Source organism: Phyllobates terribilis, unplaced genomic scaffold (assembly GCF_046119375.1).
Source record: "Phyllobates terribilis strain yellow unplaced genomic scaffold, ASM4611937v1 Scaffold_5__5_contigs__length_657084704, whole genome shotgun sequence".
In the NCBI taxonomy this organism is placed as follows: domain Eukaryota; kingdom Metazoa; phylum Chordata; class Amphibia; order Anura; family Dendrobatidae; genus Phyllobates; species Phyllobates terribilis.
This window is the reverse complement of record NW_027362765.1, coordinates 24,343,184-24,631,541: the sequence shown is the minus strand read 5'-3', so window position 1 is coordinate 24,631,541 and position 288,358 is coordinate 24,343,184. Positions and strand designations below refer to the sequence as shown.

At 45.4% G+C, this 288,358-nt stretch overlaps 1 protein-coding gene, 1 long non-coding RNA gene and 1 pseudogene across 4 annotated transcripts; 1 reads left to right on the top strand and 2 right to left on the bottom strand.

The window, feature by feature from the left end:
* Window positions 1–24,799: 24,799 nt before the first annotated feature.
* LOC141271790 (uncharacterized) lies at window positions 24,800–48,029 on the bottom strand. Of its 3 annotated transcripts, XM_073681941.1 has the most exons (7): window positions 47,916–48,029; window positions 36,833–36,982; window positions 36,524–36,703; window positions 33,606–33,729; window positions 33,425–33,522; window positions 33,149–33,239; window positions 24,800–27,565 (listed from the first exon to the last, which is right to left on the bottom strand). In XM_073681941.1, exons 1-7 carry the CDS (start codon window positions 47,994–47,996, stop codon window positions 26,385–26,387), a joined length of 1,905 nt encoding a protein of 634 aa, XP_073538042.1. In that variant the 5' UTR covers window positions 47,997–48,029; the 3' UTR covers window positions 24,800–26,384. The 3 variants fall into 3 exon arrangements, with proteins under 3 accessions (XP_073538042.1, XP_073538043.1, XP_073538044.1); XM_073681942.1 differs by lacking the exons at window positions 36,524–36,703; window positions 47,916–48,029 and having other exon boundaries at window positions 36,761–36,895; XM_073681943.1 differs by lacking the exons at window positions 36,833–36,982; window positions 47,916–48,029 and having other exon boundaries at window positions 36,443–36,573.
* A 6-nt stretch (window positions 48,030–48,035) lies between these two features.
* On the top strand, window positions 48,036–52,638 carry LOC141271821 (uncharacterized). The gene is made up of 2 exons (XR_012321935.1): window positions 48,036–48,123; window positions 50,895–52,638. It is a non-coding gene; the product is annotated as an uncharacterized lncRNA (long non-coding RNA).
* Window positions 52,639–90,990: 38,352 nt separating this feature from the next.
* Window positions 90,991–253,214, bottom strand: LOC141271814 (uncharacterized; annotated as a pseudogene).
* Window positions 253,215–288,358: the final 35,144 nt, after the last annotated feature.

Below are 288,358 nucleotides of genomic sequence, written 5' to 3'. Positions count from 1 at the left end.
GGCCTCCCTCCCAGTGTGTGCTGCTGTCCTCGCTCCGCATGTCACCTTGTCAGGTTTGGTCAGTGACTTCATCGTCCATTACCTTGTCTTCCATTTCCTAACTCTGGTCCTCCTCCTGACTTTCTGGCAATTGTGTCTCATCATCATCATCCACCTCTTGCCACAGTAATTGCACTTTCCCACCGTCGCCTTTGTGTGATCGTGGATGCTCAAATATTTGGGCATCGCTACATGAGATCTCCTCTTCCTCGTGAGGAATATGTGGTTTAGACTCACAGCTACTGAGACTTTACTGTGTGGAAGACAGGGTGGTAGTGAAGGCAAAGTGACTGGAAGCATTATTTGCTATCCAACCAACAACCTTTTCACACTGCTCTGGCTTCAAGAGTGGTGTTCCACGGCCCCCTAGTAATTGGGACAGGAAGGTAGGTCGACATGATGTTGTTGTTTGTTGTGCTCCCTCAGCTGGCACAGTTTCATCTTGTCCACGGCCTCAGCCTCTTGTGCACCATCACCATCAAGTCCACTTCCCCGTCCCTTATCGCCTTTACCACTTTAAATGGAGTGTAATATTTGGACACTCCACAAAATGTCTGTATTATTACCGCAGTAATATGCGATCATGTGTGACGACCACAGTTTTAGGCTGTGGCCTTGTAGTATAGTATTGGACAGCGACCAAGTGTGAATAGATTCAACAAAACACAGATGGCTGTCTTTAAATGTAGTGGAATATTTGGCACGTTCCAAAAAAATGTCTGTATTATTACCGCAGTAATATGGGATCACGTGTGATGGAAAAGTTACTCTGCTTCCACAATACGGCAATGTGAATAAAATAAAAAAAATCTGCTTGTATTCTGCTAACAAGCAAATGGAGCAGTAAAATGGAGTACTGTATTGCTTTTAAGCAAATAATCAGGATTAAGAGAAAAAAAATAAATAGCCCTGATATCTAAGGCTATGGATATCTGTAACAGCAGCAATAGACAGAACGTGCAATGGACCCTATTGTGCTGTGTACAATGTCCACAAACTCTGCCTAAGGCTGTGTGCCCACGAAGCATTTTCCAAGAGTTTATGCTGCGGAATTTACGCAGCGTAAACGCTTGGGAAAAGCTTGGTAATCCGTCCCCCATGGTCCCCAATGACAAGCCGCAATGTCAATACCCATGCTGCATGTCCATTAATTTTCCGGACACGCAGCGTAATCGCCGCCATTGACTTGCATTGGACCCCGTGACATCCGCATCACTACATGTGCACAAGTGGGTATCACACGGTTCAATGTGCGGATGGTACCCAGTTCTGGAGGACAGGAGACTCTCATCCAGACCTGGGTACCATAGAAACTGTAAAAAAAAGAATTTAAAATTAAAAAAAGATTATACTTACCTTCCGATGTCCTCCCGGTGTTTTGTCCGGTCTCTTGCACTGCTCGAGCTGTTGTGAAGGACCTGCCATGACGTCATTGAGTCATGTGACCTGACACATGACTGAATGACGTCACCGCAGGTTCTTCACACCACCGCGAGCAATGCAAGACACCGGAGATAACACCAGGAGGACATCGGAAGGTAAGTATAATCTTTTTTTAATTTTTAACTAACTTGGTCACACTACTATAAATCCATGCCGGTTTCCAAGTGATGCTAAAATCGCTTGTAAAAGCGCTTGATAACCCGCATGCGGAAATGCTTCACAAACGCTTCTACCTGGCAGGAAAAACACATGTAAAATCCGCATACGTTTTTCCTGCCAGGGAGAAGCGGAAAAAATCTGCAGCATTTCTGCATCGTGGGCACTTAGCCTAACTCCTGTATCACCAGTAATATATGCAGCTGGGTTAGTCCTTAGAAGGACTGTTAGTTCAGATGTGTATATATTGCTGTGGACTATATAATACCTCACTAATAAACTGCCACTTCTCTCCCTGACTCAGCAGTACCTCTCTTTACTCTGCCTGTTTCCGGGTTAGACTGACGAGCATAGGGTCACCGGGTTTGATATAGACCTGATAACGCTGTACGGCCAGCCAATCACTGTAATGCCACAACCAACATGGCTACAGCATTACAGTGAGTGGCAAGCAATCCCTGCTTGTTCATTGGTGCTCTTTGCATGTTCAAGAGAGCCAAACATGCAGGGTGGGGACCCGAGCAACCCGGAAATGCTCGGGCGAGTACCAAGAAGTGAAGAGCACGCTAGCTCATCACTAGTAAAGGTCACAGCACTGGAAATAAAGGAGGCAGAACTCACGATAGCACTGAAGGGGTTATTGTCCCATGGGCATCTCCACATACCTCCACCTGCAGAGCCTCACCCGGATAGATAGCTGTTCTGTACGCACAGGACCTGTGATGATGTCACAGTCATGTGATCAGTCACCTGAAGGGGAGGAGTCAGGGGTCACATGATCAGGGGCCTCAGTGGATGCAGGACTCTGCTGTGCTGGTTGTCATGGTGCTGGATGAGGTGAAGTTTATGTGTGGGGTCAGGAGGGGTTTACAGTGTGGATGTAGCAGAGCCGCGTGTGTACGAGGCGTACGGAGCGGAGCCGCGCGTGTACGAGGCGTAAGGAGCGGAGCCGCTCGTGTACGAGGCGTACGGAGCGGAGCCGCGCGTGTACGAGGCGTACGGAGCGGAGCCGCGCGTGTACGAGGCGTACGGAGCGGAGCCGCGCGTGTACGAGGCGTACGGAGCGGAGCCGCGCGTGTACGAGGCGTACGGAGCGGAGCCGCGCGTGTACGAGGCGTACGGAGCGGAGCCGCGCGTGTACGAGGCGTACGGAGCGGAGCCGCGTGTGTGCGAGACGTGCGGAGCGGAGCCGCGTGTGTGCGAGGCGTGCGGAGCCGCGTGTGTGCGAGGCGTGCGGAGCGGAGCCGCGCGTGTGCGAGGCGTGCGGAGCGGAGCCGCGCGTGTGCGAGGCGTGCGGAGCGGAGCCGCGCGTGTGCGAGGCGTGCGGAGCGGAGCCGCGCGTGTGCGAGGCGTGCGGAGCGGAGCCGCGCGTGTGCGAGGCGTGCGGAGCGGAGTCGCGCGTGTGCGAGGCGTGCGGAGCGGAGCCACGCGTGTACGAGGTGTACGGAGCAGAGCCGTGTGTACGAGGTGTACGGAGCAGAGCCGCGTGTGTACGAGGTGTACGGAGCGGAGACGCGTGTGTACGAGGAATACGCCCCGTGTGTACGAGGTGTAGGGAGCAAAGCCGTATGTGTACGAAGCAGAGCCGTGCGTGTACGAGGTGTACGGAGCAGAGCCGTGTGTACGAGGTGTACGGAGCGGAGCCGCGTGTGTACGAAGCAGAGCCGCGTGTGTACGAGATGTACGGAGCAGAGCCGCGTGTGTACGAGGTGTACGGAGCAGAGCCGCGTGTGTACGAGGTGTACGGAGCGGAGCCGTGTGTGTACGAAGCAGAGCCGTGCGTGTACGAGGTGTACGGAGCAGAGCCGTGTGTGTACGAAGCAGAGCCGCGTGTTTACGAGGTGTATGGAGCAGAGCCGCGTGTGTACGAGGTGTACGCCCCGTGTGTACGAGGCGTACGGAGTGGAGCCGCGCGTGTACAAGGCGTACGGAGCAGAGCCGCGCGTGTATGAGGCGTGCGGAGCCACGCGTGTACGAGGCGTGCGGAGCCGTGCGAGTACGAGGTGTAGGGAGCGGAGTGGCGTGTGTTCAACGTGTACGTAGTGGAGTCTCGTGTGTGCGAGGTGAACGGAGCAGAGCAGTAAGCATATGAAGTGTACAATGTGTACGGAGTGCATCCGTGTGTGTACGGAGCGGAGCCATGCATGTATGAGGTGTACGGAGCCGAGCCGTGTGTGTACAACTTGTATGGAACGGAGCTGTATGTGTATGACGTGCTTTCTAATGGAGACATGTGTATATTATGTTACCCCCTTGGTACACCCAGTTTTCCCCTTACAGCCTCATGTCTCTGCCCTGAGCTCAGTCCCGGGCGTCCGGCGCTCTCTGTGTTATAGATTTGGGGCATTTTGGTAGAAGCTTCTTCTGTTCTCTTAGGCTATGTGCCCACGAAGCAGAAATGCTGCATATTTTTTCCGCTTCTCCCTGGCAGGAAAAACGTATGCGGATTTTACATGCGTTTTTCCTGCCAGGTAGAAGCGTTTATCCAGCGTTTTTGCATGCATTTCTGCATGCGGGTTATCAAGCGATTTTCCAAGCGATTTTAGCATCACTTGGAAAAGTGCTTGACAACTTGTTCACACTATATAAATCCATGCAACCGGCATGGATTTATATAGTGTGACCAAGAAATAGTTAAAAAAAAGAATAAGAATGGTAAAAAATAATAATAAAAAAGATTATACTTACCTTCTGATGGCCCCCGGTGTTTTCCCTGATGCGTCCGGTGTCTTGGACGGCTCGCGGTGTTGTGAAGGACCTGTGGTGATGTCATTGGGTCATGTGACAGGTCACATGACTCAATGACGTCATTACAGGTCCTTCACAACACCGCAACCCATACAGCAGACTAGACGGAGGGGAGAAAACATCGGGAGGACATCAGAAGGTAAGTATAATCTTTATTTTTTATTTAAATTATTTTTTTTACAGTTTCTATGGTACCCAGGTCTGGATGAGAGTCTCCTGTCCTCCAGAACTTGATACCATCCGCACATTGAACCGTGTGACATCCGCATGTGCAGATGCAGTGATGCGGATGTCACGCTGTCCAATGCAAGTCAATAGCGGCGATTACTCTGCGTGTCCGCAAAATTAATGGACATGCTGCGTATTTTTCCGCAATGATAATCCGCAGCGGAAATTTCCACAGCATGTGCAGAGCACATGCAGATTATCATTGGGGACCATGGGGCACGTATTACCAAGCATTTTTTAAGCGTTTTCGCTGCGGAAATTCCGTGGCAAAAGCGCTTGAAAAACGCATAGTGGGCACGCAGCCTTACTCTGGGTCCCACAAGTGTATAACACAGCTAAGAGCTATTCAATGTTTTATTTGAAGTTTCTCCCGTTCCTGTGGGCGATGTTCACATGTTGCATTTTTTTGCTGTGTCTTATGCAAATTTTAAGCTGCATTTTACAGTACCAGAAAAAGCCATGAGATTTCAGAAATCTCTTGACTGAATTGGAAAACTGCTATTTTATCGGTCGACCATGACAGCACCACGAGAGAGGGAATCCGCCCACCAAGGACAGGAAACCTACAGGCTTAAAAGGGGGCGGCCCTCCCTCTCGCCTCAGTTTGGTTTCCTGTCCTTGATGGAGGAAGCCGGTCGCAGGCGAAAGAACGTGGATGGCGACTGCTGTCGATCCTGCGCCCCTGTCTGGGGACGGCAGCTCCAGCGTTGGCCTATGCTCGTGCGCCCCTATATGGGAGAGGCACAGCATCCTGAGCACTGGGGGTTCCTTTTGCAGTGGGGCTGCGCCCCTGTCTGGGGTGGCATCCCCTTTTCTGCCTCAAGCCAGGTGCGCCTCCCGTGGGAGTGTAGACCCTGGCTGAGCCCCAAAAGTGCGGTGGGGTCTGCATCCCGAGTGGGGGTGACAGCCCACCATCACTCTCCGTAAGTATGGGGAGGGGGGGTGAGGGCCAAGGTGATTGTGTCCCCTCGCCCTGCCCTGGGTGAACGCAGCGCGGTGCATCGCTAAAGCGCGGCTTACCTGAGGGAGCGCTGACAGCATGCGTCCTCGCGCGAAGCTCGTGCGGCGCATACTTCCGGGTTTCGGTAAGTCGCGGCCCGATGACGTCACCGCGACTCGGCGTTCATGTGCCGGCAAAAGAACGCGAAATTAAAAAAAAAAATGGAAAAAGTGTGCTGATGCGCTGCTAGAGGGGAGGAGTCAATACCTATTTAAACTATCAGGTAACATGGCTCAGTGCTTCCCAAAGCTTCATTCTTACATTATGGAGTCTGAAGGTGTCCAGTTGCAGCAGCAGCAGGTTGAGCAGCCGCCATCTTCATCTCAGCGGCTGTCTGGGGAGCCCCAAAAAACGCATCGCGCACGTGGTCCTGGTAGCCGGTCCTCAGGAAAACGGAGCTCGGGGTCTAGGTCTGGTCACCATACCTCTGGTAGAACGGACGAATCTGCAGCCTCTAGGGAAAGTCCCCCGGCTGAGAAGGGTCCTTCCTCCAATCCGGTACCAGCTGTTTTTTCTTCCTGAGCCGCCTGGGTAAGTGATCTTCGAGTAAGTTCACTTAGTAATATGGTATCCCTTCTCCCCTTCCATATTTTATCAGGGGAAGAAATGTACCGCCAAGGCAAAGCATATACAGTGTGCGCTATGCAAGGCTCTTCTTCCTGACGGATACCCTAAAAAGCTATGTCAGTTGTGCATAAACCAGACACTGGCAGAAGAGGGTCCTGCTCTAGCTTCTGGTTTAAAAACCTTAGTTAAAACAGAGATTCACAAGTTCCTCTCCAAGAGAGTTAAAGAGAAAATGAACTCGGACTGTCAGATCCCCTTAGTCTTGGATGACCCCCTATCCTCTCCCTATGAGTCGGATTCAGATAGTGCAGACTTTTCCTCTGTTTCCTCCTCTGATAGTGGTGTGGGACAAAATTGCTTCCCCCCTGGTGAAGTGGACAGATTGATTAAAATGGTTCGGTCCACCATGGGCATCACAGAGGCCAGGCAGGAGAAGTCAGTCCAGGACGTTATGTTCGGGGGGCTGGGTCAAAGGAAGAGAAGGAGTTTTCCGTTGAACGAAAAAATCCAGGGCTTAATCCTTAGTGAATGGAAAAAACCGGAAAGGAAGGGCGCTCTACCTCCATTCTTCAAAAGGAAGTACCCCTTTGAGGAATCTGCCTCTTCCTCCTGGGAAAAAGCCCCCAAAATTGATGTGGCCATTTCCAAAGCCTCTAAGAGTTCCTCCCTTCCGTTTGATGATATGGGAGCTCTTAAAGACCCCCTGGATAGAAAGGCTGATTCTTTCCTTAGAGGGACCTGGGAGACTTCGGCGGGAGCCCTAAAACCCGCGGTGGCAGCTACTTGTACCGCCAGGTCCCTAATGATCTGGCTGGACCAGCTGGAAGCCCATCTTAAAAACAATTCCCCCAGGAAGGAAATCTTGGCGGACATGTCTCTTCTTCAGGGAGCGGCAGCCTTTCTGGCGGACGCATCAGCAGATTCCGTCAGATTAGCAGCAAGGTCGGCCGCCATGTCTAACTCGGCCTGGAGAGCTTTGTGGCTAAAATGTTGGCCGGGGGACATTCATGCGAGGACAAGACTCTGCGCTATCCCTTGTGAAGGGGGACATCTCTTTGGGTCGGTTCTGGATGAGCTACTGGATAGAGCAAGTGACACAAAAAAGGGCTTTCCTAACCTATCTGCCCCCACGTACAAACGTCCTTTTCAGAAAAGAAGTTTTCTACGTAATAAGCGCCAGAAGGGTCAGGATAAATGGGAAGACCGTAGACCGAAAGGTAAAGGGCTCCTGTTCGGATCCTCTTCCGCTAGCCAAGGCCCCCGAAAACCGAGCCAATGACTCGCGGCCCAGGTAGGGGGGAGGTTATTGGGCTTCTTACCTGCCTGGACAAATATCTCTTCTAATAATTGGATCCTTGGTCTGGTAGGTTCCGGCCTGAGACTCGACTTTCAGCGAGTCCCTCGTGGGAGGTTCGTCCTGACCCCAAACCGGTCCTCAACACGGGAGCAGATGGCCCTACAAGTGGAGGTCCTGAATCTGGTCCATAAGGCCGTCTTAGTGGAGGTCCCGATAGCAGAGAAGGGACTGGGGTTCTACTCACCGTTGTTTTTGATCACTAAACCTGACGGATCCTTTAGGTGTATTGTTAACCTTAAGGCCCTGAATAAATTTTTGTTAATTCCCACCTTTAAAATGGAGTCCATTAAGTCTACTATAAAACTATTGTTCTCAGGCTGTCATATGGTAGTATTGGATCTAAAGGACGCATATTACCATATACCTATACACAGAAGCTTCCAAATATACCTTAGAGTGGCCTTGGTCATAGGGGATGAAATCAGACATTTCCAATTTGCGGCCTTGCCATTCGGTCTCGCTATAGCCCCTAGAATATTTACGAAGGTGATAGCGGAGGTGATGGCTCATGTACGGGAACATAATGTGTTAATTATCCCTTACTTAGATGATTTTTTGATCATTGGAGACTCAGCCTCTCAATGTCTCTCCCATCTTAAATTGGTCTCCTCTATTCTGGAAGGCCTGGGCTGGATCCTAAATCTGGAGAAATCCAGGGTAGTCCCTTCGAGAGTACAGCAGTTCCTAGGTATCATGCCAGAAGCCAAAAAACTGAAGGTCAAAAGGCTGGTGGAAGGAGCTCTTGCGAACCCGGTCATGTCCCTTAGGGCTGCAATGTCCTTGCTTGGTACCCTGATATCTTGTCTGCCGGGGGTAATGTGGGCACAATACCACTCCAGAGTTTTACAGTGGGACGTCCTACAGAATGAGGTCTCATTACATGGGCACTTGGAGAGACGGATGTTCCTATCTCCCCGGTCTATTGACTCTCTACAGTGGTGGGTGAATTTAGAAAACTTGTCTCGAGGAGTTCCCTGGGTGGTCAGAATATTACAACTGACGCGAGTCTACATGGATGGGGAGCTCACTTGGGGGATATGATTGCCCAGGGGTTCTGGTCGGATGCGGAGAGAGCTCTTTCCTCTAATACTAGGGAACTACTGGCAGTTGATAGGGCTGTTAATCATTTCTTACCATTCCTTCACAATAAGAACATTAGGATCCTGTCCGATAATAATATAGCAGTAGCTTATATTAACCATCAGGGGGGTACTCGTGCTGGATCGCTAATGAGAGTGGCGGATCATCTCTTTCAGATCTCGGAACACCATCTCCTCTCTTTAACAGCCCTCCACATCAAAGGGAAAGAAAATTCAAAGGCAGACTTCTTAAGCCGTCATTTTTTAAGGCAAGGCGAATGGGAACTAAAACAGGACATTTTTTCCCTATTAGTCCAGAAATGGGGTCTTCCGGTGGTGGATCTCTTCGCCACAAAACGAAACCGGAAGACAAAGGTTTTTTGCTCCCTAGATCCGAGAGAAAGGCCCCTGACGGTAGACGCTCTCCAAATCCCTTGGAACTTCAGTCTGGCCTATGCCTTCCCACCGTTAAACCTTCTGCCTATGGTACTAAGAAAGATCAGAGAGGACAAGGCAAGGGTCCTCTTGATCGCCCCCTTTTGGCCCAAAAGACCCTGGTTCTCATGCCTGAGGAACTTGTCCATCTCGGACCCTTGGGTCCTGCCCGAAGTTCCGGATCTCCTCAGCCAGGGTCCAGTGCTCCATCCGCGAGCTCCGGGCCTCCACTTGACGGCGTGGAATTTGAGAGGTCCCTGCTAGAACTAAAAGGTTTTTCCCAGAGTCTAGTATCTACTTTATTACGTAGTAGAAAGCCTGTCACTACCAAAATTTATGCAAAAGTTTGGAACAAGTTTTTATCTTTTTCTAAATCTTCAGTGGATAAGGGAGCGCCAATTGGGAAGATTTTAGAGTTCTTACAAAGGGGCTTCGAGCTGGGGTTAGCAACGAGCACCTTGAAGGTCCAAGTGTCGGCACTAGGTGCCCTCTATAACTGTGTCCTCGCAGAAAACTATTGGATTTCCCGCTTTATAAAAGCAGTAGGTAGGTCCAGGCCGGTTACCAAAACTAATGTCGTTCCATGGGACCTAAACCTGGTTCTGAAAGCGTTAGCTGGGGCACCCTTTGAACCAATAGATTCTGTATCCCTGAGATCTATTACCCTCAAAACAGCGCTTCTTGTAGCCCTAACATCTGCTAGGAGGATTGGTGATATTCAGGCTCTGTCCTCTGGCCCTCCCTTCACCCAGGTTCTGGACGACAGAATAATTCTTAGAGCAGATCCAGCATACTTGCCTAAGGTAGCTTCCCGGTTTCATAGACTTCAGGAAGTAATATTACCCTCTTTTTGTCCGAACCCTAGTAATCAGATATAAGCAGATTTCCATGCTTTAGATGTGAGAAGGTGTGTGGTTAGGTACCTTGCTGTCACTCAGCCCTTTAGGAGAGATAGTTCCCTGTTTATCTCCTATCAGGGGGTTAGGAAGGGGCTTAAGTTCTCTAGATCCACCATAGCTAGATGGATTAGGGAGGCCATTACGCTAGCCTATGTATCCAGCGGAGAAGAAGCACCGCGATGCCTGAAAGCTCACTCTACCCGGGCGGTGGCAACCTCATGGGCAGAGAGGTCTGGCGTCTCGATGGAGGATATATGTAAGGCAGCTACCTGGTCTTCTCCATCTACCTTCTATAAGCACTATAGACTAGATCTGGGTGCTTCGTCTGACCTCACATTTGGGAGAAGGGTGCTCCAAGCGGTGGTCCCTCCCTAGAATCTTCATCTCTGCAATTCTCTCGTGGTGCTGTCATGGTCGACCGATAAAGAGATTAGTTACTTACCGGTAACGGGATTTCTCGGAGACCATGACAGCACCCTTATATTCCCTCCCTTCACCCCTTTTTGGGAGCACTTATCTGTTTTCATTCTTTATTCTCACACATTGGTGATGTAAGAAAATGTATATACTGTTTGTTTCATGATTATGTTGCTATGTCTACTAACCGGGCGGTCCTCTCAATGCTCTGTAATCCAAACTGAGGTGAGAGGGAGGGCCGCCCCCTTTTAAGCCTGTAGGTTTCCTGTCCTTGGTGGGCGGATTCCCTCTCTCGTGGTGCTGTCATGGTCTCCGAGAAATCCCGTTACCGGTAAGTAACTAATCTCTTTTTTCTCTTCAGGGGAAAAAAAAAGAGTGCTTGCTTCCTGAAGAGAGCCTGTACTGTTTCAGTGATGTCACATACTTGCAAGGTGGCAGCTTTTTTTGAACAGGTGATGGTATAGACGTGACCGGCCGACACCATACCAAACAACCTTCATCTGCAAGTATAGCACAGATCCAGCACACAGGATTCCTTGCATCCTCAGCTAATTAGTATCCAGAACAGATCGTCACCATTACATATCGTAGACAGATAAGAAGGGTTGTTATACACAGCCATCCTCTTTTACAAAATTATTAAAATACCTTTGTAACGTATTTCAAAGTTGTATTTAGTATTAATTTTATTGGACTTAGTCCAGCGTGCACCAAGGCAAAAGGTGCATTTGAATATGCAGCTTTAAAGGAACTAGGTGGTAGCGCTAGTGCAAATTCTTTTTATAAAATTGTAGACCTACACAAGGCTTGGATGGACTACAGGACAACAGACAAAAAAAACCACACTCATGGAGAAAGGATATATCTCCATTAAATGAGGCATAGACATAAGAATATTAAAAGATTATAATTTTTATTGTAATAATAAAATTAAATACAGTACAGACCAAAAGTTTGGACACACCTTCTCATTTAAAGATTTTTCTGTATTTTCATGACTATGAAAATTGCACATTCGGGGCATGGCCGGTCGGGTGGCAGTGCCTCTCCACCACCATTAGCTTCAATTATCCTGCACAGAGCCCGAATCAGCCAAATCCCTTATCAGGAACTGCTGTCTGAGGGTCCCGGGAGTCAGAGGCGAGCTTCTGCCAGACTCAGAGAGACCAACATGGGCCGCAAAAGGCAGAAGGATGCCGGGGCCTGCAGCAGTGCCTCAGCCCAAGATGGCACCGAGACAGAGGAAGAGGCGGGAAGGAGGAACACAGCCTATGCACGGAGGCTGGAGGCTTCAGCACGGCTGCACAGGTATGCGAGGGGCATGGAGGCAGATGAAGAAGGAAGTGAAGGCAGTGAGAAGCATGGAGATGAGGAGGAAGACGGTGAGGAGATGCCTGTGCTACATAATGTACAGCAGGAGGAGGGGGATGGTGACACTGTGCTGGCAGCTGAAAGTTCAGATGAGGCAGAGCCGACTCTGCGAGATGTATTCCAGGCTGTCTTATACTGCAAGACTGCTTTAACTGCTCTGACAAAGCAGGTGAATGGTCTGAAAGCCGACATGGGAGGCATTGAGGCTTCTATGCAGAAAGTTACAGCCAGATGGGCAGAGTTGGCGTAACAGAAGATCATTTAACCTCAGTGCAAAAGACGCAACAACAGCACACTCAGAGGATCACGGTAGTGGCTAATAAAAACGATGACCTGGAAAACCGGTCACGCAGGAACAATTTGCGTATTGTGGGCATCCCTGAAAGAGCTGAGGGTGCTGACCCCACGACCTTTGTTGAAACCTGGCTGCTGGGAAAGTTTGGGTCTAATATCCTGTCGAGGGTGTTTGCTGTGGAGCGTGCCCATCGTGTGCCCATGAGACCCCCAGTGCCTGGAGAGGGCCCTCGTACGATGTTAGCCAGAATCCTGAACTGCAGAGACCGGGACACTATTTTACGTAAGGCCAGAAAATTGACAGATCTCACCCTGGAGGGCTAACGCATTGAAATATACCCGGATTACTCGGCTGAGGTGCAAAAGCTGCGGCTACGGTATGGTGAAGTGAAGAAACAGCTCCGCTCTTTGAATGTGAAATACTGTACAATTTATCCTGCTAAATTAAGAGTGGAAGCCTTTGGAAAGGTCAATTTTTTCCCATCACCGGTAGAGGCCGCTTCGTGGTTGGAGCGGAACCGGAGCAAATTGAGAGAAGCTGAGGACTCGGCACGGTGAATACACGACCCTGCTATCCTGACTACTGGACAGGGTTGTGGTTCTACATTGCTCTGCGAAACCACAGAGGAGGGGTAGAAACCCCCGCTGGGATCTACGTTTTATAGTTAATTTGTTTGATTAATGGTTCGGGACTATGCATTCTATTGATTATGTGGTGGAGAGACTGCCAATGCTGGAGGAGGACACGGCGCATGTTGATATGCGGTATACTACGATGTTGCTCAGGTTCTTTGAGCTCCCACTCTCACGTTGGGAAGAGAGTGACAAGAGAAGTGTGGGGGGAGGGGGAGGGAGGGGGAGGGAGGGGGGGAGGTGGATGGGTTGGATTTGCGGGAAAATGGGGTTGCTTATGCTGTTTGACCTGGTATGCTGGGGAACAAAATGGAAAGATGTTACTTGATGATGGTGGATTGTTTTTTCTAATGCACAATGAGTAACCGTACGGTTCGGATTTTAAGTTGGAATGTACGTGGTATATCTGACAGGATTAAGAGGGCAGCAGTTCTGAATCACATCAGATCTTGTGATCCTATGATTGCGTGCTTACAGGAGACCCATCTCACTAGAGATACTAGGCACTGGCTATCGAGAGGGTGGATGTTAAAGACATATCATTCTACTTATTCCTCGTACTCCAGGGGGGTGTCAGTCCTAATACACAAAAACGCTCATTATGAAGAGCTGGCAGTGCAAGTAGACAGTGAAGGGCAGTATGTATGGATTGCGTGCAGATTGTATGGACACAAAATGATTTTAGTGGCTTTATATATCCCTCCACCTTATTCTAAAAAGGAACTTCAAGCAGTAATGGACTTGACGGCCAGATGGGGGGAGGCTCCGATGTTGATTATGGGAGATGTTAACAACACCATGAATGATCACTGGGATAAAGTACGTCCGGCAGGTATGGAAGCTGGACGGGACGGAATGACTGCATTTGGCACCTACGTGGGGGAGCTGGGGCTGGTGGATCTGTGGAGAGTACGAAATGAGGGTAAGAGGACCTTCTCGTGTCACTCGGCTACACACGGAACACTGTCAAGGATAGACCTGGCTTTTGGGGATACTGCTATGGATGGGATGGTGGGGGAGGTGGAATACCTACAGAGGACTCTATCGGATCATAGTCCTATGGTTGTCACGCTTCTAGTGGGATCTGCTCAGGGTCAGAGGGGAGGTTGGCGTCTTCACCCGACGTGGCTTAAAGTGGTGGATATGGGTGGCATAACCAAAGAACTAGAGCACTTCTTCCAAGTTAATGAAGGGAGTGCTGAGACTACAGTGGTGTGGGAGGCTATGAAGGCATTTACGAGGGGACTCTTTATAAGTGAGATCTCACGGTGTAAGACCAAAACTAAATTGGCAGATCAACAAATAAAGGATGACTTGACAAGGGCAGAGGCAGACATGATTTTGGCGCCAACGAGTGTAGCTCACAATAGACTAAAATTGGCACAGGAGGCAGTTAATAAACTGCACATGATGCAAGCCGAGAGGAAAAGGGCATTTCAGCAAGCCCAATTCTTTGAGGAAGGAGAGAGAGTGGGTCGCTTGTTGGCGGTGATATCTGCGGCACAGAGGGAGTCTTCCAGGGTGTACAGGTTGAGAGACCAATCGGGGACGACTCTGACAGACACAAAGGACATATTGGAGGTCTTTAAGGAATATTACATGGCACTGTACAATTCAAGAGTACGGGACACAGAGGGGGCCGTAGAGGAATTCTTGGAGGGCATCTCACTGTCTAAATTGTCTGAGGAAGATAGGTTAAGGTTGGATGAACCTGTGAGTGTGGAGGAGGTGGAATGTGCAATTCTGTCTATGCCCAATAACAAATCACCGGGTGCTGATGGTCTACCTGGGGAGGTGTACAGGGAGCTGGTGGAACTGCTAGCCCCAAAATTGAAATCTGTGTTTGATGAGGCTTTGGAGAAGGGGGCGTTACCGAGATCAATGGAGGAAGCGGTGATAGTGGTTCTGCCAAAGAAGGGGAAAGACCCCATGGATGCGGAGTCGTATAGGCCCATATCGTTGTTGACAACGGATGTCAAAATACTCGCTAAGATCCTGGCCACCCGGCTCACCGGGGTTGCGCATACTGTTATTCACGAGGACCAATCGGGCTTTATGCCCAACCGCTCCACGGCTGTTAACTTGAGAAGATTATTTCTTAATATGCAGCTGCCTGCTGATAATGGTGGCAGGAGAATAGTGATGTCGTTGGACGCTAGGAAAGCATTCGATAGCGTGGAATGGGAATATTTATGGAAAATCATGGAAATAATGGGATTTGGCCCCGCATTCATGGCCTGGGTGAAGTTATTGTACTCATCCCCAAGGGCGGTAGTTAAGGTGAATGGTGAACGGTCCGGGATGTTTGACTTACATAGGGGCACAAGGCAGGGGTGCCCGCTGTCCCCGCTATTGTTTGCGGTGGCTGTGGAGCCCCTGGCGGCCAAAATAAGAGCTGAGAGAGGAGTGGTCGGATTTAAATTTGGGAGGCTGGAAGAAAAAATATCACTGTATGCCGATGACATCCTGTTATTTCTGGAAAATGCAGGAGAGACATTGGGGTGCACGATGGATGTAATTAAACAATTTGGGAGCATTTCGGGACTGGAGATAAACTGGCACAAGTCTTATGTCATGGCTGTAGATAGACCAATAAAAGTGGAGGAGATAGATGAGAGGGGGAAGCAGCTCCAGCTGGTTTCACAATTTAAATACCTTGGGATATGGGTGGCGCTTCCATTGACACGATTCACGGATCTGAATTTAGTTCCTCTGCTAGAGAAATTTAAAAAGAAAATAGGCGCATGGTGCCAATTGGCTTTGACGGTGACGGGTAGAACTAACCTGATTAAGATGGTCCTTATGCCACAACTAATGTACGTTTTGCACAACTCACCGATATGGCTACCAAAAAAACGGTTTCAGGGTATTGATTCTATCTTCAGATCCTTGATATGGGGCAAGAGGCAGGCAAGGATTAAATTGGGAACGCTGCAAAATGGGAAGGAGGAGGGAGGATTGGCCGCTCCCAATCCCTGGGTCTATTTCTTGGCAGTACAAGGCCAGCATGTCAGGGGATGGAGAGAGCCCGATTGTGGAGGGGCAGCTTGCCGGGTGCTGGTACATGTGTCGGGGAGACGCCCACTGGTCCAGGCGTTAGAGGATGGTACCTTTAAGAAATTGGGAGCAATATATCCTACCTTAGGCTTGACTCAGAAGGTATGGGACACTATTAAAAAGATCAGGGGGGTGGACGGGCTGACTAAGTACTCACCGGTGTTGGGCAATGAACATCTGCCGGAACTTAATAAGCTGTGTCAAATGGGCAATTGGAAGGCGCAAGGAGTGAGATATGTGTGCCAGCTGCAGAGTGGAACGGACCTAAAGACCTTTGAGAAATTGAGAGAAGAATTTGATTTGCTTTTGGTATGGGGATTTCAATACTATAGGCTTCGACATGCTTGGAGGGCACAGTGTGGATTGGGAGACATGACGGTTCAGGGTGACATTGTACTAGACTTTGTGTGTATGAAGGGAGGGACGAGGGGAGTCATATCGAGCTTATATCATGACCTACTGCACTCCTATCTGGGGGGGAATCACCTCATTGCAAAGAGTAAATGGGAAAGGGAGGTGGGTACCCTCACAACAGAACAATGGGAGGCGATTCTAGAATATGTCCCGAAGATCTCTTTAAGCGAGCAGGCACGGATTTCCCAATTATACATAATACATAGGACATACAAAACACCGCTGCGCCTGTACAAGGCGGGCTTGAGGGGAGATTCCAATTGCCCTAGATGTGGCACGGACCAGGCCGGACTGCTACACATGCTATGGTCATGCCCACGGTTGGTGGCTTATTGGTTGTTCGTTGTCAGCAAAATTGAGAGGGCTTATACATGTACAATTGACAGAAACCCGGTGCTGTGTGTTTTGGGGCAGGTGGATGGAATACCTGTCTCAGAACATTACAAAGTGGCGATAGCGCGATTGCTATATGTGGCACGCAAACTAATAGCACGAAAATGGACAGATTCGGAACCCCCCACTAGGAGGGAATTTATTGCTCAGACAAGTACGGTGATGCATTTAGAGGAAAGCATTTATAGGCGGAGGCATGGAGAGAGAACTTTTGGGAAAATATGGTCCGCATGGATGGCGGTAATATGATTGTCAATGTTCCCAGGTATGCCCGGCATAAGGAGTATTGGCGGGAGGGGGGAGGGGGGAGAGGGTTTTGACTGTATTATTACACGTTATGTGAATTGTTATATGTATATTGATAACTGTTTGCTGTTAAAATTTTTGAAACCTAAATAAAAATAATTGGTTTAAAAAAAAAAAAAAAAAAAAGAAAATTGTACATTCACACTGAAGGCATCAAAACTGTGGAATTATATACTTAACAAAAAAGTGTCAAACAGCTGAAAATATGTCTTATATTCTAGGTTCTTCAAAGTAGCCACCTTTTGCTTTGATGACTGCTTTGCACACTCTTGGCATTCTCTTGATGAGCTTCAAGAGGTAGTCACCGGAAATGGTTTTCACTTCACAGGTGTGCCCTGTCAGGTTTAATAAGTGGAATTTCTCGCCTTATAAATGGGGTTGGGACCATCAGTTGTGTTGTGCAGAAGTCTGGTGGATACACAGCTGATAGTCCTACTGAATAGTTTTGATGCCTTCAGTGTGAATGTACAATTTTCATAGTCATGAAAACACAGAAAAATCTTTAAATGAGAAGATGTGTCCAAACTTTTGGTCCGTACTGTACATTAAAATGGATAAGCTTAAGGTATCGTACTTGTAGCAAACAGATACTGTAGCTAAATATGTCGTTCAAATCGCCCCCCCCCCCCCAAAAAAAATAAAAATAAAAAAATAAATTGGGGTTATATGGATGAAAAGGTGCATAGTGCTGAGATATAATCGATGATTTGGAAATGCTGCTGTTCAAAGTAAAAGTGCAAGTGCTTTACGGTTTAATCAGGCATTGCTAATGCTATAATCATGTGCACTTAGATGTTAGTACCATGAATGGGAGAGGGAGTTCAAATTCGCAAGCAAACTTTGTTAGAAATATAACATTTCTACTTACTATTGGTAAGGCCTGTAGCTAGCCCGGCTAACACCCCGACAGCGCCATTTTGCGTTGGCTTATTCAAAAGGGGCGTAACCTAATCAATCCCCCCCCCCGGCTTTAAATACCCCGGCTTGTACAAAAATTTGGTCCTGCGTTATGACCGGCAATGTGATTTTCTGGAGTTTTTTTTAAAGATTCTGCCTCTCACAGTTGAAAAATACCCAAGATAAAAAATTACAGACCTCTCCATTATTTGTAGATGGGAAAACTTTGGATGTGTATCAAATACTTATTTTCCCCACTGTACAGTAGGTACGGAAAGTATTCAGACCCCTTTAAATTTTTCACTCTTTTTCATTGCAGCCATTTGGTAAATTCTAAAAAGTTCATTTTTTTCTCATTTAAGTACACTCTGCACCCCATCTTCACTGAAAAAAAAAACAAATGTAGAAATTTTTGCAAATGTATTAATAAAGAAAAACTGAAATATCACAAAGTCATAAGTATTCAGACCCTTTGCTCAGTATTGAGTAGAAGCACCCTTTGAGCTAGTACAGCCATTAGTCTTCTTGGGAATGATGCAGCAAGTTTTTCACACATGGATTTGGGGATCCTCTGCCATTCTTCCTTGCAGATTCTCTACAGTTCCGTCAGGTTGGATGGTGAACGTTGGTGGACAGCCATTTTCAGGTCTCTCCAGAGATGCTCAATTGGGTTTATGTCAGGGCTCTGGCTGGACCAGTCAAGAATGGTCACAGAGTTGTTCTGAAGCCACTCCTTCATTTTTTTAGCTGTGTGCTTAGGGCCATTGTCTTGTTGGAAGGTGAACCTTGGGCCAAGTCTGAGGCCCAGAGCACTCAGGAAGAGGTTTTTATCCAGGATATCGCTTCACTTGGCCTCATTCATGTTTCCTTCAATTACAACCAGTTGTCCTGTCCCTGAAGCTGAAAAACACCCCATCGCATGATGCTGCCACCACATTTCACTGTTGGGATTGTATTGGGCAGGTGATGTGCAGTGCCTGGTTTTCTCCACACATACCGCTTAGAATTATCACCAAAAAGTTCTATCTTCATCTCATCAGACCAGAGAATCTTACTTCTCATAGTCTGGGAGTCCTTCATGTGTTTTTGAGCAAACTCTATGCAGGCTTTCATATGTCTTGCACTGAGGAGAGGCTTCCGTCGGGCCACTCTGCCATAAAAGCCCAACTGGTGGAGGGCTGCAGTGATAGTTGACTTTGTGAAACTTTCTCCTATCTCCCTACTGCATCTCTGGAGCTCAGCCACAGTGATCTTGGGGTTCTTCTTTACCTCTCTCACCAAGGCTCTTCTCCCACAATTGCTCAGTTTGGCTGGACAGCCAGGTCTAGGAAGACTTCAGGTGGTCCCAAACTTCTTCCATTTAAGGATTCTGGAGGCCACTGTACTCTTAGGAACATTGAGTAATGCAGAAATTCTTTTGTACCCTTGGCCAGATATGTGCCTTGCCACAATTCTGTCTCTGAGCTCCTTGGGCAGTTCCTTTGAGCTCATGATTCTCATTTGGTCTGACATGCACTGTGAGCTGTGAGGACGTATATAGACAGGTGTGTGCCTTTCCAAATCAAGTCCTATCAGTTTAATTAAACACAGCTAGACTCCAATGAAGGATTAGAACCATCTCAAGGAGGATCACAAGAAATGGACAGCATATGACTTAAATATGAGTGTCTAAGCAAAGGGTCTGAAAACGTATGAGCATGTGATATTTCAGTTTTTCTTTTTTAACCCCTTTACAACCCAAGGTGGTTTGCACGTTAATGACCAGGCCAATTTTTACAATTCTGACCACTGTCACTTTATGAGGTAATTACTCTGGAACGCTTCAACGGATCCCCGTGATTCTGAGAAAGTTTTTTCGTGACATATTGTACTTCATGATAGTGGTAAAATTTCTTCAATATCACTTGCGTTTATTTGTGAAAAAAATGGAAATTTGGCGAAAATTTTTAAAATTTTGAAATTTTCAAAATTTGAATTTTTATGCCCTTAAATCAGAGAGATATGTCACACAAAATAGTTAATAAATAACATTTCCCACATGTCTACTTTACATCAGCACAATTCTGGAACCAAAATTTTTTTTTATTGGGGAGCTATAAGGGTTAAAAGTTGACCAGCGATTTCTCATTTTTCCAAGAAAATTTACAAAAACATTTTTTTAGGGACCGCATCATATTTAAAGTCACTTTGAGGGGTCTTTATGACAGAAAATACCCAAAAGTGACACCATTCTAAAAACTTCACCCCTCAAGGTGCTCAAAACCACATTCAAGAACTTTATTAACCCTTCAGGTGCTTCACAGGAATTTTTGAAATGTGGAAGAAAAAAATTAACATTTAACTTTTTTCACAAAAATGTTACTTTAGACCCAATTTTTTTTATTTTCGGAGGGGTAACAGGAAAAAATGGACCCCAAAATTTGTTGTGCAATTTCTCCTGAGTAAGCAGATACCCCATATGGGGGGGGGAAACCACTGTTAGGGCGCGCGGTAGGGTTCGGAAGGGAAGGAGCGCCATTTGACTTTTTGATTGTAAAATTTGCTTGAATAATTAGCGGATGTGCCCCTGATGTGCCTAAACAGCGGAAACCCCCAACAAGTGACACCATTTTGGAAACTAGACCCCTCAGGGGACTTATCTAGATGTGTGGTGAGCACCTTGAACCCCCAAGTCCTTTACAGAAGTTTATAACATGGAGCCGTGAAAATAAAAAAATCTAACTTTTTCCACAAAAATTATGTTTTAGCCCCAATTTTTTTATTTTCACAAGGGTAAGAGGAGAAAATGGACCGCAAAAACTTTTGTGCAATTTCTCCTGAGTACGCCAATACCCCATATGTGGGCAAAATACAGTGTTTGGGCGCACGGCAGAGTCCAGAAGGGAAGGAGCACTGTGTGACTTTTTGAACGCAAAATCGGCTGGAATGGAGAGCGGACGCCATGTCGCGTTTGGAGAGCCCCTGATGTGCCTAAATAGTTGAAACCCCCACAGAAATGACCCCATTTTGGAAACTACACCCCTCAAGGATTTTATCAAGGGGTATAGTGAACATTTTGAATCCAGAGGTACGACACAGAATTTGATGACATTAGGTCATCATATTGAATAAGTTGTCATTAGTCTTGAGCGCAAGTGCTCGCTACTTGAGTTTGCATAGGGTACTCAGGTATGCACCATGTATCATGGGTGCTCAAGTGAAATACTCGTGTCCCCACCCCCATGTTTCATGGTTATTAGACACCCCCAAAAAAACATGCGGGGATCGCTCGTGCATGGCAGGCAATCCCCGTGAGGTTTTTTTGGCCGCAAAGCATATGGGGCGGAGACTCGAGCACCCGCGATACTCGATGCATACCCGAGCACCCGATGCAAACTCAAGTAGCGAGCACTTGCGTTCAACACTAGTTGCCATATCGTCATCTTTTTTTTTTTTTTTTTTTACTTTTGAAAAATAAAACAACCCTAACCCTAACATTAGCACAACCCTAACCCCAACCCCAGCGTTTATTTTTTACGCCGTTCCTAGTGCGGTATAAGTGATTAGACGACCTTATTCTTCGGGTCGGTGCGACTACAGAGATACCAGAATCATATTGGGTTTTTATGATTGACAGCTGTCACACACTAAAAGACACATATTTAGTAAAATCTAGTTTTTGCATCGCCATATTTTGAGAGCTATAGTTTTTCCATATTTTGGCCGACAGTCATATGACGGCTTGTTTTTTGCGGGATGAGTTGACGTTTTTATTGGTGCCATTTTCAGGCACGTGACATTTTTGATCGCTTTCTATTACAGCATTTGGGAGGCAGAATAAACAAAAAACAACAATTCAGGAATTGTTTTTTTTTTTATTCTACTCCGCGTGTGGTAAAATTGATAAGGCAGCTTTATTCTTCGGGTCAGTACATTTACAGCGGTACCACAATTATATAGTTTATCTATGTTTTGGCGCTTTTACACAATAAAAGAAATTTTATAGAAAAAATTATTTTTTTGCATCGCTTTATTCTGAGAGCTATAACTTTTAGATTTTTTGGCTGATGGAGCTGTGTGGCTGCTTGTTTTTTGCGGGACAAGATGACGTTTTTAGCGGTACCATTTTTATTTATATTCGTCTTTTTGATTGCGTGTTATTCCATTTTTTGTTTGGCGGTATGATGATAAAGCATTGTTTTTTGCTTAGTTTCTTTTTTTTTTACCATGTTCACTGAAGGGGTTAACTAGTGGGACAGTTTTATAGGTCAGGTCGTTACGGACACGGCGATACCAAATATGTGTACTTTTATTGTTTTGTTTTTTTTCATAATATTTATTGATGGGTACATTATATTTTTATTTTTGGTGGATTATTATTATTTATTTATTTTTAATATTTTTACAATTTTTTTTTATTTTTTTTTTCACTGTCTGAGAGTTTTTTTTACGTTTTTACTTTGTCCCACTATGGGACTTTCACTTTTTTTATTCTGATCGCCTGCATAGCATAGGGATGGAGCACCATCCCTGTGCCATGCAGGCAGTCAGCGCTGCACAGTGAGAAGATTGTTTGGTCATGTACTGCGCATGACCAAACAATCTTCCTGCTGTCTGGTAACCCCGATGTTGTCATGACGACATCGGGTCGTCATGGCAACATCCAGGAAGCTTCGTCAGACAGCGCTGGAGATTAGAAGAGGAGGTGAGTATCCCGATCACCTCCCCTTGCCACCGCAATGCTGCGATCGACTTCGATCGCAGCATTCCGGGGGTTTATGTTCCGGGAGCGGTGCGGGACCGCTCCCTGCACATAGTACCGGGTGTCAGCTGTGACAATCAGCTGACACCCGGCGGCGATCGCGCCCGCACAGCCTGTGTGCGCGCGTCATCGCCATGACGTACTAATACGGGTCAGGCTCTTAAGTCCCAGGGCACAGACACGTATTAGTACGTCATGGGCTTTAAAGGGGTTAATAAATCTGCATAAATTTCTACACTTCTGTTTTTTTTCAGTCAAGATGGGGTGCAGAGTGTACTTTAATGAGAAAAAAAAATGAACTTTTTAGAATTTACCAAATGGCTGCTATGAAACAAAGAGTGAAAAATTTAAAGTGTCTTAAGAAGAGAATATATTCAGAGCTTGAACCCTCCACAAAAACTCTCTTGGATGGAATATGAACAATTGCGCTCATTTGTAAATTTACAAAAAAAAGGGGGACGGCACCCTTTTTACCAATCTGAGTACAGCATATCACTGTTACTCTATATTTGTGACCTACTGAATGTAGGTCATTTAGTATCATCACAATACACTTCAGTAAAAACACAAGATTTCAACGATGTGTCAGGCTGTGAGCTGTTCATTTGCAATGAAGGTTTTATCACCTGGTGATTATCATTGTCTGAACTACAGCAGTGCAGGCATGCTAGTCCGACTCAGCCCCTTTCTGTGATAAGCAGCTCACTGTCTACAGACAATGTAAATACAGAGCCTATTGTGGACAGGGATAGCTGTGGTGGGGGAGGGTTTAGCTTTCTCAGCTCTGCTGCATTGCTAAATCTAATAACTTTGATTGCGTCAGAACCGCTGCTGTTGGATTCAGGGTCTCTATGCCTACATCATACTCTCAGATGAGGTAGCAAAAACCTGCTCACAGATTCCCTTTAGTCCATGTTCACATATTCAGTATTTGATCAGTATTTTCCATCAGTATTTGTAAGCCAAAACCAGGAGTGGGTGATAAATACAGAAGTGGTGACGTGTTTCTATTATACTTTTCCTCTGATTGTTCCACTCCTGATTTTGGCTTACAAATACTGATGTAAAATACTGACCAAATACTGAACGTGTGAATGTGGCCTCAAACTTCAACTAATCCTACAAAAAAAAAAAGTTGTATACCACAGTGTTAGAAAAATAATTTCAGATCTAAAAACATGGCAAGGCTAGAACAATAAAAAAACAGCATTTTTAGTGTACAAAAGAAGTAAAATATTAAACTATATAAATATAAATCTGGCATCACTATAATCGTACTGACATGAAGAACAAAGTTGTCTTGATGTTTCATCATTTATATGGTGAACAGCGTTAAGCAATCTCTAAACTACGCTTGCTGCATCTCCGACCTCTTGATTGTAGGCCAGGAGTTCCCGCCACATGAAGGCCTTCGAGATCACTGCATGTTGTAAGGTTGCAACGTCAAGAAGTGAGCCACAATCTTATCAATTAATTATTTATCCAATAAAAGATAGCTGACGGCACTCAGTACCTGGACGCACGTACGAACACTCTAAACTCCACTTGGAAATCTTCAGCAAATGTAAAAGAGACAGCATCCAATCCAGGGTGTTCACTCAATCACAAGATGAAGTTTCTTCCACCATCAATATATGTTTCATCATTTATATGGTGAACAACGTTAAACAATCCCTAAACTTTACTTGCCGCATCTCCGACCTATTGATTGTAGGCCAGGAGTTTCAATAAATGAAGGCCTCAGAGGTCACTGCATGTTGTAAGGTTGCAACGTCAAGATGTGAGCCGCGATCTTATGATGTCCAGTGACCTCCAAGTCCTGGACTATATTGAAGATGCCGGAGACACGGCATGCAATGATGGAAAGAAGAGGACCAAGCAGCGGGGAGGCCGAAGAGGTGAGTATTATTATTATTATTATTTTTTTTTTACCAATACTCACTTCTTGGCTCACCTCTCCGGACACACCGTTGCCTGCCACCCAGTCCTCTACTTTCCGCTGTCACGTGTTCCATCTCTGAATCTCTTCATTATAGGCCAATACTTCTACTGAATTAAAAACCTGAATTCAATGACTAAAAGTTGTGTCCCAATATTTATTCTACATAAAGTGTAGATATAATTATATAATATGAAATATTTAGAAAACATTGTTTTTTTTTTATTTGTTTTTTTGAATAATATATTTATATTAGTAACTGTATACATTTTTATTCTATTTTAAAAGGGATTTTCCAGATAGACAACATTAATGATACAAAATATATATATATATATATATATATATATATATATATATATATATATATATATATATATATATATATATAAAAAAAAACACCAGCACCAGAGGTTATGATCTATGCTCTCTCCAGCAGGAAATAAAAGTGCATCTGCTCACTCAAAAAGTAATATAAAAAGTATGAAAAAAACATTACACTGACTCGGAGTGTGGCCCCGCCGTCTACAGAATGTATCTGGTCATATACTCACATATAGAACCTGCTGCCTCTTATTAGTTTTTGGGGGTCTCTCCTGACCGAAGTAATTCGCTCATGAACATCATGACTAAGGGTTCACCAACCTGAACAACCTAAAATGAATCAATGTTTTATTCATCTATCATGATATTTTAAATTACCTGCATTGGATTTTTGTACTCCTTCAAACTGAATAAAGACATGTTTGGTTACGTGGAACTGGACTGCTTTTTGTTTACTGGACTATTAACTTGTATCCATATGTTTTACTGGAATATCACAAGAGCAGTGATTAAAAGGGGTGGGTTATCAGCAGGGATGTGGAGTCGGTAAGCCAAACCTCCAACTCCAACTCCCTCATACATGGCTCATGTTTAAGTGATAAATTTACTGTAGCACAGATTCATCTCAGCTAAAAGTCTAGACCCTTACATCAGGAATAGGACAAACATTTATAGGACATTTTATAACTTTCCCAAATTCTTATGAAAAAATATTCCCCACAAACAGCATTGAACTACTGTACCCAATTTATTACATATTTTAGGAGTCGGTCTATTTTATACCAACTCAGACTCCACCAAAATGGGCTCCGACTCCGACTCAACGACTCCGACTCCACAGCCCTGTAAAGCACGGAGCACACACTGAGTCAGTGTAAACTTTTTTTATACAAAAGAAAGTAATTACTTATCTTTGGGATAAGTAATCAATATCATATCAGTGGGGTCCAACATCCCATCAATCAGTTGCAATAAGCTCCAGTGGCTGTCCAGATTTTCACACTGAATAGAGCTACAATGTGCAGATCAATTCAATTAATAGTGGCAGCTCCTCGGTACTGTAGAAAAGATCCTACACTTTTGAATAGGAGCTATTCTGCAGTAACCTGCAGCAGCCACTATACATTAAATAAAGCTGTGATTTTCAGCTCCATTTTATGTGTCTGCACCCAGCCAACGCTGGAGCTTATACTGGCTGATTGGTGGATATACCAGGTGACAGATCCTCACCGATCTGATACTGATTACCTATTCTGTTGGTAGATCATCAATATTTTTTTGCCTGGACCCCATTAAGCTTTCCCTCTCTTGATTATTTATATGACTTTATGTTGACTTTCTCAGTTAAGCCACGGCCCCACTATCAGCGTTTGGTCAATAATTTTTCTCAGGAGTGGGAGCCTAAACCAGGTGAGGAACACTCAGAGAAAAGGTGTTATAGAAACAAGTCACCAATTCTGCATTTATCACCCTCTCCCGGTTTTGGCTCCCACTCCTGAGAAAAAATACTCACCAAATACTGATAGTGGAGTCGTGGCCTTATATGTTTTCTTGTATAATTTGAAAATGTAATATATGGCTTCTCTCTGTGTGAATTTTTTAATTATCAAAGTATGATTTTCAAGTAAAGGAATTCTCATTTTTTAGTTATGAGAATGGCTTTGCCCCATGAGTTTTTTGATGTTGAAGACAATGTGATTTGAAGGTAAAACATTTCCCACATTCTGAACCTGAATATGGCTTCTCCGCTGTGTGAGTTCTCCTATGTCTTGCAAGATCTGATTTAGATCTAAAACATTTTCCACATTCTGAACATGAAAATGGCTTCTCCCCTGTGTGAATTCTCCTATGTTGCACAAGACCCGAATTAGTTGTACAACATTTTCCACATTCTGAACAGGAAAATGGCTTCTCCCCTGTGTGAGATTTTTGATGCATAAGAAGCTGTGATTTGATGGTAAAACATTTCCCACATTCTGAACATAAAAATGGCTTCTCCCCTGTGTGTATTCTCTGATGTCTCAGAAGATCTACTTTTTCTGTAAAACATTTCCCACATTCTGAACATGAATATGGCTTCTCCCCTGTGTGTATTCTCTGATGTCTAATAAGACTTGACCTATCTGTAAAACATCTTTCACATTCTGAACAGGAAAATGGCTTGTCCGCTGTGTGAATTCTTTGATGTCTAACCAGATTTGATTTCTCTGCAAAACGATACCCACATTCTGAACAGCAAAATGGCTTATCCCCTGTGTGAGTTTTAAGATGTCTAACAAGATGTGTTTTCTTATTAAAACATTTCCCACAATCTAAACATGAAAAAATCTTCTTGCATGTGTGGCTTGTCTGATGTAAAATAAGATTTGATTTATCTACAAAACATTTTCCACATTCAGAACATGAATTTGTTTTTCCTGCTTTGTGAGTTTTCTCATGTTTCACAAGCTCTGATTTCTGGTTAAAATATCTCCCACACTCTGAACAAGAAAATATTTTTTCCTCAGTGTGAATTTTTTGATGTTTAACAAAAGAATTTTTACGGGAATAAGCTTTTCCACATTCTGAACATGAAAATGGCTTCTCTGCTGTAAGAGCAGTTTGATTTTTAATGCGTCTTTCGTGACTTTTATTTTTCCTAGTGGTCTGTAATGAATCAGAAGATAGGACCTGTTCAGTAGGATCACATGATAGATCTGTGCTGTGAAGGGATGATGGTAAATCTGTGATAATGGGATACACTTGATCTGTATCCTGTGTGATATAAAGTTCATTTGATTTAAAAATTGAAGATGTCAGATGTTCCTCCGATCTCCTGTCACAGTCATCTGCCAAGAATAAAACCAATTATTATTTTTTGAATAAAATATCTTTAAAATTATATCTTTACAACATTTCTATATAAAATGTCCATACAAATTGCAAATTATGTAGAAAAATTAAATTATTCAAAAAGACAAAAAAGTTGTTAACCGTAGACTTCAGCGCTGGAACCAATAGAGCATGATGTTGGACTCTTTGGTCGTCCTTTCTATGAAATATTGGAAAGAAAGCCACCAAGGATGTTATGTAGCCAAAAATGATACCAATAAAACATTCTACTCATCCTGCAAAAAACAAGTCACTACTTAGGCCCATCATCTGTGATTGGAAAAATAGAGCTTTGTGATGGTGGTGGGTGTGGACTCACTGCGCCACTAGCTTACACCCTTTTAGAGTAATTAAGTGACTACCTGGTTTTCACTAGAGCTCTGATGGTGAGGATAGACTTTGACCATTACGGTAGTTAACAGGTGCCACTCCAGGGCAGTCCCCAGACCTGCAACAGTTGACCGAGGGGTCAAAGGCACAATATGAGGTACAGAGGACAGAGACATGGTCAGACAATCCAATGTTGGGATGGGCAGCACAGGGTCAAAAGACGAAGCTGAGGTCAGGAGCAAAGCCAGGCCAGTAAAAGGAGAGTCAAAACAAATATGCACTTAGAGAGGGAACTAGAAACGTACTGAAACTAGGAACCTAAATTCAGGAAAGGTGTGGAGGGAGCCTAATATATCCCCTGAAAATCAACACCAGATCATAAATACATAGATAAGGCCTAATTTAGCTAGACAACCAATGAAAAGAATATTAGACCCCTAAAAATGTACTTTAAATAATGTTTTAAAAGTGTATAAGACTTATTCTAAAAACACGTATATCAGACAAATACTGTAGGGTATACATAGTATGGAGGGTTTTTCTTCATTCAATATGAAGGGTCTCAGCTAGAGAACTGTACAGAAGGTCTATCAAATCCCTGATTATCCCTTCTTCCTGTCAGCGGAGGTTGGCACCCTAATTTGTACTGTGTGGCGTCCCCGCTCAATGTCGGTATCCCTTGTGACCCTATTTTATACTCTGTCCTAATTCATAGACACAATACAAATAGTTAGAAAGATAGAAAAAATTACATATATATATATATATATATATATATATATATATATATATAAAATATAATTTCAAATAGACATGCTGGACATTAGTGGCGTATCTCCAGATTTTGTTTAAGTAGTCAATTTTTATATGACTGTATGCCCACAAACACATTAGATTTTGAACAAAAGTAGAGAGTGACTGAACCACTAGGGTCTCACAGATACAGGTAATCACCAGGGGTAAGAAAAGACCACTCACCCTTCACCAATATACAGGTTAGGCTTACCAAGCCCAGAATGTCCATATTCATTAAACTGATCCACAATAGAATATAACAGATCCCACTAGTCAAATCACCAAGAGAACAAATGTATACATTGTGACAAAGTCACTGGTAAAGTGTTGGAGGGGAGATACGTTTTACTGAGGCTATTAGCTACAGTGAATTAAAACCGTTAAGTTTCCTCCAGCATGTTATGTGCAAAAGGGAGTTAAGCCACCATTTGTAAAAGGGAATGTTTTTATGAGAACAACCATAGTGCGGGCGGTAAGTTGTTCTCCATATCTCCACCCCAGGGTGTGGTCTGGGGTTTAAATACTCGGCTTGCTGAGGCATTCAGTGTTCAGTGTCTGGAGAAGCTAGCTCCAGATATTAGCTTGTGTTTGTTTTCCTGAACCGTGTTTGCAGTGCTAATCCTGTGCGGGCAGTCCTCCACAGGCCTATGGACTGTGCTGTTTTCTTTTGTTTACCCTTTTTGGCCAAGAAAGGCCTGTTTGATTTGATGTACTTTACAGTCCTTTATGCCTGCACTAATAAATCACTGAGAAATTTAAAGCAACCGCATTCCTGCGTCTAACTCTGTGTCCAGCTGAGTGAGTCAATCTACCACAGGTGGCGGTAGAAGTGCAGGCAAGATCCCCAGGAAACAACGACAGACAACATGGAAGACCTCATAAAGCACCTGGTGAAAGCTCAGCAGGAGACAAGCAGGCTGCTATTACAACAGATCCACCAACAGCAGCAGCACCAACAAGACCAGCTTCGACAACAGCAGCAGATGGAACTGCTCGCAGAGGTGGTTCATGCGAGGCCAGCAACCCCTCCCCCAACTCTAGGTGATGACTCGTACGTCCAGAAAGCAGTAAGACGAGCCATGCAAAAAATGACCGAGGCGATGATGTGGAGGCATTTTTGCCGATGTTTGAAAGGGTGGCAGAGCGGCAGAAGTTACCGCCAAAGCAGTGGTCGGAGCTGCTGGCCCCTATCTGACAGGTAAGCCCCAGAAGGCTTATTACGACCTGGCCTTGCAAGATGCCCAGGAATATGTTAAACTAAAAACTGAGATACTGGCATGTGCGGGAGTGACTATATCAGTCAGAGCCCAAAGGGCTCACCACTGGGGGTATTATGATGATAAACCCCCTCGCTCTCAAATGTTCGACCTTCTGCATCTTGTACAGAAGTGGCTGCATCCAGAGTCCTCCACCCCAGCCCAGATGGTAGAATAGGTCATGATGGATAGATTTATTCACTCCCGCCTTAGGCCCGTACAGACCTGGGTTGCGAAGGGAGACCCCAGGAATATGGACGACCTTGTAGAAAGGTACCAGGTGGTCGAGAGGTCCCTAATGAAGCTGGAAGGTGCTGCATCCCAATACAGGCGAATCCAGAGGGAGCCCGAGTCCCAAAAGAGGGATATTAGAGCCACAATTGGGGGAGGGGGTGGGGGGGAATCCGAGGTCCCAAGGGGTCGCTGAGGGTCTGCCAAAAGCCACTGGGAAAGACTTGATCTGCTTGAGATGCCGAGGGCCCGGACACATAGCGGCCCACTGTCCTATGTCCTCTGAGCAGATAGACTGCAGCGTTGGGAGGCGGTGCTCATACTATGCATACCTGCCTGCAGTGTGGACTATCAGCCCGGTGAGGGGCCACAGTCACATCCAGTGACCATAAATGGGGTACTGGTGTCGGGACTTTTATACTCGAGGAGTTTAGTGACTCTGTTAAGGGCCACACTCCCCCACAAGATGATCCCAGGGAAACACGTGGGCATCCACTGTATCCACGGAAACACCAAGGACTACCCTGTCGCCCAAGTGACTATAAAAAAATCCTGGGTACTGAGTCCCATGAGGTCGGGGTAGTCAAAGACTTTTTACACCCAGTCATAATCGGGCAGGAATTCAGGCTGTTCTGGGACTTGTGGGGAAAGGTGGGGGTGGGGGGTTGGCTCATTTGAATGCCCTAGGTGTGCATCTCGGGGTAGACAAAACCCAAGAGGTCCTGCAGAGGTTCTATTGGCCTGGGTGTCACCGAGACATTGTTAATTTCTGCCGGTCTTGCCCTACTTGTCAGCTAACGGCTCCCGGGTCCCAGTTCCGGAGTCCAATGGTACCGTTGCCCATTATAGAGGTCCTGTTTGACAGAATTGCCATGGACCTTGTAGGGCCCTTAGTTAAGTCTGCCAGGGGTAACCAATACATCCTAGTGGTACTGGACTATCTAACACGGTACCCAGAGGCGATACCATTGAGAAACTCCTCTGCCAGGAGTATAGCCTGAGAGCTGGTACATATCTTCTCCTGGACGGGCCTGCCAAAGGAGACCCTGACAGACCAGGGAACTCCTTTCATGTCAAGGCTCTTCAGATTACACAGCTCAGGAAGTCGGAGTACCATCCGCAGACGGACGGCCTGGTGGAGAGGTTCAATAAGACCATAAAGTCCATGCTTAAAATGGTTGTGGAGAAGGATCAACGAGACTGGGATTGCCTACTCCCCTACCTGCTATTCTCTATTAGGAAAATTCCTCAGGCCTCTACGGGGTTCTCACCCTTTGAGTTGAAATTATGAAAGGCACCCTCAGGGACTATTGGACATTGCGTAAGAGACCTGTGAAGCCGAGGTAACACTCCACAGGAGCGTCTTCGAGCATGTGGCCCAGATGCAAGACCGTATCGTGAGGGTCATGCCGAATGTAAGACAGAGCCTCCTTCAAGCCCAAGAGGCCCAGGCAAGGGTCTGCAATCGGTCGGTGAAACTGAGGCAGTTTTGTCCATGTTAAGTTATAGAAATCTAGCAAAGGAGAAAGATGAAATAACGGACACACATTGTGGGATTCTGGTTAGTAAAGAAGTGATATCAGGTCCTGAGAGGTAGATCTGTGTGTCATCAGCAAAGAGTTGATACTGGAAGCCGTGGTACTCAATGAGCTGTCCCAGGCCGAAGGTGTAGATGGAGAAGCGCAGGGGTTCTAGAGCTGAGCCTTGACTGACCATGACAGATAGGGTGTGAGATGAGGGGGTGGTGTGTGAGTGGGAGACGCTAAATGTCCAGTCTGTTGGGTATGGGGAGATCCATGATAGTGCCAGGTCTGTAATGCCAAGAAATGAGAGAATCTGTAGTAAGTGGGAATGGTCCAGTGTGTCGAAGACAGATGACAGGTCCATGAGGAGGACAGAATAGTGTCGCTTGCATTTGGCAGTAAGTAGGTCAGTGGTAACTTTAGTCAGGGCTGTTTCAGTGGAACGGTGCTGTCTGAAGCTAGATTGTAAGCGGTCAAAGAGGGAGGAGGAGAGGTGGGAGGATAGTTCAAGATGGAAATGTTGTTCCAGTAGTTTTGAGGCATAGGGGAGAAGTGATATGGGGAGATAGCTAGACTGAGAGGATGGGTCAAGGGAGAGTTTTTTGACGATGGGTGTGATCGAGGCGTGTTTGAAGCATGAGGGGAAGACACCAGTTGTTACTGACAAGCTGAAGAGCTGGGTTAGGGTTGGGATGAAGACTGTGGTAAGGTTTGGGATGAGGTGAGATGGGATTGCGTCAAGTTCACAGGTGGTGAGGTGTGATTTGGAGAGTAAAGAGGAGAGCTTATCTTCCGTAATGGCGGAGAAGCTGGTTTAGGAGGCAGTGGGTTGAGTAGTTATGAGGAGGGGCTGTGAGGAATGTAGGCCAAAGCTTTGCTCCTATTTCAGTCGACTTAATGAGAAGAAATGGCATCATTATACAAAAAACTTTTTTACATGAACACTATTTCTTGGTATGAAATTAGTAGCTATATGATGGATGGGAGATTCCCCACCACCACTGCAGGATTATAGAAAGCAACAGCAACACCACCCTCTGCTTTCTCTTAGCCCACCATAAAGATATTTTTCTTCAAATGATTTTCTGAGTTGTCAACACGTTCTACGTATGCTGTCATTTGGCTTTTCAGTTTAGAGAGCTGCACAGCGAAGTGTCAGAATTTTCTAATTCCAGGGGTAGAGTGATCCTCCCAACTGTAAGCTTTGAACAGTACAGATCTCATTCCAACAAAAGGGCGTCCCATGCCCAAAAGTAATGGGGAAAGTTTTGTATAAAGCAGCATGTAGTGGTTGATTAGAGACCGCATGATTGTGATACAGATGGACTACACCACCAATAATGCAGTCACAGCCAGTGACTGAGAAGAATCTGTGACTTCTCTGCATTTAGTGGTTACTACTCACCTGGGCGGTTATCTGTAGGAATCTCCTCTTTACACCGCTCATCACCCATCACATATGTCGCTGTGTAATTAATATGGGTCAGATCTTTACCCTGAAACAAATAATGTAAAAGTCACAGACAGATGGAGAAGTCAGATCTATGATCAGCTCTAATCCTGCCATCTCCACCATTCTCATTACACAAGTATAAAACATATAATACAAGACTGGGCACAAGACCTTCACAGCAGTCTACACATCATAGGGGAGATCTCGCGACACCTTCTCTCCATTTACCTGGTTATCCTGAGGAACATAGGGATTTTCTTGTTTACAGTCCGGTGGAAGAAGAGGACGGGGACATCTCTCTGGTGTTGTCCTCTTACTGGTTAGATCTGGAGGAAACACATACAGGGACTGAATTCATTCTTTACATACAGATAATTATAGGCCATGTGTATTTAGTCCTGTCTATTACCTGGTGATGTGAAGGGCGGGGAAACCTCCATCATGATGTCCTTGTACAGATCTTTGTGTCCTTCTAAATACTCCCACTCCTCCATGGAGAAATAGATCGTGACATCCTGACACCTTATAGAAAACTGACACATACAATGATACTGTCATCCCCTGATCCCTTCATAGCATCTATATATATAATCGTCTTATCCCGTCTGTCTGTCTGTCTTTCTGTCTGTCTGTCCAGGAAATCCCGCGTCGCTCATTGGTCCGGCAGCGGCCAATGAGCGCCGCGGGATTTCTGAAAAAAGATGGCGGCCGTTAGCGGCTCATCTGCGGGACGGAGCTCAGCGGCGATGCAGCCGGGAGATGACCGGCGCGAGGCGCTCATCTCCCGACCGCCGGCGACACTGACCTCCATGCGACTAGGGTGTCAAGGGAGGACCGGGGAGCGGCGCTGTGGGTCGGGATACTTCTGCTGCGAGCGCCCGCTCATGTCCTGGGTTCTCGCAGCGGAAGTAGCCGTACAGGCAGCTGCGCTCCCCGGTCCTCACCAATACGATTCCGCTCCCCGGTCCTCAGCAATACGATTCGATGATTGGTCGCGATCTCTCGCCGCGACCAATCACTGATCTTGGACCAAAAGTTAAACACCGCTGTGCTGATTGGTCGCGGCCGCTGCCGCGACCAATCACCGATTTGGGCGCCACATTTAAACACTGCTGTGATGATTGGTCGCGGACGCTGCCCGCGACCAATCACCGATTTGGGCGCCACATTTAAACACTGCTGTGCTGATTGGTCGCGGACGCTGCCCGCGACCAATAACCGATTTGGGCGCCACATTTAAATAGCGGACGCGACCAATCACCGATCTTGCAGACACATTTAAACACCGCTGTGCTGATTGGTCGCGGACGCTATTTAAATGTGGCGCCCAAGTCAGTGATTGGTCGTGGGCAGCGTCGGCGACCAATCAGCACAGCGGAGTTTAAATGTTTCTGCAAGATCTTCGGCCGCGACCAATCACTGATCTTGCCGCAAAAGTTAAACACCGCTGTGCTGATTGGTCGCGGACGCTGCCCGCGACCAATCACCGATTTGGGCGCCACATTTAAACACTGCTGTGCTGATTGGTCGCGGACGCTGCCCGCGACCAATAACCGATTTGGGCGCCACATTTAAATAGCGGATGCGACCAATCACCGATCTTGCAGACACATTTAAACACCGCTGTGCTGATTGGTCGCGGACGCTATTTAAATGTGGCGCCAAGATCGGTGATTGGTCGCGGCCGATATTTAAATGTGGCGCCCAGATCGGTGATTTTGCGAATCAGCGATTTTGAACACAAATGTCAGGACCTTAGTAACACCATGCACGCTACTGTCGGGAGATCAGCGGCTAGGGTGTCAAGGGAGGACCAGGGAGCGGCGCTGCGGGGCGGGATACTTCTGCTGTGAGCAGACGCTCATGTCCCGGCTTCTCGCAGCGGAAGTAGTGGTACAGGCAGCGGCGCTCCCCGGTCCTCACCAATACGATTCGCTGATTGGTCGCGGTCTCCGCACCCGACCAATCAGTGATCTTGGCGCTAAAGTTAAACACCGCTGTGCTGATTGGTCGCAGCCGCTGCCCGCGACCAATCAGCAATTTTGGCACCGCATTTAAACACTGCTGTGCTGATTGGTCGCGGACGCCAGCCGCGACCAATCAGCGAGATTGGCGCCAAATTTAAACAACGCTCTGCTGATTGGTCGCGGCTGGAGTCCGCGACCAATCAGCAAGATTGGTGCCAAATTTAAACCCCGCTCTGCTGATTGGTCGCGTCTGCCGTCCGCGACCAATCAGCGAGATTGGCGCCTAATTTAAACAGCGCTATGATCTCCCGACAGCAAGTGTGAACGGAGGACTGGGGAGTGGCGCCGCCGGTCGGGATGCTTCTGCTGCGAGCAGCCGCTCATCTCCCAGCTGCTCGCAGCGGAAGTACCCGCACAGGCAGCGCCGCTCCCCGGTCCTCACTAATACGATGCTGATTGGTTGCGGCCGCCGGCCGCGACCAGTCATCAATATGGGCGGCAAATTTAAACCCCGCTCTGCTGATTGGTCGCGACCGCCAGCCGCGACCAATCAGCGATTTTGGTGCAAAATGTAAACAACGCTCTGCTGATTGGTCGCGGACGCCAGCCGCGACCAATCAGCGAGATTGGCGCCAAATTTAAACAACGCTCTGCTGATTGGTCGCGGACGTCAGCCGCGACCAATCAGCGAGATTAGCGCCAAATTGAAACAACGCTCTGCTGATTGGTCGCGGCCGGCCACCGCAACCAATCAGCAATATTGGCGCCAAATTTAAACACTGCTCTGCTGATTAGTCGCAACCACCGGGCGTGACCAATCAGCGATATTGGCGCCAAATTTAAACACCGCTCTGCTCATTGGTCGCGGTTACCGGTCACGAATAACCAGCATTATTGGCGACAAATTTAAACACCGCTCTGCTGACTGGTCGCGGTCGCCGGCCATGAGCAATCAGCAGTATTGGCGCAAAATTTAAACCCCGCTCTGATTGGTCGTGACCGCCGGGCGCGACCAATCAGCGATTTTGGCGCCAAATGTAAATCCCGCTCTGCTGATTGGTCGCGGTGGCTGGCCACGACCAATCACCACTATTGGCGCAAAATTTAAATACCGCTCTGCTGAATGGTCGCGACCGCCGGCCGTGACCAATCTGCGATATAGGCGCCAAATTTTAACACCGCTTTGCTGATTGGTTGCGGTTGCCGGCCTCGACCAATCAGCGATTTTGGCGCCAAATTTAAACACCGCTCTGCTGATTGCGCCCGATCGGCCGCATACCTATTCTAGAATACCCGATGCGTTAGAATCGGGCCACCATCTAGTTACTGTATAATGTCACAGCTTTCCCAGCAGCGTCACCTCTCCGGTCAGCAGCTCAATCATCTTGTATGTGAGTTCTAGGATCTTCTGGTCATTGATGTCCTCATGTATCATGGGGTGAGGTGGAGGATCCGTGATTGGGCTCAGGGGTCTTCCCCATCCCTCAGACAGAGGCACCTGACAGCGCTCACTAGAGGTCTTCTTCACTACTGTGTAATCCTGGTTATAGAGAGACACATTAATAAATCTCACTACAGACATTTCCAGAGTCCTCACCTCTCCAGTTCTGTCCATCTGTTATTCCCATAGATAAGAATGATGTAATTTGATGTCATCAGAATCTCTCACCTCTCCAGTAAGCCGGAAGAGGATCTCTAGAGTGATGTGTAATATCCTCTCCTCCATCGTGTCCCTGTCCCTATCCATCCTTGACAGGTCAATCACGAAAATTTTCTTATACAGAAGATTTCCACTGAGAGGATCCGGTATTGTAGGGACCTGAATGTGAAGAAGACGAGCCAATGTAACATCATAAATATAATAATATAATTACTAAAGATAATATGGGGAAATATATGAGGAGATAGGACATGTAGATGTTCGATTCTTCTTTCTATGGACTGGTTGCTCTAGTCAGGGAGAACTGATGGAAATAACCCAGTACAGTACTTGTTCTAGTAGAATAGGAAAAAATGTGGCAGTCTAAAGTGCCAGGTACCAGGGAGACACCAAAATTCAGAACAAAATTCTTCAGCAGTACATCTCCTTTGGTACAGAGAGACTAGTTCACTCACTGCTACACCATCAAGATCATCTTGCAATTGATTGACCACAGCTGGGAGGTGTTCAAGGCTTTTAATACTTTAAGCCCTTTAAAGGGCTTAAAAAGACAGATTTCACTCAAAATACTCTACTTCGCAGGTCTCAGAGAAACAATGGCCTTCACCCTTTAATCCTTTTACAAGAATCTGAAATACTATGGGTCCCCAGGGTTAAGTTTATGGAGTGGCTGTCAACCAGTAGAGTGAGCTGGAAAAGGAGAGTTGATAAACCGGATCAAAACCAACATGGAACAAGACACAGGTAGAAATCAGAAACATAGTCAGGAGAACCAATATCAGAACTAGTGGAAGGGAGTCAGAAGCAGAATTGACATACAAACAGACAGTCAGTTCAGTGTCAACAACGGGTATCAGATAAGCTAAATCAGGCAGCAGGGTATAACAGGAAAACAAACCAGGGTCAGTACATATTAAGAACTGGGGACTATTCAGGCACAACGATATGCTTGGTTGGACAACACCTGTGTCACCAAACGCCGTCCACAGTGCAAGTGTGTCACTGCCTAACAACAGACGTAGAGGTTGTAGGAGCAGGTACAGGCAAGGATGTAAAATGATGTGTGATCATCACTCCTGTATTTGACAGTGATTGACGGCCCCACTGATGATTTATCTTCTAACGATGGTTGGAAAATCCCTTTAATCAGACTTCCCAACCGTCTCAGTTTCCGTGGGACTGTCCCGCTTTGAGGGCTCAGCTGTTCTCCCGGCTGTGGAGGGTGGTGGGGTGGATTGCGGCGATGGAGCAGTGGGCACAGGTAGTAGCCGGCAGCTGCAGCTTCCATGTGTGCCCGCTGCTAAAGGACATGAATATTCACTCCTCTCCACACCCATGGGAGTGGAGAGGAGTGAATATTCATTCTCCTTAATAGCACACACTGTCAATCACAGCCACCGGCTTCCAGCTGCGGTTCTGTGATCCTGTGTACCCGCTATTAGAGAGAATGAATATTTACTCCTCTCCACTCCCGTGGGAGTGGAGAGGAGTGAATATTAATTTTCTTTAGTCGCTGGCACAGAGGATCGCGACCACTTCTGTGTGCACTATTAAGGGGAAGGACTATTCACTCCTCTCCATGCCCATGGGAGTGGAGAGGAGTGAATATTCATTCTCCTTAATAGAGCACACTGTCAATCGCAGTCACCGGCTTCTTGCTGCGGTTCCGCGATCGTGTGTGCCCTCTATTAGAGAGAATGAATATTCACTCTTCTCCACTCCCCACTCCTATCCCAATACTGAGTAAAGGGTCTGAATACTTATGACCATGTGATATTTCAGTTTTTCTTTTTTAATAAATTTGCCCAAATTTCTACTTTTCTGGGTTTTTTTTCAGTCAAGATGGGGTACAGAGTGTATTTTAATGAGAAAAAATGAACTTTTTAGAATTTACCAAATGGCTGCAATGAAACAAAGAGTGAAAAATTTAAAGGGGTCTGAATACTTTCCGTACCCACTGTATGTGTAAGTTGTGCGGAGTACATCAGTTTATAAAAGTGTGTTGTGTGAACAGGGTAAAAATAGAATTAGACTTACCGGTAATTTGGTTTCTAATAACCCTCCACGACAGCACCAAAGGAGGAGGATGTCACCCACCCTAATAGGGACAGGAAACACAAAGAGCCCCTCCCTCATCCTCCCCCCAGTGTTTTTATAAAGGACCACACAAGTATGGATGCTTCAAATTATATTTATTCTTATTCAATGATTGGCTAACCAAGCCTGGGAGGGAATTACCAGTGCTGTCGTGGAGGGTTATTAGAAACCGAATTACCGGTAAGTCTAATTCTATTTTCTCCAATAACCCCCCACGAAAGCACCAAAGGAGGAGTACCAAAGACTCATGCTCAGGGAGGGACAATGGCCTGAAGCACTTTCCGCCCAAAGGCCAAGTCCTTAATGGACATTAAATTAAGTTTGTAATGCTTGGTGAAGGTATGGACCGAGGACCATGTAGCTGCTCTACATATCTGCTTGAGGGAAGCGTTAGCCTTCTCTGCCCATGAGACGGACATGGCTCTAGTAGAGTGTGCTTTCAGCTTTTCTGGTGGTGAGATATCCTGGATCTGATATGACTCCACAATTGCCTTCTTGATCCAAGTAGTGATGGTAACTTTTGAGACTTTCTTTCCTCTGTTTTGACCACATGGCTGAATGAAGAGGTTCTGATCCTTCCTCCAGGCCTCTGTCTTTTGGAGGTAGTGAAGAACGACCCGTCTTACGTCCAAAGAATGGAATTATTCTTCTATTTTTTGGGTTCTGACAGAAGGAGGGCAGAATTATCTTCTGTGATCTATGAAAGTCTGAGACCACTTTTGGTAAGAAAGATGGGTCCAGTTGTAGAATAATTCTATCATCCAGGATTCTCAAATACGGGTCATTCACTGAGAAGGCCTGGATTTCTCCCACTCTCCTGGCAGTGGTAATTGCTACTAGAAGAGTTGTTTTCAAGGCTAACTTATCCAGCTCTATTGAGGCCAAAGGTTCAAAAGGTGGTAGTATCAGACTTTTAAGGACAATATTAAGATCCCAGGAGGGAACGTGGTTGATTATTCTGGGACGCAGACAAGTAGCTGCTGTCATGAACCTTTTAACCCATCGATGTTCGGCTAGGCTTTGGTCGAAATAGGCACTCAGCGCTGCGATCTGTACCTTGAGGGTGCTGGGCCCAAGGTCTTTTTCCAGCCCCTCCTGTAGAAAATCCAAGATCTGGGTTATGTCAGGATGCTGAAGATCTGGCATATTTGGTTTATACCATATTAGGAAGGTCTTCCATATCTTGTTTCCTAATTCTTTGTAGGGTATGAATTACTCGGTCTGAGAGTCATTTTGCTTTTATGATTATGAACTCAGAAGCCAGGCCGCTAGATGAAGGTTCTCTGGATCTGGATGGAGTATTGGACCCTGATGGAGAAGGTTTTTGATTGCTGGTAGAATGAGAGGGCCTTCTATGCTTAGACTGTTTAGTGCACAGAACCAGCTCCTTTTGGGCCAAAGTGGGGCTATCAAGATTACCTTGACCTCCTCGGTCCTTACTTTCTGTAAGGTCCTGGGTAGCAATGGAACTGGGGGAAAAGCGTAAGCTAGATGGAAACGCCATGGGTGAACGAATGCATCTATCCCCAGGCATACGTCGTCCGGATCTAGGGAGAAGTATTTTTCTGCCTTGGTGTTTTGGCGTCTTGCAAAGAGGTCCACCTGTGGATGACCCCATTGTCTGGTCAGCATGTGGAAAATGTCTGAGTCCAGTTCCCATTCCCCGGGATGGATATTCCTTCTGCTCAGAAAATCGGCCTGGATGTTGTCTGAGCCTTTTATGTGCAGACCTGATAAGGAACGAAGATGTCTTTCTGCCCAGAAGAATATTCTTGCTGAGATACTTTTTAGATTCTAATACCTTGTACTCCTTTGATGGGACAGGTGAGCTACGGTAGTCATGTTGTCTGAATAGACTTTTACGTGTTTGCCCGCAATGATTGGAGCCAATGTTTTGAGCGCCTCCTCCACTGCCTTTAATTCGTGGAAGCTGGGGGATCTCCTGCTGATCTCTTCTGTCCAGACCCCCTGGAAGGGGGTTTGGGCGACGACGGCTCCCCATCCCGTCTTGCTGGCGTCTACCGTGACTGTTATCAGAGGGGACTGAGACCATGGAACCCCTGTTCTTAGGTTTCTTGGGCTGAGCCACCATGACAGGGATGTTTTCACATAATGAGTAGTGTTGAGCGAGTATGTTCTGTTAACCCTTTCGCCGAGTACGCTTGGGCCGAGCACCGAGTATTTATAGCTGCTCGGTGATATGGTTGAATCGCTCCCGTGTGCATGATTTGCAACTGTTTGACAGTTTTATTACATGTGAGGAATGTGTAAGAAATAGACATTCCTTACATGTAATAAAGCTGCCAAACAGTTGCAAATCATGCACACGGGAGCGATTTAACCTTATCACCGAGCAGCTATAAATACTCGGAGCTCGGCCCGAGCGTACTCGGACAGAACATACTCGCTCAACACTAATAATGAGGGATCGGGATCTTCTTATTGCGAGAGTCTGGGGATCCGTCCCACTGTGCGAGAATATGGGTTTGCAATACCCTGGTGTGAGCTTGAGCCCAGGCTACTGATTGGATGCAGGCTGTCATGGAGCCGAGGGCTGACATGGCAAATCTTAGGGACACTTTGTTCAGGGTCTTCAGCTTCAATATCTTGGATCTCAAAAGTATCTGCTTGTCCTTTGGTAAGAAGGAGGTTTATCTGGCGGAGTCTAATAGAACACCCAGGAACGTTTTTTCTGTGGCAGGGACCAGGTCTGATTTTTGATTATTTATCAACCACCCTAGGGTGGTCAGGATTTGGATCATTCTTTGCAGATCTTCCTGGAGTGATTCCACCGAGGGACTTACTAGCAAGAAGTCGTTGAGGTAGGGAATGATGCAGATTTTCTCCTTTCTTATAAAAGCCACTACCTCTGACATAATTTTGGTAAATATTCTTGGTGCCGAGGATATTCCGAATGGCAATACGTTGAATTGAAAATGTAACGTTTGATCCTCTTGAACCACCGCAAACCTTAGAAATTTCCGGTATGTTGGATGTATAGGGACGTGGTAGTATGCGTCCTGTAAGTCGATGGTTGCCATTACATATCCTTGTCCTATCAAGGGAACTGCTGATCTGATGGACTCCATTTTGAATCTTCTGTAGATGATGTATTGGTTTAAGGGTTACAGATTTATTATTATTCTGTAAGTGCCATTTGGTTTTCTTATCATAAACAGGCATGAATAGTGGCCTGTTAGTCTTTCTGTTTTTGGGAACGGTGAAATAGCCCCCAATGATAACAGGTTTCTTAGGCCGGACATCAGAGCGGTTTTTAATCTCGGGGAGGCTAGACGGGTTATTCTCACTTTCTTTGGTGGATATGAGGAGAATTCAATCCTCACCCCCTCTTGAATTGTTTTTAAGACCCACTGACTGGAGCAAATCTTTTGCCATTGGGGAAGGTATTTCATGATTCGTCCCCCTACTGCTCTGGCGTCACCGCTTCTGTTGTCGTTGTCCTTTTGGGAAAAAAATATTCCTATCTTTCCCCCCTTTGGGGTAGCTCCATCGACCAGACTTCCCTTTCCCCATGTACTGGGGATTCTGCTCCCGAGGGGGGCGAAAGGGGGTCTTCCTGTAGTGTCTCGGATCAGGCAGGGATTTCTTTTTATCAGCCGCTTTCTCCAGGAGGTCGTCCAGGGCCTGGCCAAACATATAATCTCCCCTGAAGGGAATGGAATAAAGTTTTATTTTAGAGGCCACATCACCATTCCACGATTTTAGCCATAATGCTCGCCTTGTGGAGTTCGATAGGACTGCTGCCCTGGCGGTTACCCTCACAGATTCTGCTGAAGCATCCGCCAGAAAGTCAGTGGCCTTCTGCAGTAAAGGTAGGGAAGCTTGTATCTCCTCTCTGGATGTGCCCATAGCCAGATGCTCTTCAAGCTGGTTGAGCCATCTTGACATGGATCGTGCAACACACGTGGAGACTACGTTTGTGTTCAAAAGGACTGCTGATGTTTCCCAGGATTTTCTGAGAAGGCTGTCCTTCTTGCGGTCCAGAGGATCCTTTAGTTGCAATGAATCCTCGAATGGCAATACTGTCTTTTTAGCGACTCTTGCCACTTGAATATCGACCTTAGGTATCTCGGTCCAACATTTTGAGGTTTCTTCATCTACCGGAAACCTGTCCTTCAATTCTGCTGGTGTATTCAGTAGTCTTTCAGGATTTTCCCATTCGTCCAGGATTAGATCCTGAATGTTTTTATGTATCGGGAACACCATCTTTTTCTTTGAGTGGAGACCACCGAACATCTCTTCCTGGACTGATCTAGTGGGCTTCTCTTCTTCCACTTCCATCGTTCTTACTGCTGTGAGGAGATCTTCCATAAATTCCATTGAGAAATAATATTTCTTATTTCCCAGACCTTCCTCTGCTGGTCTAAGTTCACCTACCTCTATAAGGTCTTCTGGAAGGTATATTTATTCCTGGGAGTCCGAGTCTCTTTTTTCTTCCAGGAAAATGTTCCTCTTTTTAGCCTTTGGAGGTGAATCAGAAGTGGATCGGGAAAAGGAGGCCAATGAAGACTGAACCTCCTGACGGACTATCCCCTTGATCTAGTTTATGAGGGACGGCTGCTCTTCCCTAATAATTTTCTCCGTTCATTTCTGGCATAAATATTTTTTGTTTGAAGAAGATAGTTTTTTTGAACATATAGCAGACTTACGGCTAGATTTATTTCCTGGTGCAGGATCCTTGTCCCCCTGAAAAAGAGGGAGAAGGGTAATTAATGTATCAATTCTAACCTGCACCTAGGAAAGGACCCCCAGTGCCAGACTTACTGGGACTGGAATTGCGTTGGGCTCCGCAGACATGGAGAAGATAGATTCCTGACCATCCAGTGTATAAAAATACAAAAACGGATTAGGTCCTACCTTAGATGTCTTCTGTCCAGGGCTCTTATATAGGCGACTGGACTCATCGCTCTCCCTCTTTCCCTGGGGAGCCCCCCCCCCCTGGTCCAATTGGTGAAACAGGAACACCTGCGATCACCTGCGGGATTATTTGATTATTTATTTATATTATTTTTTAAAAAAAAATTTGTGCCCAGAGGATGTCCCTAAACGGACCGGAAGTGACCTAAGGGGCCCTGTTTCAGCGTCCCACGTCCCTTTCCGGCCTTTTTCAGGTTACTGCGTTCCAGGGTGGAACGCACACCGGAAGTGGCATCATCAGTGGTCCGCGGCGCACGTCTCTCCACTATGGAGACCGCCGGAGGCCGCCTTGAGAGGGGGGAGGAGCTGGGCTGAAGAGCTCGAGGAGGCCTCCAGCCCGACACCCACCGGACCTTACCCGCAGGCGCGGACTCGGTGGGGATGGGGGTCCCGAGTCCCGGAGGAGACAGGAGCAGCATAAGGGGAGGAGGAGGAAAACTGCCCGGTCTCAGCTGCCCGGCTTAAAGGTATGCTGGGTGTCTGCCGCCGGCACAGAGCACCCTGGATGACCGCTTCATCCCAATAGGGACAGGAAAAACACTGAAGGGAGGATGAGGGAGGGGCTATTTGACCTCTTTGTGTTTCCTGTCCCTATTAGGGTGGAGTGACATCCTCCTCCTTTGGTGCTGTCGTGGGGGGTTATTGGAGAAAACAAAGTTTATTAATTTGTGGACGTGTGGTACGCTTTGAAGCAATCCTTAAAGCAAAGGCCAAGTTTTACAATGTTAAATTGTGTCTTTTCGGATTCCCCTCTTGGAGTATAATCTGCACCTTTTTGGGATCTTCCCTTCTTTGCTGTTTGGTGAACCTCTCCTGGAAAATGTTGACCTGGGACGATACAGGCACCATCAGTTTCAGATGTACTGGGACCCTCACCTTCCTGAGTGCCAAACATTAGGGCCTTGATGACTACCTCCTGAAACTGAAGGAAGGTCCCCGTATTGCCTGCAGATCGAAACAGCACAAAAGCATTGTACAGTGCCATCTGTGCAATGTGCACTGCCAATTTTTTGTACCATACTTTAGCTTTTCGCATGGCACTGTATGGTTTGAGGACCTGATCTGAGAGATCTACACCCCCATTGCACTTATAATAAAAGATACAATCTGGCTTTGGGCCTTGTGTTGTGGTAACTCGGACACTGACATGGGAGCTGTTGTCACGGTGTATGGTGCTCAAGATAAGGACATCCCTCTTGTTTTTATACTTGACCACCAGCAATTTGTTGGTGCATTGGGCTCTGCTTTCACCCTTAGCAGTTGCCCAGTTAGCGGATTAGGGAGGCCTCTCTGATTTTTTGCACACTGTGCCACATGCAACTGTACCTCTGACAGAGAGGGTCTTTAAGAGTGGGATGCTGGTGTAAAAGTTATCAATGTAGAGGTGATAACCCTCATCTATCAGTGGGTGCGGCAATTAACACACAATTTTCCCACTCACCTCCAGGACAAGTGGCATTCAGGGGGTCAACCTGGGTACCCTTCCCTTCGTAGACCCTAAATCTGTGGGTGTATCCTGAGGTACTCTCACACAGCTTGTACAGTTTTATTCCATACCTTGCCCTCTTACTGGGTAGGTATTGTCAGAATTTTAGCCTCCCTTTGAAATGAACCAGAGATTCATCTATAGCGATATCCCGTTGGGGGTTGTATGCCTCAGCAAATTTTCTGCTGACATGTTCAACTATTGGTCGAATTTTATATAGACGATCAAAGTTAGGATTGTCTCAGGGAGGATACTGTGCATTATGACTACAATGCAAACATTTTTGGATTGCTTCAAATCGTGTCCTTGTCATGCGATACGGAATACGCGATGTGCTGTAGAGAATATCAGTACTTCAGTATTGCCAAATCTCTGGTTTTCAGATTATGCCCATATGCAGCACAATGCCCCAAAATGTCATAATCTCTGCTGCATTTACAGGGGTCCATCTGGCGTATGATGATGTAGGAATTTGGATGAAAAATTGATGGGCATAAAAATTTGTCTCGGCCATCCTAAGATTTATTATTTCCTTGCTGAAAAAGAATTTGAAAAAGACAATTTCAGTGAGGCCTATAACATTAAATTGGAGTCCTGAACTGCTGATGAAATCCGGAATAACAGGCTGATAATTTTCGGGGGGTGCAGTCCATATGGGATCGATTGCTGTAGGGTTTGCCTGGTGTCCTTCCTCTCTAGGTGAGTAGAAGGAGGAGGAATAGAGAAATGTGGGGATCTTCCTCACTGCCTGAATCTGTGTCGGACGCCGAGGTAAGCGTAAGCCTACTCTGCTGAATAGCGTCTTCTTGACTAATAGGCCATTTTTATTTTACTTTGAAAACACTTGGGATGTGTAAGTGGTGCTTTTACACGTGTATTGTGTGGGGCTTGTGTAAAGGGTACTAATTAGTATAAAAAGTAGAGAAAAAAAAGGAAAAATTTAGAAGAAGCACTTAGAAAAGATTGAAAAGAAAAATCAGATGTAAAAAAAATGTATAAAACAAATTACAGCGACGTTCACCACTCTAATGCCCTACCTATAAATTTACTCGGCGCTAACTAATCTTTTTTTTTTGCGAAATAAAAATGGACATCATTAACACTGCGACATAAACCCCCCTAATGCACTCACAAAAAATTTACTCGGCCTTAACTATTCTTTTTTTTTTGCAAAAGAAAAAAGGACATCACCAACACTGCAATGTATGCTTCCCTAATGCACTAGCTAAGAAATTACAATTTTTTTTTTTTTTGCAAAAGAAAACAGCTACATCCTTACCTATACAGCTACTCTGTACTTACTACTATTATTATTTTTTTCTAAAAGAAAATCGGACATCACTAACACGGCAACGTCCGCTACTCTAAGACGCTACCTCCCTACCTATAAAGCTACGCTATACTATTATTTTCTTTCTAAAAAAAACCCACAAAAACGGACGTCACTAACATTGTGACATTCACTACTCTAATGCTCAACCTCCCTACCTATAAAGCGACTCTATAGTAACTAGCATTTTTTTTGTGTAAAATAAAATTGTCACTAACACTGTCACATCCGCTACTCTAAAGCTACTCCGTATTAAAACTATTTTTTTTTCTAAAAAACAAACAAGAAAAAAAAAAATCAGACGTCACTTAAACTGCAACATCTGATACTCTAACTAGCTAAAAAAATAAAATGTTGCTTGGCGCAGACTCTGATCAGCAGCCATACTGATCACAGTGCTGCGACCAAGGGAACAGCACGAATGCTCAGTGCAGGATGCCTACAAAATCGCAAAAAAGTGCGCCAAAAAATCAATTGGGAGTGGGGCGTGGGAAAGCAGGACTGGAATAGGGATTGGGGAACTGCTGCTGCTGATCACAGATCAGTCACACAGCAGCCAGCACAAAACGCAGGAGTATCTCACGAGACAAAGCACAGATCGCAGAAGAATCTCACGAGACAAAGCACAGATCGCAGAAGAATCTCACGAGACAAAGCACAGATCGCAGGAGGATCGCACTGGCCACCAATGATAGTGTCTCTCTCAGGTAACACAAAGGATCTATACAACCTCTCTGCACGCAAACTCTGAGGTAAAGATGGTGTGCAGAGTGGTCGCTATTTTAGATTAACCCCTTTGGCACTGATTGGTCAGAAACTATTGTTCAGCCAATCAGCGCCAAAGGGGTTAACCAGGAGAGGTGACATCACGACCACCCCACCCATTGTGACTGCTGTGATTGCTGCTCAGACAGCACCAATCACAGCATGTCACATGGATTTTTTTTTTTTAAAACTTTATTGTCACATCACTGTGATTGGCTGTTCAATTCTGACCAGCCAATCACAGCGAACGCTGATGCGGGTGGGCAGTACAGTACCGGTCGTAGTCCCCCGGGGCAACATGCAGGGAACTTTGCGGGAACGCAGATCCCGCTGCTCAGTATATATATGGCACATGTCGTGAAGGGGTTAATAGAAGTCAATCAGTTACATTAAATGGAGCCGAAAATGGCGACAAAATACTACTTATCCCATAATGGTAAGGTGACAGCATTAGAAATAAGGGAGGCAGAACTCACGATAGCACTGAAGGGGTTAATGCGGCCTGCACCCAGTAACGGGGTCTCCACATACCTCCACCTGCAGAGCTGCCACCACATATATGGCTGTTCTGTGCGCACAGGACCTGTGATGAGGTCACAGGAGGGGAGGAGTCAGGGGTCACATGATCAGGGGCCTCAGTGGATGCAGGACTCTGCTGTGCTGGTTGTCATGGTGCTGGATGAGGTGAAGTTTATGTGTGGGGTCAGGAGGGGTTTACAGTGTGGATGTAGCAGAGCCGTGTGTGTACGAGGTGTACGGAGCAGAGCCGTGCGTGTGTACGAGGCCCACGGAGCGGAGCCGCGCGTGTACGAGGCGTACGGAGCGGAGCCGCGCGTGTACGAGGCGTGCGGAGCGGAGCCGCGCGTGTACGAGGCGTGCGGAGCGGAGCCGCGCGTGTACGAGGCGTGCGGAGCGGAGCCGCGCGTGTACGAGGCGTGCGGAGCGGAGCCGCGCGTGTACGAGGCGTGCGGAGCGGAGTCGCGCGTGTACGAGGCGTGCGGAGCGGAGTCGCGCGTGTACGAGGCGTGCGGAGCGGAGTCGCGCGTGTACGAGGCGTGCGGAGCCGCGCGTGTACGAGGCGTGCGGAGCGGAGCCGCGCGTGTACGAGGCGTGCGGAGCAGAGCCGCGCGTGTACGAGGCGTGCGGAGCAGAGCCGCGCGTGTACGAGGCGTGCGGAGCAGAGCCGCGCGTGTACGAGGTGTGCGGAGCAAAGCCGCGCGTGTACGAGGTGTGCGGAGCGGAGCCACGCGTGTATGAGGTGTATGGAGCGGAGCCGTGCGTGTACAAGATGTACGGAGCTGAGCAGTGTGTGTACTAGGTGTTCGAAGTGGAGCCATATGTGTTCGACATATATGGACCGGAGCCGCGTGTGTACAGGCTTTACGGAGCAGAGCTATGTTTGTGCGGAGGTGTACAGGGTTTACGAAGCGGAGCCGTGTGTGTACAAGGTTTACAGAGCGGGGCCGTGTGTACATTATTGTGTTTCCCCCTTGCAGCCCCATTTCTCTGCCCTGAGCTCAGTCCCGGTGGTCCGGCGCTCTCGGTGTTATAAATTTGCTGCATCTTGGTAGAAGGTTCTCCCGTTCTCTTACTTTTCTGTAAAACAGTGTTTTTTGTCTGTATACTGTAAGTAGCAAAATGTAAAAAATTCACATAAGAAAAGTCTATTCTTTGGATCAGAACTAATTTATCACTTTTATGTGAGGGGTCACACAACAGTATTCTCCCCATCCGAGAAAACTGGATATCATCCGAGTGCGGTCCAATTTTTTTCCAAGGACCCATAGAATTGAATGAGTGAGTGCGATCCAATAACATTGTTCTACAGGCAAATTAGCTCAGAGATGAAAACAGTTGAACCCAACTAATTTTGTGGTGCTGAAAACGAATATGATACTTAAACTTGCTGATTGGCTGTAATTTTCAAGATCCAGAGGAGGTTGTAATTACTTATCACAACTTTCATGCAGACTTATAGAAAAATTGCATCTTTATTATTTCATCATCATTATTGTATTGTTAGTAGCTCATCTATGTAGGATTTTAAAATCTGATCTTGACATTACGATATTGCAGAACGATCTGGATAATATGACTGAAGGGGCAAACACTTGGCAGATGAGATTTAATGTAGATAAATATAGAGTAATGCACCTAGGATGGAGTAATCCTATTGCTGCATATACATTAAATGGGAGTATACTCTGGAATACAGAACAGGAGAAGGACTTGGGTATTCTGGTTACATGTAAGCTGAGCAGCAGCTGCAATAGCAAACAAGATTTTAGGATGTATAAAAAGAGAAATAAAACCCCGCGATCGGAACGTATTGTTATCCCTTTATAAATCACTGGTGAGGCCACATTTGGAATATGGGATCCAGTTTTGGGCTCCATATTTTAAAAAGGATATTCAGAAGTTAGAATCAGTTCAAAGACGGGCAACTAGATTATTACAAGGGATGGAAGGCCTCTCATATAATGAGAGTTTGAAAAACTTGAGCTAGTTTAGCTTAGAACAAAGACGCCTCAGAGGGGATCTCATTTACATGTTTAAATATAAGTGTGGTCAGTACAAAGGACTAGCACATGACTAATTCCTTCTAAATACCATACTAAGGATCAGGGGGCACTCATTACAGGTGGAAGAAAGGCGATTCCGGCACCTAAACAGGAAAGGGTTCTTTACAGACAGAGCTGTCGGACTGTGGAATGCTGACCACAAGAGGTAGTAATGGCCGACACTATAACAGCTTTCAAAAAAGGGCTGGAAGATTTTCTTAATACACATAACATTGTGGGTTACTGTTAAATTAGACAAAATATTACACCTATAGTAGTACATTTAGTACGGTAATAGTAATTACATAACTAGTATCATTATTAGGTTTGATGCAGGGTTCTAGGACTGATCGCCTTTTCTCGGGGTCAAGAAGGAATTTTTCCCCGTGATGCAAATTGGCTGAATGTGTCCTGGGGTTTTTGCCTTCTTCTGGATCAACAGATTTAGGTATAGAGATTTTAGTAATACCATTATTAGAATCATAAGAGTAATACAAAATCTAAAACTAATTAAAAAAATTATAGACGGGTTCATTTTTAATTGTAATAGTGCAGCAATAATAAAAATGGTAGTAATACATTTGTGAGGCCTAGTCCCAGTAAGTTAGTGTAGTGTTAGTGTAGGGAGTACAGTTGAGGGAGAAAGTTTGAACTTGATGGACCTAGGTCTTTATTCAACCTACGTTACTATTACATCATCTATTTAGTCTATTGAACCTTCAGTATGCTATCATCTTAGGGTTACCAATCAAAAATGCCAACTCCGCTCCAATGATGTAATCCTAATTACAGTTGCATCAGCTACTTTTATAAATGCTCTCTGTGTAAGGTATACAGTTTTATTTTTTCTTAGCTTTGTTTCTTAGCATATTGACAAGTTTCTATGTTTTTCAGATATACCTCGTTCTTGTATTAACAAAGCGCATCGTTTTTGCTACATATTTGGAGAAATCACTTTTGCGTCACAAAAGCAAAACTTGATTACCATGATAAGGAAAGTCTACAACCTGTATTTTTCCTGAAGAATAGGAGATCAGGATAAGAGTTGGGCTCCCAACATATGCTGCAATAGATGTGCATACATTTTACCCAGTGGTTGCATAGGAAGAGGCAATCTATGCCTTTTGCAGTCGCAATGATCTGGAGAGAGCCAACCGGTCACACTACCAATTGCTATTTCCGCATGGTGCCCTCCATTAGGAAAAGAGTTTCAAAGAAGAATAAGTGGACTTTACAGCATCAAAACATTCCATCTGCAATAAGCCCAGTACCACATACAGAAGAACTGCTGCATCCAAAAGCACCAGGCCATTTTCAGTCAAGTGAGGAAGAAGAGGGCGCTTGATGTCATGAAGCATCCTCCTCTCACGACCCAGACGTCCTGTCAGCAACCTCAACTGAACCACACCTTATAACACAAAGTGAACTAAACGATCTTGGATCTGCCCAAGAGTAAGGCTGAGCGCTTAGGTTACCGACTACAGCAGTGGAATCTCCTAGTGACTGATGTTCAGATTTATTTGTTCCACAACCATGATAAAGATCATGTCCAATACTTCTTCACGGACGGCGATCTTGTGGCATGCAACAACATCAAAAGTTTAATGGAAGCTCAGTAGGTAAGTCATAATCCAGATGAATGGCTCTTCATCAATTCATCCAAAACAAGCCTAAAATCAGTCTTGCTCCATAATCTCAATGTGCTACCTTCAATTCCGGTTGGTTATGCAGTCCACTTGAAAGAAACCTGTGACAACATGAAACAGCTGTTGAGGTGCCTGAACTATGACCAACATGTGTGACCCTCTATCGTGACTTAAAGGTGGTTGCCATCTTACTTGGTCTCCAGAGTGGATACACAAAGTACTGCTGCTTTCTATGTGAGTGGGACAGTAGTGCAAGAGAATATCATTACAATAAAAGAGACTACCATTCACTTCAGCCAGGGAGTAAAAATGTCCTGAATCCAGCACTTGGTGACTCACATAATATTTTGTTACCACCATTGCATATCAAGTTCGGTCTAATGAAGAACTTTGTAAAGACAATCGATAAAAATGCAAAACCATTCCAAGTATCTCATTTATAAATTTCCAAGGTTAAGTGAAGCAAAGTTAAAGATTCTTCAAGATGAGGAGTTTCTCCGTTTGTTGCAGGGCAAGGAAAATTCTGCATGGGTAGCAGTGGTAACTAATTTTTTGGGAAACCCAAGAGCAGATAACTATGAAGAGTTGGTGGAAAATCTCTTAAAAACAAATAAGGATCTTGGCTGTAACATGTCCTTAAAGATTCATTTCTTACATTTGCATCTAGACATTTTTCCACCAAACTGCAGAGCAGTGAGTGACGAGCACGGTGAGAGATTTCACCAAGACATTGTGGCTATGGAGAAAAGATATCAAGGAAAATGAAATCCATCAATGCTTGCAGATTACTGTTGGACAATTGTAAGTGATGATCCGATGCAGGAGTACAAATGACAGTAAAAAAGAGTCAATGAATGAGGACCACATTTTTAGGTGCAATTTCTGTAACTGTTAACTGTTTATAATTCAAAACAGTGTTTAGACAGGTTTTAGTTATTTGAATTATTGCTTAGTTTCCTCTAAATAAATATCAGAAAATTGGCATAACAAAATATTCTGCATCTTTATATTTGTGTAACATCTGCCTGAGGCCACAGGCTCAAAAGGCTGCCTCAGGCAGGCTTGGCACAAGCCACTTCGTCGGGCAGACTCCAGAGAAATCCAAATACCCTTTAACCCCTCTAGAGGTATCACGTTTTACAAAATGACCCAGGGGCATACTACCATGGAAGGGCTGCTACCTAGAGGTAGGAATGGTCATCAAGCAGGGTCAGACCTGAGAGGTCACATCAAAAGCAAAATCAGGATCCGTAAGATTAGTCCAAAACAAGCCGGTAGCCTTAGTAGGGTGTGGTGCTCTCCAATGGGCTGGAGCAGGGAGCACACACACCCATATTGCCAGTCTGAACTGCACTAAAGGTCCCAGCCACTCAAACCTTAGTGGCTGGAGGGAGCCCGTCGTCGAGAGCCTCTGGTTCTGACATTTCTATCATCAGTTCCACCCACAGAGTGAATACGGTGGTGCCTGGTGATAGACGTCACAGGAGCAGGTTCTGGTGGAGATGTGACAATTTGCAAAAATAATGTTTCAAAGTTCTGAAACTTTTAATGCATTAATTACATGTAGCAGTAAAAGAAAACTCTTTGATATCAAAGAAACCTGACAATTAAAAATTTTCATTGTCAGATTTTAATTCAGGAGGTCAAAATCATTTAAGGGAACCTGTCATGTCCTAGCTACTATCTACACTGCCCCCATTGCTTTGTTAGTGATGCAACGTACATCATTAACAAGCTTTTTTCATTAAAATTGTTGGTAATATAATGATTTTATAACATTTTATATACTTTGTCCTACCTGCTCGTTTTCAGTCACAAGGGTGTGAGCCTGACATTCAGTCAGGGGCGGGTGCCGCATTCAGTCCCTGCTGGTGCCGGCCACGTATCTGAATATTGATCTCAGCAAGCGCTTATAGTATTGGGGCTTATGCGTAGTTTTAAATGTCCGGCTGCGGGTCTGCACATGCGCAGTGAGGCTGTGTAGTTCGCAGCTTCACTGCACATGAGCTATGTTCCACTGGTTCCCGCGCATGGGCAGTGAAGGCTGTGTGGTTACCAACTACACAGCCTCACTGCGCAAGCGCAGGGACCAGCAGGTCATAGCGCATGCGCAGTGATGCTGCAAACTACACAGCCTCACTGCGCACATGCGGACCAGCATCCGGACATTTAAAACTGCGCATGCACCCCAATACTATCAGCTCCAGCCGAGAGCGATATTCAGATATGTGGGCGGCGCCAGCAGTGACTGAATGCGGCACCCGCCCCTGACTGAATAGCAGGATCACACCCCTATGACTGAAAACGAGCAAACTATATAAAATATTATAAAATCATTATAGCTGCACGAATTTTAATGAAAAAAGCTTGTTAGTGATGAATCTTGCATCACTAACAAAGCAATGGAGGCAGTGTAGATAGTAGCTAGGACATGACAGGTTCCCTTTAACCCCTTAAGCCCCGCGGGTGGTTTGCACGTTAATGACCGGGCCAATTTTTACAATTCTGACCACTGTCACTTTATGAGGTAATTACTCTGGAACGCTTCAACGGATCCCCCTGATTCTGAGATTGTTTTTTCGTGACATATTGTACTTCATGATTGTGGAAAAATTTCTTCGATATCACTTGCGTTTATTTGTGAAAAAAACGGAAATTTGGCGAAAATTTTGAAAATTTTGCAATTTTCAAAATTTGAATTTTTAAGCCCTGAAATCAGAGCGATATGTCACACAAAAGAGTTAATAAATAACATTTCCCACTACTTTACATCAGCACAATTTTGGAACCAAAATTTTTTTTTTGTTAGGGAGCTATAAGGGTTAAAAGTTGACCAGCGATTTCTCATTTTTCCAACAAAATTTACAAAACCATTTTTTTAGGGACCACATCACATTTGAAGTCACTTTGAGAGGTCTTTATGACAGAAAATACCCAAAAGTGACACCATTCTAAAAACTTCACCCCTCAAGGTGCTCAAAACCACATTCAAGAACTTTATTAACCCTTCAGGTGCTTCATAGGAATTTTTTGAATGTGGAAGAAAAAAATGAACATTTAACTTTTTTCACAAAAATGTTACTTTAGACCCAATTTTTTTTATTTTCACAGGGGTAACAAGAAAAAATGGACCGCAAAATTTGTTGTGCAATTTCCCCTGGGCACGCAGATACCCAATATTTGGGGAAAAAACACTGTTTGGGCGCACTGTAGGGCTCGGAAGGGAAGGAGCGCCATTTGACTTTTTGATTGTAAAATTTGCTTGAATAATTAGCGGACACCATGTTGCGTTTAGAGAGCCCCTGTGTGCCCAAACATTGGAGCTCCCCCACAAGTGACCCCATTTTGGAAACTAGACCCCACAAGGCACCTATCTAGATGCATAGTGAGCAGTTGCAACCCCCAGGTGCTTCACAAATTGATTCGTAAAAATGAAAAAGTGAAAAAAAAAAACACTTTTTCATTGTTACGAATCAATTTGTGAAGCACCTGGGGGTTCCAACTGCTCACTATGCATCTAGATAGGTGCCTTGGGGGGTTTAGTTTCCAAAATGGGGTCACTTGTGGGGGAGCTCCAATGTTTGGGCACACAGGGACTCTCTAAATGCAACATGGTATCCGCTAACAAATTGAATGGAAAATCGGCTCAAATTGTTAGCGGACACCACATTGCGTTTGGAGAGCCCCTCTGTGCCCAAACTTTGGAGCTCCCCCACAAGTGACCCCATTTTGGAAACTAGACCACCCAAGGCACCTTTCTAGATGCATAGTGAGCACTTGGAACCCCCAGATGCTTCACAAATTGATTCGTAATAATGAAAAAGTGAAAAAAAACAACACTTTTTCATTTTTACGAATCAATTTGTGAAGCACCTAGGGATTCCAAGTGCTCACTATGCATCTAGATAGGTGCCTTGGGGGGTCTAGTTTCCAAAATGGGGTCACTTGTGGGGGAGCTCCAATGTTTGGGCACGCAGGGACTCTCTAAATGCAACATGGTAGCCGCATGTTTTTTTTTTCACTTTTTCATTTTTACGAATCAATTTGTGAAGCACCTGGGGATTCCAAGTGCTCACTGTGCATCTAGATAGGTGCCTTGGGGGGTCTAGTTTCCAAAATGGGGTCACTTGTGGGGGAGCTCCAATGTTTGGGCACACAGGGGCTCTCCAAACGCAACATGGCGTCCGCTAACAATTTGAGCCGATTTTCCATTCAATTTGTTAGCGGACACCATGTCGCGTTTGGAGAGCCCGTGATGTGCCTAAGCAGTGGAGCTCCCCCAAAGTGTCCCCATTTTGGAAACTATACCCCTCAAGGATTTTATTAAGGTGTATAGTGAACATTTTGAACCCAGAGGTACGGCACAGAATTTGTTTACATTAGGTCATCATATTGAATAAGTTGTCATTATTCTTGAGCGCAAGTGCTCGCTACTTGAGTTTGCATCGGGTACTCAGGTATGCACCATGTACAGCGTGTGCTCGAGTGACATGCTCGAGTCCCTGCTCCGCATGTTTCACGGTTATTAGACACCCAAAAAAAAACATGCGGGGATCGCTCGTGCATGGCAGGCAATCCCCGTAAAGTTTTTTGGCCGCGAAGCATATGGGGCAGAGACTCGAGCATGTCACTCAAATACCCACGATACTCAATGCATACCAGAGCACCCGATGCAAACTCAAGTAGCGAGCACTTGCTCTCAACACTAGTCGCCATATCGTCATCTTTTTTTCTTACTTTTGAAAAAAATCCCAACCCCAGCCCTAGCACAACCCTAGCCCCAGCACAACCCTAGCCCCAAACCCAGCCCTAACCCTAGCCCAATCCTAACCCAAGAGTTTATTTTTGACGCCGTTCCTTGTGCGGTATAAGTGATTAGACGACTTTATTCTTCAGGTCGGTGTGATTACAGCAATGCCAGAATCATATGGGGTTTTTATGACTGACAGCTGTCACACACTAAAAGACGCATTTTTTGTAAAATCTAGTTTTTGCATCGCCATATTTTGAGAGCTATAATTTTTCCAGATTTTGGCAGACAGTCATGTGACGGCTCGTTTTTTGCGGGATGACTTGACGTTGTTATTGGTGCCATTTTCAGGCACGTGACATTTTTTGATCGCTTTCTATTCCGATTTTTGGGAGGCAGAATAAACAAAAACCAACAATTCAGGAATTGTTTTTTTTTTTTTTTTATTCTGTTCCGCGTGTGGTAAAATTGATGAGGTAGCTTTATTCTTCGGGTCAGTACGTTTACAGCGGTACCACATTTGTATCATTTTTCTATGTTTTGGCGCTTATACACAATAAAAGCTATTTTATAGAAAAAAATATTTTTTAGTATCGCTTTATTCTGAGAGCTATAACTTTTTTATTTTTCGGCTGATGGAGCTGTATGGCGGCTTGTTTTTTGCGGGACGAGATGACGTTTTCAGCGGTATCATTTTTATTTATATGTGTCTTTTTGATCGCATGTTATTCCACTTTTTGTTTGGCGGTATGGTGATAAAGCATTGTTTTTTGCTTCGTTTTTTTTTTTTTTTTACCGTGTTCACTGAAGGGGTTAACTAGTGGGACAGTTTTATAGGTCAGGTTGTTCCGGACGCGGCGATACCAAATATGTGTACTTTTATTGTTTTTTTTTTATTTTTTTTATAATAATATTTATTGATGGGTACATTATATTTTTATTTTTGGTGTATTATTTTTTTATAATATTTTTGCACATTTTTTTTTTTTTTCCACTTTCACACAGTTTATACACTTTATTACTTTGTCCCACTCTGGGACTTTCACTTTTTTTTTTCTGATCGCCTGCATGGCACAGGAATGGAGCACCATCCCTATGCCATGAAGGCTGTCAGAAGTGCACAGTGTGAAGATTGCTTGGAGATGCACTGCGCATGTCCAAGCAATCTTCCTGCTCTCTGGTGACCCGGATGTTGTCATGACGACATCGGGTCGTCATGGCAACACCCGGGAAGCCTTTGCAGACTGCGCTGGAAGCCGGAAGAGGAGGTGAGTATCGCCGATCACCTCCCCTTGCCCCCGCAATGCCGCGATCGACTTCGATCGCAGCATCGCGGGGGTTAATGTGCTGGGAGCGGTGCAGGACCGCTCCCTGCACATAGTACCGGGTGTCAGCTGTGACAATCAGCTGACACCCGGCGGCGATCGCGCCCGCACAGCCTGTGTGCGCGCGCGATCGCGATGACGTACTAATACGGGTCTGGCTCTTAAGTCCCTGGGCACAGACGCGTATTAGTACGTCAGATGTTATTAAGGGGTTAAAGGGATTTTCCCATGAACAAAAGTTCATACTAATCAATAGATCTTGGAATAATAATACATTCCACAATTGAATGTGTTTGTATAAAGTGTTCCTGTGCTGAGATAATCTTATAAATGTGCCCCTGCTGTGTACTGTGTAATGGCTGTGTCTGACCGTACAGGATCATGGTCTGATCACACCACAGCTTCTGGGCAGGGGAGGACACAAAAGAGTATACAGATATTACAGCAAGGATTGCAGCTGATTCTTTTTGTGAGGTAAAACATTTCCCTTTCTGTTTGTAAACAATGTTTTACCTCAAAGAAAGAATCAACTGTGATCCTGTGCTGTAATGCCTGTATTGATTGTTTCACTGCTGATTTTGGCTTACAAATACTGATGTAAAATACTGACCAAATACTGAATGTGTGAACGTGGCCTCAAACTACAACTCATCCTACAAAAAAAAAAGTTGTATACCGCTGTGCTAAAAAAATAATTTCACATGACAAGGCTAGAACAATTAAAAAAAATAATTTTTAGGCTGCGTGCCCACAATGCGTTTTTTAAGCGTTTCCGCAGCGGAATTGCTTAAAAAAACGCTTGGTAGAAGGTCTGCCATGTTCCCCAATGATAATCCGCATGTGCTGTGCACATGCTGCGGAAATTTCCGCTGTGGATTATCAATGCGGAAAAATCCGCAGCACTACCGTTAATTTTGCGGAGTCGCGACATTTTCGCCGCCATTGACTCACATAGAATCGCTTAATATCTGCATGACTACATGTGTACATGCGGACATTCTGTGATTCAATGTGCGGATGGTACCCGGGTCTGGAGAAGAGGAGACTTCTCCAGACCCGGGTACCATAGTACCTGTAAAAAAAAAAAGAATTTAAAATAAAAAATAAACATTATACTCACCTTCTGGTGGCCCGCGGTCTTCTCTCTGGTGCGTCCTGACTTCCCGGCGGCTCGTGATGGTGTAAAAGGACCTTCCATGACGTCATTTAGTCATGTGACAGGTCACGCGACCGCTGATGTCGGCGGTCGCGTGACCTGTCACATGAATAAATGATGTCATGGAAGGTCCTTTTACACCACCGCGAGCCGCCCAAGACACCGGACACACCGGAGAAGGAGACCGGGGGCCATCGGAAGGTGAGTATAATGTTTTCTTTTAACACTTTTATTCTTTTTTTAACTATTAACTTGGTCACACTATATAAATCCATGCCAGTTGCATGGATTTATATAGTGTGACCAAGTTGTCAAGCACTTTTCCAAGTGATGCTAAAATCGCTTGGAAAAGCGCTTGACAACCCGCATGCGAAATCGCATGTGCAAAATGCGTGACATCCGCTTGTCCCTGGCAGGAAAACGCATGTACAATCCACATGCATTTTTTTCTGCCAGGGAGATGCAGAAACGCTCAGGAAAAATCCGGAGCATTTCTGCATCGTGGGCACATAGCCTTAGTGTGCAAAAGTAATAAAATATTAAAAACTATATAAATCTAAATCTGCAATCACTATAGTTGTACTGACACAGAACAAAGTTGTCCTGATGTCTCATCATTTTATATAGCGAACAGCGTTAAACAATTTCTAAGGCCTGTCATGTGAAGAGGAAGCACTGAGATTTGCTCATGCTCTCCATCCTGTCAGCAGTGAAATATTGATTCCTTCACACCAAAAACTGGGGGAAAGTCCTTGGAATACACAGAGAAGCTTTATAGTGCACTCAGGCATGACAAGCAAGCATCAGAAGGAGCAGAGATGGGCTTTCCAACATGGCACCTCCTCCCCCACACCAGCCAGAGTGAGAGCAGCTGAGGCTGCTGCAAGCAGCAAAACTGGGCAGATTTGCCAGACTAACCTTAGATCCTGAGAACCCTTCTGACGATTTACAACCTGATCAGGTATGCTTGAGAGAGAGATACAGAGTCTGTGCAGAGGAGGCAATGTGGCAATATGGCACCACTCTCACAGCAACAGTTACACAGAGAAGTGTAGGAAACACAGAGCACTAACAACACCTATGGAGAAGCTAATCCAGCCAAATATTCTGGACAAGAGCCTACACTACAAGATATTTTCTCTGCTATATAATCCTGCAGCCTCTCATTAGAAACTCTCAACGAACACATGGGAGGGCTTAGAGAGGACACTAATCCCATCAGACAAGACATGCAGAAAATAAACAGCAGAGTCAATGAGTTGGAGGAAAGACTGAGTTCTGTTGAGGACCAAATGCCCACTATGCATAAAGATCTCAGGAGAGGTCTTCAGAATATCAATTCCCTTCTCAACAAGGTTGATGACCTAGAGCAGTGCTGGCGAACCTATGGCACGTGTGCCAGAGGGGGCATGCAGAGCCCTCCCGGTGGGCACGCACTCCATCGCCGCAGCACTAGCGCTACAGGATCGGGCCCGGGGGGTGAGAAGTCTGAGCCTGCCGAGTGCCGACGCCAGCCCTGCAACTTCAGCTAGATGTGCGTTCTCGGACGCACATCTAGCTGAAGTGTATTGCAGCGCATGAACTTGTCAGGCCCGTGAGCTGCAATACACGCTTGTGGCCAATCAGAGGCCAGCAGCTAGCAACTGACGTCAGCGTACAAGTGACTGGGCGCATAGCAATGACGCCATGCGCACCGTCGCTAGGACGCTGGAGTCAGCTGCCAGCTACAGGAGAGGACGCTGCGCGGGAGAAGAAGGAAGGTGAGTAGGAGTGTCTATTATGTTTTTTTTTTTTCTTTAATATGCGATGAACAGCGGCGCTAGCAGGCTGGAGGGAGCATATATACATGTGTGTCACCCTACCTGGATGCCACAAGTGTAATAAAGCTGTGTCTGAGAGCAAGGGGGAGGTTCTCTGGTCAGGGGAACATTAGCATGCAATGCCTCCTCTCTCAGGCCAGTTGGGGGAGCTGGCTGCCCCTATAAAAGCTGGTACTGAGGGCAGGGTTAGAGAGTACTGGATTGCCTGTCTCAGCTTTGAGACGTGTCCCAGAGTGGAGCAGGGACAGAAAGTTGATTGCACCTAAGAGGAAGTGTGGCAGTAGGAGAGAGCCACAAGCCAGAGACAAGAGGCGAAGAGAGCCTGTCTTGGCAGAGAAAAGACTTAATATTACCAGACTTTGGTGTCTGAGGCTGGAAGGATTCCACATCCTCCAGCAGAGAACCAGTCCGCAAGGGACTGTATATTCCTTGGCCTAAGAAGCCTGGAGGCCCTGCCACAACCGAAGGGACCAGAAAAGCTGTACAAGGCTGGGAGCAGAAAGGAACCCACGTCGCAGGCCATACAGGCGAGAATACACGAAAAGCTTGGAAACGTGGGCTGTTACCCTATAACGAGGAGATAGCCAGAAGGAGCGCAGAAAGCACGGTAGGCCTACACCCTCACCCTGACCAGGGCCAATTTCCCCGTTGCTCTCAGACATCCAGGTCCCCTCCTAGCTGGGACTGTTTGTGGGTCAGTTTGCCTGTTTAGTAAAGACCCTGGACTGCAACCTGTTGTCTCTGTGTGCTCCTTGCTCCTCCAGCACTATCAGCACCGGGACCCGCACTACCATCACTCCCAACATTCACTATACTGCCCTGGGGCCGCACTCTTCCCGTGGGGAGTCACACTACCATAGCTGCACACCTCATCAGCCCCAGCGGTCTGCATGCAGCGGCGGTTCTTAATAACCGCAATCCACGGGTGGCGTAGTCGGACATAAACATCAGTACATAACGGACTACCACTGGCCTGACCACCCTGAGCCACGGAACCGGGTTGCCACTACTACTCCCACTGTTTCCCTAATTGCCCGGATCCGAGTGCCCAACGGCCCAGGGGGCGAGTCAGCTTTGGCGTAGTCGGCAGGATTTCGTGCCCGCAACCACCGGGTACTGCGTGCCTGAAAAAGACTGTTGTAAACTTACCTGTGGAGAAGTTTCCCGCCATCAGACGCCATCTCGGACCGTTTCCCGCCGTCCGGAGTCGTTTCCCGCCATCCGGAGCCGATTCCCGCCATCAGACGCCATCTTGGACCGTTTCCCGCCGTCTTCCCGCCATCGGACGCCATCTTCAGGACGCCGCGCGGGAAGAAGAGGGGCGTGGACGTCAAAACCGCGCGAGATCCGAAGCTCCGCCCCACGCACCGACGCTGCGCAAGGTCCTGGAAGGGAGAGAGAGCGACGCTGACGTCATCGGAGTGCGACGCCAGGTCCTCGTCCAGAGCAGCAGCGGAGCCGCGGCCTACAGAAGAGGATCGTCGGAAGGTAGGCCACACTTCACTAGGGGGGGAGGAAGATGTCGGACACAGAGGCGCCCACTACCACCAACGCAGCTGCAGCAGCGGTGATGCCCTTTTCCTTGCCCTACATCCCTGGAGCGGCCTGGCTGCCCAAATACTCAGGGGAGCCCCATGCCCTAACTGACTTCAAGGAAAGACTGTATAGTTTGTTCCAAGTTTACCCCCTGACAGAGGAACAGAAGGTCAGCATATTGACAGGGCAGTTAACTGGCGCAGCCCAAAGGGAGGTAAAATCATGGCCCATTGAGGAGAAAGGGACTGTGAAGGGTATTCTGGCCCGGCTGCAGGGTACCTTTGATACACGTACCTCCGCTGAAATTAAAATGAGGTTCTATGGATGTAAGCAGCGGGCACAGGACAGCATCAGAGACTATGCCCTAAATCTGCAGGAAGCCTTGAGGGCTATTCAACAAACTGACCCTGGCAGTGTGCAGGAAACCGATAAGCTGCTAACAGAACAATTCATAGAGGGTCTGCTGTCCAGCGCCCACAGGGCCCAGCTGCGCCTCATGTTCTTCCAGAACCCCGACCTGACCTTTGCCCAATTTAAGGACAGGGCCATAAGGGTGCTCCGTGAATCTGCAACCAGTGGCGCTATAAACCCCCGGCGCCCTGCTATCACCTACCACCAGGAGGCGGCGCCCTCCTCTATGGACTCCGTGGAGGCTGATGCACAGGCCCTGAACCAAGCCCCGTCGAAAGGCCTGCACCACCAAGTCCAGGAGCTAACCAGGAGCGTCGCGGCGTTGACCAGGACCGTCCAGGCGTTGCAAGTGGACCCGTCAAGACCCATCGAGCTGGCTTCAAGTCCAGAGGATGTCCCGTGGCGTCGACAAAGGAGGGAGGCCCACAGACCGCTACGCAGAGGATGGACAGCCTATTTGCCGTCGATGCAACCAGCCCGGACACATTTCCAGGTACTGTAATTTAAACGGGTCCAACCTGGGGCAGAGGGCCAACCCCCAGGCATAAGATCACCAGGCCCTTATAATTGGCGTAATAAGTACGTTGGGGGGCGCCCGGTTTTACCCGTGGTGCTGGACGGTATCCCCATGAGCGCCTTGCTGGATACTGGATCACAAGTAACCACTATCCCTTATGTACTTTTTAAGCAGTATTGGACTGATGCTGATATCACACGGTATCCAGACAGTAACTTGAGCATCATCGCCAGTAATGGCTTACCCGTGCCGCAGATGGGGTTCAAGGAAATGACCATTAAAATTGGTAAAGTTGAACTGCCGGCACAGGGAGTAATTGTTGTGGACATTGACCGTCATGAAAGTCACCCTAAAATAACTGTGGGTACTAACATAATTGAAAATTGTCTTTCAGAAGTAATTGTAATTCTACAACAGGTGGCGGTGAATGCCAGTTCCAGCCAACAGAGAGTCCTCAACAAGGAGATAAAAGCCCTGATGAGACGGCAGCAGGTAGAACTGTCTGGTGGTGAGATCGGTAGCGTAAGACTCAGTGATCCATTCCCCATTTCCATGCCTCCCAAAAGTGAAATGATGATCTGGTGTCGGACTGCAATCGGGTTGAGAGGTAGAGACTACCAAGCCATGGTAGAACCCGTGTACTCAGACAGCAGGCCCACCATTTTGGCAGCCCGGGGGGTGGTTGATGTCCGTCATGGGAGGGTGCCCGTCCGCATCCTCAACATTGGGGAGAGGGAAGTACACTTAACCAGGTACGCTACACTCGCCAAACTGTTTGTCGTCGAACACAAAGCTATCAGGGCCGTGGAACCCTTGCCTCCATCTCCACAGGTGGAGGGTAATGGCTCCCAGAAACAAAAGGAGGACTGGTGCCAGAAACTCCATGTGGGTGCTGACTCCACTCCCCTGCACCAAAAACAAGGAGTCTACCGGGTGGTACAGGAGTACGAGAGAGTCTTTAGTAAGCACCCGCTAGACTTCGGCAGAGTAAAAGGGATAGAACACCACATTCCCACAGGGAGCCACCCACCAATAAAAGAAAGACACCGACCTGTACCCCCTGCACATTATCAGAACGCAAAGGGCATGCTAAGAGAGATGAAAGAAACTGGGGTTATTAGAGATAGCTGTAGCCCCTGGGCAGCCCCCTTGGTTCTGGTGAAAAAGAAAGACGGCACCATGAGAATGTGCGTGGACTATAGACAAATCAACCGTATCACCCACAAAGACGCATATCCGCTGCCTAGAATAGAAGAGTCTTTAGCCGCACTAAAATCTGCTAACTTTTCTACTTTGGACCTTACTAGCTGGTACTGGCAGGTTCCTGTGGCAGAGGCTGACAAGGAGAAGACCGCCTTCACCACCCCGATGGGACTGAGTGAGTTCAACTGTATGCCTTTCGGGCTCTGCAATGCACCAGGGACCTTCCAGCGGCTGATGGAATGCTGTCTAGGGCACCGAAACTTCGAGACGGTCCTCCTTTACCTGGACGACGTGATCGTCTATTCGAAGACCTACGAGGACCATCTCAAGCACCTGGCTGAGGTGTTCGAAGCCCTGGCAGGCTATGGCCTGAAGGTGAAACCATCGAAGTGCCACCTGCTGAAACCAAAGGTCCAGTACCTAGGGCACGTGGTAAGCGCGGAAGGAGTGGCCCCCGACCCTGACAAGGTCACGGCAATCAAGAGCTGGCCAAGCCCCTCGAACATCAAAGAGGTGAGACAGTTTCTCGGGTTGGTAGGCTACTACCGAAGGTTCATCCCCGGGTTCACTAAGATGGCAGCTCCTATGCATGACCTCCTGATCGGACAGTCCAAGTCCAGAAGTCAAAAGCCACCCTTCAAGTGGGATAAACCGGAAGAGGAGTCCTTCCGCCAGCTAAAGTTGGCCCTCACTGGGGATGAGATCCTGGCCTACCCTGATTATGGCCAGCCTTTCATTCTCCACACAGATGCCAGTAATGTGGGACTGGGAGCCGTACTGTCCCAAAACCAACAGGGCAGAGAACGGGTGATCGCATACGCCAGCCGGAAGCTGAGGCCCACCGAAAGGAACCCGGAGAATTACAGCTCCTTCAAGCTAGAATTCTTGGCGGTGGTGTGGGCCGTGACGGAACGCTTCAAGCATTACCTGGCCTCCGCAAAGTTCACCGTGTACACGGACAACAACCCGTTGACACACCTGGACAATGCAAGACTGGGTGCCCTGGAACAGCGGTGGATGGCCCGTCTCTCCAACTATGACTTCGTGATCAAGTACCGGGCAGGCAAAACCAACGCCAACGCGGACGCCCTATCAAGGATGCCTCACTTACCTGAAGGTGACGAAGACCCAGAAGAGCTGGAGGAGGTAGAACTCCCTGCGTTTCACCGGTATGGAGCCGCTCAACACTCTCACCGCGTGAAGGAGGAGGATCTAACAACTGTGATGATGAATCCCCTACCTCACCACAGCTGGGCCGAGACCCAAGATAGTGACCCTGCAGTCCGCCTGGTGAAAGATCTGCTGACCCGGGAAGACGCCCGCCTAGATCCAGATGCCCCAGAGGAAGCCAAGCAGCTATGGAAGGAGAAGAGCAAGCTGTTCCTCTACGAAGGCAAGTTGTGCAGAAGGATTGTTAACCACCGGACGCACGAGCTGACCTGGCAAGTCGTGGTCCCAAGGCGAGATGCAGCTATGGTCCTGGGGGCTTACCATGACAGAGCGGGACACTTCGGTTGGAAGAAACTGGAGTTCCTACTAAGAGGAAGGTTCTTTTGGGTCGGCATGAGAGGAGCTGTGGAAAAATGGTGCAGAGACTGTGGCCCTTGTCACCTAAGGAGGAAGGACCGCACCAGCCAGAAGACACCCTTGAGGCCCATCGTCACCACGCAGCCTCTTGAGCTGGTAGCTCTGGACCACGTCAAATTGGCTCCAAGCCGGTCCGGATACATCTACGCCCTGACAATCGTGGACCACTATTCCCGTTTTCTAGTGGTGGTCCCGGTAAAGGACTTGACAGCCCAAACAGCGCCCCGAGCCTTCCAGCAATACTTCTGCCGTCCACACGGGTATCCGGAACAGGTCCTGACAGACCAGGGTCCAGCGTTTGAAGCTGAAATCTTCCAGGAGTTCTGCAACCTCTATGGCTGTAAGAAGATTCGGACAACGCCTTACCACCCCCAAACCAACGGGATGTGTGAGAAGATGAACAATATAGTCATTGATCTCCTGAAGACGTTGCCCCTGGAGGAACGCAGCCTGTGGCCAGAAAAACTGCCGGACCTGGTAGACATGTACAACAATATCCCGGTGAACGCTACAAACTGCACCCCGGCTTACCTGATGCGAGCCAGACCGGGTAAGCTGCCCGTAGACCTGGAGATGGGAGTCCTAATACCTGAGGACACCTCCCCGGATGCGGACTGGGATACGGAAAGGCAACTGCAGTACAAGAAGGTACAGGAGAGTGTGGAGAAGAGCCTGGCCCAGGTGAGAGAGAAGCAAGAAAGACTCTTCAATCAACACGCCCCTGCTAGTCCCCTAGAACCTGGTGAGCAAGTCCTAAAGCGAAAAAGAAGGCTACATAAGTTGGACGACCAGTGGGAAAGGGAACCCTACACCGTACTGCAGTCTGACCACGACAACCCAAAGGTGTGCGTAATCACCAAGGACGGAGGAGAAACCACTAGTGTCGTCTCCAGAGACCACCTCAAAAGGTGCCCCGAGCAACTCCGTAGTGCAGAAGAGGATCAGAGTGACCTTGAACCCGCAGAGGACAAGGAAGAAATGATCAGCACCGTTCTCGGAGAGTTCCCTCAGTCCTGGACTCGCATAAATGATGTCATAGTGGTACCTGTCCTGCATTTCCTGCAACCGGCCCAGCAACAACCAACACCAGAGCCGGAAGGTGAAGAGGAGCAAGCAGTTCCAGAGGCAGAAGAGCCTGTTCCAGCAGCCCAGGAGAGTCAACCCTCTGCTGACAGTGAGCCTGCCATGCCTGCGGTAAGCCAAAGGACCCGCAGACAGCTGCCTGCCCTACCTGTACACCCAGCTGGTAGCTGCACCCCTAACGCTAGTAGGGAAAGCCAAGTTGGTCCACCACCAGACAGTGGGCTACGTAGATCAACCAGGAGCACAAAGGGGCAGATACCCGCTCGCTGGAGAATATAGGATGCACTAATTGTAAATAACCCTGTTACCAACTGTTGAAATGTTTGCCTAGTTACATGCTTGTTTGGTAATTCTATGTTTCAGTTTCTTGCAGCTACCGTAAGGACTCACAGGTTATGGACTTTTTATAACCGGGACCTTGTATGGGCTGCGTTTGGAGCCTAACCTAGGAATGAACTAAGACTGTAAAGGACTTGGGGTAGGACAGACCCCCACCTGGTTAAGGCTCCCCGTTGTTTTGGTGATATGGACACCCGGTCACAGGCCACACTGTGACCTTAAGAACTCAATTTGTGCGTCGTCTGTCTATTAATGTTTTATTGTTATGCATATTGTCTTTGTTTATTGTTTAGTCCCGGAGTACTAAATTTCACTAGGGGGGAATGTGTCACCCTACCTGGATGCCACAAGTGTAATAAAGCTGTGTCTGAGAGCAAGGGGGAGGTTCTCTGGTCAGGGGAACATTAGCATGCAATGCCTCCTGTCTCAGGCCAGTAGGGGGAGCTGGCTGCCCCTATAAAAGCTGGTACTGAGGGCAGGGTTAGAGAGTACTGGATTGCCTGTCTCAGCTTTGAGACGTGTCCCAGAGTGGAGCAGGGACAAAAAGTTGATTGCACCTAAGAGGAAGTGTGGCAGTAGGAGAGAGCCACAAGCCAGAGACAAGAGGCGAAGAGAGCCTGTCTTGGCAGAGAAAAGACTTAATATTACCAGACTTTGGTGTCTGAGGCTGGAAGGATTCCACATCCTCCAGCAGAGAACCAGTCCGCAAGGGACTGTATATTCCTTGGCCTAAGAAGCCTGGAGGCCCTGCCACAACCGAAGGGACCAGAAAAGCCGTACAAGGCTGGGAGCAGAAAGGAACCCACGTCGCAGGCCATACAGGCGAGAATACACGAAAAGCTTGGAAACGTGGGCTGTTACCCTATAACGAGGAGATAGCCAGAAGGAGCGCAGAAAGCACGGTAGGCCTACACCCTCACCCTGACCAGGGCCAATTTCCCCGTTGCTCTCAGACATCCAGGTCCCCTCCTAGCTGGGACTGTTTGTGGGTCAGTTTGCCTGTTTAGTAAAGACCCTGGACTGCAACCTGTTGTCTGTGTGCTCCTTGCTCCTCCAGCACTATCAGCACCGGGACCCGCACTACCATCACTCCCAACATTCACTATACTGCCCTGGGGCCGCACTCTTCCCGTGGGGAGTCACACTACCATAGCTGCACACCTCATCAGCCCCAGCGGTCTGCATGCAGCGGCGGTTCCTAATAACCGCAATCCACGGGTGGCGTAGTCGGACATAAACATCAGTACATAACGGACTACCACTGGCCTGACCACCCTGAGCCACGGAACCGGGTTGCCACTACTACTCCCACCGTTTCCCTAATTGCCCGGATCCGAGTGCCCCACGGCCCAGGGGGCGAGTCACATGGACTGGGGGAGGGAGCATATATACATGGACTGGGGGAGGGAGCATATATACATGGACTGGGGGAGAGAACATATATACATGGACTGGGGGAGGGAGCATATATACATGGACTGGGGGAGGGAGAATATATAAATGGACTCGGGGCAGGGCAGCATATATGCAAGGGTGGGGGGGCAGGGCAGCATATATGCAAGGGTGGGGGACAGGGCAGCATATATACAAGGATGGAGGGCGAGCACATTCTTTATTTCTGCAGTTTCATACCCCTGCTCCTTCCTGTGGCTGCTCTATGCTGCGCTCGCATGCTCTCTGTATGAGTTGTTTTTTCTAAACTAAAGCCTCAATATTTAGGTTAAATTGCCGTGTTGGCACTTGGCAATAAATAAGTGGATTTTGGATTGCAGTTTGGGCACTCGGTCTCTAAAAGGTTCGCCATCACTGACCTAGAGAATAGGCATCGGCGAAGTAACATACGTTTAGTCGGGTTCCTGAAAAAGCGGAGGGTCGTAATTCACTTGATTTTTTGAATCCTGGCTGACTACAATGTTCGGCAAAGACACTATCTAAATTTTTTTGCAATTGAAAGAGCTCACAGAGTTAGACTGTGTGCCCACGATGCCTTTTTTAAGTGTTTTTGCAGCGGCAAAAACGCTGCAGAAACGCATGGTAGAAGGCCTGCCATGTTCCCCAATGATAATCCGCATGTGCTGTGCACATGCTGCGGAAATTTCCGCTGCGGATTATCATTGCGGAAAAAAACGCAGCAGTACCAATTATTTTGCAGAAGCGGTGCGTTTTTGCCGCCATTGACTTGCATTAGAACGCGTGCATTCCACTTCACTAGATAAGGACTTGTGGAATACATGCGTTCAATGTGCGGATGGTACCCAGGTCTAGAGGAGAGGAGACTCTCCTCCGGACCCGGGTACCATAGAAAACTGTAAAAAAAATAAATAAATAAAAAATAAATGATACTTACCTTCTTTTTTTTTTTTAACAATAAGTCTTTATTAGAATTTTCAAACATAACAAGGGAAAAGGACATTAGATACATCACATACAATATTTAGTGTACAATATTGTTTCTGAGAGCAAGTAGCAAGGAAACGTTGATGTTATGAATCTGAGGAACAAGAGAGGGGGGATAGCAGAATATAAGCCAACCTCTCAATTGTGAAAGGGGGAGGGGGGGAAGTAAACCAGGGAAGGGTATATTCTCCAAAATAGATACCGACAAGAATTATACATAGAGAAGGAACTGAGTCCAAACTCTACAAAAGCAAGAAGTGTGGGATATTGATAATCATGAACATATTATACTCAAGAATCTTGAATATGAAAAAATGCTTTAACTTCCGGCCATGCAGACCACCGTTGTTGGGTCTTATCTTTTTTTGAAACGTCCCATGACAGAATCATCTCATAGGAATTATATGAATCGACTCTCCACCAGACGTCATCTGTTGATGGAGCAGAGAGGGATTTCCACTTAGAGGCAAGAGCTAGTCTGGCCCCAGTTAATATCAAGGAACAGAGCCATCTATTTTTGTACGGGAGGTCAGTAATGCCTATGTTCAGTAAAGATAATGCTGGATTCATTGGGATGTCAGTTCCAGCACAGTGTGATAATATCTTATATACCTCCTTCCAAAAGCTATTTAATTTAGAGCAAGACCACCCAGAATGCAAGAGTGTGCCTGTTTCTCCACAATTTTTCCAGCATAAAGGGGAAGCTCCCTGGGATAGATGAGATATACGGTTTGGGGGTAAATACCAACTGAGTTGAATTTTTTTTGCAATTTCTAGGTGGTTTATGCATGAGAAACCTTTAATGGGCCAAGACAGAGCTAATTGCCATTTTTCATACGTGAACAAAGTGCCCAAATCTGATTCCCATTTAACCATGTACAGGAGTTAGTATTGTCAGTGGGAGAATTGAGATAATTATATGCTACCGAGACACCTCTGGAAAAGACGGATTTTGGTAAGACCTTACCTGTAAAATCCTTTTCAGCGAAGGAAGGAAGGGAGACACAGATCCATTACTAGTGGGTAGGCGGAGCCCCACAGGATAGTTCACCTCAGATTTATAAAAAGTGATGACCGGCCCCTCCAGCTTAGGCTCCTCCTACTCCCATGTTCCTCAGTCCGTACACAAGCTAAGGAAGAGCAGACAACACCAGCGGAACAACACAACCCCTTCCGAAAAATCAGAAATGCGAGAGAACAGGTTATGCACATAACAGAAAAAAACACACAGTCCCAGGCACTACTCACTGGACCTGACAACTGCGATGAGCTGGCAATGCTGGAACAGAGCCCTAGCGCGCCGACCCCAGTCCCGATGACCGCCATCAGAGAGGAGTCGCGCCGCATCTGGAAAACAATAATACACTTCTGCCCTGGGAGGGTGCTGTGTCTCCCTTCCTTCCTTCGCTGAAAAGGATTTTACAGGTAAGGTCTTACCAAAATCCGTCTTTCAGCAGCAGAAGGGAAGGAAGGTAGACACAAATCCATTACTAGTGGGATGTCCCAAAGCAGTCCAGAACTCAAGGGTGGGAAACAGTGGCAGAATCGCTAACACCCCAACAACTTAGGCAAGCACTCAACAAGCACCAAAACTAGATAAAGATATAACCTAAACCACCGCCGCCTGCAGGACCCTGCGTCCCAAGGCCGCATCGGCGGAAGCACTCACGTCCACTTTATAAAATTTAGTAAAAGTGTGGACGGAGCGCCATGTAGCCGCCCGGCAGAGCTGCGCTGCTGAGGCCCCCTGACGAAGCCCATGACGAACCAACCGCTCTCGTGGAATGAGCTCGAACCTTAACCGGACAAGGCTCGCCCTGGAGCCGGTACGCCTCCAGGATAGCCGAACGTATCCACCGAGCTATAGTGTCCTTGGAAGCCCGCTGACCACGCCGACGACCAGCAGGAATCACAAAAAGAGAGTCCGACTTCCGAAACCCTTGCGTGATGGTAAGATAGAACTTCAAAGCCCGCACCAAATCCAACGAGTGCAAGGCCCGTTCCTTTGGATTCCTTGGTTTCGGACAGAGGGAGGGCAACACGATGTCCTGATTGACGTGGAAACGCGACACCACTTTGGGCAGAAATTCGCAACGGGTACGAAGCACCACGCGATCCGAGTGGAACTCCAGAAAAGGGGGCGAGCAAGGCAGTGCCGCCAACTCAGAAACCCTTCTCAAAGAGGTGACCGCCACCAAGAAGGCCACCTTCCAAGAAAGCAAGTAAAGCGTAGCTGAATCCATAGGCTCAAACGACCCGTGCTGAAGAGCCTCCAAGACTAGATTGAGCCGCCAAGGAGCCACAAACGCCCTCCGGGGCGGGAACTGACGTGCAATCCCGCGAAAAAACGAACGCACATCCCTGCGCGAGGCAATAGCTTTCTGAAAAAGCACGGATAGTGCAGATACCTGACCCCGCAAAGTACCAACCGCCAGACCCTTGGCCAAACCACATTGCAGAAAAGCCAAGAAGTTGGGAATGGAAAAAACCCTCGGGTTCCTTGACGATCCAGAACACCATGAATAGAAGGCTTTCCAAGTTCTGTGATAAATCCTGGTCGTAGCCGGACCTCTGGCCGCCCGCAAGGTGGCGTTGACTTCGGCCGAAAACCCACGACGGGTCAAGATCTCGGTCTCAAGAACCATGCCGTCTAACGAAGCGACTTCAGGTCCGGATGGCGAATGGGCCCTTGGGTTAGCAGGTCCGGCCAAAGAGGCAGTGGAAACGGAGGCGCCGCCAGAAGAGACACCAGCGTTGAATACCACGCCCTCCGCGGCCAATCCGGCGCCACCAAAATCGTCGGAATACACTCTAGTTTGATCCGCCGGATCACCAGTGGAAGTAAGGATAACGGCAGAAACACATAGATCAGCTCGAACTGGTCCCACGGGGCCACTAGAGCATCTACCGCCACAGCTTCCGGGTCCCTGTATCTGGACATGAACGTCGGAATCCTGGCGTTCAGCCTGGATGCCATCAAGTCCACTTGGGGAGTCCCCCAACGGGAGCACAGCAGTGCAAAAACTTCCGGATGAAGACCCCATTCCCCGGGATCCACCTGCTCGCGACTGAGGAAGTCCGCCGTGATATTCAGCACTCCTGGGATGTGAATCGCGGATATGGCTGGAACCCTGGATTCGGCCCAAACCAGGATCCGAGAGACCTCCATCATGAGTCTGGAACTCCTCGTCCCGCCCTGATGGTTGATATATGCGACCGCTGTCGCATTGTCCGTCTGAATCCGGATCGGCAGACCACTCAAAGGGACCGTCCAATGTCGGAGGTAGAGAAATATCGCTCTCAACTCCAAGATGTTGATCGGCAGAGACGACTCCTCTGACGACCAGACCCCCTGAACCCAGAGATCGTTCCAAACCCCCCCCCAGCCAGTCAGGCTGGCATCGGTGGTAATGACCGACCACCGTGGGAGGAGGAAGGATTTCCCCAGGGATAAAGTCTCCGGACGTAACCACCATCCAAGAGACTCTAGCACCTTGCGGGACATACCGACACAGCGATCCAGCGAAGCCGGCGAACGGTCCCAACGGGTCAGAATAAGATCTTAAAGACCCCGGGAATGAAATTGTGCAAACGGTACCGCTTCCATTGCCGCCACCATCAGACCCAGAAGGCGCATACACCTCCAAAGAGACATTGTCATTGCCGACCTCATAGCCTGGACATGGTGACGAAGGTTCGCTTGTTTGTCCGGAGGCAGGGACACCACTGCTCGTACCGTGTCGAAATGCATCCCCAAGAACAGGATTGACTGCGACGGCTCCAATGACGACTTCTTCCAATTGACCGGCCACCCGAAGTCCTCCAGGTGCTGAAGGGAGAGACCGCGAGCTGTCACCGCCTCCTCCGCTGTGGGTGACACAATTAACAGGTTGTCCAGGTAGGGGAGAATCGTAACTCCTTGCTTTCGAAGGAGCGCCATAAGCGACGCCAGAATCTTTGTAAAAACCTTGGACGCCGAGGCCAACCCGAACGGTAGGGCCACAAACTGGTAATGGGCCTGACCTATGGCGAACCGCAGGAAGCGCTGGTGAGCCCTGCCGATAGGGACATGCAAATAGGCGTCGCGGATGTCGATCGACACCAAAAAATCATGCTGCGACAGGGCCGCCACGACGGAGCGAAGAGACTCCATACGGAATTTCCGGGTCCGGACATGCAAATTCAATTCTTTGAGGTCCAGAATGGGGCGAAACTTGTCCTCCTTTTTGGGAACCACAAAAAGGTTGGAGTAAAACACCCTTCCCTGGCGTAACCGGAATCACCACACCCTGCTGCAGAAGAGAGTCGACCTCCCGCAGCAGTGCGGCAGCTAGCCTGGGCTCGGACGGGATGCGCAACTGACGAAACCTGTCCGGGGGTCGAGAATGAAACTATGAAATAACCTTCCGGCATAACCCGCGTCACCCAGGCGTCCGATACGTGTGACGCCCAAATTGACCCGAATTGTAGCAGACGACCTCCCACCTGAGAGCCCTCGAGAGGGTTCCTGGCGTCAGTCCGCCTTAGCGGGCTTTTTGTCAACCTCCCGCTTGTCCTGACAGAAATGTTGTTTCCAGGGAGTACGGGATTTCTGGGAGGTCTTTTTTCCAGAAGACGAGGGACGATCCGATCTCCAAGAAGGCTGACCGAACCGACTCCTGGACCGAAAGGACCGACGACCACTACCGGAACTTGACGTTCAGGACGTAGAAACCGCTGCCTTTCGCTGCGGCAAAGCCGTATCTTTGGCCTTGGCCTTAGCAATCAGCTCCGTGAGGTCCGAACCAAACAGCTGACCGCCCTTGTACACCAGACTCAGCAAAGCTTACTTGGATACTGCGTCTCCGGTCCACTGTTTAAGCCACAGTGCTCTCCTGACAGTGACGCCCGAGGATTGAGCCCTGGACATCACCGAAGTAGTATCCAGCACTGCGTCCCTGCCATATCGGGCCGCCTCTTCCAAGAGCTGGAAGAGCCTTTCCACTTCAGACAGTGGAGTTCCATCTTGCCATGCCGTCCGCAGCTGATCTAACCACCGCAGCGAAGCCTCACCAGCCCACATGCCCCCAAGGCCGCTCGGAATCCGTGACCCGCGACCTCGTAGATGGACTTTGCCGCTAACTCCGTCCTTCTGTCCAGCGGGTCCTGAAGACTCGCCTTCCCTTTAACAGGAAGCAAAGAGGATTTGCTCAGCTGAGACAATGGCACATCCACTTCAGGAGAGGGGACCCAATTAGTGATCATTTCCATGGAACAGGGATACAGGGCATCAAAAAACCGCAACCCTTGGAAACGTTTATCCGGACACAGGCGTTCTTTCTCCACCGCCTTGTTAAGTTCCTCGTGCATCGGCAGCGTCGAGCGAGCCCGACACGACTCCTGATACAGCCGAGCCGATTTGCCAGGGCGCCCTGTCACCTCTTCAGATAGTTGTAACGCTTCCCGCATAGCTTCAACAAAAGCGTCCACGCGGCCCGAAAGCTAAGCAGAGCGACCCCGCCGATTCTCTTCATCAGAATCGGAGATCTCACCAGAAGAGTCTGTCGGCGATTCTGAAGCCTCCGACGCACTGCATGGAGGAGACCGTGCCGCCACAGGCCTGTGACGCTTCTTGCTTCTAGACGTCGGTTGGGACTTAGCAGAGACCCAATGACCCAGGAGGTCAGACAGACTGTCAATGGAGCGAGTGAGCGCCTCCACCTTAACATCACTGAGACCCCCAACTAGTGTCGAAACTGACGCCGTTGAAGACCCCGCCGTATCAGATACGCGTGACCGATCCTGAAGCGGACCGGGAGAGAGGTCCGCGCCCCCTGGTCCCTGATCCGACATGCCCCCACACAGTTGCGAGCGTCACGGATAAGGCGGTAATAACCTTACAATGGGTACCGTAACCAAGAATGTGTGAATTCCACTACCACAGCCTGTTCTTGCACAAAAAATCACCCGGCACAGAAGGGTTAAAGCTCCTCCTTAGAAGGAGAAAAGCTACCCCAGCGGCCGGCAGAGCAAAAGTTAACCTAACAGACTAGAGAGAAGCACCCTCTGATCCCAGAAGGGTGCACCTCCAGAGAGGGTTAACAGCCTGATGGGCCAGACCCCGTTCAGAAGGGGTTAATGCTACTGATCCGCACTACCCTTTTTGTGAGGTGTGCGTCAGAGCCATCTCAGCAGGGAAGTAGCAGCGACGTATACAGCACACCCTGTCAGCCTAGGACATAAGGAAAGTGCTCTGCGATGTAATACCCAAGAAGGAACTTTCTGCCTAAAAGGCAGGAGAGACTCACCAGCTGGCGTAGAGACTGCTCTTCTCAGTGTGTTGAGAGCGGGGAGCAGGGAGTAGGAGACGCTGCACGAGGATGGACGCTGGCCGGAAGAAGAAGGGGCTGGGACATCTCCAGCGCGCGCTTTCCAGGCACTTCCTGGCACGAGCTAAGAAGACCAACAGCAGAGAGACGCTAAGCCACGCCCCCCGCCGAGCTACGAACGGAGCGCGCGAATCCTCCGTCCCTGCTCCCCTGCCAGCCGAGGATCAAACGCTGCATGCAGAGGAGAAATCTCTGCAAGCCAGAAAAAAACAGCAGTCGCCACAAAACACATATACAGTGAAAGCACTCAATAAGAGCACTTACCCAGCTGAGCGCCACAGGGACCCCCAGGGATGTGTGGCGCCGTGGCCCTTGCTCCCCCCCACGGCGGAGCGCGCAGGGACCCCACACGAGCGGTGTGCGTCTCCGCCAGGGAGCGCCCTGTATCCCCCGGGGCCAGCAGGGTTCTGCGGGGACCTCCTTAGGGGGTACGCAGATCTGCCAGGGGAGGGTCAGGGGTCCCAGCAGCGCTGAGACCCCCTGAGACCTCTAGACCACGGGGGGTCCAGGTCTCCGGAATAAAAATAAGAAAATCTTCTGAGGAGCTGCGAAGGCAGCGACTATCCTCTGCGACCTCAAATTTCAGACTGAGGAACATGGGAGTAGGAGGAGCCTAAGCTGGAGGGGCAGGTCGTCACTTTTTATAAATCTGAGGTGAACTATCCTGTGGGGCTCCGCCTACCCACTAGTAATGGATCTGTGTCTCCCTTCCTTCCCTTCTGCTGCTGAAATTCCTTCTTCCCCAAGATAAAATGTTGTATTGTGGATGGAGCCAGTCGAGACATAATTGCTGGGGAAGAAGATAAAAAACTCTTCATTTGAATATAGGAAAAGAGAAGATTGCTGTGGAGTTGATATATGGAAGAAAGTTCATCAAACGTTTTGATAGAACTAGCTGAAAACATAGACTGTAAATTAGGAATACCGTGATCTTCCCAACGATGGAATTGGGAGAAAGGGACCACCAAATCAACGCTCCTAAACGAGATATATTTCAACGGAATGTGTATAATCCTTTTAGAAATCAACTCTCTTCACATTTTAAGAGCGTGTATCATTGTAGGGAGGGAGCAAGATTGAGACCCCGGGAGCAGAAATTCCGCTTCCAACAAGAGTCTAGTAGAATGAAGTTTAGTTTCTGATTTTTCCATTTGAACCCAGGAGAGATTGGACTTAGTGTCCCACCACTCTCTAAGAGCATCAATCGTGCATGCTTTATAGTAGAGGTGGATATTCGGTAGTCCCAAACCTCTCAATCCCATTCTATAAGACAATAAAGAGCTTTGGAATCTGGGGTTTTTGCCACCCCAAATAAAACGGAATAGTAGAGCGTGGATTTCGTCTAGTTGTTTTTTTTTTTGTATGGGAAGTGGTATACATCTTAAAAGATATAGAATTTTAGGTAAAAATGTCATTTTACACGTTTGTATACGGGCCATCCAAGAAAATTCTAAAGTGCTCAGTCTTTTGAGTTCTGGTTTGATAGAATTTAGTAATTCTGAAATATTTTTAGAGACTAAATTTTTAGAGGGGGATATTAGGTGAATTCCCAGGTAGAGAATGGAGTTTTTAGCCCACGTAAATGGCAGGAATTTTTTTAAATCAGAAATTAATCTAGAGGGACAGCCAATTGGGAGGGCCATTGACTTTGTGGAGTTCAATTTATAGAGAGATACTTCTGAGAATTGAGAAAGAATGGATAGCAGTGCTCGGAGGGAAGTTTCGGGATGTGTTACAGAAATAATTACATCATCCGCATACAGACCAATTGGGTTGGCTATGGATCCTATTTTAATTCCAGAGATATCTTCACAGGTACGAATCTTCTGTGCCAAGGGCTCCATTATCAATGCAAAAATTGCAGGTGACAACGGACATCCCTGTCGAGTTCCATTCGAGATATAGAACCGTTTTGAGCTAAAGCCTGCTGCTAATACCTTCGCACTCGGGGAGGAATATAACGCCATTATATCCTTTTGTATGTGTTCAATGAACCCAAATTTAGTCAAGACTGCTTGAAGATATCCTCAGTGTACTCGATCAAACGCTATTTCGGCGTCTAGCGAAACGAGCACACTGGGGACTTCAGATTTTTCTGCTCTATGGATCAAGTTTAGAACACGTCGCGTGGCGTCTCTAGTTTGTCTCCCCGGCACAAAATCCATTTGATCTGGTGCTATCAGTTGAGGAAGGACCGAATTAATTCTTTGCGCTAAGATCTTAGAGTACAATTTAAGATCACAATTCAGTAATGAGATAGGTCGGAAGTTCTCAGGTTTATTTGGGGGTTTGCCTGGTTTTGGAAGGGTTACTATAGTCGCTTCCAAGAATAATGGATTAATTTTACCCTTAATTCTCCAGTCCAAAAATAATCGCTGTAAGTACGGGGATAACTGCTCCGAAAGAAGTTTATAAAATTCATTGGCAAAACCATCTGGCCCTGGAGTGGAGTGTAATTTAGAAGCTTTAATTGCACTTATTATTTCTCCAACCTGTATAGGTGAGTTCAAAGATTCAAGTTGGGATTGTGAGATGAATAGGTTTTAAAAATTGTTCTATATGTGGAGTCGAGGGATGTCGAATGGCATGATCCGTATTCAGATTATATAACTGAGAGTAATAGTCTGCAAATGTGTTGGCAATTTCTGTTGGGTCATAAATTTTGTCCCCATTCGGCTGAAGCAAATGGTCAATCCTCCCCTTAGCAGTCAGTTTTTTCACTCTACAGGCTAATACGGCGCTTGCTCTATCCCCCAAAGCATAGTATTTTGCTTTAACATGTTTTAAATTATGTTCATAATTAAATAACAAGAGTTTCCGAAGATCATTTCTGCTTTCTAACAAAGCACTATTAATTGCCGGAGTCTTGTTTTGTTTCTGGTTATTTTCCAATATTTTAATTTTATTTATAACTGATTGCACTTCGCATTCTCTGCGTTTCTTTTCCTGTGAGGCCAATTTTATACATAAACCTCTCATAAAAGCTTTTTGTGATAGCCATAAAGTCTCGTCGGAAACTTCTCCATTATCATTAATTTCGAGAAAATGTTTCAGTTCATTAGAGAGATATTCCCTATTATGAGCAGATTTTAACAGAAAAGTATTCAGACGCCAGGTAAACGCAGAGGATGGAGCGCCGCCATCAGCGAGTTACAACATAATTGGGGCATGATCGGACCAGGTTATTGAACCTATATGTGAGGATTTACATAGTGATAAAGCTGTTATATTTACTAAGAAGTAATCTATTCGAGAAAGTGATGAAAACCTAGGGGAAAAGTACGTATAGTCCCTTTCGTTGGCATGGTGATATCTCCAAACATCATGGAGAGCTTCTTCTGATATAATTCCCTTTAGATCCTCCCGACCCGTAGATCGATCTGAGTCTGTGTCTAAATCTCTAGATATAGGGGAGTTGAAGTCTCCACAAATTATCAATGGTCCCTGACAAATGGAGCAAATTTTTTTAAGGACTTTAGAGAAAAAGATTTTGGGTTTGTTATTAGGGCTATATAAGGTCACAATCGTGTATTGGGAATTATTTAGTAGACAAGATAGGACTATGAATCTCCCTCTAGGGTCAGTATAAAGGGACAACATGGAATATGATATGGTATATTTTATGAGTATCGCAACACCCGCTTTTTTACGTGGGGCATTAGCTTGAATTATTGTGGGGAAATGAATATTGGATAATCTGGATGCATCTTGGGGAAGCAAATGAGTCTCTTGTAAACAAATAACTTCGCATTTAGATGACCCTATCTCTTTCCAAAGAAGAGACCTTTTAAAAGGGGAGTTTAAACCCCTCACATTAAGAGATAAGACCTTAATACCTATGGCGGTGTATCAAAATTCTCGAGTATGATCAAAGAGAAAAACATTTGTACGTCAATACATATTCCTGACATGAAGAAGAGTAGAACAGTGCAATATCGAGCATTTGGAGAATAGGAACCCAGAGGGTGAGGGTTAATTAACCAGACATAAACATATCTAAGAAAAAAGTAAAATAGAACAATCAAAAACACACATATGGAACAAATATTCGAATGATAGCGAACCATCTGGATATACACTATCAAGTGGGGGTCTTAAGGGATACAGACACAACAAGAAGGACAACCGAAGTCATCAGGACCGTACACTTGTGTCCAGGGCACAACAGGAAACAGCAATTACAGAATCAGAAAATAGAGGTGGACTCCTAGAAAAAGAAAAACAGGTTACAGACCTCAACGATTTACAGTAATCCAATCAGTTGGAATTTTTTTATATTGTTGCTCTGGAGGAAGAGGTGAGACAAATCCCTCCGGAAGAAGCTTCCATTTGCCAAGTAGTTTTTCTGCATGCCGCGGTGACAGGCAGGCCACCACATCATTGTCCTTAATGATTAGCAGTTTGATGGGTATCCCCAGCGGTAGGGAATGCCGGCGTTTCTTAAAATTGCTGTGTGAGGAGCAAATTCTTTACATTTTGCTAAGGTAGCGGCTGATAAATCTTGAAAGATAGTGATCTCTTGGAACGGAGCGGATAGATCTGGTTTATCTCTGATGCAGCGTAAAAAATTTTCTTTGATGGTAAAAAAGTGAATCCTTGCTAGAGTATCTCTAGGCAGTAATGGATTTACATGTTTAGGTTTAGGAACCCTGTGAATTCTGTCCACTACCAACTCAGAGTCAGATGCGTCTGGAAGTACAGACTGCAGCAGGTTGTGAAAAAATTGGGGCAAATCTGAATTTTTAACACTTTCTGGAATACCACGAGATCTGTCCTCTTGGTCTCCCATTTTATTTCTGATATATTCTGAGGAATCTTTTAGTTCATAATATGCATCAACCAGAGAATTGTGAGAATCCGCAAAATCTACCATTTTGTCCTCCAACCGTGAGGTACGCTCCTCCAGGTTTCTCACATCTTTTTTCAAGGCACTCACCATTTGTTTCATGTCATCTTTTAAAGATTTACGCAGAGTGCTCAGTAACTCTTGCATCATGTTTTTAGTTAACGGAGCATCTGCAGTCCCTGGATCTTCTCTCATAGTTGAGCTTTCACAGGAGGAGCGACCCGAGGGTGGCCAGGAGTCTCGTTGTGTCTCACACTGAATGGAAGTAGACTGTGCTGCTCCCCGTGTAAAAAATTCAGTCAGTTTAGTAGGTGACACTGTTTTACGAGATCTGCCTCTGGTCATTTTTGCTTTTATTAATGGGAACAAGATATAGAGTTATAAAGCTTATTCTCTGTTTTGGAGTATTAGCTTAGCTTCACTGTACACTTTGAGTAGAAATGCGTCATGTCGCTTTTATAGAGGTCTGTGTAGTAGGAGTCACCTCATCCTGTGATCAGCATAATGAGGTTAGGTACCGGACAAAGCCATATCACTATATATTGGGCAATAGCTTAGAGTTTTCTGTTTTACCCAAAAGTTCCAGCAGGTGGCAGTCTTGCACTAGGCAAGACTGGTGAAGATTCACATAGCAGTAGATTGGGAATTTACACCTGGGAGATATGTTTAGGCAGCTTGTTAACTCCCTGTGGTATGGCAAAATGGCGGCCGTCTTTCTCACAGGGAAATGGTGGTAAATTTTGGCGCCAAAAGATGAAAAGACTTGCAGTACCGTTCCCAGTCAATGTCCTGCTCTGCAAGAAAGGAGCAACAAGGGAGAGGAGGTCTAGGGGGAAACCAGGGTCGTCTCTCCCAAGAGCGGCGGTCCTGCTCCTTCACTCCGGGCGCGGTGCACCTCCTCCTCCAGCACCACACGGCAAAGCGCGGCTTCGGGCACCCGCACTCCCGCCTCCATGATACTTACCTTCTGATGGCCCCCAGTGCGCTAGTCTTCTCTTGCCGGCAGATCGCGATGGACTGGAGGACCTGCGCTGACGTCATAGTCATGTGATGGGTCGCGCGACGCTGACGTCGGCAGGTCCTTCAGTGTATCTCAATCTGCCGGCAGCCAGGACCGAGCGAAGTAAGACTGCGGGGGCCATCAGAAGGTAAGTATAGATTTATTTTTTATTTTTTGACATTGTCTCGGGTCACACTATATAAATCCATGCCGGTTGCATGGATTTATATAGAGTGACCAAGTTGACAAGCTCTTTCCAAGTGATGCTAAAATCGCTTGGAAAGCGCTTGTCAACCCGCATGCGTAAATGCATGTGAAGAACGCTTCACATCCGCATGTCCCTGGCAGGAAAAACGCATGTACAATCCGCATGTGTTTTTTATGCCAGGGAGAAGCAGAAACGCTCAGGAAAAATCCGGAGCATTTCTGCATCGTGGGCACATAGCCTTAATACACGTCCTTTGCCACCAGGGGCTCCACCGAGACCTGTACTTATCAAATTACTAAATTTCAAAGATAGAGACCTTATCCTACGAAAGGCCAGTGACCACTCTTCACTTACCATTGATGGAAGAAAAATATCCATTTATCCTGACTTTTCAGCAGAAGTTCAAAAGAAGAGGGCCAAGTTCTGGGATATAAAAAGGAGGCTCTGTGAAAACAAATTTCCTATTCTATGATCTACCCTGCTCGTGTCAGAGTGATTGTCCTGAGTGGAGTTCATACGTTTGACTCCCCTCCAAATGCTTTATCATGGTTGGATGCCATTGAGAGATCTCTGCGAAATGGAGCTGGATGAGAGACTTCTAGAGGCGGTTTTCTCCAAGTACTTTTCATATACCATTATGAAAAAGTGCCTATACTATGCTTGTTTTGCTAATAGCCAAATCAATTCCGCTACACCACTATGAGCAGGAAATGTTGCGTTATGATAATTTATGTACCTGCTGTGAAGACTCAGGGTCTTCTGTGGGCATAACGCTACTCAGACAACACAGGGTGAGGGTAAAACAGTGTGGCAATACTTTATTGAACCACAAAGAGGACAATAAAACACATAGAACAGTCCCCGCAAATACCCAAGATGGTGCAAAATTACACAGTCTCACCCTTCCTTCTCCGTCCGCCTGGGATAGAACAGCTGCAACTTTGGAGACTTCCAGGGCTGACTACCTCAAGCAGTTGCCCCTCACTTCTGGCAGGCCCCCACAGAGAGAAGGTAGCGGCAAGTTTAGGAAGCTAGCAGTCCATCGAGGTACAAGACCAGGAGACCCAAGGGTCCCCTACCTGGCCTCTCCGAGAGATTTCATGGGACCAGATGACAAGTGGGTCCCAATCTGGTTTCTCCAAATGTCTCCATGGGATGGAGGCGACCGGTGGGTCCCTCCTGGCAACCCCAAACAACATATCCATGGGGCCAGGTGGCTTCTTCATCGCACCCTAGTCTCCCCAAAATGTATCCATGTCTCTCTGATGGTCAATGGAGCAGATCCGAATCTTTCCAGTCAGGGCCGATACCCTTAGACTAGAATCATATAGAATACAAATCTGTATCTCTTTGGATGCCATGCAATCCATCTGCGGTCCTGAAAGATATCTCATTCTCCTTGTAAAGTCTTTTTACAATCTCTGTTTCAAGTCTGACATCTACAGAAACACATGTCCCTTCTGCTTCTCTGGGCTCAGCCCCCTGAATGGCAGAACTACTCTCACCCCTCTCCCCAAAGCTAAGTGTGCATTAGTGGAGGTATCTTTCTCAGGTCGACCGCATCATCTGGGTGTACATGTGAGACTCCCTGTAGTGAAGGCTTCGCCGGATCTTCTTTCAACACTTACACAATGGGCCTAGACGATTTTTGAACAATGGTTAGAGGCTCCTGAGATACTAATGAGATTAGTGGAATGCTAGACACTTTACAAGTTAAATTAGTGTACATAAACTGACAAGCAAGCAGACCATTAATAAAACACAGCCAGCAATCTCTAATAAAACACAATAAGGTATTTCTCTTGACTTAACAAATCTAAGTGTCTGGCTAATTAAGATTTTACTCTGTATCTTCACACCTGCATTATTGTGCATACAAACTATTCTCTTATTTTAAGGGAAGTCAGGTTGGTAATTACCCCTAATTCTCTTAAGTTAGGAGGAATGTGTCATTATTCTTGTTTGAATGGTTTCTGGTTTTATGAAGGGGAGTCTTCCAGAGAGCTTTGCTATGCTATGCAAGGAAATTTAAGAGATAAGCAATTCAAAGGGGGGAAATTATGTTTTAGGGATTATTTTATATTTTTTCTATACGATTTATCCTGATGTTAGACAATATTCCTCTTATTCCGCCTCCCATCATTCTTTGTCAAGAATAGACCTAGCCATTGGCTCTGAATCAATCATACCCTATATTAAATCGGTGAAGTATCTGCCAAGGGGTGCCTCTGACCACTCGCCTATACAGGTACAACTTCAGATGGGTGTTGTGAGGTCTCCGGGAATATATATATGGCGCCTCAATCCTTTTTGGCTGCAACTAATTGGCCTTACTCTTAGCTCTAGAATCTTAGAATATTTTTGTTTTAATGATGGGTCGTCATCTACAAGATTTATATGGGATGCTATGAAAGCATATGTACGAGGAATATGCATAGGGGAGATCGATAAGATAAAATCCAAAACAAAGGAGTTAACCCAAAAATTGCAACAGAATGTTTGGGAAAAGGAGGCATGTTATGTGGCCGATATATCTGTGACTAGTAGAATAGAATGGTAAAATGCACATAAAATATTGACTGATCATTTCCTATCATTAACTTCTCAGAAACAACTGTTTGTTCAGAAAAAATCCTTTATAGAGGGTGAGCGTGCAGGCCACCTACTGGCAGCTATAGTTAAAACACAGACGGGAATACTAAATTAGACTGGTCACAATAGATGGGTGGATGGTTACGGACACCGATGAGGTTATTAAACGTCTCTATTCTTATTATACGAATGTGTACACATCTAAGACTAATTCTTTGGAGGGAGATATTGCCTCTTGCCTAAGTGGAACTGATCTTCCTAGGCTGTTTGGAGCTACAAAGGAGACTTTGGATCAGCACCTGTGACTTGAAGGAACTAGATGATGCATTACAAACATTGCAAAATGAGAAAGCACCTGGTGCTGGTGGTCTTCCATGAGAATTTTATAAACTAAAAAAGAGGTACAAAGCTCTTAGATGTCTTTAAGGGGGCACTAGAAAGGGGCTCCCTACCAGATTCTATGAATGAAGCCATAATAGTTTTAATACTAAAGCCTGGGAAAGATATGTTAAAACCTGACTCATATAGGCCAATCTCTCTACTCCCAGTGGATATTAAACTACTAGCTAAGGTTTTAGCCAATAGATTGATTAAAGTTATCAGAGAAGTAGTAGATGAGGATCAATCTGGATTTATGTCAAATGCATCTACCGCTATAAATCTGAGACTTCTATTCCTCAACCTCCAAATGAGCTCAAAGGGAGATGGCACAAGGGTGGTTATGTCCTTGGACGCTGCCAAAGCATTGGACAGTGTAGAATGAAGTTATCTGTGGGCAGGTTTGAAAAAGATGGGCTTTGGTCCTTACTACATTGCTTTAACCTAGCTGTCATACCACTCCCCAGTTGCTAAAATCGAGTGAATGGCCAACTCTCTGAGACTTTTAAATTACAGAGGGGCAATAGACAGGGATGTCCATTGTCTGCCTTTCTCTTTGCCCTGACCATTGAACCCTTGGAGTGTCGCTTAAGAGAGTCCAGAGATTTTACTGGGTTTAAATGTAGAGAAATAGAGAAGCAAGTAAGTCTCTTTTTTAATGATGTGCTGCTTTTTATAGATAACGTAACATCCTCAATTAGTCCAATAATGTCAATCATAACAGACTTCGGAAGGTTATCAGGTTTATCAATTAATTAGAATAAATCTGTCCTGATGCCAGTAGATCCTCTGTCCCATTCTCCAATAGTGGAACAATCTCAGTCACAAATTGTAGAGAAGTTTAAATACTTGGGAATAACTGTCAGTACCAAGCCTAACGAATATGTAACATTAAACGTAGACCCTTTGTTAGATAAATTTAGAACTAAGATGATGAATGGTCCAAACTTCCCCTATCAGTTATAGGTAGAGGAAATCTTATCAAGATGATCCTTATGCCACAAATGTTATATTTGCTACATAATGCTCCTTGTTGGCTTCCTCTCCCCATATTTCGTACAAGTACAACCAGTGTTCAGGGAATTAATATGGCGTAAACAGCATGTTCGAATAAAACTACAAACTCTCCAACATAATAAGGATGAGGGTGGACTGGCTATTCCTGATCCATGGCTGTATTTTATTGCATCCCAATTACAACACCTCCATGGATGGGGAAGTAGAGATGACATGGGCAAGTCGGGTGCTCTTATTTTACAGAATATGAAATAGGCCTCACCTCTGTGTCTTCTGGAGTCTGGCATTTCTCCCAGAGGGAATCTTCTTACTCCCACACTGGCATTAGTGTATAAAGTATGGGACAGGGGAAAGAAACTTATCGGTATTAAGGGATTCACCAAATATACACCACTATGGCATAATCCCAATTTGGGTGAGGTATCATTTCTACCATATATACTATATTTTTCGGACCATAGACACACTTTTTTTCCCCCAAATTTGGGAGGAAAATGGGGGGTACGTCTTATGGTCCGAACGCAACTTACCGATGGTAGTGGAGCAGGATCGCAGGGCAGCGTCGGAAGAAGAGGTGAAGCGAGCCGGTATCTGGCTGGGGGCCGGGCCTGGCCGGGTACCGGGGCTGGTGTATTGCTGTGAGCGGAGTTTGCAGAGCAGAGTGAGCGGCTTCTGGTGGCCGCGGCCATGTTCCTGAAGCTGTGCTCTACAGGAAAATGGCCGCCGGCGCATGCGCTCTGCCGAGTCGGTGGCCATGTTCCTGTAGATCACATGTTAAGGAACATGGCCGCGGCCACCGGAAGCCACACACTCTGCTCTGCAAACTCCGCTCACAGCAATACACCGGCCCTGGTACCTGGCCAGGCCCGGCCCCAAGCCAGATACCGTCTCGCCTCACCTCTTCTTCCGGCACCAGCACCCCAGGCCAGGCACCTGCACCCCAGGCCCCCGCACCAGCACCCCAGGCACCAAGCTCCCAGCCACCAGCATGCCTCCACTTCCGCCGGCTTCCTGAAGGACCCTGCCTCCTGTGACCCCAGCTCCACCGCCCCCCCAGGTAAGATACCTATTCAGACTATAAGACGGACCCCCATCTTAGAAAAAATATTTTTTTTCCTATTTTCCACCCTAAAATTTGGGGTGCGTCATCTAGTCCGAAAAATAAGGTAAATACCTATTGTCATCCCAACTCGACAATCACCCTCTGACAGTTAAAGCTAAATGGGAGGTGGATGTATGCCCTATATCGATGGAGCAATGGAGAGAGATTCTAGAAGCTGCTCCCAAATTATCTCCCTGTGAGGCCCAAAGGCTCTCTCAACTATATGTAATTCACAGAGTATACAAAACTCCAAGCTTTTTACACAAGGTAGGATATCGCCATGATGCAAAGTGCCCTAGGTGTGGGATTGATGAGGCACATTTGATGCATATGATGAGGGAATGTAGACATCTAGGCCCATTTTGGAATGAGGTCATCTCCTTGCTAGAAAGGGTGTATGGAGTGAAATTGTTCACAGATCCCTGTGTATGTATATTGGGAATATTTGAAGATGGAGTGGATCCCAACTTGCCCCTATTCATAGGTATCTTTCATATCTTATTTCAAGCACATAAACTTCTTGCATTTTATTGGTTAGACACACAACCTCCATCTATGGGAGAACTACAACGAAGGATAAATAATATAATCTGGTTGTAAAGAGGATTCTATCATAAACGGAACTCAATTCCCAAATTCGAAAAGATATGGAGTCCTTTGTTGGATTCTCCAGGGTTGCCCACAAATCTTCTAATTAGAGATAGAATATTTACGATGCTATCCCTTTAATTGTTAGTCACTTTTTTTTTAATCTTCTTTCCCCTTCTACAAATTTTATACTCCGTTATTCTAGAAATTCTCTGAAATGAAAATGGTCCCCTCTGGAATGTTGGGATTTGGATTTAGGGTGGGTTAGGGAATTTAAGTTGTGATACTTTGTTTATATTTTATACCATGGACTTATTATGTAATTTATGTTATTTGAAAGATGGAAAATTTGTATTTGGAGTTGTTCAATAAAAATTATTTGATTAAAAAAAAAAAACAATGTCTAAACTTCGTTTGCCGCATCTCCAACCTCTTGATTGTAGGTCAGGAGTTGGAGCTGCACGATGGCCTCGGAGGTCACTACACGTTGTAAGGTTGCAACGTCAAGGCGTGTGAGGCAATCTTATGATGTGCAGTGACCTCCAAGTCCTGGACTATAGTGAAGAGGCCGGAGACACAGCATGCAATTACGGAAAGAAGAGGACCAAGCAGCAGGGATGCCGAAGAGGTGTATTATTATTATTTTTTTACCAATACTTACATCATCGCTCACTTCTCCGGACACACCGTTGCCTGCCATCCAGTCCTCTTATTTCCACTGTCACATGCTTCATCTCTGAAACTCTTCATTATAGACCTGTTCTTGTTGTGTCCAAGCCTTGGAGGTCTCTTAGCATCTTAAGGTCAAGACCTTGCAACATGCAGTGACCTCCTGCATGAGGTCGGAAGTTCTGCCCTATAGTAAAGAAGCTGGAGATGCATTGCGAGACAGTGGAAAGAAATGGAGCAGATGGCAGGCAACAGACCAGCCGGAGAGATGAACAATGAACCTCTTATGTTCGTAACTATGATATGTACGCAAGTCGAATGTTTGTAACTCGATGACTGACTGTAAATACTGGTACTTAAAACTGTAAATTCTATTTTAAAAGCTTTAATTTTGGTTAAAATATTTCCCACTCTGATCATGAAAATATGTCCTCTTCTGTGTGAATTTTTTGATGTGCAACAAAAAATGTTTTGAGGGAAAAAAATTCTTCCATATTCTGAACGTGAATATGGCTTCTTTCCTTTAAGTGCCCTTTAATCTCTAACACCCCTTATGTTACTTTTATTTTTTCTTAATAGTCTGTGATAAATCAGAAGATCAGAATTACACCCTGTGCAATGGTACTGAATGAAAATCCTAAATTCAATAACAAAGTTGTGCCCCAATATTTCTTTCTATATAAATTGTAGATACAATATATGACAATATGAAACACTTAGAACACATTACTGATTTTTTTATTAGCTTTTTGGGTAACAGATTTACATTAGTAACTGTATACATTTTTAATTCTATTTTAAAGGGATTTTCCAGACAGAAGATATTAATAAAACAAACAATATACAGTCATATGAAAAAGTTTAGGCACCCCTATTAATCTTAAGCTTAATGTTTTATAAAAATTGGTGTTTTTGCAACAGCTAATTCAGTTTGATATATGTAATAACTGTTGGACACAGTAATGTTTCTGCCTTGAAATGAGGTTTATTGTACTAACAGAAAATGTGCAATCTGCATTCAAACAAAATTTGACAGGTGCATAAGTATGGGCACCTCACCAGAAAAGTGACATTAATATTTAGTAGATTATCCTTTTGCAAAAATAACAGCCTCTAGTCGCTTCCTGTAGCTTTTAATGAGTTCCTGGATCCTGGATGAAGGTATTTTTGACCATTCCTCTTTACAAAACAATTCCAGTTCAGTTAAGTTTGATGGTCGCCGAGCATGGACAGCCCTCTTCAAATGATCCCACAGATGTTCAATGATATTCAGGTCTGGGGACTGGGATGGCCATTCCAGAACATTGCAATTGTTCCTCTGCATGAATGCCTGAGTAGATTTGGAGCGTTGTTTTGGATCATTGTCTTGCTGAAAGATCCATCCCCTGCGTAACTTCAACTTTATCACTGATTCTTGAACATTATTGTCAAGAATCTGCTGATACTGAGTGGAATCCATGCGTCCCTCAACTTTAACAAGATTCCCAGTGTCGGCATTGGCCACACAGCTCCAAAGCATGATGGAACCTCCACCAAATTTTACTGTGGGTAGCCAGTGTTTTTCTTGGAATGCTATGTTTTTTTGCCGCCATGCATAACGCCTTTTTGTATGACAAAACAACTCAATATTGGTTTTATCAGTCCACAGGACCTTCTTCCAAAAAGAAATTGGTTTCTCCAAATGTGCTTTTGTATACCTCAGCCGATTCTGTTTGTGGCGTGCTTGCAGAAACGGCTTCTTTCGCATCACTCTCCCATACAGCTTCTCCTTGTGCAAAGTGCGTTGTATAGTTGACCGATGCACAGTGACACCATCTGCAGCAAGTTGATGCTGCAGCTCTCTGGAGGTGGTCTGAGGATTGTCCTTGACTGATCTCACCATTCTTCTTCTCTGCCTTTCCGATGTTTTTCTTGGCCTGCCACTTCTGGCCTTAACAAGAACTGTCCCTGTGTTCTTCCATTTCCTTACTATGTTCCTCACAGTGGAAACTGACAGGTTAAATCTCTGAGACAGCTTTTTGTATCCTTCCCCTGAACAACTATGTTGAATAATCTTTGTTTTCTGATCATTTGACAGTTGTTTTGAGGAGCCCATGATGCCACTCTTCAGAGGAGATTCAAACAGGAGAACAACTTGCAAGTGGCCACTTTAAGTAGCTTTTCTCATGATTGCATACACCTGGCTATGAAGTTCAAAGCTCAATGAGGTTACAAAACCAAAAAAGTGCTTTAGTAAGTCAGTAAAAATTAGGTAGGAGTATTTAAAACAAGAAAATGATAAGGGTGCCCATACTTATGCACCTGTCAAATTTTGTTTGAATGCAGATTGCACATTTTCTGTTAGTACAATAAACCTCATTTCAAGGCAGAAACATTACTGTGTCCAACAGTTATTACATATATCAAACTGAAATAGCTGTTGCAAAAACACCAATTTTTATAAAACATTAAGCTTAAGATTAATAGGGGTGCCCAAACTTTTTCATATGACTATATAAAAATCACGGGCGCTTCCACTAGAAATGAAAATTCTGGGTATAAGTTTATGATCTACGCTCTCCCCACCAGGAAATACAAGTGTATCTGCTCAACACTGACTCAGAGTGTGGCCCTGTCCTCTACAGAATGTATCTGGTCATATACTCACAAATGGAACCTGCTGCCTCTTATTAGTAAAAAAGGGGACACTCTGGAAATTAACGAAGGAAAGTGCTTCTTTTTGAAACACGTAGGACATTTTTTTTTTGGTCTCTCCTGATCTTCGTACTTTGCAGTGACATTACTGAACCAACATGAACACTTGTTTTTAAGGCTATGTGCCCACGATGCATTTTTGAAGCATTTTTGATGCGGAATTTCCACAGTAGAAACGCTTTAAAAACGCTTGGTAATCCGTGCCCCATGATCCCCAATGAAAATCTGCATGTTCTGTGCCCATGCTGCGGCTTTTTCCGCAGCATGTCCATTATTTGTGCATTTCTGTATGCGGATTTGAGGTCCCAATGGACTAGAAAAATGCAAGTCAAATCCGCATGTAAAAACGTGTCAAAAACGCGTGTAAAATCCGCAAGCGTTTTTGACTGCCAAGACCATGCAGAAACGCTGCAGAAATTTTCTGCTTCATTTCTGCATCGTGGGCACATACCCTCAGAGACGCAGTCAGCAGAGGCACACTCAATGTTGGATCTCATCCAATTCCACGTGTTTAACTACACTTCCACCCTCTATTTACTCTGGATACTTTCACCACAACAGACAGACAGACCTATCATCCTCTCTTCTGCAGATTATGCTCAGGTGTACAGGACACTAGCAGTATATCCCAAAGTACTATTAACTTGTACCCATATGTTTTCCTGGGATATCACAGGAGCAGTGATATAGTGGGGTGGGTTACCAGATACATTCTGTAAAGCATACACTAAGTCAGTGTAAACTTTTTTATACAGCAGATGTTAATGACCCATCCTTCAGATAGGTAATCAACATCATATCGGTGGGGTCCGATTCCTGGAATCCCATCAATCAGTTGCAATAAGCTCAAGCAGCTGTCCAGATTTAAACACATTGTAGCTCTATTTAATTCAATGAGTAATGGCAGCTCCTCGGTACTGTAGAACAGATCTTTCACTTTTGAATAGAAACTAGTATGCAGTACCCTATAGCTTCCACTACACATTGAATAAAACTGTGATTTTCATCTCTAGATGACAGATCACCAAAGATCGAATATTGATTACCTATTCTGTTGATAGGTCATGTCATCAATATTTTTTGCCTGGACCCCCCTTAAGCTTTCCCATTCTTGAATATTTATTTGACTTTACGTTGACTTTCTCTGTTATTTGTTTTCTTGAATAATTTGAAAATGTAATATATGGTTTCTCCCTGTGTGAATTTTTTTTAATTGTCATCAAAGTATGATTTTCAAGTAAAACAATTCTCATTTTCTAGATATGAGAATGGCTTTTCCCATGACTTCTTAGATGTTGAAGATGATGTGAATTGAAGGTAAAGCATTTCCCACATTGTCAACATGAATATGGCTTCTCCCCTGCGTGAGTTCTCCAATGTTTCGCAAGATCTGATGTAGCTGTAAAACATTTTCCACATTCTGAACATGAAAATGGCTTGTCCCCTGTGTGAATTCTCCTATGGTTCACAAGACCTGATTTAGTTGTAAAACATTTTCCACATTCTGAACAGGAAAATGGCTTCTCCCCTGTATGAGTTCTTTGATGCATAAGAAGATGTGATTTGACAGTAAAACATTTCCCACATTCTGAACATAAAAATGGCTTCTCCCCTGTGTGTATTCTCTGATGTCTCACAAGATCTAATTTATCTGTAAAACATTTCCCACATTCTGAACAGGAATATGGCTTCTCCCCTGTGTGTATTCTCTGATGTCTAATAAAACTTGACCTATCTGTAAAACATCTCCCACATTCTGAACAACAATATGGCTTGTCCTCTGTGTGAATTCTCTGGTGTCTCACAAGAACTGATTTAGCTGTAAAATATTTCCCACATTCTGAACAGGAAAATGGCTTTTCCCCTGTGTGAGTTCTTTGATGTCTAACAAGATTTGATTTCTCTGCAAAACAATATCCACATTCTGAACAACAAAATGGCTTGTCCCCTGTGTGAGTTTTAATATGTCTAACAAAATGTGTTTTCTGATTAAAACATTTCCCACAATCTAAACATGAAAAAAGCTTCTTGCATGTGTGGTTTGTCTGATGTAAAATAAGATTTGATTTATCTACAAAACATTTTCCACATTCAGAACATGAAAATGGCTTCTCCCCTGTGTGAATTCTGCTATGGTTCACAAGACCTGATTTAGCTGTAAAACATTTTCCACATTCTGAACAGGAAAATGGCTTCTCCCCTGTGTGAGTTCTTTGATGCATAAGAAGATGTGATTTGATTGTAAAACATTTTCCACATTCTGAACATAAAAATGGCTTCTCCCCTGTGTGAGTTCTCTGATGTCTCACAAGATCTAATTTATCTGTAAAACATTTCCCACATTCTGAACAGGAATACGGCTTCTCCCCTGTGTGTATTCTTTGATGTCTCACAAGAACTGATTTAGCAGTAAAACACTTCCCACATTCTGAACAACAAAATGGCTTGTCCCCTGTGTGAGTTTTTAGATGTCTAACAAAACATGTTTTCTTATTAAAACATTTCCCACAATCTAAACATGAAAAAAGCTTCTTGCATGTGTGGTTTGTCTGATGTAAAACGAGATCTGATTTATCTACAAAACATTTTCCACATTCAGAACATGAATTCGTTTTTTCCGCTTTGTGAGTATTCTTATGTTTCACAAGCTCTGATTTCTGGCTAAAATATCTCCCACACTCTGAACAAGAAAATCTTTTTTCTTTTGTGTGAATTTTTTGATGTGTAACAAAAGACGTGTTAAGGGAAAAAGCTTGTCCATATTCTGAACATGTAAATGGCTTCTCTGCTGTAAGAGCAGTTTGATTTTTAATGCGTCTTTCGTGACTTTTATTTTTCCTCATAATCCGTGATGAATTATAAGATAGGATCTGTTCAGTAGGATCAGATGATAGATCTTTGCTGTGACAGGAAGATGGTATATCTTGGAAAATGGGATACACTTGATCTGTATCCTGTGTGATATCAAGTTCATTTGATTTAAAAATTGAAGATGTCAGATGTTCCTCTGATCTCCTGTCACAGTCATCTGCCAACAATAAAACAAATTTTTACTTTTTGAATGAAATATCTTTAAAACATTTCTATATAAAATTTCCATACAAATTGCAAATTATGTAGAAAAATTAAATTATTCACAAAGACAAAAGGTTGTTCACTATGTAACAGTAGACCGCAGAGCAGGAACCAGTAAAGCGTGATGTTGGACTCTTTGTTCATCCTTTCTCTGAAATATTGGAAAAAAAAGCCACCAAAAATGTTATGTAGCCAAAAATTATACCAATAAAACATTCTACTCATCCCGCAAAAAAACAAGTCACTACTTAGGCCCATCATCTGTGATTGGAAAAAGTTTTGTGACGACGGTGGGCGTGGACTCACTGCGCCACAGGCCGGGCTTACCCTGGAAGGGCGTAACTAAGTGACTACCTGGTCTGAACTACAGACTCTCATGGTGAGGATAGGCTTTGGCCATTAGGGTAGTCACCAGGCGCCACTCCAGGGCAATCCTCGGACCTGCAGCAGCTGACTAAAGGGTCAGAGGCACATGAGGTACAGAGAGCAAAGACAGACACGTGGTCAGACAATCAGAGGTCGGGGTAGGCAACACAGGGTCAAAATACGAATCCGGGGTCAGGAGCGAAGAGGTCAGACAAAATGCTTAAACAAGCCGAGTTGTTAATAGGAGAGACAAAACAAACATGCACCTAGACAGGGAACTAGAAATGTACTGAAACTAGGAATCCAAGTTCAGGGAGAGTGTGGACGGAGGAGCTGCCTAATATATTCCCTGCTGGTAGCGAATAGGCCAGGGAAGCACAACTCTTCAGGACACAGAGGGTCAAATGCGCCTCCTTATAGCCATGCGGAGACAGCAGGAGAATGCAGCAGTACTGGGAGTGCTGCAAAAGGTAGCTCAGTGAGACAGCCTTGCACAGGGAGGAGCAGAGCGATGAATGCAGTAAATAGGATAGTGCCCACCGGAATTACACGCTTCTACATTGCTAGTAGCTAAAAAGCTTTTAAAAAGCAACATGGCTTCCTTAACCCAGTCAAACTAAATCTAAGCTCCAAAATCCTAATATCCACCCCTCCTTCTGAGCCTTGAAGTGTGCCCAAACCACAATTAGCATCCACATGTTTAGCACTGCTGTAGTAGGAAGAACCCACTTATCTTTTTACAGTGTGTTGTGGCAAGACGACTCACTTGGCTGCTGTCAGAAGTAGACTCAGGAAACGGTTTCCTCTGCAGTTTTATTGTAACGGCATAAAGCGCTGCAGGTTCAGCAAAATAAACACGGCCTTTCTGGCATAACAGCAAAACAAAAGATAAATGATAGAACAGTCCATCAGTGTGTGGGGTTCGCCTGCACAAGTTATAGCACACTTCAGCTCCTCCTAAGCTGAAGCTTTCCAGTCTGGAGACTTGCCTCCCCAAACTCACAACCACAGAAAAAGAAAACAGTGACTGAGCATTTAACCTTGCTCAGCCACACCCTGAGGTGGAGGTAGGGTGAATGACTTCCCTCCCATCTCTATGTCATTCACACAAAACCACTCCCTTTACAATGGTGATTTAACCCCCCAACATATAACATGCTGAAGAATAGTTGTAGGTATAGTTCGCTAAGGCTAGCAGCCGTAGCAAAATATACCTCCCCTCACATATAACACCAGTGACTCTGTCACAGTGTGAATCTTCAGGAGCATTATGTTCTGGGAACTAAAATGGCATATTTGGAATTTTCATTCAGTAACATCCACTTCGTGGTAATTTCCAGTAGCCGCCTATGGGGGCAAAATAGTCAGTACATCTATTGATGAATTATGGGGTTTTCTGCCATCTTAATGTTATTATTAATGTATGTTGGCCACATTGAGTGACATTATTAGCCCTTTTCTGACATAGGCCGTACTACTAAGTATCTGTGCCCTGGGCCTTTTGGACCAGATACGTATTAGTACAGCCTGGCGATTTCGACCGCACACAGCCTGTGCGGGCGCGATCGCAGCCAGTTGTCAGCTGATTCTCACAGCTGACACCCGATGCTATGTGCTAGAAGCGGTCCCGCACCGCTCCCAACACATGAACCCCCTAAATGCTGAGATCAAAGTCGATCACAGCACTCCGGGAGCAAGAGAAGGTAGGCACCGATACCTACCTACACAATAAAAGTAAACATATTTAGTATCGCCGCATCCGGAACGACCTGACCTATAAAACTGTCCTACTAGTTAACCCGTTTAGTGAATACGGTTAAAAAAACAACAAATCAAAGCAAAAAACAATGCTTTATCATCATATCGCCAAACAAAAAATGGAATAAAACGCGATCAAAAAGATGAATGTGAATAAAAATGTTACCACGAAAAATGTCATCTTGTCCCACAAAAAACAAGCTGCCATACAGCTCCATCAGCCGGAAAATAAAAAAGTTATAGCTCTCAGAATAAAGCGATACAAAAAAAATATTTTTTTCTATAAAAGTTTTTATTGTGTAATAGTGCCAAAACATAAAAAAACTATATATATGTGGTCCCGCTGTAAATGTACTGACCCAAAGAATAAAGCTACCTTATCAATTTTACTACACGCGGAACGGCAAAAAAAAGCCAACAATTCCTGAATTGTTGGTTTTTGTGTATTCTGCCTCCCAAAAATCGTAATAGAAAGCAATCAAAAAATGTCACATGCCCGAAAATGATACAAATAAAAAAGTCAACTCGGCCCACAAAAAACAAGCCGTCACATGACTCTGTAGGCCAAAATTTTCACTATACCCCTTGATAAAATTCTTAAGGGGTATAGTTTCCAAAATAGGATCACTCGTGGGGGGGTTTCCACTGTTTAGGCACATCAGGGGCTCCCCAAACGCAACATGGCGTCCGCTAATTATTCAAGCAAATTACATTCAAAAAGTCAAATGGCGCTCCTTCCCTTCAGAGCGCCCAAACAGTAGTTTTCACCCACATATCGGGTATCGGCTTACTCAGAAGAAATTGCACAACAAATTTCATGGTGCAATTTGTCCTGTTACCCTTATGATAATGCAAAATTGGAGGCTGAAAAACATTTTTGTGGGAAAAATGTGAAAATTTTATTTTTACGGCTCAATGTTATAAACTTCTGTGAAGCACCTGGGGGTTTAAGGTGCTCACCACACACCTAGATAAGCTCCCTGAGGGGTCTAGTTTCCAAAATGGTGTCACTTGATGGGGGTTTCCACTTTTTAGGCACATCAGGGGCTCCCCAAACGCAACATGGCGTCCGCTAATTATTCAAGCAAATTTTACATTCAAAAAGTCAAATGGCGCTCCTTGTCTTCTGAACCCTGCCGTGCGCCCAAACAGTGGTTTTCCCCTACATATGGGGTATTGGTGTGCTCAGAAGGAATTGCACAACAAATTTTGGGGTCCACTTTTACCTGTTACCATTGCGAAAATAAAAAAAATTTGGGTCTAAAGTAACGTTTTTGTGATAAAAGTTAAATGTTCATTTTTTTCTTCCACATTCCAAAAATTCCTGTGAAGCACCTGAAGGGTTAATAAATTTCTTAATAAATTTCTTGAATGTCGTTTTGAGGGGTGAAGTTTTTAGAATGGTGTCACTTTTGGGTATTTTCTGTCATATAACCCCTCAAAGTCACTTCATATGTGATGTGGTCCCTAAAAAAATGTTTTTGTAAATTTTGTTGGAAAAATGAGAAATCGCTGGTCAACTTTTAACCCTTATAACTTCCTAACGAAAAAAAATTTTGGTTCCAAAATTGTGCTGATGTAAGAAAGACATGTGGGAAATGTTATTTATTAACTATTTTGTGTGACATAACTCTCTGATTTAAGGGCATGAAAAGTTTGAAAATTGCAAAATTTTCTAATTTTCTCCAAATTTTTCACAAATAAACGCAAGTCATATCAAAGAAATTTTACCACTATCGTGAAGTACAATATGTCATGAAAAAACAATCTCAGAATCAGTGAGAATGCATTGAAGCGTTCCAGACTAATTACCTCATAAAGTGACAGTGGTCAGAATTGTAAAAAGTGGTCATTAATGTGCAAACCCCTCTCGCTGGTAAAGGGGTTAATGTATGAGGGCAACACAGGGGGATGTTGTAAAGTATTGGACCACGAAGGGGAATATTACTACTATATTGAGGGACATTATATCAGTATGGGGGCATAATATTTGGACAATATCACTGTCTGGCTGCCATGGTGGAGGCAATTCTACTATATTTGGGCCCAAGGAGACATAAGCATATGCATGGGGGACACATAGGGGAACATCACTACTGTATTGTAATTTATTTTGGTGGATGCTGTTACAGTGGGAGAAAAGAGAGGTAAATGTTACAGTATAATTGGGGGAAAGTGCCATGTGCCCACTATACCCAATTCTACTAAACTATTGCTTATGTATAAATTAGCATGCTTAGTCTGGAGACAGGTGAACAGAGGGGTTAACTTTACTGATGTGTTATCCGAGATGCCTTTATGGCAGAACTCATATTTCCCCCTTTTGAGAATCTACCGTCTTTTCCTTATGGTCTACTTACAATGTTCATTCACTAGGTGACCTCTACGCCTCGCTGTTAGTGGATGCTTAATGGAAATCACTGATTATTTCCATAAAGGCTGAGGGTTGGGAGGATATTTTTTAATATTCTCTTCGTGTATTTCTTTCTACAAACAATAAAATTATTCAACTGTATACCATTCACCCGTCCTATTTGACTCCATTAAGATTGTTTCGGATGGGTACCAACCTCTGAATACCTGTGATGTCGTGCACCTGACGCAAACTCGTCACCTGATATTTTCTCATTTTCATTAGCCATCTCCTCCTTTCTATCATCCTCAGTATCCACTCCTATGTCATCGGACCCATAACCTCCTTCTTATTATCTTTCATGTCATCTCCTATTTCAGTCAACTTAATGAGAAGAGATGGCATCATTATACAAAAACCTTTTTAAGTGAACGCTATTTCTTGGTATGAAATTAGTAGCTATACAATGGATGGAAGATTCCCCACCATTACTGGAGGATTCTAGAAAACAACAGCAACATTACCATCTGTTTTTCTTAGTCCACAATACAGATATTTTTCTTCAAATGATTTTCTAAGCTGTCAGCACATTCTACGTTCGCTGTCATTTGGCTAGAGAGCTGCGCAGCTAAGGATCAGTGTCTTCTAATTCCGGTGGGTAGGATGGATCCTCCCGACTGTAAGCATTGAACAGTACAGATCTCATTCCAACAGAAGGGCGTCCCATGCCCAAAAGTAATGGGGGCGGTTTCAGGTAAAAGAGCATGTAGTGGTTGAACAGCAGATTGGAGACCACATGATTGTGATACAACCGAACAACACAACCGATAAAGCAGCCACAGCCGGTGACTGAGAAGAATTTGTAACTTCTCTGCATTTACTGGTTACTACTCACCTGGGCGGTTATCTGTAGTAATCTCCTCTTTACACCACTCATCACCCCTCACATATGTCTCTGTAGTATCAATATGGGTCAGATCTTCACCCTGAAACAATATGTAAAAGTCAGATCTATGATCAGCTCTAATCCTGAACTCTCCACCGTTCTCATTATACAAGTATAAAACATATAATACTGGCGGATAAAACAAGACCTTCATAGCCGTCTACATGTCATAGGGGAGATCTCATAACACCTTCTCTCCATCTACCTGATGATCCTGAGGAACATTGAGATTTTCTTGTTTACAGTCCTGTGGAAGAAGAGGACGGGGACATGTCTCTGGTGTTGTCCTCTTACTGGATAGAACTGGAGGAAACACATACAGGAAATGAATTCATTCTTTACATACAGATAATTATTGGTGATGTGTATTTAGTCCTGTCTATTACCTGGTGATGTGAGGGGCTGGGGAACCTCCATAAAGACGTCCTTGTACAGATCTTTGTGTCCTTCTAAATACTCCCACTCCTCCATGGAGAAATAGACGGCAACATCCTGACTCCTTATAGGAAACTGACACATACAATGATACAGTCATCCCCCGATCCCTTCATAGCATTACTGTATAATGTCCCAGCATTCCCAGCAGTGTCACCTCTCCAGTCAGCAGCTCAATCATCTTGTAGGCGAGTTCTAGGATCTTCTGGTCATTGAAGTCCTCATGTATCAGGGGGTGAAGTGGGGGCCCAGTGATTGGGCTCAGGGGTCTTCCCCATCCCTCAGAAACAGGGGCCTGACAGCGCTCACTAGAGGTCTTCTTCACTACTGTGTAATCCTGGTTATGGAGAGACACATTAATAAATCTCACTACAGACATTTCCAGAGTCCTCACCTCTCCAGTTCTGTCCATCTGTTATTCCCATAGATAAGAATGATGTAATGTGACGTCATCAGAATCTCTCACCTCTCCAGTAAGCTGGAAGAGGATCTCTAGGGTGAGGTGTAATATCCTCTCTGCCATCTTGTCACTGTCCCTATCCTTTCTCGATGGGTCAATTAGAAAAATTGTCTTATCCAGAAGATCGCCACTGAGAGGATCCGATATTGTAGGGTCCTGAATGGGAAGAAGATGAGCCAATGTAACATCATAAACGATTCTGTGTGATAATACAATTACTGGAGATGAGGTGAACGTATATAAAGATGTAAGTGTTATATTCTCCTATCATGTACACTATAATGTCACGACCATTGCCCAGTCTCTGCTCTCATGACTATAAAAGGAGGACTCCGCTTCTCACTAGTTCACACCACATTTATTGCAGCCGCCATTCACCAATTTCACAGGTCAGCAAGTCCTGCCCTGGAAAATACACTAGTACACGTGCGCACCTAACCTTCCCAAGCACCATATAGGAACTCTACTATACTTTCCTTACTTGAGGTTGTGGGTACAGTTAGAGCACCAAACAAACATTTCATTTTAGATTTAATAAACAATAAAAAGGCACAGTGCTTAAAAAATGGCAAAAAAGATGAAATAATAAAGAGACATACTCAAAAGGCAAAAACAGTACAGAAATAAACAGAAATTAAATACATAAACAGATTAGACCTTCTGGTGGAGGAAATCAGGACAGATCTACAATTCACTTTGTCTCTCCTGGGATGTGACAATGAGTTTTTCTGGAGGAGATATTATAAAGAATCTCAGGTGAGAGGAAGATGGTACAAGAATGAGATTCTAATTTATGTCATATTCTGCCGCAGTAACCTGCTAGTGGAATAATATGACCGCTATTTCCAACCACACTGTCACCATCCTAGACACACCAAACATGACTATGATCTATCATAGTCATATTAAGGATTGATATTACATTTCTGTGGTTTCCCAAGGCTTAAAATCCTGGCGCTTGAACCCACAATTTTCCCACTGTTTTTTATCGTAAAGTACAGAAGAGTGTGTGTGTGTGTGTATATGTGTGTATATATTATATATATATATATATATATATATATCAGACCAAAAGTTTGGACACACCTTCTCATTTAAAGATTTTTCTGTATTTTCATGACTATGAAAATTGTACATTCACACTGAAGGCTTCAAAACTATGAATTAACACACGTGGAATTATATACTTAACAAAAAAGTGTGAAACAACTGAAAATATGTCTTATATTCTAGGTTCTTCAAAGTAGCCACCTTTTGCTTTGATGACTGCTTTGCACACTCTTGGCATTCTCTTGATGAGCTTCAAGAGGTAGTCACCGGAAATGGTCTTCCAACAATCTTGAAGGAGTTCCCAGAGATGCTTAGCACTTGTTGGCCCTTTTGCCTTCACTCTGCGGTCCAGCTCACCCCAAACCATCTCGATTGGGTTCAGGTCTGGTGACTGTGGAGGCCAGGTCATCTGGCGTAGCACCCCATCACTCTCCTTCTTGGTCAAATAGCCCTTACACAGCCTGGAAGTGTGTTTGGGGTCATTGTCCTGTTGAAAAATAAATGATGGTCCAACTAAACGCAAACCGGATGGAATAGCATGCCGCTGCAAGATGCTGTGATAGCCATGCTGGTTCAGTATGCCTTCAATTTTGAATAAATCCCCAACAGTGTCACTAGCAAAGAACCCCCACACCATCACACCTCCTCCTCCATGTTTCATGGTGGGAACCAGGCATGTAGAGTCCATCCGTTCACCTTTTCTGCGTCGCACAAAGACACGGTGGTTGGAACCAAAGATCTCAAATTTGGACTCATCAGACCAAAGCACAGATTTCCACTGGTCTAATGTCCATTCCTTGTGTTCTTTAGGCCAAACAAGTCTCTTTTGCTTGTTGCCTGTCCTTAGCAGTGGTTTCCTAGCAGCTATTTTACCATGAAGGCCTGCTGCACAAAGTCTCCTCTTAACAGTTGTTGAAGAGATGTGTCTGCTGCTAGAACTCTGTGTGGCATTGACCTGGTCTCTAATCTGAGCTGCTGTTAACCTGCGATTTCTGAGGCTGGTGACTCGGATAAACTTATCCTCAGAAGCAGAGGTGACTCTTGGTCTTCCTTTCCTGGGGCAGTCCTCATGTGAGCCAGTTTCTTAGTAGCGCTTGATGGTTTTTGCAACTGCACTTGGGGACACTTTCAAAGTTTTCCCAATTTTTCGGAATGACTGGCCTTCATTTCTTAAAGTAATGATGGCCACTCGTTTTTCTTTACTTAGCAGCTTTTTTCTTGCCATAATACAAATTCTAACAGTCTATTCAGTAGGACTATCAGCTGTGTATCCACCAGACTTCTGCACAACACAACTGATGGTCCCAACCCCATTTATAAGGCAAGAAATCCCACTTATTAAACCTGACAGGGCACACCTGTGAAGTGAAAACCATTTCCGGTGACTACCTCTTGAAGCTCATCAAGAGAATGCCAAGAGTGTGCAAAGCAGTCATCAAAGCAAAAGGTGGCTACTTTGAAGAACCTAGAATATAAGACATACTTTCAGTTGTACTTTTTTGATAAGTATATAATGCCACATGTGTTAATTCATAGTTTTGATGCCTTCAGTGTGAATATACAATTTTCAAAGTCATGAAAATACAGAAAAATCTTTAAATGAGAAGGTGTGTCCAAACTGTTGGTCTGTACTGTATATATATATATACGCACTCACACACACATATATATATATATATATGTATATATATATATATATATATTACTGTAAATATACACACACACACACTACCGTTCAAAAGTTTGGTGTCACCCAGACAATTTTGTGTTTTCCATGAAAACTCATACTTTTATTTATCAAATGAGTTGCAAAATGATTAGAAAATATAGTCCAGTCATTGACAAGGTTAGAAATAATGATTTTTATTTGAAAGAATAATTTTCTCCTTCAAACTGCTTTCGTCAAAGAATGCTCCCTTTGCAGCAATTCCAGCATTGCAGACCTTTGGCATTCTAGCTGTTAATTTGCTGAGGTCATCTTGAGAAATTTCACCCCATGCTTCCTGAAGCCCCTCCCACAAGTTGGATTGGCTTCATGGGCACTTTTTGCATACCATACGGTCAAGCTGCTCCCACAACAGCTCAATGGGGTTGAGATCTGATGACTGCATTGGCCACTCCATTACAGATAGAATACAAGCTGCCTGCTTCTTCCCTAAATAGTTCATGCATAATTTGGAGGTGTGCTTTGGGTCATTGTCCTGTTGTAGAATGAAATTGACTCCAATCAAGCGCTGTCTACAGGATATGGCATGGTGTTGCAAAATGGAGTGATAGCCTTCCTTATTCAAAATCCCATTTACCATGAACAAATCTCCCACTTTACCAGCACCAAAGCAACCCCAGACCATCACATTACCTCCACCATGCTTGACTGATGGCGTCAGGCACTCTACCAGCATCTTTTCATTTATTTCTGCGTCTCACAAATGTTCTTCTGTGTGATCCAGACACCTGAAACTTTGATTCATCTGTCCATAAAACTTTTTTCAAATCTTCCTCTGTCTAATGTCTGTGTTCTTTTGCCCATATTAATCTTTTCCTTTTATTAGCCAGTCTCAGATATCGCTTTTTCTTAGCCACTTTGCCCTGAAGGCCAGCATACCGAAGTCGCCTCTTCACTGTAGACGTTGACACTGGCATTTTGAGTGTACTATTTAATGAAGCTGCCAGTTGAGGAGCTGTGAGACGTCGATTTCTCAAACTAGAGACTCTAATGTACTTGTCTTGTTGCTCAGTTGTGCAGCGGGATCTCCCACTTCTCTTTCTACTCTGGTTAGAGCCTGTTTGCGCTCTCCTCTGAAGGGAGTAGTACACACCATTGTAGGAAATCTTCAATTTCTTGGCAATTTCTCGAATGGAATAGCCTTCATTTCTAAGAACAAGAATAGACTGTCGAGTTTCACATGAAAGTTCTCTTTTTCTGGCCATTTTGAGAGTTTCATAGAACAAACAAATGTAATGCTCTAGATTCTCAACTAGCTCAAAGGAAGGTCAATTTTATAGCTTCTCAAATCAGCCAAACCGTTTTCAGCTGGGCTAACATACTTGTGCAAGGGTTTTCTAAACATCCATTAGCCTTCTTACACAGTTAGCAAACACAATGTACCATTAAAACACTGGAGTGGTGGTTGTTGGGAATGGGCTTCTATCCACCTATGTAGATATTGCAATAAAAACAAGACTTTTGCAGCTAGAATAGTCATTTACCACATAAACAATGTATACAGTGTATTTGATTCATTTAATGTTATCTTCATTGAAAAAAAATGTGCTTTTCTTTCAAAAATAATGAAATTTCTAAATGACCCCAAACTTTTGAACGGTAGTGTATGTAACTTTTTTAACAGCTTGGCGTTTTTAGAAACCTTAAGTGGTTAAAAGCAGGGCTGTGGAGTCGAAGTCGTTGCTCATTTTGGTGGAGTCGGTATAAAATGGACTGACTCCGAAAATATATAATAAATTGGGTACAGTAGTTCAATGCAGAATGTGCTGAATATTTTTTCATAGGAATTTGGGAAAGTTATGAAATGTCCTATAAATGGCTGTTCTATTCCTGATCTAAGGCTACATTTACACACAGCGTTTTTGCTGCGTTTTTTGAGGATAAGTTTTTCAGCTGCAAAAGCAGATCAGCTTTTTAAAAAACCGCATCACCTGAAAGGTTTTTGAGCTCATAGATAATGTTTTTAATAGCAAAAACAGATTAGAAAAACGCCGCAGAAACTGACATGCTCATTCTTTGTGAGGATCCGTTTTTGAGCCCAAAAACGGATCCTCACAAAACGATGTGTCTGAATGTCATATCTTGAAACCCATTGACTTTGCTGGGATGCCCAGAGTCACTGCATTTTACTGCAAAAAACGGATCCGCAAAAACGCTGTGTGTGAATCATGGCCGTAGCCAGCGAGGGGCAGGGGGGGGCAGCTGCTCCCCCCCTAGAAGCAGGGGCACACACCTATCAAAAGTCACTTGTATGCTGCAGTGCTCCAGTCCCGCACCAGCTCCAGACTGCAGGGGGCAATCACCCCTCCTCTGTCCTGTCTTCTGACATCTTCACCAGAGAGAGGAGGGGGAGGGGTGCCTGCCCTGCACAGGATCCGATTCCTGTGCCACCGAGCTGGAGAAAGTGAGAAGATCTCTGTCACAGGAAGGTAACTAATGCTAATATTGTAGGTGATTATTATGTGCTCTCTGTACAATATGTGAACTATATGTGCGATATGTGCAGTGTACTATTTGCTGTCTGTAGCTGTCATCTGTCTATCACACTCTATCTATCCTTCCATGTATTCATCTATCTATCCATCCCTCTATCTATCCATCTATCTATCCCTCCATCTATCCATCTATCTATCCCTCTATCTATCTATCTATCCCTCTATCTATCTATCTATCTATCCTTTCATCTATCCCTCCAGCTATCCATCCATATGGCTATCAATCCATATATTTATCCATCCATCCCTGTATCTATCTATCTATCGATCTATCTATCGATCTATCTATCTATCTCTCCATCCCTCTATTTACCTATCCATCCCTCTAGTAATCTATCTATTCCTCCATCTATCCCACTATCAATCTATCCATCCCTCCATCTATCTATCAATCCCTCCATCTACAGTATCTATCCCTCTATGACTTTATCTATCTATCTATCTATCTATCTAAATATAAGCAATATATGTGGGAGTCGGAGTGGTGGAGTCAGAGTAAGGGAAATTGAGGAGTCGGAGTCGCAGGTTTGGCTTACCGACTCCACAGCCCTGGTTAAAAGATGTTTAAAAGCCTGAACACATGCACAGCAAGTTGTTTTTACACAGAATTTCTTATGTTCCTTCCTTTGAAATTTTTTTCATAGGTTTTTGAGACAGTGTCCAGTTTCGAAAAAGATGTGGTGTTCACATACCCTTAAGAGTCTCATCCACAATCTTCACCTCTCCATCTGGTCAGGTGAGAGGAGGATAGCAAATTTTATGTACAAAAAAAGGTCTAAAGACTTGTGATGAGCAAACGTGCTCCTAACTGCTCGGAACTCGTCCGAGCATCTCTAGGTCTAGTCTAGGTATTCCACAATAATATATATACTGCTTAAAAAATGAAAGGGAAAAATCAAATAACACATCCTAGATCTGAATGAATGAAATATTCTCATTGAATACTTTGTTCTGTACAAAGTTGAATGTGCTGACAACAAAATCACACAAAAATCATCAATGGAAATCAAATTTATTAACCAATGGAGGCCTGGATTTGGAGTCATCCCCAAAATTAAAGTGGAAAAACACACTACAGGCTGATCCAACTTTGATGTAATGTCCTTAAAACAAGTCAAAATGAGGCTCAGTATTGTGTGTGGCCTCCACGTGCCTGTATGACCTCCCTACAACGCCTGGGCATGCTCCTGATGAGGTTGCGGATGGTCTCCTGTGGGATCTCCTCCCAGACCTGGACTAAAGCATCCGCCAACTCCTGGACAGTCTGTGGTGCAACGGGACGTTGGTGGATGGAGCGAGACATGATGTCCCAGATGTGCTCAATCGGATTCAGGTCTGGGGAATGGGCGGGCCTTCATCTTGCAGGAACTGCTGACACACTCCAGCCACATGAGGTCTGGCATTGTCCAGCATTAGGAGGAACCCAGCGCCAACCACACCAGCATATGGTCTCACAAGGGGTCTGAGGATCTTATCTCGGTACCTAATGGCAGTCAGGCTTCCTCTGGCGAGCACATGGAGGGCTGTGCGGCCCTCCAAAGAAATGCCCACACCATTACTGACCTACTGGTAAACCGGTCATGCTGACAGGCAGCGGATCGCTCTCCACGGCGTCTCCAGAGTCTGTCACGTCTATCACATGTGCTCAGTGTCAACCTGCTTTCATCTGTGAAAATCACAGGGCGCCAGTGACGACTTTGCCAATCCTGGTATAATGTGGCAAATCCAAAGCGCCCTGCACGGTGTTGGGCTGTGAGCACAACCCCCATCTGTGGACGTTGGGCCCTCATACCACCCTCATGGAGTCGGTTTCTAACTGTTTGTGCAGACACATGCACATTTGTGGCCTGCTGGAGGTCATTTTGCAGGGCTCTGGCAATGCTCCTCCTGTTCCTCCTTGCACAAAGGCGGAGGTAGCGGTCCTGCTGCTGGGTTGTTGCCCTCCTACGGCCCCCTCCACGTCTCCTGGTGTACTGGCCTGTCTCCTGGTAGCACCTCCAGCCTCTGGACACTACGCTGACAGACACAGCAAACCTTCTTGCCACAGCTCGCATCAATGTGCCATCCTGGATGAGCTGCACTACCTGAGCAACTTCTGTGGGTTGTAGAGTCCGTCTCAAGCTACCACAAGTGTGAAATCACAACCAACATTCAAAAGTGACCAAAACATCAGCCAGAAAGCATTGGTACTGAGATGTGGTCTGTGGTCCCCACCTGCAGACCCACTCCTTTATTGAGTGTGTCTTGATAATTGCCAATAATTTCCATCTATTGTCAATTCCATTTGCACAACTGCATGTGAAATTGATTGTCAATCAGTGTTGCTTCCTAAGTGGACAGTTTGATTTCACAGAAGTTTGATTTACTTGGAGCTATATTCTGTTCCCTTTATTTTTTTGAGTAGTGTGTATATATACAGTACAGACCAAAAGTTTGGACACACCTTCTCATTTAAAGATTTTTCTGTATTTTCATGACTATAAAAATTGTACATTCACACTGAAGGCATCAAAACTATGAATTAACACATGTGGAATTATATACTTAACAAAAAAAGTGTGAAACAACTGAAAATATGTCTTATATTCTAGGTTCTTCAAAGTAGCCACCTTTTGTTTTGATGACTGCTTTGCGCACACTTGGCATTCTCTTGATGAGCTTCAAGAGGTAGTCACCGGAAATGGTCTTCCAACAATCTTGAAGGAGTTCCCAGAGATGCTTAGCACTTGTTGGCCCTTTTGCCTTCACTCTGCGGTCCAACTCACCCCAAACCATCTCGATTGGGTTCAGGCCTGGTGACTGTGGAGGCCAGGTCATCTGGCGTAGCACCCCATCACTCTCCTTCTTGGTCAAATAGCCCTTACACAGCCTGGAGGTGTGTTTGGGGTCATTGTCCTGTTGAAAAATAAATGATGGTCCAACTAAACGCAAACCGGATGGAATAGCATGCCGCTGCAAGATGCTGTGGTACCCATGCTGGTTCAGTATGCCTTCAATTTTGAATAAATCCCCAACAGTGTCATCAGTAAAGCACCCCCACACCATCACACTTCCTCTTCCATGCTTCACGGTGGGAACCAGGCATGTAGAGTCCATCCGTTCACCTTTTCTGCGTCGCCCAAAGACACTGTGGTTGGAACCAAAGATCTCAAATTTGGACTCATCAGACCAAAGCAGATTTCCACTGGTCTAATGTCCATTCCTTGTGTTCTTTAGCCCAAACAAGTCTCTTCTGCTTGTTGCCTGTCCTTAGCAGTGGTTTTCTAGCAGCTATTTTACCATGAAGGCCTGCTGCACAAAGTCTCCTCTTAACAGTTGTTGAAGAGATGTGTCTGCTGCTAGAACTCTGTGTGGCATTGACCTGGTCTCTAATCTGAGCTGCTGTTAACCTGCGATTTCTGAGGCTGGTGACTCGGATAAACTTAGCCTCAGAAGCAGAGATGACTCTTGGTCTTCCTTTCCTGGGGCGGTCCTCATGTGAGCCAGTTTCTTTGTAGGGCTTGATGGTTTTTGCAACTTCACTTGGGGACACATTCAAAGTTTTCCCAATTTTTCACACTGGCTGACCTTCATTTCTTAAAGTAATGATGACCACTCGTTTTTCTTTACTTAGCTGCTTTTTTCTTGCCATAATACAAATTCTAACAGTCTATTCAGGAGGACTATCAGCTGTGTTTCCACCAGACTTATGCACAACACAACTGATGGTCCCAACCCTATTTATAAGGCAAGAAATCCCACTTATTAAACCTGACAGGGCACACCTGTGAAGTGAAAACCATTTCCGGTGACTACCTCTTGAAGCTCATCAAGAGAATGCCAAGAGTGTGCAAAGCAGTCATCAAAGCAAAAGGTGACTACTTTGAAGAACCTAGAATATAAGACATATTTTCAGTTGTTTCACACTTTTTTGTTAAGTATATAATTTCACATGTGTTAATTCATAGTTTTGATGCCTTCAGTGTGAATGTACAATTTTCATAGTCATGAAAATACAGAAAAATCTTTAAATGAGAAGGTGTGTCCAAACTTTTGGTCTGTACTGTATATCCATGGATATTGTTGATATAAGCCATTGATTGGCTGTTGAGCTCACATATTCATCGGGAATGACCAGGAAATACAGAACCTGGCATGGAGATCCAAACAGTGGTGGCACAAGAGTAGTGGGGAATAATTATTGTGAACTAATACTAATTTTCTTGCTTTACAGTATTACCTTTTCTTTCTTTACATTTACTAATAAAACCTATATATTTTAGAGCACAGACAACAAGCAGTTTCTCTGCAGCTGAATACGTTTCTCATAGACTCATCTTCCAAATTCTCGTCTCATTTAAAGACACTGAAATCGGCATTAGCAATACTGCAGGAGATATTCATTACACGTGGCATGAGAAAAAACTACTTCATGATGAGGACGGCATCTCCATTTTCTATTACGGCTCTATAAACATACCTGGCCAGAGTCCGTCACTGAATACATTACCACTGGCTGTCTATATGAAAGTTTCCCGTCTTCCTCGGGCTGTAATCTTTTATCGTGTAAGATCTCCTATCTGCTTCACATGTCTGAAAAACACACAGAAGATTGAGGCATTTATAAAAGCTGTTCGCAAGAACACCACAAAAAGGAGTTACAGGTGCTTCTCACAAAATTAGAATATCATAAAAAAGATAATTTATTTCAGTTCTTCAATACAAAAAGTGAAACTCATATATTATATAGTCATTACAAACAGAGTGATCTATTTCAAGTGTTTATTTCTGTTAACGTTGATGATTATGGCTTACAACCAATGAAAACACAACAGTCATTATCTCATTAACACCAGCTTGAAAAAATGATTTGATTACCATTTTGAATAGAATAGAGAGCTTTTGGATCTTCAAATTGGGAACGTTAGCCCCTGAAGGTCTGAATTTAGCTCTTGAAAATGTAACCAGTTCTTAAGGTCATGTTTTAAACGAATCTTTTCTTTTTTTCTTATCACCAATTTGCAATACGTCACTGCATAGCAACGTTTTTGTTCTTCGCATTGGTGATGTATATTTTTATAATGGTGAATATATGTCTAACATTTTTATTTATACATTTTTAAGATTGATGGAATTTTTCGATGTATAATTGTTTACTAATATGTATTGCCATATTTCATACCTAATCCAATATGTTCTTGAGTTTTTATCCATGTGAAGGTGACTCATGTGAAACCAATAGAGGCACCATGCATCAGCACATGAAGGGTCTTTTCAATTGGACCCAGGTTAACTAATTAGTATTAACCAATTACTGTGAAGTGTTGTCTATATATGTCTTATGTTGTATTTATACCCTTGTACCACCTGAGGAAGATAGTTTTACTATCGAAACGCGTTGTGGAAAGGGCTCATTAAATTTTATTATTTAGCCCCAATCTGTCATCTCCAGTGTTAATTTTTTGGTGCTCCATAGAAAGCTTTTTATTTAATCCACTATAATGACTGCCTTCTGGACATCTGTCAAGTCAGCAGTCTTCCCCATGATTATGGAGCCTACTGAAACAGACTAAGGGACCTTTTTAAATGCGTAGGAATCCTTTGCAGGTATTTTTTGTTAATTATTCTAATTTTAATGAGATAATGAGTTCTGTGTTTTCACTGGCTGTAAGCCATAATCATCAACATAACAGAAATAAACACTTGAAATAGATCACTGTTTGTAATGACTCTATATAATAAAGGAGTTTCACTTTTTGGATTAAAGAACTTAAATAATTTAACTTTTTGATGATATTCTAATGATGTGAGAAGCACCTGTATTGGATGCCAAAGTACAGTACAGTGTTTTATATTTTGTTTTTTACTGTGGATATGATGTTTTTTTCTGACATTTTCCCATTGGCTTTCCCTACATTACATAGAAAGGCCAAAAAAGCAGGTGTTATGTATCAAAATAAAATTGGCATCATGAAAAAGCATAAGACACATACAAGACAGAAAGAGATCACTCTCCATTCTAGGTAAAGACAGAGAGAAGGCATCTTCTATATCTGAGGTAACCGAAAGGCCTCACCCACCATTTGATCGGAGCCAGGAAGAGATATTGAGCCTCCTCAATTTTCTCTTACAGGAAAAACATATCTGTGCACCATGTTATCAAGTAGATAGAAAAGTAATCAAAACTGTAAGTCCTCAGTAGTTGATGCCTTTAAATGGCTGACTGAAAAGAGGGTAACAAATAGCTGCTTTCTAGGTCTCCTCTGTTCTCTTCATCAGTTTATATTATATTTGTTACCATATTTTCAGCCATTAAAAAATATAAACTTCAATGGATTCTCAATTTGGACTATTTTACATTTTATCTGAGGCACACAGAGAGGGGGATGTGACGCTGAGTCACTTTTCAGGGCCAACAAGTGCTAAACATCTCTGGGAACTCCTTCAAGATTGTTGGAAGACCATTTCCGGTGACTACCTCTTGAAGCTCATCAAGAGAATGCCAAGAGTGTGCAAAGCAGTAATCAAAGCAAAAGGTGGCTACTTTGAAGAACCTAGAATATAAGACATATTTTCAGTTGTTTCACACTTTTTTTTGTTAAGAATATAATTCCACATGTGTTAATTCATAGTTTTGATGCTTTCAGTGTGAATGTACAATTTTCAAAGTCATGAAAATACAGAAGAATCTTTAAATGAGAAGGTGTGTCCAAACTTTTGGTCTGTACTGTACGTCTGGCAGAGATCTGGGGAAAACAGCTCCGTTAAGTAGCCAGGCATTCAACTGGAATAATGAACACCTGAAGATAGCCAGTGCCTCCCGGTCTCAGGTTGGACAGCCAAGCTGTCATTCACCAGACTGACAGATATTGCACGCCACTGTACCAGATTGGATGGTCGAGCTGTCAATCACAGTACTAACAGCTCCAGCAGGCTCCTGTACAAGATTGGACGGCTGAGCTCTCAGTAACTGCATCCCAGACATAGTGAGGGGTGGAACCGTGACAGGGGAGTCCTGTGTTCCCCATTGTTACATCCCAATATATATCGAAATGACAGCCAGGGCCTAACAATGGTAACCTACAATGGTGTAATTAAAAAGACAAAGCAAAAAAACAAGCTAAAATACATCTACATTAGCTAAAAAATTATACTTATGGAAGAATATGTTGCTAGAATGCCTCCAATACAATGTACAGCTCATACCACAGATAACAGCCCCTGATACTATAGCAGAGGTGGGAAACCTCTGGCCCATTGGCTGTAATTTCCTTCAGCCCTCAGGCAAGTACCCAGGGACCGCAGTGCTTGGGCTACCGGCTTAGTTTGTCTAGCTGAGGGCCCTTTAATTCTTTCTTAGACTGTGTGCGCAGGCACGCAGCATTCACTCCTCAATGATGCAACGCACGTGTAGCACCCTGAGGATTCGGCTGCTACAGGGGTATTACACCTCAAGCCAGAGGTGTGGTATTCCACTCCCGGGTAAGGATGGAGTGTGGAACTGAGCTCAGTAGGCTGCATGCACTACATACATCCCATTTCCGGGGGACAGACCAATGGTACTCCCACTAGAGAAATGTGCAGGTACGACAGCGTCTGTCCCTGGCTGGAGTGGGAGGGGGGTGGAACATCCCAGTAGTGTAGGGGCAGATAGGGGGAGCAGTCTGGGTAATGCTAGGAGCTCATTGGGTGCTGGTCACCTGAGCTCACACATAGAGGGAGTATATAAGGTGGGAACCATCTTAGAACAGGGTCTTTGTAGAGGTTTGGTCAGACAAGCAGAGCAGCTCAGCCAGCTCCAAGGCCAAGAGAGTGAGAGAGAGGAGAAAAGAAGGACCCAGAGGGGGAGAAGAGGGAACTCCAAGAACCCAAAATTAGACCAGAGGGTGAAGAGTTGGCACAAGGGTACCGGATCCCAAGCTGGTGGAGGGCACTAATCCTTAGCCAGAGACCGGAGGTCGTGGGCAGGATCTGCCACGACCACCCACTAAATCCACCCGGAAGGCAAACCAAGAATAGGGTCAGGGAACCCAGAGACAAGAGTTTTACCAACAAGAGGCCCGAGGGAGCCGGACTTAGGTGGATCCCTGGTGGGGAAGGCCAGAGAGAAGGACAAGTCAGAAAGGGAGCTCAGGAACACGCTCCAGAATCACCTGGGGGTTGGCCAAGTCCAGGACCTGGTGGACGCAGCACGGCTCGGGCGGTCACTCAAGGCCGGAGTGACCAACACAAAAGCAGTAAGTAAAAACCCTGAACTGCACAGCCCGACTCTGAGTTTCATTACCATCCTCACTGCACCTCCACAACCACCATCCTCTGCAACTGACCCCCTGAGGCTATACCCCTCCCGTTGGGGGTTATACTACCTGAGCTGCACACACACCACCAGCCTCAGCGGACCCTGCTGCAGCGGCGGCCGTAGTGACCGCAAATCAACGGGTGGCGTAGTCGACACTAAAGAACATCCAGTAACATCTGTAGGACTGCCACACACTGAGCTTGACACCCTGGGCACGGACCGGGTCACCGCCACTCGGAGACTACAACCCCCATCTGATCCGGCTCCGGGTATCCCCCAAACAACACTGGCCCAGGGGGCGCGTCAACTTTGGCGTAGTCGGCAGGATTACGTGCCCGCAACAACCGGGTACTGCGTGCCTGAAGAAAAGTTCACCGTTACCTTAAAAAGAAGTCTCCCGCCGGTTCCGGAGGGTCCCCGCCAACGGACCCCATCGCAGGTCGTTTCCCGCCGGTTGTCCGCCATTTGCAGCTTTTTCCCGCCATCCGTGGAGTTTCCCGCCACTGGGAGACGATTCCCGCCATTTCCAAAGATTTCCCGCCTTGGAAGAGCGGACGCCATTATGGGCGTGCCAGAGGGTGGCAAAAGGCCACCTCCCATCGTGGGCCAGGTCGAAGAATGGCGCCAAAAGCGGAAACCGCGCCCACCAACAGAGACTGTGATGCTGGAAGTGTCCATCAGCGTGAGAGAACTGCCCCTGGAACTGACAATCACTAAGTTGCCCCGGGACCACCCTCAATGTGGGCGGAGACAGAACAAGAGAACGAAGATGGGTGTCGCCTGGAGCAGTCTGGAGAGAGCGCACCCGGAGACAAGAAGTCTGGAGAGGAGTCCAGAGAGAGCCTACCCGGAGATGGAGGGAGAGTCAGGCAGCACCGACCCAGTGGTCAGGAGCCTGCTACAAGCCACAACCCCACTAGGCCTAGTGGAGGTCCTGGCACAGCTCCCCCGAGACCGGGAGTGTGCACAGACTGCGCTGGAGGGCCTCGCACGGAGGATGGCCCGGGTGCAGCGAGAGACGTTGGCGGAGTGGAGCCGAGAGAAGGCCCAGCGGACCGAAACCCGTCAGCGGAGCACGCCACCCGAGACGAGGAGACAGACCGCCTCTGAGGATGGTGCAGGAGGACTCAAGGCCGGAGACGGCGCCGAGAAGGAAGCTGAACGAATGGAGGCAGGTAAAGGGGACGTCTCTACCCCGAGCCGGGAAACCGCGTGCCTGCCCCAGCTCCCCGTCGCAGAGCCCGAAATTCCCCCTGCCGTGCCCGTCGCTGCATCGTCACCGCCGCAGACTAGGCCTCAACCGGAAACCGCGGCCGCGACCCCTGTGACGTCACGCGCTTCGACCCTGAGCGCGGCAAAGCAGGAAATACCATCGGCCTGGTCGCCGCCATTCCAACAGCGCCCCCTACCTCCGCGGAGCCACCAGCCTGGTCGCAGGGCCGAGTAACCACGGGCGCCGCCGTTCTTACGGTGCCCTTTTCCTTTAGCGTGCCCCAAGCCTGGTCGCAAGGCCTGGTCAACCCGGGCGCCGCTACCACCACAGCGCCCATAACACCCAAAGTACCGCACCTGGGTGAGGACCTGTTCGCCCAGCATACGTGCCCGGATGGGCAGCCCTTCATATGGCCCCAGGAGTACTACCAACTGGAACTCCAAAGGGCGAGGCCCCTGTGTGAGCCCCTGATTCCGGCTCCGAAGCCCGTCAGGAGGACCCAGCCCCCGCTAGAGGAGGCACAATTTGAGTGGGACCCCACCGGAGGAGACCTCATGGGGTTCACTCAGGAGACTCGGGCGGCCGCAGCGGAGCGTGCAGAGTGCTGCCGCCGGCAGCTCGAGGTCTTCGAGAAGGAGCGGAGAGAGAGGCGGGTCCGGGAACAGCAAGCACAGATAAGGAGCGCGGAGCAGAAGAGCCGGACCAGGAGAGATCCCCGTGCAGCTCATGGTCCCCGTACCACCGGGACTGTGATTAAATTCAACCTGCAGCATGGGTGGGGCTTCATAAGAGACCATCATACTCCCGGCGACGTCTTTGTCACCCGCAGAGACGTAGAAAGCCATCTGCCGGAGGGACACAGAGGTCGTGACCTGTATGTAGGGGACGAGGTCACCTTCACCCGGCACAAGTGTGCCAAAGGACCCTACGCCTTCCATGTACATCGCCTGACGGAGGAGCTGCGGTGTGAGGAGGAGCAGGAGGACCCGGACGGGTCTGAATCCAAAGAAGGAGCAGGAGGACGCCGTCGTTAAAGTACGGTAAAGAGACTGTAAATAGTTACCCATCGGGGTACAGTGAACTGTTGCTGCTTTAAATATGTCCCCGTTGGGACAAGAGTGAACTGTTAACCCGTGTGTCCCTATTCCCATTACCTGGCTGAGGACTGAGAGCGGCCATATTCCCCCTGTATATAGTTGCGCTTTCTAAGGCGCCCTCTACAGGTTTTATAGGAAAACAGTGTTTCTAAAGGAGACTGTCGCACTTTTCCCGGTCACAAGTTGCACCGTGGCCGGAGGAGCAAGAGTGTTTACAAGGATATTATTTATGAAAAGTTTTATATGAAAAGTTTTATTGCTGATAATATATGTGATGTTTTATATGTTTATGTTTATGAAAAAAAAAAAATTGTACGTTTTGGATGTTTTTTATATCTTACAGCCCGAGGACGTGCTGTGATTTACCAGGGGGGAATGTAGCACCCTGAGGATTCGGCTGCTACAGGGGTATTACACCTCAAGCCAGAGGTGTGGTATTCCACTCCCGGGTAAGGATGGAGTGTGGAACTGAGCTCAGTAGGCTGCATGCACTACATACATCCCATTTCCGGGGGACAGACCAATGGTACTCCCACTAAAGAAATGTGCAGGTACGACAGCGTCTGTCCCTGGCTGGAGTGGGAGGGGGGTGGAACATCCCAGTAGTGTAGGGGCAGATAGGGGGAGCAGTCTGGGTAATGCTAGGAGCTCATTGGGTGCTGGTCACCTGAGCTCACACATAGAGGGAGTATATAAGGTGGGAACCATCTTAGAACAGGGTCTTTGTAGAGGTTTGGTCAGACAAGCAGAGCAGCTCAGCCAGCTCCAAGGCCAAGAGAGTGAGAGAGAGGAGAAAAGAAGGACCCAGAGGGGGAGAAGAGGGAACTCCAAGAACCCAAAATTAGACCAGAGGGTGAAGAGTTGGCACAAGGGTACCGGATCCCAAGCTGGTGGAGGGCACTAATCCTTAGCCAGAGACCGGAGGTCGTGGGCAGGATCTGCCACGACCACCCACTAAATCCACCCGGAAGGCAAACCAAGAATAGGGTCAGGGAACCCAGAGACAAGGGTTTTACCAACAAGAGGCCCGAGGGAGCCGGACTTAGGTGGATCCCTGGTGGGGAAGGCCAGAGAGAAGGACAAGTCAGAAAGGGAGCTCAGGAACACGCTCCAGAATCACCTGGGGGTTGGCCGAGTCCAGGACCTGGTGGACGCAGCACGGCTCGGGCGGTCACTCAAGGCCGGAGTGACCAACACAAAAGCAGTAAGTAAAAACCCTGAACTGCACAGCCCGACTCTGAGTTTCATTACCATCCTCACTGCACCTCCACAACCACCATCCTCTGCAACTGACCCCCTGAGGCTATACCCCTCCCGTTGGGGGTTATACTACCTGAGCTGCACACACACCACCAGCCTCAGCGGACCCTGCTGCAGCGGCGGCCGTAGTGACCGCAAATCAACGGGTGGCGTAGTCGACACTAAAGAACATCCAGTAACATCTGTAGGACTGCCACACACTGAGCTTGACACCCTGGGCACGGACCGGGTCACCGCCACTCGGAGACTACAACCCCTATCTGATCCGGCTCCGGGTATCCCCCAAACAACACTGGCCCAGGGGGCGCATCACACGCAAGACTCAATTACATCCCAATGCTGGTCAGTGTAATCATCACGATGTTCTTAGTGGGCGAAAAGTTCATGTGCTCTGTGCCTCGCTCCTGCTCCTAAGACTAATGCAGCAGTCATTGATGTATGCAGCAGAGTAGGAAGTGTCACACTTTAATGTATGCTGTAGTCAAAGCGTCTCCTATGTAATATATGCAGCAGTCTCAGTGTCTCCTATATGATGTACAGTATATACAGCACAGTCTTAGTATCTCTTATGTAATGTATCATCAGAATCAATGTGTCCTATGTGATGTGTACAGCAGCACCAGTATATAGTAGCTGATGTGTATATAGCAGTCTCTGTGCCTCCTATGTGATGTGTACAGCAGTCAAAGTGTATACTATGTGATTTATATACAGCAGGCTCTGTTTCTCATGTGTAATGTACATACAGCAGTTTCAGTGTCTCGTATGTGATGTACACAGCAGTCTCAGTGTCTCCTATGTATTGTATACAGCAGTCTCAGTGTCTCCTATGTGATGTGTACAGCAGTCAAAGTGTATACTATGTGATTTATATACAGCAGGCTCTGTTTCTCATATGTAATGTACATACAGCAGTTTCAGTGTCTCGTAAGTGATGTACACAGCAGTCTCAGTTTCTCCTATGTATTGTATACAGCAGTCTCAGTGTCTCCTATGTGATGTATACAGCAGTATCGGTGTCTTATATGTGATGAAGACTTTGAGATCTATAAATGTTACATAAGCAGTGGTGAATTTCCCACTATGAGGAGACTCGAATTGAAATATAAACTTGTGTTTGGAACAACTTACTGCTGTGATCAGTTCTCTACAAAACTTATCACAAAGAGTCAACTGCGCTCCAGTCCAACATAAACCGGGAAAAGCAGTTAAAAGTAGCAACATCATCAACACCACCACCACCTAACATTACAGCCACACCAAAATGAAGCCATCATTTTAGAAGTGAGGTAATTACTTGTTTGACCAAATATAGCACAATCGTTTTTAAGTTGATAATTTTGTACGCTCTGTGAATGATGTTAGAGGTTTCCATATGGCCCTTGGCCAGGCCCGGTGTCAGCACCAGGGTAAGTGCTGGGGTCCTGGACAAATGGGTAGGTCCACTAGGGGGCCCGAGCCACTCCCCCAGCAGCTTTGCAGGGCCATCTATTTTTGGCGTGTGGCTGTGCAGGACGCGCTGCTTGATTGCCATCACTTAGACATGGCTGCGCACAGTGAACTGTGCGGCTGTGTCTGCTCGTAATGACGCGGTCCGGCGGGCACACAAGCAAAATTAAAGGGGTTGTCCGGTACTTTTAAAAAATGCCAGTGTGTTTTAATGATAAATACAACCTTCTTTCTAATTACCTTGCGCTGCTGATACTGCCTGTGAGTGGCAGTATCGGTGTCCACTCACAGGTAGCACGTGACCCCAAGCTGACGTCACGACAAGTGAAGCGTGACTCAGCGCTGAGGTTGTGGGCGGGGTTATTCCCCTGCGTCACACTCAGCATCCACCGTGCGCTTTACCGGTGAATGAGGACAGGGAAAGCGTGCGGTGGATGCCGGGTGTGACGCGCAGGGTAACCCCGCCCACAACCCAGCATCCACTGGTGGAACGCGGAAGAGGGGCCCCCGGCTGCAGCCGCAACTTGTCGTGACGTCAGCTGGGGGTCAAGTGAAGCATGTGAGTGGCCACCGATAGCGCCGCTCACAGGCAGTATCAGCAGCGCAAGGTAACTTTTTATATTCACCATATAAAAAATATTTCTAGTGTGTGTATGTACATCTGTGTATGTCAGTGTGTATGACTATATATTTATGTATTTTTGTGAATTTGTCTCCAAATATGTATATGTATCTGCGCATTGCGTGATTGCGTGTGTGCACCCCTGCGCACTGTATGTGTGTGCACGTCTGCATATTGTATATGTGTGTACATGTCTGTGTACTATATGTGAGTGCTTGTTTGCATATGTGAAAAATGAGGGGGCAGACTGGGACCTGTGTTATATGCCTATATTTGTCTGCATCATGAATCGTGGTATGTATTAAAGGGGCCCACTGAGACTCTTTCGCCCAGGGCCCACAAAAACCTGGAGCCGGAACTGCCCTTGACAGAAAAAAAGTTCTTCACCCCTAATATGTAACATAGCTGCTGACTGTCCCGGATCCACATCTCCAGACTGGGGGACTGATCCAGGAGGTCGGTGCTGTGTCCCGGGGTCATCTGTGTCTGCACCAGGAATTGGGGAGGAGAGGGTTTATCTATTAGGAGATGGGTGGTGTCATATTGTGGGGGGCAACTTGTACTATCTTCATGTATGTGTGTGTGTGGGGGGATGGCGGTACTGGGGGAACATTATACTGTGTGGAGAAAGAAAGCGGTACTGTACTATGTGAGTAAACGTGTTTCATTACTTCCTGTCTTTCATAGTTGGGTCCTATGTAGGTATCAGAGGAAAAGGAAACCGAAAGTTATAATTTTTAGAAAATGGAATGAAAAGCCACATAAATAGTCTCAGTGCTGAAGGGGTTAATGACCCCTGCCCCCAGTAATGGGGGATCTCCACATACCTCCACCTGCAGAGCCGCCACCACATATATGGCTGTTCTGTGCGCACAGGACCTGTGATGAGGTCACAGGAGGGGAGGAGTCAGGGGTCACATGATCAGGGGCCTCAGTGGATGCAGGACTCTGCTGTGCTGGTTGTCATGGTGCTGGATGAGGTGAAGGTTATGTGTGGGGTCAGGAGGGGTTTACAGTGTGGATGTAGCAGAGCCGTGTGTGTACGAGGTGTACGGAGCAGAGCCGTGTGTGTACGAGGTGTACGGAGCAGAGCCGCGTGTACGAGGTGTACGGAGCGGAGCCGCGCGTGTACGAGGCGTACGGAGCGGAGCCGCGCGTGTACGAGGCGTACGGAGCGGAGCCGCGCGTGTACGAGGCGTACGGAGCAGAGCCGCGCGTGTACGAGGCGTACGGAGCAGAGCCGCGCGTGTACGAGGCGTACGGAGCAGAGCCGCGCGTGTACGAGGCGTACGGAGCGGAAGCGCGCGTGTACGAGGCGTACGGAGCGGAAGCGCGCGTGTACGCGGCGTACGGAGCGGAAGCGCGCGTGTACGCGGCGTACGGAGCGGAAGCGCGCGTGTACGCGGCGTACGGAGCGGAAGCGCGCGTGTACGCGGCGTACGGAGCGGAAGCGCGCGTGTACGCGGCATACGGAGCGGAAGCGCGCATGTACGCGTCGTACGGAGCGGAAGCGCGTGTACGCGGCGTACGGAGCGGAGCCGCGCGTGTACGCGGCGTACGGAGCGGAGCCGCGCGTGTACGCGGCGTACGGAGCGGAGCCGCGCGTGTACGAGGCGTACGGAGCGGAGCCGCGCGTGTACGAGGCGTACGGAGCGGAGCCGCGCGTGTACGAGGCGTACGGAGCGGAGCCGCACGTGTACGAGGCGTACGGAGCGGAGCCGCGCGTGTACGAGGCGTACGGAGCGGAGCCGCGCGTGTACGAGGCGTACGGAGCGGAGCCGCGCGTGTACGAGGTGTACGGAGCGGAGCCGCGCGTGTACGAGGCGTACGGAGCGGAGCCACGCGTGTATGAGGAGTACTAAGCGGAGCCGCGTGTATACAGAGAGGAGAGGCTCGTGTACGAGGTGTACGGAGCCGCTCATGTTAGTTTTCTGATCCTTCTTATGGAGAGCAAATCAAATCTCTGAACTGTTTCACGATGGTAAACCCTACAAAATCACCCAGAAATTATTAGTCTCTCTAACAGCATAAGAAATAGGATAAATTATAAAGCGTAAGATATTATAGAAAGAAAACTACACAAATTTGGACGTGAAGCTATCCCCAACATTGACACACAATACCATGTAAGGGAAGGAATAGCCTTTGAAATCATTGATGAGATTACAGCTAGTCCCTCACCATCTGACACAGGCTACGTAACCCCAACCCTTTAATCATAAACTTTCTGCCCAGATACTGGCTGGTGACCGATTAATGCTGCGTTATTTGAATGCTCTGATTTATTATAATGATGGCTGAAGTGACCATACATCACAATACAGTGTCCATTTTAGGACATGATCAAATATCAAAATCAAACATCAGAATGATGTCAGTTTGAGGCTAAATACCTTGTCTGAGAACTGATTCTGACGAGTGACTTTTACAACTCTAATAATAATAATAAAAAAAAATTAAGTATTTGCTGATGGGACTTGAACCCAAAATTCTGTGTCCCAAAGCCAGTGCACTAACCACTAAGCTATTAACTTAGTTGTAAAAACCTTGGAGTTCTATTTGGTTATATGATTTTCAGTGCAAACTTGTCTAAAACTCATTGGGACTTATGCACAGACTGCAAGCAAGCCAAATTCAAATGATGTTTGATTTTGATGTGTGAGTCTGATGTGACTTTCTTCAAATATCAGAATCATAATGACTTTTAGTCACCCTGAGTATTTTCATGGTTGATCTCATAAGACAAGAAAAGCTACTAGTTGCTATCACTTGTCTGGTAGCACAAAGGTAAGATATCAGTCTCTCAAACTACAGTATTGGAGTAAAAATCCCGATAGGAAGAAGAATGTTTTTGTTTTTCTATTATGACTGTTTAGCACACAAACTACAGGGGTGTTTTACTTTTAATATCTGACACTCTGATTGTCATCCTGATGTGTTAAGAGTTTCAGACACGCTGTATATTTGAATGGTAAATTACATAGCCAAAGTAAATTGGGAGTTTGCAGCCAGTACTTGGGTGGATGGAAATAAAAATTTACAATAAAGACATTTTATCATTAGACCCCTTTAAGAAATGATGCAAATATAAAGTCACTTGGAAATAGATATGTAGTAAATTATTGCCTCCCAATTTACTTTGGCTATGTAATTTACCATGCAAATAAACAGCGTGTCTGAAACTCTTAACACATCAGGATGACAATCAGAGTGTCAGATATTAAAAGTAAAACACCCCTGTAGTTTGTGTGCTAAATAGTCATAATTAAAAAAAAGATAAATAAATAATAATCTTATTCCTATCAGGATTTGAACTCTGACACTGTAATTACAGAGATTAATGCCTTACCATTGTCTAAAATGGACACTGTACACAAGCACTTTTTATTTTTTGAGTCTCTCCTAATTCTGAAGATATTGTAAGCCTGAGAGTGGGAACCTCACTCCTCTTGGCATGTGTTGAATTATGTGTTACTCTGTACAAGTGCTGCAAAAAATGTTGGCGCTATAGCAATAAAAATTCTTAATTATGATTGAGACAATTGAATAAGTATTTTATTTCAAAGTCCCCTTAGACTCTATAATATGTGTATTGAATAATTGAGAAGGGAATCCGTTTCATCACACTCTGGTTACGCCACTGGGCAAAAGAATGCTAGAACGAGCAGCGCAATACTGCGAGGAACCTTAGAAAATTGATGGTTGTCTATTGCTTGTCAAGTCCCATTGTTTGCTGAACTTACGACGTCCAAGAAATTTTAATTTCCTGGAGTCCGTAGGCAGCACTGACTTACCTCCCTGTATTAATTAAATACATTATATTATTGCTGCAAAAACATACAGTACAGACCAAAAGTTTGGACACACCTTCTCATTTAAAGATTTTTCTGTATTTTCATGACTATGAAAATTGTACATTCACACTGAAGGCATCAAAACTATGAATTAACACATATGGAATTATATACTTAACAAAAAAGTGTGAAACAACTAGTGTTGAGCATTCCGATACTGAAATATCGGGTATCGGCCGATATTCGCGGTATCGGAATTCCGATACTTAGTTCCGACACTTTTAGAATATCGGATACCGGAATCGGAAGATCCCATAATGCAATGAGCCAGTTTCATTTTATTCAGCCAATGAGGATCCTAAGAAGTGTGGGCACATCCTGTTAGGCATGTAGGCATGTTAACTAATGGCATGGCTGTGATTGGCTGCTGAAATGATGTCATGATGCACTATAAAAGCCGCCGCCGCCATTTTGAGCTCACTCTGCTGTGAATTCAGTTAGGGATAGGACGCTGTTGTTCTGAGGGACAGTTTTAGCTACCTATTTGCTCTATTCTACTTTACCCAAGCTACTTTATAAACCGCTGTGCCTTGCAGCGCTAGTGCACAGCTCTCTGTGCTGTTCACCGCTGTCTGCAAGGTCTCTGTGTGTGAGTTCAGCTCACGATGTAGTGTGTGCTTCAGCCACGTCTGGTTGTAGTTTGCTCAGCGTGCGTCACTGCCTCATACATTGTCCTTTTTTGCTAATTGATCATTTTTCCTGATTTCTCCCATTAGTGTGGTGGTTCCATCCGTATCCAGCTACATTGGTTCCAAACACACTACACCGCGTGCAGAATTATTAGGCAAATGCGTATATTGATCACTTCGATACTTTTTATACATGTTGTCCTACTCCAAGCTGCATAGGCTTGAGAGCCAACTACCAATTAAGTAAATCAGGTGATGTGCATCTCTGTAATGAGGAGGGGTGTTGACTAATGACATCAACACCCTATATAAGGTGTGCTTAATTATTAGGCAACTTCCTTTCCTTTGGCAAAATGGGTCAGAAGAGAGATTTGACGGGCTCTGAAAAGTCCAAAATTGTGAGATGTCTTGCAGAGGGATGCAGCAGTCTTGAAATTTCCAAACTTTTGAAGCGTGATCACTGAACAATCAAGCGTTTCATGGCAAATAGCCAACAGGGTCGCAAGAAGCGTGTTGGCCAAAAAAGGTGCAAAATAACTGCCCATGAATTGAGGAAAATCAAGCGTGAAGCAGCCAAGATGCCATTCGCCACCAGTTTTGCCTTATTTCAGAGCTGCAACGTTACTGGAGTATCAAAAAGCACAAGGTGTGCGATACTCAGGGACATGGTCAAGGTAAGGAAGGCTGAAAAACGACCACTTATGAACAAGAAACATAAGATAAAACGTCAAGAATGGGCCAAGAAATATCTTAAGACTGATTTTTCAAAGGCTTAATGGACTGATGAAATGAGCGTGACTCTTGATGGACCAGATGGATGGGCCAGAGGCTGGATCAGTAAAGGGCAGAGAGCTCCACTCCGACTCAGACGCCAGTAAGGTGGAGGTGGGGTACTGGTATGGGCTGGTATCATCAAAGATGAACTTGTGGGACCTTTTCGGGTTGAGGATGGAGTGAAGCTCAACTCCCAGACCTACTGCCAGTTTCTGGAACACAACTTCTGCAAGCAGTGGTACAGGAAGAAGTCGGTATCGTTCAAGAAAAACATGATTTTCATGCAGGATAATGCTCCGTCACATGCATCCAACTACTCCACAGCGTGGCTTGCCAGTAAAGGTCTAAAAGAAGAAAAAATAATGACATGGCCCCCTTGTTCACCTGATCTGAACCCCATAGAGAACCTGTGGTCCATCATAAAATGTGAGATCTACAGGGAGGGAAAACAGTACACCTCTGGGAACAGTGTCTGGGAGGCTGTGGTGGCTGCTGCACGCAATGTTGATCGAAAACAGATCAAGCAACTGACAGAATCTATGGATGGAAGGCTGTTGAGTGTCATCATAAAGAAAGGTGGCTATATTCATCACTCATTTTTTTGTTTTTAGTTTTTGCAGGTCAGAAATGTTTATTTCTAAATTTGTGCACTGATATTGGTTTAAATGGTGAAAATAAACAAGTGAGATGGGATTATATTTGGTTTTTATTAAGTTGCCTAATAATTCTGCTCAGTAATAGTTACCTGCACAAACAGATATCCTCCTAAGATAGCCAAATCTAAAAAAAAAACACTCCAACTTCCAAAAATATTAAGCTTGAATATTTATGAGTCTTTTGGGTTGATTGAGAACATAGTTGTTGATCAATAATAAAAATTATCCTCTAAAATAAAATTTGCCTAATAATTCTGCACGCAGTGTATATAGGAGTAGAGAAGTTTTATTTTGTCTTGCAGCGCTAGTGCACAGTGCTCTGCATCTGCACTGTTCACGGCTGTCTGCAAGGTCTCTGTGTGTGTGTGCAGCTCACGCTGCAGTGTGTGCTTCAGCCACGTCTGGTTGTAGTGCGCTCAGCGTGTGTCACTACCTCATACATTGTCCTTTTTTGCTAATTGATCATTTTTCCTGATTTCTCCTATTAGTGTGGTGGTTCCATCCGTATCCAGCTACATTGGTTCCAAACACACTATATAGGAGTAGATAGAGGAACTTTTCTGCAGCCTTGTGCCCTGCAGGCCCAGCCAGATTAGTATTAGCCTATTTTTTGTAGCCTCATCTATTGCATTGTAGGTTACCTTCCTGCATTGTAATAGCTACAAAAAGTTTGTGATACTATCGGCATTACATCTTTGGGCACATCCAGTGTCTTTTTGTGACAAAAAAAACCTAAATAAAGTTCACCAAACACTCCACTTTACAGTTGTGTAGGCCACATTAGCTCATATTAAAGTCTAGTCCACACTTTATAAAATTAGTGTTTCTTATACCTGTTAGCAGCTGTTCAGGAATAAGCACACTAAGCCCTTAGTATTTTTCTGCCTATCTTTATCAGTCTACCAAGATGAAGAAGGCAGGGAATAAGGCATGTGGTCGTGGGCGTGGAGTTTCTGCAGGGAGAGGACGTGAGGATTCTGTGCCTGCAGGGAGAGGACGTGGGGATTCTGTGCCTGCTGTGGGCACCAATGACTCAGCATTCCCCAGTTTTACCAGGGAACAGTCCTTTATGCGCAGCTTTGTAGGAGCTAGCCGTACCCCATTGCTGCGGGAGGACCAAATTGAAGCCGTTGTTGGATGGATGGCAGCTAACGCATCAACTTCAATTAGTTCCAGATCCTCTCAGGTCCTGAGCACTGAAGAGCACCCATCTGTCTCTTCACCACCTGCCAAATTGCCCAGGCAGTCAGAGAGCCCTGGACAGGAGCCATCTCTACTTCTGTTCTCTGAATCTCTTGGCTTGGAAAGAGGGGGCCAGCCAAGCAGAATTCGAGAATTTGAAGAAGAGGTAGTATGCAGTGATGCACAACTGTTTTGTCTCTCTGAATCTGAAGAGGTGGGTGGGCCAGTGCCTATGGTCAGCAGCACACCTCAGTACGCATCTGATGATGAGACTCAGGTGCCACTTTTTGGTGCGTACTGTGCTGTCTAGACTACCCAGGAGAAGCAGTTGTTTGAAGAGAGTGGTGTAGATGATGAGGTCCTTGACCTATCATGGCGTGAGGGACAGGAAGGTGGTGGGAGCAGCTCTGAGGAATAGATTCCCCGAACGGCCCAAAAAGGAGGGAGGGGACAGACTTGGTTGCCTGTAGCCTCCACTTCGGCACCCATTAGGAGCATGGCTCTTCCAAAACCCAAAGCGGGCGCTCCCAAGACTTGCAGTGCCTGGTCCTTTTTTGACACAGTTGCAGATGACATTTGCTTTGTCAAATGCAAACTGTGTAATCAGAAGGTGAAAAGAGGGAAAAGTGTCAGCAACCTCAATACCACAAATATGTGGAAACATGTGCAGACCAAGCACGTGATGGAGTTACAAAGACACACTGAAGACCTAGGCCAACCTACAGCGCCACCTACCACCTCTTCAGCTCGTGTTGTAGCCTCTTCCTCCAGCTCACACACAGCTGGTTCGGCTTCCTCACAGGATCGCCATGGAAGAACCTCTGGCACTGTTGTACAGAGACATTGTGTCATTCCACCCACAGCACCACGTTCCCGGTCATCCTCACACTCCCAGGCCAGTCTACAGCCATCGTTAGCACAGGTATGGGAGAAAAGGCGCCCATACTCGGCAAACCACCCCCGAGCACAGGCTCTGAATGCTGGCATTGCAAAACTACTGGCCCTTGAAATGCTATCATTCAGGCTGGTGGAGACTGACACCTTCCGTAACTTTATGGCATTGGCAGTCCCACAATACAACGTGCCCAGCCGCTTTTATTTCAGCAGGCAAGCTGTCCCTGCCCTGCAACAGCATGTGGAGGGAAAAATTAAACATGCGCTACAAAACGCCGTCAGTAGCAAGGTCCACCTGACCACCGATGCGTGGACCAGTAAGCATGGACAGGGATGATACCTTTCCCTCACTGCTCATTGGGTAAATGTTGTGGAGCCAGGTACAGATCTTTAGAGTGGTGCTGTACGTGTTCTGCCAACTCAAAGGATTGCAGGAATCCAGTCTGTACACATTAACTCCTCCTCATACTCCAGTTCCTCTGAATCAGCGCTGCAGGAGCCGTCACGGTCTACCTCCACATCGACACGTGAACGGTTACCTGTTATGATGACCGATATGAGCACAGCCGTGGCCAAACGTCAACAGGCCGTATTAAAATTAATTTCTTTGGGGAATCGAAGCCACACAGCGCAGGAGCTCTGGAATGCCATCAAGCAGCAGAGCGACGTGTGGTTTGTGCCAGCGAATCTCCAGCCAGGCATGGTAGTGTGTGACAATGGCTGAAATCTGGTGGCAGCTCTGGGCCTAGGCAACCTCACTCACATCCCATGTCTGGCACATGTGCTCAACTTGGTTGTGCAGAGTTTTTTGAGGGACTATCCGGATCTTGATGCACTGCTGCACAAGGTCTGCATAGAGTGCGCTCGCTTGCGGCGTTCCAGCAACGCAAGATCGCGCATTGCAGCTCCGATTACGTCTTCCGGAACATCGCATCATATGTGACCTACCCACCAGGTGGAATTCAACGTTACATATGTTGGAGAGGTTGTGTGAGCAGCAGGCAGTGTTATGATCTGCTACAGAGACTAAGGAAAGACAGGAGATCTGTCCCTACAATAGAACTAAACTAGATCCCTAAGATGTAACGGGGAACCTGATCCTGCGATCAGACCCGCTAAAGTCCTCGGCTAGTCTGTACGAAGACCTATAGATGTGAGGGAGGAATCCCTACAAGAACTAGGGACTGGGAAAAGTTGGACACCTCCTAGCAGAAATCGTAGCAGTCAAAGACAAACACACAACAAAAAGTAAAGAGGTCAGAAGACCTAGCAAAACTAACAGAGAACGGCAACAGAGCACCAAGCTAGCTCAACAGTAGTAAATACAAATGAAGTCCAGCAATGCCAGGAGGGCGGAGCCGGATTAAATAGGCAAAACTGGTCATGTGACCAGCAAACTAAAAAAAACCTAACAGGAGACTTGTAACAGGCAGCAGTAATGGAGTACCAGCTGCAGCAGGCGCAAACAAGTCGCAGTGCGCGCCGTTCACAATTCACCACCACTGAGTGGGCCTCTATGAAGGACATTTGCCACGTTTTGCGTGCCTTCGATTATTCCACGCGGATGGCGAGTGCAGATGATGCACTAGTCAGCATGACTATCCCCCTTATCTGCCTGCTTGAAAAACACTGCAGGCACTAAGGGAGGAGGTTTTGGAAGAGGTGGAGGATGAGGAGTCACAAATGCCATCTGCTTCTGTACAGTCTGCGCAACGTGGTTCCTCAAAAAGGCCTAGGTAGGGGACACTTTGTGAGGAGGATGGGGAGGAGTCAATGGAGGAGGAAGACATCTGTCCAGAGGAGGGAGGTACACAATGCTCTAGTAGTCAGTATCTAGAGCAAGGGTGGGTGATGCAGAGCAGGCAGAGATCACGCCTCAAGCAGGGGACAGCGTTTCTTAGCCAGTTGGCAGTCTGCAGCACATGGTTGATTTCATGCTGCAGTGCCTGAGAAACGACCGCCACATCGCCCACATTCTCAACACGGCTGATTATTGGGTGTCCACCCTCCTAGATCCTCGCTACCGGGACAACTTACAAAGCCTCATAACACCGTTGAACCGGGAGCGTAAAATGCGGGAGTACCAAGACGCACTGGTGCATTTCATCATGTTCTCCATTCCAACCGAGAGCAGTGCTGCTAGTGCTTTACAAAGCAGCTCAGTGCGTCGAGGCAGTGGAGGAAGCTCTGCACAGAGAGGGAGCAGAAGCAGTGCCTCAACACAAGGCAAGACCAAATCTGGCAAAGTTTTGTGTCCCCGCCGCCACAAATGTCTACACCATCACAGACGGCTCCAGTCAGCAGGAGGCAACGTTTCCGTCAGATGGTGACAGACTACATGTCTTGCCCTCTCAGTGTACTCCCAGACTGCTCTTCCCCCTTCAAGTTTTGGGTCTCTAAGCTGGATACATGGCCAGAGCTTAGCCAGTATGCATTGGAGGTGCTGGCTTGCCCTGCAGCTAATGTATTATCGGAATGCGTCTTTAGTGCCGCAGGTGGTGTACTAACAGACCGTCGCATGTGCCTATCCTCCGATAACGTTGACCGGCTTACTTTTCTGAAAATAAACAAGGCCTGGATCTAGCATGAATTTGCCAGTCCTCTTCCAGAATAAATAATTGATTGGCAACAGTATCCAGGTCTCCTGTTGTGTTCATGTTTCTACTACCTGAACTGTAATCCCTGAGCTCCAACACCGCCAGTTGCTGCTCAGAAGTGCCGTCTGCACAGTCAACGCTTGCTGCCGTGTTATTGGGGTTCAGTAACGTCAGTTGAGCCCCTGCTGTGTGTCTGGCAAATTCTCCTGCTCTGTCCACATTCTGACTACTACTACAGATTTAAAACTTGCTCCAATTACACCTCTGGCTCCTCTCTGTTTTCAGTATTATCCCTGAGCTCCAACACCGCCAGTTGCTGCTCAGAAGTGCCGTCTGCACAGTCAAAACTTGCTGCCGTGTTATTGGAGTTCAGTAACGTCAGCTGTTCCCCAGCTGTGTGTCCGGCAAATTCTCCTGCTCTGTCCACATCCACTGTACTACAGATTTAAAACTTGCTCCAATTACACCTCTGGCTCTGTAACATACCTGGCGGCGTCCTTGCATAGTGGTCCATCTCCCACTGTGCAAGAGCGCGCACTTGATCTCCAGTCCAGTCTGCTAGCCTGGCTTCCCTCCATGCTGTCTGACTGCCTCTGTGTTTGCTGCTTAAGGGCGGCGCCCGATCACTTCCTATTTCTTATACCTGCTGCGGTTCCACCCCTTGTGCGTCCTCAGCCTATTGCTGTCTGTCACCTGGTATTTAACCCAGCTGCTCCAATGAATCCCTGCCTGAGCATTGTGTTTCATTCAGTGTGCTCTTTCACTCTGAATGTGCCAGGTCCCTTTCTGTGTTTGCTTGCTTGCCTTTCTTTGAGGCTGTATTTCCAGTCCTGTCTGAACATGCTCCTTGCCTGTTCGTTCCGCCTTCTAGGGGCCGCATACCTAGACCCGCTCCCGTATCTTGTCTGTCCTGTCTGAACACGCTCCTAGCCTGTTCCTCCCTCCTTCTAGGGGCTGCATACCTAGACCCGCCCCTGTATCTTGCTACTGTGTCTGTTCTTGTCTGTATACTCTTCTAGCCTGTTTCCTGTGTTTCTCTATGTCCGTACCTTTCCTTTTTCTGCAGAGTCTGAACTCGTACCTAATTCCTGTTCGTTGTCACTGTACTTCCGTTTGGGAGTTTGTGGTCCACTCGCTACTTCACTGCAAGTACCCTGTGGGTATCTGGTTCTGCCTTTCCCTTCCTGTTTGTTCCGTGTGAACAGAGCCCTGTCCCCTCTGCCCTGCCTCGCTCTCCGCTCCTGCGGTTTTCGCTCTGCTCTGACCCTTTGCTCGCTGCTCCGGCAGTCTCGCTCTGCTCTGACCCTTTGCTTGCCGCTCCGGCAGTCTCGCTCTGCTCTGACCCTTTGCTTGCCGCTCCGGCAGTCTCGCTCTGCTCTGACCCTTTGCTCGCCGCTCTGGCAGTCTCGCTCTGCTCAGACCCTTTGCTCGCCGCTCCGGCAGTCTCGCTCTGCTCAGACCCTTTGCTCGCCGCTCCAGGTGGCCTCGTCCTGCTCTACTCTTGCTCACCGCTCCAGGCGGCCTCATCCTGCTCTACTCTTGCTCACCGCTCCAGGCCGTCTCGTCCTGCTCTACTCTTGCTCACCGCTCCAGGCGGCCTCGTCCTGTTCTACTCTTGCTCACCGCTCCAGGCGGCCTCGTCCTGCTCTACTCTTGCTCACCGCTCCAGGCGGCCTCGTCCTGCTCTACTCTTGCTCACCGCTCCAGGCGGCCTCGTCCTGCTCTACTCTTGCTCACCGCTCCAGGCGGCCTCGTCCTGCTCTACTCTTGCTCACCGCTCCAGGCGGCCTCGTCCTGCTCTACTCTTGCTCACCGCTCCAGGCGGCCTCGTCCTGCTCTACTCTTGCTCACCGCTCCAGGCGGCCTCGTCCTGCTCTACTCTTGCTCACCGCTCCAGGCGGCCTCGTCCTGCTCTACTCTTGCTCACCGCTCCAGGCGGCCTCGTCCTGCTCTACTCTTGCTCACCGCTCCAGGCGGCCTCGTCCTGCTCTACTCTTGCTCACCGCTCCAGGCGGCCTCGTCCTGCTCTACTCTCGCTCACCGCTCCAGGCGGCCTCGTCCTGCTCTACTCTCGCTCACGGCTCCAGGCGGACTCGTCCTGCTCTACTCTCGCTCACCGCTACAGGCGGACTCGTCCTGCTCTACTCTCGCTCACCGCTACAGGCGGACTCGTCCTGCTCTACTCTCGCTCACCACTCAGGGCGGCCTTACTCTGCTGTGTTTGTCCGCCACATCTGTGGTTCTGTTCCTGAGTCCCAGTGTGTACTGGGTCCTATCCCGCCTGTGTTCCTACCTGCTAGTGCCTCCCTGTCTGCACTCTAGCTGTGCTTGCCTGTACCCCCCTGCCTGCATACCCGCCTGCCTGCATACCAGTCGAGCCTGCCTATACCCACCAGTCTGTGTGCCAGCCTAACCCGTCTGTTCCTGTATTCCCCTGTGTGGGTGAACAGCCGTGTCTGGGGTCTGTCCTAGAGTAGCACCTGGTCCCTCTGCTCGGTTCCTCCTTGGTGCACTGGCGTCGTATGCCGTCGTGCGACCCTGGTCGGATCGGGTGAATACCTAGTTACGCCCCTCCAGGCATTCACTCTCCGGCACGGTCCAGTGGAATCACACACACACGCCGCTCAGCCCGGGCGTGTGCATTACAGGCTCCACTCTTTTTTCAGTATTTACCCTGGGTTACAGCACCGCCAGCTGTTTCCCGGCAGTGTCTTTGGCACGGGTACTCCCTCCTGCCCAGCCTGGTTCCAGCACACCAGCTGTTTCCGGGTAGTGTCAACGTCACTTTGCCTCCAATACGTTGTCCTGTCGTGTCGCGGTCGGGTTAGCCGACTCTATGGTGCCTGCAGCTTAGGTGACTTCTATGTGGGCTGCGGGATCTGGCAATAAAGGCTGGTTTCATAGTGCCAATAGGACAAGCACCCCCTGTAGGACTGTGGGTTTTGGTAACTCAGGCCGGCTCGCGGCCTTGCAACTTTTTTTTTCATGGGTACCTTCTGCTACCCATCCGAGTTCCAGTACCGTCAGCTGGTTCTCGGCAGGGCTTTTGGCTTAGGTGCCTCCTTCTCGGTATCCAAGTTCCACCAATGTCTGCTGGTCCTTGGTAGTGCTTTCTGGCACAGGTACCTCCTGCTTAGTAACAGAGTTCCAGTATCGTCAGCTGGTCCTCGGTAGTTCCATTGGCTCTTGTACCTTCTGCTACCCATCCGGGTTCCAGTACTGTTGGCTGGTTCTCGTAGTTCCATTTGCTCTTGTACCTTCTGCTACCTATCCGGGTTCCCATACCGTCAGCTGGTTCTCGGCAGTGCCTTTGGCTTAGGTGCCTCCTTCTCGGTATCCAAGTTCCACCAACGTCTGCTGGTCCTTGGTAGTGCTTTCTGGCACAGGTACCTCCTGCTTAGTAACCGAGTTCCAGTACAGTCAGCTGGTCCTCGGTAGTTCCATTAGCTCTTGTACCTTCTGCTACCCATCTGGGTTCCAGTACCGTCAGCTGTTTCCCGGCAGTGTCTTTGGCACGGGTATTCCCTCCTGCCCAGCCTGGTTCCAGCACGCCAGCTGTTTCCGGGTAGTGTCAACGTCACTTTGCCTCCAATACGTTGTCCTGTCGTGTTGCAGTCGGGTTAGCCGACTCTATGGTGCCTGCAGCTTAGGTGACTCCTATGTGGGCTGCGGGATCTGGCAATGAAGGCTGGTTCCATAGTGCCAAAAGGACAAGCACCCCCTGTTGGACTGGGGGTTTCAGTAACTCAGGCCGGCTCGCGGCCTTGCAACTTTTTTTTTCATGGGTACCTTCTGCTACCCATCCGGGTTCCCGTACCGTCAGCTGGTTCTCGGCAGTGCCTTTGGCTTAGGTGCCTCCTTCTCGGTATCCAAGTTCCACCAACGTCTGCTGGTCCTTGGTAGTGCTTTCTGGCACAGGTACCTCCTGCTTAGTAACCGAGTTCCAGTACCGTCAGCTGGTCCTCGGTAGTTCCATTGGCTCTTGTACCTTCTGCTACCCATCTGGGTTCCAGTACCGTCAGCTGTTTCCCAGCAGTGTCTTTGGCACGGGTATTCCCTCCTGCCCAGCCTGGTTCCAGCACGCCAGCTGTTTCCGGGTAGTGTCAACGTCACTTTGCCTCCAATACGTTGTCCTGTCGTGTTGCAGTCGGGTTAGCCGACTCTATGGTGCCTGCAGCTTAGGTGACTCCTATGTGGGCTGCGGGATCTGGCAATGAAGGCTGGTTCCATAGTGCCAAAAGGACAAGCACCCCCTGTTGGACTGGGGGTTTCAGTAACTCAGGCCGGCTCGCGGCCTTGCAACTTTTTTTTTCATGGGTACCTTCTGCTACCCATCCGAGTTCCAGTACCGTCAGCTGGTTCTCGGCAGTGCCTTTGGCTTAGGTGCCTCCTTCTCGGTATCCAAGTTCCACCAACGTCTAATGGTCCTTGGTAGTGCTTTCTGGCACAGGTACCTCCTGCTTAGTAACCGTGTTCCAGTTCCGTCAGCTGGTCCTCGGTAGTTCCATTGGCTCTTGTACCTTCTGCTACCCATCCGGGTTCCAGTACTATCAGCTGGTTCTTGGCAGTTCCTCAGCCTTCTTGTACCTTCTGCTACATTTCCAAGTGCAAGCTTTTTGAAATGGTTCTTGGTAATCACTCTGGATCTCCCTGACGACGACCCTGAAGACGAGGACCCCGAAGACGACGACCCTGAAGACGAGGACCCCGAAGACGACGACCCTGAAGACCACCCCGAAGAAGACGAGGACCCCGAAGATGACGACCCTGAAGACCACCCCGAAGAAGACGAGGACCCCGAAGATGACGACCCTGAAGACGAAGACCCTGAAGACCACCCCGAAGAAGACCAAGAAGATGACCCTGAAGAAGATGACCAAGAGGACAAAGAACAAGAAGACAACCACCAAGATACAGAAGAACAAGAGACAGAAAACCAAGAAGCAGAAGAAGAAGAAGCTGCAGAACAAAAAGCGGAAGAACATTAAGCATAAGACTAAAAATCAGAGCAAAAGATATTATCTAAATTATAAGCAGAAGAAGACTAAGCAGTGTATGGGGGTGAGTCCGTTCCTCCTCATGGTGCCCCTGGAAAAGACCTGCTGCTACAGGCCAAACTGAACGCGGACAAATCCTGTTGTAAATCTTTTGTGACAGGCAGAACGAAAGGTGTAATCTTCAAACTTTTATAGATAACTACAGGAATGCCTGTCACAAATAAGAATATGATGAAGAAGAATATGAAGAAGATGAAGAAGTAGAATATGAAGAAGAATAATAGTTGAATAAGAAGAATATGAAGAATGTAAAAAAAAAAAAAAGAATAATACGAAGAAGGTGAAGAAGAAGATGATGAAGAAGGTGAAGAAGTTGATGAAAAATATGCTGATGCTGAGGATGATGGAGAAGGTGTGGGAGAAGTAAAAAAGAAGGTGAAGAGCATGGAAGCAGTGAAACATAAATATCTGACAAAATATAAAAAAACGTAACATAGTCAATATTTCCATAACTCAGAACGTCTTAAAAAAAATATTAATTCCTGCTATTCCATTTGATTGGGCTAAACCTCTATGCCTTTATTGTCTCCCCCACCTCCCCCAATACATTCTACATGATTCTTAGTTGTTTTCCTTCATGTAGAATTAACCTACAAGGAAAGAAAGGGTTTATTTTCATTCCGATATTTGTGTCCCATTGACTTGCATTGGTTTCCGGTATCGGAATCAGCGATATCCGATATTTTTTGGGTATCGGTCCGATACAATCCGATCCGATATTTCTCGATATCGGAAGGTATCGCTCAACACTAGAAACAACTGAAAATATGTCCTATATTCTAGGTTCTTCAAAGTAGCCACCTTTTGCTTTGATGACTGCTTTGCACACTCTTGGCATTCTCTTGATGAGCTTCAAGTGGTAGTCACCGGAAATGGTCTTCCAACAATCTTGAATAAGTTCCCAGAGATGCTTAGCACTTGTTGGCCCTTTTGCCTTCACTCTGCGGTCCAGCTCACCCCAAACCATCTTGATTGGGTTCAGGTGTGGTGACTGTGGAGGCCAGGTCATCTGGCGTAGAAACCCATCACTCTCCTTCTTGGTCAAATAGCCCTTACACAACCTGGAGGTGTGTTTGGGGTCATTGTCCTGTTGAAAAATAAATGATGGTCCAACTAAACGCAAACTGGATGGAATAGCATGCCTCTGCAAGATGCTGTGGTAGCCATGCTGGTTCAGTATGCCTTCAATTTTGAATAAATCCCCAACAGTGTCACCAGCAAAGCACCCCCACACCATCACACCTCTTCCTCCATGCTTCACGGTGGGAACCAAGCACGTAGAGTCCATCCGTTTACCTTTTCTGCGTCGCACAAAGACACGGTGGTTGGAACCAAAGATCTCAAATTTGGACTCATCAGACCAAAGCACAGATTTCCACTGGTCTAATGTCCATTCCTTGTGTTCTTTAGCCCAAACTTGTCTCTTCTGCTTGCTGCCTGTCCTTAGCAGTGGTTTCCTAGCAGCTATTTTACCATGAAGGCCTGCTGCACAAAGTCTCCTCTTAACAGTTGTTGAAGAGATGTGTCTGCTGCTAGAACTCTGTGTGTCATTGACCTGGTCTCTAATCTGAGCTGCTGTTAACATGCGATGTCTGAGGCTGGTGACTCGGATAAACTTATCTTCAGAAGCAGAGGTGACTCTTGGTCTTCCTTTCCTGGGGCGGTCCTCATGTGACCCAGTTTCTTTGTAGCGCTTGATGGTTTTTGCAACTGCACTTGGGGACACTTTCAAAGTATGCCCAATTTTTCGGACTGACACCTTCATTTCTTAAAGTAATGATGGCCACTTGTTTTTCTTTACTTACAGTGGTGGCCAAAAGTATTGGCACCCCTGCAATTCTGTCAGATAATACTCAGTTCCTTCCTGAAAATGATTGCAATCACAAATTCTTTGGTATTATTATCTTCATTTAATTTGCTTGCAAGGAAAAAACACAAAAGAGAATGAAGCAAAAATCAAATCATTGATCATTTCACACAAAACTCCAAAAATGGGCCAGACAAAAGTATTGGCACCCTCGGCCTAATACTTCGTTGCACAACCTTTAGCCAAAATAACTGCGAACAACAGCTTTCCGGTAACCATCAATGAGTTTCTTACAATGCTCTGCTGGAATTGTAGACCATTCTTTGGCAAACTGCTCCAGGTCCCTGATATTTGAAGGGTGCCTTCTCCAAACTGCCATTTTGAGATCTCTCCACAGGTGTTCTACGGGATTCAGGTCTGGACTCATTGCTGGCCACCTTAGAAGTCTCCAGTGCTCTCTCAAACCACTTTATAGTGCTTTTGGAAGTGTGTTTTGGGTCATTGTCCTGCTGGAAGACCCATGACCTCTGAGGGAGACCCAGCTTTCTCACACTGGGCCCTACATTATGCTGCAAAATTTGTTGGTAGTCTTCAGACTTCATAATACCATGCACACGGTCAAGCAGTCCAATGCCAGAGACAGCAAAGCAACCCCAAAATATCAGGGAACCTCCGCCATGTTTGACTGTAGGGACCGTGTTCTTTTCTTTGAATGCCTCTTTTTTTTTCCTGTACACTCTATGTTGATGCTTTTTCCCAAAAATCTCTACTTTTGTCTCATCTGACCAGAGAACATTCTTCCAAAACGTTTTAGGCTTTCTCAGGTAAGTTTTGGCAAACTCCAGCCTTGCTTTTTTATGTCTCAGGGTAAGAAGTGGGGTCTTCCTGGGTATCCTACCATACAGTCCCTTTTCATTCAGACGCCGACGGATAGTATGGGTTGACACTTTTCTACCCTCGGACTGCAGGGCAGCTTGAACTTGTTTGGATGTTAGTCGAGGTTCTTTATCCACCATCAGCACAATCTTGCGTTGAAATCTCTCGTCAATTTTTCTTTTCCGTCCACATCTAGGGAGGTTAGCCACAGTGCCATGGGCTTTAAACTTCTTGATGACACTGCGCACGGAAGACACAGGAACATTCAGGTCTTTGGAGATGGACTTGTAGCCTTGAGATTGCTCATGCTTCCTCACAATTTGGTTTCTCAAGTCCTCAGACAGTTCTTTGGTCTTCTTTCTTTTCTCCATGCTCAATGTGGTACACACAAGGACACAGGACAGAGGTTGAGTCAACTTTAATCCATGTTAACTGGCTGCAAGTGTGATTTAGTTATTGCCAACACCTGTTAGGTGCCACAGGTAAGTTACAGGTGCTGTTAATTACACAAATTAGAGAAGCATCACATGATTTTTCAAAGGGTGCCAATACTTTTGTCCACCCCCTTTTTTAGGTTTGGTGTGGAATTGTATCCAATTTGGCTTTAGGACAATTCTTTTTGTGTTTTTTCATTGAAGACAAATTAAATGAAGATAATAATACCAAAGAATTTGTGATTGCAATCATTTTCAGGAAGAAACTGAGTATTATCTGACAGAATTGCAGGGGTGCCAATACTTTTGGCCACCACTGTAGCTGCTTTTTTCTTGCCATAATACAAATTCTAACAGTCTATTCAGTAGGACTATCAGCTGTGTATCCACCAGACTTCTGCACAACACAACTGATGGTCCCAACCCCATTTATAAGGCAAGAAATCCCACTTATTAAACCTGACAGGGCACACCTGTGAAGTGAAAACCATTTCCGGTGACTACCTCTTGAAGCTCATCAAGAGAATGCCAAGAGTGTGCAAAGCAGTCATCAAAGCAAAAGGTGGCTACTTTGAAGAACCTAGAATATAAGACATATTTTCAGTTTTTTCATACTTTTTTGTTAAGTATATAATTCCACATGTGTTAATTCATAGTTTTGATGCCTTCAGTGTGAATGTACAATTTTCATAGTCCTGAAAATACAGAAAAATCTTTAAATGGGAAGGTGTGTCCAAACTTTTGGTCTGTACTGTACATGGTATGGGTCTTCTTACTCCCTTTATTGTAGAGGATACGGGAAATGTCTAGTTAATTGATTATTGTTTTCATTGCTCATTAACCCATCTTCTGTTCCAGCTAGGGATGGAGTATTAACCCATTGTTTGCTATCTACAGACTCCAGGAAACAAAATAATAAATTTCAGTCTATTTCCTATTTTGTGGGAATTTTTTTTTAATCGCAATAAAAGCCGTTTTGTGGGGAAAAAATTCTTTCATATTCTGAATGTGAGTAAAGCCTCTTTCCTGTAAGTGCCCTTGATCTCTACCACCCTTTGTGTTACTTTTATATTTTCTTAATAGTCTGTGATGCATCAGAAGATCGGAATTATTACACCTTGGACAATGGTACCGAATGAAAAAACTGAATTCAATGACCAAAAGTTGCATCCCAATATTTTTTTTTACATAAAGTGTAGATATAATTGTTTAACAATATGAAAACATTATTGATTTTTTTAATTTGCTTTTTGGATAATAGATTTCTATTAGTAACTGTATACATTTTAATTTTATTTTAAAGAGATTTTCCAGACAGAAAATATTAATCAAATAAATAAATAAAACAAATAAAAATCACGGGCGCTTCCACTATAAATGAAAATTCTGGGTATGAGTTTATGATCTATGCTCTTCCCAGCAGGAAATAAGTGTATTTGTGTATTTTGAGTGATAAAAGTAATATCAAAAGTATAAGAAAAACTTTACCCAGACTCAGAGTGTGGCCCTGTAGTGTACCGAATGTATCTGGTCATATACTCACATATAAAATCCGCTGCCTCTTATTATGAAGAAAGGAGACACTCTGGAGACTGACGAAGGAAAGTGCTTCTTTTTGAAGCGCATAGGACTTTTTTTTGGTCTCTCCTGACCTTCGTAATTTGCAGTGACATTGGTGAGACAATTTCTTCTTAATTATGCCAGACATACATACCATATTATTATGTTGACTGCTGAACTTGTGTTCTTTGGTTGGTCAACACGGACTATTGTTTGAATAATCCTGAATGTTGATCACTTGAGTTGATATTTAGCAATTGATGAATGACTTATCTACAATGTATTGTCTGACAGTTTTGCAATACAGCGACTCCGGGTCATTGAACAATGGATGTTTGCTAGATAAGTTAAATACTATCGTAGGGTGGTTGCCAGCCAACATTAGCGGAAAAGCTGTGGATACTCGAGCATTGTAAATTAATATCATGATCCCTGACCCTTGACCTGTGAATGATGGCTTAAATGTGAACTATAAAAAGGGGTATCTGCATCTGTTCAGAGATACACTACAGGATGACAGCCTAAGTGACCACAGCCCTGGCTATAAAGATACAGAACTGCTCCATTGACCATTGCTGAACTCTCCGAGACGATTTGAAGAATCCAGGTTGGGACAATCAGGTCACCTGGCCACATATCTCATGACTCTAATCCAGGCGGGCCAGTGGAAGGGTGAGACTTTATAGCTTGCACCATCTCGTGGGACTGTTCTATAAGTTATTGATTGCTGGTGGTTCAATAAATTATTGCCACGCTGTTTACATTCACCCTGTGTTGTCTGAGTAGTATTCTGCCCACGGCAGACCCCATGTCTTCACAACCACCCTCTATTACTTCTGGATTCTTTCACAACAGACTGACCTATCATCCTCTCTTCTGCAGATTATGTACAGGACACGGGCAGTATATCCCAAAGTACTATTAACTTGTACCCATATGTTTTACTGGGATATCACAGGAGCAGTGATATAGAGGGGTGGGTTACCAGATACATTCTGTAAAGCATACACTAAGTCAGTGTAAACTTTTTTATACAGAGGACATTAATGGGATAGGTAATCAATATCATATCGGTGGGGTTGGACACCTGGAATCCCATCAATCAGCTGTGATAAACTCCAGCAGCTGGCCAGATTTAAACACATTCGTTAGGGAAATCAAGAGTGAAAAGTTATAGCAAAATATGTTACCAACAGATGTTCTCATATCAGGGACAAAATAATTTTTATGACCTTGTACAAGAAATGGGCTTATCTACACATGTGTGATAAGAGATACAAATGTTGCCATGCCCTTGAATTTTCACTAGTTTGTAACTATCTCCACCTGTTAGATAAAGGCAGAAATATGAAGGTAGTACAGTGGGGAAAAAAGTATTTAGTCAGCCACCAACTGTGCAAGTTATCCAACTTAAAAAGATGAGAGAGGTCTGTAATTGACATCATAAGTAGACCTCAACTATGAGAGACAAAATGAGAAAATAAATACTGAAAACCTCATTGTCTGATTTGGAAAGAATTTTTTTTCAAATTTTGGTGGAAAATAAGTATTTGGTCAATTACAAACAAGCAAGATTTCTGGCTCTCACAGACCTGTAACTTGTTCTTTAAGAGGTCCCTCTGTCCTTCACTCACTACCTGTAGTACCTGTTTGAACTTGTTATCAGTATAAAAGACACCCGTCCGCAACCTCAAACAGTCACACTCCAAACTCCACTATGAAGACCAAATAGCTGTCGAAGGACACCAGAAACAAAATTGTAGCCCTGCATCAGGCTGGGAGACTGAATCTGCAATAGGCAAGCAGCTTGGTGTGAAGAAATTAACTGTGGGAGCAATAATTAGAAAATGAAAGACATACAAGCCTACTGATAATCTCCCTCGTTCTGGGGCTCCACACAAGATCTCACCCCATGGGGTCAAAATGGTCTCAAGAACGGTGAGCAAAAATCCCAGAACCACACGGAGGAACCTAGTGAATGACCTGCAGAGAGCTGGGACCAACATTACACAGGCTACCATCAGTAACGCACTGTGCCGCCAAGGACTCAGATCCTGAAGTGCCAGACGTGTCCCCCTGCTTAAGCCATTACATGTTCGGGCCCGTCTGAAGTTTGCTAGAGAGCATTTGGATGATACTGAAGAGTATTGGGAGAATGTCATATGGTCAGATGAAACCAAAGTAGAACTGTTTGGTAGAAACACAACTCGTCGTGTTTGGAGGAGAAAGCTTGCTGAGTTGCATCTAAAGAACACCATACCTACTGTGAAGCTTAGGTTTGGCAACATCATGCTTTGGGGCTGTTTCTCTGCCAAGGGACCAGGACGACTGATCCGTGTACATGAAAGAATGAATGGGGCCATGTATCATGAGATTTTGAGTGCGAACCTCCTTCCATCAGCAAAGGCATTGAATATGAAATGTGGCTGGGTCTTCCAGCATGACAATGATCCCAAGCACACCGCCAGGGCAACGAAGGAGTGGCTTCGTAAGAAGCATTTCATGGTCCTGGAGTGGCCTAGCCAATCTCCAGATCTAAACCCTATAGAAAAACTTTGGAGGGAGTTGAAAGTCCGTGTTGCCCAGCGACAGCCCCAAAACATCACTGCTCTAGAGGAGATCTGCATGGAGGAATGGGCCAACATACCAGCAACAGTGTGTGCCAACCTTGTGAAGACAGAAAACGTTTGACCTCTGTCATTGCCAACAAAGGATATATAACAAACTATTGAGATGAACTTTTGTAATTGACCAAATACTTATTTTCCACCAAAATTTGAAAAAAAAATTTCTTTCCAAATCAGACAATGTGATTTTCAGGATTTGTTTTCTCATTTTGTCTCTCATAGTTGAGGTCTACCTATGATGTCAATTACAGGCCTTTCTCATTTTTTTAAGTGAGAGAACTTGCACAGTTGGTGGCTGACTAAAAACTTTTTTCCCCACTGCATATCTTCAATATGAGTAATTCTTTATGTTTATTAAATTCTGAGAAAGTTGCTTAAGCATATAGATTTTAGCCCAATAAGGAACAGACAAGTATGTTTGAAGTGTCTATTGTATTCTAAGAGTATAAGGGTATGTGCCCACATTGAGTATTTTGTGTGCAGATATTTCTGTATCTCTTGGCAGGAAAACGCAGCCTCAAAAATGTTACGTTTTTGCCGTGTTTTTTTACCTGCATTTTTTTTCAGTGCATTCAATGGGTGAAAAACGCACAGAGAATTGACATGCTGCAGATAATTTACTGCGTCAAATCTGCTAGTCAAAAATACTCAACGTGTGCATTACACTTCATGTTTCTCATTCACTTTGCTAGCATCAAGTTTCAAATCTGCAAGTCAAAACCGCACCAATCCTGCAACGTGTGCACACATTCTAAAAGGTCGGACAATGCATCAAAGGTCAGACAACGCTTATGACCATGCCTTGTCCCTTTTTGCTGCAAGACGAGAATAAAAACTGGCTTGACACCGTGCATCGGGAGATAATTTTTCTAACACAGAACAGAGCTACAATGTGCAGCTCAATTCAATGATTAGTGGCAGTTCCTCGGTACTGTAGAACAGCTGATACACTTTTTAATAGGAGCTATTTTACAGTAACCGGCAACAGCCACTACACATTGAATGAAGCTGTCATTTCCCGCTCTATTTTATGTTTCTGCATCTGGCTACCACTGCAACTTATACCGGGCTGATTGGTGGATATACCAGGTGGCAGACCCCCACTGATCTGACATTGATTACCTATTCTGTTGAAAAATCATCAATATTTTTTGCCGAGGCAACCTTTAAGCTTTCCCTTTTTTGATTACTAATTTGACTTTACATTGATTTTCTCTGTTATATGTATTCTTGTACAATTTGAAAATGCAATACATGTGTTCTCTTTGTGTGAGGTTTTCTTTTGTCATAAAAATATGATTTTCAAATAAAATAATTCTCATTTTCTAGATGTGCGAATGGCTTTTTCTATGAGTTCTTTGATGTTGAAGATGATGTGATTTGAAGGTAAAACATTTCCCACATTCTGAACATGAATATGGCTTCTTCCCTAAGTGAATCCTCCTATGTTTCTCAAGATCTGATTTAGCTGTAAAAGATTTTCCACATTCTGAGCAGGAAAATGGCTTCTCCCCTGTGTGAGTTCTTTGATGTATAAGAAGATGTGATTTGATGGTAAAACATTTCCCACATTGTGAACATGAATATGGCTTCTCCCCTGTGTGAATTCTCTGGTGTCTCACAAGATCCGATTTATCTGTAAAACATTTACCACATTCTGAACAGGAAAATGGCTTCTCCCCTGTGTGAATTCTACGATGTATAACAAGTTGTGATTTATCTGCAAAACATTTCCCACATTCTGAGCATGAAAATGGCTTCTCCCCTGTGTGTATTCTCTGATGTCTAATAAGACTTGACTTATCTGCAAAACATTTCCCACATTCTGAACAAGAATATGGCTTGTCTCCTGTGTGAATTCTCATATGTCTAACAAGATATTTTTTCAGATTAAAACATTTCCCACAATCTAAACATGGAAAAATTTTCTCACGTGTGACTTCTCTGATGTGAAATAAGATTTGACCCATTTACAAAACATTTTCCACATTCTGAACATGAGTGTGTTTTTTCCACCATGTGAGTTTTCTCATGTCTAGCAAGCTCTGATTTCTTGTTAACCCCTTAAGCCCCGGAGCATTTTTCGTTTTTGCATTTTCGTTTTTGCTCCCCTTGTTCCCAGAGCCATAGCGTTTTTATTTTTTGGTCAATATGGCCATGTGAGGGCTTATTTTTTGCGGGACGAGTTGTACTTTTCAACGCCATTACTAGTTTTATCATATCCTGTACGGGAAAACAGGAAAAAAATTCCAAGTGCGGTAAAATTGCAAAAAAAGTGCAATACCCCAGTTGTTTTTTATTTATATTTTTTACCATGTTCACTGAATGCTAAAACTGACCTGCCCTTCTTATTCTACAGGTCATTACGAGTTCATAGACACCAAACATGTATAGGTTCTTTTATATTTAAGTGGTGAAAAAAAATTCCAAAATTTGGTAAAAAAAAAAATAAAAAAATAGCGCCATTTTCTAAGACCCGTAGCGTCTCCATTTTTCGTGATCTGGGGCTGGTTGATGGCTTATTTTTTGCGTGCCAGGATGACGTTTTTATTGATAACATTTGGGGTAGATCCGATGTTTTGATCGCCCGTTATTGCATTTTATTGCAATTTTGCGGCGACCAAAAAACGTAATTCTGGCGTTTAGAATTTTTTTCTCGCTACGCCGTTTACCGATCGGAATAATTCTTTTTTTATTTTGATAGATCGGGCGATTCTGAACGCGGCGATACCAAATATGTGTATGTGGGGTTTTTTTTTATATATTTTATTTTGAATGGGGCGAAAGGGGGGTGATTTAAACTTTTATATTTTTTTTTATATTTTTAAAAACTTTTTTTTTTTACTTTTTGCATGCTTCTATAGTCTCCATAGGAGACTAGAAGCAGCAACTGTCCGATCGCCTCTGCTACATACAGGGGACCAGCAGATCCCCTGCATGCAGCAGAAATGGTCCTGTGCTATGAGCGCCGACCACTAGGTGGCGCTCATAGCGACAAGATCATGACAACCACAGGCGTCTGCTGCAGACCCTGGGTTGTCATGCACGCCCATCGGCGACCCGCGATCACGTGACGGGGTCGCCGGTGGGCGGGGCTTATGACGCGCTACCCGGAAGCGCGCGTTAAATGCTGCTGTCGGAGATTGACAGCAGCATTTAACTGGTTAACAGCCGCGGGTGGATCGCGATTCCACCCGCGGCTGTTGCGGGCACATGTCAGCTGTAAGAATCAGCTGACATGTGCTCGGTTCAGTGAGGGCTCAGCGCCGGAGCCCTCACTGAACCGGCGGTACGCAGATATGCGTACTAATACGTCCCCGGTAAGTAAGGGGTTAAAATATTTCCCACACTCTGAACAAGAAAATCTTTTTTCCTCTGTATGAATTATTTGATGTGTAACAAAAGACGTTTTAAGGGAATAAGCTTTTCCATATTCTGGACAAGTAAATGGCTTTTCTGCTGTAAAAACATGTTGATTTTTAATTAGTCTTTCGTGAGTTTTATTTTTCTGAATAGTCTGTGATGAATCTGAAGATAGGACCTGTTCAGTAGGATTAAAGGATAGATCTGTGCTATGAAGGGATGATGGTAAAACTGAGATAATGTGATACACTTGATTTGTATCCTGTGTGATCTCAAGTTCATCTGATTTAAAAACTGAAGATGTCAACTGTCCTTCTGATCTCTTGGAACCAACATCTGCCAAGAATAAAACCAATTATTACTTTTTGAATAAAATATCCTTAAAAATTATATCTTTACAACATTTCTATATAAAATGTCCATACGAATAGCAAATTACGCAGTAAAATTCAATTATTCACAAATACAAAAAGCAGTTCACAATCTAACAGTAGACCGCAGAGTTCGAATCAGTAGAGTGTGATGTTCAACTCTTTGTTCGTTCTTTCTCTGAAATATTGGGAAAAAAGCCACTAAAAATGTTATGTAGCCAAAAATGAAACCAATGAAACATTTTACTCATCCCGCAAAAAAATAATTCCCCACTCAGGCACATCATTTGTAATTGGAAAAAAAAAAAAAAAAGAGTTTCTACATTACTAGTAGCAGAAAAGATTTTAAAAAGAAACATGGCTTCCATAAACTAATCTAACAATCTAATCTCCCAAAGCCAAATATCCACCCTCCTTCTGAGCCTTGCACTGAACCTGAACCACAATTAGCGTCCACTTGTTCGGTATTGCTGTAGTGCTAAGGACCCCCTTAACCATTAACAGTGTACCTGTCTCCTGGAGCACAATTTGGGCACTAAAATGGCATATTTGCAATTTTCACTCAGTAACGTTCACTTTGTGGTAAGTTCCAAAAGGTGCCTGTGGAGTCAAAATAGTCACTGTACCCATAGGTGAATTATGGGGTTTTCTGCCATCGTAAAGAGTCTGAAAATGGCGCCTGCAAACTATTCCAGCAAAATCCACATTTTAATCGCCAAACGGCTATTCCTTTCTGAGCCCTGACGTGTGCCCAAGGTATTTCCAGATTCTGGAGTTGCAGAATGAATTGTGGCATCAGTTTTCTCCTATCACTTCTTGTGAAAACGTAAAGAAATTGGACTACAACAATACTGTAGTGTAAAACAGAGAATTTTTCATTTCTGCATTCCACTTTTGTGTCATTTCATGTTAAGCAGCTCAAGGGTTACTAATGTTTCTGAATGTGGTTTTGAATACTTTGAGAAGTGCAGTTTTCAAACATATAGGTCCCTCAAATTCACTTCAAAAGTGATTTGTTCCCCCAAAATTGTTTTTTTAAATTTCATTTAACATATGAAAACTTATTTGTAAACTTTTAAGTCTTCTAACCAGGGGCATAATGATTGCAGGTGCAGAGGCAGAGGGTGCAACTGAAACCAGGCTTCTGGAAGAGGGGTCCCATCGGGGCCAGCATTATTTTTAACTGCAGGTGCGTCTTCAGACACACGTCCAGTTGAAAACTATTGCAGAAATATTGTCCTGATCTTACTTCACAGCCACAGCCCAATCAAAGTCTTGCAGCACTCCAGCGTTATGTCGCAGGCAGAGCAATGATGTCACTGCATTGGGCCACCTGCTACTTGACACTGAGGTGTCGCTGGCATGCTTTGCAACTATAGATCTCTGATAGGCCTGCAGCTGTAGAGTAATTGCAGGGCATGGAGACAAATGGAAGAAGGGGAAATAAGAGAGCGGCAGAGAGTGCGCGAGGGAACATCTAAGAGATTTGGTTGCTTTTTTTAAATATTAGTAAAATATTACAATTTGAGAGTCCTCCCTCGGTGTTTGATACCTTCCATGGCTAACTGAAAAGTTGGTAATAAATAGCAGGTTTGAGACTCCTCCGGTCTCTTTATCAGGCGTCAGTATAACACAAAATCTTAGTGTTCAATATTAAATATTTAAATATTAGTATGGCAAACTGCAGCGGCACAATGGGGGCATTACTTCTAGATGGGGACCACATATATGGGCAATATTACTGTGTGAGGGTTAAAGAGGACATTATTAACAAATGAAGGACATTATTCATGTATGATGGCCACATGGGGGAATATTATTTAATGTAATGTGGTCATATAGGGTGACATTATTAATGTATATGTGCCTCATAGGGGGCATTAGTAATCAATGGGGCAACACAGGGGAATGATGTTAATTAGTGTTGAGCGAGCACTAAAATGCTCGGGTGTTCGAAGCTCGGGCCGAGCTCGCCGTGATATTCGGGTGTTCGATCCGAGCAACGAGCCCAATGTTAGTCTATGGGAGACCCGAGCATTTTTGCGGCGGCACCCCCGGCAGTCTTTTAAAAGCCTAACAAGTGCCCAAAACGATAGGGACAGTGCTCAAATGACATGGGGACAGCATGGGGATCGCCCCAGGAAGCATTTCTGACCCCCAGGTCACTGCTGTCAACAACGTGGTCAGAGGTATTAAGCCACTTTTAAGGGCTCACAATAAAAAGTTCAAAAACGAAACAGAAACTGCTTTCCTGTGAAATATGTTAAGGAAGTTCCTTTCCAGGGTAAAGACTTGTGTATTTGTGTATAAGGTAAAATAAATAACCCCCAAAAAAATACTCCTCCACACCTTGGGCTATGTTCACAAGTAGCATTTTTTATGCGTTTTTGCACTTTTGTATTGCTTTCAACAGTGACAAATGCATTCACCTGGAAATGTCATTTTAACATTTTACAACCTTATCTGGCCATGCGCTGTGAGACACATGCATACAGTGCTGAAAAGACATGGGAACAGCATGGGGAAGACACCTAGAAGCATCTCTGACACCCAGGTCACTGCCTAAAAGTGTGCCCATCAGAAGTCATCTTTGCCGCATCAGAAGACTTGCAACTATCCCCGTGCAAGTCCTTCTCCCAGAGCAGTGTTCAATTGTACCTCCCCCATTCCTTGCAATCCAAGTGCAAGTATGCAGCCTGCCACCCACCCACCCCCAGGCTGCAATACCATACTGCTTGCTTGCACTTGAAATTGGGCCTTTTAGGCATGTGGAGGCGGAATCTGGCCACCACGTCACGGCTGCGTTGGCGGCCTGGTATCCATACTCAGTCCGCAGCCGCCCGGCGGCCGGGTGTCCACACTCAGTCCCCAGCCGCCAGGGGACGGCCGGGTGTCCATACTCGGTCCCCAGCCGCCCCGCGGCCGGGTGTCCACACTCGGTCCCCAGCCGCCAGGGGGCGACCGGGTGTCCATAAACGGTCCCCAGCCGCCCCTATTTCTCCTGTCAACTTCCTCCCACACACTTTTCTTAGCCCGGCCTGCTTTAGGGCAGCATTGGACGAGCCCACCAGAGAACCAGACTCCTCCGGTGGGCCCTAGCTTCTCCATCAGGGGAGTTGAGAGTGCCAAGGTGAGGAGCATGATGATGATGATAGAAGTTAGCATCTGCTTTGTTTTCTTGGAATGCAAGCGCATGTATGTAGTAGCGGCTAGGCCTGAGGTGGTCAGCGTTTTGGCGCATATCCTACCTCCTCCGAGGATTGCTGGATGTTTTCCTGCTACTATCCCAGTTCTATGACTCCCGTTAAAACAAAGCTTCAGGTGATAAATGATGGATGAGGTGGTGGCAAAGGAGAAAGAGCAGGAGGAACAGGGACCATTCACATCAATATCAGGCCAGTCAACCACATGTCTTGTAGGATATGTTTCTGTAACAAAAGGAGCGGTTCGGCTACAAAGTTATAGGGCATACAGTGAGTGCAATGCCTACCAAAAATTTCGAGGCACTCCAATGCCCCTTGGAAATTACATGGATGTCAGAGGGCCTTAACTAAACCGTTTTTTCCATTTATAGCAACTGGGTCTCCTGTACACTGTTGGCCTAAGCAGTGAATGGAAGGCTTTCCAAAAATTATGAGGAACTGCAATGCCCCTTGAAACAGACGTGGATTACAGCGTACTAAAAACCTTCTACCCATTATTGGGGAGTGGGTCTCCCTTAGTTTTCGCCTTTGCATTGAAAAGCAAAAGCTGACTAAAATTAGGAGGAAATGCAATGCCCGTTGGAAGAGTCGTGGAGGTTAGAGGTAATTAAAAACAACATTTCAATGCCCCTTGGAAGAGCTGTGGAGTTCAGAGTGGCTTAAGAAGACGCTTTTAATGCCCCTTGGAAAAGTGGTGGAGGTCACAGTAGCTTAACAAGACGGTTTGAATGCCCCTTGGAAAAGTGGTGGAGGTTGCAGTAGCTTAACAAGACGGTTTGAATGCCCCTTGGAAGAGACGTGGAGGTCCCAGTAGCTTAACAAGACGGTTTTAATGCCCCTCGGAAGAGACGTGGAGGTCCCAGTAGCTTAACAAGACGGTTTTAATGCCCCTCAGAAGAGACGTAGAGGTCCCAGTAGCTTAACAAGACGGTTTTAATGCCCCTTGGAAAAGTGGTGGAGGTCACAGTAGCTTAACAAGATGGTTTGAATGCCCCTTGGAAAAGTGGTGGAGGTCGCAGTAGCTTAACAAGATGGTTTGAATGCCCCTTGGAAGAGACGTGGAGGTCCCAGTAGCTTAACAAGATGGTTTTAATGCCCCTTACAAGAGCCATACAGTGCAGCATCTTAAAAATATTATTCCCATTATTGGGGAGTGGGTCTCCCATAGTCTATGCTTATGCCTTCCAAGCAAAAGCTGCCAAAAATTAGGACGGAGGAACTTGCAATGCCCCTTACAAGAGCCATGCAGTACAGCATATTACAAACATTATTCCCTTTATTGGGGAGTGGGTCTCCCATAGTCTATGCTTATGCCTTCCAAGCAAAAGCTGCCAAAAATTAGGATGGAGGAACTTGCAATGCCCCTTACAAGAGCCATGCAGTACAGCATATTACAAACATTATTCCCATTATTGGGGAGTGGGTCTCCCATAGTCTTTGCTTATGCCTTCCAAGCAAAAGCTGCCAAAAGTTAGGACGGAGGAACTTGCAATGCCCCTTACAAGAGCCATGCAGTACAGCATATTACAAACATTATTCCCATTATTGGGGAGCTGGTCTCCCATAGTCTTTGCTTATGCCTTCCAAGCAAAAGCTGCCAAAAATTAGGACGGAGGAACTTGCAATGCCCCTTACAAGAGCCATGCAGTACAGCATATTACAAATATTATTCCCATTATTGGGGAGTGGGTCACCCGTAGTCTTTGCTTATGCCTTCCAAGCAAAAGCTGCCAAAAATTAGGAGGAAATGCAATGCCCGTTCGAAGAGTCGTGGAGGTTAGAGTTAATTAAAAACAACATTTCAATGCCCCTTGGAAGAGCTGTGGAGTTCAGAGTGGTTTAACAAGACGCTTTTAATGCCCCTCAGAAGAGACGTGGAGGTCCCAGTAGCTTAACAAGACGGTTTTAATGCCCCTTGGAGAAGTGGTGGAGGTCACAGTAGCTTAACAAGACGCTTTTAATGCCCCTCAGAAGAGACATGGAGGTCCCAGTAGCTTAACAAGACGGTTTTAATGCCCCTTGGAAAAGTGGTGGAGGTCACAGTAGCTTAACAAGATGGTTTGAATGCCCCTTGGAAAAGTGGTGGAGGTCGCAGTAGCTTAACAAGATGGTTTGAATGCCCCTTACAAGAGCCATACAGTACAGCATCTTATAAATATTATTCCCATTATTGGGAGTGGCTCTCCCACAGTCTTTGCTTATGCCTTCCAAGCAAAAGCTGACAAAAATAAGGACGGAGGAACTTTCAATAATGGCAACACGGACCACGGTCACCCTGGTGGTATAGTGGTGGTGGAGGCTGAGGATAAGGAGAAGAACATAAAACAGCCGAAATGAGGAAGTGTATACCCATGTGTAGGTGTGAAGAGGTGCATGTGAATACACCTCCCGAAATAACACAGTGGATTTGACTTTATGTTACTCTGCTGTCATTTGGTGGTGATGAGAAGTCTGGCCCAATCCAGCCCTTGTTCATTTTGATAAGGGTCAGCTTGTCAGCATTGTCAGTTGACAGGCGAGTGCGCTTATCAGTTATAATTCCCCCAGCGGCACTAAAAACACGCTCCGATAACACGCTAGTGGCAGGGCAGGCCAGGACCTCCAAGGCGTACAGAGTGAGTTTATTCCAAGTGTCCAGCTTGGATATCCAATAATTAAAAGGCACAGAGGAATCACGGAGGACGCTGGTACGGTTGGCAAGGTACTCCCTCACCATCTTTTGAAACTTTCCACTCCTTGTGAGAGTACCCCGCGCCTCAGGGTCTGTCCGAAGGGAGGGTCTGAGAAAACTGTCCCAGAACGTTGACAGTGTTCCCCTGCCTCTGCTGGATTGGAGTTGCGTCTCTCTCGCATGTACGCCTTGGTTGGGCAACGAACTGTGACCTCTGCCGCTAGCGTGTTCAGACGGGAATTGTTTTAACAGTTCTGCAGCAAGGGCCTTCTGGTACGGCCCCATTTTTGTAGACCTCTCCACCTCAGGAATAAGAGAGTGAAAGTTCTCCTTGTAGTGGGGGTCTAAAAGTGTCACCAACCAGTAATGACTGTCACCCAACATTTTGACAACGCGAGGGTCACGGTTAAGGCAGCGTAACATAAAGTCAGCCATGCGTGCCAGACTGGTAACGGACAAGACTTCCGTGTCCTCACCAAGATGATGACTGACCATGCTCTCCTCCTCCTCCTCCCCCCTGTCCTCAGGCCACCCACGCTGAACCGACGGTATGACAGTTGTACATGTACTACCGTCTACAGCACATGATACAAGCTCCTGTTCTTCCTCCTCCTCCTCTCCCTCATTGTCCCCCAATGCACGTTGGAATGAGATGAGGTGTGTAATCGACCGCTACGGCTTCTTGATCCATCTCATCATACTCTGGCTGCAATGCCTCCTCTTTTGTTCTCTGCAGAGAGCGTTGCAAAAGACAGACAAGTGGAATGCTGACGCTAATGATGGCGTCATCGCCACTCACCATCTTGGTGGACTCCTCAAAGTTTGTCAAGATGGTACATATGTCAGAGATCCAGGTCCACTCCTGAGGTCTTATGTGTGGAGTCTGACCTGAATATCGACGGCCTTGTTGCAGCTTGTACTCCACAACTGCTCTCTTCTGCCCACAAATCCTTTGCAACATGTGGAGGGTAGAGTTCCAACGTGTGGGGACATCACACACCAGTCAGTGTGACGGAAGCTGCAAACGCTGCTGCAACACAGCAAGGGCGGCGGAAGCTGTAGCCAACTTGCGAAAATGAGCTGACAGGCGGCATACTTTGACGAGCAGATCTGGCAACTCGGGGTACGATTTAAGAAACCACTGAACCACGAGGTTAAGCACATGAGCCAGGCATGGTACGTGTGTGATCTCGCCTCGCCTCAGAGCCGCAACCAGGTTACGGTCATTGTCACACATGACCATGCCTGGATGTAGGTTCAGCGGTCTCAGCCACAGATCTGCCTGCTCTTTCACAGCTGTCCACAACTCACAAGCAGTGTGAGGTTTCTCACCTAAGCTTATGAGTTTCAGCACAGCCTGTTGCCGCTTGGCGGAGGCAGTACTGCAGTGCTTCCAGCTTGTAACTGATGTGGTGATATCTGAGATGGAGGCTGAACATTAGGAGGAGGAGGAGGATGATGCACAGGAGCTGTACACTGTGTGGACAACTCTGATTGACATAGGGCCCGCAATCCTCGGTGTGGGGAGGATGTGTTCCGTCCCAAGGTCCGACTGGGTCCCGGCTTCCACTATGTTTACCGAGTGTGCCGTCAGGGAGATGTACCGTCCCTGGCCACAAGCACTTGTCCACGTGTCCGTTGTCAGGTGGACTCTCCCAGTAACTGCGTTGTTGAGGGCATGGCAGATGTTTTGGGACACGTGCTTGTGTAGTGCGGGGATGGCACACCGGGCAAAATAGTGTCGGCTGGGGACCGAGTACCGAGGGACGGCCACCGCCATAAGGTTGCGGAAGGATTCCGTCTCCACCAGCCTAAAAGGCAGCATTTCCAACGCAAGCAGTCGTGAATGTGCGAATTTAGGACTGTGGCCTGTGGGGTGTTGGCTGCGAATTTCCGCTTTCGTTCAAAGGTCTGGGATATGGACAATTGAACGCTGCGGTGGGACATGGACGTGGACGTTGATGCTGTTTATTTAGAAACTGCCAGAACAAGTGAAGACTGAGAGGAGGGGGCATCTTTGCATGCAGTATGGACAGGGGATTGCCTTGCACACACAACAGGGGGTTCTATTGCACGCACAACAGCGGAAGAAGCAGTGGTGACACCCGCTGACACTGGTCGTGGACCCTGGGGTTCACCCCACAAAGTCGGGTGCTTTGCTGCCATGTGCCTGATCATGCTGGTGGTGGTCAGGCTGGTAGTTTTGTCACCCCTGCTGATGCTGGCATGACAGGTGGTACTTTTTGGGGTTATCAGCAGAGTCTTTAAAAAAATTCCAGACTCTGGAAGACCTACAGGTTGTACTGGCAACGTCCCTCGTGTTGGTGTATCGGGGAACTGGTGCCTGCCTTCTGTGTGCGGCCACCACACTGCTTCTTCCTGCCTGTTGGGGTACTCTGCCTCCCTCACCCTGTGTGCTGCTGGCCTCGCTCTGCATGTCCTCCTGTCACGTTGGGTCAGTTACTAGATCATCCACCACCTCCTCCTCTTCCACTTGCGCACCACGATCCTCCTCCTCACTTCCTGGCAATTGTATCTCGTCATTGTATCTCGTCACCGCTTGTGACAAATTGCCAGCGTCGACTTCCTGTGGCCGTGGCTGTTCAAATATTTGGGCATCGCTACATGGGATCTCCTCTTCCACCACTTCAAGCAGAGCAGGCGAGGGGCACACATCTGGAAATGGACCAGTGAACAGCTCTTCAGAGTGTCCAAGTGTGGGATCAGTTGCTGTCTGATGACACTCGGCATGGTGGGAGGAAGGAGAATCAGGGTGAGGAGGAGTATGCGGTCGAGACTCACAGCTACTAAGAGTTGACCGTGTGGAAGACAGACCGGAGGTGGTGGTGGCCAGGTAACTGGAAGTATTATCTGCTATCCAATTAATAACCTGTTCACACTGATCAAGTCGCAATAGGGTCATTCCACATCAAGTGAACCAGTTTTAAAAATCGTCCCCACTCGACCTTCTCCGATTTTGTTGAAAATTTATAAGGATGTACATGTATGTTTGAAAAGAGGTTCTGTAAATTTTTAGGGCCAGATCTCAAATACATTGGGCACTGTTGACCTTTCACCGGAGGTTCCACCAAGCCTGCGGCTTCAGCTAAGAGGATTTTGCAAATTTTGGCACATAGCCATTAGAGTTCTATACTGGCCATGATGCTGAAATTTGGCATACTAGCTCAACTTTTGCTGCTAAACACGATAAAATTATTACCGGCTATGACAAAACAATATTTCGGCCGCAATTTTGTGTCAAAGTAGCTTGTAAAACGCGTTGCATAAAATTTATGCCAAACTTTGCCCATATATAACTCAAGCCCAAAAACCAATAGTAACTGGTGCTTTGCCCTGTACACCAAACATCTACATGACTTTGCATTGCTGCAATATCACGGTCAAATCATATGTATTTGTGGAAATATTCACACCCACATATGAAAAACTTAAAAAAAACGAATTTTACCTATTTTTAGGTCAAATTTCTCAAAAAGGTACCCCTAAAATATATTAATTCTGATATCATTAGAAAGAGCACATTTTTCTCTACAAGGATCATTGTTTTGTTTTTTTTGGAGTCTCTCAGTTTAAGAAAAGAAAAATGCCACTGAACATGGTTTTATTTATTAATAAGCAATGATTGGTAGCTGCACTATTCAAACCCTTGCATTGGTCCATGGTGGTTATACCACAAACAGTTCCCTAAGAATTGGTATTATAATCCTATTAAGAATTGTAATAATGCTGTCTTTCGAGAATTGGCAGCCCCATCGCCTAGGAGCCATGGCCGATAGCCGTGCAAGGCCAGCCGCGGGCAGTCTCTTTATCGCAGGTTCCGAAGCCTGAGGGTGGGTGTCTTTGCCTAGGATCCCAAGCCTAATATTGGGTATCTTTTGTTGGTTCCCAAGCCATAATGTTCAGTCTAAGTGGTCTGGAATTGTTGCTGAATTTGCAACATAATCGATTCAGAGAAGCTGTATTGTCGGCCCATTGCTGTTGCAGCTGGTGCTGGAATTATTGCAATGATTGACTGCTCGGGAATCCAGCATGTATCATTTCTCACAGGCCAGTGAAAGAAGCTAGCTGGTCCATGAGGATGCATAAAATTTATTAATGCATCATGGTCGTCGACTGAAATTTCAGAAATATTTCCAATCCACCAGTTCCTATTGTAAATGCAGGCAATGTATTGCCCTGGCTGGAGGTTTTCAATTGGCACAAAAGGCATTTCTGATCTGCCAGATCTATCTACATTGGCAATGAAAGATGATGGGTCATTTGACACCCTTGAAATGCGAATCATTTTGTCATCAATTGGCACAAACTGGTGATTTTCTCTTGTTCCAGCAATTGTATGTCCATCTTTGAACCTTTCCTCTTGAACTACCCGTATTTCGTAAATTTTTTCTTTTGGAACAAAAAAAAATTTGATTCCATGCAGTTGCTCGTTGCAAAAGTTGAATAAATCCACCGGGGTCAGTATTTGTTTTTCAGTTGGGCGTTGAAGACTGGCACGAGCTGCCAACCTCTTTGGTGTCCCTCCAATCCCATCACAGGGCGACTTTCCATGACTGGTACCAAAAAAATTCCATTCAGTGCTGATATTGAAATCAGCATTGTGGTGGCACAAGTTGAGAACATTTTTGAAATTTTTGTACTGGGCTGCAGATCCATCGCTTAAGTAGTGGATATGACAAATCCCATAGATGAGAGTCTTGAGATACTCCACAATTACTTTTAAGAAAGTGTGGACTGCAACTGTGTCATGCCGTGAGCAATCACTGATTTTGCACAAGCTGATGTTCTGCGCAGCTTCACCATTTAACTCCTTGAAGTAAATTACAAATGGGTGTACTGTAGCTTGACTATTTTCCCAGTGGAAACCTTGAATGGCATCTTGAACAATAAATGAGTAATTTTCAGCAAAGTCCATAAGGATCACAAGCTCTCCAGGTCTCAGATTTTCCTTCAACGATTTCAAATAGCTACTTTGATGCTTGGCGATGTAGTGATGGCTACAAAGTTTAGAAATTTTCAAAACCAATTCTTCAATGAAATCTTCTATAGTCAGTTGTTTGGTATCAAGCGTGTCAGTGAATCCATTGTTTGAACTCAATAATATCTTCAGGGTCACTGTTGACAAACACATTGACTAGAAATTCTTTTAAAACTTCAGGACCCGGGCATTTATCGCAACGGCCAAGCATACAGTCCTTGGATTCAATTCCACAGACCATTTTGCATATGAGCTCTTTGTAGTCATCATTGATTGGGCATGCTGCAAGCATTAGTTTGACATTTTGGTGAATGGTACACACACAAACGGAATGTGTTCCAGCAGATCCAACGGTTACGCACCACTTTGGCCGAAGCTCACAAAACTTGGAAAATCCAATTTCAGGGCCATTCCGATCCCGATAGGCAACAAACATTTCCCTCATATTGCTCAGTAATAGTCGCTTTTGCATCTTCTTTTTTCTCCTGCTATTCGCACTGATACATAGTCTTTTTTACCAGGGCACATTCGACTGAATTCATCATCCTCAAAAAATGCCTGCACCTTTTTCTTCACTTCCTCAGAAACTTTCTTGCCACACAAACCGCGCGCCGTCTAGGGTATCACAAGAAAGAAGACAGACATCAAGTCAGCAGGGACAAGGAGCAGCATGGCAGATGTGACAACCTACATGGTGAGCTGCAACTTGTGCTACATGTTCACAGATCGAACAGAAGCTGAAACCAACTTCACCTGCCAGAAGTGTAGAATAATGGCTCTTTTAGAAGAAAAGGTGCGGGGACTGGAAGAAAGAATTGCGACATTAAAACTCATCAAGGAAAATGAAGACTTCCTGGACAGAACAGAAGCTTCACTACTGGTCACGGAAAGTGAAGGAAGTGTCAGAGAACCTCCAGAGGCAGACAAGTGGAGGCAAGTGACCAAAAGAAGCAAGAAGACCATGGAGACACCACCAACCACACAACTGAGAAACAGATTCCAAGGACTTGTGGAGGACGAAGATGGCACACCTAAGGATGAGGAACTACCAGCAAGCAAAAAAGAAAAGAGCACCCAGAAACACCCAGAAGCGACAAGAAAAAGGACAGCCAAGAAGGGAAGAAGAGTGGTGGTGGTGGGAGACTCACTACTGAGAGGAACAGAAGCAGCTATCTGCAGACCGGACATAACCGCAAGAGAAGTATGCTGCCTCCCAGGGGCGAAGATCAAGGATGTTACCGATAGGATACCGAAGCTCATCAGTTCCACGGATGTCCACCCATTTCTTCTGATACATGTTGGCACCAATGACACGGCAAAGAAGGACCTACCAACAATCTGCAAGGACTTTGAAGCATTGGGGAAGAAAGTAAAAGAACTGGATGCGCAGGTAGTTTTTTCTTCTATCCTTCCAGTAGACGGGCATGGCGTCAGGAGATGGAACAGGATCCTTGATGTGAACAACTGGCTGAGACGATGGTGCAGACAACAAGGATTTGGATTCCTGGACCACGGTGTGAATTACCTCTATGACGGACTCCTTGCCAGAGACGGACTACACCTCAACAAACCAGGGAAACACACATTCGCCAGGAGACTCGCAACACTCATCAGGAGGGCGTTAAACTAGAAGAAGAGGGGATGGGAAGAAAAACGCCGGACACGAACATGCAACCAGAGAACATACTAATGAAAGATATGAAGTGCGACAAAGAAGGTCCAAGACAAGATACTTGGAAGGGAGGTAAGAAAATTTCTAATACAATCCACAGGGAGAAGATTGGAACAAAACAAAATCGAGTAAACTGCGTGCTAGCAAATGCCAGGAGCCTGACAAACAAGATGGATGAACTGGAAGCAGAAATATCTACAGGTAACTATGACATAGTGGGAATAACCGAGACATGGTTAGATGAAAGCTATGACTGGGCAGTTAACTTACAGGGTTACAGTCTGTTTAGAAGGGATCGAAGAAGTCGGAAAGGGGGTGGAGTCTGTCTATATGTAAAGACGTGTCTAAAGCCTACAATACGGGAGGATGTATGGGAGGGAAATGAGGAGGTCGAGTCCTTATGGGTGGAGATACATGGGGCAAAAAACAATAATAAAATTATCATAGGAGTCTGTTATAAAGCACCAAATATAGCAGAAGCCACGGAAAGTCTATTAATGAGACAAATAGACGAAGTAGCAAAAAATAACGAGGTGATTATTATGGGGGACTTCAACTACCCCGATATAGACTGGGAAACCGAAAGCTGTAGATCTCAGAAAGGAAACAGGTTTCTGTCAATTATCAAAGACAATTATTTGTCACAACTTGTGCAGGAACCAACTAGAGGGACGGCCCTTTTAGACTTAATATTAACTAACAGGCCAGACAGAATAACTGAGGTGCAGGTCGGGGGGCACCTGGGAAATAGTGACCACAACATTATACAATTCCACATGTGCTTCAGTAGGGTGCCCAGCAAGGGAGTCACAAAAACACAGAACTTCAGGAGGGCAAAGTTTGATCAGCTAAGAGATGCCCTTCACCTTATAGACTGGGATAGTATCTTTAGTAATAGGAGCACGGATAGAAAATGGGAAATTTTCAAAACAGTCCTACATAGTCACTGTAGAAGGTACATACCTTATGGGAATAAAAGGGCTAGGAAAAGGAGGAAGCCAATGTGGCTAAATAAGGAAGTCAAGAGGGCAATGAAAAACAAAAAAAGGGCTTTCGGTAAACTTAAACAAGAAGGCAGCGAGGAAGCGCTAATATCTTATAGGGAAAAAAACAAAATCTGTAAGAAACAAATAAGAATAGCAAAAGAGGAGACAGAGAGACTAATTGCCAAGGAAAGTAAAACGAATCCCAAACTGTTCTTTAACTATATAAACAGTAAAAGGATTAAAACTGATGGAGTTGGCCCATTGAAAAATAACCTGGGTAAAATCATAGAGGGCGATGAGGGTAAAGCAAACCTACTCAATAGCTTCTTCTCCACTGTTTTCACAAAAGAAAACAATTTATCGGAGGAAATGCAGAGTGATAAAGTAAACCCTCCGCTAAATATCACCCACCTAACCCAGGAGGAAGTTCAGAAACGCCTAAATAATATCAAAATAGACAAGTCACCAGGCCCAGATGGCATACACCCCAGGGTACTAAAAGAATTAAGTAATGTGATAGACAGACCGCTGTATCTTATATTCAAGCACTCTTTATGGACAGGGACTGTCCCACTAGACTGACGCCAAGCAAATGTGGTACCAATATTCAAAAAGGGGTCTAAAAGTGACCCTGGGAACTATAGACCAGTCAGCTTAACGTCTGTTGTGGGTAAGTTGTTTGAAGGATTTCTTAGAGATGCTATTGTAGAATATCTTAATGATAATAACTGTCTAACTCCATATCAACATGGATTCATGAGGGATCGCTCCTGCCAAACAAACCTGATCGCCTTCTACGAGGAGGTGAACTCACAGCTGGCCCGGGGAGAGTCAGTGGATGTTGTATACCTTGACTTCTCCAAAGCGTTTGATACCGTGCCATACAAAAGGTTGGTATATAAAATGAGAATGCTTGGTCTGGGGGATAATGTGTGCAAGTGGGTAAATAGCTGGCTGAGTGATAGAAAGCAGAGGGTGGTTATCAATGGAGTAAGCTCAGGGTGTGTCAGGGTTACTAGTGGGGTGCCTCAAGGGTCTGTCTTGGGCCCTATATTATTTAATATATTTATTAATGATCTAGTGGAAGGGTTGCATAGTAAAATAGCAATATTTGCAGATGATACTAAACTTTGTAAAGTAGTTAATACAGATGAGGATAGGGCACAGCTACAGGAGGATTTAGATAAATTGGGGAGTTGGGCCAAAAAATGGCAAATGGGGTTCAATGCCGATAAATGTAAGGTCATGCACATGGGAAAGAAAAACAGCAGTCACCCATACATATTAAATGGGAAACCGTTGGGGAAATCTGACATGGAGAAGGACCTGGGCGTCTTGGTTAATAGCAAATTAAATTGGAGTGCCCAGTGTCAGGCAGCAGCTGCGAAGGCAAATAGAGTCATGGCATGCATCAGAAGAGGAATAGGGGCATATAATGGGAACATTGTTCTTCCTCTGTATAAAGCGCTGGTAAGGCCGCACTTAGAATATTGTGCACAGTTCTGGGCTCCGGTGCTCAGGAAAGACATATTGGAGCTAGAGAGGGTACAAAGGAGGGCGACTAAGGTAATAAAGGGAATGGAGGGACTAGAATACCCAGAGAGGTTGTCAAAATTAGGCCTATTTACGTTGGAAAAGAAAAGGCTTAGGGGAGACCTCATAAACTTGTATAAATACATCAGGGGGCAGTACAGAGATCTCTCCCATGACCTGTTTATACCAAGGATGGTGACAAAGACGAGGAGGCACACTATGCGTCTGGAGGAAAGGAGGTTCCTGCACCAGCATAGAAGGGGATACTTTATGGTCAGAGCCGTGAGACTCTGGAACTCTCTGGGAGAGGAAGTGGTGATGTCCAACTCACTTAATGAGTTCAAGAGAGGCCTGGACGCCTTTCTTGAGAACAATAAAATTACATCTTATGCTTAGTTAATTAATCCAGGGATTTAATCTGACTGCCAGATTGGTGTCGGGAAGTGAATTTTTCCTCAATGATGTAAATTGGCCTATACGCATGGTTTTTTTTGCCTTCCCCTGGATCAACGCTGCGGAATAGCTGCAGTGCACAAGAAATAGGCTGAACTGGATGGACGCTTGTCTTTTTTCGGCCTTATGAACTATGTAACTTGATTCTAGGTAAGGCTAAGATCCCATGTTCACATTTAAGCTTTCGAGCTTGTTTGACCATTCGTTCAGAGACACCGAATTCGTCTGATATAGCCTTAATGGACCAACTTTTAGGTGCCAATGTCAAGATTTGGACCTTTTCTGCCCGACTGGACACCTGCAGCTTTTGCTTCAAATCTGCCAAAAGGTGATTGTAATCCAGACACATTTTGCACTGTGCCGTTTTTGTTTGCTCAATGTCTTTCGGCTCAAGCCCTCCAATTGAAGCAATCTTGCTAGAAAATGCATTTTGTACCTGGCTTATCTTTCTCCTTGCATATCCAAGTGAATCCCGCTGGCTTACCCGTGGATATTTCAGAGGAGAGATGCCAATGGATGTTAAGCTTGCATTTAGACTTTCAGGAGAACATTCCATTCCATTCCATCTGGATCTGATTCAGAGGAAACTGGATCAGCTGATTTTTTCCTGTTAGCAAATTCTTTTCGACATGATGCACACATCTTCTGGCCAGGCTTCACATCATTCTTTGTAAATTCGTTCATCTGGTCAGCTGCTAACAAATTGATAGCTCGCAAATTCTTTTTGGTGTTATGACCTTTCTTCCCAAAAGGATTGCAACACGATTTTTGCAAATGCTCATATTTGGTCAAGAATGAAGCTTCATGGTGTAAACAGATTTGTGAATGTTCGTCAAAATTTAGTCCCACTCGCCGACGCAGCAATTTCTGTTCATCCAATCCAAAGCTTGTAAACAATTTCAACTCATCCTTGCTATGGGTGAATGTCTTAAGGTGGCTCTTCGAATTGTTCGCAAGGCCGATAGAGCACTGGGCCGATTCTTCCATTCTCCATCGTTAATAAATAATATATGCATTAAAATGTAACAATAGTCAATAACTTTTCATAAACAAAAAAGTTTATAGGTTTTTGATTATAATAGACATTGCTAGCAACAATACAACTCTGTAACATGTGACAAGAATCTGAAAATCAAACACAAAATCAATGCATTACGCGCATAAATAACACCATGTTCAGTGGCATTTTTCTTTTCTTAAACTGAGAGACTCCAAAAAAACAAAACAATGATCCTTGTAGAGAAAAATGTGCTCTTTCTAATGATATCAGAATTAATATATTTTAGGGGTACCCTTTTTGAGAAATTTGACCTAAAAATAGGTAAAATTCGGTTTTTTTACGTTTTTCATCATATGTGGGTGTGAATATTTCCACAAATACATATGATTTGACCGTGATATTGCAGCAATGCAAAGTCATGTAGATGTTTGGTGTACAGGGCAAAGCACCAGTTACTATTGGTTTTTGGGCTTGAGTTATATATGGGCAAAGTTTGGCATAAATTTTATGCGACGCGTTTTACAAGCTACTTTGACACAAAATTGCGGCCGAAATATTGTTTTGTCATAGCGGTAATAATTTTATCGTGTTTACCAGCAAAAGTTGAGCTAGTATGCCAAATTTCAGCTTCATAGCCAGTATAGAACTCTAATGGCTATGTGCCAAAGTTTGCAAAATCCTCTTAGCTGAAGCCGCAGGCTTGGTGGAACCTCCAGTGAAAGGTCAACAGTGCCCAATGTATTTGAGATCTGGCCCTAAAAATTTACAGAACCTCTTTTCAAACATACATGTACATCCTTATAAATTTTCAGCAAAATCGGAGAAGGTCGAGTGGGGACCACTGGTCCACTTGACATGGAACGACTCAATACTGGTGTTGTTCTGTGCTTCCCTAGTAATTCGGTCAAGAAGTGGGAGCGAGAAGATGTGGCTGTTGGTTGTGGCACATTTTCACCTTGGCGACGGCCCCGTCCACTGCACGCACCATCACCAGAACGTCCAGTTCCACGTCCCTTGCCACGCGCCTTGCCCATTGTAAAGGCAGTAAAATAGCTTACACTCGCACTATCAATGGAAAAAGGGTAATAAAAAGTAGATTAGAACCGTGGAAGAGGAAAACCACAGTTCTATTTCTCTGGCCTACACCCGACTCTTTTAAACAATCTGAACAATCAGGGAGAAACTATTACTGTTTTTCTTTACGGAAAAAATACCAAAAGCTGAATAATAGAGATTTTTTTACCGTGGAACAGCAAAACCACAGTTATAATTTACTGGTGTATACCAGACTTTTTTAAATATATATATTTGCAGCTGAACAGTGAGCGACACACTCAAACTGTTTTTTTTTTAGATACAAATGGCCCAAAAGTGGATAATACAGAGGTTTGAACAGTGGAACTGCAAAACCACACTTCTATTTCTCGGGCCTACACCAGACTATTTTCAACAGATATATTTGTGTCTGAAAAATCAGGGAGACACTATTAGTTTTTCTTTACGGCAAAAAATGCCAAAAGCAGGATAATAGAGATTTTTTACCGTGGAACTGCAAAACCACAGTTATAATTTACTGGTGTATACCAGACTTTTTTAAATACATATATTTGTGGCTGAACAGTGAGCGACACACTCAAACTGTTTTTTTTTAGATACAAATGGCCCAAAAGCAGAATAATACAGAGGTTTGAACCGTGGAGAGAGGGGGGGCTTGTCCAGCCACTGAAGCAGAAGGATGCACATTCATGAGCTCCCTATTCAGCTGCTCCAAATACTATAAATTCGGAGGATTGCTACCTCCATCCACTGCCCTATACACTTCTATAGGTGTTAATTAGGGCAGGGGACTTCTCTGATACCCTCTGGTGCCGATTCACTGCAGCGGTGGTCTGAGGCCTGCCTGTAGGCCTGAAGCCTCGTTCTATCCTGGACTGCTGTGCACCCGGATCGTGGTCCCTGGAGGATTCCTTTGGACTGGCCTGTCTGGATGGGATACCGGAGTCGGATCAGCGGGACACTGTAAGTCTCTACATCTGAGACGCTGGACATCCACCCGGCAAAGCGCTCACCTGTGCCTGCTCCTTGGTCTGCGAGAGCTGGTGGCCGGTGCTCTGCTGGCATCAGTCGGGGAGGCCTGGCGGTCGGAGGGTCCGTGCCCTGGGAACGGTGTCGGAGACCGGGGATTTCCCAGCGGACGCACATCGGTAGAAGAACCCACGGCGGAACAGCTCTGTGGTATCAGGGGAAGGCTGGGAGACCCATAGTCTCAGTGGGGTCGGAATTGTCCCCCCACCCCACACCCCTATATTACAGGGAGATTAACTATTTGTTGATGGAGGAAATGTAAGAGAGAGAAAAAAAAAAAAAAAGAGTTGAGCATCTATATTTTTAGTGGATGTGACTTGTTTCTAATCCTTGAGCTCCATCTAATGGACCCTTGAGAAACAGCAGTTACAAATTATTGCCAGCTCTGATCATCGCCATCTTGTGGACCAAAAGGGAGTTGCAGCCCAAACTTATAAAAGCTGTGGTCTCATCTTCACCCTGTGGTCTCAACCAGGGTCTCCGCTGCCATCTAGTATCCAGTCCTGGCATTGCATCCAAGATTTATAACTGGACAGGAAAGCCCACTCTCCTTGGTCATCTAATAACCTGACTTGACCTCATATACGCAGTTTATTACTGGACATTAGACAACCGGCTTTGGTGTTCCCTCCATTCCTTATCATGAAGTAACCACTATATACAAACCATGATTCTGTGAGTCTTCCGGTTCAGGCGCCGACCATGTGATCTATGTTTACCGGCTCATGTTCTCCCACCCTGTACATCGCCTCCAAGTTCCTGATTTTTGATCCCGCAGCTCAGAAATTTTTTGTAATTTTCACACAGCTGAAGGTCGTCTTCGAAAAATATCTTTGGCCTATATGGACCGCTACCTTCTCCGTAGCGGGTAAAAACAATCTTCCTTTTCCAATCATTCTGACTTCTCCAATCTTCATAATATGGCTCCTACCCTAGACCAAGAGGAACAGCAAGTCCATCTTGAAGATGGAGGGGATCTACGTCAACCCCCTAAAACACCCTGCAATTCTACTTTAAGAAAAGGGGAATCACAAATGGACCCTTCGGAACTAGCGGCTGAGGTCACTGCTAGGCTACTTCCTGAAATCAAAATCATAATTCAATCCACATTAAATACTGCCCTGATGGATCTTCAGGCCAGACAGGAAGAACAAGCCGAACAGCTCACTGAGCTAGAATCACGAGTATCAAACATTGAAGATGATTCAAATGAGGACCACTCCAAAATAATGGCTATGGTTCGTGAAAAAATTCTGAGAGACCATATAGATGACCTTGAGAACTGCTCTCGCAGAAGCAACCTGTGTTTTGTGGGTCTACCTGAATCGTATCATCAGAACACTCTGAAACCCCTATGTGAGAACGAAGTCCCAAAAGCCCTAAAATTATCTGAAGGTAAAAAGGTAGAAAGGGTCCTCAGAATTGGCCTCCCACCCTCTGTCTCTGGAGCCCGCAATACTACCAGGCCAAGACAGGTCATTATGAAATTTTTGGAATTCAATGATAAAGATGACATTATCCGAGCTTACAAACAACTAAACCACCCATTGATCATTCAAGGCCATAAAATCCTGCTTTTCGAAGACTACTCAATTGAAGTAACCAGGAAAAGGAAGTCCTTCAGTGCTTTATGCACCAGACTGCACAAAGAAAAAATACGCTTTCAACTCCGCTACCCGGCTACTCTACGCCTGAAAGACACTAATGGCTCTTTCTGGGAATTTATCTCACCTGATAAGGCAGATTCTTTTGTCAACAGTCTCCTAGACCCAGGGGCTAGTCCTGAACATACCCTCCAGGCGAAAACTCCCTCTGGTTCACGGACCCCTAGGAGACCCACGAAACGAGGAGACAAAGGAGACCAGAGCTATAACAATCGCTGATTTAATGAGTTTCTCCTTTTATACACTTGGTGACGCTGGAGTAAAAGTCTTTTATGGAGGCAATTGCTTGAGAAAATTCTGATAAATAACCTTAATTAAGGGGGGAGTTAGGTTTTGAATTTGAATCCAAATTTAAATGTAATCTGTTATATTGTACACATGGTCGGGCAGAAGTGAAGCCCAGGAGATAGTTTTTTCCCTAGCGAGCAGTTAAAAATGTTTACGCTCTTGCTAGGTCAGTTCTTTAAAACTTTAGTATATTGTTTTTTGATTTTGTTTTACATGTTCGAGCTTCGCTCGTTAGTACATAATCTAACTACATGTCATCATTATTTTGTAAGTTGCTCACCAAACATGTCTATCTTTACAGTCTTTGAATATGTATATTGTATCTTGGAATGTTAAAGGTTTGAGATCTCCCCAAAAACGGATGAAAGTCCTTATGCATTTAAAACGTTTAAAGCCTGACATAGCCCTTCTACAGGAAACGCATTTGCCTGAAGCAGATTTCCCCCGGATGAAAAAATTATGCGTTGGGGGTATCTATGGTTCACCGTCCGTAGATAGGAAGGCTGGAGTCTTAATCCTTATTAATAAACAGTTTATACACCAGGTCATAAGTCAGCAGCAGGATGGAGAAGGGAGGTTGATACAATTAACATTATCTACATCTTGTGGAACCTTCTCTATCTATAATGTTTATGCCCCTAACATAGGCAACAAATCTTTTTTTAAACAATTGGAGACTAGACTCTTACTTGACTCCAACCCTAACAAAATAATAGGTGGAGACTTTAACGCGGTGGTTTCAGTTCATGAGGATAGGAAAAACACTACTGGTACTCCGCAATCGGTTACCTAGCATGACAAAGCACTAGCACCTCTTTTGTGTAGTTGCCAATTAATTGATTCATGGAGGTTTTTGAACCCCAGTAATAGAGAATATACACACTTCTCACACGCCAACGACTCTTGGTCCCGTATTGATTACTTTTTTGTATCTTCTTCTCTGTTGGCTAAATTGGTAACGGTGCAAATTGATGATATTGTTATTTCTGACCATGCTCCAGTGAGGTTGGAACTATCAAAGGATTTCCCTCGGGGCCCAGACTTCTTGTGGAGATTTCCATATTACTTTTGCAAAGACGACTCATTTACTTCCTCTCTCAAGATATGGTGGAGCGAGTTGTTATCTGACAATTCGGCACACCAAGATAACCCCACATTATTATGGGAATCGGCCAAGGCAGTACTTAGAGGGAAAATTTTGGCATATACTTTTTCTCACAAAAAAAGGGTTATGAAAAAATATAGTGAACTGTCCTCTGAAACAAGCCTACACTACATTTCTTCTTGATCCTTCCCCTCTTAATAAAACACATTGGTCTCAAAAGCAATCTGAATTCAACCAATATGCAGATATGAGAGAAAAATTCCACTTATCTCAAACAGAAGCATACTTTTATAGGTTTGGCAACAAATCAGGGAGGATGATGGCCAATTTAGCTAAAGGTATGAGAAAGCCACAGGGAATTTTTCAATTAAGAAATAATAATGGGGTTATTCACACGGACCCTAAATCAATTAATGAGATTTTAGGCTCATTCTATAAGGACCTATACAAAAAAACAAAACAAACCTTGCCCCTCTCAAATATACTCTTGGATAAGGTCAAATTACCTTTATTTTCGGAGGAACATAAATCTATATTAAATAAACCTATTTCATTGGAGGAGATTACTACTACAATTAAAAATTTAAAACCAAACAAATCCCCTGGACCTGATTGATACACTTCTGACTTCTTTAAATCCTTAACGTTCCCCGTTGTTAGTACCGATCTTCAACAAAATAATTTATGGCAATCCCATTTTCCCTTCCGCAAATATAGCTTATGTCAAATTATTACTAAAGCCAGGTAAAGATCCATTATCCCCCCAATTCATACAGACCGATTTCACTTATAAATATCGACATTAAGCTTTTATCTAAAATAATGGCTGACAGACTGGCCTCTATTCTACCCCGCCTTATATCCACGCTAAATATTAGGAAAGTATTACTGGCGCTCGATAAAATCCACTCTACTCCAAATTTAAAGGGATCCACAGCAATTATCTCCCTTGACGCCAAAAAAGCCTTTGATAATATAAATTGGGATTGGTTATACATGGTTTTGACTAAAATGTCATTGTCAGGCCCTTTTTTTAATTATATTCGTAATTTATACACATCTCCAAAAAGCCCAGGTGTATACCCCGGGTTTTTTATCCTCTCCCTTCCCTCTTGAAAAGGGAACGAGACAACGATGTCCATTATCCCTCTTACTTTTTAACCTGGCACTAGAACCCTTAGTCCGTATATTATCAGACCCTAAAACTTTTTCAGGCATCCAATTTAACAAAAAATCGATCCAGGCGGCTTTTTTTGCAGACGAGATCATTTTGTTCATGTCGGATCCCATCCTACATTTACCTTTGGTTTTGGATCTACTTAAAAATTTTGGCACATATTCTGGATTCAAAATAAGCGCTAAAAAATGTGAATTGCTACCATTAATTGAAAAAGGAATGAAACTCTACCCCAAAAAATCTTTCTATGATATTAATATAGCTACATCCCATATCACCTATTTGGGCATAAAAATAGGCCGGTTGCCATGTTCTTTATATACATTAAATTATCCCCCCCATCATCAAAAAAATTACTGATCAATTGAAGTCGTGGCAGGATTTGCTCTTGTCTTTTTTAGGTAGGGCGCATCTCGTTAAGATGATCAGTACTTCTAAAATTATATATCAATTCCAAACTCTGCCATTACTGCTGAAACACTCTGATGTAATCACACTTAATAAGGCCTTCAGTCATTTTATATGGAGAGGAAAACGTCCTAGGATTAGCCTTGACAAACTTATGTCGTCCAAGGATGATGGAGGCATCAATTTTCCAAGTATAAGGAATTACAACCTTGCTTGCCTTTCTCGTTACATAATTGACTGGCTCAACAAAAGACATACATACTCTGATTACTCTTTGGAATCAGACTATGCTTACCCCTTTAATTTAACTGCACTTCTACACTCTCGCTAGTCTTCTCTACCCCCAGCAATCAAAAAATCAGTAACTTTTAAAGACACCATTTCCGCTTGGAAAGCAGTTAGAAAAAAATATGGCCTTTCTTTCAGAATTTCTAAGCACCTGCCGCTATGGCGGAATCCGGAATTTCCACAGGGCAGTGAAAATAAATTATTTCTTAAATGGCAGCAAGCAGGTATACATAACATATCTCACCTACTTCACCCAACGGATCGGAGATGGTTGACGTTCCCAGAATGTATAGATAAATATGATCTACCTCTGCAGCATGGCCTCCAATTTGAACAAATTAGACTATCCATTATGTCAAACTTAAAGGATGTTACCTTCGAGACCTTTCAAAACGAACTAGATATAATTTTACTATCTCCAACTGGTGCTCCCTCAATTTCTAGTCTTTACTCGGCTATGAAATCTAATTTATTAAAGATACACCCTGACGTTTTCTTTAAATATTGGAAGCAGCAACTTGAAGACATTGAAATCCCTACTAAGATCCGATTAGGCTGGAAAATATTTAGAAAATACATTATAAACGAATGATGGAGAGAGACTCAGTATAAAATAATACACGGGGCCATTTACACTTTTAATGTACCGAAAAAAGATCCCTTGTCAAATAGGATGATTGCATGCCCTAAATATCATCACCCATACTCTGATCTTATGCACTGCCTATGGTGCTGCCCTGATTCAACAGTATACTGGAATCAAGTCTCAGATGTGATAAATACTATATGGGGCCCAGGATACACTCTCTCTCCATATGTAGCCACTCTCTCTCCATATGTAGCCACTCTCTCTCCATATGTAGCCATACTTCATTATTGGAATAACCCAGAAAATCCTGACCAAAAATCAAAAGGCCCCCCAAAACTGCTTCATACTCTACTCCTCCTGGCAAATAAACAGTTACTTAAACATTGGCTGGATCCCATCATTCCCCCCATAGCAGAGCTAATAATCCAAATGAAACATTTTATGGGAGTAGAGCAATTAGATGCCCTTAGTAACAAAGAACAGCAAGCTGGCAAATTTCTATCAAAATGGAAACAGTTTATTATAACTTGTTGTTCTCAGTCTGAAAAGAATAAAATTGTCCAACCATTTACCTCTACAGAATGGTATATTCTGAAGGATCTAAATAATAACCTGGGACTCTTACGTGTTAACTAAAGCAGGGGAGATAATCATCACAATTTATCGATATTTAATTAATTCCATTGAATGTAGATGACTGTAACTTGCTAATACTTAATTTTTATATTTTTGTTTAGATGTCTATTTGTTAAGCCAACTAACCGGAACTTATTGATTATTCATTGTGCATGATCTGTGTACAGGCTCCTTATTATGTGCATCCTGGCTATGATTTATCTGTTTTATATGTCTTTTTATGATTTGTTCTTTTGAAAAAATAAAAATAAAAATGATGTTTGAAAGAGATTTGACCCGTGGAACTGCAAAACCACACTTCTATTTTTCGGGCCTACACCAGACTATTTTCAACAGATATATTGGTGTCTGAAAAATCAGGGAGACACTATTAGTTTTTTTTTTACAGCAAAAAATGCCAAAAGCAGGATAATAGAGATTTTTTACCGTGGAACAGCAAAACCACAGTTATAATTTACTGGTGTATACCAGGCTTTTTTAAAATATATATATTTGCAGCTGAACAGTGAGCGACACACTCAAACTACTTTTTTTTAGATACAAATGGCCCAAAAGTGGATAATACAGAGGTTTGAACCGTGGAACTGCAAAACCACACTTCTATTTCTCCGGCCTACACCAGACTATTTTCAACAGATATATTTGTGTCTGAACAATCAGGAGACACTATTAGTTTTTCTTTACGGCAAAAGAAGACAAAAGCAGGATAATACAGAGGTTTGAACCGTGGAACTGCAAAACCACACTTCTATTTCTCGGGCCTACACCAGACTATTTTCAACAGATATATTTGTGTCTGAAAAATCAGAGACACACTTTTTTTTTGGGGGGGGGGGGGGTAGGGGGAGACACCAAAAGGTTAATAAGACGGGTATTTGTACTGTGTGAAGGAGGAAAAAAAAAGGGGATTTAGATGAAAAAAAAAAGGATTTCTCCTGGCCCCCGAGACCTGGAGCTAAGTCCAGCAATTTCAGCAACAGGAGCACACAGGACTGTAATGCAGCGTTTGCTGGTATAACCACTGCGTCTCCTATACAGCCTGTCTGCCCGCCTGCCTGATATCTGGGATGGATATTAGTCCTGAGAAGGACGGTTTGTTTGATCTGGCAGCCTTTACAGACTCTACACTAACTATTTCGCAGTTTATATCTCTCCCTAAATCAGCAGCGCTGTCCCTACACTGTCGGCGCCCGGTTTTAAATACTCGAGGTGACACTGTGCGGACAGCCAATCAATGTAATGCCCACAACCAACATGGCTGCGGCATTACAGTGACTGGCTGGCCATCCCTGCATGTTCATTGGCTCTGTAAAGAGCGCAAAACATGCAAGGCGGAGACCCGAGCTCCCGCCCGAGTAACCCGGAAATGCTCGGTGCTCGCCGAACATCCCGAATAGCGTGATGCTCGGGCGAGTACCGAGCAGTGTCGAGCATGCTTGCTCAACACTAATGTTAATGTATTGGACCACAAAGGGAAATATTACTACTGTATTGGGGGTCACAAATAGGGACATTATATCTGTATGGGAGCATCACTGCATGGGTGCCATGGTGGAGGCAATTCTGCTATATCTGGGCACAAAGAAGGCATAAGCATATGTATGGGGAACACATAGGGGAACATCACTACCTTATTGTAATGTATTTTTGTGGATACTGTTACGGCGGGACAAGAGAAAGGTACTGTTACTGTAGAACTGGGGGGAAAGTGCCATGTGCCCACTATTCCCTCTTCTCTTAAATTATTGCCTATGTATAAATTAGCATGCTTAGTCTAGAGACAGGTGAAACGGGTGGTTAACTTTACTGATGTGTTATCCGAGATGCCTTTATAGCAGATCTCATATTTCCCCTTTTTGACACTCTACCGTCTTTTCCTTTTTGGGCTACTTATAATGTACATTTAGTAAATGATATCCACGACCAGAATGTGTTATAATCCTTTAAGCAATTGAGATCAAATATGAAATACCACGTTCTCCATTCTTTAGATACAGTCAGCTAATCGACACCTCTATCGCAGTTATCGAACTAGGGTCCTGAATAGTTTACACCAGCCTCTCCCTTGACAGAATTATTATTATTTATTTATATAGCGCCATTGATTCCATGGTGCTGTACATAAGAAGGGGTTACATACCAGATACAGACATCACTTACAGTAACAAACTAACAATGATAGACTGGTACAGAGGTAAGAGGACCCTGCCCTTGCGGGCTCACATTCTACAGGAATTCTGAAGTTGCAGCGCCGACATGGCATATTTCTACTCTGCTGTGAGGCTGCTAACATACCCGGCCAAGCCATGCGACCCAGATTTATATTTTTTAAATAATTAGGAAATCATGCATCATTCCCTTCACACCTCACAAACACTGGCTACTTTGTGTTGGTATTACATAAAATCCCAATAAAATATATTTAGGTTTGTGGGTGTAACGTGAAAAATTGTATTCATTTTCAAGGTACTCTATATACTTTTAGTTAGTATATCATCTAGCACCCTGTTAGTGGATGCTGAAACAAAATAACTGATATCTTCCCAATCCTCACTTTATTTGGAGGAAATTTTGTAGTCTTCTCTTTACGTATCTCCTTCTGCAAACAATAAAATGATTCATTTGTATATCATACACCCATCCTATTTGACCCCATTAAGATTGTTTTGGATGGGTGCATTACAGACCTCTGAATGCCTGTGATGTCTGCACCTGACGCAGACTTGTCACGTGATACCCTGATATTTTCTGATCTTGGTTAGCCATAACCTCCTTTCTATCATCCTCAAAATCCACTCCTATTTCAGCTGACTAGTAATCCCCTTCTTATCTTTAATATCAACTCCTATTCCAGTTGAGTTAATGAGTAGTTGTGACATAGAATCATAGAACTTTAGAGTTGGAAGGGACCTCCAGGGTCATCATGTCCAACCCCCTGCTCAATGCAGGATTCACTAAACCATCTCAGACCAATGTCTGTCCAGCCTCTGTTTGAAGACTTCCATTGAAGGAGAACTCACCACCTCTCGTGGCAGCCTGTTCCACTCATTGATCACCCTCACTGTCAAAAAGTTTTTTCTAATATCTAATCTGTACGCCAACAGAAGGACTTCCAATATCCAAAGTAATGGGGACAGTTTCGGGTAAAGGAGCATGTAGTGGCCCAGGGGCAGAATGGTGACCACTTGATTGTGATATGGACGGACTACACCACCAATAAAGCAGCCACAGCCGGTAACAGAAGAATCTGTGACTTCTCTGCATTTAATGATTACTACTCACCTGAGTAGTCATACGTAGGAATCTCCTCTTTAAACTGCTCATCACCGCACACATATGTCTCTGTAGTATTAATATAGATCAGAGCTTCACCCTGAAACAAATTTTGTAAAAGTCACAGACAGATGAAGAATTCACATCTATGATGAGCTCTAATCCTGCCACCTCCAATGTTCTCATTACACAAGAATAAAGCATATAATACTGGTGGATAAAACAAGACTGAGTACAAGACCTTCACAGCCGTCTACACATCATAGGGGAGATCTCATGTCACCTTCTCTCCATCTACCTGATGATCCTGAGGAACATTGGGATCATCTTGTTTACAGTTCTGTGGAAGAAGAGGATATGGACATCTCTCTGGTGTGGTCCTCTTATTGGATAGAACTGGAGGAAACACATGCAGGGGCTGAATTAATTATTTAAATACAGATAATTTTAGGCCATGTGTATTTAGTCCCTATTACCTGGTGATGTGAGGGGCTGGTGAACCTCCATCATGACATCATTGTACAGATCTTTGTGTCCTTCTAAATACTCCCACTCCTCCATGGAGAAATAGATGGTGACATCCTGACACCTTATAGGAACCTGACACATACAATGATACCATCATCCCCCGATCCCTTCATAGCATTATGGAGCAGTGGGCAGCAACCAACAGAATGGTTTTTAACAGGGAAAAATGCAAAGTACTACATCTGGGCAATAAAAATGAAAAAAGCATATACAGAATGGGAGGAATAGAGCTAAGCAACAGTACATGTGAAAAAGACTTAGGTATACTAATAGATCATAGACTGAACATGAGTCAACAGTGTGATGCAGCAGCAAAAAAGGCAAATACAATTCTGGGATGTATTAACAGAAGCATACAGTCTAGATCACGTGAAGTCATTATCGGTCTTTACTCCTCTTTGGTCAGACCTCATCTGGAATACTGTGTACAGTTTTGGGCACCACATTTTAAAAAAGACATAGACAAACTGGAGCAAGTTCAGAGAAGAGCGACCAGAATGGTGACTGGTCTGCAAACCATGTCCTATGAGGAACGGTTGCAGGATTTGGGAATGTTTAGCTTGCAAAAAAGAAGACTGAGAGGAGACTTAATAGCTGTCTACAAATATGTCAAGGGCTGTCACATTGTAGAAGGATCATCTTTATTCTCATTTGCACAAGGAAAGACTAGAAGCAATGGGATGAAACTAAATGGGAGGAGACACAGATTAGATATTAGAAAAAACTTTTTGACAGTTAGGGTGATTAATGAGTGGAACAGGCTGCCACGAGAGGTGGTGAGTTCCCCTTCAATGGACGTCTTCAAACAGAGGCTGGACAGACATCTGTCTGAGATGATCTAGTGAATCCTGCTTTGAGCAGGGGGTTGGACCAGATGACCCAGGAGGTCCCTTCCAACTCTACCATTCTATGATTCTATGATTCTATGATTACTGTATAATGTCCCAGCATTCCCAGCAGTGTCACCTCTCCAGTCAGCAGCTCAATCATCTTGTAGGTGAGTTCTAGGATCTTCTGATAATTGATGTCCTCATTTATCAGGGGGTGAGGTGGTGGCCCCGGGATAGAGCTCAGTTTTCTTCCCCATCCCTCAGACACAGGGGCCTGACAGCGCTCACTAGAGGTCTTCTTCACTACTGTGTAATCCTGGTTATGGAGAGACACATTAATAAATCTCACTACAGACATTTCCAGAGTCCTCACCTCTCCAGTTCTGTCCATCTGTTATTCTCATAGATAAGAATGATGTAATGTGACATCATCAGAATCTCTCACCTCTCCAGTAAGCCGGAAGAGGATCTCTAGGGTGAGGTGTAATATCCTCTCAGCCATCTTGTCTCTGTCCATATCCATCCTTGATGGGTCAATCAGGAAAATTCTCTTATGGAGAAGATCTCCACTGAGAGGATCCAATATTGTAGGAACCTGAATGGGAAGAAGATCATAATATCAAGATCCCATGTCATAATACAATTACTTTAGATAATAAGGGGAAACATGTAGATGCTGGATTCTTTCTTTGTATGCCCTGGTTTCTCTAGTCTGGGGAACTGATCGAAATAAACAAGCACAGAACTTGTTTATCCCTGTCAGCCCCATGCAAATGTGTGGGGGTAAGTGTACGTGAAAGAAAGACTATCACAGTAATTTCATTAAACAGTCTGTAATTCATGCAGAAATGTAATTCATACAGTGAATGTTACCAGGGCTGTGGAGTCGGTAAGCCAAACCTCAGACTCCGACTCCTCAATTTCCATGACTCCAACTCCACGACTCCCTCATACATGGCTCATGTTTAAGTGATAAATTTACTGTAGCACAGATTCATCTCAGCTAAAAGTCTAGACCCTTAGATCAGGAATAGGACAGACATTTATAGGACATTTCATAACTTTCCCAAATTCTTATGAAAAAATATTCCCCGCAAACTGCATTGAACTACTGTACCCAATTTATTATATATTTTAGAAGTCGGAGTTGGTCCATTTTATACCGACTCCGACTCCACGACTCCAACTCCACAGCCCTGGATGTTACATTTGTAAGAAAGTCTGAGTGAGCTTTACAAAGTCCGAGAAGACACTGTAGACAAACCTTCTTGAAGTAGGGACTGAGGTTTATTAGAGAAGGCAACAGAGCAGGTACAGAAGTCAGGTTGGCAGGCAGATGCATGAGGACACACGCATGTGTCCAGACAAGAATGTGGAGGCCCCGAACTAGGGTTTGGGTTTTATTTATACATTGTTAGACAAAGGAAACAACATACTGCAGACAAAGGCGTATACATTGTAGAACAAAGAAAGTAATGGTACAACATGACAATATTTATAAGTATTACGGCAAAACTCATAATCCGATAGGCCTCCACTTTCTATCTAACTAATTAAATGATATCGTCATTACTGACATCCCTGATCTTTGATGGCGCCTCTACTCACAAAACTCCTCGAACACTGACAGCTCTACTGACAACGGTGTTTCTTTATCAATTAAAAATATTCACAATCTTAAATCACCACTTATCAACTTCATCTATTCAAATTAGCCTATTTAGATATCTTCTATACTTATTAATACAAAGACAGAGAGAGCGCAAAGCCCAATAGGGTTACACCTGTAGACATAGGGAATAATAGTAAAAAGGTGGTTCTCACCTGGTTGGGTTGTGTGAGGACACAACTACCATAACATATAAAAGGCAGTTGCAGCGGATCTCCAATAGGTGTCCCACAGGACCAGAATAAATTCAAAGGCGGTGAAAGTAGAGATATACATCCGCGCCGCTGAAAAATCCTCAAATCAGGAACATATAATAAAATCCTTGTTTATTGGTAAATGCCTACGCGTTTCGGGGTGTTCCACACCCCTTCATCAGGGCACCAACAGATATATCAATGTATGCACTGAAACACTCCATTTATATACAGACATAAAGTGAAAAAAAACAACAACAACATAACCTTTGCACCTGAGGCCGTGTGCAAAAACCTTCAACAAAACTTTATCAATGAGTGTCACCAATATAAAAAGTGAGTATAAAAAACATGTATTAAGACACGTATTACAAATAATGTAGTGTAGAGATGTATAAATAATGAATATACAGAATAGTCAAATGTATCAGTCAAATGGAGTAAATACATGAAAGGAATATTACTTACTAATAAGTAAGCATTCACATTAGGTAAGAACAATATAAATATATATATAACATTAAAATCTCTAATGAGAATACACCCATCAGCTGTCGTTCCATAAAGGGAGATGGGAAACGAAGGAACAAAATAAAAATAAAAAGTACCCCCATGTAGAAAATAGCCCGTAATAACCTCTATCAACGGAGGAATGGTACAAGGAACAGGTTATCTGACATATATCATGTAGTGACATAGAGACTTAATGTGTAGTAATAGGACCCAAAGAAAACGCCGCGATGTACTGCAAAGGCTGTGGCACAGATAAAGGAGATACATAGACAGGTAGTGAATCACCTGATGTGTGGTGGCATAGAAGGAGAGAGGTGTGTGATTGTAGCAACCAGCAGAACGCTACCATGTGGGTTCGAGTTGTACTGGTCCAAAAAGGAAACCATAAAAGAGGGAATATTTATAATAGCGTGCAGGATTTTAGAGGAACACAATATGTGTGTCAGTAAAAACTATGATGAATGTAAAAACACAGATTTATGTGTGTATATAAAAAACAATATTAACTATAAAAAAACTTCAGAGACATCATTCAGACCAAAGGGCTTAAGAGTATTCAGTCTGTAAATCCAATAAATTTCCTTTCTGTTTAGTTCTTGGAGTCTATCAGGATAATTCTCGGGAATTTGATCAATAGGGCTGATCTTTAGACTTAAAAAATCTTTATTATGCACCATTGTGCAATGTCTAGAAAGACCTTGTTTAAGAAACCCTTTAAGAACATTATGCCTATGGGAGTTGAGGCGTAGGTGGAGAGGCTGTATCGTTCTCTCCACATATTCTTTATTACAACTTCATTCTATTAGATAGATAACAAAAGTAGAATTGCAGGTGAGATATTTATTGATCTCAAAAATCTCCATATTAGTCTTTGATTGAAAGTGAGTAAGACCATGTGTAATACTTTTACAACATAGACAATTTTTGTTGCCACATTTAAAGACCCCTTTACAGGATGTTATAGGAGTCATACAGTTGTTCTTTGTCGTATTCCTTATCCTACTCGGAGCTATGATATTTCTTAGTGTGGGGGCACGCCTAAAAGTAATACCCGTTTTTTTAGGCAAGATCTTTTTCAGTATGGGATCATCTAGAAGAATTTTCCAATTATCTTCTGGTATTTTTCGTATTTGTCCATGAGATTTGTTGTAGGAAGTAATGAAATTCAAGGAATAATTACTCTCCTTGGTATTTTTAGTTTTTTCTTTACCTATTTTCTATATTTAAAACCTCCAGATATGCTTTTTTAATAAGATTACCGGGGTATCCCTGGTTTTTAAACCTGTTAGCAAGAGTGCTAGATTGTACTATAAAGTCATCTTTGTGAGTACAATTCTTTCTAATCCTATAGACTTTATAGTACAATCTAGCACTCTTACTAACAGGTTTAAAAACCAGGGATACCCCGGTAATCTTATTAAAAAAGCATATCTTGAGGCTTTAAATATAGAAAATAGGGATAGTCTATTGATAGGTAAAGAAAAAACTAAAAATACCAAGGAGAGTAATTATTCCTTGAATTTCATTACTTCCTACTTCTACTTTTGTTATCTATCTAATAGAATGCAGTTGTAATAAACAATATGTGGGGAGAACGATACAGCCTCTCCACCTACGCCTCAACTGCCATAGGCATAATGTTCTTAAAGGGTTTCTTAAACAAGGTCTTTCTAGACATTGCACAATGGTGCATAATAAAGATTTTTTAAGTCTAAAGATCAGCCCTATTGATCAAATTCCTGAGAATTATCCTGATAGACTCCAAGAACTAAACAGAAAGGAAATTTATTGGATTTACAGACTGAATACTCTTAAGCCCTTTGGTCTGAATGATGTCTCTGAAGTTTTTTTTATAGTTAATATTGTTTTTTATATATACACACATAAATCTGTGTTTTTACATTCATCATAGTTTTTACTGACACACATATTGTGTTCCTCTAAAATCCTGCACGCTATTATAAATATTCCCTCTTTTATGGTTTCCTTTTTGGACCAGTACAACTCGAACCCACATGGTAGCGTTCTGCTGGTTGCTACAATCACACACCTCTCTCCTTCTATGCCACCACACATCAGGTGATTCACTACCTGTTTGTGTATCTCCTTTATCTGTGCCACAGCCTTTGCACTACATCGCGGCGTTTTCTTTGGGTCCTATTACTACACATTAAGTCTCTATGTCACTACATGATATATGTCAGATAACCTGTTCCTTGTACCATTCCTCCGTTGATAGAGGTTATTACGGGCTATTTTCTACATGGGGGTACTTTTTATTTTTATTTTGTTCCTTCGTTTCCCATCTCCCTTTATGGAATGACAGCTGATGGGTGTATTCTCATTAGAGATTTTAATGTTATATATATATTTATATTGTTCTTACCTAATGTGAATGCTTACTTATTAGTAAGTAATATTCCTTTCATGTATTTACTTCATTTGACTGATACATTTGACTATTCTGTATATTCATTATTTATACATCTCTACACTACATTATTTGTAATATGTGTCTTAATACATGTTTTTTATACTCACTTTTTATATTGGTGACACTCATTGATAAAGTTTTGTTGAAGGTTTTGCACACGGCCTCAGGTGCAAAGGTTATGTTGTTGTTGTTTTTTTTCACTTTATGTCTGTATATAAATGGAGTGTTTCAGTGCATACATTGATATATCTGTTGGTGCCCTGATGAAGGGGTGTGGAACACCCCGAAACGCGTAGGCATTTACCAATAAACAAGGATTTTATTATATGTTCCTGATTTGAGGATTTTTCAGCGGCGCGGAGGTATATCTCTACCTTCAACGCCTTTGGATCTATACTTATTAATGACACTTAAGTTCTCCCACTCCGGGGAGAACTTCAGAAACTGCATCTCATTAGCTGCAAAGTTAGTTTGCTAGAGTTTGCCCAAGATGGCTGCTAGGCACAACATGGCTGTTCAGCATATTATGGCTGACTATGCTCTTACAACATTCACAGTCCTTAATTCATGTATAGGTGCTTATGAGTGATAATAACTGAAAAAGACTCAAGAGAGTCGAAATGTTCAATGCATCCCAACACCAGGTAGTAGCATAGAAAACAATGTGGCAGCCTAAAGTGGCGGGTAGCTGGGAGATACCAAAATTCAAACCAATATTTTTCAGCAGTACGTCTCCTTTGTCACAGAGAAACTAATTTACTCTCTGTTACACCATCAAGATCATCTAACAGGAGCCCAAGGGTCCAAAAGAAAAAGTCCACAGTAAAGAGTAGTTCTGGAGCATCAAGAGGTAGGGAAAAGGCAAGGATCACTCTGTAGCATGGAAATAAGACCTCTCAGAACTAAATGATTATGGGCGAAGTCTGAAATAAAAGCAAAAGCTCTCCCAAAAAGTGACAATGCTTTTAGGGTCACCAGAAAGCTGGTTAGAAAGGTTCACCTAGGGTGCAAGAATAGTCGAGGATGGGGCTGCAGTGGATTAGTGATGTTGAATTCACTGTCCAAGGTCTTGAACCAACTGGGCCAGAACTTATTATACTTTAAGGGTAACTATATGTGAAATCTTTGCAGGGTTTATAAGAACAGACTTTGCTCAAACCACTCTACCTAGCAGGTCTCAGAGGAACAATAGCCTTCACCTTTAATCCTTTTATAGGAATCTGAAGTTGCTACAATATCCCCAAGGTTATGGAGTGGCTGTCAACCAGTTGAGTGAGCTGGCAAATGAGAGTTGACAAGTTGGATAAACAAGAGTTGGCAGATACAGGACAAATTCAGAAGTCAGGAACAAGTTTCGGAGAAAGCCGATGTCAGAAGCAGAATTGACAGTGGGTTACGTCAGTTCAGGGTCAGCAATGGGTATCAAATAAACTAACTCATGTTGCAGGGTATCAAAGGAAAACAGACCAGGGTCAGCAAATACTAATAACTGGGTACTACTAGCAAAATGCTAGGAGAGTAAATCACCAGACGTATAAGCCACAACAATAAGCTTGGTTGGACAACACCTGTGTCACTGAGCGCTGTCCACAGTGCGAGAGTGTCACCTCCTAACAACAGATGTAGAGGTTGTAGGAGCAGGTGCAGACAAGGATGTAACAAGATGCGTAACCATCCATCACTCCAGTATTTGTGTAGTAAGAAGAAACAAGATTAACGAGAGCCTTGTTTTTCAGCTATAGTGATGGATAGGCCCCACCTATCATTTATCATCTAGCAATGGTTGGAAAATCCCTTTAATCCGTCTCTGAACCTTATTGTTACTTTAAATTACGGTGCTGAGCGTAAGGCAGTGTGCACATCGGGAGGTTCTACCACATCACGCTGATCGGCGGGGGCTGATTAATTTGTTAGATGCTTCGATTAATAGCAATTGTCTCATCTGGGTGGTTAAAAAGCATATCGACGTCTCAGTATGTGAATTGTTGTCATAGCAGATAGAAAATAGCTTATTTAACCCCATAGTGACAGAGCCAATTTTAATCTTAATGTTCAAGCCCCATTTTACAATTCTGACCAGTGTTTATTTTATATGGTAATAACTCTGGAATGAGTCTATATATAATGGTGATTCTGAAAAGTTTTTTTTTCGTGCACATTGTACTTTATGTTAGCAGTAAAATTAGGTCAATAAGTTTTAGTTTTTTTGTGAAAATATCTGAAATTTTATGAAAATTTTGAAAAATTTGCATTTTTCAAACTTTACATATATCCTTAAACCAGTCATACCACACAAAATAGTTAATAAATTACATTTCCTTTACAGTTTTGCTCATCGTTATTGCCACACATGAGGTTTAAGTACATAATGTGGAATATCTCCTGAAAAAAACAAATCAAGAGAAACATTTTTTTGTGTAGAGCACTCGTGTTAAAAACAAACGAGCAAATGATAACAATAATTTAAAACAAAAAACAATGGGAGGAAAAAATAGAAAAACCTAAAGCTTGTTGTGACACCGGTATTGGCACCCTTTACATTAATTTAGTAGGGAAACACATTTTCATTCACCTGTGGTAATTCACAAGAGACTCACCTGTGATTAACTGTTGGTGCCCATATGACATGAATTAGCCAATGAATCATGACTTCAGTATTTTAAAAAGCAACATGGTAGGCCCTGTTCTTTTGTCACAATGGTGAAGACCAAGGAGCTGTCCCAGGACATCAGAACAGCAATTATTAGCAAATACAAGACTTCCAATGGCTATAAGGCCATTTCCAAAGACCTTGGTATCCTAGTTTCAAGAGAGCGCAATGTTATTAAGAAGTTAGCCAAGCATGAAACCGTCAAGATCCTCCTTGGACATGGAGGAAAGTGGAAAATTAGCAAGAGATGTCTTCGAAGGTTGGTGTGAATGGTGGAAAAAAACACTATGTCAAACATCCAAAGACTTGAAAGCCAACCTGGAATAGTCTGGGGTCATGGTTTCAACAAGTACCATACGCCGCATACTAAACCAAGCAGAGCTTTATGGGCAAAGGCCAAAGAAGAAACCATTGCTGAAGAAAAGGCATAAAAAGGAACGATTGATCGTTGCCAAAGAGTACCTTGACAAACTACAATCCTTATGGGAAAATGTTCTGTGCACAGGTGAAACAAAGATAGAGCTTTTTGGCAATGCAAAGCAGCAGCTTGATTACAGACGGCGCAATGAAGCTTATAAAGGAAAAGAACACCTTACCAATAGTTAAGCATGGTGGAGGATCCATAATGCTGTGGGGTTGCTTTGCAGCATCTGGCACTTGAGGCCTTGACCGTATCACAAAAATCATAAAATCAGAGAATTATCAAGAGATTTTAGAGCAAAATGTCCTACCCAGTGTAAGAAAATTTGGTTTGACTCGAAGATCATGGGTCCTCCAGCAAGATGATGGCCCAAAGTACACATTTAAAAGTACACAGTAACTGTTTTAAAATGGCCAGCAATGAGTTCAGACCTCAATCCCATTGAAAATCTTTGGGGTGAGCTAAAATCTGCTATTGGGAAAAAGAACCCTGCACACATTCAAGAGCTTAAACAAACTGCAAAGAAAGAGTGGGAGAAAATTCCAGCTGAGAAGTGCAAGAAGCTTATAGATGGCTACAAGAAACATATTGACATTGTGAGCAATGCCAAAGGGTATGCAACCAAGTATTAATTAGGGGTGTCTTTATTGTTGCAAATGCTGTTTATTGTTTCTTCTTTGAAATTGCAACATGGAAGTTGAAAAACAATGTTCTATTGTTGTATTACTTTGGTCCACTAATTAAAAAATCCTGAAAATATAACTTTGGTACATTTCCATTTATTTCTGAAGATATTGTACAGTCTATGAAAAAAATGATGGGGTGCCAATAATGGTGAGCAGCACTGAATGTCTACTTTATGTCAGCATCATTTTTCAAACGTCCTTTTATTTCGTTACAATGTTAGATGGGTTAAAATTTAGCAGCAATTTTAATTTTTTAAGGAAATTTAGAAATCCAATTTTTCACAGACCTACTCAGTTTTGAAAGGACTTTGAGGGGCCTATGTATCACTGCCCCCCAGAAATGATACCATTTTAAAAAATTGCACCCCTTAAATTACTCTAAACTGCTTTTGGGAACTTGGTTAACCTTTCAGTTGTCACGCAGAAATTAATGCAAACTGGATTGAAAAAATGAAAAATTAATTTTTTTCCACTGAAATTTTTCATTTTCACAAGGAGTAGTAAGAGAAATGGACCCTAAAATGTATTCTGAAATTCATCCCAAACATGGAAATATCTTCTATGTGGTCAAAAACTGCTGTTTGGGCGCATGGCAGGGCTCGGAAATTAAAAAGCGACATTTGGTACTTCGAGCGTAAATTTGTCTATAATAGATTGCAGACACCATGTCTCATTGCAGAGCAACTGAGGTACCAAAACAGCAGAAACAATGCACAAGTGACCTCATTTTGGAAACTAGGAATTCAAGGAATTTATCTAGGGGTGTTTTGAGCATTTTGAACCCATAGATGCTTCATAGAACTTTTCAAAATGTGGATGTGAATATGAAAATTATGTTTTTTTCCGCTAAAATGTTGTTTTAGTCCCAAATTTGTAATTTTCACAATGGATAATAGGTGAAAACAATTGTAATTTGTTACACAATTTCTTCTGAACACCAAGAGACCCCGTATGTGGTCAAAAACTGCTGTTTAGGTACATGACAGGGCTTGGAAAGGAAAGAACGCTATTTTATTCTAGGAGCTTAAATTTGGCTGGAATAGATTGTGAATGCCATGTCGCATTTTCAGGGTCCCTGACATGCTAAAACATTAGAAAGTGACCCCATTTTGGAAACCCGATGTCTAAATGAATTCATGTAGGGGTGTATTGAGCATTTTTAACCTACAGGTGATTCAAGAAACTTTATAACATTTATATATGAAAACAAAAAAATAAATTTTTTCACTAAAATACTGTTTTAGCACCAAATTTATAACTTCCACGAGGGGTAATAGGAGAAAATGAACCCCTTACTTTTTTATACAATTTCTCTCGAGATACCCTATATGTGGTCAAAAACTAATGTTTGGGCATATGGCAAAACTCAGAAAGCAAACAGCGCTATTTAATTTTTGGAACACAAATTTGGACACCATGTTGCATTTGCAGAGCCCCTGAGTTACCAACAAGCAGAAACACCCACAAATGACCGCATTTTGAAAACTAAACCCCATAAGGAATTTATATTGGGGGGTGTTGAGAATTTTTAACCCCCAAATATAACACAGGATTTTATACGTTTTGGTCATGAAAACAAAAATTGGGGTTTTTCTGCAAAAATTTTAATTTATCCTCAAATTTTTCATTTACACAAGAGATAATAGATAAAATAGATATAACAATTTGTTATATAAGTTTTACCGAACTAGGCAATACCCCATATATGGTTGTACACTACTGTTGGAGCACTCGCCAGAGATCGAATGGGAAGGAGCGCGACTTGGCTTTTAGAATGCAGATTCTGCTATATTCTGAATAAATTATGGTCTCCATTAACCAACCCCTGAGAAGCCAGATCAGCAGAAATCCCCCAAGTGACCCCATATTGGAAACTTCACTGCTTAAGGAATTAATTTAGAGATATAGTGAGTATTTTGAACTCACAGATACCTCACAGAAATGTATAATATTAGGAAGTGGAAATATAACATTTTAGTGGTAAAAATTATATTTATTAGCTGCAAATGTTTCAGTTAAACAAGGGTTAATAGGTGAAACTGGACCCCAAAATTTATTGTGCAATTTCTCCCGAATGCAGTGTTGTCCCATTTGTCATTGCAAACTACTGTTGGGCCACACGTCAGGGCTGAGAAGGAAGGAGCGCTATTTGGCTTTTGAAGCACAGATTTTGATAAAATAGTTTGCGGGTGACATTTGCGGGTCCCCCAGAACATCAGAAAATCCGCAGAAGTGACCCCATTTTAGAAATAGTACCTCTCAATGAATTTATCTTTGACTGCAGTGACTATTTTGGCCCCACAGGTGTTTTGACATTGTAACATCCACTCCATACTGTTTTCTGGAGGATTTCAAACACTCCAGTTTAGTGCCCATACAGTGTACCCAGCTTGTACTTCTGGAGACACGAACGTCATAAATTGTTAAGTGCTGTCTCCCCACTACAGTTATATCAAACATCTGGTTGCTTACTGCGATTTAGACTCATTGGGGCTGAGAAGGTGGGTGCAATTTGGGTTTGGGAGTGCAGATTTCACTGGATTTTAGGGCGGTTTCACAAGTCCATATATTTCCGGTACCGGACAAACCAGTACAGGAGATATCCATGTCCTGTGTGTGTCACACATGTGGCAACTGTATGCCATATCAGGATCACATGTACTGGCGCCTGGGAATCAGGGCTACAGTTAGAACTGTTCCCAAGCGCCGGGTAATGAACGCTGCCCTCATCATTGTCTCTTGCTCGAGCTGTGATCAGAGCAAGAGACAATGATGGTAGTAGTAGTCTGCTCCCACAGTGTCCCTGTGTAAAAATAAGAATAAAATAATAAAATCCTTATAATCACCTGTGTGGAGATGTCTCCCGCTGTAATCCTCTGACCACTGATGCTGAGCATCCGGGGAAAATGAGCCGCTCCAGCGAACGGGCCCCGGGGCTGCGCGGAGCTCACTGAGTGACAGGACACCGCTAATGAGCTCAGCGCAGTTCTGGGGCCCGCTTGTCATTCTCCCAGGCGTCAGCGGTCAGATAATTACAGCGGGGGACATCTCTGGACAGTATAAGGATTTTATTATTTTATTGTTATTTTTACAGAGGGACTGTCACGAGTGTGTCAGATGTGTCAGACAGTCTCCCTGCAGTTGGTTGCAGAAGATCTCTTCGTTTGGCATTACAGACGCCTTCATAGATCTGTAGCACTCTAGGACCCAGCGGCTACTTCCCTCCTTCTAATTGACACCCAGGCCTGGGTGTTTAAATACTTTCTGTTTGCTACAGGGAGGTGCCGTTGATAATCATATGTTCCCTTGTGAAGGCTTGGAGCTATTGCAGTCTACTTACTTCCTCTCTGGTGCCTATGAGGATGTTTGGTGTAATCTTTCTGAATTCGGCTCAAGCTAAGTTACTTTCCCCCATGTTTGTCTCCCTTGCTGTCTTTAGTTGTTAGTGGGGACTGACTAGTGCTCATATCCCGCTTCCCAGGGCCTAGCTCTAGGGAATTACAGGGTTTAGGTTCCCGTGCGGCGATTGGTGAAGAACCAATATAGGGATGTTAGGGGAGACAGGGTGATATCAGATCAGCCTAGGAGGTCTCCACTCCCCCTTTCCCCTCTTCCCTTCATGTTGCACTTAGTCTTTCCTATACCTTGTGTGACAGTGTGACAGGGACACTGCGAGAGCAGACACTACTACTCCCAACATTGTCTCTTGTTCGTGCTGATTACAGCGCAAGCAAGGAACAATGATGAGTGCAGTGTTCAGCACTCGGCGCTTGGGAACAGCGCTAACTGTAGCGCTGATTCCCAGGCGCTGGTACATGTCACACTGATGACACACGGATGTCATCCATGTGTGTTCAGCGTGAGACATTTTGCGGACCGTGCATCCGGAAAAAAAAAAGGGCGTCAGCACGTGGAGCACAAGGAGACATGGTCAGTGGAAACATACTGACATGTGCGCAAACCCATAGATTTGAATGGGTCTACGTGTGTCCGTGTCTCCAGTACGTGTGGAAACTGTCACCATACGTACTGGACACACTGACATGTGAAAGAGCCCTTATTTGAAGGGGTGAGGGACGTGTCACTTTTCCAGAGTCTTTCCGTAACGTGGAAACCTTCTATATTTCCAGTGACAGATGATGGACCTGAGTGGGGGCTGGTTTTGTGTGGGATAAGTTAAGGTTTTTATTGCCAACATTTTGGGGTACATAACATTTTTTGATCGCTTTCATTATAAGGTTGGGATCACATAATTGTGTTCTTCGCTGAGAACTTAAAACAGGGTTTCCATGTAAATCTCACAAAAATGCGATTCAGATGAAAACCCAAACAGTACCACTTACAATAATGAGCCAGATGGAGATGGACTCAGTTTGGTGTTGGTTCCAGTGGTATCCATCTTTTTAGGTGTGCACACATCTGCCGAGCACACTTGTGGGCTAAATAGACACTGAAAATGATGAAATACCGCTGGAACAGAGACCAGACGGAGTCCAATGTGACTCCATCTGCCTCATAAGTGAGCGGTTCAGTCGGGGGTTTTGTCTAAATCATATTTTTGTGAATTTACCCCGAATAAGAGCACAGCAGAGAGCTCAGAATGAATGTGATCAGAGCCTTATTCCGATTTTTGGGATGTAGAACGAACAAATAAACAGCAGTACAAGAATAGTTCTTACTTTTAAGCAGTTGCTCATGCAGTATAAGTGATAAGATGACTTTATTCTTCGGGTCGGTGCAGTTACAGCAGTACCAGATATATACAGTGGGTACGGAAAGTATTCTGACCCCTTTAAATTTTTCACTCTGTTTCATGGCAGTAATTTGGTAAATTCTAAAAAGTTCATTTTTTTTTCTTATTAAAGTACACTCTGCACCCCATCTTGACTGAAAAAAAACAAATGTAGAAATGTTTGCAAATTTATTAAAAAAGAAAAACTGAAATATCACATACTCATAAGTATTCAGACCCTTTGCTCAGACACTCATATTTAAGTCACATGCTGTTCATTTCCTTGTGATCCTCCTTGAGATGGTTCTACTTCTTCACTGGAGTCCAGCTGTGTTTAATTAAACTGATAGGACTTGATTTGGAAAGGCACACACCTGTCTATATAAGACCTCACAGCTCACAGTTCATGTCAGACCAAATGAGAATCATGAGCTCAAAGGAACTGCCCAAGGAGCTAAGAGACAGAATTGTGGCAAGGCACAGATCTGGCCAAGGTTACAAAAGAATTTCTGCATTACTCAAGGTTCCTAAGAGCACAGTGGCCTCTATAATCCTTAAATGGAATAAGTTTGGGACCACCAGAAGTCTTCCTAAACCTGGCTGTCCAGCCAAACTGAGCTATCGTGGGAGAAGAGCCTTTATGAGAGAGGTAAAGAAGAACCCCAAGATCACTGTGGCTGAGCTCCAGAGATGCAGTAGGGAGATGGGAGAAAGTTCCACAAAGTCAACTATCACTGCAGCCTTCCACCAGTTGGGCCTTTATGGCAGAGTGGCCAAATGGAAGCCTCTCCTCAGTGCAAGACATATGAAAGCAAGCATAGAGTTTGCTCAAAAACACATGAAGGACTTCCAGACTATGAGAAATAAGATTCTCTGGTCTGATGAGACGCGAAGATAGAACTTTTTGGTGATAATTCCTAGCAGTATGTGTGGCGAAAACGAGGCACTGCTCATCACCTACCCAATACAATCCCAACAGTGAAACATGGTGGTGGCAGCATCATGCTATGGGGGTGTTTCTCAGCTGCAGGGACAGGACGACTGATTGCAATAAAAGGAAACATAAATGCGGCCAAGTACAGAGATATCCTGGATGAAAACCTCTTCCTGAGTGCTCTGGACCTCAGACTTGGCCGAAGGTTCACCTTCCAACAAGACAATGACCCTAAGCACACAGCTAAAAAAACAAAGGAGTGGCTTCAGAACAACTCTGACAATTCTTGACTGGCCCAGCCAGAGCCCTGAGCATCTCTGGAGAGACCTGAAAATGGCTGTCCACCAACGTTCACCATCCAACCTGACGGAACTGGAAAAGATCTGCAAGGAAGAATGGCAGAGGATCCCCAAATCCAGGTGTGAAAAACTTGTTGCATCATTCCCAAGAAGACTCATGGCTGTACTAGCTCAAAAGGGTGCTTCTACTCAATACTGAGCAAAGGGTCTGAATACTTAAGACCATGTGATATTTCAGTTTTTCTTTTTTAATAAATTTGGAAAAATTTCTACATTTTTGTTTTTTTTTTCAGTCAAGATGGGGAGCAAAGTGTACTTTAATGAGAAAAAAAATGAACTTTTTAGAATTTACCAAATGGCTGCAAGGAAACAGAGTGAAAAATTTAAAGGGGTCTGAATACTTTCCGTACCCACTGTATATCATTTTTTTTTAAACGGTTTTCTACAAATCACTCACTAAAAATGCTTTTTTATAAAAAAAAATAGTTTTTGTCACAATATTCTGAGAGCTATCAGATTTTTTTGGTACCATTTTAGGGCACATAACGTTTTTTATCGTTTTTTATTCAAAATTTTCAAACGCAGAATGAACAAAAAGCAGCAATTAAGTTATTGTTATTTTTGTGCCATTCACCGTGCGATAAAATTGATAAGACCGATTTGTTCGTCAGGTCAGTACGAGTACAGAGACACTAGATTTATATATTTTTTAAAGTGTTACTCCTTTTACAGACTAAAAACAATATTTTACAAAAAATATATTTTTTTGCATTGTTATACTCTGAGAGCTGTAACTTTTTTTATTTTTTCTGCCGGATGAGCCATATTAGGGCTTGTTTTTGTGGGATAATTTGGCGTTTTCACTTGTAACATTTTTTTTTACATATGACTTTTTATTCAGTTTTTTTGTGTGTCAATATGATGAAAAAGTGACATTTTGGGTGTGTTTATACATTTTTGTTTGTTCGCTGTATGGAATAAATAACGTGACAATTTTATAGTTCCGGTCAATCTGGACATGGCGATACTAATTATGTGTACATTTCTTTGTTTAATTTTGTTTTACACAAAATATGCGTTTTTACTGGCAAAATGGCTTTTCGTGATTCTTGTGTGCCTTTTTAATTTTTTTTCCCCACTTAGTCCCACTGTGGGAGTATTTTTCACTGATCTCATGCACTTCAGTGCGTGAGACTTTCTCACTGACAGAGTCTTTTAGACTCAGTTTATAGCACTGACACCGTACCCGGAGGGCATCTGATGACCTGGGGGTGCAATGGTAACTATCGGCACCTGTGATTATGACCGTACGGGACCGATAGTGAAAAAAAGGGTGACTCCTTTCCCCCTTTAAGCCACATAGATGCAGCTGTAGCAATTGACAGCAGCATTTAAGGAGATAATTGACTCCGATTTGTTCCAAAACCGGTCAGGACCGATGCCACAGGGTGTCAGCTGTCATATACAACTGATATCAGTGGGAATTTTCCCCACCGGGGGCACTACACTCTTATTCCTCAGCGCTGTGAAAAAGTAATGCTGAGAAAAAAGGCCCCTAAACGAACGCTGTGAAAAGGAGTATCAGCAGATGTTAAGGGATTATGGAGACGATATAAAAGCGACTATTTTCCAGGAAATTTGCTGTTATTGTGGAAAAGTCGTATAATAAACGACCTCCTCTACGTATTCAGTATCACAGTAATTATTCACAACAGGAATGAGGGAATTCCTGACGCTTTTCTGTTTCCAAAAATATATTAATAGACGTCAGTTATATTATATGGGGCCGAAAATGGCGACAAAATACAACTCATCCCGTAATAACCTGATACAGAGGGGAAAGGTCACAGCACTAGGAATAAGGGAGGCAGAGGTCACAATAGTCTCAGCACTGAGGGGGTTAATGCCCCCTGCACCCAGTAATGGGGTCTCTCCACATACCTCCACCTGCAGAGCCGCCACCACATATATGGCTGTTCTGTGCACACAGGACCTGTGATGAGGTCACAGGAGGGGAGGAGTCAGGGGTCACATGATCAGGGGCCTCAGTGGATGCAGGACTCTGCTGTGCTGGTTGTCATGGTGCTGGATGAGGGGAAGTTTATGTGTGGGGTCAGGAGGGGTTTACAGTGTGGATGTAGCAGAGCCGTGTGTGTACGAGGCGTACGGAGCGGAGCCGCGTGTGTACGAGGTGTACGGAGCGGAGCCGCGCGTGTACGAGGTGTACGGAGCGGAGCCGTGTGTGTACGAGGCGTACGGAGCAGAGCCGCGTGTGTACGAGGTGTACGGAGCAGAGCCGCGTGTGTACGAGGTGTACGGAGCGGAGCCGTGTGTGTACGAGGTGTACGGAGCGGAGCCGCGCGTGTACGAGGTGTACGGAGCAGAGCCGCGCGTGTACGAGGCGTACGGAGCGGAGCCGCGCGTATACGAGGTGTACGGAGCAGAGCCGCGTGTGTGCGAGGTGTACGGAGCAGAGCCGTGTGTGTACGAGGTGTACGGAGCGGAGCCGTGTGTGTACGAGGTGTACGGAGCGGAGCCGCGCGTGTACGAGGTGTACGGAGCAGAGCCGCGCGTGTACGAGGCGTACGGAGCGGAGCCGCGCGTATACGAGGTGTACGGAGCGGAGCCGTGTGTGTACGAGGTGTACGGAGCAGAGCCGTGTGTGTACGAGGTGTACGGAGCAGAGCCGCGCGTGTACGAGGTGTACGGAGCAGAGCCGCGTGTGTACGAGGCGTACGGAGCAGAGCCGCGTGTGTACGAGGTGTACGGAGCGGAGCCGTGTGTGTACGAGGTGTATGGAGCGGAGCCGTGTGTGTACGAGGTGTACGGAGCGGAGCCGCGTGTACGAGACGTACGGAGCGGAGCCGCGTGTGTACGAGGTGTACGGAGCGGAGCCGTGTGTGTACGAGGTGTATGGAGCGGAGCCGCACGTGTGTACGAGATGTACGGAGCGGAGCCGCGTGCGTACGAGGTGTACGGAACGGAGCCGCGCATGTACAATGTGTACGGAGCGGAGCCGCACGTGCACGACTAGTGCGGAGCCGCATGTGCACGACTAATGCGGAGCCACACGTGCACGACTAGTGCGGAGCCGTGTGTGCAACATGTACGGAGCAGAGCCGTGTGTGTATGATGTGTGTGGAGCAGAGTCGTGTGTGTGTATGATGTGTGCCCAGTAAGGTAGTCGTGGGCGAGTTGTAGCCCATGCTCGCTTTGGCACCCTACAGACAAAGTGTGTCCTCCCTCTGGTGTGCTGCGGCGTATGTGGTGTTTTCCATTTACTTCTGACCAGCCTGTCTCTTCTGACTCCAGGAACTTCTCTTCTGGAACCAGGGCTGTAATGAAATCAGAGGACACAAAGTTCATAACGATAACTGGAACTTTACTTGATAAATGGCAGTATTTACAATATTTGCAGGCAGATATAATGGATAAGGTCAAACTGGTTGTCATCTTTCCCACAGGTACTTGATACAACTTCAACCCTGGTTCCCAATTTAGGTGAAGCATCTCTGTTGCCTTGGTCTCTAGCCCTAGAGAATCTTCCTCACCAAAGACAGTATATCCGGATCCTAGTTCTCCCCACGTCCTAGATTTGAGTCCTAACTTCTTCTGCAGACACAGTGTGCCCCCTGGTCCTCGACGACACTATCGTGATTCCCAGGCCTGACTCTTGTGGAGGGATTCTTTTGTCTGATGATCCACTGTCTGGGATACTAGGCCCAATTTATAGAGCCTGTCAGCTCTTCTGCAATTCCCCCTCCCTCTACTGGGCTGGTTTCACAGTTAACCCCTTACCTGGACTAAACTGCAGCCCAGAGAGATCTAACTTTTGGCAACATGCTTTTAACCCCTTTTTAGTGCCAGAGTGAAACTACGTCCTTCACCACTACTACATAAGGAGCGGAACTATATATGTACATATGATTGTGTGCGCTTCCCCTTCGGTGTAGCCATTTTTCTTTCCAGCCCTAGTTTACATTGCTCCATTATGACAGCGCCATGTGAGTGTCCCTTTGCTTTATCAGGAACAAGAGATACAAAACAGAGATTTTAGGGTATGTGCCCATGATCCGGAGCCGCTGCGGGCCCGATGCTACAGAACAGCTGCTCAGCTTTCACCTTCATTATGCAAATGAGCGGCTGCTATGTTTTGTTTTTTTTACTTGCGGACTTTCCTAATTGTTGTTAGTCTATGGGGAAAGTCCACATGCGGACCCACAAGAGAAATTGACATGCTGCGGGTCTGAAAGACGCATGTTAGTTTCCGCGGGTGATCCGCAGGTGCACAAAGACGCATAGTGTCATGGGATTTCTAGAAATCCCATCCACTATGCTGTAATATCTGGACGCTGCGGGTTTGACACTGTATAAACACGCAGCTTCAAACCCGCAGCGTCTCCTGATCGTGGGCACATACCCTTGCAATCCCCCCTTCTCCGCCCTTTGCCAAAGTTTTTCTGTTACTATCAGGACAGAATTGTACCAGGATCCTATAACTGCCGGCCGATTATATGTGATTTATACCAAACAGTGAGAGAGATGATGGCTCTAGTGTTCAGTATGTTTTCCAGGCAGGTTTTGCGGTATGAGATCTTACATTCATGTGGTGTATTCGTCCATGAACAAGGAGCCTGCTATGATGACGTCACTAGGGTTGCACTCCCTGGTGTAGGCAACGGGTATATGAAGCCCAGTTAGTTTCTGTCTAGCAGCGTAAAAGCAATCCAACCACGACAAGCTGTACCTAAGACAAAATAACAAGAATATGCAGGCTCATTGATGTTCCGACATGCTTAGATATTGCATTTTTTGTAAGAAGAGAGACAGTAGTGAAATGGCAGTGAGTCTGTAAGCACAAGTGTTTGTTCTTCTGTTGATCCAAAGTGTTTTGCTTGCTTCGCATATTTTATTAGCTCTATTAGTTGTTATAAATTTTACTATAATGCCAAGAAAGTGTTTAAATCATCCAGACAATTTCTGTTATGTGTGTGGTGAAGTAATGTTCAAGAAACGAGATTTGAAAGGGAATCTGTTACCCCTTGGGAGATATCAGACCTCTAATATGGGCATACAGGTTATAGAAAAGTAAATCTATACATACCTGTATGGCTCATAATAGAGGTTTGATTGCAGAGAAATCTGTTTTTATCAACTCGGTTTAGCACAGGCTTGCCAAGAAATCCCCACCTATGTGCTTATTTACCATATTCACCCCCTCCCCTGCACGTCACAGGGCCCTGTGACGTGCACTGGTCTCCCTCACTTCCCAGGCATGCACAAAGTGCCACTCACATAGAAGGCGCTTTGTTTCCCCCGGCCCCATCTGTTTGTACACTGCACCACAGGGTTCAATTGCGCAGGCGCCTGGAAGTCAGTGAAAGTTAGCTTCTCATTTAATCCGATCTGCAAATTCATCGAACACTATCTGCATCCCTTAGTGGAGACGCTGCCCTCCTATATCAGGGACACTATGGACGTCCTCGCAAGGGTTGATGGCATTTCCCTGGACCCGGACATGTTCTTGGTTGCGGCTGACGTGGAGTCCCTCTACACCTGTATACTTCATGAGGACGGTTTGGAGGCTACCCGTTTCTTTTTATCCGCAAGCAACTTAGACCCATCTATGTGTGACTTGATCTTGGAGCTGTTGTGGTTCCTCCTGATGCATAATTACTTTCTTAATTTAAAGATAGATTTTTTGTGCAAAGACAGGGCACTGCCATGGGTGCGGCATGTCCGCCCTCGTATGCGAACATCTTTCTTGGTCATTGGGAGAGGGAGGTTGTCTGCGGGGGTGTACATGCTGCTGCCCACGTGCAGTGCTGGTATAGATATATTGATGGTGTGGCAGGGCTCCGAATTTGAACTAAGGGACTTCATGTCTAAGTTGAACCACAATAGCTCCAACATCCGTCTCTCATATAAATTTGACAAGCGTGAGATTGATTTCCTTGACATCCAAATTGTTGGTCTCTGACAATGGGATGATCCACACCAATGTCTTCAGGAAGGCATCCTCTGTTAACGCCCTCTTGCACGCCTCCTCTGCCCATACTCAAGCAATTATACGAGCAATCTCAACGGGACATTATTTAAGAATGAGGAGAATTTGCTCCTCTGAAAAATCATTTGCGCAACAATCTGAGGACCTGAGGGAACGATTTCTTGCTTGTGGATTCAGCAGGTGGAGCATCAAGAGGGGCTACCAGAGGGCAAAATATACATCCCGGTCTGAGTTGCTTGTGAAAAAGAAACAAATGGAGGACTCCCATACTCAGGGACAAGTGTGCTTTATATCGACATTTAATTCTAAAATGGGACAATATTTGGGCAATTCTATCCAAACACTGGAGTGTCTTGATGACAGACAGCACGTAGGAATAAAAACTTAAAAGATGGGGGCGTGGCCTGGTTGTCTTCCGGAAAAGACGTGTCTCGGAACAGCTCCTCCGAATCTACCCCTTTCTTGGGTCCTATCCGCTCTTACCAACTAGTTTTTGGTCCCTACACGGTACCTGGGGGACCCCGCGGACTCAGGGCAGCTGCTGTAAGGCTCCTTGCTGCGTCCGGGCATCGGAGGGGAGTGGAGAGAGCTGGGAGAGAGAGTGCCATCTTTGAGTGAGGCGTTCCACACCACCCGGCCTCCAGTGAGCACGGTATCCTTGCTGGGAGCAGCGTCTCGGCTGGGCGGCGGATCGGACGAGGGTATCCTGCTCCGGCCACCGGCGGGGATCAGTGGCAGATTGTTGGGAGACTGGAGAGTACCGAAGATCTGCCTAGCGGGGGGATCCTGGGTCAGCAGCCGCGGCCATCTTGCCTGAAACACACTCCGCAGCAGCGCTGAGAAGGCACAGTGAGTGAGATCACCAAGCCCAGAGGCTGAGACCCTTAGTCCACGCTACACTATTATTTGCCTTTTGCCTCACCTCCAGATCCCTAATAGTCCCTTAATAGCCTTACTCAATCTGGGCTACATTCAAGGACATTAATAACAAATAGGTCTTTGGGACTACTTTACTACCAGCCGAGGCTAAACTACCACATCAGAAAGGAGGCAGATACATAGGACTGGAGTTTTCTGTCTCCTTACACCGCATAACCTAACCAGCCCCAAGAGTACAAAGGACATAAGCGAGGGCCTTGTTCACGTCCCTAACAGTTACCGCAGCAAACATACAATCAGGAGAGGGCTTGCTGATGAGGGATTAAGATAAATGGGTAATCACCCTTCTCTCCATGCTCCCCCATAACCACTGTGACAGTGTCACTGGTTTTATATGTGAGGGGAGGTATGTGTCACTCAGGATGCTCTCCTGTGTGAACTAAGACCTACTTTATTTTTCTGCCAGCGTGTTATATGCTGGTAGGCTTACTCTGTTAAAGGGTGTGCGGTTTTATGGGAATGGCAAAGAGGGAGGGACGCCATTCCCCCTACCTCCCCTCAGGGTGTGGCTGAGCAATGTGTAAAAGCTCAGTCCCTTTTTTTTTCTCTGGAGTGTGGTCTGGAGAGGGAAGTCTCCAGACAGTATTGTGGAAGCTGCAGAGCTTTTCACATGGACTTTAGCAGTGCAGTTTATGCTACCGAGAGCGGGCGGAACCCGGTCATCTATGGACTAAGTTATACTTTGTTTTTGTTTTTTTTCGCTTAACCCAGAGGGGTCATGTTTATTTTTCCTGTGAAACCTGCATGAGTTTATGGCTGATAATAAACCAGCAGAGAGGAAAACCTGATAACGTGTGTCCTGAGTCTGCCTCCAGGAAAGCCGAGCGAGTCGACTTGCCACAGTTGGTGTGAGAGTGCGTGCAAGATTCCAGGAACACGTGTACCTGCTACAAAGACCGGTGGATGTCCTGGGTGAAGGCCTCCAGCCAGCCAGGGAAGTCCAGCAGCATGGAGGAGCTCGTTAAGCACCTGGTCCAGGCCCAGCAGAGCATGCAGCAGCAACACCTGCAGGCCCAGGAGAGTATGCAGCAGGCCCAGCGGAGCATGCAGCAGCAGCACCAGGAGAGTATGCAGCAGGCCCAGCAGAGCATGCAGCAGCAGCACCAGGAGATGACCAAACTGTTGCTTCAGCAGATCTAGTTGCAGCAAAAGTCACAGCAGCAGCACCAGCAGGATGCGCAGCTGCACCAGCAGGAGGCGCAACAGCAGATACAGCGTTTGGCGGATGCCATCCAGAGCAGGGCAGCTGCCCCACCCCCAGGGCCGACTGATGATTCTCACGTCAGGAAGGTGGTAAGGTGGGCCATGCAGAAGATGACCCCTGGGGATGATGTAGAAGCATTTCTGACTGTTTTTGAGAGGGTGGCTGATCGTGAGAGACTTCCTCCAGCACAGTGGGCAGAGGTTCTGGCGCCATATTTATCGGGTGAACCCCAGAAGGCGTATTTTGACTTGGCGCTGCAAGATGCTAAGGAATATGCCAAACTAAAGACAGAGATCTTAGCACGTCTAGGAGTAAATATGGCGGTAAGAGCCCAGCGAGTTCATCACTGGGCGTATGCTAGCAACAAACCCCCTCGCTCGCAGATGTTTGACCTCCTGCATCTTGTTCAGAAGTGGCTACAACCGGAGTCCTCCACTCCGGCCCAGATGGTTGAGCGGGTGGTGATTGACAGGTTCATGCATTCCCTTCCCAAGCCAGTACAGACCTGGGTTGCCCAGGGTGATCCCCAGAACGCAAATGACTTCATCGGCCTGGTAGAGAGGTACGAGGTAGTCGAGAGATCTCTTGGGAAACCGGATGCAGTCACTTCTCCCTACTGGGATACCCAAAAGGGGGCGGGTTCACCACGGAAGAGGTCTAGAGCCACCACTGGGGGACGTCCCACTCCTACTGAAGGTGCCTTTAGAACAGTTGGTAAAGATATAGTTTGCTGGCGGTGTCACAACCCTGGACATGTAGCCGCCAGGTGTCAAATATCCCCTGAGCCCATGGACTGTAGCCTAGGCAGACTGGTCTCCTATTATGCCTATCCAGCCTGTAGCGTGGACTGTCAACCCGGCGAGGGGCCGCAGGCGTGTGCAGTGTCCATTAATGGAGTAAAAGTGCTTGGGCTGTTGTACTCCGGGAGTCTGGTGACCTTGATCAGAGCATCCCTTCCCCATCAGTTGATCCCTTCCAAAACCCTGGGCATTCGGTGCATCCATGGTGACGCCAAGGACTATCCCGTGGCCACAGTAACAGTGGGGACAGACTGTGGTGCCCAGTCCCATGAAGTCGGGGTAGTAAAGGACCTGATACATCCCGTCATATTGGGCCGCGATTTTTCCTTATTCTGGGACTTGTGGGGGAAGGGAACTGGACTAAGTAGTATGGGGAAAAGCCAGGTCCTTGAAGAAGAACCCCCGACGAAGTCTCGGATGGAGGAGTTCCCACTGTGCGTCCTTGTCGGGGATGAGGGTGAGATGGTGACCGAGGAGGCCGACCTCCCTGCGTTAGATATGTCCAAAGAGAACTTTGGGACTGCTTAAGTTCGAGACCTGACCTTAAAAGGGGCGTTTGACCAGGTTACTGTATGTAATGGGGTTGCCCAAGAGCCGGGGGCTGACACCAGATTCCCCCACTTTGCAGTGCAGGGGGAGTTGCTATATCGGGTGGCCAAACTGAGGGGCGGTCAGATATTGGAACAGCTGTTAGTGCCGGGGCCATACAGACGGCGGGTGCTAGATATGGCCCATTCACATGTCCTGGGGGGACACCTAGGGGTCGAGAAAACTCAAGAGAGGATATTGAGAAGGTTTTATTGCCCAGGGTGTTATCGAGAAGTTCAAAACTATTGTAGGTCCTGCCCCACCTGCTAAATAACCGCTCCCTCCTCCCACTTCCGTAGCCCCTTAGTCCCACTACCTGTGATAGAGGTTCCCTTTGAGAAGATTGCCATGGACCTCGTGGGCCCCTTAGTTAAATCAGCTCGGGGCCACCAATATATCCTGGTCATCATGGACTATGCGACTCGGTATCCGGAAGCGGTTCCCCTAAGGAACATGTCCAGTAAAAGTATAGCTGGTCCATATTTTTGCTCGGACAGGTCTACCAAAAGAGATTCTGACAGACCAAGGAACCCCCTTCATGAGCAAGGTGATGAAGGAGCTTTGCAGAGTCCTTCAGATAACTCAGCTTCAGACCTCGGTTTATCATCCACAGACGGACGGCCTAGTGGAACGCTTCAACAAGACCTTAAAGGCGATGCTCAAGAAGGTTGTTGAAAAGGATGGGCGAGACTGGGACTACCTGCTCCCATTTCTGCTTTTCTCGGTCAGAGAAGTTCCTCAAGCCTCCACTGGCTTCTCTCCATTTGAGCTCCTATATGGGCGGCATCCAAGAGGTCTCCTAGACATCGCCAAGGAAACTTGGGAGGCTGAAGTCACACCACACCGGAGTATCATCGAACATGTCGCCCAGTTACAGGAGAGAATGTCAAAGGTGATGCCCATCGTGAAGGAACACCTCCTCCAGGCGCAGGAAGCCCAGGCGAGGGTCTATAACCGGTCGGCAAGACTAAGACAGTTCCAGCCCGGGGACCGTGTTTTGGTGCTGATCCCTACCATCGAGAGCAAGTTCCTCGCCAAGTGGCAAGGTCCATACGAGGTGGTGGAGAAAGTCAGCGAGGTTAATTATAAAGTCCACCAGCCTGGCCGAAGAAAGCCGCATCAAATATATCATGTAAATTTGCTCAAGCCATGGCAGGACCGTGAACCTGTGGAAACTCCTTGCCTGGGAGCCGCACCAGAAGGCAAGGTGGAGGAGGTCACTATTGCAGAGACTCTATCATCGGCCCAGAAGCAACAGTGTCGAGAATTACTGCAGCGGAATCGGGAGCTGTTCTCAGAGTTGCCGGGGCATACTCAAGTGGTAGAGCATGATGTGCTGACAGAGCCGCACGTACGAGTGAATCTGAAGCCGTATCGGATTCCGGAAGCACGCCGGGAGGTGATCTCGACCGAGGTGAAGAGGATGTTAGACCTCGGAGTAATAGAGGAGTCAAAGAGTGGGTGGTCAAGCCCAATCGTCCTCGTGCTGAAACCCAATGGAGAGTGGAGGTTTTGTAATGACTACCGCCGGCTGAATGAGGTATCCAAGTGTGACGCGTACCCGATGCCCCGCGTCGACGAACCCATCGAGAGGCTTGGACCGGCGAGGTACATCACCACTCTCGACCTGACGAAGGGCTACTGGCAGATCCCCATGTCCCAGATGGCTAAGGAGAAGACGGCTTTCTCAACACCTGATGGGTGTTTTCAATACACGCGGATGCCGTTCGGACTACAGGGGGCCCCAGCCACTTTCCAGAGGGCTATGGATCGGATTCTAGCCGCACATAAGAAGCATGCCGCAGCCTACCTCGACGACATTGTGGTCTTTAGCCCAGACTGGGCTAGTCACCTACCTAAACTACAGGCCGTTCTGGGCGCGCTAAGGAAGGCAGGATTTACCATAAATCCAAGAAAGTGTGCCATCGGGAAGGAGGAGGCCAAGTACCTGGGCTATGTTGTTGGGAGAGGCGAAATACAGCCGCAAATCAAGAAAGTGGAGGCAATTCAAACCGGGCCGCAACCACTCTCGAAGAAGCAGGTGAGAGCATTCCTAGGAATGGTAGGATACTACCGGCGGTTTATCCCGAATTTCGCCATGATTGCCGCGCCACTAACGGATCTTCTAAAAGGCACCAAATCAACCATGGTGAAATGGACGGAAGAAACGGAGACTGCGTTTCAACAGTTGAAGCTAACATTGTGCAAGCAGCCGGTCCTGGTCGCGCCAGACTTCAAGAAAGAATTTGTGGTCCAGACGGACGCTTCAGAGGTTGGTCTAGGGGCTGTACTCTCCCAAGAGATAAATGGGGAAGAACATCCCATTCTCTATCTAAGCCGAAAGCTGTCTTCCTGCGAGAAGAACTACGCCATAGTAGAGAAAGAGTGTTTAGCCATAAAATAGGCCGTGGATACACTGAAATATTACCTACTAGGCCGGAAGTTTAGATTAGTATCAGACCATGCCCCGTTGAGATGGTTGAAGGAGAAGAGGGGTAAAAATGCCAGGGTAACTAGATGGTTCCTAGGACTTCAAGAGTTTAACTTTCACGTGGAGCATAGGCCCGGGAAGTTACATGGGAATGCAGATGCCCTCTCTAGGATTCCCTGCCTGGTGTCAGAAGGTGCCCAAACCCCCAGCTTTGGGCAAAGGGGGGGGGATATGTGACAGTGTCACTGGTTTTATATGTGAGGGGAGGTATGTGTCACTCAGGATGCTCTCCTGTGTGAACTAAGACCTACTTTCTTTTTCTGCCAGCGTGTTATATGCTGGTAGGCTTACTCTGTTAAAGGGTGTTACCACAAAGAATTTTTTTACCAGGATGTATTATAATAACCCAGTAAAACATGAAGTACCAAAATAATTTTAAAATAAATATTTTATTTTAGACACGTTAAAATCCAAAATTAAACCATAAAAAGAGAAAGGTACCAAACATGAGGAGGCAGGAGAAACAATATTAAAATCTTTAGGAAAGCTTGAGTAGTCTTATAATGATTTAATTATGCTGTGGATGAAGCACTCATCATAAAGAAAGAGGTATAGTAGTGTTATATGTAACAGCATGGAGTGTCAAAAAGGAATCAATTTATGCCACACATTGGACCGAATCAACAGGGCAGCAGTGCTATAGCATACTGGTGTTCTCGTGCACAAAGGTGCATAGATCAGCACTATTTATTAATTGCATGACCAGCACCTGCGGCCGAAGTGATCGATCCAGTGCATAAAAATATATAGAAATCTCCTGCTGTCACCAACACCTAATACTAAATGAGTATATTCAATACATAGGCATATCTAAACAGTAAAGTGTAAAGTGCTTATTCCATACCAATGTAGATACTCCTGCTTCCTGCCCCGACGCGCACGTTTCGCATTAGCTTCTTCGGGAGGCGTGTCACACTGAGGGGTGTGCTCGTTTTTTATGTGGCAACCAGCCAATGAGGGGATAGTGGGCGGAGACGAAACAAATGATGCTAACAGCGTGGAACCAATGGCGCGTGCGAAGACTGAGGCGGCATCCAGGAAAGGAGTCCCGTGACCAGCGGTCACATGCTGGATGACGCTCTCGTCCCCAACAGTAAGTGAAAGCGAGGCGTGATCCGCATTAAAAGACCACGGTACTCAGAACTCGGGGCCGCAACAGTCCGCGCACGCGCACTCACCACATGCAGAGCAGATCATAGATTGGAACGATAAAGAATGAAGTGAATGAAGTAGAAATGAACAAATAGAAGAAAAATTAATAAATAAATAAAAAGGGGAATGATATGAAGCTGAATAGATGTGTATGTAGAAATAAAAGAATATATAAAAATAAAGATAAAAAAAAATAATAAATAAAATAAAAAAAGGGAGAAAAGCATAAACTCAAAGCGAATGTGGCTTAAATACTTATACCGCGAATGAATGTGCAAATAATCAGCAGATAATAATCTAGCTGATAGATTAATAACACGGATGGTGGTATAAAGTGACAGTGCGAACTAAAAAAGTATAAATAAGTGCTGATGTCATAAAGTACATATTGCTGATGTCATAATGTACATATATAATTATATACTTGGAAATCGAATGCTATGACTACATAAAGTGACTGTACATTACTCACATAAAGTCAACATTATAAAGTGGCAATGTGTTACTCACAACACCTAGACATTATAAAGTGACAATGTGAAATAAATTAATTGCAGAGTAGATAATATAAAGTGACAGTGCAAACGTAAACAGATGAATAAATGCTGATATTGTGATATACGTATGTATAGTTTTATGCAAAAATAAAGTGCAATGACAATATAAAGTGACTATACCATAATCACATCACATAAACATTATAAAGTGACGATGCAAAAATGCCAATCAAAAGGTATATTATAAATAGTCCAAAGAAAAGGTTTATAATAATTTATTCTATCCAGATTCTTCATCGTTTCGTACATCAACAATGGTTGGCATCTGCGCATCACAGTCTCATCTCCATCCATATTTGCTAAACCCCAGGTACCAAATACTAAAGATTAAAAAAATAAAAATTAAAATCAAGACAAACAGCACACATCAAATATACGGTTTCAAATCTCATATATCTCAAATAACTCATATAACTCACAGGAAGACCCCAAATCCAAAACTCTCATTCAAGCCTTGAGGGGCCAGAGAACCCAACCGATATATCCATCTACTTTCGGTTTTTGCTAATCTTTTGTGTAAATCACCCCCTCTAATGCCCATAGTGACTACATCAATGCCCCTAATTTTTAATAAATGAGGATTACAGTTGTGATACCTCTTAAAATGTTTGGGGATCGTTTTAAGAAGGGAGTCATTAGTGTTAGTTTTGGCTTTCTCAATGTCTAAGCAGTGCTCACGAGTCCTTACCTTGAGTTCTCTACTGGTCAGCCCAACATAGATTTTATTGCAGGGACATTCGGCCAGATAGATGACACCCTTGGATGCACAGGTGATATGGTGGCGAATTTCAAATGTCCGAGACCCATCATGGTTTCTGAAGTTTGTTGTTTTGATTAAATTGCCACAAGCCTTGCATAGGCCGCAAGGAAAAAAGCCATTTTTGTATTTAGATGTCTTCTGGGCCTTTGGTTCATAATGGCTATGGACCAGAATGTCATTTAAATTACGAGAGCGTTTAGCAATAATCTGTGGCGAGTCAGGTAGGATTCGTTTGAGAATTGGGTCAGTGGAGAGGACATCCCAATGCTTCAAGATTATGTTTTTAAATTCCGTCCATTGAGAGTGGTAATTGGTAATCAGGCGTACTTGATTGTCAGCCACAGATGATTTTTTGCTGAGTTAATCTTTAGTATTTGGTACCTGGGGTTTAGGAAATATGGATGGAGATGAGACTGTGATGCGCAGATGCCAACCATTGTTGATGTACGAAACGATGAAGAATCTGGATAGAATAAATTATTATAAACCTTTTCTTTGGACTATTTATAATATACCTTTTGATTGGCGTTTTTGCATCGTCACTTTATAATGTTTATGTGATGTGATTATGGTATAGTCACTTTATATTGTCATTGCACTTTATTTTTGTATAAAACTATACATACGTACAGTACAGACCAAAAGTTTGGACACACCTTCTCATTTAAAGATTTTTCTGTATTTTCATGGCTATGAAAATTGTACATTCACACTGAAGGCATCAAAACTATGAATTAACACATGTGGAATTATGTACTTAACAAAAAAGTGTGAAACAACTGAAAATATGTCTTATATTCTAGGTTCTTCAAAGTAGCCACCTTTTGCTTTGATGACTGCTTTGCATACTCTTGGCATACTCTTGAAGAGCTTCAAGAGGTAGTCACCGGAAATGGTCTTCCAACAATCTTGAAGGAGTTCCCAGAGATGCTTAGCACTTGTTGGCCCTTTTGCCTTCACTCTGCGGTCCAGCTCACCCCAAACCATCTCGATTGGGTTCAGGTCTGGTGACTGTGGAGGCCAGGTCATCTGGCGTAGCAAGCACCCCATCACTCTCCCTCTTGGTCAAATAGCCCTTACACAGCCTGGAGGTGTGTTTGGGGTCATTGTCCTGTTGAAAAATAAATGATGGTGCAACTAAACGCAAACCGGATGGAATAGCATGCCGCTGCAAGATGCTGTGGTAGCCATGCTGGTTCAGTATGCCTTCAATTTTGAATAAATCCCCAACAGTGTCACCAGCAAAGCACCCCCACACCATCACACCTCCTCCTCCATGCTTCACGGTGGGAACCAGGCATGTAGAGTCCATCCGTTCACTTTTCTGCGTCACACAAAGACACGGTGGTTGGAACCAAAGATCTCAAATTTGGACTCATCAGACCAAAGCACACATTTCCACTGGTCTAATGTCCATTCCTTGTGTTCTTTAGCCCAAACAAGTCTCTTCTGCTTGTTGCCTGTCCTTAGCAGTGGTTTCCTAGCAGCTATTTTACCATGAAGGCCTGCTGCACAAAGTCTCCTCTTAACAGTTGTTGTAGAGATGTGTCTGCTGCTAGAACTCTGTGTGGCATTGACCTGGTCTCTAATCTGAGCTGCTGTTAACCTGCGATTTCTGAGGCTGGTGACTTGGATAAACTTATCCTCAGAAGCAGAGGTGACTCTTGGTCTTCCTTTCCTGGGGCGGTCCTCATGTGAGCCAGTTGCTTTGTAGCGCTTGATGGTTTTTGCAACTGCACTTGGGGACACTTTCAAAGTTTGCCCAATTTTTCGGACTGACTGACCTTCATTTCTTAAAGTAATGATGGCCACTTGTTTTTCTTTACTTAGCTGCTTTTTTCTTGCCATAATACAAATTCTAACAGTCTATTCAGTAGGACTGTCAGCTGTGTATCCACCTGACTTCTGCACAACACAACTGATGGTCCCAACCCCATTTATAAGGCAAGAAATTCCACTTATTAAACCTGAGAGGGCACACCTGTGAAGTGAAAACCATTTCCGGTGACTACCTCTTGAAGCTCATCAAGAGAATGCCAAGAGTGTGCAAAGCAGTCATCAAAGCAAAAGGTGGCTACTTTGAAGAAACTAGAATATAAGACATATTTTCAGTTGTTTCACACTTTTTTGTTAAGTATATAATTCTACATGTGTTAATTCATAGTTTTGATGCCTTCAGTGTGAATGTACAAGTTTCATAGTCATGAAAATACAGAAAAATCTTTAAATGAGAAGGTGTGTCCAAACTTTTGGTCTGTACTGTATATCACAATATCAGCATTTATTCATCTGTTTACGTTTGCACTGTCACTTTATATTATCTACTCTGCAATTAATTTATTTCACATTGTCACTTTATAATGTCTAGGTGTTGTGAGTAACACATTGCCACTTTATAATGTTGACTTTATGTGAGTAATGTACAGTCACTTTATGTAGTCATAGCATTCGATTTCCAAGTATATAATTATATATGTACATTATGACATCAGCAATATGTACTTTATGACATCAGCACTTATTTATACTTTTTTAGTTCGCACTGTCACTTTATACCACCATCCGTGTTATTAATCTATCAGCTAGATTATTATCTGCTGATTATTTGCACATTCATTCGCGGTATAAGTATTTAAGCCACATTCGCTTTGAGTTTATGCTTTTCTCCCTTTTTTTATTTTATTTATTATTTTTTTTATCTTTATTTTTATATATTCTTTTATTTCTACATACACATCTATTCAGCTTCATATCATTCCCCTTTTTATTTATTTATTAATTTTTCTTCTATTTGTTCATTTCTACTTCATTCACTTCATTCTTTATCGTTCCAATCTATGATCTGCTCTTCATGTGGTGAGTGCGCGTGCGCGGACTGTTGCGGCCCCGAGTCCTGAGTACCGTGGTCTTTTAATGCGGATCACGCCTCGCTTTTACTTACTGTTGGGGACGAGAGCGTCATCCAGCATGTGACCGCTGGTCACGGGACTCCTTTCCTGGATGCCGCCTCAGTCTTCGCACGCGCCATTGGTTCCACGCTGTTAGCATCATTTGTTTCATCTCCGCCCACTATCCCCTCATTGGCTGGTTGCCACATAAAAAACGAGCACACCCCTCAGTGTGACACGCCTCCCGAAGAAGCTAATGCGAAACGTGCGCGTCGGGGCAGGAAGCAGGAGTATCTACATTGGTATGGAATAAGCACTTTACACTTTACTGTTTAGATATGCCTATGTATTGAATATACTCATTTAGTATTAGGTGTTGGTGACAGCAGGAGATTTCTATATATTTATATGCACTGGATCGATCACTTCGGCCGCAGGTGCTGGTCATGCAATTAATAAATAGTGCTGATCTATGCACCTTTGTGCACGAGAACACCAGTATGCTATAGCACTGCTGCCCTGTTGATTCGGTCCAATGTGTGGCATAAATTGATTCCTTTTTGACACTCCATGCTGTTACATATAACACTACTATACCTCTTTCTTTATGATGAGTGCTTCATCCACAGCATAATTAAATCATTATAAGACTACTCAAGCTTTCCTAAAGATTTTAATTATTGTTTCTCCTGCCTCCTCATGTTTGGTACCTTTCTCTTTTTATGGTTTAATTTTGGATTTTAACGTGTCTAAAATAAAATATTTATTTTAAAATTATTTTGGTACTTCATGTTTTACTGGGTTATTATAATACATCCTGGTAAAAAAATTCTTTGTGGTAATAATTGAGTGTTCGGAAGTACTATTAATTTATTAATTTGGACACTTCTTGTGAAATTTACTATTACTGTTATCCTAACAGATTTTCCTCAATATGGATTTTAAAGCCAAGGAAATTTCCTGGTTAGCTAAAGCTACTGATATATTCAGGAAAGGTACCAGTCCTGAGTCACGCTGTGTTTCATACTCCAATCAGGAGAATCTCAAAAAATACAAGAATTTACTCTACAGAAAGACCAAATTATGGTGGACGAGGACGTCACTACATAATTATTTAGATCAAAAAATAATTCCGCGAGGCCTGAGGATTCAGACCTTTCCTGCTTTTGACCTTGACGATGAGGCCCTCATCCAAAGATGGATTAATGCGGCCAACACATGTTCTTTACAATTTATCCAAATTATAATTGATAAAAATGATCAAACAATTAAATCCACCGAGGAAGAGATTGAGGCTCTTCAACGAAAATTACAACAAGAGATGGCAAGTGACACTTTTCAGGAAATCCTAAAAAACTTAGACAAGGATTTTGAAAAATGGGAGAAAAATATTAGTCTGGATAAGCACAAAAAGTATGAACGGGACATTAATGATTTTCAGAGTGGTACTATCTTTAAATGGCAGCTAAGGAAAAATACGAATAAAAGGAATCTACCTAGAAGCATATCCAGTCAGTCTCTGTCCTCCTATCCGGGGGATTTCAGCTCTGAAACTGATTCTGAAACGGGATCTAATTCAAGACAATTTCAAAAGAGGAGACCGAATACAAGAACCTGCAATAAAAACTCCCGTGAGGACTCTTTAAAGGTAATTAATCTGTCTTCTCATTCCATATCTGAAACTCAAATGTCTGTCCTACAGAAAGGCTTAACGTTCTCTCCTTCGTTTCATCTAGACACATTTACGGCCATAAAGGACATACATCTATTTGCCCGCAAATTAATTCTGAAGAAATTTCACTATAAAACTGATGTTTTTGATATGTTCCCAAGTATGGAAGAACAGGAGGCTTTAGCTACTTTGCAATCTTTAGCGGAAGAAAGTTCTGCAGATGTGAATGCCTTCCCTATACATCTGGTAGGTCAAACTAAAAAATTCCCGGCTCTATCTCTTGTACCGGCGGTTGAAGTTTTTACTAAAATAGTATCACATGATCTTGAAAAACTGGCCCTTAAATCTAGAGGCCAGTCTAATTTGAGTTTTAGAGAAAGAAAAGCTATAGATGAAATGAAGGGTTGGGATGATGTGGTCTTCAAAATGGCTGACAAAGGTGGTAATGTGGTGGTGTGGCCTAACTCAATGTATGAGAAACAAGCCAATAAATTACTTGGGGATCGCAAATGCTACAAAGAATTGACCTTTAACCCTACCACCGCATTTCACTCTGAACTTCTTGGCCTCTTGTCATCAGCCTTTGAGGACCACATCATCCCCAAAAAACTTCTGGATCTGTATAAGAATCTGAACCCTAGATTAGCTACACTATACTTGATTCCTAAGATACACAAAAACACGCTGGACCCTCCAGGGAGACCGATTGTCTCCGGAAATGAGAGTCTCTGTGAGACTATAAGCAAGATTGTGGATTTTTATCTTAAACCACTTGTTTCTGAATTACTTTCATTTGTTAAGGATACTACCATGGTCCTACGTCGCCTTGACAATATACAACTAAATGACAATATGCTGATTGTGACAGCAGATGTAGAGGCCTTGTATACCTCTATAAGACACAGTGATGGCCTCATGGCGGTCTCCTGGTTTCTTCAATCCAGCAATATTGATCACTCTCTAACTAAATTAATTTTGGTTTTGCTGGAATTCATACTAACTCACAATGTGTTTACTTTCAACAATAAAACCTATTTACAGCTACAGGGGACCGCCATGGGGGCATCTTGTGCTCCCGCTTACGCTAATTTATTTATGGGGTTTTGGGAACGTCAAATATTGCAAGACGAAACAAGGCCTGGTATCGACAAAATCCACAACTGGCTTCGTTATATTGACGATCTTATGTTCATTTGGGAGGGTTCCAGCGATGAATTGAAAGTATTTATGGATAGCCTGAATCGCAATGAATACAATATCAAGCTCACATATAAATTTGGCAGAACTGCTGAATTTTTAGATATTCTTATTTCTACTAACCCAGATGGCCAGTTATCCACCACTTTGTTCCGGAAATCCACAGCAACAAATTCCTTGCTTCATGCATCGTCATCACATCTACAATCTACCATCAATGGCATTCCAATTGGACAATTCTTACGCATTAAAAGGATCTGTTCAAATGACGAACAATTTGAAATACAATCACATGAACTATCGGAACGGTTCAGGGCCAGAGGGTATAGCCATCGAGCAATTAGGAGAGGCTACCAACGTGCCAAAATCACTCCTAGGAATTCTTTGCTCTATAATAATCAACTCAGCAAAAAATCATCTGTGGCTGACAATCAAGTACGCCTGATTGTAACGGGTCTGGGAGGCGGAACCTCTGAGCTACTAAACAAGGGGGCGGTCCTTGTAAGGGAGCGGGTGGCGACCAGGCAGGCAGTCACAGCAGGTGACCGGGACAGTCTCTAGAAGAACGGGCAGGAGGTCACGGCAAGTGACCGGGGCAGTCTCTGGATGAACGGGCAGATGGTCACGGCAAGTGACCGGGGCAGTCTCTGGGTGAATGGGCAGATGGTCACGGCAAGTGACCGGGGCAGTCTCTGGGTGAACGGGCAGATGGTCACGGCAAGTGACCGGGGCAGTCTCTGGGTAAAGGGTTGGTACGACCTGTGGCGGCTGATGGTAGACGTGAGCTCCCAGGTGAGCAGGCGAGAGTCTCTGGATAAACGGGTGGTCACAGCATGTGACGGCGGAGCCTCCAGGAAGACCAACAGACAGGCGGCAGATGAGCGCTCCCAGGTGAGCGGGCAGAAGTCTCTGGACAGGCGGGTGGTCACAGCACGTGACGGCAGAGCCTCCAGGTAGGCTAGCAGACAGGCAGCAGATGAGCGCTCCCAGGTGAGCGGGCAGGAGTCACTGGACAGGCAGGTGGTCACAGCACGTGACGGCAGAGCCTCCAGGTAGGCTAGCAGGCAGGTAGCAGATGTGCGCTCCCAGGTGAGCAGGCAAGCTGGTCCATAGACAGACTGACAAGAGTTGGAAGGCAGACCGTCGGACCTCAGGCAAGCAGGCAGGTAGTTGATGTGCGCTCCCAGGTGAGCGGGCAAGCTGGTCCTTAGACAGACTGACAGGAGTAGTAAGGCAGACCGTCGGACCTCAGGCTAGCAGGCAGGTAGCAGAATATCAGGCAGGAATAAGACAGCAAGCTGGCAGGAATCTAGCAGGTATCTGGCAGGTAACTGGCAACGGGACCTGAGGGCTGAAGCAGAGTAGTGAACAGTGCAACAACATTGCTCGGGCACCTCCATTTTGGAGGAGGTGCCTTATATATGGTGAAGTCCTCCAGCCATTGGCCGGGGACTCCTTAGGACGGCGCGCGCGGCCCCTTTAAGAGGGAGGGAGAGCGCGCGTGCGCGCCCTAAGCACAGTGGCCGGGAAGGAGCGCGCGCTGCCAGCAGAGCGGGAGGAGGACGCCGGGCACGGAGCAGAGAGGTGAGGGGAACAGCGTCCCTGCCTAGCAGAGGGCAGGGACACCGGCGCTACAGTACCCCCCCCCCCCTTTAGGCCCCCCCTTTTTTAGGCCAGACAGAAATTTAGCAAGGATGAGCGGGGCATGGATGTTCTCCCGGGGCTCCCACGTTCTCTCCTCAGGACCAAACCCCTTCCAATCTACTAGAAAAAAGGTCTTTCCTCTTACCCTTTTGGTGGCAAGAATGTTCTCTACCTCAAACTCGTCCTCAGCAGAAACCGGAGCAGGAGGCGTAACTGTAGACTTGGAAAAAGAGTTAAGTACCACAGGTTTGAGGAGAGGTACATGGAAGGAGTTAGGGATCCGTAAGTTGGCCGGGAGTTTCAATTTATAGGCCACCGGGTTGATCTGACTGATGACCTCCAGAGGACCGATGAACCGAGGCCCTAACTTGTAAGAAGGTATCTTGAGTCGGACATATTTAGATGAAAGCCAGACTTTATCTCCAGGACGAAATTGTGGAGGATCCAGGCGTTTTTTGTCAGCGTGTCTTTTCATCCGTTCGGACGACTGAAGGAGTGCGGATCGGGTACTCTCCCAAATGGAGGAAAATTTGCTAACGAGAGATTCCGCAGCCGGGTTGTCCACAGAGGTGGAGACAGGAAAAGGAATCCGAGGATGCTGACCGAAGACTACAAAAAACGGGGATTTGGAGGAGGATTCGCTCTCGTGATTGTTATAAGAGAACTCGGCCCATGGTAGGAGATCCACCCAGTCTGAATGATGGGCATTAACGAAGTGCCGGAGGTAACTGGTCAGGTTCTGATTGATCCGCTCCACTTGACCATTGGACTGTGGGTGGTAAGCGGAAGAGAAGTCCAGGGTGACGTCTAGCAGTTTACAAGTGGCTCTCCAGAAGCGTGAGGTGAACTGTACCCCACGATCCGACACGATGTGGAGGGGCAGGCCATGAAGACGAAAGATGTGACGAATAAAGTCTTTCGCTAGCTCGGGTGCAGACGGGAGGCCTGGCAGGGGAACGAAATGAGCCATCTTGGAGAAGCGGTCAGCGACCACCCAAATGACCGTACAACCGGCAGAGACTGGGAGGTCAGTTATGAAGTCCATTGCTATATGCTGCCAGGGGGCAGCAGGTACAGAAAGCGGAAGGAGGCGACCGGCTGGCAGATGTCTCGGAACCTTGTTGCGGGCGCAGGACACACAGGCAGAAACAAAGTCTATTACGTCCTTGTGCAGGGTAGGCCACCAGTAGTGCCGGGTAATAAGCTGGAGGGTCTTTTTCTGACCGGCGTGGCCAGCCAGTTTAGACGAGTGACCCCAGTGAAGGATCTTCTCCCGATCAGGTACTGATACGAACGTCTTTCCGGGAGGGAGACGATTTAGACTCACGGGAGCCACCTGCATTACTCTGGCGGGATAGATGATGTGTTTCGGATCTTCCTCGAGATCAGACACCAGAAAGGATCGAGACAAGGCGTCCGCCTTGACGTTTTTGTCAGCCGGGCGAAAATGAAGAACAAAATCAAAGCGAGCAAAAAACAAGGACCACCGGGCTTGGCGCGGGTTAAGTCTCTGGGCATGCTGGAGGTAAGCCAAGTTCTTGTGGTCAGTGTAAATTATTACCGGGTGAAGAGCCCCCTCGAGCAGGTAACGCCACTCCTCCAATGCCAGTTTGATGGCCAATAACTCTCAGTCTCCTATGGAATAATTGGGCTCTGAGGAGGAGAAGAGTTTAGAGAAGAAGCCGCAAGTTACCATCCTCCCGGAAGATGATTTTTGAGTAAGTACCGCTCCGGCTCCAGAGGAGGAGGCGTCAACTTCCAGGAAGAACTGCTTGTTGCCGTCCGGGCGATGCAGCACCGGGGCGGAAGAGAAGGCCTGTTTTAAGGAAAGAAAGGCCTCCTCTGCTTCGGGCGGCCACTCTTTGGGATTAGTACCCTTACGGGTGAGCGCGGAAATTGGGGCAGTCCGGGAAGAGAAGTGCGGTATGAAGAGGCGGTAGTAGTTGGCGAAGCCCAGGAACCGCTGAATGGCCTTCAACCCCTCCGGTCGAGGCCATTTCTCGATGGCAGACAGTTTCTCTGGATCCATTCGTAGGCCGGTCTGAGAAATAATGTAGCCCAAAAACGGAAGCGAGGTCTGCTCAAAGAGGCACTTCTCGTATTTAGCGAAGAGGTGATTCTGCCTGAGCCTGAGCAGGACCTGACGAACGTCCCTCCGGTGAGTCTGGAGATCCGGAGAGAAGACCAAGATGTCGTCCAGGTACACCACTACGCAGGAGTAGAGAAGGTCCCGGAAGATGTCGTTGACCAACTCTTGAAAGACGGCAGGAGCGTTACAGAGACCAAAGGGCATTACCAGATATTCATAGTGGCCGTCCCGGGTGTTGAATGCCGTCTTCCATTCATCCCCCTGACGGATACGAACCAGGTTGTACGCCCCACGGAGGTCCAGTTTGGTGAAGATTCTAGCCCCCCTCAGACGATCAAATAACTCCGGAATGAGCGGAAGGGGGTACTTATTCTTCACCGTGATCTGGTTAAGGCCTCTATAGTCTATACAGGGACGGAGAGAGCCGTCCTTCTTTTTGACGAAAAAGAAGCCTGCTCCCGCCGGGGAGGTAGATTTCCGGATGAATCCCCTGGCCAGATTCTCCTCAATATATTCGGACATCGACCGGGTCTCAGCAGCGGATAATGGATAAATACGCCCACGGGGAGGAGTAGTAGCAGGTAACAGGTCGATAGGGCAGTCGTATGGTCTATGAGGGGGTAGTGCCTCTGCCTCCTTTTTATTAAAGACATCAGCATAAGACCAATAAGGAATCGGAAGTCCAGGTAGATTAGCTGGGGTAGGAGAAGGACGGACGGGATGGACGGGAACCAGACAGGTCTTATGGCAGTCCTGTCCCCAGCGAAGGACTTCTCCGGTCTGCCAGTTAAGCACGGGTGCATGTCTCTGGAGCCAAGGTAGACCTAGCAAGAGGGCGTGAGAGAGTCCAGGCAGAACATGAAAGGAGATACTCTCAGAATGCAGCATTCCCACCTGCAGAGTAATGGATTCGGTGATGAGTTGGATGGGGCGTGGTAAGAGACCCCCATCCACGGCAGCAACAGACAAGGGTACAGCCAGAGGTTTGGTGGGGATGTGGTATTTCTCTACCAGGGACTGTGAAATAAGATTCCCGGCTGCTCCAGAGTCAAGTTGGGCTAGTTCGAAATAACGGTTCTCCCCGCAGACAATTGAGACTGACAGCAGCAGAGATGGAGAGGATTTATTCTTGTCTAGGTCGACCTCTCTGAGCGAACCTAGACACAGGCGTTTCCCGACCTCTCCGGGCAGGCACGGATCCGGTGCTCCTTACTGCCAGTAGAAGCAGCTCCCCTCGGCACGGCGTAAGTCCTGACGGGTTTTGACCATCTTGGTCTGGTCGACCTGCATAGGCTCAGGAGAGTGTACCTGGGGAGAGACGGATTTCTGAAAAGTAGGAGCTAGACGTGGAAACCTCCTCTCACGGGTGACCTCTTTGGCACGCTCCTGGAACCGTAGGTCAATCCGGGTGGCAAGAGTTATTAGGTCATCGAGAGTGGTAGGAATGTCCCGACCGGCAAGTTCATCTTTAATACGGCCGGACAGACCCTCCCAGAAGACGGATACCAGAGCGTCGTTATCCCAGGCCAGCTCCGAGGCAAGGGTACGGAACCGTATGGCATATTGGCCCACGGTGAGACTTCCCTGACGGAGGCGTAGCAGTGATGATGCGGATGAGGTCTTCCGTCCGGGTTCGTCGAAGACTTTCCGGAAAGCCATGAGAAAGGCAGGCAAGTCGGACACCAGGGGGTCTCCTCTCTCCCATAGAGGATTTAGCCAGGCCAGGGCCTCCCCGGTGAGATGGGACATGATGAAGGCAATTTTGGCCCGGTCGGAGTTAAACTGGTGGGACAGGAGTTCAAAGTGCAGGGTGCACTGATTTATGAAGCCCCGAGCCTGGGCGGAGTCGCCACCGAAGCGAGGAGGTGCAGAAAGCCGGGGTCCGGGGTAGGATACCATGGTATTAGTGGACAGCGGAGCTGCCGGATTGCGAGTCATGGCACTGGCGGAGGTTGCTGGCGGGGCAGTCAGAGTGTCCAGGCGAGAATTGACATTCCGCAGGTGACCCAGGATGGACTCCTGTTGGGACCTCTGACGGGACAGTTCATGACACAGGTCCGAGAGCGAGGGAGCTTGGGTGCCACCGGGTTCCATGGCCCGAGCAAACTGTAACGGGTCTGGGAGGCGGAACCTCTGAGCTACTATACAAGGGGGCGGTCCTTGTAAGGGAGCGGGTGGCGACCAGGCAGGCAGTCACAGCAGGTGACCGGGACAGTCTCTAGAAGAACGGGCAGGAGGTCACGGCAAGTGACCGGGGCAGTCTCTGGATGAACGGGCAGATGGTCACGGCAAGTGACCGGGGCAGTCTCTGGGTGAACGGGCAGATGGTCACGGCAAGTGACCGGGGCAGTCTCTGGGTAAAGGGTTGGTACGACCTGTGGCGGCTGATGGTAGACGTGAGCTCCCAGGTGAGCAGGCGAGAGTCTCTGGATAAACGGGTGGTCACAGCATGTGACGGCGGAGCCTCCAGGAAGACCAACAGACAGGCGGCAGATGAGCGCTCCCAGGTGAGCGGGCAGAAGTCTCTGGACAGGCGGGTGGTCACAGCACGTGACGGCAGAGCCTCCAGGTAGGCTAGCAGACAGGCAGCAGATGAGCGCTCCCAGGTGAGCGGGCAGGAGTCACTGGACAGGCAGGTGGTCACAGCACGTGACGGCAGAGCCTCTAGGTAGGCTAGCAGGCAGGTAGCAGATGTGCGCTCCCAGGTGAGCGGGCAAGCTGGTCCATAGACAGACTGACAAGAGTTGGAAGGCAGACCGTCGGACCTCAGGCAAGCAGGCAGGTAGTTGATGTGCGCTCCCAGGTGAGCGGGCAAGCTGGTCCTTAGACAGACTGACAGGAGTAGTAAGGCAGACCGTCGGACCTCAGGCTAGCAGGCAGGTAGCAGAATATCAGGCAGGAATAAGACAGCAAGCTGGCAGGAATCTAGCAGGTATCTGGCAGGTAACTGGCAACGGGACCTGAGGGCTGAAGCAGAGTAGTGAACAGTGCAACAACATTGCTCGGGCACCTCCATTTTGGAGGAGGTGCCTTATATATGGTGAAGTCCTCCGGCCATTGGCCGGGGACTCCTTAGGACGGCGCGCGCGGCCCCTTTAAGAGGGAGGGAGAGCGCGCGCGCGCGCCCTAAGCACAGTGGCCGGGAAGGAGCGCGCGCTGCCAGCAGAGCGGGAGGAGGACGCCGGGCACGGAGCAGAGAGGTGAGGGGAACAGCGTCCCTGCCTAGCAGAGGGCAGGGACGCCGGCGCTACACTGATTACCAATTACCACTCTCAATGGACGGAATTTAAAAACATAATCTTGAAGCATTGAGATGTCCTCTCCACTGACCCAATTCTCAAACGAATCCTACCTGACTCGCCACAGATTATTGCTAAACGCTCTCGTAATTTAAATGACATTCTGGTCCATAGCCATTATGAACCAAAGGCCCAGAAGACATCTAAATACAAAAATGGCTTTTTTCCTTGCGGCCTATGCAAGGCTTGTGGCAATTTAATCAAAACAACAAACTTCAGAAACCATGATGGGTCTCGGACATTTGAAATTCGCCACCATATCACCTGTGCATCCAAGGGTGTCATCTATCTGGCCGAATGTCCCTGCAATAAAATCTATGTTGGGCTGACCAGTAGAGAACTCAAGGTAAGGACTCGTGAGCACTGCTTAGACATTGAGAAAGCCAAAACTAACACTAATGACTCCCTTCTTAAAACGATCCCCAAACATTTTAAGAGGTATCACAACTGTAATCCTCATTTATTAAAAATTAGGGGCATTGACGTAGTCACTATGGGCATTAGAGGGGGTGATTTACACAAAAGATTAGCAAAAACCGAAAGTAGATGGATATATCGGTTGGGTTCTCTGGCCCCTCAAGGCTTGAATGAGAGTTTTGGATTTGGGGTCTTCCTGTGAGTTATATGAGTTATTTGAGATATATGAGATTTGAAACCGTATATTTGATGTGTGCTGTTTGTCTTGATTTTAATTTTTATTTTTTTAATCTTTAGTATTTGGTACCTGGGGTTTAGCAAATATGGATGGAGATGAGACTGTGATGCGCAGATGCCAACCATTGTTGATGTACGAAACGATGAAGAATCTGGATAGAATAAATTATTATAAACCTTTTCTTTGGACTATTTATAATATACCTTTTGATTGGCGTTTTTGCATCGTCACTTTATAATGTTTATGTGATGTGATTATGGTATAGTCACTTTATATTGTCATTGCACTTTATTTTTGTATAAAACTATACATACGTATATCACAATATCAGCATTTATTCATCTGTTTACGTTTGCACTGTCACTTTATATTATCTACTCTGCAATTAATTTATTTCACATTGTCACTTTATAATGTCTAGGTGTTGTGAGTAACACATTGCCACTTTATAATGTTGACTTTATGTGAGTAATGTACAGTCACTTTATGTAGTCATAGCATTCGATTTCCAAGTATATAATTATATATGTACATTATGACATCAGCAATATGTACTTTATGACATCAGCACTTATTTATACTTTTTTAGTTCGCACTGTCACTTTATACCACCATCCGTGTTATTAATCTATCAGCTAGATTATTATCTGCTGATTATTTGCACATTCATTTGCGGTATAAGTATTTAAGCCACATTCGCTTTGAGTTTATGCTTTTCTCCCTTTTTTTATTTTATTATTTTTTTTATCTTTATTTTTATATATTCTTTTATTTCTACATACACATCTATTCAGCTTCATATCATTCCCCTTTTTATTTATTTATTAATTTTTCTTCTATTTGTTCATTTCTACTTCATTCACTTCATTCTTTATCGTTCCAATCTATGATCTGCTCTTCATGTGGTGAGTGCGCGTGCGCGGACTGTTGCGGCCCCGAGTCCTGAGTACCGTGGTCTTTTAATGCGGATCACGCCTCGCTTTTACTTACTGTTGGGGACGAGAGCGTCATCCAGCATGTGACCGCTGGTCACGGGACTCCTTTCCTGGATGCCGCCTCAGTCTTCGCACGCGCCATTGGTTCCACGCTGTTAGCATCATTTGTTTCGTCTCCGCCCACTATCCCCTCATTGGCTGGTTGCCACATAAAAAACGAGCACACCCCTCAGTGTGACACGCCTCCCGAAGAAGCTAATGCGAAACGTGCGCGTCGGGGCAGGAAGCAGGAGTATCTACATTGGTATGGAATAAGCACTTTACACTTTACTGTTTAGATATGCCTATGTATTGAATATACTCATTTAGTATTAGGTGTTGGTGACAGCAGGAGATTTCTATATATTTATATGCACTGGATCGATCACTTCGGCCGCAGGTGCTGGTCATGCAATTAATAAATAGTGCTGATCTATGCACCTTTGTGCACGAGAACACCAGTATGCTATAGCACTGCTGCCCTGTTGATTCGGTCCAATGTGTGGCATAAATTGATTCCTTTTTGACACTCCATGCTGTTACATATAACACTACTATACCTCTTTCTTTATGATGAGTGCTTCATCCACAGCATAATTAAATCATTATAAGACTACTCAAGCTTTCCTAAAGATTTTAATATTGTTTCTCCTGCCTCCTCATGTTTGGTACCTTTCTCTTTTTATGGTTTAATTTTGGATTTTAACGTGTCTAAAATAAAATATTTATTTTAAAATTATTTTGGTACTTCATGTTTTACTGGGTTATTATAATACATCCTGGTAAAAAAATTCTTTGTGGTAATAATTGAGTGTTCGGAAGTACTATTAATTTATTAATTTGGACACTTCTTGTGAAATCTGTTAAAGGGTGTGCGGTTTTATGGGAATGGCAAAGAGGGAGGGACGCCATTCCCCCTACCTCCCCTCAGGGTGTGGCTGAGCAATGTGTAAAAGTTCAGTCCCTTTTTTTTTCTCTGGAGTGTGGTCTGGAGAGGGAAGTCTCCACAGACAGTATTGTGGAAGCTGCAGAGCTTTTCACATGGACTTTAGCAGTGCAGTTTATGCTACCGAGAGCGGGCGGAACCCGCTCATCTATGGATTGAGTTATACTTTGTTTTGTTTTTTTTTCGTTTAACTCAGAGGGGTCATGTTTATTTTTCCTGTGAAACCTGCATGAGTTTATGGCTGATAATAAACCAGCAGAGAGGAAAACCTGAGAACGTGTGTCCTGAGTCTGCCTCCAGGAGAGCCGAGCGAGTCGACTTGCCACACCACGTATAAGCAAATATCAGCTGCAGGCACTTATGGGCAAACCCAGGCGGGCCACTGAACAAAACACAAACGCAGAGGATACCTCTGAAGGAATGAAGCGCTATCTAAATTCAAACGCTCAGGTCAGAAACATGAGATCCACAATGTCACAAGCTACACACCGCATCAGTTCCTCTTCAAGGGAGTCTCTTATCTCTCATGGTTCCCCCCCAAAACTAATTGACGAATATGAAGGGGACAGTGAAGCTGCCGATGATATGAACATATCTGAACTCGGCAAATACATAAAAGCTCTACCTACAAAAAAAGACCTAGAAGGGTTTGTGTTTAGACTTGAAAATTCATATAAAAAAGAACTTCACAACCTGAAAGTGGAATTCACTTCGCGAATTGAGGAAGTAGAGAAATCTCAGGAATATATTCTCTAAGAACTATAGGCTCATAGAGGTATTATAACTGATCATACCCTCAAACTAGAGGAAATATCATCTTGACTAGAGGACTTGGAAAACCGTAACAGACGAAATAACATTCGCATACGCTTCTTTCCAGAATCCATCAGTACGTCTGAACTTGACTCTACAGTACAAATTTTTTTTCTGGATATACTAGATGATAATGAAGCCAACTCAATTGAGTTAGATAGGATCCACAGGTCTATGGGGCCCAAACCCACATCAGAAACATGTCCCAGAGATGTTATTTGCAGAGTTCACTATTATAAAGTTAAAGAAGCCATCATGACAGGCTCAAGACAAAAAGGAACATAAAATACGAAGGTCATCAGACCTTTCCAGATGCACACTGCAACTACGAAGAGTGCTGAAACCAGTATTACCAGGACTAAAAGAAAGGGACATTCCTTACAGGTGGGGATACCCCTTTCAATTAACAGCTTTCAAAGAAGGTAAAGCAGCCATATTTCGACGAACTGGAGACCTGGCTAACTTTCTAGGAACTTTTGAACTCCCAATGATAGATCTTCCTGAGTGGCCGCAGACTCCATCACTCCTGAAAGCACCCCCAAGATGGCTCAAAGTTCAGCAAACCAAAAAACAGAATAGTTGCAGAGTTTCTCCTAACGTGACCTGAGGAAGCATTTTTTTCTTTTCTCCTTTTTTTTTCCCAACATACATTGTTCCTTTTGTTCTCTTTCCCTTTATGGTCTAGTTTTACTACAAGTAGGGGAATGCATTTGACCAGTGAACTTGCCTGGATGTATATCCTATTTGATTTTCTTATATTGCCTTTATGTTACTGCATTAATTGGACAGGTTTCGGTTATATTTTAGTTTGCGACATACCTGTGATGTAGAAGCGGTATTTGTTTTGATGGGGCCTTGCTGTGATTACTCACTCTCCATTTTCACCCTAAGGCAATGTCAGAGGTTTAATCCTTATTCGATGGTCATGAATAGCAATGTCTGATCAAATATGGTTATACCTTACAGTTATTGACATATACAGGAGTTTTGTACCGCCTTTAACTTTAATCTTAACTGTAACTTTACTTTTAAATTTAAATCGAAATCTACCTCTTATATGTTAGGTTAAGACAACAATTGTTCCAATATGCTCAAGAGAGATGGCAGGAGCACTTTCTCGTTCTAGCCTTCCTTTCTCCCTCTTTGGTGCGTAGGTAGAGTTAGCTACCAATACTAGCACCAATGGCGCTAGATACATGGAGTTCATGCTCCAACACCACTTTCTCTAATTTCTTATTCTTCCTTTCCCTTTTTTTATATTTTTCCCTCTCTCCAACATACTCCCCTACCCAATCATACCATAACCCCCTCCATTTCTCCTCCAGATGGACGCCCGGGGTCCCAGGCCTTAGGAAAGTATATAGATTATGGATAAGATAAAGTTCTGCTCCTTTAATGTAAAGGGGCTAAATATACCAGAAAAAAGGAGATGGGTCCAATACTCAAATCATAAACAGCAAGTCTCAGTGTTAATGTTCCAAGAGACACACTTTAAAACTGGGGTTGTACCACAATGTACATCGAAATACTATCCCAAATGGTTCCATAGTTCAAATCCGAATTCTAAATCTAAAGGTGTCTCGATAGCCTTTCATAAATCCTTCATGCCCGAGATCCTGGACTCCTTAATTGATGGAGAGGGTAGATATATTTTCCTATAAATTGGCTGGGCAGCACGCAATGTTATAGCTAACATATTTTTTCCAAATCAAGGACAGCAGAAATTTGGAGCAGAATGCAAGAGACGCCTTGAGGAATTTGCTGGCTCCTCTCCTGTGATACTCAGGGGGCGACTTCAATATACCTATGAATCCCACAATTGACGTTTTCTCGGGTAAGTCTTCATATCCCCCATCTTCCATTCAACAGATAAAAAAACAGATACATGGTATGAGATTGGTAGACGTCTGGAGGGTTCTTCACCTTAACACTAAAGATTTCAGCTTCTTCTCTCAGACACATAACACTTACAGCAGAATCGATTACTTCTTTGTCTCTCATAGCTAGCTAGACCTGCCAGCAGAGGCAGAGGTGGGGTCAATACTATGGTCGGATCACGTTCCCATATACTTCATGATCCTATTAATTTTACGTGATAAACCAGGCTTCTCATGGCGCCTAAATGAAAATTTACTGCAGGACCCCCTGTGCAAATCCGAAGTGGAACAAACAATAACTAATTTTATGGCTGATCATGGTGAAGACCCCACATCTCCATCTATTAAATGGGAGGCGTTAAAGAGTGTCTTGAGGGGCGTGTTTATCTCACATGGAGCACGCTTAAAAAAAGGAACGAGCAGCTGAGATAGTTAAATTATCACACTTGAAAACCAACATAAACAAGACCTCTCCACTAACACATTTGAACATCTTTCAACCGTTAGGCAAAAATTACTTGCAATAATAGATCAGAAATCACGATGTTTTAGAGAGCGAATTAGAAATCGCTTTTATCAATTTGGAAACAAAAGTGGTAAATTATTGGCGAGAGCTATTCACCCACGTAATCCAAACACATATATCCCTTTCATGAAAAATATGGGTATGTGCACACGATGCTGAAATGAAGCAGAAAATTTCTGCATCATTTCTGCATCTCCCTGGCAGTAAAAACGCATGCAGATTGTGCATGCGTTTTTCCTGCGGAATACATGCGGATTCACATGCGTTTCCACATGCGTTTCCGCATGTGGATTGACAAGCGCATTCCAGGCGATTTTAGCATCACCTGGAAAGTGCTTGACAACTAGGTCACACTATATAAATCCATGCATCCGACATGGATTTATATAGTGTGACCCGAGAGAGTGTATATACTTACCTCCGATGGTCCGCGCTGTCCTGCTCAATCCATTCTCCCTCGCCGGCAACTTTGAATTGAAAGACCTGCCGACGTCAGCGTCACGTGACCCGTCACATGACTCTGACGTCTGCGCAGGTCCTACAACTCACTGCAAGTGCCGGGAACCAAGAAGGAGCGGTGCGCTGGCCGACAGAAGGTAAGAATACATTTATTTTTTATTTTATTCTTTTTTTACAGCTTTTTTAATGGTACCTGGGTGTGGATGAGACTCTCCTCTCCTCCACACCCGGGTACCATCCGCACATTAGAACGCGGCAATTACGCAAGTACAGATGCAGTCTTGCGGAATTGGTGCGTTCTAATGCAAGTCAATGGCGGCGAAAATGCCGCGTTTCCGCAAAATTAATTGACATGCTGCGGATTTTTGAGCGCAGCGTTTACGCTGCGGAAAAATCCGCATCATGGGCACAGCACATGCGGATTTCAATTGGGGAACATTGCTGCCCTTCTACCATGCGTTTTTAATGCGTTTCCACTGTGTTTACGCAACTGCAAAAACGCCGCGGAAACGCATTAAATACGCATCGTGTGAACTCAGCCTATAAAAGGAAAGAACGTCCATAGCACAAGAGATATATTCTCATGCTTTAACGATTACTACAAATCCCTTTACAATATAGCCGGACACTATAACTACCTTCCAGTGCAGTTGCTACGAAACAAAATCAAATCATATCTATAACAGAATAAAATACCCACAGTCCCAGAAGAAGTGTTATCAGACCTAGAAAGAGACTTTTCACTGAAAGAAGTTACTGAAACCATGAAAGACTTAACAAGGGAAAAGTCCTGGCCCAAATGGATATTCAGCCGGTTTCTATAAACTGTTAACTGAATTAGTAAGCCCTCTATTTCTATCGGTATGTAATTCCATATCATTGGGAGGCTCTTTTCCATCCCAGGCCTTATCTGCACACATCACAGTGCTCCCCAAACCGGGTAAAGATCTTTTATTGTGCAGTAGTTACCGTCCCATCTCCCTGATAAATTTAGATATCAAAATGTATGGAAAAATAATTGTGAAAAGATTATGTCCTCTCCTCCCGAGACTTATAAATCAAGATAGGAAGTGGTGGAGGCGGAGCCTGCCGTGTGCTGCAAGAGTTGTGCTGTGTGTGGAGAGAGCTCCTGGGAAGGGAGGAGAGCCAGGCGGAGGTGACCGAGCGGACCGGGAGGACCAGTAGGAGGCGACCGGAGGGACGAGCGCAAGAGAGCGCTGTGGCAGCGTGCAGTGCCGGCCAGCGGAGGGTGCCAGGTGGTGGTGACCAGGAGGTGATCAGGAGGACCGGTAAGAGGCGACCGGAGGTACAAGCGCGCTGTGATAGCGTGCAGCGTCCCTAGAGGAGGTGAGTGAGGGGCAGGAGGCCGCGATAAGCGGCCCTACTGAACCCAAGTGTGTACTGTACTGTATTGTATTTGTATCTGTATTGTAATTGTATTGTATTCCCTAGTCCATATTTAATTGATTACCCCCCCGTCCATATTTAATTGATCACCCCCGTCCATATTTAAATTGATTCCCCTGAACACCCCCGTCCATATTTAACTGATCCCTCTGATCACATTAAATTGACCCTCCCATCCTCATTTAATTGATCCCCGACCACCCCCCGTCCATATTAAAGTGATCCCCCTGACCACATTTAAATGATTGACCCCCCAGCCCATAATTGATTGATCCCCCTTGTCCTATTTAATAGATTCCCCTTGTCCACTTTTACTCATCCCCAGTCCCTATCTATTTGCCTTATCCCCCACCATATTTAATTAACCCCTGTCCATAATTAATTGATTGATTCCCCGGACCACAATTAATTATTTCCCCAGTCCATATTTATTGATATTATTGATACTTATTGATCCCCAGTCCTTAGTTAATTGACCCACCGTCCATACCTATTTATTTGCTTTACCCCCCATCCTATTTAATTAAACCCCCTGTCCATAATTAATTGATTGATTCCCTAGTCCACAATTAATTATTTCCCCAGTCCATACTTATTGATCCCAGTCCATAGTTAATTGACACACCGTCCATACTTAATTAATCCACCTGACCCACTCAGCTGATCCCCCGTCCATACTTAATTGATACTTAATTGATCCCCCATCCATACTTAACTGATCCCGCGCCAATATCTAATCGATACACTTGCACATCCCTAATTGATCCCCGTCCATACACCTATATATAAATAATTGTGTTTTGTACTTGTACATATATACTGACTGTATCCCCATATTTAGAATGACGTCCATGTTGGCCGGAGCCGTGCAGTGTACATCTTGCGCAATGTATGCATTCCCTGAGCTACCGCTCAGGGATCCATACTGCTGCGAGAGATGTGAGCATATCGTGCACTTGGATCTAAGTGCTCAGATAGCGGTACTGAGGAGCATCGACAACATGGAACTGAGTTTGCTGCTCACCGAGCAGACACTCAATGGGTCAACACTGGGGGTGGAGCTTAGTGGGGAAGCGCAGGCTGAACAGGCAGGGAGCTGGGTAACAGTTAGAAGGGATAGAGGGAAGAAGTATAGGAAGGCTGGTTCAGAACCGGCATTATTGGAGCACGACAGATCCTCTGACCGCCGGGGGAGTGTATGCTCCAGTAATGAGGGGGAGGGGGGAAGTGTAGGGCAGGCTAGACAGGTCCTGGTAGTGGGTGACTCTATTATTAGGGGGACAGACAGGGCAATCTGTCACAAAGACCGGGATCGCCGAACGGTGTGCTGCCTCCCTGGCGCTCGAGTCCGGCACATCGCGGATCGGGTTGACAGGTTACTGGGTGGGGCTGGCGAAGACCCAGCGGTCATGGTCCACATTGGCACCAATGACAAAGTGAGTGGTAGATGGAGGGTCCTTAAAAATGATTTCAGGGATCTAGGTAGGAAGCTTAGGGCAAGGACCTCCAAGGTAGTTTTCTCAGAAATACTACCAATCCCGCGAGCCACACAGGAGCGCCAACGGGAGGTTAGGGAGGTGAATAAGTGGCTAAAGAGTTGGTGCAAGGCAGAAGGGTTTGGGTTCATGGAGAACTGGGCCGACTTCGCTGTCGGCTACAGGCTCTACCGTAGGGACGGGCTGCACCTCAATGGGGAGGGTGCAGCGGTGCTGGGGAAGAAGATGGCTAATAGGTTGGAGGAGTTTTTAAACTAGAGACGGGGGGGGAAACCAAGGAAATAGGTGGGATGTGAGGCAAGCAAGGGGGAAGGGGAGAAGTGAATATAATGAGGGTGGAGAGGGGGGTGGGGATAGTACAGTTAGATCGTTAGAGAAGAATAGGATGCTAAATAACCCCAAAGTTTTATCTTGCATGCTGACCAACGCAAGAAGCCTGACCAATAAGGCGGATGAGCTGCGGGCGCTTATATCGGAGGAGAGGTATGACATCGTAGGTATAACAGAGACTTGGCTAGACGATAGCTACGACTGGGCGGTAAATTTAACAGATTATAGTTTATTTAGAAGGGACCGGAAACAGGGGAAGGGCGGAGGAGTCTGCTTATATGTAAAGTCACGTCTAAAGCCCAGACTAAGGGAAGATATAGGAGAGGGAGAAGAGGGGGTCGAGTCCATGTGGGTAGAGATAGAGGGGGCAAAAAATAATAATAAAATATTACTGGGGGTCTGCTATAAGCCACCCAATATAACAGAGGAGAATGAGAAACTGCTATTAGGACAAATAGACAAAGTAGCAAAACATAATGAGGTGATTGTAATGGGGGACTTCAACTACCCGGATATTGACTGGGAAACAGAAACCTGTAGATCTCAGAAAGGAAAAAGGTTCTTGACAAATATCAAGGATAATTATCTCTCCCAACTAGTGCAGGAACCAACGAGAGGGAAGGCAGTGTTGGACTTAATATTGACTAATAGGCCTGATAGAATAACTGAGGTACAGATAGGGGGGCACCTAGGTAATAGCGATCATAATATTATCAATTTCAAAATGCCCTTCAGTAGGGTTATCAATAAGGGAACAACTAAAACATTAAACTTTAGGAGGGCGAAGTTTGATCAGCTGAAAGAAAACCTTCAACTTATAGACTGGGACAAAGTTCTTAATCAAGGAAATACGAATAGTAAATGGGAAACCTTCAAAAGAATTCTGAATACTCAGTGCGAGAGGTATATACCGTATGGGAATAAAAGGGCCAGAAATAAGAGGAAACCAATATGGTTGAATAAGAACGTAAAAGGGGCGTTAAATAGCAAAAAAGAGGCATTCAAGAGATTAAAACAGGAAAACAGCAAGGAGGCACTAATGTGTTACAAGGAAAAAACGAGAACCTGCAAAAAACAAATAAAAATAGCAAAGGAGGAAACAGAGAGACGTATTGCTAGGGAAAGTAGATCAAATCCCAAACTGTTCTTTACGTATATAAATAGTAAAAGGATTAAATCGAATAATATTGGACCGATAAAAAGTGATGAAGGCAAAATCATAGAGAAAGATGAGGATAAAGCTAATCTATTAAATAAATTTTTTTCGTCAACTTTCACAAAGGAAAAAGAACTAACAGGCGAAATGAGAAGTGACAAGCTTAATCCTCCACTAAGTATGACAAATCTAACCCAAGCTGGGGTACAGAAACGCCTCAGTAACATTAAAATAAACAAATCACCAGGACCTGATGGCATACACCCACGGGTACTAAGGGAACTAAGTAATGTGATAGACAGACCGTTATATCTTATATTTAAGGACTCTGTTGAGACTGGGTCTGTACCACTTGATTGGCGACAGGCGAATGTAGTGCCAATATTCAAAAAGGGAGCAAAAAGTGACGCCGGAAACTATCGGCCGGTGAGTCTGACGTCCGTTGTGGGCAAAATTTTTGAAGGCTTTATTAATGAGGCAATCATGGAGCATCTTGACGCTAATAATCTATTAACCCCGAACCAACACGGATTCATGAGGAATCGCTCCTGCCAAACAAACCTGATTGACTTCTACGAGGAGGTTAGCTCTCGAGTAGATCAGGGGGAACCAGTGGATGTCGTGTATCTCGACTTCTCAAAAGCGTTCGATAGCGTGCCACATAATAGGTTGGTATACAAAATGAGAATGATGGGGCTGGGGGAAAATGTCTGCAAGTGGGTAGCTAACTGGCTAAAGGATAGAAGGCAGAGGGTGGTTATAAATGGAATATACTCAGATTGGGTAAGCGTCACTAGTGGGGTACCACAGGGGTCTGTACTAGGCCCAATGTTATTTAATATCTTTATTAACGACATAGTCAACGGGATAAATAGTAAAATATCAATATTTGCAGATGACACAAAGTTATGTAAAACAATTAATACAAAAGAGGATAGTGAAGACCTACAGAGGGATTTGGATAAGCTGGGTAGGTGGAGCATTAAATGGCAAATGAGGTTTAACGAGGAGAAATGTAAGGTCATACATATGGGAAGGAAAAATGGAAGTCACCAGTACTCACTGAATGGGAAATCATTGGGGAATTCAGAGATGGAGAAGGACTTGGGCATCTTGATTGATAGCAAACTAAATTGGAGTGCCCAAAGTCAGGCCGCTGCTGTAAGGGCAAACAGGGTAATGGGATGTATCAGAAGAGGTATAGCTGCAAAGGATGAGAACATTGTTCTTCCACTGTACAAAGCACTGGTCAGACCACACTTGGAATACTGTGCTCAGTTATGGGCCCCAATATATAGAAAGGATATAAATGAGCTTGAAAAGGTACAAAGGAGGGCAACAAAATTAATAAGGGGAATGGAGGGACTGCAATACCCAGAGAGGTTGGCAAAACTAGGACTATTCAGCCTGGAAAAGAGAAGGTTGAGGGGGGACATAATAAATGTGTACAAATATGTTAGGGGACAGTATAGAGACCTTGCCCGGGATTTGTTCAAAAGGAGGGATATTACGGTAACAAGAGGGCATTCACTAAGACTGGAAGAGAAAAGGTTTCAGCACCAGCATAGGAAGGGGTTCTTTACGGTAAGAGCAGTGAGAATATGGAATTCACTGAGTGAGGAGACGGTAATGTCGGATTCACTAAACCAGTTCAAGCGGGGACTGGATGCTTTTCTAGATACCAGACAGATTTCTGCATATACTTAAAAATAGAATAAAATAGTAGGTTGATACAGGGATTTATTCTGACTGCTGGTTTCAGAGTCGGGAGGGAATTTTTCCTCAGGTGAAGATTGGCTAAATGATTTGGGGTTTTTGCCCTCCTCTGGATCAACTTTAGCAATTACAGAACTAACAGGTCGAACTTGATGGACGCAAGTCTTTATTCGGCTTTACTAACTATATAAGATGAAGTAGCTCAGATTAGAGACCAGGTCAATGCCACACAGAGATCTAACAGCAGACACATCTCTACAACAACTGTTACGTGGAGACTTTGTGCAGCAGGCCTTCATGGTAAAATAGCTGCTAGGAAACCACTGCTAAGGACAGGCAACAAGCAGAAGAGACTTGTTTGCGCTAAAGAACACAAGGAATGGACATTAGACCAGTGGAAATCTGTGCTTTGGTCTGATGAGTCCAAATTTGAGATCTTTGGTTCCAACCACCGTGTCTTTGTGCGACGCAGAAAAGGTGAACGGATGGACTCTACATGCCTGGTTCCCAATGTGAAGCATGGAGGAGGTGTGATGGTGTGGGGGTGCTTTGCTGGTGACACTGTTGGGGATTTATTCAAAATTGAAGGCATACTGAACAAGCATGGCTACCACAGCATCTTGCAGCGGCATGCTATTCCATCCGGTTTGCGTTTAGTTGGACCATCATTTATTTTTCAACAGGACAATGACCTCAAACACACCTCCAGACTGTGTAAGGGCTACTTGACCAAGGAGGAGAGTGATGGGGTGCTACGCCAGATGACCTGACCTCCACACTCACCAGACCTGAACCCAATCGAGATGGTTTGGGGTGAGCTGGACCGCACAGTGAAGGCAAAAGGGCCAACAAGTGCTAAGCATCTCTGGGAACTCCTTCAAGATTGTTGGAAGACCATTTCCGGTGACTACCTCTTGAAGCTCATCAAGAGAATGGCAAGAGTGTGCAAAGCAGTCATCAAAGCAAAAGGTGGCTACTTTAAAGAACCTAGAATATAAGACATATTTTCAGTTGTTTCACACTTTTTTGTTAAGTATATAATTCCACATGTGTTAATTCATAGTTTTGATGCCTTCAGTGTGAATGTACAATTTTCATAGTTATGAAAATACAGAAAAATCTTTAAATGAGAAGTTGTGTCCAAACTTTTGGTCTGTACTGTATATGTAGTTTTATCAGGGCTGTAAGCAAAATCAGGCAGCTGTAGCGCAAAAACACCAGAATAGCAGACTGCCACTATGCGATGTGTGGTCTCTAACTGAAGATAAAATCATAAGGGAAAAAAATGGCATCGCTTGCAGGCTTCTGCGATCAATGAGTAATGAGTTATCGCAGAAGTTAGCATTTTTAATAAAAATGTACAGGCTGGAGACCGGCCCACATGATATCACCACAGGGAGCATGTGGCCAGAACTTCCCTTAGGTATAAGAGAACCCATGGACAGTACAGACTCACTAATTGCCAGGGGGGAATAAGAATTATAAGCAACAGGTCCTGTTCGATAACAGCATAATCCAACTGGGGAGCCCCTCCCCAACCTATATTGAATCATCTCCGCGATCGTATAGTGTAAGTTATCTTCTTGTATCCTGTTTATTTTATGTAACTGCTTATGTATTTTAATGTCTCCTTTGTAACATCCTTGTATATATTTTTCTTGAACACTGCCTCCCTTTTGGATTAAATATAAAATTTAATAGTTCTGTTTCTTTTGTTCTGTAATCGTTCCCTTCCCCGAAGCCATACATGCTACCAAAACCCAGGCGTCCCGCCAGGCCTGTATTATATTCCAAACTCGGCTGGTGGTGGCAGAGAATAATAATAATTGGGCTATCATGAAGCTGACAGTGACCGTACAGAGGGCGTTAAACATGGATTTCAGGCTTTGGAACCCAGAGGTGTGATGCAATATGCTCACTGGTCACCTACCGATACCTACGCAGCGAGTAGTCTGGATTGTGTGCTCGTGACTCTGGACGAAATACTGACAGCGTGACGGCACGGTGAGATATCGCGTGATCTCCCCGGTGTCGTCACTGTGTGTGGTGATTCCTGACATTATTTATTAAACAAGGAAATAGGGCTCTTCATATTTCAACATCCCCTGGACCATTAACCCCAGTTTACGACAATCCAGCATTCCCAGCAGGTATTAATAAAACAAACTATTTAAACAAACATAAAAGTTCACAACCTATCTTATATGATTATATAAACCAAACCGGAATAAGAACTCTTCAAGAAATATTCCTGGGTGAAGAACCTCCTGCAGGTTCTTGGTTCTTCTATGAACAACTTAAGAGCTTTATTACCGCAATAGCCAAACAAACCAACATTTTTAGACCACTCACTTATAACCCACTAGATCATACCATCTCTTTTGTATAAACTTTATCAAGAGGGACAAACTTCCTCACGCGATTTTCTGGTATTCTTTTCGAAATGGGTGAGTGATCTGGGAAGACCTCTACCACCCGAGGATCGATCAAAGATCCTTTTATTTACATTCAGGTCTTTGTTGTGCTCGGTGTCACAGAAGGGGAGCTACAAGGTTTTATCAAGGTGGTATAGATTTCCCTCCACTGTCCACTATATGTTCCCAACAACTCCAGCCACTTGTTGGAGATGCTTAAAAGAAAAAGGTTCGTATACACATATTTGGTGGGCATGTCTACCTATAAAGAAGTTGGGGGTAGCAATATTTGAACTTTACAACAAACTCTATATTTATAAAATCCAACCTTGAATGGATTTAGCTTTATTATCTTTAAGTGACATCTCGATATCTAAGTTCAAGAAGGGTCTTCTCAGACATTTTCTCACGGCTACTAGGAATCTGATCCCCCGGTATTGGAAACAAGAGAAATCGCCACCACGCTCTGAATTTGTAGCAGAGCTCAATAATATTTACAGAATGGAACAATTGATAGGCCAAGTGACTGGAGACTCCGATAAGATTTATAACACTTGCGCTCCTTGGATTGTGTTCAGGGAAACATCAGACCTAGATTCCTGGTTATCCGGGCTTTAATTTACACCTGAAAGCAGAGTGTTCGTTACCATAACTTGGACATACTGAATTTCACTAATTGTTCACGCCTTGGACCAACTGACCAAGTCTTCCTTTTTTCTTCCCACCTGTTGGAGGCCCGGGATTGTCTGGTGGAGAGATCTAAGTCCTAAAATCTAATCTTCCTTTCACTCCCCCCCCCCCCTTTCTCTCTGTCTTTTTCTCTCTTTTTCCCTGCCTCCCCCCTTCCCCACTCACTCATTTTTTCCGCCTACCTCTTTCTCTTATGTGTTATTATAGCTAATGTTATAGTTCTTACATTATAATATTCCTTTATTGATTTGAATTATCAACAATTGATACCAGTGATCATAAGATGTCTTAAGTTATGTCATTAACGTAATTTAATTGTAAACAACATTCTTTTAATAGTCATACAACTGTGATTTCCTGTTGTGCCTTACTTATATATCTCTTAAGGTTTGCATAATCTGTAATGCATAATTTCAATAAGCTTGATTTACACAAAAACTTAAAAGATCTACTGTTCAGAAGCCATTATGTTGCCAAACCAACCCCATTATTTAATACCAGAGGTCCAAATAAAGGCTTCTTTCCTTGTGGGGGTTGTCTGGCCTGTAGTAACATGCTACCAATCCACCATGTTTCACTCGTCTGATGGAAGGAAACAGTTTTATATTGACCAGCACATCTCATGTAGCACCATACATGTGGTGTATTATGTGACCTGTCCGTGTAATCGTGTTTACATTGGACTTACATCACGGGAACTACGAGTGCGGGTAAGAAAACATGTCCGGGATATTCGGGGTGCAATAGATGTGGAGGACGCCACCTCCCTTAGGACATTGCTGAGACACTGTAAGGCCCTTCATGGCTGTAATCCATCTGGCCTTAAAGCTAGAGGCATAGATAAACTCCATTGTGGTATTAGGGGGGGTGATCATAAACGATTGCTCGCCCAACTTGAATGCCGGTGGATCGTGATCTTTGACACTATGACCCCGAAGGGATTAAATGAGAAGCTAACTTTCACACCTTTCCTTGGATTGGTGACGTGGATCCCGACTTCTCCATTTGCATTTTTATTCTAGCTATTTCTTTTAGTATATGTGTATTTACTTGCATCTTTTTGTTTATTTCAAGTTCTTAATTTTTATGACCTTGATTGAAGACGTGGATCCCATCTGCAAAATGAGGCGTATTGGGCATCATACTTATCTGAACGTCAGCTGGATATATTGCCAATATTTAAGGCCATTTTTTTACACCCCTTCTGAGGCGTTAATTCAACTCTATTTGACTGTGACTTGCCTTGGACTAACCACTAACTGCCTGCTTTGTGACCTTATGATCTCCTATTCATATGGATGTCATTACTGTGTCATTTCTCCTAAACAACATGCAGATCAATGGAAGTGTTGAATCTGTGGAGCAATAACCATTGAATTTTAATATGCCTTGAGGACAGGGCCAGCTCCAGGTTTTTGTGGGCCCTGGGCGAAAGAGTCTCAGTGGGCTCCTTTAACACATACCACGATTCATGATGCACAGATACCCCAGAGAAATATAGATACAGTACAATGCCAAAAATGTCACTTACTTCTTACATTACATGAGTGATATCTATTGTAAATTCTACAATAGCTCAGAAACCAGCAAATCCTTGCAGCGCACAGTACAGACTGGATAGTATAGCCCTCCATACAGTATTATGGGCACCACAGAGCCCTCCATACAGTATTATGGGCACCACTAAGTCCTCCATATGGTATTATGGGCCCCATATAATGCTCCATACAGAATAATGGACCCCATATAATGCTCCATACAGGATACTGGCTCCCATAAAATGCTCCATGCAGAATACTGGCCCCCATAAAACGCTCCATACAGAATTCTGGCCCCCATATAATGCTCCATACAGAATACTGGCCCCCATATAACGCTCCATACAGGATACTGGCCCCCATATAATCCTCCATACAGGATACTGGCCCCCATATAAAACTCCATACAGAATGCTAGCCCCCATATAATGCCCCATGCAGGTGCCCCATATAATGCCCCATGCAGACTGTGCCCCCATATAATGCCCCATGCAGGCTGTGCTTCCATATAATGCTCCATGCAGGCTGGGCCCATAAAATGCCCCATGCAGGCTGTGCCCCCATATAATGCCTCATGCAGGCTGTGCCCCCATATAATACCCCATGTAGATTGTGCTCCCACATAATGCCTCCTGCTGGGCCCCCATATAATGCCCCATGCAGGCTGTGCCCCCATATAATGCCTCCTGCTGGGCCCCTATATAAAGCCCCATGCAGGTGCCCCCATATAATGCCTCCTGCTGAGCCCCCATATAATGCCCCATGCAGATGCCCCCATATAATGCCTCCAGCTTTGCCCCCATATAATGCCTCTTGCTGGGCCCTGATATAACGCCCCATGCAGGTGCCCACATATAATGCCCCATGCCTCCATACATAAAAAAAATCAAATACTCACCTCATTTCTCACCTGCTGCCGCTGCTCCGGACTCCTCACCCGCGTCGCCGTCTTCCCGCTCTGCACTGTGACTGCTCAGGAGAGGGCGCGGTGGAAAGACGTCATCGCGCCCTCTGACCTGAGACGTCACAGTCACAGTGCAGCAGCCGCGGAAGAGACAGAACCTGCTGTGGAGGCACGGGGAGAGGTAAGTATTGTGCCAGCTGCTGGGGCCCTGAGCAAGCGGGGAGGGGCGGGCACTGGCACCGTTCTCCTCTGCTCATGGGTCCCACAGCGCGCCGGGGTGCCCGACGGCGAGTGGGCCCCCCGCCTGCTCAGGGCCCCGGCACTTGCCCGGATGCTGACGCCGGGCCTGCTTGAGGACCATTAATTATTATATGAATACGTTGATATAAGGACTTTTTCTTAGTCTGATGTAAATGTGCTTCATCGTTGGTCATTTCTCTGGATCATATGTGTGTTTGTGAAGGAAGGATACCCCTTAGAATTACCCTTATGAGTTATTTATCATCCTTCTATATATGTCCTGCTTGCACAAACATTCATTGACTGCATACTTGTTGCATCTACATACAGTATGTGTGTCCACTTTTAATGTCTCTGTGGCTACATTGTAACGATTCATTGTTTAGACGCTATGTGTATTTGGTCCACAACAACATGGTGACGTATTCCAGTTTTTTCTGGCTGCGATTGTGCGCGTGCGCAGCATGTTTCTCTGACCTGCCGGCGACCTGGACACTCCTGCGGTGTGTGCACTATGGTCTCAGAGGAAGTGCACCCTCGCGCGCCAGCGCGGGTGCACGCCGACCCGTGTCACTTGGTGTGGGCTCTGTTGCGCATAAGCCGCCCTATGATTGCACCTGGCGGGACACTATATAAAGAAGCATATGCTATTCACTAACATCACTGCTCCACCCCCTGAGGAAGATTTGAACCGTTCGTTGGAGGCATGAGACTGTGATACACAGGGTCTATGGGTAAGCACCAATTCTTTCATTAATATGCTGAGTTTGCATTTTGCATGTTGCTGGCACTGATCCATAATAAATACATAGCATCCAGTGTTCCCGCTCCCATAGGTTTCCCACTTGAACATTATGAACTGGCTTACTCTCACTTTTATATATTGATTACTGTTTACTGACACCAGCGCTGCTGTTCTGTGCCTACCCATGAGATATGATTACACTGGAATCAGCATCAGATCACACTATACTAACATTCATATTTTCCCTGTGATCGATCCTCATTTGGTTTTTGAGCTCTTCTTTAAATTACCTCATGTCTATTTGAGGGAATTGTCCCTTTACGCATTTGGGTTTAATACCCAGTGTATGTGCTTTTATTATGTCTGTCTTTTTGTCACTAATAAAATTTATATAGTTTTTTTTATATAAATTGAAGCAGTAATGACTCATTTTTCTCTGGGTTGAAGGTGTATTTCAGATAATGTTGACTACATACCGTAAGTATTTTTTAATATCTCCATAAACTTGAAATGTGTGTCACAAAAAAATACTGCCGGATGGAAAAATCTGAAAGCATATTAAAATTCAGCACAAAAAATATATTTAGATCGCCAGTGTTTAACATTTATAGACATTTTAAATCTACACAATAAGTTACTTTTTATTTCGTTCACATTTTTTTCTTCTCTCCTTTTTCTTTCATTTCTTTTTAAAAATCAGAATTCAGAGCTCAAACTGTTCGCATTTTTAGAAAACGGTCATTCATATGATGCAGATAATTAAGATTCTTTTTTCTATAACACGCAGGTTATGGGACTAATTCACACACACTAAGTGACTTTTAAGTTGAAATTATTTTTTAATGATAATTTGCAATAGTTAATAAACATATGCAAGTTTTTAATATGTGGTGATAGAACAAAGTATTTTGGGACTGGGGTATTAGAGTTTGATTTGTAAAGCAGAAAAGGGGAAACAGTAGAACGATAAGCACAAAGTCAACAACACATCTACACAGCTAGAACATCGAGGGTATAGCTATTTAAGAAGCAGAAGAGGAGACAGAACAAATACAAGATATAACAGAGACAAAGGATACAGACTGGCATAAAACAATTTGATACAGAGAAAAATATGTGTAATATTCACAATGGTTCCAATCCAAATTGTCAACATGCAAGTTAAGTTATACCACCTACATTACAGTGATATAACATGGGTCAGGGTCTTCTCCACTCCAATGCACAGTTTTTAATAATATCCCAGGACAAATGTAGAGTAGGGCCTATCCCTCTAGACAAAGCGATTATTGTGAGAGCTAGCTTTATTAAATGCCTGGAGGGGCCTAAACCTTACTATGCATGAATATTTCTGTTTCTCATATAACTACAACTGGCTATCTTCGATAGGATAGATGTCTTGCTAAGTAATGAACTAGCCATGCCATTTGTACACAGTATTAACCATCTTCCAGAACATTGTCAGACCACTCTCCTGTCATGGTGGACCTACGTTTACCAGATGTAAGGATTGTTGGACCTCAGCTTTGGAAACAGTCCTCTTTTTTTGTTTTTTGTTACCACTGATTGACAGAGTGGAAGAAACAACTTTCTGAAGACTTCAGATGAACAAGAGGACAGCCTAGATATATGAAGCATGGGAATCAATGTGTTATGATAGTATAGCAACTCACTTGGGAAAATTGGTAAAACAATACAAAACTGCAACTGACCCTGCAGGTTCCTGAACAGACTAGAGATCCTGACTTCGCAGTCCCTAGTGGTTCCTGCGTGAGCTGAGATATCCACATACTAGACGATGGTAACTCAGACCTATGCTGCCTGAAAGGCTGTCAAGCATTTCACGTTTCCCCTAAAGAACCAGAGAGCAGAGCGTAGTGCAAAATGCCTACAGAAAGGAAAGTGTGCTGAAATAGAAAGAAATCCCAGAGTGAGTAAAACAAACCACGAAATACAAAATAAAGGAATAAGAATTTGATGTTAGAGTATATGCCATCTACTTCCAAAAAAGAAGCATAAGATAGGGGCAAGGTAAAGTAACAGTTGAGAGATAAACTCTAGCTGGTCTTTCACTGACTGGCTTAAACTACAGCAGTATGGCTGAAAATCCAAATGAGACTATAACGAGCAGGAAATACCAGAAGGGGGAAAGTATATAAATCTGCTCCCGAAAGGTGATAGGGCAGACAAATGGGTAAATTAAAACACCTGTTACCCTAAGATGACTGAAGCAAGGATAACAGAAACTAAACACCCGGAGAAAAGGTATATCTGCTGTGGCTCAGTGGACAGAGACGCCGATCACAAAGCACAGGCTCAAGGGTTCGAACCCAGATGCATGACACAATAGAAGCATATTTCAGGGGAATCCTTAAGGGTAAAAATATGACTAAGACTAAACATATGGCTTTAGATGATGCGTTACACCAGACACTGTGGGAGGCTGAACATTAAATTATACAAGACCCTTCACAAGGAACGGTAACTTTCAGATCATAATTTTCTTGAGTAAATTAATTTTATATTGCAAAAGAATACACTGTATGTAAAATATTGCAGTTACTGGAGAATGGAAGGATGTATGATGGAGCAGGGTATAAAATTTTACGATTGCTCATTATACATTGGATTTATTTGACAAAAATGGTATTGCCAAATGGATAACAAAGGCTAAGCATTAGGGTTGAGCGAGTATGTCAAACAGTTGCAAATCTTGCACATGGGAGCGATTTAACCTTATCACCGAGCAGCTGTAAATACTCGGAGCTCGGCCCGAGCATACTCGGTGAAAGGGCTAATAGAACATACTCGCTCAACACTACTAAGAATAAGATTAAATTGGGGACCACCAATCACGTTATTATGTTAAAGTTATGTGTTAAAGTGCAAACAAAGAAATCCTCTGTGACTCTCTCTTATAGGGATATGTAGCAGGGCATCACTCAGATCTATGGTAGCCATCAAATTGCTCTCTTGAAAAACACTGGAAACTAAACTGATGGTTTGCATCATAAATCTCTATTACAGATCGCCCAGGGCGCGTTTACGTTGGTCTGCCTGTGTAAACAGGCTATTAAATGACCGCCAATTTGGAAAAGTTTACAGATTGGCGGTTGTTTAGTGCCGCTAATCATTTGGTGTAAATGAACCCTTAATTTTAGACTGAAAGGAATAATTCTCCAGCTCCCCAATTGCTAGTACTTATTAATTGTTCCCAATCATCAGGGAAAGATTGATAGCATGAGGAGAAAATGGTGTCCTTGGATTGTCTTTTCGTTTTTCCTGAGGGCATACTAGAACAGGAGGAATGAATAGCATGAAATAACTGCTCAAACTTAAGAAGAGGACAGAAGCAAGTTGTCAGGCTCATCTTGTGAGGTCGTTCCTCTAAGCCCCATGTCGAGGTAGGCACATGGAGTGAGGAATTGGAACACTGAAATACGGCACAGGGAGATGAAGGACAGGAGCAGATAAAGGTGTATGGCAAAACAAACAGGACTAAGAGTCTCAATAACAAGACACAGTTGTGTGTCTTAGTGGGACTTAAGTAGGCCTAGGAAGATGATGTCATGGGAGCACGCAGGACCACTTGTAAAACCCATGTGGAGCCCAGCAGAGGACAGCAGAATTTGGTGAAGCTCTGCTGAGCCGAGACAGATCCAAAACACAAACTTATCTACACCTGTTTACGCGGGTTTAATGGGACACAGCTCATCTACCTAAATTGATAATTAACTACTGCTAATTACTTATCTTTACTGTCCAATCAGAATAAGGAAAGAATAACTGACCATGTGCTGCCAAATTACGAGGAAATAGTGTATCTATAACAGTGTGAAATAATCAAATCACATGAAATATTGCTTTTTATTTTCATTTTAGGTAACATATCTATTAGTAACTACAAATACGTTTAATTCTCATGTAAGTTATAAAATTATTTTCTATTTTTTATTTACTTGTCTTTACTTTGACTGTATCAATTATAGGTTTTCAAGTGTCAATAATAATATATTTTTTTTCTCCATGTGAGTTTTTTTATGGTCAACAAAATGTGATTTTCAAGTAAAACACTTCTCATCTACAGTATGTATCATACTGGCTTCTCCCATTTATGAGATTTATGATGTTTAAAGGAGACAATTTGTGGGTAAAACATTACCCATATTCTGAGCATGAAAATTACTTGTTCCCTGTGTGATTTCTCTGATGTGTAACAAGATTTGATTTTGTTGCAAAACATTTCCCACATTCTGAACATGAAAAAGGCTTCTCCCCTGTGTGAACTCTTTGATGTACAAGCAAAAATGATTTCTGCTGAAAACATTTCCCACATTCTAAACATGAAAATGGTTTCTCCCCTGTGTGAGTTCTCTGATGAGTGCCAAGATTTGATTTATCTGCAAAACATTTCCCACATTCTGAACAGAAAAATGGCTTCTCCCCTGTGTGAGTTCTCTGATGTCTAATAAGATGTGATTTCTGGTTAAAATGTTTTCCACATTCTGAACATGAATATAGCTTCTCTTCTGTGTGAGTTCTTTGATGTCTGATAAGATGGGAGTTATCCGCAAAACATTTTCCACATTCTGAACATAAAGCAGGCTTTTCACCTGTGTGAGTTCTCTGGTGTTTAACAAGAGTTGATTTATCTACAAAAGATTTTCCACATTCTAAACATGAGTATGGCTTCTCACCTGTGTGATTTCTCTCATGTCTAACAATCTCTGATTTCTGGTTAAAATATCTCCCACAGTCTGAACAAAAAAATCTTCTTTCCTCTGTTTGAATATTTTGATGTGTAACAAAAGACGTTTTAAGGGAAGAACTTTTTCCATATTCTGAACATGAAAATGGCCAATTTTCTGTAAGAGCAGTTTGATTTTTAGCTTCCCTTTTGTGACTTTTATTTTCCTTAATAGTCTGTGATGAATCAGAAGGTAGGACCTCTTTACAAGGATCACATGACAGATCTTTGCTGTGAACGGATAATGGAATATCTGGAATAGTGGCAAGCACTTCAGTTACATTTTGTGTGACATCAAGGTCATCTGATATAAAAATTGAAGATGCCAGCTGTCCATTTGATCTCCTGGTGCAGTCATCTGCCAAGAATAAAATTAATTATTTTTTAATACATTTTAATGTAAAATATACACAAAAATGTCAAGGTATGCAGCAAAATTCAATTGCTCACTAAGACAAAAACAGTTCACAATCCAAAAGTAGACCTCAGAGCAAGAACCAGTAGGGCATAATGTTCTGCTATCATTGTTCATTCTGCCTCTCAAATATTGGCATAAAAAGAGACCAAAAATTGTTTTGTAGTGCAAAATGATACCAATAAGAACTTACATTCATCGTGCAAAAAAAACACGACCTCAGTCATTTACAATGGTGCTCGAAAGCTTGTGAACCCATTAGAATTTTCCATATTTCTGCATAAATTTGACTTAAAACTAAATCAGATTTTTACAGAAGTCCTAAATTAGATAAATAGAACCAAATAAAACAAAGGAGTCAAAAATATTAGACTTTGTAATTTCTTCAAGAAGTAAAATTATCCAATATCACGCTGAAAGTTGCAATACTATTTGAACCTTTAGGATTACCAGATAATTAGAAGGTGAAATTAGAGTCTGGTGTTTTCAATCAATGGAATGACAATAAGGTATGGAGTGGGTGACATGCTTTTATCTAAAGAACAGGGATCTGTGAAAGTCTGATCTTCACAATAGAAGGCAGGAACAAAATTTCTGTGGATGTCAGAAGAAGAGTTGTTGAGGCTCATGAGGCTGGAAAAGGTTGCAAAACCACCTCTAAAGAGTCTGGATTCTGCCAATCCACAGTCAAACCGGCTGTGTACAAATGGAGCAAATTCAAGGTCATATTACCCTTCCCAGTAGTGATCGATCAACAAGGTATTACTCCCAAGAAAAAGGCATATAATAACAGTGCACAAGGTAATGAAAAAATGCAAGGTAACCAGTAAGTAACTAAAGACCTCTCTCACATCAGCTAATGCTATTCTTCATGAGTCCATCATTAGGAAAACACTGAACAACAGTGGTGTGCATGGCAAGATTGTAAGAAATATGCAACTGCTCAAAAAAAAAATTACATTGTTGCCCATCTATAGTTTACTAAAGATAACAAAGACAAAAGTAAAAAATGTTTCAATGTATCTCACCGCTCCTTGAAATCTTGTGTGCGTCCCATATAGATAAATGCAAGAATCCTGCTGGCCAGCAGGTAATGCAAGTGCTGGTCTTCAGAGCTTCAAGATCACGCAATCAAGTATCTCAAAAGAAAAATGTCGGGACATCTGTCGATGAGCTGAAACGTGTGTCATAGCGAGAAAATGACCCAAAGAATAAAGTTTACATTTTGGAACGGCCAAGTCAAAGTTCTGATTTTAATCCTATGGAAGTGTTGTGGAAGTGCCTGAAGCGAGGCGTTTATGAGCAAAAACATCCAACAAAACAAAGTTGAAGCTGTTTGGTGGGGAGCAATGGGCTAAAATTCCATCCAAGCTGATGTGCAGGACTGATCAACAATTAGTGGAAGATTTAGATGTAGATGTTTTTGCTGCATAAGGAGTTCACACCCGATACTGAGAGCAAATGTTCACATACTTTTTCCACTCGCAGAGACATAGACAGAAAATGGATTATTTTCCTTATTTAAAAATTGCAAAGCTTAATATTTTTGACTCATTGGTTCTCTTTATCTACTTTTAGCCCTTGTGTGAAAAAATTCATGGAATTTTTGTCGTGGAGTGATGCCATGAAAGCAGAAAGACTGGAGCTGGTCTAGTAGAGACCTATGAGCACATTCAGCAGCACAGAAGGGAGAGAAAGTAGAGTCATCCAATAAGATACCAGGATTCTAGGAAGGCAACAGCAACATTACCATCTACTTTATTTTAGAGGCCGATCATAATATTTTTCTTCAAGTGATTTTCTAAGTTGTCAGCACATTCTACGTACGCTGTCAATTTGCTTTTCAGTTTAGAGATCTGAGCAGCTAAGGGTCAGCATCTTCAAACTCCAGGGATATAGGATAGATCATCTGTGATGTAAGCACTGGCCCAAACAGATCTCACTCCAACAGGAGGACTTCCAATACCCAAAGTAATGGGGACAGATTCTGGTAAAAAAGCAGAATGGTGACCACTTGATTGTGATATGGCCACACTACACCACCAATAATGTAGCCACAGCTGGTGAAAGAGAAGAATTTGTGACTTCTCAGCATTTAGTGGTTACTACTCACCTGGGTAGTCATCTGTAGGAATCTCATCTGTACACCGCTCATCACCCCTCACATATGTCTCTGTAGTATTACTATGGGTCAGATCTTCACCCTGAAACAAATATTGTAAAAGTCACTGACAGATGGAGAAGTCACATCTATGATCAGCTCTAATCCTGCCATCTCCACTGCTCTCATTACACAAGTGTAAAACATATAATACTGGAGGATAAAACAAGACTGAGTACAAGACCTTTACAGCCGTCTACACATCATAGGGGAGACCTCATGACACTTTCTCTCCATATACCTGATGATCCTGAGGAACATTGGGATTCTCTTGATTATAGTCCTGTGGAAGTAGAGGACTCGGACATCTCTCCGGTGTTGCCCTCTTACTGGATACAGCTGGAGGAAACACATACAGGAACTGAATTCATTCTTTACATACAAATAATTATAGGCTGTGTGTATTTAGTCCTGTCTATTACCTGGCAATGTGAGGGGCTGGGGAACCTCCATCATGACATCCTTGTACACATCTTTGTGTCCTTCTAAATACTCCCACTCCTCCATGGAAAAATAGATGGTGACGTCCTGACACCTTATAGGAACCTGACACAAAAAATAATACCGTCACCCCACCGATCCCTTCATAGCACTACTGTATAATGTCCCAGCATTCCCAGCAGTGTCACCTCTCCAGTCAGCAGCTCAATCAACTTGTAGGTGAGTTCTAGGATCTTCTGGTCATTGATGTCCTCATGTATCTGGGGGTGAGGTGGAGGCCCTGTGATTGGGCTCAGGGGTCTTCCCCATCCCTTAGACACATGGGCCTGACAGCGCTCACTAGAGGTCTTCTTCACTACTATGTAATCCTGGTTATGAAGAGACACATTAATAAATCTCACTACAGACATTTCCAGAGTCCTCACCTCTCCAGTTCTGTCCATCTGTTATTCCCATAGATAAGAATGATATAATGTGACGTCATCAGAATCTCTCACCTCTCCAGTAAGCTGGAAGAGGATCTCTAGGGTGAGGTGTAATATCCTCTCTGACATCTTGTCCCTGTCCCTATCCATCCTTGATGGGTCAATCAGGAAGATTCTCTTATATAGAAGATCTCCACTGAGAGGATACGATATTATAGTGACCTGAATGGGGAGAAGATGAACCGATGTAACATAATAAAGGACCCATGTATTAACAAAATTGCTGGAGATAATCAGGGGAAACATGATTAGATACAGTATATCACAAAAGTCAGTACTCCCCTCACATTTCTGTAAATATTTTATTACGTCTTTTCATGGGACAACACAGAAGATATGACACTTTGATACAATGTAAAGTCAATGTACAGCTTGTATTACAGTGTAAATTTGGTGTATTCTCTAAATAACAACACACAGCCATTAATGTCTAACCTGCTGGCAACAAAAGTGAGTACAGCCCTAAGTGAAAATGGCCAAATTGTGCCCAAAATGTCAATATTTTGTGTGGCCGCCATTATTTTCAAGCACTGCCTTTACTCTCTTGGCCATGGAGTACACTAGAGGTTCGCAGGTTGCCACTGGAATCCTCTTCCACTCCTACATGACGACATCATGGAGCTGATGGATGTTAGAGACCTTGAGCTCCTCCACCTTCCGTTTGAGGATGCCCCACAGATGCTCAATACGGTTTAAGGCTGGAGACATGCTTGGCCAGTCCAGCACCTTTGCCCTCAATTTCTTAAGCAAGGCAGTGGTCGTCTTGGAGGTGTGTTTGGGATCATTATCATATTGGAGTACTACCCTGCGGCCAAGTTTCTGAAGGGAGGGGGATCATGCTCTGCTTCATTATGTCACAGCACATGTTGGCATTCATGGTTCCCTCAATGAACTGTAGCTCCCCACAGCTGGCAGCACTCATACAGCCCCAAACACACTGCCACCACCATGCTTGACTATAGGCAAGACACACTTGTCTTTGTACTCCTCACCTAGTTGCCACCACACACGCTTGACATCATCTGAACCAAATATGTTTATCTTGGTCTCATCAGACCACAGGACATGGTTCAAATAATCCATGCCATTACTCTGCTTGTCTTCACCAAAGCGTTTGTAAGTCATTCCATGTCAAGTGAACCAATGAATATTACCCCTAGATTTTTAAGTCTTTTGACAATTTGTTCTTTGGTAACACTGTGTTAGAGGATGTGTTAGTTTTCCAAATAAAAAACTTATGTTTTTTTTAGATATTGGGAGGGTGGGAGGGATGCTTCGACTGCTTCTTCACATGATGAACAGCTGACTGGACCATGAGATGAGCTTTATAAACACTCAAATCTTCCCGCTCATACTGCTGTAGACCAATCCAGTCACATCTCTCAGATCAAATCTTAACACCCATGCAACTTTTCAACTGGAGTGAGAAAAATATTCCTAACATCCAGTTCATGTACTGTACAAACCAGGACTATGAAGAAGAGGAGAGTTTGTTAAAACATTGGTCAAAGGAAGAAAAATCCATTAAAGGGACTCAGCAATAGCACAGTTTCATTTCATTGAGTGAAACACATAAAAACAATTATATTTTCATTCGGCAACGACACTGACGTTCATGAGGTGATTGAAGATGGCACAAGATTGGCGATGGATAACATAACTGGTTATGTGACCTGTGAGTATGATCGGCACTGGTGGCTGACTAATCTACTCTCCAAAGATTATGATAATGAAGAAGAAGTGACTTTGCTGCACCTTCTAGTTCATCACCATCCTTTGTGTATCCAAGAAAATCACACTTAAAAATATGATCCCAAGGAGAACTTGAATCCTTGTAAAAATGTAACCAAGAACTCAAGTAACACATATGCCTTTTTTGAAAATTTTATAACATATTGTTTTTTTCAAAATTGCGCATCAACATTTTGAATTTTACTCCTCAAAAACTAACAACTATCAACTATCAACTAAAAACTAACAACTATCAACAAACATAATCTTGTGACATATCAAATTAAACCTGTACCATTCTAAACAAAACGGTGCCTCTCCCATCTCTTTATCTTATTTCTAACCCAATGTTAAAAAATTAATGAAGATAAAAATGCAAAACTTTTTTTTGCAATTCACTAAAGTAGCTTTAAAAAAAAACAAAGAAGAAAAAATCTGAAGACATCAGGTAAAGAAAAATATTCAGACTTGGGTCACTTGACATGGAATGACCGTTATCATTTGGCCTTTTTCACTTGGGGGTGTCCTCACTTTTGTTGCCAGCGATTCAGACATTAATGGCTGGTGTGTTGAGTTATTTAGACGGCACACCAAATTTACACGGTTATACAAGCTGTAATCTGACTACTTTGATACAATGTAAAGTGTCATATCTTCAGTTGTGCAATGAAAAAATATAATACAATATTTACAAAAATGTGAGGCGTGTACTCACTTTTGTGATATACTGTATAATGTGTAGATGTTGTATTCTTGCTTTGTACTGACTGGTCACTTAAATCTGGGGAACCTATAGAGTGATCAGTTATCGATGATTGAAAAATCCCTTTAATCTCTTTTTCTTCAAAAAGCAGAGGCAGTTTCCACACTTGCACATACTACTTTATCACGCCGTGTGCTGGGGCTATTTAACTCCTTAGATGCTGCTCATCTAGGTGGTTAGCCAATTCAGGGCAAAGCCATTTTTCCTGTACATGGAGCTGGTACATTAGCCCCAGGCTGCATAGCAGAGCTGACTGGTCTCCTAGGATCCAGTAGCTTCGGCTCCCTCCTTACACCCGGTGATCACTGGATCTGGAGGAGGAAGCACTGTCAGTGATTCCTAATTTGTATACAGAGTGCTTGTTCAGCAAGGAAGGCAGATATGGTAATAAATCTACTCTGCCTTCGCTGAGTCTGACCGCTGGCTCTCCACACTCACAGCTGTATTTTCTCATGCAAGCTGCTTAAACAGGATTGCTGTTTAAAAACATCAGTGCAGGGACAAGTGTGGTCCTCCCGGATATTTATAGTTAAATGTTAACAGGCATCTTGCCATGTGATTGCAGGGTGTCGATTGTTGACATGGGAGCTGGAAAAAAATAAGAATAGTTTTGGTACAAAGTTATGACACATTTATTTCCTGCATATGTGCTGTTTTTGTGATAAAGTCATCAAACAAAAGAAAATCCCCTATACCTATTTTGTTATCATATTAGGGGCTTCAACAAGTTGGATAGAACTCATATGAGAAAAACTATGTTTTTCACGTACAGCACTCATACCGATGATAGTCTATGGGTTAGTTCATCTGTTCGTTTTTTTTCTTGGTCCGAGTGGTCTGCACAAAGTCAAGGAGACTTGTCTGTTATCAATCTGGGTGTCGGATCAAACTCGCCAATGCTAGTCTATGCATTCGTGAAAATAAACCAACATTTACACTACTCACAAAAAGTTAGGGATATTTGGATTTCGTGCAAAACTTCAGGACGAACCTAAAATGCACCCTAACCTTTTCAGGTGAACTTAATGTGACCTCTAAAATTTTGAATGCACATGTCCAACTGTTTAATATTTCAGTAATTTTTGCACAACTTGCTGTTCTCTAACAAGGAGCTTAATAGCAAAATTCACAACAGATGTTTGATCCATGAATCAGCCAATACATTTCGGGGTTCAATTAGAATTGGTATTAAACAGTCCTCCACATAATGCTATTCTCATTTTGAAATCATGAGACCAAAATGACACCTAACAGTTGATCCACAGTACCTCGCCAATGGGAGGCTTCAAGCAGGATGTTCACAGATGGAAGTGGCCACTGAGCTTAGAGTGTCAGAGAGTGTCATCACCAGGCTGCAACAGAGATACAGAGAGACTGGAAGAGTAAAAGAAAGGCAGAGAAGTGGACGTCCTTTGGCCACATTTGACAGTGATGACCGCTTCATTGAGAACCGGATGATGAATGCCACCCAACTCCAAGCACATTTAAGGTAGATGAGAGGCACCCAAGTATCAGACCAGAGCTGCCACTAGGAATTTCAGGGCCCCATACTATCAAAGTTTCCGGGCCCCCTTGAGACTCCACCCCAGCTCCGCCTCCACCCCTCCAACCTTCCACAGTCCCACCGCCCACTCTTGAAAAAACTCCACTTCTGCACTACGTCCTCACCAATCACACATTACCAGTTCCCATTGAACCAGATCACATAGGAAGTCATCAGCTTTTGTTTTGGCCAAAAGATTTTTTAAGTCACCACCAGAACAAGGAGATTCTTCTTGCCAGGCCCTGATCTACTCTAACCTATTAAACATTTCTTGAAATATCCAATACTCTTTTTTTAGGTATATTTTATTTATTTTTATTTAAGGGAATGTGTCACATACATTTTTTTAACTAATTGTAACCATACTGTGCTTATTTTTTATTTTTTATAATCTGTATTTCTGATTGCATATTTCATTAATCATTCCCTCCCCAACCAAAATGTATAAGCTCCTGGAGAATCCTGAGTGCGGCCGCCTGATGTTGTAATTCGGCACTTGGTTTTGCAGCATCGCTCAGGATCATCCAGTAGCATATAAATTTTGGTTCGTGGTTGGAAGGGGGGAGGAGAGGGAATGATTGCACCACACAATCACATACTGAAATGGTGGACATATTAATACATGGACTTAAGTTAGCTACTCACATAGCCAGTGGCACTGCCGCCCAGTCAAGAAGAATCTAATGGCCGCCTCAGCTTGTCCACCGCCACCACCGCCTCAGCCTGCCCACCGCTGCTGCCTCAGCCTGCGATCACCGAATTAATAAATGTAAACAGGGTATATTATTGCATATATATTCACTGATTATACAGTACTAAAAATATCTTTATTGGTATTCATTAAAAACCTGTAAATTCTAGAATATAAATACAAATACACCTCAAAACATAACTCCAAGTGATAATATAAAAAAAATATCAAGTAGTCAAGAGTCATCCCATTTAGCAACTAGTCATCTCTACCTGCCTCCCCTCATCAGCGTCCCCTCAGCAGCCTCCCCTCCTTCATCAGCGTTCCCTCAGCAGCCTCCCCTCCCGCATCAGCGTCCCCTCCCTCATCAGCGTCCACTCCCTCATCAGCGTCCCCTCAGCAGCCTCCACTCCCTCATCAGCGTCCCCTCAGCAGCCTCCACTCCCTCATCAGCGTCCCCTCAGCAGCCTCCACTCCTTCATCAGCCTCCCCTCAGCAGCGCAACGCACCTCACCGGGCACGCGCACACGCACACACACACTTATCGCCCGCCGCCGTCCCCACAACACATGTGGCACGCTGCTGCTCTGCTCCTGATTGAAGATGAGCGTGCAGGGTGTCACATGACCAGGACCATAATGCACCTGGCCGCAGATTAAAGGTACAGTGCTCATTTCCGTCTGCCGGGTGCATCATGTGCCGAACTGCTGTCCCTAAGGGCCCGGTAAGCAGAAGAAAAGAAAGAGGGGCCGTGGGATCCGGGCTGGCGGGGCCCCCCCTTTTTGCTTCTGGTCACCGGGCCCCATACAGCAGTAAGGGCAGTAATGCCCTGATGGCAGCTCAGACCATTCAATATTATTTATGTGGCACCCCAGAGGGTCTGGTTGCCACAGTGGTAGTAATACCATGTCTGGGAGCAAAACAGGAGTTTCCTGGTCAGGAGCACACAACATGCAACACCTCCTGCTCCAGACCAGAAAGGGGAGGATCCTGCCCTTTATAACTGGGTCTGGAGGCGGGGTTAGTTGAGTTCAGTGTCAGGAGTCAGATAGGACACTAAGGAGCAAGGAGCTGAGGACTGGAACTGTGCAGAGCTCATCCTAGCTGGAGTAGATACAGAGGACCGGACACCGGAGTCCGAGGCTGTGGGACCCTTCAAGCCCAGCAGCAGATACCGCAAGGCAGGAGATTGTAGGTCTCCTGGCCAACAGAACCCAGAGGCTCAGCCACACGAAAGGACCAGTACCGCCACAGAGGAGCGAGGAATACAAGGGATCCGAGTCGCCAGCCATACGGGTGAGCAGCACTTTACACTCAGGGACGTGGGCTACAACACAACTATAAGCGAGATAGCCAAAAGAGTACAGTCAGAACAGCAGGCCTACAACTCCACCTGGCCAAGGGACTTCTAGGATTGCTCCCAGACTGACCAGGCCCTCATCCCTAGCAAGTACTCCCGTCGGGGCCTATATACTTGTCACCAGTAAAGACCCCAGGACTGCACTGCAAAGACTCCGTGTCATTATTACTGATCCAGGCACTATCACCACCATCATCCTTACACGCTGCCCTGAAGCTAGACTCCACCTGTGGGGAGATACATCACCCTGCTGCGTACACCACCAGCTTCAGCGGACTGCCCTGCAGCGGCGGTTACCAATAACCGCAATCCACAGGTGGCGTAGTCTGACTATTTAAACTAGGTACACATAGACTACCCTGGTCGCCGCCATGGTGACTACAACCTCCAGCATCTACAAGGCCCGGCTCCGGGTATCCCCACGGCCCAGGGGGCGCGTCATTTACATCAGCATGGTTTGCGTGTTAAACGACCTGCAAGGGTACCTGACCACACCACCAGGCACAGGCGTCATTGTCTTGCATGGGTCAGGGAGCAGCTATGCTGGACGAGGGACCAGTGGCCTCAGTGCTGTTCAATGATAAAATTCGATTCACGCTGAGCAGAAATGATGGCCACCAATGATGTTGGAGACGTCAAGGAGAGCACTATGCATCAGCCACTTTTGTCACCAGCGGTGGTGGTGTTACAGTATGGGCAGGTGTATCTAGTCAATACAGAACTGCCCTACACTTTGTGAACGTTACAGTGACCAGCCCCTACTACTGGAATAACATCATTAATCCTGTCATTGTTCCTCTGCACGAACAACCCAGGCCTAATTTCATCTTCATGGATGACAATGCTCCAGCTCATCGAGGATACATCATTAGGGAACAGCTGCTGGAAGCTGGGGTTCCTCAAATGGAGTGGCCTGCACATTCTCCAGACCTGAATCCCATAGAAAACCTATGGGATCAGCTGAATTGTCAAGTAGAGGCTTGTAACTCTGTAACCCAGAACCTCAATAACCTGAGGGCCGCCCTTCAAGAAGAGTGGGATGCCAAGCCTCATCAGACAATAACTCCACTTGTGAACACTAGCAAAAAAGAAGCAAGACAAAAATATATCTCATACCCTACCATAATTATATATAAATGTAAAGCAAAATTGCATAATAAATATAGGGTACTTAGTGAACTATTTTTGATCAAAAAAAGTATACAAGCCGTCCCACCAGCGGCAAGGTGACCCTAAATTGGGACGGTACCTATACTGCCTATATTAAAAACCTTACTGTATATCAAAGTTGAAGTAATGCATATAAAAGGGTAGACAAATAGGACCGGGTCCCAACTCCAGACCACCTAGGCCCGTGGTAAGCTACATATATACCAATCAGCTCAACAAAGGGCATGCCACACCCTTAAATTGCACAGAATGCAAACAAGTCAAAAAACCAGACAATGTGAACTGAGGTCTAAGATGGCAGACATACAAGAAACAGAGGCATGTTCACACTAGCAAAAAAGCAGCAAGACAAAAATATATCTCATACCCTACCATAATTATATATAAATGTAAAGCAAAATTGCATAATAAATATAGGGTACTTAGTGAACTATTTTTGATCAAAAAAAGTATACAAGCCGTCCCACCAGCGGCAAGGTGACCCTAAATTGGGACGGTACCTATACTGCCACTTGTGAACAGCATGAGACGTCGTTGTCAAGCTGTAACTGATGGTCAAGGCCACATGACAAGTTATTGAGACATTGACATTTTTTGTTGGGGGTATACCCACCAGTGTTGTTGGCTTTTGTTTCAATAAATTGTTTGGGATGAGCAAATCACCATTTCATGCTTCTACTTAATTGCCCGACTTTCATGATAAAATATCACTGTAGCGGGAACTTTTTACGTTTTCCTATAAATTTCAACCGAAAGCCAAATATCCCTAACATTTTATGAGTAGTGTAATATGCAGAATTAAAAAATGAGTGGCCGTCTGTCTTATATGCCCCAAAAATATGTGAATAGAGTCAATCAATTACATTATTATTACATTATATGGACCCGAAAATGGCGACAAAATACAACTCAACCCGTAATAACCTGATACAGAGGAAAGAGAAAGGTCACAGCACTAGGAATAAGGGAGGCAGAGGTCACAATAGTCTCAGCACTGAGGGGGTTAATGCCCCCCCCCGCACCCAGTAATGGGGGTCTCTCCACATACCTCCACCTGCAGAGCCGCCACCACATATATGGCTGTTCTGTGCGCACAGGACCTGTGATGAGGTCACAGGAGGGGAGGAGTCAGGGGTCACATGATCAGGGGCCTCAGTGGATGCAGGACTCTGCTGTGCTGGTTGTCATGGTGCTGGATGAGGGGAAGGTTATGTGTGGGGTCAGGAGGGGTTTACAGTGTGGATGTAGCAGAGCCGCGTGTGTACGAGGTGTACGGAGCGGAGCCGCGTGTGTACGAGGTGTACGGAGCAGAGCCGTGTGTACGAGGTGTACGGAGCGGAGCCACGTGTGTACGAGGTGTACGGAGCAGAGCCGTGTGTACGAGGTGTACGGAGCGGAGCCGCGCGTGTACGAGGTGTACGGAGCGGAGCCGCGCGTGTACGAGGTGTACGGAGCGGAGCCGCGCGTGTACGAGGTGTACGGAGCGGAGCCGCGCGTGTACGAGGTGTACGGAGCGGAGCCGCGCGTGTACGAGGTGTACGGAGCGGAGCCGCGCGTGTACGAGGTGTAGGGAGCGGAGCCGCGCGTGTACGAGGTGTAGGGAGCGGAGCCGCGCGTGTACGAGGTGTAGGGAGCGGAGCCGCGCGTGTACGAGGTGTAGGGAGCGGAGCCGCGCGTGTACGAGGTGTAGGGAGCGGAGCCGCGCGTGTACGAGGTGTAGGGAGCGGAGCCGCGCGTGTACGAGGTGTAGGGAGCGGAGCCGCGCGTGTACGAGGTGTAGGGAGCGGAGCCGCGCGTGTACGAGGTGTACGGAGTGGAGCCGTGTGTGTATGAGGCGTGCGGAAAAGATCCGTGTGTGTACGAGGCGTACGGAGCAGAGCCGCGTGTGTACGAGGTGTACGGAGCGGAGCCGCGCGTGTGTGCGAGGCGTACGGAGAGGATCCGTGTGTGTGTACGAAGTGTACGGAGCAGAGCCAAGTGTGTATGAGGTGAAGTTTATGTGTAAGGTCAGGAGCAGTGATGAGCGAACGTGCTCGGTTAACCCCTTAAGCTCGGGTGCTTACTGAGTATCTTCTGCGTGCTAGAAAACTATGTCCGAGTCACCACGGCTGCACGTCTTGCGGCTGTTAGACAGCTGTGACACATGCAGGGATTTCCTAACAATCCCTGTTTGTTTCCGTGTGTCATCACTCTGCACATGTGCGGGACGTTTTGCTGCCCGTGCTGTGAGGAAAAAAACGGACATGTCAGTGTGTTTTGCCCACGGACACACGGGGGCATCTTCGGACAGGTGAGTATAAGGATTTTTTTTACTTTACAGCCAGTTCAGAATACTACTCTCATCAGTGTCCCTTGCTAGCGCTGATACTAGCTGCACCGCTGATTCCAAGCGCTGGTACATGTGATATTGATGCGGCACACGGATGCCACACGTATCACGGACACGGATATCTCCGGCACTGGACGTGTGAAAGAGGCCTTAACATGTACAGTATATTGTTCCATAATTGCACAACTTTTATTCTTAGTGTTGCAATTTCAATGTTGAGGAATGTATTAGACGTGTCTTCTTAAGCCATCAGACCCCACCATATAACTATGGAGGTGGGGCTTTGTTCTTGTTGGATATTGAAAAATCATTTGACAGTCCTGAGTGGCCTTATCTCTGGAGCATACTGGAATATATGGGATTTGGGCAGGGATTTATACTCTGGGCAAAAGTGTTATATTCTAACCATAAAGCCAGAATACAGGCCAATGCTAGTTTCTCTAGTTGTGGTTTGTAAGTAAAGGCCCTGTCACACACAACGAGATCGTTGATATGTCACGGGTTTTGTGACGCAATAGCGACATCGCTAGCGATCTCGCTACGTTTGACAGGTAGCAACGATCAGGCCCCTGCTGTGAGATCGTTGATCGTTACAAAGCTTCCTGGACCATTCCTGGGTCGTGGCACTCCCGCTGGGTAGTGTGCACCGCTGTATTTCACACCTAGCCAACGACCTCGTCAGCGATTCAGAACTGAGACACGTAGGCGTGCATAAATTGGACTTTTCCGCGCCCCTCGTCCCCGATTGGTGGTCGCTACAGCGTTCTCATTTCCGGCCACGCATAAAGAAGGCAACAGAATAGCGATTCCGTCATTTGTTTCTGACCTCGTACTTGATTGCAGATCCTAGCAGAGTTCTCCGGGCTGTTAATATCCGTTCATTGGACTAGTGCTGATTTTTGCGGATCATTGTAGCGTTCTCCAGCTGTGACTCCGCTTTGAACAAATCAGGCATCTTTAGTGAGGTAGGTATTGTTTGAGGTCTCAAATGCTTTTCCATTTTTTATTCTTTTATCGCACATTTACCAATTATCTGTTATCTTTGCTCTTCAGGGAGGGAGGGCTTGGCTTCTATCTGTATATATATATATGCTTTTGCATGGACAGATATTTTAGGGGTCTCATGCACACGCACCCACACAGCACGTTTTCTGTCATGCTCACTAACAGAATGGAACATGGTTTTCCATGATATTTTTTATATACAGTTTCAATACTTGTGTTAATTGTTTTGTTGAAAGTGTTCTCATCTTTTCATGTTATGTTTGCAGTTTGCACATCATGGACGACGGGCAGTGTGCTATTGTGGTTGCTGCATTGCTGGTTGAGGAAGCTCGGCGTCAAGATGAGGCACGAGAGCTACAGAGGCGTTCCAAACGAAAGCGTCGCATGTGGACCAGAGAGTGGCTGCAGAAGAGGTCTGAATTGTCCCACATGCAACTTGTAAGAGAGCTTCAGGAGAAGAATCCTCATGATTTCCGCAACTATCTGAGGATGTCAGAGGAATCTTTTAAAGAGTTACTGGAACGAGTTACGCCACGTATTCAACGGAAGGATACAGCGATGCGTGCTGCCATTCCGGCAGATGAAAGATTGGCAGTCACACTGAGATTCCTGGCCACCGGACGCTCACTCCAAGACTTGCATTTTTCTGCAGCCATTTCAAGGCCCATGCTCAGCGTTCTAATTCCGGAGACATGTAATGCAATTTACCACAGTCTACGTAGTTACATACAGTTTCCCAACACGGAGGAGGAATGGAAAAAGATTGCCTCTGATTTTGAGCAGCTGTGGCAGTTCCCTAACTGTGGTGGGGCTTTGGACGGGAAACATGTCCGAATCACTCAGCCACCAAATAGCGGATCCTATTTTTATAATTATAAGGGCTATTTCAGCATCATCATAATGGCCCTTGTTAACGCCAATTACAAATTTATAAATGTAGATGTTGGCATGAGAGGCAGGGTTCCTGATGGTGGTGTTTTAGAGCACACACTTTTTGGAGAGCGATTGGACAACTGTGACCTACACTTGCCTCCCAACTCAGAGACTACAGGTAACCTTAATTTTGTTTTTGTCGGCGATGAAGCCTTCCCACTTCATCCCAATCTTATTAAACCGTTCCCCCAAAAAAGTCTTACCCAGGAAAGAAGAATTTTCAATTATCGTTTGTCAAGGGCACGTCGTGTTGTCGAAAATGCCTTTGGTATCATGGCCAACCGCTTCAGAGTTTTTCACACGCCAATTAACATGAAGCTTACATCAATAGACTTGTTTTGGCGTGTTGCACGCTTCACAACTTTCTTGTGGAGTTGTAATGTGGCATTACGTCTGGCCTAATACATATTTCTTTTCCTCCAGTATGCATCCTGTCTTAATGATCAGGTGATGAATTTGACACAGATGAGTCAGGATCTGGCTAAGAAATGCCAGAGTCAGGAATAATCACAATATCAGTTACAGGGTCAGATAATTAATCTTATGAATACTTCCTATAGCCCTCCACTTCCGGCAGTGGCTGTGACGTCAGTACCCTCTGACATACAGATGGTTTCTCCCGAACTTGTAATGGCCCTTCCTGCCTTCCTGGAGAGAAAGACAAGTTTAGCGTGTTCAGGGAGAGCTGTAGGCTATTTTTTACCCTGCATCCCCTGTCATTAGGGGATGAGTTCCAGCGGATGGGAATAATCATGTCCCTACTGCTAGGGGGTCCTCCCTAAAAGGCCAAGAATGGTCTTCTGTTGACACCTTTTTTGACACTTTAGGTCTGATCTATGACGAACCTGACAGGATCCAGGTCACTGAGACTAAGATCATGAACCTGGCACAGGGGGGCCACACAGCTGAGGAATACTACACTGAGTTCCGGCAGTGGTCCACTGAAGTTCTGTGGAACAATGCATCTCTCAGGTGCCAGTTTCACAAAGGCCTTTCCGAAACCCTTATGGACGCTTTGGTCCTTCAGGACACCCTTTGTTCTGTGGCGGAGGCCATGACCCAGGCAATACGAAAGGAGAGCATAATCTGTGAGCGACGTGGTGAACAGCAGGCTGCCCATTATATTTCCCACGAGCAGGTCCATTTACTGTAGCGGAGGTGGAGCCATTGGAGGTTAGAGTTGCTAGTCTTTGTGTTGTGGAGAAAAAAAACGCAGACAAAATCTTGGACTCTGTCTGTACTGTGGTCTCTCTGGACATTTTTTCAAGAATTGCCCAACTTGTCCTCAAGCAAGCAAACCGTCGGGAGAATGTCTGAGTCTGGGTGATGGCTGAGGAGGTCACCCAGACTCCCAGATATCTTTTTCTTCCTCTGATAAAGTACTGATAAATACAGTGTTATCCTTCAAAAACCAGGTGTTATCAACATTGACATTCATTGACTGTGGGTCTGCTGCTAACTCTATTGATTCGACACTGGTTCTGAAGTTAGAGTTAGGGACAGTTAGTTTGGAAAGACCCATTCAAATTTTCGCCATTGACAAGATACCGTTAGCCCGGAATTTGGTCAAGAGGATTATGGTGGATTTCACGCTCCAAGTGGGAGCACTCCACTCTGAATCCATCTCCTGATTGGTTTTGAATAATTTACATGGTGGGTTGGTACTGGGGCTTCCATGGTTGCATATTCACAATCCTGTCATTGATTGGTGTCAGAAGGAGATTGTTAAATGGAGCCCTGATTGTTACAAGAAATGCCAAAAGTCCGTACAAATATGCTCTGCTAACAGGGTCGGATTGGGGTGTCTGGGGCCCACCTACAGCAATATGCAAATATCTGTTATCCGCTATCCCTGTTATAGTCGAGCATCGACTGTAAATCACAAACGGCTCCTGCACATCTACTGTGCACCACTATAACTGGGATGTACAATTACGGTAGTTTGCATTAAAGGGGCTCTTTGGTTAAAACAAGTTATCACCGATCCATGGGCTCCACTATATAGGTGATCACTTATTGATTGTTTGGGTCCAACCATTGGAAACTGCACCGATCGGAAGAATGGGAAACTTTTGTCTCTGACAGGGCACTTATCCCCATTTTAAAATGCAGCGGCAGGTGGGATGTCTGACCGCAGCTCCATTCATTCTCTTGGGGGCTTCCAAAAAAGAGCTTTGCTCACAGCCACTGAGGGAATGAATGGATCAGTGGTTGAGTCTCACATGCCGCTCCAGTCTAATGGGGAGAAAAGCTCCACATTCTGCCGATTGGGTACCAGCAGTCAAGCCCCCGCCAATCAATAACTTATCACTTATCCTGTGGAGAGATGATTACTTGTTTTCACCGGAGAACCCCTGTAAGTGCATCTCTGCCGCTCTGGTCCAAGTATTAAATCTCTAAGACCACGGCCCCACTATCAGTATTTGGTCAGTATTCGGTCAGCATTTTTTCTCGGAAGTGGGAGCCAAAACCATATGAGGAACAATTAGAGAAAAGGTATAATACAAACAAGTCACCAATTCTGCAATTATCATCCACTCCTGGTTTTGGCTCCCACTCGTGAGAAAAAATACTGATCAAATACTGATAGTGGGGCTGTGCCCTAATGGAAAAAATCTTCTCCTAGTTAATATCAGTGAGAACAAATGACCGCCATGCACAACACAATCCACTATACCAACACCAATAATACCACATACAAAAGGGACAAATATCGCCACACCATGACCAGACCACATATTATCACCATATAGTGGCCAAATACTACAATACTGATCTTGAATACAAACCACAATACTAACAACACTGTTATTACCACCAGTGACGTTATACACAGGAGCTCTGTATATAGTGTCAGCGTACAGGTAATACAGGGATCACCAGTGACATTATACACAGGAGCTCTGTATGTAGTGTCAGTGTCTTGTAGTGTAGTGTCTTCTTCTTCTGGCACAGACCGCCATCACTTCTTCCAGCCAGGACTCATCTCTACAGAAAATAACACACAGTTATCAATAACTGATCTCTTCTAGAGCACATTCCACACTTTTCCCCCGACTTCTACACTACACCAGTTGAAGAAAAAAAGCGACATAGTGCCGCCCTGCACAGTAACAGGATCCCCCCTTTTATCCCCCCACATGGAAAACAATTTCTTAAAAAGTAAATTATATTACAGAAGTAATAATGTTCCCCACTCGCCACCTTAAACTAATAATGTGTGTTCCTCAATCTGGCCCCCACACAGTAATTAAGTCCCTTGTCCAGCCTGGCCCCCCCATATATCTATTTTGGCCCCCCACGTATATCCATCCTGCCACCCCCCCATATAGCCCTTCTGGCCCCCATATGTCCAGCCTGGACCCTCCATATATTTATCCTGGCCCACATGTATCCAGCCTGCCCCCCCATATATTCATCCTGACCCCCATGTGTCCAGCCTGCACCCCCCCATATATCCATCCTGGCCTCCATGTGTCCAGCCTGTCCCCCCATATATCCATCCTGGCCTCCATGTGTCCAGCCTGCCCCCCCCCCATATATCCATCTTGGCCTCCATGTGTCCAGCCTGTCCCCCATATATCCATCCTGTCCCCCCCATATATTCATTCTAGCCCTCATGTGTCCAACCTGCCCCACCCAATATATCCTGCCTGCCTCCCCATATATCTATCCTGCCTCACCCATATATTCATCCTGCCCCCCATATGAACAGCCTGCCCCCACATATGACCAGCCTGCCCCCTCCATATATCCATCCTGGCCCCCATGTGTCTAGCCTGCCCCCATATATCCATCCTAGACCCCATGTGTCCAGCCTGCCCCCCATATATATCCATCCTGGCCCCCATGTGTCCAGCCTGTCCCCCATATATCCATCCTGTCTCCCCCATATATTCATTCTAGCCCTCATGTGTCCAACCTGCCCCACCCATATATCCATCCTGTCCCCCCATATATCCATCCTAGCCCTCATGTGTCCAACCTGCCCCACCCCATATATCCTGCCTGCTCCCCCATATATCTATCCTGCCTCCCCCATATATTCATCCTGCCCCCCCATATGACCAGCCTGCCCCCACATATGACCAGCCTGCCCTCTCCATATATCCATCCTGGCCCCCATGTGTCCAGCCTGCCCCCCCATATATCCATCCTAGCCCCCATGTGTCCAATCTGCCCCCCCCATATATCTATCCTAGCCCCCATGTGTCCAACCTCCTCCACTCCATATATCCATCCAGGCCCCCATGTTTCCAGCCTGCCCCCCCCTCAACCATGTATCCATCCAGGCCACCATGTGTCCAGCCTGCCTGCCCATGTATTCATCCTACCCCTCATGTGTCCAGCATGCCCCCCTATATATCCAACCTAGCCCCCATGTGTCCAGCCTGCCCCCTTCCATATACCCATCCAGGCCCCCATGAATCCAACCTGACCCCCATATACCCATTCAGGCCCCTTTGTGTCCATCCTGGCCCCCCGCATATATCCATCCTAACCCCCATGTGTCCCACCTGCCCCAACATATATCCATCCTAGCCCCCATGTGTGCAACCTGCCCCACTCCATATATCCATCCAGGCCCCCATGTTTCCAGCCTGCCCCCCCTCGCACCCATGTATCGATCCAGATGACCATGTGTCCAGCCTGCCCCACATGTATCCATCCTACCCCCCATGTGTCCAGCCTGCCCCCCATAGATCCATCCTAGCCCCCATGTGTCCAGCCTGCCCCCCCATATATCCATCCTAACCCCCATGTGTCCAGCCTTCGCCCCCGTATATCCATCCTAGCCCCCATGTGTCCAACCTGCCCCACATGTGTCCAGCCTGCCTCCCCCTCACACCCATGTATCCATCCAGGCCACCATTAGTTCAGCCTGCCCCCCCATGTATCCATCCAGGCCCCATGTGTCCAGCCTGCCCCCCATATATCCATCCAGGCCTCCATGTGTCCAGCCTGCCCCCCATATACCCATCCAGGCCCCCATGTGTCCAACCTGCCCCCCATATACCCATTCAGGCCCCCTTGTGTCCATCCAGGCCCCTTATGTGTTCACTCAGGCCCCCCATGTGTCCAGCCTGTCCCCGTGTGTCCATCCAGGCCCCCCATATACCCATCCAGGCCCCCCTTATGTGTCCATTCAGGCCCCCTTGTGTGTCCATACAGGCCACCTTGTGTGTCCATTCATGCCCCCGTCCATGTGTCCAGCCTGCCCCCATGTGTCCATCCAGGCCCCCCATATACCCACCCAGGCCCCCCTTATATGTCCACCCAGGCCCCCTTATGTGTCCATCCAGGCCCCCATGTGTCCAGCCTGCCATGTGTCCATCCAGGCCCCTCCATATACCCATCCAGGCACCCCCTTATGTGTCCATCCAGACCCCCTTGTGTGTCCATCCAGGCCCACTTGTGTCGATCCAGGCCCCCCATGTGTCCACCCTGCCGCCATGTGTCCAGCCTGCCCACATGTGTTCATCCAGGCCCCCTTATGTGTCCATCCAGGCCCCACCCATGTGTCCAGCCTGCCTCCATGTGTCCATCGAGGCCCCCCATATACCCATCCAGGCCCCCCATGTATCCAGCCTGCCCCATGTGTCCATCCAGGCCCCCCCATATACCCACCCAGGCCCCCATCCCATTCTGCATTCACACACACAAAAGAAAAAAGATTCCTCTTACCTTCCTGCGTGCACTGCGCTTTCCTCCTCTGCTTAGATCCGGCACGCTCGTAGCAGAGGCTGGCGGCTGACTTGCATTCGCAGCAGGCGCATGACGATGACCTCATATGCCAGCGACATCGGACGCACAGTTTCAGCTTCATCGGGACTTACGCCGCTGCTGTTCAGGTAATGAACGCCGCGTGCTGGCGTCCCTGCATACACATGCCCCTTAAAACCCCAGTTTTTTTTCCCTTCTCTTCTTCCCCCTCTCCTCTGCAGCAAGCAAGGGCCCACCGGCTATTTCCCTGGTACCCCGCCAGCCCAGTCCGACCCTGTCTGCTAATCTGAAGGGTCTGCCTGGGTACCTGAAGAACTTCGGAGATGTATTCTCGGAAAAAAGAGTTGGAGATACTACCACTCCATTCTCCTTTACCTAAAGCTCACTTTTACAATTTGTCTGGGCCTGAATGAACCACCAGGAAAGAATATTTGTCCCTTATTTAATGATTTTTGCGGTGATAATTTCTATGTAACCAATTATACTGTATCATGTTGTACACACGTTTTTATGTTCCATTTATTTATTTCTAAAAAAATCTTTTTAAAACATTTTTTTCACTTTATATATCTTATATATAATAATTTTGTTACACTTACCCCTTTTTGGGGTTTAATTTTAATAATGTTTTTTATTTATTGGCTTAATGATAATTTTTACATCACTTTTCAGTATTCATCTTTTGTATTTATTGTGTAGCGCCGGCGTCCCTGCCCTCTGCTAGGCAGGGACGCTGTTCCCCTCACCTCCCTGCTCCGTGCCCGGCGTCCTCCTCCCGCTCTGCTGGCAGCGCGCGCTCCTTCCCGTCCACTGTACTTAAAGGGGCCGCGCGCGCCGTCCTAAGGAGTCCCCGGCCAATGGCCGGAGGACTTCACCATATATAAGGCACCTCCTCCAAAATGGAGGTGCCCGAGCAATGTTGTTGCACTGTTTACTACTCTGCTTCAGCCCTCAGGTCCCGTTGCCAGTTACCTGCCAGTTACCTGCCAGTTACCTGCCAGATTCCTGCTTGATTATCTGCTACCTGCCTGCTAGTCTGAGGTCCGACGGTCTGCCTTACTACTCCTGTCAGTCTGTCTAAGGACCAGTCTGCCCGCTCACCTGGGAGCGCACATCAGCCACCTGCCTGCTTGCCCGAGGTCCGACGGTCTGCCTTCCAACTCCTGTCAGTCTGTCTATGGACCAGCTTGCCCGCTCCCCTGGGAGCACACACCTGCTACCTGCCTGCTAGTCTACCTGGAGGCTCCGCCGTCACGTGCTGTGACCACCTGCCTGTCCAGTGACTCCTGCTCGCTCACCTGGGAGCGCTCATCTGCTGCCTGTCTGCTAGCCTACCTGGAGGCTCTGCCGTCACGTGCTGTGACCACCCGCCTGTCCAGAGTCTTCTGCCCGCTCACCTGGGAGCGCTCATCTGCCGCCTGTCTGTTGGTCTTCCTGGAGGCTCCGCCGTCACATGCTGTGACCACCCGTTCTTCCAGAGACTCTCGCCTGCTCACCTGGGAGCTCACGTCTATCATCAGCCGCCACAGGTCGTACCAACCCTTTACCTAGAGACTGCCCCGGTCACTTGCCGTGACCATCTGCCCGTTCATCCAGAGACTGCCCCGGTCACTTGCCGTGACCATCTGCCCGTTCATTCAGAGACTGCCCCGGTCACTTGCCGTGACCATCAGCCCGTTCATCCAGAGACTGCCCCGGTCACTTGCCGTGACCTCCAGCCCGTTCACTCAGAGACTGTCCCGGTCACCTGCTGTGACCTCCTGCCCGTCTTCCCTGGTCGCCACCCGCTCCCTTACAAGGACTGCCCCCTTGTATAGTAGCTCAGAGGTTCCGCCTCCCAGACCCGTTACAGTTTGCTCGGGCCATGGAACCCGGTGGCACCCAAGCTCCCTCGCTCTCGGACCTGTGTCATGAACTGTCCGGTCAAAGGTCCCAACAGGAGTCCATCCTGGGTCACCTGCGGAATGTCAATACTCGCCTGGACACTCTGACTGCTCCACCAGCAACCTCCGCCAGTGCCATGTCTCGCAATCCGGCAGCTCCGCTGCCCACTAATACCATGGTATCCTACCCCGGACCCCGGCTTTCTGCACCTCCTCGCTTCGGAGGCGACTCCGCCCAGGCTCGGGGCTTCATAAATCAGTGCACCCTGCACTTTGAACTATTGTCCCACCAGTTTAACTCCGACCGGGCCAAAATTGCATTCATCATGTCCCATCTCACCGGGGAGACCCTGGCCTGGCTAAATCCTCTATGGGAGAGAGGAGACCCCCTGGTGTCCAACTTGCCTGCTTTTCTCACGGCTTTCCGGAAAGTCTTCGACGAACCCGGACGGAAGACCTCATCCGCATCATCACTGCTACGCCTCCGTCAGGGAAGTCTCACCGTGGGCCAATATGCCATACGGTTCCGTACCCTTGCCTCGGAGCTGGCCTGGGATAACGACGCTCTGGTATCCGTCTTCTGGGAGGGTCTGTCCGGCCGTATTAAAGATGAACTTGCCGGTCGGGACATTCCTACCACTCTCGATGACCTAATAACTCTTGCCACCCGGATTGACCTACGGTTCCAGGAGCGTGCCAAAGAGGTCACCCGTGAGAGGAGGTTACCATGTCTAGCTCCTACTTTTCAGAAACCCGTCACTCCCTCCGTCTCTACCCAGGTACACTCTCCTGAGTCTATGCAGGTTGACCAGACCAAGATGGTCAAAACCCGTCAGGACTTACGCCGTGCCGAAGGGAGCTGCTTCTACTGTGGCAGTAAGGAGCACCGGATCCGTGCCTGCCCGGAGAGGTCGGGAAACGCCTGTGTCTAGGTTCGCTCAGAGAGGTCAACCTAGACAAGAATAAATCCTCTCCATCTCTGCTGCTGTCAGTCTCAATCGTCTGCCGGGAGAACCGTTATTTCGAACTAGCCCAACTTGACTCTGGAGCAGCCGGGAATCTTATTTCACAGTCCCTGGTAGAGAAATACCGCATCCCCACCAAACCTCTGGCTGTACCCTTGTCTGTTGCTGCCGTGGATGGGGGCCTCTTACCACGCCCCATCCAACTCATCACCGAATCCATTACTCTGCAGGTGGGAATGCTGCATTCTGAGAGTATCTCCTTTCATGTTCTGCCTGGACTCTCTCACGCCCTCTTGCTAGGCCTACCTTGGCTCCAGAGACATGCACCCGTGCTTGACTGGCAGACCGGAGAGGTCCTTCGCTGGGGACAGGACTGCCATAATACCTGTCTGGTTCCCGTCCATCCCGTCCGTCCTTCTCCTACCCCAGCTAATCTACCTGGACTTCCGATTCCTTATTGGTCTTATGCTGATGTCTTTAATAAAAAGGAAGCAGAGACACTACCTCCTCATAGACCATACGACTGCCCTATCGACCTGTTACCTGGTACTACTCCTCCCCGTGGGCGTATTTATCCTTTATCCGCTGCTGAGACCCGGTCGATGTCCGAATATATTGAGGAGAATCTGGCCAGGGGATTCATCCGGAAATCTACCTCCCCAGCGGGAGCAGGCTTCTTTTTCGTCAAAAAGAAGGACGGCTCTCTCCGTCCCTGTATAGACTATAGAGGCCTTAACCAGATCACGGTGAAGAATAAGTACCCCCTTCCGCTCATTCCGGAGTTATTTGATCGTCTGAGGGGGGCTAGAATCTTCACCAAACTGGACCTCCGTGGGGCGTACAACCTGGTTCGTATCCGTCAGGGGGATGAATGGAAGACGGCATTCAACACCCGGGACGGCCACTATGAATATCTGGTAATGCCCTTTGGTCTCTGTAACGCTCCTGCCGTCTTTCAAGAGTTGGTCAATGACATCTTCCGGGACCTTCTCTACTCCTGCGTAGTGGTGTACCTGGACGACATCTTGGTCTTCTCTCCGGATCTCCAGACTCACCGGAGGGACGTTCGTCAGGTCCTGCTCAGGCTCAGGCAGAATCACCTCTTCGCTAAATACGAGAAATGCCTCTTTGAGCAGACCTCGCTTCCGTTTTTGGGCTACATTATTTCTCAGACCGGCCTACGAATGGATCCAGAGAAACTGTCTGCCATCGAGAAATGGCCTCGACCGGAGGGGTTGAAGGCCATTCAGCGATTCCTGGGCTTCGCCAACTACTACCGCCTCTTCATACCACACTTCTCTTCCAGGACTGCCCCAATTTCCGCGCTCACCCGTAAGGGTACTAATCCCAAAGAGTGGCCGCCCGAAGCAGAGGAGGCCTTTCTTTCCCTAAAACAGGCCTTCTCTTCCGCCCCGGTGCTGCATCGCCCGGACGGCAACAAGCAGTTCTTCCTGGAAGTTGACGCCTCCTCCTCTGGAGCCGGAGCGGTACTTACTCAAAAATCATCTTCCGGGAGAATGGTAACTTGTGGCTTCTTCTCCAAACTCTTCTCCTCTTCTGAGCGCAACTATTCCATAGGAGACCGAGAGTTATTGGCCATCAAACTGGCATTGGAGGAGTGGCGTTACCTACTCGAGGGGGCTCTTCACCCGGTAATAATTTACACTGACCACAAGAACTTGGCTTACCTCCAGCATGCCCAGAGACTTAACCCGCGCCAAGCCCGGTGGTCCTTGTTTTTTGCTCGCTTTGATTTTGTTCTTCATTTTCGCCCGGCTGACAAAAACGTCAAAGCAGATGCCTTGTCCCGATCCTTTTTGGTGTCCGATCTCGAGGAAGAACCTAAACATATCATCGATCCCGCCAGAGTAATGCAGGTGGCTCCCGTGAGCCTAAATCGTCTCCCTCCCGGTAAGACGTTCGTATCAGTACCTGATCGGGAGAAGATCCTACACTGGGGTCACTCGTCTAAACTAGCTGGCCACGCCGGTCAGAAAAAGACCCTGCAGCTTATTGCCCGGCACTACTGGTGGCCTACCCTGCACAAGGACGTAATAGACTTTGTTTCTGCCTGTGTGTCCTGCGCCCGCAACAAAGTCCCGAGACACCTGCCAGCCGGTCGCCTTCTTCCGCTTCCTGTGCCTGCTGCCCCCTGGCAGCATATTGCTATGGACTTCATAACTGATCTCCCCGTCTCTGCCGGTTGTACGGTCATTTGGGTGGTCGCTGACCGCTTTTCCAAGATGGCTCACTTTATTCCCCTGCCTGGTCTCCCGTCTGCACCCGAGCTGGCTAAAGACTTTATCCGCCACATCTTCCGTCTTCATGGCCTGCCCCTCCACATCGTGTTGGATCGTGGGGTACAGTTCACCTCACGTTTCTGGAGAGCCACTTGTAAACTGCTAGACGTCACCCTGGACTTCTCTTCCGCTTACCACCCACAGTCTAATGGTCAAGTGGAGCGGATCAATCAGAACCTGAGCAGTTACCTCCGGCACTTCGTTAATGCCCATTATTCTGACTGGGTGGATCTCCTGCCATGGGCCGAGTTCTCCTATAACAATCACGAGAGCGAATCCTCTTCCAAATCCCCGTTTTTTGTAGTCTTCGGTCAGCATCCTCGGATTCCTTTTCCTGTCTCCACCTCTGTGGACAACCCGGCTGCGGAATCTCTCGTTAGCAAATTTTCCTCCATTTGGGAGAGTACCCGATCCGCACTCCTCCAGTCGTCCGAACAGATGAAAAGACACGCTGACAAAAAACGCCTCGATCCTCCACAATTTCGTCCTGGAGATAAAGTCTGGCTCTCGTCTAAATATGTCCGACTCAAGATACCTTCTTACAAGTTAGGGCCTCGGTTCATCGGTCCTCTGGAGGTCATCAGTCAGATCAACCCGGTGGCCTATAAATTAAAACTCCCGGCCAACTTACGGATCCCTAACTCCTTCCATGTATCTCTCCTCAAACCTGTGGTACTTAACTCTTTTTCCAAGTCTACAGGTACGCCTCCTGCTCCGGTTTCTGCTGAGGACGAGTTTGAGGTAGAGAACATTTTTGCCACCAAAAGGGTAAGAGGAAAGACCTTTTTTCTAGTAGATTGGAGGGGGTTTGGTCCTGAGGAGAGAACGTGGGAGCCCCGGGAGAACATCCATGCCCCTCTTATCCTAGCTAAATTTCTGTCTGGCCTAAAAAAGGGGGGGCCTAAAGGGGGGGGTACTGTAGCGCTGGCGTCCCTGCCCTCTGCTAGGCAGGGACGCTGTTCCCCTCACCTCTCTGCTCCGTGCCCGGCGTCCTCCTCCCGCTCTGCTGGCAGCGCGCGCTCCTTCCCGTCCACTGTACTTAGGGCGCGCGCGCGCGCTCTCCCTCCCTCTTAAAGGGGCCGCGCGCGCCGTCCTAAGGAGTCCCCGGCCAATGGCCGGAGGACTTCACCATATATAAGGCACCTCCTTCAAAATGGAGGTGCCCGAGCAATGTTGTTGCACTGTTTACTACTCTGCTTCAGCCTTCAGGTCCCGTTGCCAGTTACCTGCCAGTTACCTGCCAGATTTCTGCTTGATTATCTGCTACCTGCCTGCTAGTCTGAGGTCCGACGGTCTGCCTTACTACTCCTGTCAGTCTGTCTAAGGACCAGTCTGCCCGCTCACCTGGGAGCGCACATCAGCCACCTGCCTGCTTGCCCGAGGTCCGACGGTCTGCCTTCCAACTCCTGTCAGTCTGTCTATGGACCAGCTTGCCCGCTCACCTGGGAGCACACACCTGCTACCTGCCTGCTAGTCTACCTGGAGGCTCCGCCGTCACGTGCTGTGACCACCTGCCTGTCCAGTGACTCCTGCTCGCTCACCTGGGAGCGCTCATCTGCTGCCTGTCTGCTAGCCTACCTGGAGGCTCTGCCGTCACGTGCTGTGACCACCCGCCTGTCCAGAGTCTTCTGCCCGCTCACCTGGGAGCGCTCATCTGCCGCCTGTCTGTTGGTCTTCCTGGAGGCTCTGCCGTCACATGCTGTGACCACCCGTTCTTCCAGAGACTCTCGCCTGCTCACCTGGGAGCTCACGTCTATCATCAGCCGCCACAGGTCGTACCAACCCTTTACCTAGAGACTGCCCCGGTCACTTGCCGTGACCATCTGCCCGTTCATCCAGAGACTGCCCCGGTCACTTGCCGTGACCATCTGCCCGTTCATTCAGAGACTGCCCCGGTCACTTGCCGTGACCATCAGCCCGTTCATCCAGAGACTGCCCCGGTCACTTGCCGTGACCTCCAGCCCGTTCACTCAGAGACTGTCCCGGTCACCTGCTGTGACCTCCTGCCCGTCTTCCCTGGTCGCCACCCGCTCCCTTACAAGGACTGCCCCCTTGTATAGTAGCTCAGAGGTTCCGCCTCCCAGACCCGTTACATATTGTTTATGATATTTGATTTCACAAATGTATTTTTTATTTTATTATTCCTTTACTTAGTAATGGACACTATTCCTATCTCTCATGCTGCTCCTTTATCTATATCATACTATGGATATTTCCCACTAGTTCCGGTTAAGTCACATCCCGTTATGCGTTCCACGGTGGTACACAACTTGACGACACTTCCGTCCTCTAGCCATGACTACTTCCAGCTATTTATACTTACTATGCATCCCACGGTGGAACACAACCCGACGTCACTTCCGCTCCCGTGCCGCGACCTCATTGGTCACGTCGCGTGATACAGAAGTGACGCCAGTGTTTGTAGATGGCCCTGCACAATCACCAGCTGCAAGGGCTGTTTCTACTTGCTCAATCTCCATTGGCCAATGGATCCTATATAATGACCCCATAACCATGCTCTCATTATCCCTCGTTAAAGCCAGCAGAGGCGAAACGCGCGTTGGGATATGTGGTGTCTGGTGCCAATATTCTGGTGGTAAGCATGTTCATCTTGTTCCATTTTGTCTTATTAGATCTCTTTCAATCATGTGAGGAGAGCTCTGTTCCAATAGTGGCTGCTTCATATTATGAATTGTTTACTCTTCAATTATTTATTTTTGCATATTTGCACTTTTTTGCACGGTCACTTTACCTTTTCACTACCAGGTGAAATAATCACAATCGTGTATTCTAGTATTCCACCACCTTGTGGATTATACATATCTAGAAGAGTCCTCTTTTACCATACTTTCATCTTTTTAGCCCTTGATCATATTATCTTTTTCTATATTGATGAACATACACTTTGTGCTTTATTTTTTACCTACCATGTGGAAATTATTATGTATTTTTATGGGTACTTCATGCTATAGTATATAATCTGGCCAACTGTACATTGATCTACATGTTCCCATGTTATAATTTAATTATTATTTTGGCACCATACCCTATATACATCACCTGTTGGATTCTGTACTGTCCTGAATATGTTTGTCTATTTTATTCAATAAAGTTTTTCAATTTTGTCATTTTGTCATCATTGGTTGTTGTGCATTCTAATTGTAGGGTATCACCAGGAAAGAATATGTTTACAAAAGTTTACGGAAGAGTCATATCCATCCTTTCTCCTCCTCTGTAACTGCTGGATTTTTCTTTGTAAAGAAGAAAGATGGGGTTTCCGTCCTTGCCTTAATTTCCAAGAAATAAACAAAATCACGGTTAAAATACCCACTTCCACTCATCCCTGACCTATATAATCAGCTTCTGGTGGCCAGGTGGTTTTCTAAAACTTGATCTTAGAGGGTTTAACAATTTTATATGCATCCGGAAGGGTCATGAGTGGAAAATGGAGTTCTTAACATATGCGGGTCTATTTGAAAATCTTGTCATGCTATTTGGGTTATACCACGCACCTGCAGTTTTTCAACATTTTATGAATATTTTCTCTGATTGCATTGGAAGATATTCTAATTTTCTTGCCCGATTTGAACTCTTGCCAGGAACCTGTCCATGTAGTATTACAAAGATTGAGGGAGAACTCTTTGCTTGCTAAATTAGAGAAGTGTGTTTTTTTTCTGTTCAGGAGATTTAATTTTTGGGGTTTTCTTGTCAGCAGAAGGGTTTAAGATGGACCCTGGGAAGGTGCAGGCCATAATTGTTTGGGTTCAATTTAAAGTTTCGCAACGTTTTCTGGAATTTGCCAACTATTATAGGAAATGTATCGGGTTTTTCTCAGATTGCTAAACCTTTTACTGACCTTACACGTAAGGGGGCGAATCTCAAGGTTTGGTATTTTATGTCTGCTCTCATTCTAATCCAATCCAATCTCCAAGAACCATTCATTGTGGAGGTGGATGCTTCGGAGGTCGGAATAGGGGCATTTTTATCGCAGGGGCCCAAAACTCTGACTAATCTATGTCCATGTGCTTTTTTTTTTCTAAAAAATTCTCATCTGTGGAAAGTATTTATGATGTTGGGAAACGTGAGTTACTTGCTGTTAAATTGGCCTTTTTGAGGAATAGAGGCATTTTTTTTTGGAGGGGGTGGTTCATCCAGTTACTGAAGTCACTGATCCCAAGAATGTAGCTTACATTGAGGTAGCTAAATGGCTAACTCTTAGACAGGCCAGATATTCCTTGTTTTTTTCTGGGTTTACTGTTTCTATCACATTCAGGCCGGGGTCTAAGAATATGAAAGGTGACGCATTATCACACAGTCTCAATTCAGTTTCTCCTCCAGAATCTCCATCTTCCATTATTCCCTGTAGTATCGGCATATCTGCCTCCTGCCAGGCAGAGACGCCGTCCCCCTTACCGCCGCGGTCCTGCTCCGGCGTCTTCCGGCCTCCCTGCTGCTGTTGGTGTACGCAGCTTCCCTGGCTCTGTGCTTAGGGCGCGCGCGTGCTCCCTCCCTCTTAAAGGGGCCGCGCGTGCCGTCCTAAAAAGTCCCCGGCCAATGGCCGAAGGACTTTCTCTATAAAAGGCACCTCCTCCAATAGGGAGGTGCCCGTGCAAGATTGTTGCTCTGTGATACTTACTTTGCTTCAGTCCTCAGGTCCTCTGCAAGTCAGTCCTGTCGGCCAGTCTGATCTTCAGTCCAGTCCGCCAGTCTGACTACTCTCCAGCCCGACAGTCTGTCTCCAGTCCAGTCTGTCTATGGGCTCTGCCCGCCTGCTTACCTGGAAGCACCTGCCCGTTACCAGCCATGTCTGCCCGCCTGCTTACCTGGAAGCACCTGCCTGTTACCTGCCCTGCCCGCCAGCCTTCTTACCTGGAAGCACCTGCCTGTTACCTGCCGTGCCCGCCAGCCCGCTTACCAGGAAGCACCTGCCTGCTACCTGCCGCGCCCGCCAGCCCGCTTACCTGGAAGCACCTGCCAGTTACCTGTTGTGCCCGCCTGCTTGTCTACCCGGACCACCCGTCAGCCTGCCTGCCGTGCTCACCCGCTGTACCGGTCAGTTCCTGCCTTCTGACCCATGGGAGTCACCTGCTCTCATACAAGGTAGGTCCCAGAGTGGCACCTGGTCCCTCTGCTCGGTTCCTCCCTGGTTCACGGAGTCTACTGAGCCGCCGAGTAGATACTTAGCAACGCCCCTCTGATCCCTCCTTGCACCGCAGCACAGAGGTTCCACCACCCGGATCCGTAACAGTTTGCACAGGCCATGGAACCCGGTGGCCCCCAGGCTCCTTCGCTTTCTGACCTGTACCAGGAGGTTTCTCGTCAGAGATCCCAACAGGAAACTATCCTGACATACCTGCAGTCTGTCAACTCCCGTCTGGACACGCTGTCCATCCCACCTGTGTCCGTCTCGAGCCGAGCGGCACCCGCTCGGGGGGCGCCTCAGCCTACTAGTGCCATGGCATCCGGCCATGGTCCCCGGCTCTCTGCGGCCCTGACGTTTTGGCGGTGACCCCGTCCTATGTCGGAGTTTTCTAAACCAGTGCACGCTGCACTTTGAACATCTGGCACATCAGTTTCCCTCCGACCGGGCCAAGGTGGCGTTCATCATGTCTCACCTCACCGGGGAAGCATTGGCATGGCTAAACCCTCTATGGGAGAGAGGGGATCCCCTGGTGTCCAATCTTCTGGCTTTCCTCACTGCCTTCCGGAAGGTCTTCGATGAGCCCGGACGAAAGACTTCTCCGTCTCCGCCAAGGGAGTCTCACCGTGGGCCAGTATGCCAAACATTTCCGCACTCTCGCATCTGAGCTTACTGGAACAACGAGGCCCTGGTATCCACCTTCTGGGAGGGTCTTTCTGGACGGATCAAGGAAGAGCTAGCAGGTCAGGACATTCCTTCCACCCTGGACGACCTGGTGTCACTAGCTACCTGGATTAACATCCGTTTCTTGGAACGAGTTAAGGAGACTACCCGCGAGAGAAGATTTCCTCGTCTCGCTCCTGTATTCCAGAAACCTGCCTCCCAACCAGCAATTCCCCAGGCACGCTCGCCCGAACCCATGCAGATTGACCAGACCAAGATGGTCAAGTCTCGCCAAGAATTGTGCCGAGCCGAGGGGAGCTACTTCTACTGTGGAAGTAAGGAGCATCTGATTCGTTCCTGTCCGGTGAAGCCGGGAAACTCCAGTGTCTAGGACCGCTCAGAGAGGTCATCCTAGGCAAGAGTAAATCCTCTCCGTCCTTGACTGCATCTGTTTCTTTCTCCAGTGGTGTGACCCGCTTCTTTGACACCGCCCACCTGGATTCCGGAGCCGCTGGGAATCTCATTTCTCAGGCCCTTGTGGAGCAGTATCAGATTTCCACCAAACGTCTGGCCGAACCATTTGCAGTCGCTTCCGTGGATGGGAGACTCCTTCCGGTGACCATCTTGCTCATCACAGAGCCTGTAACTCTTCAGTTGGGAATGCTGCACTCGGATAGGATCTCCTTCCATGTGCTATCCGGACTCTCTCACTCCCTTTTGCTAGGTCTACCCTGGCTACAGAAACATAAGCCCGTCCTGAATTGGCGATCTGGTGAGGTGCTCCTTTGGGGGCAGGATTGCCATGAGACCTGCCTGGTTCCGGTTCGCCCGGCTCGACCTCCGTCTACTCCGGCTAATCTACCTGGTCTTTCGGCACCCTACTGGTCCTATGCGGACGTGTTCGACAAGAAGGAAGCCGAGACACTACCACCTCATAGGTCGTATGATTGCCCAATCGACCTGGTCCCCAGTGCTTCACCTCCCCGCGGGCGTATCTACCCCTTGTCGCTGGCTGAGACCCGGGCCATGTCTGAGTACATCGAGGAGAATCTTGCTAGGGGATTCATTCAGAAATCTACTTCCCCTGCTGGAGCAGGATTTTTCTTCGTTAAAAAGAAAGATGGCTCGCTACGGCCGTGTATCGATTACAGGGGTCTTAACCAAATTACTCTTCAAGAATAAGTACCCCCTGCCTCTCATCTCGGAGCTGTTCGACCACCTTAAAGGCACGAGGGTCTTCACCAAGCTCGATCTACGTTGTGCGTACAATTTGGTCTGGATCCGCCAGGGAGACGAGTGGAAGACGGCATCCAACACCTGGGACGGTCACTATGAATACCGCATGATGCCCTTTGGTCTCTGTAAAGCCCCAGCCGTCTTCCTGGTGCTGGTTAACGACATTTTCCGTGACCTCTTGTATTCTTGCGTAGTGGTGTACCTGGACGATATCTTGGTCTTCTCTCCGGATCTGGCCACACACCGGAGAAATGTTCGTCGGGTTCTGCTAAGGCTCTGGCAGAATCGGCTCTACGCAAAATTTGAGAAACGTCTCTTCGAGCAGACTTCCCTTCCATTCTTCGGATGGACCCTGAGAAGGTTTCTGCCATCTTGAAATCGCCCCGACCGGAGGGGTTGAAGGCGATTCAGCGATTCCTGGACTTCGCAAATTATTACGTCCTCTTCATCCCTCACTTCTCCTCCCGGACCGCTCCCATCTCCGCACTTACCCGTAAGGGAGCAAATCCCAAGGAATGGACTTCCGAAGCGGAGGAGGCCTTCGTCTCCCTAAAACAAGCTTTCTCCTCCGCCCCTGTGCTGCACCGTCCGGATTGCAGCAAGCAGTTCTTCTTGGAGGTTGATGCTTCCTCCTCCGGAGGCGGAGCGGTGCTCACCCAGAAATCCCCGTCCGGGAGAATGGTAACCTGCGGCTTCTTCTCCAAGCTCTTCTCCTCATCCGAGTGCAACTATTCCATAGGAGATCGTGAGCTGCTTGCCATCAAATTGGCGCTGGAGCAGTGGCGCTACCTACTGGAAGGGGCTCTGCACCTGGTGATCATCTACACAGATCACAAAAACCTGGCCTATTTACAAAACGCCCAGAGACTCAATCCGCGTCAGGCGCGGTGGTCTCTGTTCTTTGCCTGATTCTGCTTTACTCTACATTACCGCCCTGCGGACAAGAACATTAAAGCCGACGCTCTATCCTGCTCATTCCTGTCCTCCGACCAAGAGGAGGAGCCTCTGCATATCATCGACCCCTCCAGTGATATGACTGTGGCCCCGTTTGACCTGTCTCATCTTCCACCTGGTAAGACTTTTGTAGCTGTTCTGGATCGTAAGAAGGTTCTTCTCTGGGGTCATTCGTCCAAACTAGCCGGCCATGCGGCCAGAGGAAAACCTTCCTGCTCATCGCCCAGCATTACTGGTGGCCTTCTCTATGCAAGGATGTTGCGGATTTCATCACGGCTTGTTCCTCCTGTGCCCGTAACAAAGTTCCCAGGCATCTTCCCGCTGGCCGTCTCCTGCCTCTACCCGTACCTTCCGCTCCGTGGCAACACATTGCTATGGATTTTATTACGGATCTCCATGTTTCTGTCGTTTGTACCGTCATTTGGGAGATCACTGACCGCTTTTCTAAAATGGCCCACTTCATCCCTCTGCCTGGTCTCCCATCCGCATCTGTGCTGGCTAAGGACTTCATCCATCACATCTTTCGTCTCCACGGCCTACCCCTCCACATTGTGTCTGATCGTGGGGTCCAGTTCACTTCGCGCTTCTGGATAGCTATGTGCAAGCTGCTGGATGTCACCCTGGATTTCTCCTCTGCTTATCATGCTCAGTCCAATGGTCAAGTAGAACGTATCAAACAGGTCCTTTAACAGCTTTCTCCGGCATTTCGTCAATGCTAAACATAACGATTGGGTTGAGTTCCTACCATCGGCTGAGTTCTCCTATAACAACCATGAGTGTGAGTCTTCTTCCAAATCCCCGTTCTTTGTGGTCTACGGGCAACACCCCCGGATTCCGTTTCCCGTCTCCGCTTCAGTGGACAATCGTGCCGCGGAGTCTCTGGTCAGCGAATTTTCTACTATTTGGGAAGACACTAGATCCGCACTTCTTCAGTCCTCTGAGCGGATGAAGAAACATGACGATAAGAGACGTCTGGATCCGCCTCAGTTCCTTCCGGGAGACAGAGTCTGGCTCTTCTCCAGACATGTTCGGCTCAAAATACCATCATATAAGTTGGGTCCGCGGTTCATCGGCCCGTTTGAGGTTCTCAAGCAAATCAATCCCGTGGCTTACAAGCTAAAACTCCCGGCCACCTTACGGATTCCCAACTCCTTCCACGTATCTCTCCTCAAACCAGTTGTTCTTAATTCTTTTTCTGATGATCCAGGTACCACTCCAGCTCCAGTCTTCGCTGAGGACGTCTATGAGGTAGAGAACATTTTGGCCACCAAAAGGGTAAGAGGAAAAAACTTTTTTCTGGTGGATTGGAAGGGGTTTGGCCCGGAGAAGAGGGCTTGGGAACCGAGGGAGAACATCCATGCCCCTTTTCTTCTTAAAGAATTTCTTGCTGGCCTAAAAAAGAGTGGGCGTAAAGGGGGGATACTGTAGTGTCTGGGTCTCGGCCTCCTGCCAGGCAGAGATGCCGTCCCCCTTACCGCCGCGGTCCTGCTACTGCGTCTTCCGGCCTCCCTGCTGCTACTGCTGGTGCAGGCAGCTTCCCTTGCTCTGTGTTTAGGGCGCGTGCGCGCTCCCTCCCTCTTAAAGGGGCTGCGCGCGCCGTCCTAAAAAGTCCCCGGCCAATGGCCGGAGGACTTTCTCTTACACCGCAGCACAGAGGTTCCAAAAAAATGTAAGTGCTTTGTGGCATCTCGGCAGGAGGATTGATCTTCATTTTTATCACTGAGTTTGCCTTTTAACAGTTTAGTAAATCAGTCTACTGGAACATCACCGTTTTTCTGTAATTATGTTTTTTATCCTCATGTTGGTGAACTTTCTAGAGATAGTTCTGAATGTCCTGGGATGGAAGTCGCCATGCAGAGACTTGGGGATGTCTGGAGGAGGTTCAAAAGCATATTGGGACTGTTCAGATTTGCCAAAAATGGAAGGCCGATAGAAGACATTCGGTGGGTCCTGTTTTTAAGATTGGAGATAAACTTTGATTGTCATCTAGGAATATTACATTTAAAATTCCGTCGACAAAGTTGGGTCCAAAGTTATTGGTCCATAAGAGATCCTGGAGGTGATCAATCTGGTGGCATTCAGATTAAAGTTTCCTCCATCCCTTCACATCCCTAACGTGTTCCATGACTCCCTATTGAAGGAGTTTGTCCCTTCAGCAGTGTCTCCCTCATCCCGCCTCCTCCAGTTTCTGTTGAAGGTGGCTTGAAGTATGAGGTACAGAGGGTTTTAGATTATCATAGGGTCTGAAATAGCCTCCAATACCTTATCCACTGGAGGGGATATGGACCAAAGGAGAGATCCTGGGTCCCAGCTCAAGATGTGAAGGCTGAGCGGTTAGTCAGGGTCTTCCATCTAAAATTTTCTGGAAAACCTGGGATTCTGGTGGCCCCACTAGAAAAAGGGGTACTGTCACAATTCCACCCCCTCAGTGCATCTGGGATGCACTTACTAATGGCTCAGCTGTTCAATCTGGTACAGGGGCATGCTGAAGCTCTCAGTGATTTGATTAACAGCTCAGTGTCCAGTCTGGTGAAGGGGCGTACTGAGCTGTTGGTGTTTTGATTGACAGCTTGGCCGTCCAATCTGAGACTGGGAGGTGCTGGACTGTCTCCAGGTGTTTATTGTCCCAGGTGATTGCCCTGCTACTTAGCTGGGTTGTTGGTCCCAGACCCCTGCCAGACATAGCTTCAGATGAGTGTGTTTGGTTTTCTCTGTGCCTAGTGTTTTGCTTGATGATCTTTCATTGCCTGACCTTAGGGTACCGTCTCACATAACGACGCACCAGCGATCCCGACAACGATGTGACCTGGCCGGTATCGCTGGTGCGTCGCTAAGTGATCGCTGGTGAGCTGTCAAACTGGCAGGCTCACCAGCGATCAGGGGAGCAGCGACATCGTGGAAAGAATCTTTCCACGATGTCCTGCTCCTGGTTACCAGCCTGCTGTTGAAGCAGGAGCAGGCTGGTAACCATGATAAACAGCGGGTTACTAGGGGCACACGCGCACTTAGTAACCCGCTGTTTATCATGGTTACCACTCTGCTACAGTGAGCGGGAGGTTACCGCTAACCGTAGCAGAGTGGTAACCATGATAAACAGCGGGTTACTAGGTGGGCGTGTGCCCCTAGTAACCCGCTGTTTATCATGGTTACCAGCCTGATCGCTGGTCCCGCTGGTCACACACAGTGATGTGTGCTGACCAGCGGGAGGGCATGGACCAAAAAATGGTCCAGGACACTTTGCAGCGATCAGCGACCTCACAGCAGGGGCCAGATCACTGCAAAGTATCTCACATAGCGAGATCGCTGCTGAGGTCGCTGTTGCGTCACCAAAACCGTGACTCAGCAGTGATCTCGCTAGCGATCTCGCTATGTAAGACGGGGGCTTTAGACCTTGTTCTAACCGTACATCTAATTAACCCATTTGCTCTGATCCACTATCCTCCTGGTATATTGACCTCGGACCATTACCTGACAATGCTTTTGTCTCTTCCCTCTGTTTATGACGTACCCTCCTGGCTCCTTGACTATCCTGACTCATGGCTTGTCCATGAGAAGTGACTCCGCGTCACAGTTTTCTTTACCTTGCAGTAAACGATAATGCCTTACCAACACCAGGTCAGATTACCAATGCACTGCAGGATGCAGCAAGCCTCCATGATAAGGCAGGGGGAGCACAGTATCTTTTACTGTGATATTTTTTTAAATTATGTCCAATGTTCACCATTTTTAATGTTTAGTGTTAGGACTCGCAAGTATGAGGACCCTTGACGTTTGGGTTGTGAGCTTGCGTATTTTGGCCAAAATATCGACCAATACCTCATGTGGTGTATTAATTTTATACACTATTTTTCATCTTTTTTACACATTTTTTTGCAGGATGCGGCCAGGCCTCTTTAGTGTTGGCTGGGTGATTTGGAGCGTCTGTCCTGTGGGGGTGCACGTATATAGTGCTGGGCAACCCGCCTGATCTAATAGTATGGGTGGCATCAATAGGCTGCAAGCCAGACACTGTGCATCACACATATCTGTGTGACTGGCGCCCTATGCAGACTCCATCGGTGTGCATGTATAATACTACACAGCCACCCCCTCCACGAATTCGTAGGTTAGTGAGTGGCTGGCTGCATCAGTATTTTGCACATGTGCTGCCCCCGCCTTTATCATGGAGGCTTGCTGCTTCCTGCAGTGCATTGGTAATCTGACCTGGTGTTGGTAAGGCTTTATCTTTTACTGTGATATTTTTTGAAACTAGTGTCTTGCTGCCCTACTCACTAGTTAGGGCTAGCTCATGGCTTGGGCACGTGATCGCGTCTAGGGACAACAGGTAATGCAGGATGCAGTCTCAGGTGAGTGTTTAGGGGTGTCCATTCTCCCCTGTCACAATAGTCAGGGCACTCTTTACCTTCTTTCCCTCATTTGCGCTGCACGCCGGGCATTTCCTTGCTCTGGTGTGTCAATACCATAACTAGTAATTATATGTATCATTACTATTTGTATCAAACTTTATTAAAGGAAAAACAGTATCCAAAAGCATGGAACTTAGTTTCAATATTGAATCCTTGTGGATTGAAGGTGTACAGCTCAAAGATCCAATTAATCAATAAAATGATACCCAAAAGGAACAGGTTTGCACAAAGCTCCCCATAGAGTTAGATAAAATACTCCTCCTAACGAAAAAATTTGCATAGCTTGGTGCGAACCTGGTACCAATTGCAGTCCATTATCCAAACATTACAACCATAAACATGAGGGTCAATTTATAGGGCAATACATGTATGGGCAATATAGTCCGTGAAAGTCTAATGGAAAGGAGGAGATTTTATTAAACGCAAGTCTGTATAGAAACTAAGTGGATTTTTGAGCTGGACACCTTGAATTCAGGAGGATTAAATAATGAAATTATACAATTACTATTTATGGTGTACTATACAGCTAGCGGCATTCTGTTGGGTACTGGCTTATATTGAGAGGGATTCAATACTACAGACACCATTCATGATGAAGAGTACACATCTCAGAAATGCGTTGGTTGTAAATGGACCTTACATCACAACTGGATACCCGGATTTTTAGTTTGGAATGTCTAGAAACGGCGTGGAAGTTGCCACCGGCCAGAGAACTTTCCACTTAATGCTTATGGCTTGGATTTATACCGTAACCATTGGAACTTTTAATTACTGAATATTGGGACAACTACTAGCCTACTATTATTTTGCAAATATCGGAACACTACATTCAGGTCATTTTACTGAGGATATTGTTGGCTACATTTAGGTTTGTTTGATGACCTGCTATTAATATTAAATTGGCTTCTCTTATAGGTGGCTATCAGCTCTATTCTTATGTCATCTGGTCACTGTCTGAATGGAACATATCTAGTTTTGCTTATTGATATCTCTGATGGATTGATATGTAGTATTCTGCAGCAGTTGTGCTGATATTGTTAGTAACATCATTTTGTTAATCTTTTTGTGTCACATAATACAACTATTCATCATGTGTATGCGTATTTCAAAAATCTTATTTGGAAACTAGGTCACCCCAGACAAAAAAACTACTAAGGGCTAAGGATGATTCAGCGCTGTCACTTCCAAACTCGTGGCTTTATTATCTTGCAGCACAAAGCCAGGATTTAAGAGGTTGGTAAGAGGGACAAGGAATAGATGTCCGTGGTAACACATCGAAATTTCATCTCAAGTATACGGATTTCTTACCTGCTGAGGAAAATTAAGGGACTTCAAGACCACTTACCGTTGGGCTGATTCATGAATTGTGGTCAAAAATAAAACTGGCGTTTAAGGCCTCACTTTGCATATATCTTTGTGGAAGAACCTGGCCCTACCTGAAGTCCAACATCTAGATGGGTTTGAGAATTGGATTTCCTCGTGTATTACGAGACTTAGCAGTCTGTTGACCAATAATGCTTTTTCTTCATCTCAGCAATTACAAGATAAGTTTAACCTCCATCACAGGTGATTTTATCAATATATTCAGGTACTTCTGATGCACAAAATAGGATTAAAAAACTTGAGCTGCAGTCAGACATGATGCTGAGCATAATAGAGATTTCAGGGAGAATGTCTGGTAAGAAAAATGCCGCTATCTAAATATGTGGAAAATTATCCCTTTGTAAGTATGGGAAATAGACACTGTGCCCATTAGTGAAGCCATTCAATTTATATCTCGAGGGGAAAGTTGCAGTCTGTCACAACAATATATTATCCATAGAGGATATATGACCCTTCTGTTTCTCCACAAGGTCAGCATACGTACAGAGGTCGAAGGTCCAAAGTGCTTAGCGGAAGCTGACAATCTTGTCCAAATGGGATTGTTCATTAATAAATATTTTGAAGTAAAGTTATTACAATTGTAAAATCATACCCTAGTAAAATAAAATTTCTGTAGAAGACACTGGACACACATGGTGAAACTGCAGTAGGACGTTTATTGTTTCTTGCACATAAATTGATAACATTAAGATAGATTCAGAAGAACTCTCCTACAAAAAGCGATAGTTATTACTACAGAACTGTATGAGAAAGTGATTTATTCTACAAGAAATGCAAGAACCAAAAATGAGAGAATCCGGGCTCTATGGCTGGATACTTCGGACCTGGCTTCTGGTATAGAACTTCAAAATTGTTCTTTATACATAGGATTCATTTGACACCAGAGGTATTCTCAAAGATGCATAGCAGGGGGAGCCTGGCTGGGATACACACACCGAGATGGACGTGCATCCCTGAGCTCTGCAGAGTTGAAGCTTGGAAGTAGCTTTTAATGTATTTTTATCAGACTCCGATGGATTAAAAACAACTGGAATCCTTCCCAAGCCTTCCTGGATTAATCTGAACCAACTTGGATAACTTTTGGTTCAATGCTGGACTTACCAAGAACCGAAAAAGAAATTTCTGACTCATAGCTGAGAAAATTGCGGATCTTCTAATTTTAACCTATGGGTCTTCACTACGCAAAACTTGTTACCCTCTGGTTTCAGGGAAGCTTATTACAGCCCCAAGAAAATCCTTCCTAACTCCTTTGGACCCTTAAGACCTGAAGGATAAGACTCCGCAGTCTATCATCAAATCTTCCATTAGCTATCAAGGAGAAAGAAGACATGGCACTGCACAAAACATTGTGATCTCGGGCATCAGGATCGTAAGTCAGGTTTTACCTCTTTGACAGCTTTAAAGAAATCCTCCCCAGCTCCTGCGTCCATTAAGACATAAAAGAGAGAAGTTCTCAACCTGTCATTTGATTTCCATCAGCTGTCAGGAGGACAGAAGTCCTTTTACAGACGATATCGGTGTGGTTACATGCTTTTGGATCGCAGGCACATGACTTGCCTTATTACCGGCTCTTCTATGAAGAAGAAAGCTGACCCGCCGTCTTCAGGAACAGCGGAGACAACGATGAATTTACTACCATTGCCACAGCGCAGCACCCGCTCAGTGTCTGATAGTTGTACCACCCCTAAAACCCGGGATTTTGACCCCATACAGTCAGGGGACACTAACACTGACCCTACAATCCCCCCTATAACCTGCAAAACACTGATAATGAAAGCTGTCAGCGTGTTACAGATGCGCAACTCTCAGAATGCAGATACACTGGTTTCATCATTTAAAGGGGCTCAACCCCTAAAGAGGGATTCTCATAAAGGTAAAAAAAAATCCTCATTAATGGGTATAAATTCTAAAGGGGAAACCAGTAATTATACCCAACAAAAAAACATTGGGAATTAAGGATTAACTTTCATCTAAAAAGTCTCAAGCCCAAAAGGAACTAACATATAAGAATTCTGTAAAGCATGTAGAAGATAACGATAATGATTCCTATGAGGATTTAAATAAATCCTTTATTTCTGTGGGAAAAAAATACTAATCTCAAAAGGAAAGATTGGGCAGATAACTACAAAAATAAATATGCCCCTCTACAAGCATTAGATACTGAAGAGGAATCCGAAGATTCATCTCCTAATATGACTCCTTATAAGCAAAAACCTAGAAAGGACATTCAAACTCCACCTTCAACATTTCAATCTGATCCATCAGAACAAACCTCAAATATGGTCCATCAAAACACCTACTCTGAAGATCCTTCTTTCAACTTATCCCGCTCTGAGCAGCATATATGTAACTACTTCAAATCTATGATTTCACAGTTAGATTTTAATAAATATTAATTAATTTAATTAATTTATTTATTAATAAAAGATTTGATGCTTTGCATAATTCCATTGAAGAAATAAATCAAAAATTAATTACCACTAATAAAAGGGTATATGTAATATCTGCTAAACAAGCTAATCTGGAGGAATCCAATTTCGTATTAAAATTAGAAGTGGAAGTGCTAAAAATAAAAGTTACAGATCAGGAGGATAGAAACCGTAGAAATAATCTAAAATTTAGGGGCATTCCCGAGCATATTCCTCCGGCTGATCTTTCCACGTATATTAAAAATATTCTTCAAAAGACACTTCTTTGCTGATCTTTCCACGTATATTAAAAATATTCTTCAAAAGACACTTCTTTCCATCTCCAACTTTGAGCTGATGTTGGACAGAACCCACAGACTTCCTAAACCCAAATCTCTCCCAAAAGACACTACTAGAGACACGATCACCAGATTTCATTTCTTTGAAACGAAAGAGCGGCTCCTTAGATATCTAAGAGATCACAAAAACCTACCCTTTCCATATGAATCTTTAAAGATCTTTCCAGACTTTTCCAAACAGACTTTGGATCTCAGAAAATCCTTTTCGGACATTACCACCATCTTAAGATGGAAAAATATACAATACAAATGGGAATTTCCAGTACAGCTTATTATCTAATTCAATGGAAAAATCCATACAATTACAGATCCAAATGAGGAATGGAGCATTTTGAAAAAAAAAAATCTCATCAGCGATGAAGAGGATGCCACTTAAACTGTTCTGGGTTTTTCCGGAATTTTCAAGGAAAGTTTTGGCAATATTATACCTTGTTATTGTAACGGGTCCGGGAGGCGGAACCTCTGAGCTACTATACAAGGGGGCGGCCCTTGTAAGGGAGCGGGTGGCAGTCTCTGGGTGAACGGACAGGGAGTTACGGCAAGTGATCAGGGCAGTCTCTGGGTAAGGGGTAGAGCCTCCGGGTAGGCTAGCAGGCAGATGGTAGATGTGTGCTCCCAGGTGAGCAAGCGAGAGTCTCTGGAATAGCAGGTGGTCACGGCACGTGACGGCGGAACCTCCGGGCTGGCAGGCAGGTAGGTAACGGAGAAGCGCTCCCAGGTGAGCGGGCAAGAGTCTCTGGAATAGCTGGTGGTCACCGCACGTGACAACGGGACCTCCGGGCTGGCAAGCAGGCAGGTAACGGAGATGCGCTCCCAGGTGAGCGGGCAAGAGTCTCTGAGATAGCTGGTGGTCACAGCACGTGACAACAGAGCCTCCGGGCTGGCAAGCAGGCAGGTAGCGGAGAAGCGCTCCCAGGTGAGCGGGCAAGCTGGTCCATAGACAGACTGACCGGAGTTGTAAGGCAGACCGTCGGACCTCAGGCAAGCAGGCAGGTAGCTGATGTGCGCTCCCAGGTGAGCGGACAAGTTGGTCCTTAGACAGACTGACCGGAGTTGTAAGGCAGACCGTCGGACCTCAGGCAGGCAGGCAGGTAACAAGTATTCAGGCAGGAATCAGGCAGGTAACTAGCAGGAAACTGGCAGGAAACTGGCAGGTAACTGGCAGGTAACTGGCAACGGGACCTGAGGGCTGAAGCACAGGTGAGACACAGGTGCAAACAACATTGCTCGGGCACCTCCATTTTGGAGGAGGTGCCTTTTATATGATGAAGTCCTCCGGCCATTGGCCGGGGACTCTTTAGGGCGGCGCGCGCGGCCCCTTTAAGAGGAGGGGAGCGCGCGCGCGCGCGCCCTAAGCACAGGGGCCGGGAAGGAGCGCGCGCCGAGAGCAGAGCAGGAGGAGGACGCCGGGACGGAGCGCGCGCTGACAGCAGAGCGGGGAGAGGACGCCGGGCAGGAGCGCGCGCTGACAGCAGAGCGGGGAGAGGACGCCGGGCACGGAGCAGAGCGGTGAGGGGAGCAGCGTCCCTGCCTAGCAGAGGGCAGGGACGCCAGCGCTACAGTTATTATTATGCCTTATTTATTCCAAGCTTCTGCTGCAGTCTATTGCTGAAATTTTCCCCCGTTTTTTTTTTTAGGTTAGGTTAGGTTATTTTTTATATAACCCACCCTAACCTCTCAGGCTTTTTGAGAAGTATCAGTGACTGATATATTTAATTTAATGCTTGGACTTTTTGTTTTGTGTAAAATGTGGTACATATTTTTTTGTATTGTCTACATTTGGGTACTGTTAAGAAATTTCTTGATTCTTTCTGATATAAGGTTTCACTGGCTACAATTTCTGTAACTCTTATTGGTTACTATGTCTTTAAAATTATTTTCACTAGATGCCAAGGGACTAAATAGCCCATTGTAAAGGTTTTCTGCTTGGAGGGAAGCTGTTGTGTCTAAGGCTGATATTTTTGCTTTTGAAGAGACAAAATTTAGAGATAAAAATCCCTCAAATTTAATCACAAAAACAGTGAGTAGAGACTCTATATCTTTTCAATTCATAAAAGTAGTAACTTACCCCAATAGAAGATTTCATATTTTAATTTGTGAATTAGAATTGGTAGTCCACACAGTAGGTAATATACTTTTTTTGCAAACTATAAGACGCACCGGACCATAAAATGCACCCCAAATTTTGGGAAAATAGAAAAAAAAAACATTTTTTATAAGATGGGGGTTCATCTTATAGTCCGAATAAGTACGGTATCTTACCTGGGGGGCGGTGGAGCAAGGGTCACAAGAGGCAGGGTCCCTCAGGAAACTGGCAGTTGCAGCAGAAGAGGTGAGATGCTGTGGAGCCTGTGCCTGGCTGGGGCCTTTAGCCTGGCCGGTTCCTGTGCTGGGGCCTGTGGCTGATGCCGGGGCCTATGGCTGATGCCGAGGCCTGTGGCTGATGTCAGGGCCTGTGGCTGAGGCCGGGGCCTCTGACTGGGGCCTGTACCGGGCTGGGGCTGTGAGCAGCATCGGGCGGCAAAGCAAAGTGGCCTGCGCAGGTTTCCGGTGTGCGTGGCCATCTTCCTAGAGCTGTGATCTACAGGAAAATAGCCGTCCGAGCTACCAGTCTGTGCATGCGCCGGCTCGGGCAGCCATTTTCCTGTATATCACAGCTCTAGGAAGATGGCCGCGAACACCGGAAAGCTGCGCAGGCCGCTCTGCTTCCCCGCCCAACGCCACTCACAGCCTGACACCGGTCCCAGCCCCAGTACTGGCCAGGCACAGGTCCCGGCCCCAGCCGCTCTGCCTCACCTCTGCTGCTGCCGCCTCTACCACCACTGCGTTACTGAAGGAGGGAGGGCCCCACTCCACCACCACCGCAAGTAACATTCGGACCATAAGACGCACCCCCCCATTTTCCTCCCAAATTTGGGGGAAAAAAGTGCGTCTTATGGTCCAAAAAATACGGTATATGCTCCCAATACATGCCAAATCTCATTTTTAAATAAACTTGTGAAAAAAGTTAATAAAATTCAGAAAGGAATCCTTATTGTCTTGGGAGATTTCAATACTATTTCTCATAAAATTACCGACACAACAGCTTCCTCCAGAGGTAATATGGTGATACTTAAGAACTGACTTATTCGTGAACAACTTTTTGATGTCTTTCGTTGTCTAAATTCCCCATCAAGGGAATTCACATTTTATTCCAACTCTCACAAATCATCCTCTAGAATTGATTTAATTCCTACAGATATTCATTCTATACAAAAATTCTCAGAGGCCACTATTGGTCCCATAAAATGGTCAGATCATGCTCCAATCTCATGTAAAATACAGATATCATCGGTAGAGAGTATTCCATGGGAATGGAAAAGAAACTCATTTATTTTCAATCATCCTCTTCATAAAAAAAAATAGAAGAAGCTATAGATAATAACTTTAGAGAAAATTCCACTCCTGACATTTCACCATCATGTCTATGAAATGCACATAAAGCTGTCATTCAAGGCACTCTTATACAATTAAACGCTATTTATCAAAGAAAGAACAAAGAAAAAATCATAGAAACCACAAAAAAATTAGCATAGAAGAAAAAAACCAACAAAATCACCTGTGATGAATGTAACATCCCTGGCGGCGTGCTGGCATGGCTCCCCATCTCCCACCATGCAAGACTGTCAACTTGCCCATCAGTCCAGGCTGCGCACTGTGTTCCTCTACTCTCTGTGTGCATGTCTCCAGTCTGCAGATTTAGGGCGTCTGCACCAGAACTTCTTGAGTCTTATAGGAACAGTGCGCGTCCCTAATCTGTCCCCAGCCTATTGCTGTGAGGCACTGGATGCTTAAACCACCCCCGCCCAGTGGGAGGTGCGTGAGCAACACTTTCAGTGTGCTATATGCAACTGCTGAGTTGCCAGGTTCTGTCCAGCTATTTTGTTCTGCCACCTTGGGGGCAGTATACCCATGCCTATTACCTGTACCTGTGACTTCTTGTCTAGTTCTGCCACCCTGGGGGCTGAGTACCCAGGCCTGTACTTGTATCTCATTCTTGTGTTTGTCCCCATCTGTACTGTGTCCTAGCCTGTCTCTCGTTTTCTTCTATGTTAGATCTTTCCCTCTACTTCCTGTGTTTATTCCAGTACCTTCCTCCTTACCTGCAGTGTCCGAACCAGTACCTAACTCCAACTTATTGTCTCTGTACTTGTGTTTGTGAGTTCTGGGTCCACTCGCTACTTCATAGTAAGTATCCTGTGTGAATCTGGCTCTCTGTCCTGTCTCCCTATCCTCGTATTCATCCCCTCTGTACTCGCTATCTGCCTGTGCTTGCCTGGCCGCGCTCTGCGGCATTCCCGCCTGGCCGCACTTTGCGGCTCTGCTCCGCTCCTATCTACACCTGCGGCTCTGCTCTCGTCTGCCCTGCGGCTCTGCTCCGCTCCCATTTGCACCTGCGTCTCTGCTCCGCTCTTGTCTGCACCTGCGGCTCTGCCCCACTCAGATCCGTACCTGCGGCTCTGCTCCTGAATTCCAGTCTGTAATGGTCCCTATCCAGCCTGTCTACCTGCCTGTCTGTATATCAGCCTTGCCCG

Excerpts from the sequence above, each read along its gene's own strand:
- LOC141271790 (XM_073681941.1), bottom strand. The coding sequence starts at position 47,996 with ATGTGGTGGCAGCTCTGCAGGTGGAGGTATGTGGAGACCCCGTTACTG. Across the intron at positions 36,983-47,915 it reads TTAACCCCTTCAGTGCTATC|GTCCCTACAATACCGGATCC; the intron begins GTGAGTTCTGCC and ends CTTCACATTCAG. Across the intron at positions 36,704-36,832 it reads TCTTCCGGCTTACTGGAGAG|GATTACACAGTAGTGAAGAA; the intron begins GTGAGAGATTCT and ends CTCTATAACCAG.